This window comes from Loxodonta africana, chromosome 14 (assembly GCF_030014295.1).
Source record: "Loxodonta africana isolate mLoxAfr1 chromosome 14, mLoxAfr1.hap2, whole genome shotgun sequence".
In the NCBI taxonomy this organism is placed as follows: Eukaryota; Metazoa; Chordata; class Mammalia; order Proboscidea; family Elephantidae; genus Loxodonta; species Loxodonta africana.
In genome coordinates, this window is record NC_087355.1 from 81,548,894 (window position 1) to 81,837,251 (window position 288,358).

At 43.1% G+C, this 288,358-nt stretch overlaps 4 protein-coding genes across 16 annotated transcripts; 3 read left to right on the forward strand and 1 right to left on the reverse strand.

Moving 5' to 3' along the window:
- Positions 1-12,972: 12,972 nt before the first annotated feature.
- On the reverse strand, positions 12,973-52,289 carry TMEM71 (transmembrane protein 71). Of its 3 annotated transcripts, XM_010588501.3 has the most exons (11): positions 51,792-52,288; positions 51,270-51,427; positions 50,319-50,394; positions 49,011-49,071; positions 43,286-43,498; positions 37,925-38,088; positions 28,894-29,079; positions 24,300-24,375; positions 18,060-18,121; positions 17,898-17,958; positions 12,973-13,669 (listed from the first exon to the last, which is right to left on the reverse strand). In XM_010588501.3, exons 3-11 carry the CDS (start codon positions 50,356-50,358, stop codon positions 13,654-13,656), a joined length of 879 nt encoding a protein of 292 aa, XP_010586803.1. In that variant the 5' UTR covers positions 50,359-50,394; positions 51,270-51,427; positions 51,792-52,288; the 3' UTR covers positions 12,973-13,653. The 3 variants fall into 3 exon arrangements, with proteins under 3 accessions (XP_010586803.1, XP_064124173.1, XP_010586802.1); XM_064268103.1 differs by lacking the exon at positions 17,898-17,958 and having other exon boundaries at positions 51,792-52,289; XM_010588500.3 differs by lacking the exon at positions 51,270-51,427.
- Positions 52,290-67,400: 15,111 nt separating this feature from the next.
- Positions 67,401-155,572, forward strand: PHF20L1 (PHD finger protein 20 like 1). 11 transcript variants are annotated; one of them, XM_010588503.3, is made up of 21 exons: positions 67,401-67,634; positions 69,961-70,080; positions 89,951-90,122; positions 90,275-90,359; positions 94,480-94,568; positions 94,793-94,882; positions 99,640-99,847; positions 100,423-100,551; positions 106,101-106,183; positions 109,689-109,941; positions 112,150-112,338; positions 112,607-112,813; positions 120,718-120,774; positions 121,966-122,073; positions 137,743-137,907; positions 144,577-144,758; positions 146,388-146,487; positions 147,920-148,115; positions 150,636-151,002; positions 152,241-152,406; positions 153,773-155,572. In XM_010588503.3, the coding sequence occupies exons 2-21, from the start codon at positions 69,998-70,000 to the stop codon at positions 153,913-153,915; spliced, it is 3,072 nt and encodes a 1,023-aa protein (XP_010586805.1). In that variant the 5' UTR covers positions 67,401-67,634; positions 69,961-69,997; the 3' UTR covers positions 153,916-155,572. The 11 variants fall into 11 exon arrangements, with proteins under 11 accessions (XP_010586805.1, XP_010586804.1, XP_023401783.1 ...); XM_010588502.3 differs by having other exon boundaries at positions 69,965-70,080; XM_023546015.2 differs by having other exon boundaries at positions 69,965-70,080; positions 100,426-100,551.
- Positions 155,573-170,526: 14,954 nt separating this feature from the next.
- TG (thyroglobulin) lies at positions 170,527-191,862 on the forward strand. The gene is made up of 11 exons (XM_064267673.1): positions 170,527-170,593; positions 171,812-171,920; positions 173,463-173,560; positions 175,090-175,293; positions 176,558-176,717; positions 181,969-182,075; positions 182,569-182,712; positions 182,890-183,075; positions 186,286-187,380; positions 188,481-189,068; positions 191,531-191,862. Exons 1-11 carry the CDS (start codon positions 170,527-170,529, stop codon positions 191,860-191,862), a joined length of 3,090 nt encoding a protein of 1,029 aa, XP_064123743.1.
- A 1,965-nt stretch (positions 191,863-193,827) lies between these two features.
- LOC135227592 (thyroglobulin-like) lies at positions 193,828-202,926 on the forward strand. Its single transcript, XM_064267674.1, has 8 exons — positions 193,828-193,833; positions 195,125-195,302; positions 195,627-195,704; positions 196,277-196,389; positions 198,876-198,978; positions 200,484-200,684; positions 200,966-201,178; positions 202,697-202,926. Exons 1-8 carry the CDS (start codon positions 193,828-193,830, stop codon positions 202,924-202,926), a joined length of 1,122 nt encoding a protein of 373 aa, XP_064123744.1.
- Positions 202,927-288,358: the final 85,432 nt, after the last annotated feature.

Genomic DNA, 288,358 nt, shown 5'->3' on the forward strand with positions numbered 1-288,358 from the left:
TGCTCCTTAGAAGCGAGGATGGCGAGACTTGTCTCACGCACTTTGGACATGTTATCAGGAGCGATCAGTCCCTAGAGAAGGACATCATGCTTGACAAAATAGAGGGTCAGCAAAAAAGAGGAGGACCTTCAACGAAATGGATTGACACAGTGGCTCCAACATGGGCTCAAACTTAGCAACGATTGTGAGGATGCAGGACTGGGCAGTGTTTCCTTCTGTTGTGTACAGGGTCACTAGGAGTTGAAACTGACTCCACGGCACCTAACAACAACAACAACACTTTATTTAACGTCTTCCAAAGCCAGGAGATCCGAATTTGGCTCTCACTCCATTTACTAGCGGTGTGCAAATATACCTACCCCTGGACTTACGCATTTTCACAGCAAGAGGGACGTCGCAACTAAAAAAGACCTAGCTTGTGGCAGAAAGCTGGTGCTAGATATCATTCCAGTTAAAAGGGTTAGCTTCTAAACTGACAAAGGCAGGGGGTCAGGGCCAGTATAAAGGGTCTAAGCCTCTGGATCAGAAGAAATAGAGGAAGGCAGGCAGCCCAGTGTTCTAGAAAATTCTCAAGATCAATTGCAACCCAGGTGTCTGATGTCTTGGCTCTGAGCGTCGGTCCTTGGCCCCAGACCAACTCACTCTTGAACTCCCAACCTTACTCTTGAACTCTCTAGTTGTCAAAGGCCTTGGACCTTTCCTGTGAAAGTTACTATCTGTGGATCTGGGATATTCTATTTGTTCATTCATTTATAAGTGAACAAACAATGGCGCTATGGCAGAAAAACCTCTAAGATGTTTGTAACCCAACATTGCCCAAGTGCTTTGAAGATGTTAATTAAATCTCACAGCAACCCTTGGAGATGAGTAATTTCTCCCCTACATGTTACGGATAAGGAAACTGAGGTTCAGTGAGATTACTTCACTAGGGAGCGGTGGAGCTAGGGTTCTGTGCATAAATCTGCACTCTATATTACAACCTTTTCTAGACTGAGATCTACTTAGGAAGTTTTTTCATCTTTGAATCCTAGCTGCCAGCATACTTCCTGACACTCATAGGTGCCCAATAAATATTTGTTGAAATAATGAGTATGTCAGCCAACTTCTCCAAGACCTTGGCTGTCCTGGATAAGGACCACATCTTGTGATTTAAGTAGTAGGATCACCACAGAGATGTCCATGTTTTAAGTGGGTAGTGCAAACTGCTTGCGCTCAACTACTAACCTAAAGGTTAGTGGTTTGAACTCACCCAGTGGTACCATGTAGGGAAGATCTGGCAATGTGTTTCCTTTAAAATTCCCAAAACCCTTAGCTGTCAATTTGATCCCGACTCATAGGGACCTTATAGCATAGAGCAGAACTGCCCCCACAGGATTTCCAAGGCTGTAAATCCTTGTGGAAGCAGACTGCCACATCTTTCTCCCATGGAGTAGCTGCTGATGGATTTGAACCTCCAACCTTTCAGTGAACAGCTGAGCAGCAGCCGAGCACTTAACCACTGCATCACCAGGGCTTCCTCCTTGAAGATTACAGCCAAAAGAACCCTATAGAGCAATTCAACTCTGTAACACGTGAGGTCACCATGAGTCGAAATCAATTTGGCAGCAACTGGTTTGGTTTGTTTGGCTTTAACGGGCTGCTCAGCAAGAGTGCCCCATCCTTCTGGCCATTGGACAGTTCCTTGTCTTGTGACCTTATCTACAAAGTCTAGGACAAGAGCTGTTTCCAGGGGTAGGGCCTTGACAGATTGGAACCCCACTGTGGTGAACCAGGGAAGAACCTCAGGTGATAAGGCAAAGAAACCATAATTTGTTCTGGGCCAGTTTGGGCTGGTTATACCGTGTCCTTTCTCAACCCAACACCACAGTCACTGTGTCTCTCAGACACAGAGGACCCGCAGGGCATGAAGGACAAGTGTGCAATGTGCTATGATTATTATGCTCCATTGACAGGAAGGAAAATTGAGAAATAAATCACAACGTGACAACTTCCAGTAGAGCCAAACTCATTTCACTCAAACTGAAAGTGATGAAGAGCCATGGTATATGCCTGTTTATGCAAAGCTTTATTCAAAACAGGCTCAAGACAGGTGGTGCCTCCTGAGCAAACTGCTGCAGCATTTTATCTATGTAAGTAGAACTAAATCTTGAAGAGGGTCTTTTAAAATGCCAGTAAGTGCAAAACAGTCCTCCTACTTTGTTTGTGCTGGATGAATCCCAGGGACATTGACCTAGAAAGCTACTTAATCCTTTTTGTTTATATTATTATATATAATTGACTATTTTTATGATGTGTAACCGATACTGTGGTCACAATCCCTCTGTATTTTGCATTAGTTTCCTTGAGAAGAGTTTCTTCACTGCAACTTCATGACAAGTAAATCAAGCTTCCAGATATGTTGCCAGCACCTTCACAGTTTCAATTTCTTCCCTCCTTCCTTTTCCCTTTCTTCTTTTTTTCCTTCCTTCCCTCCTCCCTTTTTCTCTTCCTCCTTCCCTCCCTCCCTTCTTCCTCCTTTCCTTTTACCGGCAAATATTTGAGTGGCTTCCATATGCCAGGCACTGGGAAGAGCAGAATAATTGGAAACCCTGATGGTGTAGTGGTTAAATGCTATGGCTGCCAACCAAAAGGTCAGCAGTTCAAATCCACCAGGCCCTCCTTGGAAGCTCTGTGGGGCCTTTCTATTCTGTCCTATAGGGTTGCTATGAGTCGGAATTGACTCGACGGCAACGGGCTTGGTTTTTTTTGGTTTATGAAGAGTAACTGAGACTATACTTGTGAAATCCTTGGAGAAATGTTTGGCATGTAAGATGTACTCATTAAGGGTTAACTATTCGTTTCTTGAAAACATAGCAGGTAATCTCCCCCATAGATGGTGACCCTAAAAGATGAGTACTGTTATTATCCCCATTTTACAAATGAGGATACAACTTGGATGGATTATAATGCTACAAGATGCCCTCCCCATCAGGGGAGAGATGAGCAAGAACCAAAGGATGAGGGATATATAGAGTTCAGTCTTGCCCCTGGATCTGCACAAGGCCTTACCTAGCAGCGCACATTTCCACCGAAGGCGGCCACTACTGATCTGGGACAAGTTGTTTCCATATTTTTCCTTGATTCGTTATTTGCTTCAAGCTCAGGGTTTTTTTGTTTTGTTTTGTTTTGTTTCCATTTTCCGGCACTTCCTAGCAGACAAGCAGGTGCTGAAGGCCTAAAAGAACTATGAGAAGACAGACTGAAAATTTGTATCCATTTTAATTTTCTCTGAGAATTGGGTAAACAGCAGCTCTGTTTGGTTTTTGTGTCATAACACCTGGATCCAGCTCCTGGGAAAGCTGGGACCCATGGGTTATCCTTTGAGAACGCCTTAACTCTGTTAGCCATGGACAGAGACACAGTAAATGAAATCCACGAAAGGGAAAACTGTATCTCTGAAAACATTCAGCCTCCCTTAATACAATCTACAAGGATGAAATTGAAACGAGGCCCCTGGGGAAATTGCAAGGAACTGCCAATTTTGCTAATGATAATAAGTTTATTTTAATTGCTAATGTATTCCTAATTACTCTGGTTTTAAAATGTTTACTTCACTGTCAGTCATCTTTGATTTATGTTCTCTGTGAAAAGACTTTGTCATATCAATCAATCCTTTTCAAGTTCAATGGCAGCTGCTGAAAATGATCTCACCTTCTTTGTCACACAGCTTGGCTGGGCACCATTTGTCCAAAGGCAGAGAGCTGCCTAACCCACAAAAATCTACTCAAATTTGTAGTTGCTCCTTCAGTTCAGAGAGAAGTAGTATTTTTAAGGAGTCCTTGAGTGGTGCCAATGGTCAGTGTGTGAGGCTGCTATCCAAAAGGTTGGAGGTTCAAGTCTACCCAGAGATGCCTTGGAGGAAAGGCCTGGCAATCTAATTCTGAAAAATCAGCCACTGAATACCCCATACAGCACAGTTCTACTCTGTTTCACAAAGGGTTGCCTTATGTTGAAGCTGACTTGATGACAACTGGTAGTATCTTCAAGGCTTTGATTACACGTTCAAAGAGGACTAACACTGTCTTTTCCAAATTCTGTGTTTGTTTGTTTTTATTGTGGTAAAATCTATATAACATAAAATTTGAAATTATGACCATTTTAAGTATTCAAATCAATGGTATCAATTACATTCACGATAGTATGCGACATTCACCACCATCTGCTTCCAAAACTTTTCATCACACTAAGGAAAACCCTGGGGCCATTAAGCGATAGCTCCCCACCCACAAGCCCCTGTTAACCTCTAATCTATTTTCTGTCTCTATGAATATACCGTTCTAGATATTTTGTATAAGTGGAATCATACCATATTTGTCCCTTAGTGTTTGCCTTATTTCACTTGGCATGTTTTCAAGGCTCATCCATGTTGCAACACATATCAGAACTTAATTCCTCGTTATGGCTGAATAATATTCCATCATGTGTCTATACTGCATTTTGACCAAACTCTATTTTTAATCTAATCTTCAGCCTGCTCTGTTTTCTCTCCTGTCTTTCACCTACATAAGCAAAAGTCCCAAATGTATATATAAAGGAGATCTGGTAGTGCAGTGCTTAAAGTGCTTGGCTGCTAACCAAAAGGTTGGCAGTTTAAATCCACCAGCCACTCTACGGGAGAAAGACGTGGCAGTCTGCTTCCGTAAAGATTACAGCCTTGGAAACTCTATGGGCCAGTTCTACTCTGTCCTATGGTGTTGCTATGAGTCAGAATCACTTGACAACAATGGGTCTGGTTTGGGTTTTGTGTATATAAATCAAACCAAACTCATCACCGTCAGAATCAATTCTGAGTCATAGCGACCCTATAGGACAGAGTAGAACTGCCTCATAGGGTTTCCAAGGAGCAGCTGATGAATTCGAACTGCTGACATTTTGGTTAGCACCCAAGCTCTTAACCTCGGCACCCCCCTCCCCGGGCTCCCATAAATATATATATATATATATGTATATATATATATACACAAAAACATTGTTTTCAAAAAATATAGCTAATGTAAAAATCTCTGATATGGGTGGGCATTAGAGTGCCCGTTAAGCCTCTGGGGCTGGAGGTAGGGTGGTGACCAAGCCCGAATAGGTTTCAGCCATCACAAAATTATATACTCATAGTAGAGAGACAGACAATAAACCAGCAAAGGAATACAATATAAGATGATTGCGGATTATGATGTGGGCTGTGAAAGAAAAATGGGGTTGCAGAGTAAATGTGGAGGAAGGCCACTTGGGCTGGTCAAGGTAGGTTGTCAGCTTCATGAGGGTAGCAGCTATGTTTTTCCTAGTTTGTTTGCCTAGTACCCAGCACTGTGCCTGGCCCTCTGGGAGCTTGCATTCTAGTGAAGGAAAGTGGACAGAGCACAGGGAGACCAAAAGCAAACGAACACACACACCACAAATAAGAAAGATCATGTCAGATAATGAGGTAGTTGAGTGGCTTGGGTGGTGTGTGTGAACTGGGAGGACATTCCAATGGGGGGCAGGAAGACCTCACTGAGGAGGGGTACTTGCATGAGGAGAGGAAGCTGGCCTTGAGAAACTCAGGAAGAGGAGTGTTTCAGCCAGAGTGCTCACAGGTGCAAAGGCCCTGAGGTTGAGAGGAGCTTGGCGTGTGGCAGGAGCAGAAAGAAGGGCAGTTGTGGCCATGGCATAGTGAGAAAGAGGAAACTCAAGGTGGGATGGAGTGTTTTCACAGGAAAGCGAAGGACTCCAAAGAACATTTTAAAAGATCTCTATAGCTGCTGTGCGGAGTTTAGATTGTACGGCAAAGGAGGAAGTGGGGAGGACAGGTGGGAATATTTCTCTGTCCTGGTACAAGTTGGTCCCTTTTCTTCAAATGTCATTTTCCATTGTCTTCACCTGCAACACTCATATTTCTCCTTCAAGAGTTTATTAGGACTATTCACACTAACCGAAAGGTGGAATCAATAGATGAATGGATTAAAAAATGTGGTCTGTCCATATTGTTGGTGTTGTTAGGTGCCGTCATCTGTCAACGTGGCTAGGTCATGATTCTGTTGTATGATTGTCTACCATTTTATTTTCTGATGGGATTTCCCTATGTGTTGTAAATCTTATCACTATGATGTAATAAGATGGAGTAGTGGTACTTATATTGATGAGGCCTACAAGATTAAAAAGTGTCTTTACCCAACCTCTTTTGAGATATGAAAGACAGAAGTGAGCAGAGAGACCTGGGGACCTCATGCCACCAAGAAAGCAGTGCTGGGAGCAGAGGCATCCTTTGGACCTGAGGTTCCTGCACTGAGATGCTCCCAGGCCAGGGGAAGACTGATGGCAAGAACCTTCCTTCACAGCCGACAGAGAGAGAAAGCCTACCCTGGAACCAGCATCCTGAGTTTGGACTTCTGGCCGGCTGGACTGTGAGAGAATAAACTTTTCTTTGTTAAAGCCATGCACTTGTGGTATTTCTGCTATAGCAGCACTAGATGACCAAGACAGGTATCTTCGAGTCCGTTCCGACTCATAGCGACCCTGTGTAACAGAACAAAACACTGCCCGGTCCTGCGCCATGCTCACAATCTTTATGCTTTGTTGCAGCCAATATAATGGAATATATATCTATGTAATGGAATATTATTCAACCATAAAAAGGAATGAAGTCCTGACACATGCCATAAGATGGACGAACCTTGAAAACGTGCTAATTGAAAGAAGCAAGGCACAAAAGGTGATGTATCATGTGATTTCATTTATATGAAATGTCCAGAATAGGAGGGAGGAGGGAGTGAGGGAGGGGCAGAGGCAGGAAGGAAGCGGGAAGGAGGGAAGGTATGCACTGGGCTCAGTCGTGTTAGTTTATATCTTGCTTTCTTGTATTAGTCAGGGTTCTCTGGAGAAACAGGACCAGTAGGAGATAAAAATATATCTCCTCATACTCTAAAAAAATCAGCCATTGAAAACACTGTGGAACGCAGTTCTGCTCTGATACACACAGGGTTGCCACAGTCAGAATCGACTCCACTACAACTGTTTAGATTATATATACATACATATCGGAGGATAGTAGATACATAAATAATGAATAAATAAGTGTATATAGTTACATATAAATATATATACAAGAAGATATTAGATATAGAAATAATAAATATATACAAATACTCAAGAGAATATTAGATACATAAATATTAATTTTTTTTCTTTTTTGTAGTAAGAAAGATAGATGTATTCTGATTAACTTAAAAGGAGGAATATATTCCCTGGTGGCACAGTGGTTAAAACTTGGCTACTCACAAAAAAAAAAAATTTTTTTTTTATTTTACCCACCAAAAGGTCGGCGGTTTGAACTCACCAGCCGCTCCTCGGGAGAAAGATATGGCAGCCTGCTTCCTTAAAGTTTACAGCCCTGGAAACCCTGTGAGCCAGTTCTACTCTCTCCTGTAGGGTTGCTATGAGTTGGCATCTACTCGAGGGCAATGAGTTTGGTATTGGTACTGGAAAGATACTGAGGTTCTGAGAAAGAAAAAGAGTTTATTTTAAGGAATTGGTTCAGGAGGTTGTAGGGCTGGCAAGTAACAAACTCAGGTAGCAGGCTGGAAGTTCCAACAGTCTTCAGTCCAAAATCTATAATGCCGGTCAGCAAGCTGAAAACTCAGGCAGAAGTTGACACTGCAGCCTTAAGTCAGAAATTCTTCTTGGAAACCTTCATTTTTGCTCTTAAGTCCTTGGGCTTAGTGAGTGAGGCCCACCTGCATTACTAAGGGAAATCACCTGTTCTGAGTGTTAACTGATTGTAAATGTTAACATCTACAAAATATCTTCACCACAAAATCTAGATGAGTCCTCACCAAACAGCTGAGCACTGTAGCCTAGCCAAGTTGACACATAAAATTCACTCTGGCGTTTCCTTTTGACAAAGAGACTTTAAAATGAACTTTTCATTGTGTGGCCATCTTGGCTTCATGTTGGGGATGGGCAGCAGAATGAGTTTTGTGCAGTGTGAGGGCCGATGGAACTGCCTTTACAATAAATTACAGCAGGAGGCTGGGCCTGTCAGCTGGTAGAGCCCTCCACTTCCAACAGGGCAATGGCCACATAGTTGACCACAGATGGTGGTTGCTTTCATGTCCAGAGGTGGCCTCTCTAGGTGGCCTGTTTTCATACCTTAGCAACCTTGTAGCCAGGACAGTTTTCTTGGATAAAAACCAAATAGTTGGCAGTGGTTATCTTTGGGTTGAGAGATTTGGGGTAATTTTTTCTCTTTTGTTTATTTCAGTTTTCTCTTTTTTATTTAAGTACAAGATTGTGAATCACTTTCAAAATAGAGAAAATCAAGTTGAAAAAGTCATTTTTGGGGTCAATCCTTTCTCATGCTGCTCTATAAGCTCATTTTCTCTTATTTGGTCTTCACTATTACAATCTGCAAGGTCGCCATGAGTCGAAATTGACTCGATGGCAATGTGTTTGTGGGCTATTACAATAAGGAACCCTGGTGGTGCACTGGTTAAGTGCTCAGCTGCTAACCAAAAGGTTGGCAGTTGGAAACTCTATGGGACAGTTCTACTCCGTCCTATAGGTTCACTATTAGTTGGAATGGACTCAACAGCAACAGGTTTGGTTTTTTGTTTTTGGTATTACAATAAAGTGGTAATACCCCTCCATACTGTAGCTAACTCTTTAGAGAGGGACACAAGGCAGTAAATCTTTTATAGATGAGAAATGTGAGATTCAAAGAAATTGAGTGATAGGCTATAAATGACGGAAGAGCCAAAAGTCAAACCTACAACTTCAAAACCCATACTTTTGCCCTTATACCACTCAGCCTTGTGCTAAATACTTGAAAAAACATTTGGTTAGCTAGATTTACATAGCATTGGCTAAGTCAGGAGCCCTAATGGCACAATGGCTAAGAACTCAGGCTGCTAACCAAAAAGGTCAGCAGTCTGAATCCACCAGCTGCTCCTTGGAAATCTATGCGGCAGTTCTACTCATCCATAGGGTCACTATATAAGTCCGTCCCATAGGGTCAACTATGAGTAGGAATTGACTCAATGGCAACACGTTTGATTTGGCTAAGTCAAAATTTAGCTTACTGCTTTTCACTCCTTTCTACCATCTCATCTACTGACTGAAAAATTCACATGGTCCCGGAGGCCAGAAAAACTGTTACCACTACTACTGTTACTAACACTACTGGCGGTGGTACAGTAATGGTAGCTCCCACTTTGAAAGAGCTTACTGTGTGTTTTGCACTGTGTTAAGCTCTTTGCCTTTCTCAGAAAAGCACTATGAATTAGGTAGTATTTCTATTCCATTTTGTAGGTGAGGAAATTAAGGCTTCCAAAGGTAAAGCACCTTGCCCAAAGTGGGCAGGTGATACAGCAATTAGGTGGCAGGTCGCAGCCCAGCTCAGGTCTAGCTGGACTCCAGAGCAGAGTACCATGCTGTGCTGTTGTGCTTGCGTTCAACGGACTCGGCAGGGAAGAAACAAGGAAGGTGGGAGCCAGGGAAGAGTGGTCCTTGATTTTGGCTATCAATGAAAGAGAGAGAGAGAGAGAGAGAGAGAGAGAAATGGAGTTGCTGGCACTTAGTTTCAGCTATCTTCCCTACAGCAGGTCCTTTGTGGCCTGAACTTGAGCTTCACCCACACAAAAGTATGCTGCTTCAATTTGGGCGGGGGTGGAGTGCCCCCTCTTCCCACAGTGCAAATGCAGACTGGCATTTGGCATTAAAACTCAAGTCCCGATGCACCAGCCTTGTTTCCCTTGTCTCTCATGGTCTTTGTTTTCTTTTCCTTTAAGGCTATAAAAGGATAAAGAGATTTTTGCAAAGTGGCTGCCAACTTTTAGCATCCACCTGCTGAATTGTCCCCCTACCCCAAGGTGCCCGTCTGGCTCTCTAACAGGTTTAGCTTGCAGCTGTAGCAGATTTCACGCAGTGTGGGACAGATGGCAGTGACGCAGCCCTCACAGTGTGATAGATTTAAAAAAAAAAAAAAAAAATGCTCAGACCTTCCTCAAGGCCTGGTGGGAAAATGTGGCCATGGTGCCAAGGAAGCCAAGCTGGCAGGTGTCTGCGTCTGCTGTGCCGTATGAGCGATGATGGGACTCCTTTTGGGGGTTGTGGTTGGCGTCTCCTGACGCTCAGACAAATCGTTTTGCATCTGAGTTGTTTTGAAGTAACCACAGTGGCTATCTGTCAGAGGAGCACTGTGGGGTAATGGCCGAGGAACCTTAATGGCCTGGGGTGCAAGCCCTGCTCCCCTGTTCGTAAGCTGAATGACTTAGGGCAAGTTACTCATCTTCCGAAGTTTACTTTCCTCATCTTTAAAATGAGGATGTGGCAGAGTGTGTTGTTGTTAGTTGCCACTGAGTCAGTCCCTCACTCATGTAGACCCCACGCACAACAGAATAAAATGTTGCCCAGCCCTGCACCATACCCGTGATGGGTTGGGAATCTGACCATTGTGATCCATATGCTTTTTCTTGGCTGATTTTTGGAAGCAGATCACCAGGCCTTTCTTCCTAGTCCATCTTAGTTCAAAAGCTATGTTTCAGCATCGTAGCAACACACAAGCCTCCGCTGACAGATGAGTGGTGGCTTGTGCGTGAGTTGCTTTGACCAGGAATTGACAAGGCCTTCCCCCATGGAAGGCAAGAATTCTATCATTTAACCCCGACTGCCTCGAAGGTTACAGCCTTGGGAACTGTAACGGGCGGTTCTACTCTGTCCTACAGGGTTGCTATGAGTCAGAATCGACCAGACGGCAACGGGCCATAGGGGCACTGGTGGCTCAGCAGTTGAAGTCTCGCTTTTCATGTGGGAGACCTGGGTTCGATTCCCGGGCATTGCACCTCGTGCACAGCCACCATCCATGTGTCAGTGGAGCTTCCAGGCTGAGACAGATTGGAAGAAAGGTCTGACGATCCACTTCCAAAGATCAGTCAATGAAAACCCCATGAATCACTACAGTTTCATTCACAATTGATCATGGAGATGGTATAGGACTGGGCGGTGTTTTGTTCCATCGTGCATGGGGTCACCGTGAGTCGAGGGCCCACTGGGTGGCAGCTAACAACAACAATAGCTGTGTAAGCAAAGGTCCTGAAGTGGAGCAGACAGCACCGGGTGATTTCTTTCCTAGATCACGTCTCATTCATATAAAATCTCTATGGAATTAGATTTGAGAAACTTAAGTACAAGAAAAACGGTGAAGGTCAGCGTTGTCCCTGAGAGATGGCTCTTTTTATTTAATCTCTTACCTCACTGAAACCATTTGTCCCGGGTTAGCATTTTGGGAGAGAGTGACTCATGCAATGTTGGGTCTCCAGGCACCCCTGCCCTCTCCCTCAACCCTTCTCAGCAGCAATCAATGAATGGGGAGAGCAAGTGTTTTTGGGCCAAACAGTCTTGGGTTTAAAACCTAGATCTCTGAGCTACTTTCTGTGTTCTTGAGAAAGTTATTACACTTTTCTAAGGTTGTCTATAAAATAGCAATTTTAATGCCTGCTATCTTTTTTTTTTATCTTAGTCATCTAGTACTGCTATAACAGAAATATCACAAGTGGATGGCTTTAACAAAGAGAAATTTATTTTCTCACAGTCTAGTAGGTTAGAAGTCCAAATTCAGGGCGATGGCTCCAGGGGAAGCCTTTCTCTCTCTGTCGGCTCTGGAGGAAGGTACTTGTCCTCAGTCTTCCCATGGTTGAGGAGCTTCTCAGGTGCAGGGACCCCGGGTCCAAAGGGCACGCTCTGCTCCTGGTGTGGCTTTCTTGGTGGTATGAGGTTCCCAACTCTCCGCTTGCTTCCCTTTCCTTTTATCTCTTGAGAGATAAAAGGTGGTACAGGCCACACCCCAGGGAAACTCCCTTTACATTGGATCAGGGAGGTGACCCAAGTAAGGGTGGTGTTACAATCCCACCCTAATCCTCTTTAGCATAAAATTACAATCACAAAATGGAGGACTACCAAGCGATACTGGGAATTATGGCCTAACCAAGTCGACACATATTTTGGGGGGACACAATTCAATCCATGACACCTGTCTTGAGGTGTTGTTATGAGGTTTACAAGAGCAGGAATGTGGAACTGCCAGGGGCAATACCGGCTATCCTGGAAGATCACCATGGGTTGTATTTCCTGTTGTTTCAAAACCAAAAAACCAAACCCACTGCCATCAAGTCTATTCTGACTCATAGCGACCCTATAGGACAGAATAGAACTGCCCCATAGGGTTTCCAAGGAGCGCCTAGTGGATTTGAACTGCGGACCTTTTGGTTAGCAGCTGTAGCTCTTAATCATTTCACCAGGTTTAAAATATTGGAGCTGGCTCAATTCTTGCAGATAATATCCCCTCCAGGAAAAAAAAAAAAAAGTTTGTTGAATTTTTAAAGCTGAGTTATCTTCTATGCAGTCTTTTATACCTGAGTTTACTTTCTCAACTCCTTCAGCAGCTTGGTGAGGTACAAAGTTCATAGATGTGGAAACTGGAAGACCTGCTCTTGTGGATTGAATTGTATCCTCCCAAAATATGTGTTGAAATCCTAAGCCCTATACCACTAAAAGGAGCTCTGTTGGTGCAGTGGTTAAAACTTTCGGCTGTTAACCAAAAGGTCGGTGGTTCAAACCCACCAGCCACTCTGTGGGAGAAAGCTGTGGCAGTCTGCTTCTGTAAAGGTTTATAGCCTTGGAAACTCTATGGGGCAGTTCTACTCTGTCCCATAGGATTCCTATGAGTGGGAATTGACTAGAAGGCAGTGGGTTTGGTTTTTAAGTTTGGTACCAGCAAATACAATCCTGTTGGGAAATAGAGGCTTTGTTTTGTTATGTTAAGGAAGTTGTACCAGAGTGGGGTGGATCCTAAGCCTAATCCCTTCTGAGTGGTGTCTTCATCTAGGTTGTCCAACTGTGCCTTTTCCATGTGCTTCAAAGCCTATACTTATCCCCGCAGAAGTTTTTGTGTTTTTTTTAATATATATATATATATATATATATATTTTTTTTTAATAGCAATTTGAGTGAAAGATAATCATGAGCCCTGAGAAGGTTAAAAACTTGGTGAAAAAAAAGGTTCAAAAGCGGAAATCCCCTTCCAAAAAAATGACTCTCTCCTTCCTCTTTCCCCTCAACCATCACTATCGCCACCCACTATCTAGTCACTCTTTTTGAAAGAATGATAAACCTTGTTTACATTATATTTTATGTACAACATGCATTCAATTACTTTCAAGTTGATACTGATTATATAAACTTGTTTTCATTACTCAATTAGAGCCGTTAAGCAAGGGAGAGGTGCATTGTTACCAACTCTTCACGGAATTCTATGAGGAAAATTCATGTTTGAGAACCACTGCCTTAGGGAAATATTTACTCCAGGTGGTTTGCCCTTTATCTCTTACATTTTCTGGTCCTTTCCCTCTCAACTGCTAGTGTTTGCAGAGGGAAGGCAAATTAATATCATTTTCCTCAGCATATTACGCTTAGAAGCGTAAAACTAGGACTTAACAAAAAGTCACATAGCCAAATTAAAATGTTTTTCGCGATGATCCAGTTGTTCACTGCTTCCAATAAATCCATTGATTCCCAATGGACTGTAAACAGGATAATTTCTGGATATTCAGATTGAAGACATTCATCCAGAGCACTCCTAAATGCTTGTCAAATTTTGGCCAACCTACATCAGTGAAAGGAGAAAAGAAATGCATAATTCATTCACATATATAGGAAATGCAGTGCCTGCTCCAGAAACCACACACACACACACACACACACACACACTACTAATTTAAATACTTGTAACTAGGAAGAGTAGAGCCTCAATTTAGGGTAATTTTTTTTTTCCACCATAGCAGTTCTTGGTACCCTCCTTTTCTACTGAAGGCTACAGAGGCTTTGAACCCTAAGCGCAGCTTGGTCTTAGGTAATATTGTTTTATCTCCCTGCCTGCACCACCCCTGCTAAAATGGAATACCTAGAGGGTAGCAAGTGGATTTTCCCCATATGTTTATTCCTTAAAATTTATTCTTGGAGTCCTTGGGTGGCACAAGCTGTTAAGCACTTGGCTTCTACCACCCCAAAATTTGGTGGTTTGAGTCTACCCAGAGGTGTCTCAGAAGATAGGCCTGGCGATCTACTTCAGAAAGATCACGGCCACTGAAAACCCTATGGAGTGCAGTTCTACTCTGAAACACATGGGGTCACCATGAGTTGGAACTGACTTGATGGCAAGTGGTTTATAAGTTCATTCATTCACCATCTATATAAACATGCATTCCCGCATATAGAGAAGACAGATGTTAACCAATACCCATTTTGTTCATAAAGAAGTTGTAAATGTGAAAAATGCCCACCATTGATGCTAATACATTATAGACGACATGTGATACCATGATGACTTCATTTGAAAGAGACACTTGAGCCAATGGTGAACAGGATGGACAGCCCTGTAGCTGAAGACCTTAAATTTATTGGGAAAGGCAATCGAATAAGAATCGCATTATGGTATGAAAAGGGATATGACTTGGGGACGCAGTGCTGAAGGATCGGCACCTAATCTAACTACGCACAGTGCAGTTGGGTATGGGAGGAAATACGTCATTAATGCTTGTTGAAGTGAATTCAGTGCTTGCCCTCCACTTCCTCAGATTCTCATCATTAATTGTCAGAGGAGCCTTGTAAGTCATTCTTGACTCCTGATGCTAATAACTACGTCTACGGCTTCTTAGCTTCCGGGTATATTTATACATATAGGGAGAGGTTTGCAAAACCTTTAATATACAGTCGGTGAGCTCTTGGGTGTAAAGGAAGTACTTTAAGAAATGATGCAACAAATATATTCAATTTAATGAATGCTTATTTTTTTTTATGAAATATGTATTTTCAAAGCATTGAGATGGATATAAAAGTAAAGTCAATAGTGCTTGTTTTCCAGGGTCTTATAAGCAAGAGTGTGTGCATATGAGGCTGGGGAGGAAGGGAACAGGAAAAAAAAAATGGAAAGAGAATGAGAAAAGGATAAGTTAAGAGATGTAGACAAAAAAAAATTAATAAAATAAAAACCTGTTGCTGTCCGGTCAGTTCTGACTCATAGCAACCCTGCAGGACAGAGCAGAACTGCCCCATAGAGTTTCCAAGGAGTGCCTGGTAGATTCAAACTGCTGACCTTTTGGTTAGCAGCCCGGGCTCTTAACCACTATGCCACCAGGGTTTCAAAGAAGGGCCCTTATTTCATAAATGAGTTTGTAGATGACAGTGTTTAGGAACAGAACTACTCGGATTGAATTTCTTTAGGTGAGCGCAAGCAAAGAGCTCAGAACAGAACACCAGGCCCTGGCGGAGATGCTCTGAAAGCTGGAGATGATATAACCCCTGAACATCTGCTACTGGCTCTTCCAGGAAGTCTGCTCTGCTCACACGCCCCATCATCCTCCATGTCTGGGAAAACCTCCCTCTTTCTGCTCCCAGAGTCTCTGCACTTAATCTTTACTTGCACTTACTGTATCAAAAGGCGACTTCACCTTGCCCTTTGCACATCTGTTACTCAAACTGGATGATGAAATCTTGAGGCCAGGCACATGCCTTGAAATTGTGACCTAGAGACAGTGTCTGACTCATGGCATAAAACTAAAATACCAAGCCCACTGCCCCTGAGTGGATTCCTACTCATAGCAACCCTACAGGACAGAGTAGAATTGCCCCAAAAGTTTCCAAGGCTGTAAATCTTTACAGAAGCAGAGTGCCACATCTTTCTCCTGAGGAGCAGCTGGTGGCTTCAAACCACTGATTTTTTGGTTAGCAGCTGAGCACTTTAACCACTGTGCCACCAGGACTCCTTTGATCCATAGCAGAGACCCCATAAATGTCTGTTGAGCTAAACTGGGCACCCAGTGTGCCACAGAATATATTATAAGTTTTCAACAAATGTTTGGTGGCTTAGACGGTACCACTTTAGGAATGAAATTGTATTTCCAAGGGTCCCATAGTTAAATGTGCAAAGAATTACCAGGAGAGCTGGCTAAAGATGTAGACCTCCTCAGAAATTTTGATTCTGTAGATTTAAAGTCTGCTCTTTAAACAAGCTTCCGAGTTGATTCTAGAGCAGATAGTCCCCCAGCCACAGTTTGAGAAGCTCTGCTCTCCTCACAGGGCTTCCTAACAAGACGGTGCTTAAGTCTTTCTGATGGGACTGTACATGCTTATCTTAAAATGCAAAGGGGAGGGGTTTGTACTGTTTGCCCCATCTGACAGCTCTACCCTAATATGTTTTCACTTAACGAAAGTTGGGTTACAAAATGGTTCTTTTCACTCTTTATTTGGACATATCAGTTAGCCCAGTCAGTGTTAACCCTAATTAGTGTGCCACCTCAGCCCATAAAGCCGGGCACACATGCAGACGTAATATAGTCAATATCATGGAAGATGTACCTGTAAGTTCTGCAGGAGCCTAGGGGCTACCTAGAGCTAGAGGGAGGCAATTGGTCATCTTAATAGAGTTTTAAACAAATGTCGTTAATTTACAAGGGTTAAAAGAATCAGGGTTTCTTGACTGTCCTCAGGACCTAATTTTCTATCAGACTAGATAATATTTAGCTGTATCAATGGCCACCCAGAAACCTGGAATGCCAGCAAATTATCAGGGAAACATCATTCAAAGTGTCTGTAAATCAATATTGGTTAGAGTCCTAAGCAAAATAAATCTTCACTAAACTCCACTGAAATTTCAGAATCAGCAAAAGATTTCAAAAACAGAGAAACAGTGTCAAAAGTGAAGGCCAAGAAGCTAATTTGAGTTATAGTCCTCAATCTCCAAGTGTTGGGTGGTGGCCTCTGGCAGCCAAGTGCTTGTAATTAATATAATCCATCTTGCAATGGAATGGGGCTTTGCAGGCTGTTTGAAATTCTGTGAGCATCTCACCCAGATCTCAGGAACCCTTTGAAATATGCTGAACCATGGCAGTCAGCACACGGGGGGACCAATGAGTGAGTCTGAGATGGCAGAGAAATCACAGTATGTGACTGTGATCATTTCATGGGCCATTTGCAACAATTTGGGTAACTATATACGATCAATTTTCTTTAAGATGAGGTATCTATAAAGTACAATGCTACGAATCCAAAAAGCACCTAAAATTATTTTTAAATTTTTTAAGTTCTAGAATGCAGTCAATGTCACTGAACTGTACATGTAGAAATTGTTGAATTGGTATATGTTTTTCTGTATACATTTTTAACAACAGAAATAAAACAAATTATTAAGAAAAAGAACAGATGGATAAATGAAATGTGGTATACACATGCAATGGAATTTATAAAAAAGAAATGAAGTCCTGATACATGCCACAACATGGATGGATCTTGAAAAAAATTATGCTGAGTGAAATAACTAAAGGACAGATAGTGTGTGAACCCACTGATATAAAATATCTAGATTAGGTAATGCAGAGATCAAAGTTCATTAGTGGTTACCTGGGGCAGGTGGGAGGGGAAAGTGGGAGGTATTGCTTAAGAAGTACAGAGTTTTTGTTCAGGATAAAAAAAATTGGAAAATTGATAGTGGTGATTATTGTACAACATGGTGAATGTATTAATGTCACCAAATTGTATTATAAGATTGATGAAATATTTTGTTACATGTATTTCACCACAATAAAAACTTAAAAAAAAAAAAATCACTCTAAGTCCTGCTGCCATAAAAACTAATTCTATCTGTCGTAAGATACATAAGCAGGTAGGATGATAATACTACTGGATTTATCAGTAACGAAAGCAATTCTTCAGGACGAACAATCAGGACCCCTCCTGTGTGGAGTCATTGCCTTCTATGACTCATCATAAACCATCCTCAGATATGAGATCATGGTCACCTTTGCCCAGACAATGACGATATCAGAGACAACACTTACCAAGCACCGGTGGTGGCTTTGAAATAGCTGGCAATGCTGAGAAACAATGACTTGACAAAATCTTGGGGGAGAAAGAGAAAGCATTTAAAAATGATTTCAAAATGAACAAAATTGGAATGAAATATAGGAAGCAGAGCAGCCATTTGGGGAATGATTACTTACAAGCTATAGTTATCACCAACGGGCATGTGAAGACACTGGCTAATATTCCTCCCAGAAACCACCTGAAACAACAGCATTACGCAGGGTTAGCATACCGATTATGCATTTCCAACATATGAGATGCTCTTTTAGGCTTAATATGTTATTAAGTACCATCAAGTACATTCCGACTCATAGAGACCCCGTGGCATAGAACAGCCCCATAGGGTTTCTAAGCTGTAATCCTTGTGGGAGTAGGTCTTTCTTCAGTGGAGACACTGGGAGGGTTTGTGGTGACCACTTAACCGTTGTGTCACCGGGGCTCCTTAGACTTAACACCCAAAAAACCCAGTGCCGTTGAGTTGATTCCGACTTATAGCGACCCTATAGGACCGAGTAGAACTGCTCCATAGAGTTTCCAGGGTTTCCCCCTTAGACTTAATATAAATTTAGAATTTCAAGATTTACTTTAAAACTACATTGAACAAGATGGTGTGGTATTGCTGAAAGGAGGGACACATAGATCAATGGAACAATGTTTAATAGGTATGGGTTGGTGTGAGGGGAAGGGTATTGCACATGGTCTGACATCGCTGGATCTGGCTGGGGAGGGATGGATGGGAGGATGCAGGAGAAGACCAGGGGCAGAACTGAAAGCTCCTTGCTAAGAAGCTGGACTTGATGATGCTGATGAGGTCTCTCATGGATTGAATTGCATCTCCCAAAAATATGTGGATCAATTTGGCTAGTCCATGATTCCCAGTATTATGTGATTGTCCACCATTTTGTCATCTGATGTGATTTTCCTATGTGTTTAAATCCTATTTCTATGATGTTAACAGAAGCCCTGGTGGCATAGTGGTTAAGAGCTACCACTGCTAACTGAAAGGTCGGCAGTTAAAATCCATCAGCTGTTCCTTGGAAACCATATGGGGCAGTTCTAGTCTGTCCTATAGGGTTGCTATGAGTCAGAATCAACTCTGACAGCAATGGGTTTGGTTTGGCAATGGGTTTTATGATGTTAATGAGGTGGAAATAGCGACAGTTATGTTGATGAGGCAGGACTCAATCTACAAGAACAGATTGTGTCTTAGCCAATATCTTTTGAGATACAAAAGAGAAAACCAAGCAGGGAGACAGGGGGACCTCATACAACCAAGGAAATAGTGCCAGGATAGATAACAGTGCATCCTTTGGACTCAATATCCCTGTGCTGAGAAGCTCTTAGTCCAGGGAAAGATTGATGGCAAGCTCCTTCCTCCAGAACCAACATAGACAGAGAGCCTTCCTCTGGAGCTGATGGCCTAAATTTGGACTTCTAGCCTATGAGACTGTGAGAGAATAAATTCCTGTTTCTTGAAGCCATCCACTTGTGGTATTTTTGGCATAGCAGCACTCAATGACCAAGATAAGGTCTTATAAAGACCAACCTGGGCAACATGTGATTGAAGGGGGACAACCCCAGTGGTAAGAAAATTAGTTCAGAGGCTATCCTAATGCTCCAAGATCAAGATATACCTGATCAGAGAATGGGGAGGTGGGCATCTATTTTGACTCCTCTGAAAACCCCACAGCACGTGTTGCCTTTATCAACGCTTCCCAGACCTATCAGACCAACACTCTCTTCCAATAACAAACACATCATAATGCCTCTTCCTGTCTGAAATTAAGCTCATAAATAATGTAACCCACTTACACACAATTAAATAAATGAACTACAATAAATTAAATATAGTTATAGGTGTCAATGAGATAGAAAGCATAGATAGTAAAGTATTCCAGGTTTACATCTACTTGTAATGAATAAAAATTAATACTTTAAGAACTCTCTCTCTCCTTTCTTTCTCTAGCTCTATCTTTCTTGACAACTGTATATCATTCCATTATATGGACACACATAATTTATTTGTCCCATCCTCTATTTATAGACATTTGGGTTGTTTTTGATTTTTCTCTCTTACAAAAAATAATGCAAAGGGGACACAGGATAGCCAAAAGAAATCTTGAAAAAGAAGAACAAAGCTGGAGAATTCACACTTCCTGCGATGGTTACTGTTGTGTGTTAACTTGGCTAGGCCATGATTCTTAGCAGTTTGGCAGTTATAATGTAGTTTGGCAGCTGTGTAATGATGTAATCACTTCCATAATAAGATCTGATGGAATGTAATCACCTCCATGATGAGATCTACTGTGAGCAGCCAATCAGTTGAAAGGGAGTTTCCTTGGGGGTGTGACCTGCATCCAATATGGTGGACTTTCTGGCAAAGCTCGCTGGCTTTTGCTTGCTCTGCATCCTGCACCTGGCTCCTCACCTGACCTCCAATTCTTGGGACTTGAGCTTACCTGCCAATCTTAGGATTCATCGCCCTCTACACTGTGGGCCAGCAGACTGTTGTCTTACCTGCTGATCCTGGGATTCATCAGCCTTCCTAGTTTGTGAGTCTGACCTGCTGATCTTGAGTTCACCAGCCCCTGCAGCTACATGAGCCAGGAGAAGCCTCCAGCCCAACCCACGGACTTAGGACTTTCTAGCCTCTACAAGTGTGTGAGCCTTTTCCTTGATCTAAATTTCTGTCTTTCGCGCTTTCATTTTCTCTCTCTCTATATATACATATGTATTTTTTGTTGTTTTTCGCCAATGCCTTCAGTGCAGCTTGGACTTTTTCCTTCAGTCTCATTGGTTCCTGATCATACGCTACCTCCTGAAATGGTTGAATGTGGACCAATTCTTTTTGGTATAGTGACTGTGTATTCTTTCCATCTTCTTTTGATGCTTCCTGCATCATTAAATATTTTCCCCATAGAATTCTTCAACATTACAACTCGAGGTTTGAATTTTTCCTTCAGTTCTTTCAGCTTGAGAAACGCAGAGCATGCTCTTCTCTTCTGGCTTTCTAACTCCAGGTCTTTGCAAGTGTCATTATAATACTTTGTCTTCTCGAGGCACCCTTTGAAGTCTTCTGTTCAGCTCTTTTACTTCATCATTTCTTCATACATACATATAAATATACTTCACTGATTTTACTTCTCTAGAGAACTCAGTCAAGACACTTCCCAACTTGAAAACTTAGTGCACAGTACCAATAATCAAGGCAGCATGCTACTGGCATAAGGATAGACATATAAAAAAAGATCAATGAAATTGAATTGACAGTCCAGAAAAGTTGTTACATCTATAGTCAGTTGATTTTCAGTAAGGGTTTCAAGTCCATTCAATGGGTATACCCCTTGTCATTTTGGAGTAGTTTTAAAAACAGCTGCAAAGATAGTACCCCTGAGCCAGTTTCCCCCACTGCTAACATCTTACATTACTCTGGTGTATTTGTCATGACTAAGAAGCCAACATTGGTGCATTACTGTTAGCTCAACTCTGCACTTTGTTTAGGTTTTACTAGTTTTTTTTTCCCCCTAATGTCCTTTTTCTGTTCCAGGATCCCATCCAGGATACCATATTACATTCTATTGTCTTGTCTCCACAGGCCCCTTTGAGTTGTGACAGTTTCTCAGTCTTTCCTTGTTTTTGATGGCTTGACAATTTTAGAAGCACTAGTCAGGTATTTGGTAGAATGTCTCTGAATTTGAGTTTGTCTTATGTTTTCCTCATGGTTAGCCTCAGGTTATAGGTTTTAGGGAGGAAAATCACAGAGGTAAAGTGCCCTTTTCATCAAAGCATATCAAGGGCACATGCTGTCAACATGCCTTAAACTTGGTTACCTGGATGAGCTAGTATTTTCCTTGTCCCTCCATATAAAGTTAGGTTCTCGTCCTTCTTATACTCCATCCTTTGGAAGAAAATCACTAAGTGCAGCCCATAGTCATGGGGTACAGAGTTAGGCTCCATCTCTGTGGATTTAGTTGTGTCCCCCCAAAATGTGTATCAACTTGGCTAGGCCATGATACGTGGTTGTCCACCATTTTGTGATCTGATGTAAATCCTAACCTCTATGATGTTAATGGGGCAGGATTAGAGGCAGTTATGTTAATGAGAGAGGACTCAATCTACAGGATTACATTATATATTGAGTCAATCTCTTTTGAGATATAAGAGACAGAATCGAGCAGAGAGGAGGGGGACCTCACATCACCAAGAATGAAGAACCAGGAGAATGCATCCTTTGGACCCAGGGCCCCTGAGCTGAGAAGCTGGACGAGGACTTTCCCCCAGAGCCTATACAGAGGGAAAGCCTTCCCCTGGAGCTGGCACCCTGAATTTGGAGTTCAAACCTCCTAGGCTGTGAGAGAATAAATTTCTGTTTGTTAAAGCCACCCACTTGTAGTATTTCTGTTACAGCAGCACTAGGTAACTAAGACAACCTCCTTGGGAGCAGAGTATCTACATAAATTGACATAAGAACAATATCTCATTAGTAGCCTGTAAAATGATAGAAAAGACTAAATGATCAGCTAAGTTTGGGAACCACTAAGTTAAATAAAGCTAAGCATGTTTCTTCACTACATTATTTCACTGAGCTTTTATGATGCTAATGAACATTATAATCCTCCAGCTTGGGATATATACTGCAGAATTTTGCAAATTTATTTTTAACTGCAGAGCCCCCTCCCCCTTTTGTTCTTTCAGTCCCATTGTAATCTAAAAATGCTTCTCAAACCTCATAATTATCTGGGAAGCTTATTTTAAAGTAGTGATTCTCACTAGATCTAAATTAGAATTTCAAGAGATATTTGTGTTTTAAAAATGACTTTGTGTTTTTAAAACTCTGCATTTAAAAAACAACTCTCTCATGATTCTCAGTTAGTTGACCTGGAAGCGCATGACTTGAAAGCAGGCAGCACTTGGTGACTTAAGTACAAGGACCACAAAGAGCTTGGGACCATATCATTCACCCTTGTGTCATGCATTCAACAAGTATCAGTTGAGCCTCTGGCCCTGAGGACACAGATGTGAAGAAGACAATGTCTCTACTCTCAGGGAAGTCACATTCTCATAGCACAATGCAGGCCATTAATATTTAAACAAGTGAACATATAATATGTCAGGTGGTGATACATGCTCTGAAGTAAAGAGGGGCGTGCAACAGAGAGTGGGTGTGCAATTTATACGAGGTGGTTCAGGAAGGTCTCTCTGCTGCTGTGACATTTGAACAGATTCCAGAAGGAATTAAGAGCACACGTTATAAGACTATCTGTAGAAGACTGTATGAGACAGCATGAACAGCAAGTGCAAAGGCCCTGAGGCAGGAATGGGCTTAGCACAGAAAGCACTTGATCACTGTACTGGAGACTTGGGCAAAGAAAGAACAGGAAGGCAGGGGAAGGACATATCAGATAGAGGGCAGAACACAAAACACCTATAATCAGACTTGGACATTATGTGTTCTGAGATGTTGAGTGAAATTCCTTGGAATAAAGAGTTTATGTTAGGATATGAACATACAACGGAAAAGGTGGAGTCCTGGTCACATTCCCTAATAGAAACCTCAGGTGTCCTTGAACTCCAGGCAAGGGGTGCTTAGATTGTATCTGTAACAGAGAGTCTCTTGAGGCTTTGAACAAAGCAAGCTACATACTTGTCATAGATTGAATTACATCACCCAAAAAATATGTGTATCAATTTGGCCGGGCCATGATTCCTGGTATTGTGAGGCTTTCCTACATGTTGTAAATCCTGCCTCTATGATGTTAATGAGGGAGAGTGGGCCCGCAGTTGTATTGGTGAGGCAAGACTCAATCCACAAGATTGGATTGTGTCTTCAGGCAATCTCTTGAGATTTAAAAGAGAGAAGCAAGCAGAGAGACAGGTGGGCCTCATACCACCAAGAAAGCAGTGCCAGAAGAAGAGTGCGTCCTTTGGACCTGCGGTCCCTGTGCCTGAGAAGCTCCTGGACCAGGGGAGGATTGATGGCAAGGAATCTTCCTCCAGAGCCGACAGAGAAAGACAAAGCTGTCCCCTGGAGCTGACACCCTGAATTTGGACTTGTAGACTACCGGACTGTGAGAGAATAAATTTCTCTTTGTTAAAGCTATCCCCTTGTGGTATTTCTGTTATAGCAGCACTAGATGACTAAGACAATACTAAAATCAAATTTTAAGCAAGATACACTGGCTGTTTCATGCTTTGTGAGATGATGGGAGGAGGAGGTGATATAAATAAAGGGACACTTATCATGGTCAGAAATATGAGCAAATCTTAACCACACAGCTACCGAAAATGTTCCATGGGATGAGGCAAGGGATCCATGAATCAATTACAGCTTCATTAATTATGAAATAACCACTGCATGAAAATAAGATCTGAATTACCTTGCCCACGCAGAAAAGATGAAGCATGCAGCTAGCAGGATGGCTTGAAAAGAGACCTCTTGTAGCAAACTGGTTTCTAATAGGAAAAATAAAATTAAATGAATTAGAAATCATTGCTGATTGAATTAGCTTGAAGCAATAAAATTATACTAGATCTTCCCTTCTGGGAATGTGTGTCATCTCAAACAGCTGGTCATAAGTGATAGGATCAAATTTCTTACTACTGTACAGGGCTATTCATTAGAAAATGTCAGCAAATAACTTTCCTCTATCACTGAAAAATAAATGATCATAATTACGCTACTTAAACAGTTTTGGGTTTGCCTTTTGCTTTAATGTTGGGGAGAAGTTTTGTAGAGTGTATGCTAATGTCAGAATCTAAGTCTAATGATGATGATGGTGGTGGTGGTTGTGATAACAATACCTAAAATTTGCAGAGTGCCTTACAGTTGATGAAGAGCTTTCATACATTAGCTCATTTAATCAGCACCGCAAGCCTGGGACGTAGACACCATTATGTTAGTTTTGCAGATGAGAAGACCAAGACTCAAAGAAATGATGCCATCTGCCCAAGGTCACACAACCAGGAGGTGCCAGAGCCAGTTGTAGCTGGAGTATAACATTTTGTCTGAACTTGGACAGGGAAAACGAATTGCAACTTTGCCTACTGAGAGTCTCTGAAGGCCAAAAAGGAGAACATATAGATGTAGCAAACTATTTATCCTTGAGAAGCTCTTTGCTCTCGGTAAATACTTTCAATGGTATAGAGACACAGTAGAAAGGACTGCAAAGCCTTCATTTTATGAACTCCACTTATTTAACACTTATAAACATGAGTTAAACCAGTCATGAACCTGAGTAGGCATTACTATAATCACCTAAAAGACATCAGAGCTGGCTTAATGATTTCCAGGTAATGATATAAAGCATAAACGGACTCCAACCTAATTTTTGCCAAACGGTTCAAACATTCAATTTTACAATACTTGTTCAAAGCTTGGAATGACTCGATGCTAAGACTGTATTTATTTTTGCTCTTCTTGCTGTGAATGATGATTGGGTCTGCTAACAAAACCTACTTAGCCCATAATGTAGTGGAATACTGAAGACTGGCAATGCAAATTAAAGCAGAAGTGAATGATATCACCACAAATGTATGGTCTTTCATGCATACTCTGAATTAAATAAGTGATTATGGTTTCAATTGAACACTCAACCATCCTTCTAAAATGTGTTTTATTCTTAGCCTCCCCAGATATCACATGGAATTTGGAAAATGTTTCCTTACAGAACAAGTCTGACTTGAAACACTGAAGATCACTAGACGTGGATACTGAAGGGGCACTGGGCTTGAATTCAAGTTTCACAAAGATATACATTGTGTGAGTTTGGACAAGTTGTTCATCAAGGCGTTTCTTCAGCTGCCTTTTACTTAGCGTCATGGATTGAATTGTGTCCCCCCAAAATTTGTGTCAAATTGGCTAGGCCATGAGTCCCAGTATTGTGCGATTGTCCAGGCTTTTGTCATCTGATGTGATTTTCCTATGTGTAATAAATCCTACCTCCATGATGTTAATGAGGCAGGATTAGAGGTAGTTATGTTAATGAGGCAGGACTCAATCCACAAGATTTAATTGTGTTTTAAACCAATCTCTTTTGAGATATACAAGAGAGAATTGAACAGAGACATGGCAACCTCACACCACCAAGAAACAAGAGCCAGGAAAATAGGGAATCCTTTGGACCTACGGTCCCTGTGCAGCGAAGCTCCAAGACTGGAGACTGGGAAAGATTGATGACAAGGACCTTCCCCGAGAGCCAACAGAGAGAGAAAGCCTTGCCCTAGAGCTGACACCCTAAATTTGGACTTCTGGCCTCCTAGACTATGAGACAATAAATTTCTCTTTGTTAAAGTCATCCACTTGTGGTATCTCTCTTACAGCACCACTAGGTAACTAAGATACTTAGTAACTATTATGACTTAGCTCAAATGTCACCTCATTTGGGAAGCCTATCTTGATTCCTTCTACTCTGCCCTGACTCTTAGCTGGCCCCTCTCTGTACTCCTATAATACCTCATTCATGTCTCTTCAGCTTTCTGTTCACACTGCATTAAAGTCGCTGTTGTATTTCTCTGTATCTCCCACTAGACTGCAAACTCATTGAGAATAGTGGACATCTATTTCCTGTTCTTTGTTGATTAAAAAAAAAAAAATCCCATTGCCATCGAGTCAATTCTGACTCATAGTGATATTGTCATTGTTGTCAGGTGCCATGGAGTTGGTTCCAACTTATAGTGACTCTCTGTACAACAGAACGAAATACTGCCTGGTCCTGCGCCATCCTTACAATCGTTGTTATGCTTGAGCCCATTTTTGCAGCCACTGTGTCAATCCACCTCGTTGAAGGTCTTCCTCTTTTTCGCTGACCTTCCCTTTTACCAAGCATGATGTCCTTCTCCACGGACTGATCCCTCCTGATAACATGTCCAATGCGAGACGTAGTCTCACCATCCTTGCTTCTAAGGAGCAATCTGGTTGTACTTCTTCCAAGACAGATGTGCTTGTTCTTTTGGCAGTCCATTCAATATTCTTCACCAACTCACAATTCAGAGATGTCAATTTTTCGTTGGTCTTCCTTACTCATCATCCAGCTTTCGCATGCATATGAGGGGATTGAAAACATCATGGTTTGAGTTAGGCGCACCTTAGTCTTCAAGGTGACATCGTTGCTTTTCAACACTTTAAAGAGGTCTTTTGCAGCAGATTTGCCCAATGCAATGCATCTTTCGATTTATTGACTGCTGCTTCTGTGGGTGTTGATTGTGGAACCAAGTAAAATGAAATCCTTGACAACTTCAATCTTTTCTCCATTTATCATGATGTTGCTTATCGGTCCAGTTGTGAGGATTTTCATTTTCTTTATGTTGAGGTGTAATCCATTTGAAGTTTGTGGTCTTTGATCTTATCAATAAGCACTTAGAGTCCTCTTCACTTTCAACAATCAAGGTCATGTCATGTGCATAATGCAGATTGTTAATGAGCCTTGCTCCAATCATGATGTCTTGTTCTTCTTCATATAGTCCAGCTTCTCAGATTATTTGCTCAGCATACAGATTGACTAGGTATGGTGAAAGGATACAACCCTGACACACACGGTCCCTGACTTTAAACCATGCATTATCCCCTTGCTCTGTCTGAACAAGTGCCTCTTGGTCTATGTACAGGTTCCTTGTGAGCACAATTAAGTGCTCTGGAATTCCCATTCTTCGCAATGTTATCCATAATTTGTTATGATCCACAGAGTCGAATGCCTTAGCATAGTCAATAAACCACAGGTTAACATCCTTCTGGTGTTCTCTGCTTTCAGCCAGGATCCATCTGACATCAGCAATGATACCCCTGGTTCCACGTCCTTTCCTGAATCTGGCTTGAATTTCTGGCAGTTCTCCGTGGATGTACTGCTGCAGCTGCTTTTGAATGATCTTCAGCAGAATTTTGTTTGCGTGTGATATCAATGACATTGTTCGACAATTTCTGCATTTGGTTGGATTACCTTTTTTAGGAATAGGCATACATATGGATCTCTTCCAGTCAGACTCATAGTGATAAAAAATATATATATAACAATAATCTCACATTTACGAGTATTCGGTACATGTGATGCACCATCCTAAGTACTTTACATGAATTATTTTAGTCATTAAAAGGTTGTTGTTGTTAGGTGCCATTGAGTTGATTCTGACTCATACGACCCCATGTGACAGAGCAGAACTGCCTCACAGGGTTTCCTAGGCCATCATCTAGGAGCGGGTCACCAGATCTTTTCTTCTATGGCGCCACCTGTGTGTTCCAACTGCTAACCTTTCAGTTCGCAGCCAAGCGCTCAACTGTTGTGCCACCAGGGCTCCTTCATTAAAAGGTAGGGACTATTATTTTCTTCATTTTGCAGATGAGAATGCTAAGCTTCAGAGTTTGGTAAACCGCTTCAGAGTTACAGCTAAGGAGTGAGGGAGGAGCTGAGCTTTGACACTTGGCAGGTGATGGTAGAGCCCACTGTCTATCCCCTGATGCAAGGCTGTCTCCCTCCTGAGTAATCAGGTGTTAACAAACCGGGAATTCAGGAATGTGCTGGTTGAGCTTGTTTCAGACGTGCTCCAAATAAGAAATGCCTTTTTATCTCGTGACTGTCCAGAGGCAAAGCATTAAGGGTGTTTCTTTTTATTATGAAGTACGCCAAGTACACAAGTAAGTACAAAGAGTAAAATAACAAACCCGTGTGCACCCACTAGCCAGGTTAATTAGAGCCTAACATTTTGCCACCTGTCTTCAGAACTTTACGAGACTACATAAAGCACTGCAGATACAGCCTTTGAGGCCTCTAAGCTCACGCTCCAAAGGCCATCACCACCTCTGTGAATATGGCAGTGGGTTCTAGCCGTGGCCCTGTTCCCCCCGCAGCACAGGTTGGTACCAGTTCCTGAGTGTCCATGAGTCATCTCCAAGTCCTACCTAGGCCCTGAAAGGAAGAATTCCTCAGATGGGGCAAAGAGTTAAAAAAAAAAAAAAAAAAAAAAAAAAACCTACACACTTACTTGGATGATCTGAACTGTTCTCCTGGAAATGTTCGGATGCTGTCAGCTGGGTCTGGAGACATGAGTCACAGGAGATTTCTCTGGGAGACAGTGATGCCTCTCGGCTGGGAGAAGAAGTGTCCATCGACTCTGCACTCGGCTCCTCCAACGCCCAGTCATCAGTCAGAGAACAGTCAAAACCACTTCCTGGAAAAGCAAGGGTTCTGTGTGTGTGTGTGTCTGTGTGTGCATGCATATGAGCATATGTGTACGTGTGTGTATGTATGTGTGTGTGTGCATGAGTGTAAATGTGTGTGTATGTGTGTGTATGAATGTGTGTGTTGTATCCATTCAGTGTTCACCTTCACTGAGATGGCCTCAGGTAAGAATTTGAGTCTATTTAAGGCTCGTTGACTTGAAAGCAAAGCCACTCTGATAGTAGCCAAGAGTCGTGCCATGGTATATAGGTATTCCCTGGGCTGGTGTCTAAAAGGCCGTGGATTTCAGAAAATACACTTTTTAAATATATAGTTGAGCTCAAAAGAAAGGGATATTCTCAGAGGCCAATCCAAGGAAACTCAGAACTCGGAACTTGAGCTGTGGATGGAGCTGGCCTGAGGAGTGGGGAGGGACACTTAAAAGTCATGGTAACAAAAGGGCTGTGGTTGAATGACTCCGTAGGGACAGACAAGGGATTTCATCCCAAGAGAGACAAAGAACTGGAGCTGAGTAGCTGCATATGGCAGGATTTCATGAAGAGATATTCCTTCAAGGAAAGTGTAGCCTAGAAGAGAAATCTGTCCACTAGTCCAACGAGAAGGCAAGAAGCTGTATCCCCATTGGTGCAGGCATTAGGTGGGGGAAAGATGTCTCTCTCCAGGTTTTATAGGTGATTTTGGAGTGCAAATGTATACTGTTTTTATCAGGTACAGTACTTAAGTGCAAGCTTGCACGGTGAGTAGGAATTCTTCCAGAGAGACAAGCAAGAATAGGGCAGTCCAGGCAAAGGCAAGAGAGAAGGAAAGAAAAGGAGAGAGAAGACATCAAGCTGTGAGAGAACATGGGTGGGTTCCTAGGACAGCAAGCTCTCCTGTGTAGCTAGATGGGAATACATGAGTATGTGGGGTCATGGGAGATGATTCTGGCTGCATTGTTACCACTCGTCATCCAGTCGATGGAGACTCACAGCAACCCCATGTGTGTCAGGGTAGAACTGTGTGTTATAACGCAGAGATGAAGGCAGAGAGCGGTGTGTTTTGACAAGGGTACGAGCAATCAGGAGATGCAGACAGATTGTAAGCATTTACCAGGGTTGTTGCAAAAGCTCTAATGATCGAGAAACCTTCAGTGTGTTAGGTCTGCTCTCCCTGTGACGAGGCAATAGTAGTAATATATTGGATAATTATGCTTTGTTCGGGAGAGTCCTGTGCATTGTAGGACGTTTAGAAACATCCCTATGTCTACTCAGTAGGTGCTGGTAGCACCCCTTCCCCTGAGTTTTGAGAACCAAAAATATCTACCAGATTGTCAAATGTCCCCTGGAGGGCAAAATCACCCCCACCTCACCCCCAGTTAAGAACCACTGCTCTTTAAAGACCCCAAGTGTCTCTTGAAGTTCCACAGTCATAATTCCTGAAATGCGGGACAGCGAATCTTTCAAATCTTCCGCTGCTGAAAGAGCATTACAACACACAAATCTTGTCACGTTACACTTCTGCTCAAATTCTTTCATGGCTCCAAACTGCCCACCGAATAAATCTTACCTGCCAAGTGTGACCCGTGGGAACTGTCATAATTTGACCCCTTTTTAACAATCCAGCCTTAACAGGCTCGGCTGCTACACAAAAGGTCGTAGGTTGGCACCCACCCAGAGGACCTCTGAAGAAAGGCCTGGCAATCTACTTGCAAAAAATCAACAACTGAAAACCTTATAAGCATACACTGTGTTGTGTTGTTGTTATGTGCTGTCAAGTCGGTTCCAACTCACAGTGACCCTATGTACAACAAAATGAAACACTGCCCAGTCCTGTGCCACCCTTACAATTGTTGCTATGTTTGGACCCATTATTGCAGCCACTGTATCAATCCACCTTGTCGAGGGTCTTCATCTTTTTTGCTGCCCTCTACCAAGCGTGATGTCCTCCAGGGACTGATCGCTCCTGATAACATGTCCAAATTATGTGAGACGTGGTCTTGCCATTCTTGGTTCTATGGAGCATTTTGGCTGTGCTTCTTCCAAGACAAATTTGTTTGTTCTTCTGGCTCTCCATGGTATATTTAATATTCTTCACCAACACCACAATTCAAAGGTGTCAATTCTTCTTCAGTCTTCCTTGTGCATTGTCCAGCTTTTGCATGCATAGGAGGGGAATGAAAATATCATGGCTTGGGTCAGGCACAACTTAGTCCTCAAAGTGACACCTTTGAAGAGGTCTTTGGTAGAGGTTTGCCTAATGCGATATGTCATTTGATTTCTTGACTGCTGCTTCTATGGGTGTTGATTTGTGGATTCAATTAAAATGAAATCCTTGACGACTTCAGTCTTTTCTCCTTTTATCATGATGTTGCTTATTGGTCCAGTTGTGAGGATTTTTGTTTTCTTCATGTTGAGATGTAATCCCTACTGAAGGTTGTGGTCTTCGATCTTCATCAGTAAGTGCTGCAAGTCCTCTTCACTTTCAGGAAGCAAGGTTGTGTCATCTGCATATCTGCAGGTTTTTAATGGGGTTTCCTCCAATCCTGACACTGTGTACTTCTTCATAGAGTCGAGATTTTCGGATTATTTGCTCAGCATACAGATAGAATATATATGGCAAAAGGATACAACTCTGACACACACCTTTCCTGACTTTAAACCACACAGTATCCCCTTGTTCTATTCAAATGACTGACTCTTGGTCTACGTGCAGGTTCCACATGAGTACAATTAAGTGTTCTGGAATTCCCATTCTTAACGATGTTATCCATAATTTGTTATGATCCACACAGTCGAATGCCTTTGCATAGCCAATAAAACACAGGTGAACATCTTTCTGGTATTCTCAGCTTTCAGCCAAGATCCATCTGACATCAGCAATGATATCCCACACTCCGCGTCCTCTTCTGAATCAGGCTTGAATTTCTGGCAGTTCCCCATTGATACACTGCTCCAACTGTTTTTGAATTATCTTCAGCAAAATTTTGCATGTGTGTGATATTAATGATATTGTTCAATAATCTCAACTCTGTAGCTTCCCTTCCACCATCCCACCCACAGCTTTCAGCCACTCAACACAGCAGTCTATGGAAGCATCTCTGCTGGTTGCCATGGAGAAAGGAAGTAGCAGAGGGTGAAACATGCAGTCTAGGCAGTAAGGACCTCACTGCAAAGGAGGCCTGGAGCCAAAGCAGAGGCTAGATGATCACAGTAATGTGGAAGGAGAAAGGGCTGGGACCTTCATGGCCACTTGTACAGTCATGAATGGCACTTAATTGAGCTCTAGGGAGATGTGGATGAGACTGACAACTATAAAAATATCCAGTGCTGTTTCCCAAGGCCACCTGTTGCACGCGTAGCCTTGCCACTGACAGCTGGATGAAATTAAAGTTTTTATCCTATGTGGAATGCTGGAAACTTTACACAGAACCTTCTAAAAGGAGAGATGGCATCGAACGGAGAACCAGAAAAAAATTAACATTAAAAAAAATCAAGATTTTTTCATGGTCAAGAAGACATTATTTTCCCTCAATTCACACTTTCCCTGACATCTCATTTTTCTCTCCAACCTTAACCATAGAAAATAGGGTCATAATGCACAAACCATTCCAGCAGGTAGCCCTACTAGCGTTATATTTGAAGATACTCATCTTATTCTGTTTCTCGTGATTTCTTTAAATTAAATTTAGTTTAAAACCAGTTGCCATTGATCACCTTCGACTCATGGAGACCCAGAACTGTGCTCTGGAGGGTTTTCAATGGCTGAATTTTCAGAACTCGATCGCTAGGCCTTTATTCCAGGATGCCTCTGGGTGGCCTTGAAACTCCAATCTTTTGGTTATAAGCCAAACGCCTGAAACTTTTGACCCACCCAGGGCCTCCAAATGTAGTTTACTTCTGTTTAAGAGAGATGATCCTTTTTCTCTCGGGCATAACATTTCCATATCCTCACATGTAAACTGGGCTTTGGTGTTTGCTGTAGAGAAAAGCAAGAAGCCACAAGTAGCTGTTGCCACCAATGATACTTATGGGAGCGGAGCCAGCTCTAGACAAAACAGCAGATCTCAAGTGCAGGTGGCTTGCCTGAAGTCAATTTTGCTTTTCGTGGGGTGGCAGAAACAGAGTGGGACCTACTATTCAGTACTCCCTGCACAAAGGGAAGTCAGGTCCTTTTCAATATGACTCGCAGGCTCTGGAAACACATCCTGAATTGCAGTATTGGGGTCTGGGGAGTTGCAGAACGTGACAGCTAAAGAATGAATTGCTACTAATGAGCAAAGGTATCTCAGCACAGCTGCAGAAGGGGTAAGCTGGGGACAAACAAAACAGGCAAGAAAAATATCCTTTTTAGCCTGAAAATGAAGAGAAAATCAGGGAAGGAAGTTTTGATTGCGTCTATCGCACAGAGAGAAAACAGCAAAACGATTTAATTTTGGATTCTTCTTGAGTTTTCTGGCTAGGCGACATTTCCAGGGAAAAATAAATTGCTGATAAAAGTCACGGGACCTTGGGTAAATCCGGAAAACAAGAAGTCTGGGGGAAGATTTGATTACAGTTGGCAGCAGGGTCATGAGATTTCAAAGTGCTGTGTGCACCCGGTTGACTAATTACTGATTTTGCGGGAGGTGGTTTGATTTGTTATATTTAGAAGATATCTGGAAACCATGAGAATTTTAACAAGATACTCCATGCTTCTGCAGCACTGCTGTGGTCCAGTAGCGTTAAAATTGTTTGGACTTTTTTTTTTAATTGTGTTTAAGTGAAAGTTTACAGTGCAGATTAGTTTTTCATTCAAAACTTTATACACAAATTGTTTTGAGACATTGGTTGCAATCCCTGTATTGTGTCAGCACTCTCCCCCTTTCCCTTTCCACCCTGGGTTCTCTGTGTCCATTTCTCCAGTTTTCTTGTCCCTTCCTGCCTTCTGGTCTTTGTTTTTGGGCAGGTTGTAGCCATTTGGTCTCCTATACTTGCCTGAACTAAGAGGCACATTTCTTACGTGTGTAATTGTTTGTTTTATAGGCTTGTCTAACCCTTGGCTGAAAAGTGGGCTTTGGGAGTAGCTTCAGTTCTGACTTAGCTGGGTGTCCTGGGGCCATAGTCTTGGGGGTTCCCCCAGTCTTTGTCAGACCAGGTAAGTATGGTCTTTTTGTGAATTTAAATTTTGTTCTACATTTTCCTCCCGCTCTGTCCAGGGCCCTCTGCTACAATCCCTGTCAGTGCTGTCAGTGATGGTAGCCAGGCACCACCTATTTCTTCCGGGCTCAGGCTGGTGGAGGCTGTGGTTCATGTGGTCCTTTAGTCCTTCGGACTGATATTTTCTTTCTGACTTTGGTTTTCTTTATTCTCCTTTGCTCCAAATGTGATGGGACCAATAGATACATCTTAGATGGCCACTCACAAGCTTTTAAGACCTCGGATGCTACTCAACAGAGCTGGATACAGAACCTTTTCTTTATGAATTATGTTATGCCAACTGACCTAGGTGTCCCCCAAGACCATGGTCCCCAGCTCTCAGCCAAAGTAACTTGGTCCCTCAAGGTGTTTGGACGTGCCTAGGAAGCTTCTATGACTTTGTCTTGGTCAAGTTGTGCTATCTTTCCTTATACTGTGTATTGTTTTACTCTTCACCACAGTTAACACTTATCTACTATTTAGTTAGTGATTTCCCCTCCCCACCCTTCCTTTCCCTCATATCCATCAAAGATTGTTTTTTCTGTGTGTAAGCCTTTTCTTGGGTTTTTATAAAGTGGTAGCATACGAAATTTGTCCTTTTGGGATTGACTCTTTTCACTCAGCATTAACACCCTCCAGATTCATCCGTCTTGTGAAATGTTTCACAGATTCATCATCGTTCTTTATTGTTGTGCAGTGTTCCATTGTGTATATGTACCGTAGTTTGTTAATCCATTCATCTGTTGATGGGTGCTTAGGTTGTTTCCATTTTTTGCTATTGTGAATAATGCTGCAGTGAACATGGGTGTGCATATGAGTATTCATGTGACAACTCTTACTTCTCTAGGACATATTCCTAGGAGTGGAATTGCTGGATCATATGGTATTTTTATTTCTAGCTTTTTAAGGAGGCGCCATATCATTTTCCATAGAGATTGTACCATTTTACATTCCCACCAGCAGTAAGTGTTCCAGTCTCCCTGCAACCTCTCCAGCATGTGTTGTTTTCTGTTTTTATTTATTATTTAATTAGTGCCAGTAATGTGTGGGTTAGATGGTATCTCACTTTAGTTTTGCTTTGCATTTCTCTAATAGTTAATGGTTGCAAGCATTTCCTTATGTCTGTTAGCTGCCTGAATGTCTTCTTTGGTGAAGCATCTGTTCATATTCTTTGCCCATTTTTAAACTGGGTTATTTGTCTTTTTGTTGTTGAGGTATTCTTTAGGTTTTAGAGATTAGACCGTTGTTGGATATGTCATAGCCAAAACTTTTTTCCCAGTCTGTCGGTTCTCTTTACTCTTCTGGTGAAGTCTTTTGATGAGCCTAAGTGTTTAATTTTTAGGAGCTCCAGGTTATCTAGTTTCTCTTCTGGTGTTTGTGCATTGTTTGCTAAAGTTTGTATTCTCTTTATGCCATGTATTAAGGCCCCTACTGTTGTCCATATTTCTTCTTCCACGGTCTTTATCATTTTAGGTTTTATATTTAGGTCTTTGATCCATTTTGAGTTAGTTATTGCGTATGGTGTGAGGTATGGGTCCTGTTTCATTTTTTTTTTTACAGATGGACATATACTTTTTCTAGCACCATTTGTTAAAAAGACTGTATTTTTCACATTTAATGGACTTTGGTCCTTTGTCCAAGGTCAGCTGACCATAGGTGGATGGGTTTACATCTGAGTTCTCGATTCGGTTCCATTGGTTTATGTATCTGTTGTTGTATCAGTACCAGGCTATTTTGACTACCGTGGCTGTATAGTAGGTTCTGAGATCAGTTAGTGTGATATTTCGTACTTTGTTCTTTTTTGTCAATAATTCTTTGCTTATTCCAGGCCTCTTTCCTTTCCATATAAAGTTGGTGATTAGTTTTTCCATTTCGTTAAAGAATGCTGCTGATATTTGGATCAGGATTGCATTATGTCTGTAGATTGCTTTGGGTAGGGTTGATGTTTTCACAACGTTGAGTCTTCCTATCCATAAGCATGGTATGCTTTCCCATTTATGTAGGTCCCTTTCGGTTTCTTGCAATAGTGTTTTGTAGTTTTCTTTGTATAGGTCTTTTAGGTCTGTGGTTAGGTTTATTTTTAAGTATTTCATCTTTTTAGGGGCTATTATAAATGATATTGTTTTCCTTTTCAAAGTTCTCTTTGTTAGTATACAGAAATCCAACTAATTTTTGTATGTTGATCTTGTATCCTATTACTCTGCGAGTCTTTCTATTAGTTCCAGTAGTTTTCTTGTAGAATCTTTGAGTTCTCTGTGTATAGATGTTTGAACATATTGTTAAGGGGAAACTACAGGAAAACTGGGTGTTAATTTCCAAACATGTGAATGAAACATTGTCCTTTAGTCAACCAACCTGATTTTTACCATGCCCAAGAATAACTTGCTCTTAGCCACTTAAAATCTTCTTCAAATTGTCTCAAATTAGACTTTTAGTTTAAAGAAAACTTTCTATCATTAGCTTATATGCCCTAAAAAGAAATTAAATGTAAAAAATAAATATAATGAAAATGAGACTGTATTTAATTTGTGCCAAAGACAGGAGATCCTGGGTGGTACAGACAGTTAATGTGCTTGGCTGTCAACCAAAAGTTTTGAGTCCACCCAGGGGTGTTTTGAAAGAAAGGTCTGGTGACCCACCTCTTAAAAATCAGTTATTGAAAATCCTATGGAGCACAGCTCTGCTCTGACACACATAGGTTTGCCATGAGTCAGAATTGACTTGTTAGCATCTGGTTTTTCACTTTTATAGCAGAAAGCTCTGAATTGTTCTCACTTTGTTAAAATAGGAGGGGGAATAACAAGTGTTATAGATCCTTAACGCTCAGAAGGGCCCCATGCTTGGAACTTGTATTCAAGTTCCAGATTGGGCACATTGAGGAAGTTACTTAACTTCGCTAAACCTCTATTTCCTCATTTTGAAAACAAGATATGCATATCTTCAAGATTAAATAGGATAATGAATGTAAGGCACAGTTCAAGACCTAACACTCAATAAATTGTGCCACACCTGGGTCTTCTAAATCTGACTTTGGTATCCTTTCTCTACCCATATCCCATACAGAAAAGATGCACTGGAGATGTGTACGTATTTCCCAGGTATTATCAGTTTGGAAACCCTGGTGGCTTAGTGGTTAAGTGCCACAGCTGTTAACCAAAAGGTCAGCAGTTTGAATCCACCAGGCACTCCTTGGAAACTCTATGGGGCAGTTCTACTCTGTCCTATAGGGTCGCTACGAGTTGGAATCGACTTGACGGCAGCGGGTTTTATCAGTTTAATCATTTACACACTTAGATGAGGCTATTGTGCGTGACAAAAGCACATATGCACTTGGATTGTGTAAGTAGTGTGTAAGACAGCATTAGGTGAATTTTTAAAATGTAGTCCACCCTCTTTATCAAAATTACTATCTTCTGTGGATTTTACATTGATCTAGGACCATATAGGAAATGATGGCATAGTGATTAAGTGCTACTTCTGCTAACCAAAAGTTTCAGCAGTTGGAATCCACCCACCACGCACTGCTTGAAAACCCGATGGGGCAGTTCTACTTTGTCCTATAGGGTCGCTATGAGTCAGAATCAATTCGATGGCAATGCTTCTTTTTTTTTTAGGATCACATAATTGCCACCAGCCATTTGGAAATGGCGTTTCACCATGGAAAAGGGAGCTTGAACTCACCATTTTCATTGTGATGGTGAGTGTCCAGCCCCTCCAGCCAGATGTCCTCACTTGAGGAAGGGTCAGCATCACCAAAGATACTTCCACGTAGCCAAGATTTAGAGGTACTGAGATTGAAGAGAGAAGAAAGGGAACGGCGGATCCTCTTTTTTTTCCTAAATATTCTGGAGAAAAATGAGGAAAAAAAAATGGTGAAAACGGAATAGCAGTGACTTCAGATCCAAAACAGAGAATTTAGTTAATGTGATTTGATGCACAGAAAACATCTCAACAGCCCAGGTCCGTGGCACTCATTTCATTGGTTCACCCCATTAATCCTACTGATGTTTCGTAAATTTCTACTGCATGCCAGGTGCTGGATTGAGTGTCAAGGACAAGATACTGAGACTAAAGACAAAACTTTCTGTACGAAAAGTTCACAATCTAGGGTGGGCGAAAGGCAGGCGTAATACGGATATAACTAATGCTTAAAACAAACAAACAAAAAAACAAACCAGCTGCCCTTGAGTCAGTTCTGACTCATAGCACCCCATGTGTGTCAGAGTTGAACTGTTCTCCATAGAGTTTTCAACGGCTGATTTTTTGGAAGTAGATTGCCAGGGCTTTCTTCCAAGGGGCTGTTGGGTAGATTTGAATGACCAACTTTTCAGTTAGCATTAACCATTTACACCACCCAGAGACTCAATGCTAACGTTACATGGAGCTTATTCTGGGCCAGGTGACTTTCTTAGCTCTTCCTATATACCAACTCACATCTCTCCCAAACGGCTCCTTGACGTAGGTACTACTATTACTCCATTCTTCAAATAAGGAAACTGAGGCACAGCAAGATCAAGTAACTTGCCTGAAGCCGTATGGCTAGTAAGTGACACAGCTGGGGTGCAACCTCAGGCAGCCTTGCTCCAGAGTCCCTGCTCTTGATCACTGCACTATGAAGGGGATAGGTGCTCTGAAAGGATGAACTAAAGGCTGCTCGGGGAGCACCAAGAGGGGCATCACCAAGTGGGAGCCAAGGGAGGCTTTCTGGAACAGGCGAGCTCTGAACTGCGTAAGACAATCTGATGTGCATTGAAGAACAAGTAGGTCTCATATTGGGTCATGATAGGAAATGAGGGTAAAAAGGTAAAAAGAAGGAACTTGTACTCCTTCTATGAATGTGAAAGAGTTGGGATTTAAAATTATAGAAAAAGAAGAATGCTGAAACATGTCAAGGAGTAAGGAGTAGTGGTAACGTGGTAAACGGGAATCTATGTCATGAGATTTCAGGGCAGGATGGATTAAATGAGAGGAAGAGTATGTACCTAGCATACAGCAAGTGACCAATACCTGGTATCCGTCCATCTGTCCGTCCGTCTACCCACCCGTCCGTCCGTCTACCCACCCGTCCGTCCGTCTACCCACCCGTCCGTCCACCCACCCACCCGTCCACCTGTCCAGCCGTCCAGCCATATCATCATATCATCTATGTATGTATCCATCCATTCACCCGTCCATCCATCCATCTATTCAGTCATATCATCATATTATGTATGTATGTACGTATCTATCTATCTACTGGACAAACATTAGTAACAACAACTAAGGTGCAATGGGACAAAAGGAAATGGAGCACAACTTTCCTCAAGGAAGGTGCCATGGGAATGTAAGAAAACCAACTTTCAGCAGCCTGCAGAATGTACCGGAAGGCAGGTGATCTGGGAAGCATACAGAGTATTCAGGCAGCCATTGTAGAAACCTAAGCAACAGATGATGGTGGGGCAGATGAAGAGAGTAGTCACAGGGATAAAGAGAAGGGGAAAATATGGTAAAAATAAAAATAATTTTAGGAAGTAGGTTCATATGGTGTTAACAATCGTGACAGAAATGGGAAACTTTCCACCAAGTCCATCCTGCCCTGCTTCCTGGGCACACAGCTGAGCTACCTCTCCCAGCACCTCTTGTCATCAAGAGTGGAATGAGTCTAAGGTCTTCCTGGTGAAATGTGAGCAGAAATGATGTGTGCCATCTCTGGGCTGGAGCCTTAAGGAAAGTAGGGTTCCTTTGCCTCATTCTCTTTCTATTTCCAATAGTTGTCTGTGGCAGCCCAGTCTCTACCATATCAGTGTTGACAAGGCCCTAACAGTTTGAAGAATCATAGGATGGAAGGACCCTGGGTCTCTGAGTCAATGCTTCGACACTGGTTAACCTGCAACCTCCACCCTGGATATGAGCAAGAAATAAATTTTGGTTTTTTTGATCCATTACATTTTTAGATATCTATAGGTTACAACTATTTAGCACACTCTGACTAATACACTGACCAAATGGCTAAGAGGGAAGCATGAGTAAAGGTAGATAGAGTCTGGTATGACTTCCAGGAGAGGGTCAATGGTGCTGCCTTTCATTGAGATAAAGAACACATGAGAAGCATGTTTGAAAGAAAGATGACCTATTCCCATTCTTGACACATTGAGTTTAAGATGCTTTTAGGAAATCCACATGATGTCATCTGATAAGTCACTGGGTATAAAGAGTAGCTCAGAAAAGAGAATTAGCTTAGAGATAGAAGCCAAGGAATCGCCAGTGTGGTAAACTGGATTACTGGTCGATGGTCATGCCCTCCCTCCCTCTCCCATCTCCATGGGGAGAATGTGTTTCCCTGCCCCTTGATTCTCCCTGGCCCATATGACCTGAACCAGCCGATGGAATGTCAGCAGGTTGACAATGCAAAGGCTTGAAATGTACTTGTTGTTGGATTGTGTTATTTGCATTTGTGGTCACAACGAGAAGAATACCTTTTATGTCGTCTACTGGTTCCAGAGGAACGAGGTAGATGGAGCACACATAAATCCACCTGGGGCCAAGTTCATTCTACTCCAGACTAGATCAGCTTATCCCAGCTGAATTCCAAACATGTGTGTGCTTGTTATTACACGCTACTGAGATGTTATAGCTGTTTGTTACACAGCGTTATTGTAGCAATAGCTGAGTGACACAATCGTCTTGCAGGTGGTTTTAGAAGCAAAAGAAAATGCATGTGATTGTCCAAATTCACACATCCAAATGTGAACTCATTACCTTCGTTCTTTCAAGTATTCCCTTCCTTTATTTCTGATTTTGATAAATGGCCCTACTATATGTTCCGTTGACAAAGCAAGAACTCTAAATTTCATGCCAGAGCCCTTCCTTTCCTTGAACTCCCACATCCAAACTGTGCCCAAGTCCTACTCTTTACCACATGTATTAGTTTTTTGGGGCCACCGCAACAAAGTACCACAAACAGTTGGCTTAAACTACAGAATTTTATTCTCTCACAGTTCAGGAGGCCAGAGGTCCAAAAGTACATGCCTAATCTCTACCAGAAATGTTTTTCCAGCCACATCCTTGATGCTCTCTCTAGAGCATGCCATCTCATTTTTTTTTTTTGGTAATATGGATAAGCTGAGAATTTTCCAAATCTTCACATTCTGGTTCCTTTTTGCTTAATAGTTCTTGCCTCAATTCATCTCTTTCCTCTCAGATTTTACTATAAGCAGCAAGGAGAGACTAGTCTGCACCCTCCACACTTTGCTTCAAAAATTCCCCAGCTAAATGTCCAAGTTTATGACCTACAAGTTCTACATTCCACCCAACATCAGAGCACAATTCAGCCAAGTTCTCTGCCACTTTGTAACAGGGATCATCTTTCCTCCAGTTTCCAATAGCGTGTTCCTCATTTCCACCTGAGACCTCACCAGAAATCTTTAATATTCGTATTTCTAGCAGCATTCTGTCCATTATATTTATCCTCAAAGATGACAAAAGCACTGCAGCTCTCCTTACTTTTTCTGAGCTTTCACTAGAATTTCCTTTAATATTTTTATATGTTAAAAATATTTTAATATTTTTACCAACAGCCTCTTCGAGGCAACGTAAGTTTTTTCTTTCATGCGCCTCAAAATTCTTCATGCTTCTACCCGTTACCCAATTCCAAAGCTACTTTCACAGTTTTAGGTATTTGTTGTTGGAGAACCCCACTTCCCAGTGCCAAAATCTGGATTAGCTTCCTAGCGCTGCCATAACAAAGTCCCACAAATTGGGAGGCTTAAAACAACAGAAATTTATTCTCTCACAATTCAAAAGGCCAAAAGTCCAAAATCAAGGTGTCAGCAGGGCTATGCTTTCTATGATGGCTCTAGCGGAGAATCTGTTCTATGCTTTTCTCTTAGCTTCTAGTGTTACTGGCAATACTTAATGTTCCTTGGTTTGTAGACGCATGACTCCAATCTCTGCCTTTGTTGTCACATGGTGTCTCTCCTCTGTGTCTGTGTCTGTTCTCTTCCTATTTTAAGAAAACCAGTCATATTGGATTTAGGGCCCATCCTACTCTAGCATGACTTCATGTTAGCTTAAGTAATTACGTATGAAAAGACCCTGTTTCCAAGTAAGATCACATTCTGAGGTTCTGGGAAAGACAGAAAGACTTGGGGTGGGGGCATTATTCAACCCAGTACAAAAAAACAAAAAACCCCATTGCTGTCTAGTCTATTCCAACACAGTGACCCTGTAGGACAGAGTAGAACTGCCCATAGGATTTCCAAGAAGAGGCTGGTAGAGTTGAACCGCTGACTTTTTGGTTAGCAGCCAATCTCTTAACCACTGTGCCACCAGGGCTCCCAACCCTGTGCACTATCCCTTATACCTATTTTTCCCAATCCCACTGTTTTATCTTTGCTGATACTGCTGTCTTTCAGTTCCTGGATACCATGCCTCCAGGTTTTGCCTTCTCTCCCTATTCATGCTCCCAGCAATTCATCCTTTACATTGTAGTCAGTGTTATCTTCCTAAGAACAAGTGTGACCATTTGTCAATGGTTCCTCTCTATCTGCAGAATAAAACCCAAGCTCCTTAGTTAAGAATTCATCTCCCTCCGTCTAGTCCTTCTGTCTGCGCTGAGTTTCTGTATTGCAGAGCACCCCTTCTCACTCTAAGTTGTATCCCTGAAAAACTACTCGCCATTCTCCAAATTGTATGAGGGTCTCTCAGAACTCCAGGCTTGTTCTCTTTCTCTCTGGGAGTCCTCCCTCTTCCTTCTGTTTTAACTAAAGTTCTGCTTCTTCCAAGACTCAAATCAGTCATCATCATCTCTGTTCTCCACCATCAGTTCCCAAGTAAAATCGGCCTCTCTTCCTTTTTCCCTCCACTGTACGCTGCACAGATTTCTGTCTCATTATCTGTATCATTTCATTACTTTTGTTTGTTTACATGGCAGCTATCCTTGCCCTTTATTAGCCTTTGCATTTCCAGAGTCAAGAGCAATAATGGGCTCCTTATACAAGACTGTTGAATGAAAAATGAATGGATATATTGGATGTCATACTTTCAGTAATACCCCCTACTTACGTAACTAAGTTCTCCTTGTACATAACACTGGTCTGGGACGGGCTCAGAGTTATGTTGCCATCTTCGTCACAGAGGAAACTGTCTTCTGTCCAAATGTAGTAGCCATTGGTGAGGAGTCTGGGACTTCGACGACAGGTAAAGTGGGAGCCTGTCAGGGGATCTATGAAGCAGCATTCAAAAGAACTGTCACCGTTCAGGAAATCACTGGCGAAACTAAAAAGGGAACAAGGAGAAGTCTTTAAATCTCTATCTAGTACCGTTAAGGAAAACAACCTCTTGCATTCATGGCTACTTAGGGTTATTTTCACAACCCTAAGAATGTCGCTCTTACCCTTTTGGGCTTCATCTCCTCACTTGGGAGAGAATTGACCCTATGGGATTTTAATGCCTCTGTCTGTTTTAAAATTTGATGGGCACACTATGGATACTCAGTTTCTTCACCATATAATGAGCCCACAGCCATGACGTTCGTTTTCTCAGATGGAAAAATTGCAGAACAGTCTTATGGGGATGTTGGGAGCTGGTAATCCCTCCCATCTCAATTTCTTTGAAGAGCCATATAACGTCAGTCCTTAGTGTTGTCACCATAATAGAGAAATTATAACTACGCATCCACCAGACACGTATGAGTTATATGGTGAGTATACAGCCAAAGTGATCTTATTGGCCTTTGTAATTTTCCCTCTGTGGCAGCCGCACCAACGGTTGCACAATTACCATCCCTGATTCAGTATCCAAAGTCTTCTCGTACTTAGTTGGGTAAATCTGTATGTGTCTTGGGTTTAAAAACCAGTCACATGCCCATATGATTGAAAAGCAACCAAAATTATGAAGATATTCCGAAATTTAAAAATTCTTGGGATGGGGTTTGATGAAAACAAGGTGGCAACAGTTACAGAGCCATACTGCAGATGTATTATTTCCTCAGGCACAATTACTTGTTTTTTTTTTTTTTTCCTTTCTTCTCCCACAAAAATTATTTTTTTTGTCCTAACCTAACTCTAAATTTTAACAGATTTCATTGTGATTTGTGTCTACGTATACCTGCCTTCATAATTACTTTATACATTACCGGAAGCAGGGGTTGTGTGCCTCATACGTGTTTAGTATATAAATAAACTCAATCCTGAAAGAAATCACCTGACAGGCTATGGAAATCCAGTATTTTTTTAATAATATGGTTTCTTAACATATCTGAATTCTTCGGGTGGCTTCGTGTCAATCAATCAATATCAGTAATAATAGCACTCAAATGCTTTTTACCTTGATGTTTTCAAAGATCGTCTATAGACATTTATTCTACTTAATTGCATAAGATTGAGAGCCTACATTTCCAGAGAAGAACAGACTCTAAGAGTTAGAAGGAATTTTAACTGTCATGTCACCAAAACCCACCAAATTCTGCATGTCCCACCTGCTGTATTTCTGCCAAATGTTGTCTGGCCTCTGCTTGCACACCTTCAGTGACAGGGACCTCACCACTTACCAAGCCACTCCCCTCCAGTATGGACTGGAGTGTAGTGGGAGAGACATAGAATTTGGAATCAAAAACTAAACCAAACCCAGAGCCGTTGAGTTGATTCTGACTCATAGTGACCCTATAGGGCAGGGTAGAACTGCCTGCATAGAGCTTCCAAGGACCGCCTGGCAGATTCGAAGCCGACCCTTTGGTTAGCAGCCGTAGCACTTAACCACTACACCACAATCAACCGACCCTAAATCCATAATCCCAACTCTGCCATTGATTAGCTCAGTAACCTTAACACAGGCACTTAGCCTCTCTGAAACTGTCTCCGCTGCAAAATGAGAAAAACAGCACCTCCCTTATGGGGTCATCTTGACGATTAAATGAGAACACAAGCGGAATGTGGTTGATACATAGAGTGTGCTTGAGAAATGCTCATTTCCTCCCTTTCCTTGCCTTCCACTCTGCTGTTTGAGAGATACTTAGCTTTTTCAAAAGTTCCCGTGTACTCCCAGGATCCTCTCTTCTCCATACTAAAAATCTCCCAGGTCATTTAGCTCATCCTTATTATATGACACTATGTGGTTTTTATACCCTCGCTATCATATGTCTTACTGCTTTCGTCTGAGTACTTTTCAATTTTTAAAGAGCCATTAATGTATCATGCCAAGCATAGAACCCAATTCTTTCTAGTACTTTTCAATTTTTAAAGAGCCATTAATGTATCATGCCAAGCATAGAACCCAATTCTTTCTAGTACTTTTCAATTTTTAAAGAGCCATTAATGTATCATGCCAAGCATAGAACCCAATTCTTTCTAGTACTTTTCAATTTTTAAAGAGCCATTAATGTATCATGCCAAGCATAGAACCCAATTCTTTCTAGTACTTTTCAATTTTTAAAGAGCCATTAATGTATCATGCCAAGCATAGAACCCAATTCTTTCTAGTACTTTTCAATTTTTAAAGAGCCATTAATGTATCATGCCAAGCATAGAACCCAATTCTTTCTAGTACTTTTCAATTTTTAAAGAGCCATTAATGTATCATGCCAAGCATAGAACCCAATTCTTTCTGTGTATCTGCCCAGCACAGAGGAGTGAGAGTATCACCTCCTTCATTATAGAATCCATGTCTTTATTGATGAAGCTTAAGATCATGTTAGCTTGGTTTTTTTTTCTCCTCCCCCCACCCAGCCACCAACTTCTTGTCATACTACTTAATTGACCATCAGTTTTGGCCTTCTTTATATATTTAGTCATACCTTCCCAAGGACATTTGGACAAATTTTGTAATAGATATTAAGAATAATGACTTTGCACCTGGATAGAGCTACGTTTATAATCTTGGTTGAATCCACTTGCTAATTATTTATCCTTCCCAAGGCTTAATTTTCTGTAAATGGGAATCTATACAATGGGGGTCATAACCATAATCACAAACTAACTTCGTAGAGTTGGTGTAAAGATTAAATGTCAAATTTCATGGAAGGTGCATAGCTTTATGATGCCATTGACTGAGTCCTATGAGCTGTATCTGCTGGCTATTATTTGAACGAGCTCGTGATTCTCTGCTCTTGGAATTTTGGGAAATTCTGATTATATCCTACAGTACTTTCAGTAGCTTTACAGTTTAATGTCATTAAAAATGTTATCCATGGAGTCTCCATGTCCTCAATTCAAATCACTGATGGAAATATTAGATGGTACGAGTGCAGATCTGAGACTCGGGAAACACCAGGCGACACTACTTTCCAGATATATACTGACCCAATTTATTAGCACATTTTGGTTATTGTTACCCTAATATATAGATAGAACCCTGAGTCTCCAGGATGACAAGTTAATTCTTCAAGATATCAAGGCTTATGAGTACTAGAGCCAAGGTAAAAGTGTAGATCTCTTATCTCCTAGCCTAGTGTTTTTTCTCCTACACCATTTTGCCTCCTCAAGTATTAATGAAGATCCTATATGGGCTGGACTTTTAGGTTTTGAACCTACATCTGGACAGAGATCTGGACCTACATTTCTACCTGGATGCCAATTATTGAAGTCTCAGCATTTAACAACTATCAGCTACAGCATTCTTAACTTCCTGGCCTCTTTCTTTTTTTATGCTTCATGTTTGTCTCTCCTCTCTTGGTGGTAAATGAAATGGAAACTCTCTTTCAACATTTGGATTATAGTAAAAAGAGAAAGCTTCTAATTGGTATATGTTCTGCTGTGTATATTCTCAACAACAACAAAAATAAATAAACACAATACCAAATATTTTAAATAGACAACACAATTATCTCTAGAACTTGACTCCATCTTCAATTATGCTTTATCAACTGTTCCGTTAACCCACTGCTGTTGAGTAAATTCCAACTCATAGCGACCCTATAAAAAAAAACAAACAAACTATAAAACAGAGAAAACTGCCCCATAGAGTTTCCAAGGCTGTAATTTTTATGAGAGCAGGCTGTCACGTTTTTCTTCCACAGAACGGCTGGTGGGTTTGAACTGCTGACCTTTTGGTTAGCAGCTGAACAGTTAACCACTGTGTCACCAGGGCTCCTTTTAACAATCCTCCAAACCAAACCAAACCCACTGCCATCGAATCAATTCCGACTCATAGCAACCCTATAAGACAGAGTAGAGCTGCCCCATAAAGTTTCCAAGGAGCACCTGGTGGATTTGAACTGCTGACCTCTTGGTTAGCAGCCATAGTACCTAACCACTATGCCACCAGGGTTTCCTTAACAACTCTAGTAGTTGATTATTTTTAGCAGGTCCCTTCCAGGTGGTTTACAGAAATCGAGCCCCACACCAAGCCCCAGCAACCTGCTCAGTTGCCCAAAGACAAAATCTATTCTTTCTTGTGAAGCTACTGACCAGACCTTGAAGAACTAATAGAGGTCACACCTCATGGGAAAGCACCAAAACTAGTCTGTGAAGAGACAGATATCATTGGAGCTTTAAAAAAATAGATAATTATTCATGCATTGATAAATAGGTTATAAAATATCTCTCCTCCTTTTATATGCCTCCCTCAAGCTCTGGGGAGAAAGATGTGGCATCTGCTTCCGTAAACATTACAGCCTTGGAAGCCCTATGGGGCAGTTGTACTCTGTCCTATATGGTCACTATGAGTCAGAATCAACTTGAATGCAATGAGTTCATGGATTCTCTAGCCTATTGAATTTCTGATACTTCCTTTTTTATTTAAAAGTGAAAAAGAGGAAGACCCTCAACGAGATGGATTGACACAGTGGCTGCAACAATGGACTTAAGCATAATAACAATGATTGTGAAGATGGTGCAGGACTGGGCAGTGTTTTGTTCTGTTGTACCTAGGATGGCTATGAGTCAGAACCAACTCGACGGCATCTAACAATAACAACATAATTAATACATGTGCTCAAGTTAGCACAATACTATTTTAAGTGGATATTGTTTATTGAGAACTTACTATGGGCCAGGCCCAATACTTTACACTTCACTCTTCCCAGACTTTCCTGAAAGCTGAGTGTTATAGCCCTCACGGTACAGCAGGGGGAAAAAAAAAATGAGAAGGAAAATCACTTGGGTATTTTGCGTAGCTAGCAATTGGCAGAACTGGGCTTTGAATCCTAGTCTATCTGATGCTGAAATATGCAGTTTTCACTTTGCACCTGTTCACTCATGGCTGATTCATCTGGGAGTAAGAGGAGATCTGGAATTTACAATACAGGACAGGTTCTAATCCCAGTGCACAATCCCTTTACCCTATAGGCACATTTTCCAAAATGCCAGAGGGAAAATTAACCGATGCTTCCATGAGAAGTAAAAGGCAAATAGAAAAGAAGGAAGGAAGGAAAGAACAAATCGCTTCATTGCACAAAATGGCAAACTTGAACAAAATGGTAGACTCTATGTTTTAGTGGAACATCCAGTGTGGCAAGCTTGTGCGATAGTATAGAATCCTGTTGCTCTTGCAAAAGCATAGTTACAGGAACATCAGTGTTAGAAAACGTAATCATACTTAAGTTTTCTGGAGTTTCTTCACTCACCAAAGAAGTAACTCATACGTGTACACACACACACGCGCACACACACACACATTCAATATTATATTAGGCAAGTTTTCACTTTGTATGTGCAGGGGAGTAAAAATATATAACCACTCAAAAAACTGGATGATAGCTACAAATATTAGTTTTTATAGCAAGATGATAACAAACAAGACACACAGGAAGAGAATTTGACTGCCTTTTCCAGGGAAAAGCCCCATGGAATACCTTGGAAAAATGCACGTGGGAGTCAGCTCTCCAGTACGTTCTCTCTCCAATCCAGGAGAACCTGCATAAGAAAATGGAAGAGAGGTCGAAATTGATCACACCTTAACAACATGCATGATCATAAATAGTGGAGGCGCTTAAAGGTAGCCCAGGCTGATGTCCCAGGCTCAGCAGAAAGACTGCAATGAAGCAGTACTAACATCACCAGTCACCAGGCCTCTACGGGAGCACGAAATAACCTAGGGGCATGTGTTTTCTGTCTCTCCTCAGATGACACTCCTTTGGAGGTTCCTTAGTACGTGTGTGATAAAACGATAATAAATCATTAGAATCAAACTGAGCTCCTGAAAATGAGGAAGAAAACATGTTTTGTGAAATTCTAAGAAACCCAGATAAATGACACAATGTCTCAGTTATTTGAGCTTAGTCAGTAATTTGAGGAATTTGAGAGTCTACCCATACTCCCCTTCCTTTGTGCATTTTTGGGCATTTCCATCGTAAAATAATGAGCAAGAGACATTGGTGGGAAGATAAATTTTTTTTTTTAGTACATAAACGACTTTTCAGTGTATGAAGCCAGTGAGTATTCTTAATTAAAAAACAAAAAAACAAACGAAAGCATTCATTCATTCCAGTTTAACTAAAGGCATGGCAATAGACTTCACTTGTCGAGGGTTGCAGTTAGTTAATATTCTAAACTCTAAAGTAGAATTTTAAAATGCACAATGACAGTGCATGCTTCTAACAGGCAGGTTCAGTAAAACTTGATTCCATTACTGAAAATTAGTATCTAAGACAAAGAAAGATATTTAGGCTTTCAGATTCGGCTGGTTGGTTTGCCAGGAGAAAACCGAGGGTGTGTGAGGGAGGGTTAGAGGTGGGGTTTTGAGAGAAAACAACAAGAGGAAGGAAGAATTTTGAAAACACTACCGTTTGAACAACACCCTTAGTTTTTGCAAGTAGCTATCAAAATCAATCAGGTTTTTTTTTTTTTTTTTTTTTTTTTTAGAGAGAAATAGTTTTGCATCTTAATAGGAGCTGATAAACAATCTCCTTTCACATTTATGCATAGCATCTAAAAAAAAAGGGCGAATTTTTTTTTTTCCTACTAAAATGAAAAAATACCACATTTCTCTCAAGGAAAGAAATGAAGTCAAAATCATTGCCAAAGTGAACACTGGCATTTAAGAAGCACAAGCTGCTGACAGATGGTTAATGGTATGAGTATCAGCAAAATCAAAGCAAGAAAATTGCTAAAAGGAGCCCAATCATTCAAAAGATAATTGCACATCACAGTTCTACATTTACTTGCAACTGGTGTTGACATCAGTTGAGATACTCGGTACATGTTGGGAAGGCCACTGGTTCAAATTTCACAAATTTTCTGCAAAAAAAAAAAAAAAATTAAAGGTGGATTGTACATTTAAAACAGAAAAATAATGCCAAAACAGATGGCATATATTAGTTGCACTAAAGTCTAATTTGTTTGCTGAGATAATACCGAGAGATTGAATTGAAGGCAAGAGACTAAACTGAAGACGTGGCCACAACTAGGGTTGCGTTTGTCTCTATGGTTTTTATATTGCATTTTCCATATTGTTGTTGTTGTAGGGTGCAGCTGAGTCCATTTCAACTCATAGCAAGTCCATGGCAGAGTAGAACTGCCCCAGAGGATATTCTAGGCTGAAACCTGCACAGGAGCAGATCACCAGGTCTTTTCTCCCGTGAAGCTGCTGGCAGGGTTCAAACCACCAGCCTTTCAGTTAGCAGCCACTCACTTACCTGTTGTGCCACCAGGGCTCCTGCCCTTTTAAATAAGAACATCATTTTATTTGGAAAAGTTAAACCTTACAAAGGTTGATTTTCAAAACAAAACATGAAACTGAGTTATTTGATTAAGAAATATGAAGAATGGCTGGTTCTAGACGCTCCTCAAACAAATGCAGGGGTATTTGTATTGTAATCATCTAACACAAATCAACCATCATTATCCAATTTCAAACAGTTCTGGAGGGTTGGCCTCTGTCTTTTGCCCAAAAACTTCAACCACTGACAGGTGGTCATCAGAGAGGACCAGCGTTCTTTTGTGACTGTTACCACTCCGGGAAGTCTTTAACAGCATAAGCATCAGTACACTAAAAATAGTATCCCACTGGGGAGCTTTCAAAACTCAGTTTCCACGACCTTATAATTTACCTTCTCAATTGCAAATTAAACACATAACAAAATGTGTAAATTAGATCAACTTTGATCACTTACCATTATTCATCACATAGGCCGACTTTCTGTTGACTGTTAAACTTTGTAGTTATCACTGTCCTCAAAGCTCTATAAGGTAGAACTAATTTCCTTTCTGATTCATGACTTCTATCCTCATTTTTTAAAATATGGTATCTACTAACGGATTGTTTTTGTAGCTGTAATACAATAAATCAAATCAAGTAAATGGTGTGGCTCCAAACTGATTCTTTGAAAAATGATAGAAAACCTGCTAGCAAATATAGATCTCAGCTTCTAAAGATCTTTATAGAAGTCAGGAGAACTTTCTAGCATCCCTTCGACAATCTCTAAATCAAAGCACACATTCATAAATTTAATTTCTTTGGAATATCAGATCTGATATTTTATCATTTGTCCTTTTACTTTTTGATCAGTACAATAAGAATATGACCAGTCCAAACTACCCTATGTTCGTTTTTCTCAATCAATAAGTTTAATTTTAAGTTGAAAAATTCCATGGTAGAAAGCAAGTTCTTATTGCTATAGCTTACAAATACTTACGGTAATCTACAGGCAGAATACTGACAGGTAATTGAGAATTAGTAATGCTGAAAAAGACAGAAGCTACAGCTCAAAAACTTTCGAAGAAACAGATATTATCTACCAGTTCCATCAAAGCCACACATCTGTTCTGAAAAATAATTGGCTCATCCGGTTCCTTCCAAAGGGAGTTCCAACTCATCTTCCAATTAATAAATGGCAAGATGATTCCTGAAATACAAAGCTCCCAGTGGGTGACAGTCAGCAGGGAAATCCAGGACTTAGCGGTTCTTCAGCTAAAAATACTGTCAGAACGTCAACAGGTGCAGAAGTCTCTTAATAAAGGGAAATCCCATCTCTCCCTCCTTCAAATAGACGTCGACACATATTGCCAAGCGCAGACATTTGCAGAGAGAAGTTGTTTTGTCTCCAGCAGCCTCTTGTTCTTTGGCTGCTTCCTAGAATAGAAAAAGCGTATCGTTCTTGGAAGAGTCAGCCGTACAACCTCTCTTGTTTCCTTTCAAAAACAGCCTTTGCAACCAGAGGCAGAGAGGCAGAATGAGGTCACACTTCCTGCCTGGCTCACATGAGAGGCATTTGCTCTGAGGAGAGTGGTGAAGATTGAAGATAATCTCCTGGACCAGCAGCAGGGGACACACAGGCCCTGAGCCAGGCCAGCTGGAAATGAACGGCCGGCCGCTCTTGGGATGTCTTTCTGAGCTAACCCATCACTCCTGCCTGCGAGAACACGAGAAAAGCTTTCAGTGGAACAACGGTCTTTGCTTATCACCTTCTGGCCATTTTCAGTTATGAGTAGTCAGTGTACTTTGTCCAAATCACTTAAATTTATTAGGGACACAGCACTGATGCTAGAACTATGCTACCAGCATTTCAAATACCAGCAGGGTGATTTATGGTGGAAAACTTTCACCGAAACTTCCACACTAAGGCAGACTAGGAAGAAAGGCCTGGGAACCTACTCCCGAAAATTAGCCGGTGAAAACCTATGTATCACAACAGAACATTGTCTGATACAGTGCGAGAAGATGAGCCCTCTAGGTTGGAGGATACTCAGAATACACAGTGGCCGTACCAATGGACTTGAGCACCAGTGATCCTGAAGGTGGCACAGGACCAGGCAACATAGCATTCTGTTGTACCTGGGGTCGCTATGAGTCAGAGTTGACTAGATGGCAACTAACAACAATGACTGCCCTGCACGGACGCTATTAAATTCTGGATGCTATTAAATACCAGTTGCTTACGCTTATGAATATTTCTGTAGCGGCAATACGTTGATTCACCGAACAGTGGGCTTTACATAATACTCTATAGATGGCATACTACACTTTATATTTATATTTCAGTAGAGCTCACCAAACTTGATGCTCTTTGAGGTTCCTTACACATCTCTGCTATTGTAAGCAACAAAGACACATGTTTCATTAACACTGAGGCAGGCCTGGGTAGTAGAAAGAGCATGGATTTTGGAAGCAGAGAGTCTGAGATTCAAATTCTGTCGTGTTAGTTGCCTGACTTCAAATTTGTGACTTAACCTCTTTGAGTTGCAATTTGCCCAATCATAAATGTGATGAGATATGCTTCACAGGATGGCTTAGAGAATTAAATGAGATAGAAGAAATAGGAAATAAGGAAATTAAGGAGAAGAGAAAATAAATGAGAAATAATTGCATCCTCAGCTCAAGATTTATTCCTAATGTGCCCAGCTGATAACCAAAAGGTTGGAAGTTTGAGGCTACCCAGAGGCACATTGGAAGAACGTCCTGGTGATGTGCTTCTGAAAAATCAGCCATTGAAAACCCATGCAGCACAGTCCTACTTTGACACACCTGGGGTGACCATGAATCAGAACTGATTCCACAACAACTGGTTTTATAGGACCTTCTAAATGATAAACGGCTTTTCAACTCTTCACCAGGATACTCTTCTTACCATTTCTCGAAATTATTTGCTTTGGGAATCTTTTTGTCATACAACACCTCCCAGGTCCTATGTTCTAGAGTAGTGCTTCATGAACTTGAACGTGCTATCCATCAGCTGGGATCTTGTTACTGTAAGAGGGGCTGAGGTGGCGATAGATTCTACATTTCTAACCAGCTCCCAGGTGGCCCAATGCTACTGGTCCATAGGCTACTCTTTTAGAGTCAGGATGCCAGAGAATACACGTGGTGAAATGCTAGTGTAAATTAATGGATATGGAACATTAATTTTAATAACATCACTGTCCATTCAATTGCTCATGCTGGAAAACTGAGAGTAATCCACACAACCCCCTGTGTGACACTCTCCCCATCTCCACTGCCACCCCTGGGTCTGCAGCTACCAGCTCCTCCTGCCTGAATTTCTGTACCAACATGCTGTCGCTTGGCTTCTTTCCAATACACTCCTGTCAAAATGACCTTTTCAATATGAACATCTAATTAAATTGAGCCCATATATATTAGTTCTTGAAAGAGCAAATGCTCAAGGCAGATATTTTTTTACTAGTAAAGCTAAACTATTATTTGGTTTTAAGAAGACTTCAGGGAACGTTTTTGGTTTAAGGTTGTTCAGGCTACTTTTAATTGAAGATAATAAAATCATATAGTCTGTATGGCAAAGACTGTTCATTAAGTATGTGTGCTAATTGCAGGAAAGAAGTTTTCTCTGTTTAACCCACTAACCCACTGCCGTCGAGTCAATTGGAGTCCCAGAAAGAGGATAGCGCTGGCAGAAGTCTCCAACAGCCCAATCTCTCTCTTTCTCAAAATGCCACTAAGGAGTTATTCTGCCTGTAGGCAGGAGTGGATTATCTCATAAGCAAGGTACACATAGGCTTGTGCTTACTTTGATATGGTGGAAAATGGGTGAAATTGTGCACTACAGATTAGTAAGTAAACTCATGCATACCTTGCTTACTAGTTAATCTGCCCCTGTCTGTAAGTAATGTGTGTGGGGAACAAAAATTATACACAGAAAAGTGTGGAGAACATGAGTAATACTTCAACTGTGAGTGATCTATTAAGAAAGACAAAGAAAACAGAAAAATTATAAACCAGGATAAATTTGGATTTATTTAAACTGGCTCCCTTTAGATCTTGTTACGGAGTGAACTGCGTCTCCCAAAAATACGTGTTGAAGTCCTAACACCAGTACCTGTATACATGACCGTGATTAGAAATAGAGGCTTACTTTTGTTATGCTAATGGATCATATCAGAATAGGGTGGGTCCTAACTCTAACTACTCCTTTTTTATATTTAAATAAAACTTATTTACTGATATTTCTGTTAAGCATAATTCATCTTCATTTGTGAATTTAAAATTAGCAAGCTCTCTTTTTACATATTCATTTTTAACAGATCAGGGCAGCTCATTTGAAAAGCATCTAATTATTAAATGTTTGGTTTGATGAAAATCATGTCAGGATTACCATACTTCTACAAATAAATCTACGATTTAAAAAAAGTAAAACAAAAAATACTCTTTCTCTCACATATACTACCTGGACCACTATAATAATCTATCACTTGGATAAGATTTAGAGAGTATAAATTTTAAGAATTTTTCTATTTTAATTGTGTGTGTGTGTGTGTGTGTTTATGGATTGCTGCTAAACCTAATCACTTCTAAGTGGTTGTCATGGATTGAATTACGTCTCCCCAAAAATGTGTGTATCAATTTGGCTAGGCCATGATTCCCAGTATTGTGTGGTTGTCCTCCATTTCGCGATTGTAATTTTATGTAAAAGAGAAGTAGGGTGGGATTGTAACACCCTTACAAAGGTCACAGCCCTGATCCAATGTAAAGGGAGTTTCCCTGGGATGTGACCTGTACCGCCTTTTATCTTAAAAAAAAAATTTATCTTACGAGAGATAAAAGGAAAGGGAGGCAAGCAGAGAGTGGGGACCTCATACCATCAAGAAAGCAGTGCCAGGAGCAGAGAGCTGAGAAATTCCTAATCGGAGGGAGGATTGCTGAGAAGGCTGACAGAGAGAGAAAGCCTTTACCTGGAGCTGACGCCCCAGATTTGGACTTGTGACCTATTAGACTGCGAGAGAATAAATTTCTCTTTCTTAAAACCATCCACTTGGGGTATTTCTGTTATAGCAGCAGTAGGTGACTAAGACAGAATTTCGTACCAACAGTGGTGTGCTGCTCTAACAGATACCTAAAATGTGGAAGCAGTTTTGCAATTGAATGCACAGAGGAGTGGCAGCTGTAGAGGACCAGCAGCAGCAGAGAAGTGGCAGCAACAGAAAACCAGCAGCAGCAGAACCAGGAGATCAGAGAGAGCAGGCGCTGGAGCCAACCTACAGAGTAAGAGAGCTGAATGCCTGTGTGCAAGAGGCTTCATGGTGGAGTAGGGTGCCTCTGGGCACTTATCAGTCGAGCTACAGAGCTTTGGAACACTTGCCCCCCCTTCCCAGGGCAGATGTGGGCGTGAGGCCTGAGGATCCAAGAGGCCAAGAAACTAGGAAGCAGAAACTGAAGAGACAAGGAACACAAGAAGCTGAGCCGCCTTAGTCTCAAAAGGTTTGGCTATGACCTTAGGGGCTTCAAAGGGTGGAGCCACCCAGATAGACTAGGAGAATGATGTGCCTAAAGCCAAGGAAGCAGAGTTGCTGTCCCAGCAGGCCTGGAAGGTGGAGCTGAAGCCCAGGGCTGAGGGGCCTCCACTCAGAATCTGGAGCCAATACTCGCAGTCTAGAGGGCAGGGCCATTGTACAAATTGTCTCAGAGAACGGAGGATTGTTTTCGGAGCCTTGAAGGCTAATGTAATGTGTTCTGCTGACTTGCTTGGTACCTGTTATGCCTTCTTTTCCTCCCAGTTTTTCCCATTTGTAATGGAAATGTCTAGCTTGTGCCTGTTCTGCCACTGTACCTTCGGAAGCAGATAACTTGCTCACAGAAGAAGAGAAATTTTTGGATTTTGGACTTGGAGTTAAGACTTTTGCTATGATATGATGGGATGAATATGTTTTGCATGTTGCAAGATGTAATTTTTGGGGGACCAAAGGGTAGCATGTAATGGATTGAATTATGTCCCCTCCCAAAATTTGTGTATCAATTTGGCTGGGCCATGATTCCCAGTATTGTGCAGTTGTCCTCCATTTTGTGATTGTAATTTTATGTTAAAGAGAAGTAGGGTGGGATCGTAACACCCTTACTAAGGTCATATCCTGATTCAATGTAAAGGAAGTTTTCCTGGGGTGTGGCCTGCACCACCTTTTTTCTCACTAGACATAAAAGGAAAGGGAAGCAAGCAGAGAGTGGGGGACCTTATACCACCTACAAAGCAGGGCTGGGAGCAGAGCACATCCTTTGGACCCCGGGTGCCTGTGCGGAGAAGCTCCTAGTCTGGGGGAAGATTGATGAGAAGGCCAACAGAAAGAGAAGCCTTCCCCTGGAGCTGACACTCCAGATTTAGACTTATAGCCTACTAGACTGCAAGAGGATAACCATCCACTTGTGGTATGCCTGTTCCAGCCACACTAGATAGCTAAGACAGTGATGCTTGTAAAAAGGACAGGATGGACACAGAGACACGTAGGAAGAGGGAAGACAGTAGCCATGTGAGGACCAGTTACAAGCAGATGAACACCAAGGAAAGCCAAGGACCTGCCGGATCTACACACCAAGAACCCTCTCCTAGAGCCAATGCCCTGGTTTGGACTTCAAGCCTTCAAAACTGTGAGAAAACAAATCCATGTGCTTTAAAGCCACCTATTTATGGAATTTGTGTCACGACAGCACTAGGAAACTAAGACGGATCCCACATAACAGCCCTGGAGTGCCTTATGTCCGGATAGTGACAGAAGAATAAAATCTCTCATGGTTTCTTAGCTTTTGAACCTACAATTTATACACAGTTATATTCATTGTAGTTCTTTCATTGTTTGATTTTAGATTTGATTTTCTTATCACTGATGTTTCCAAACTTTCTTTTGTTGTAAATTTATCTTTTGGGGATTTGTATGATATTTCTACAACTAGAATTCCTGCCTCTCGAAAACACTCTGGAACTATCCCCACTCTTTGCTCAGGGTTTATGTTTGAATCACAATGGGAATAATTTTACTGAGAGAAAAAGGGAAGGAGGGAGAGTGAGAGGGAAAGTGGCTTAGAAATGGGGGAGGGGGGACAGAGGTGAGGTCTGAGAGACATTAATTACCTAGTAAAACCCTATACTAATAAAGTCTTAATAAGAGCTTATAGTCCTGGTGACAAGAACAGCGTCTTCTTCATTTCTATAATCCCCAGCAGAAAACCAGGGCTTGTCTAAAGTAAGTTTTCAGAAAATGTGTATTTTCGTGGAATCAGAGAGAGGAAACTGGGAATATCCTCAGAAATTACTTCAAGGATGAGATATATTGGTCCCCTAAAGGGTAAGAAAAGAACAGTAGGAAACACCTGGCATTTGAATATCAATTTTAATTTGCGAAACACTTAAGCCTTGTCCTATCTAATTTAATCCTTATTACAATTCTGTGAAGTGGGTCTCAAATTCTCATTTACAGATGAGGAAAGCAGACTCAGGGAAGTGTCTAACCCCAAACATACTGATAAGTGTCTGATCTTACATGCAATTCTTGGTCTCACTGCAAATCCTTGGCTCTTATACGCTTTATTATTTTAAGTTGCTGTTAAAAAAAAAAAAAAAGCGACAAGAAAATTAATGAATTGATTTCTTTCCAACTTACAATCCCCTATCAACTTATAGATGCTTACAAGTTCTAAAAGAAAAAGGACAGGGTGTTTACCCTCAACCTAGTGAAACAGGCTCTGTTGGCTGTTTTGCAAAAACTGCAAATGAGGAAGCAATACACTACCTGACCAAAACCATGGCTATGGCGATGCTTGTGTTGACAAGCCCTCTGCCACTGCTCACCCCATCTTTGTCCCTGTTTCCTCTGAATGTCAGACACTTACCTTGGAGATACTTGTATTGTTTTCTAGACTTTGACAAGACTCTTAGGCAAATTGTGAGTGACCAATTGGGGCTCATAATTTGACCATGCAAATTCCTTCATGCTGACACACCGTATCAGAATTCTCTATGTTGGCCACTTGACTACACTGTAATGCCTTAAGGTCAGAAATAAAGCTTACTCACTATACTCCTCGAAGGAGCCCTGGTGGTACAACAGTTAAGTACTTGGCTACTAACTGAAAGGTTGGTAGTTTGAACCCTCTCAGTAGCTCTGTGGGAGAAAGACCTGTGGATTCACTCCTGTAAAGATTACAACCTAGAAAACCTTATGGGACATTTCTACTCTGTCGCATGGGGTCACTGTGAGTCAAAAGTAACTCGATGGCACCTAAGAACAGCAATAACAGGAAGAGTTAAAATCAGGACTTTGAACTGGTTTTTTTCTGGTTGGAACCCTGCTAGGCATTTGCATTTCTAACAAGTTCCTTGCTGAGAATTCGTATTTCTATCCAGTTTCCAGGAAGTTATACATAAGAATCACCTGGAGATCTTGTTAAACTCTAGATCCTGATTCAGTATATCTGGGGCAGAAATTCAAACTCTCAGCAGAGGTTTGAGTCAGAACAAACTGGTTCAAAGCTCTGGTTAAAATAAGTTTGAGGACTTCGCTGTTCTCAAATTTTGATACCACAAACTAAATGCTAAGAATCATTTATGAAGTCTTATTCAAATTTTAGATTTACAGTCTCCAAACATAAAGATCCATGTTTACGTCTATTTCCAAGAAAGGTGATCCAACCGAATGTGGAAATTATAGAACAATATCATTAATATCACACGCAAGCAAAATTCTGCTGAAGATCATTCAAAAGCAGCTGCAGCAGTGTATCGACAGGGAACTGCCAGAAATTCAGGCTGGTTTTAGATGAGGAGGTGGAACCAGGGATATCACTGCTGACGTCAGATGGATCCTGGCTGAAAGCAGAGAATACCAGAAGGATGTTTACCTGTGTTTTATTGACTGCGCGAAGCCATTCAACTGTGTGGATCATAACAAATTATGGATAACATTGGGAAGAATGGGAATTCCAGAACACTTAATTGTGCTCATGAGGAACCTTTGCATAGAACAGACAGAACAAGGGGATACTGATTGGTTTAAAGTCAGGAAAGGTGTGCATCAGGGTTGTATTCTTTCACCATACCTATTCAATCTGTATGCTGAGCGAATAGTCCAAGAAGCTGGACTATATGAAGAACGGGGCATCAGGATTGGAGGAAGACTCATTAACAACTTGCTTTATGCAGATGACACAACCTTGCTTGCTGAAAGTGGAGAGGGCTTGAAGCACTTACTAATGAAGATCAAAGACCACGGCCTTCAATATGGATTGCACCTCAACATAAAGAAAACAAAAATCCTCACGACTGGACCAATGAGCAACATCATGATAAACAGAGAAAAGATTGAAGTTGTCAAGGATTTCCTTTTACTTGGATCCACAATCAACAGCCATGGAAGCAGCAGTCAAGAAATCAAAAGACACATTGCATTGGGTAAATCTGCTGCAAAGGACCTGTTTAAAGTGTTGAAGAGCAAAGATGTCACCCTGAAGACTAATGTGTGCCTGACCCAAGCCATGGTATTTTCAATCGCATCATATGCATGTGAAAGCTGGACAATGAATAAGGAAGACCAAAGAAGAACTGATGTCTTTGAATTGTGGTGTTGGCAAAGAATATTGAATATACCATCACTACCAAAAGAATGAACAAATCTGTCTTAGAAGAAGTACAACCAGAGCGCTCTCTAGAAGCAAGGATGGCGAGACTGCATCTTACATACTTTGGACATGTTGTCAGGAGGGATCAGTCCCCGGAGAAGGACATCATGCTTGGCAGAGTACAGGGTCAGCGGAAAAGAGGAAGACCCTCAACGAGGTAAATTGACACAGTGGCTGCAACACTGAGCTCAAGTATAACAATGATTGTAAGGATGGCGCAGGACCGGGCAGTGTTTCATTCTGTTGTGCATAGGGTCGCTACGAGTCTGAGCCGACTCAATGGCACCTAACAACAACAAACACAAAGACAAAGGTGTGGCCCATAACCTTGCATTTTAACAACTAGACCAGGAGGGCCTAGTACAGATGATTAGTGAAATATACTTTGAGAAGCATTGATGTAGTTAATGGAAGTGGAAACAGTAAACAAAAATGATTAACGACAACAAAATCGGAGGAGATCCAAAGTATGACCATAATAGCTGGAAGCAGACAGCCCATTCTTTGCTCCGGTATCACAAAGGAGAAAATCCACTGAGGAATCAGAGGTTGAAGTCAGAGATTAATGTTTTTCCTTTAGGAAATCTTTACCCTATTTCTCTTTATGGCTTCCATCTGCTTTAGGCAGCACGATCACATGTCTCAGTTTGCCCAGAACTGCCCAGGTATCTACCTCTTGTTCTGCTGTAATTATTAAGAGGACTTCTTTCCACTCTCAAATGTGTCCAGACTTGGATGATGAATTTTACAGTCTCTCTAGTTTCAGGGCAATCTGCACAAGAAGGATTTCTTTGAGCCAGCTTTCTGTATTTCCAAGCTTCCGTTGAGTCAAATACATAATTTTCTCTTTTTATGGCCTTTACTAGCGAAGACTGTAATACCTTAAAATCCACACTCCTAAGCCTAAAATTCTTAAAATGCCAGAAAACCCAGGTGGCTTCTGAGTAGCACATAAATGTAAGATTAAAAAAATTAAATCATCTGGAATGTTCTGTCATCTTTGGGATTGACTTAATCTAAGAAAGTGCCATATAAGCCCATAAATCACAATGGGGAATACCTTAGAAAGGGGAACAGGATGTTGTGTCAAGGTTCAGGGGAGACGATACCTCTCTGTCAGGTCCATATACAGCCTGGGTGTCCAAATGTCAGAGATTAATTCTGCAGCAACTATCCCGTCTAGTCAGTTGACGGAGGATATGGTGACAGAAAAATAAGCCCATGCATGGCATGTAAAGGAAGAGATATTAGTCCCATTTTCAAAGGTTTTTAATCACCTGGAATGGAGAGTAACAGGACATACCGAGGTGTCTATTGTACCAGGTTAGGTTTCTACTAAACTAGGTAATGAAGAAAAAAACAAACTTTGAATTGCTTTGATTTTCTTCACAGATGTTAAATACAAATATTAAACGGACAAACAAAAAATAGCTTCCTTGTGTTTTATATGTAGTCAAGGAGGATCTGGTGTATAAAAAAACAACCAAAACTGTTGCCATTGAGTTGATTCTCACTCGTAGCAACCGTGGAGGACAGAGTAGAACTGCCTCATAGGGTCTCCAAGGAGTGGCTGGTGAATTTGAACTGCTGCTCTTTTTGGTTAGCAGCTGAGCTCTTAATCACCGCGCCACCAGGGCTCTGTCTGGCATATAGTAGTGATTTTTCCCTCTCCTAAAATAGGTATGCAGTTGTTAAATATTCTAGGAGATAGCATGGTTCCACATTCATATTTTTAATGCTGGAGGAATTTGGTTCAGTGATTTCTGCCTAAGGACTGTTGTTTCAAGATAATTTGCCCACTGCTTGTTTGGTTCCGCTCAAACACAGCTGTAAGTTCTTTCTTTCTATATTTGGAGATGGGGTGATTGACGGCTAGCAGTAACCATCTGCATGAGGAGTGTATGGGGTGGGATAGAGGAGAGGTGACAATGCAATCACTGCATAGTTGGGAGTCATCGCTAGACTTACCTTATCCTGCATACTTGCCCTGATCTTGACCTCTGACTCTATGCAGTCAAAAGAGGAAATGACAGCCTACGTGAATTTTTTTTCTCATTCTTGTCAGACTCAATGCCCCCTTTTTAAATATTAACACCCTCTTCAAGGAGCCCCGCTGGTACAGTGGTAGAACGCTCGATTGCTAACTGAAAGGTTGGCAGTTCAAGCCCACCAGCTGCTTGGCAGGAGAAAGATGTGGCAGTCTGCTTCCAGAAACATTACAGCCTTGGAAACCTGATGGGGCAGTTCTACTCTGTCCTATGGGGTCGCTGCCTTAGTTCTATAGTGCTACTGTAACAGAATACCACAAGTGGAGGGCTTTTACAAACAGAAATTTATCCTCTCACAGTTTAGGAGGCTAGAAGTCCAAATTCAGGGTGCCAGCACCACGGGAAGGCTTTTTCTCTCCATTGGCTACAGCGGAAAGTCCTTGTCATCAATCTTTCCCTGGTCTAGAAGTTTCTCAGTGCAGGGGCCCTGGGCCCAAACAAGGCTCACTCTGCTCCTGGCTGTTCTTGCTTGGTGGAAATGAAGTCCCTCTCCTCACTGCTCACTTCTCTCTCTCTCTCTTTTCTTTTTTTGTTGTACTTTAGATGAAAGTTTACTGAGCAAATTAGTTTGCCATTAAACAATTAATACACATACTGTTTTGTGACATTGGTTGCCACCGCATGATATGTCAACACTCTCTCTCGATCTTGGGTTCCCCGTTACCAGCTTTCCTGTTGCCTCCTGCCTACTCGTCCTTGCCCTGGGCTGGTGTGCCCATTTAGTCTTATTTCATTTTATAGGCCTGTCTAATCTTTGGGTGACAGGTGAACCTCAGGAGTGAATTCAGTACTGAGTTAAAAGAGTATCCGGGGCCATACTCTTGGTGTTTCTCTAGTCTTTGTCAGAACAGTAAATCTGATTTTTTTTGTGTGTGTGAGAGTTACAATTTTGTCCTACATTTTTTTCTGGTTCTGATGGGACCCTCTATTGTGATCCCTGTCAGAGCAGCTGGTAGTGGTAGCTGGGCACCATCTGCTTGTGCTGGTCTCAGTCTGGTAGGAGGCTGTGGTAGTTGTAGTTCATTAGTCGTTTGGACTAATCTTTCCCTTGTGTCTTTGTGTTTCTTCATTCTCTCTTACTCCAGACGGGGTAAGACCAGTGGAGTATCTTAGATGGCCATTGACAAGCTTTTAAGACCCCGATGTTACTCACCAAAGTAGGATGTAAAACATTTTCTTTATAAACTGTGCTGTGGCAATTGAGCTGGATGTTACCCAAGACCATGGTCTCCACAGCCCTCAGCCCAGCAATTCAGTCCCTCAGGGATTTTGGATGTATCTGTGGAGCTTCCACGACCTTGCCTTGTACAAGTTGTGCTGGTTTCCCCAGTATTGTGTAGTGTCTTACCCTTCACCAAAGTTACCATTGATCTATTGTCTAGTTATCGTTTTTTCCCTCCCCACCTTTTCCCTCCCTGGTAACCATCAAAGATTGTTATTTTTTGTGTATAAAATTTTTCATTAATTTTTAAAGTAGTGGTCTCGTACAGTATTTGTCATTTTGGATTAATTTACTTCACTCAGAATCTGCCTTTCAGGTTCATCCATGTTGTGAAATGTTTCATGGATTCCTCATAGATCTTTTTCGTTGGTAGTATTCTATTGTGTGTATGTACCATAGTTTGTTTATCCATTCATCTGTTGATGGACACTTAGGTTGTTTCCATCTTTTTGCTATTGTGACTAATACTGCCATGAACATGGGCGAGCATATGTCTATTCGCGTGACAGCTCTATTTCTGTAGGATATATTCCTAGGACTGGGATTGCTGGATCATGTGGTATTTCTATTTCTAGCTTTCTAAGGAATGCTCCTCTCTTTTAAGTCTCAAAAGAGATAGATTCAAGATACAACCTAATCCTATAGATTGTGCCCTGTCTCATTAACATAACTGCCTCTAATCCTGCCTCTTTAACATCATAGAGGTTAGGATTTACAACACATAGGAATTACATAAGATTACAAAATGGAAAACAACCACACAATACTGGGAATCATGGCCTATCCAAGTTGACATACATTTCTGGGGTACGCAATTCAATTCATAACAGTCGTTATGAGTCAGAATCAACTGGACAGCAATGGGTTTGGTTTGCATTGTTTTAACACCCTCTTCACTTTCCTGAAATTAAATTCATAGGTAATATACTCAACTTACACACGTTGTTGTTGTTAGCTGCTATCAAGTTCTCCCCTGACTCATGACGACCCCATGTGTTACAGAGTAGAATTATTCCATAGGGTTTTCTTGGCTGTAATCATTAAGGAAGCAGATTACCAGGCTTTTTCTTCCCTGGAGCTGCTGGGTGGGTTTGAATCACCAGTCTTTTGGTTAACGGCTGATCGCAAACCGCTTGCACCACCCAGGCTCCTTATTTGTTTAAAAAAATATATACATATATATATAATGACAAAATATAATGGCATAACCATAATATAAAGAATAAACATGGAAACAATTCATAATAAAATAAAATATTCATTACATAATTGTTCAGAAATGACTTACAAAAAAAACCATAATGAAGTAGTCAGGTGCTTGCACCTAAACTTTTATTTGCCTTGAACACAAGTGCTACAAGATGCAGACTGACACAGATGTGTTCTATCAGTGGCTCAAATACTGTAAGTAGCTTTGCCATGGGTGACATAATTTTAAAAAACCGCGGTGGTCATCTCTCAGTAATTTTCATAAAAAAAGGGGGAATTACATAGTTGCTCCATTCCTTGAAAGTTGAGTGTATATTAAAATTTTGCAAAAGTACTTTGCAAAATACTGAGTGGCACAAATGGTCAAGTGTTTGACTACTAGCTGAAAGGTTGGCTGGTAGAACCCACCCAGAGGTACCTTGGAAGAAAGGCCCAGCGACCTACTTCTGAAAGATCACAGCCTTGAAAACCCTATGGAATGTAGTTCTACTCTGCAATGTTTGCAGTCACCATGAGTTGGAATCAATTTGACGGCAACTGGCTTGGTTTGGCTTTATGTGTAAAACTTAATTCGATGCTCAGGCAATTATGAACATGTTTTTCACCTACATGAATGTCTGGAGGGACATTCAAAAGTCATGTGTGACCTGGGGCAATTCTACACGGTAGGGGAAGGTCCTGAGCATTTCAGGATGTTTAGTAGATCTGGTTCCTCCCCACTAAACATGGCAGTGCTCTATTCTAGTCATGTGACAACTAAAAATATTCTCAGTACCCCCATATTTCCAAAATATCCTCTAGGAATGGAATTAACTCCACCGAGAACCATTTGCCTGTACAATCCACTCAAGCCAGGAATCATTTACCCAAGATCTCATTTCAATATTTTATTCTGATTTGCATTATTGGAGGGATCCCTTGTTAAGTCTCAATTAAAATGGAAGAATCATCTTTTCACAGTGGATTGGTGATTTCTCAACAAACAGCGAAGAGTGGGTAGGATCTGTGTTATTCTTTATGTGTGTATATACATATTTTTAAATAACAATCTCAAAATTACCAGATACTTATTTTGCACACTTATCAGCCTGTGGGTAAGCAGGGATTTTGCCAGGGTTTGGAAACTTGATCACTGATACTGCCACTGTTGCTGGAGAAAATTTTCCTTATTTTGAGCATCATTAGCTTGTGATACAAAGTGCTCAGTAAGAGAGTATTAGTGTAGCTGAGGCCAGAACTTTACCTGCAAGGGAGACTGGGAAGGTGAGCTTCTGACAATTTCATTTTAGTTAGTAGGAGGTTGATTCTGTCACCAAGAGTCATAAAGTGAGTGTATCAGTCAGTTTGGGCTAGGTTATGCTGTGTAACAAACACTCCCTCAAATCTCAGTAGCTTAAAACAATGAATCTTTATTTCTCCCTTTGCTGTATGAGTTGCACATTAGCAGTCGATTCCAGGCTCATTACAGTCTGTCTAGAACCCATGCTAATGGAGGCACCATCATCTCACACATAGCTTTTCTCTGTGCCAGAGACAGAAAGCTTGATTAATTGGCTTTAAAAGTACCAGCTGGCTGTGGCACAGCTCAAACTCTGTACTAGGCACAGAGGACAGTGTCCCTGCTGTGGGTCTAGTGGAAGGAAATCTACAAATAAACACATTTGAAGCAATGTTGACATAAAGCATCTTTTATTATTTTTTTTTCCTCTGTACTGTACTGCTCTGCCTCTTAAATTTTCTGAAAGCACTGCATACAAATAACACCATATATGGGGTTCGAGACATGGAGGGGGTTCAATAAAGTAGTTTTGCTATCATTACCTGTGTGATCTTGGGCAAGGCATATCAGCTCAGCCATAGGTTCCTCAGTAAGCTAGTGATAACCTGGGACTTCGTAATGCCTGCTTTTTGTATTGTAAGGCTCTCCTAGACCGTGGAGAGCAATACAATTGTGCAGTTGTGGTTGTCATGTGATGCCCTTATATATAGCACAGTGCCTAGCACAAACTATCCTTTCAATAGATGTTTTTATAACAGTAACCATTTGCTCTCCTCTTAATATGGAAATAGCATGGATATTTAAGAAAGCATGTAATGCATCTACAAAAGTTTGCCCAGGGTCCTGGAGTTGAGGAGTTTTGAAAATTTGGCACCTATCAAATCAACAATAATAATCAACAGGTTTCGTCCTCCTCTACTAAGGGTCAAAGATTTCACAACTGCCAATTGGCTCCCTGAGCTCCCGCTCCAGCCTTCGCTAACCAGTGCACCTCCCACTGACCATCAGCCAACTGCCGCAAAGCCCCGCCTCCCGGGGCGACCCTCCAATCGGCTGCCCTGCTTGGGCCCAACCCCCGAGCGTCACGTGACCGGGCCAGGCTCGCTTCCGGCGCGTCGCGAGCGGATGACGTCGCCGGGCCGGCGTCGCGTCAGGGCCGGTGGTGGCGGTGGCGATGGCAGCGGACGCTGAGCGGGCTTAAGGGCTCGGACCCGGCTCCTTCCCCTGCAATCTCGGGGCTGACCTGGCGCTGCGGCCCCAGCTCACTCCACTCCCGCTCCCTCCCCGGCCGCTGTCGGGGCGGAGGCAGAAGACCGGGCTGGGCGCCCTGTTCGTGCCCCGGTTCGGCCCCGGACGGCCCGGCTGCTGTGCGGAGAGGAGGCCGAGTCGGTAAGAGGCGGCGGTGGCGGCGGGGCCTGGAGCCCGCCTGGCCCCCGCCTGGCCACCCGGGGGCCCCCGCACCGGTGTCTCTCCCCGGCCCGCTCCCCTCTCGCGTCCCTCCCCGTAACTTGCCTCCTCTATTGTCTGGACGCAGCCGCTCCCTCTCCCCTCCCTTCCTTCCCCTCTGCCGAGGGCCAGACGACTGTCAAACCTGGAGGCGCCTCTTGCTCCCGGCCAGCTTGGTCCCTGTCTGAACCTTTTCTGTCGGTCCTTTTCCCCACCTCGCGTATCTCCCTATCTCTTTTAGCCTCTGGGTCATTTTCTGTCCTTTGCTTCACGTTCTTCGTGCCTGTGCCTTTTTGGTAGTTTTCTTTTCTCTACCACTTTGTCATCTCCAGCTGCTTTCACAATCTTTATATTTTCTGCTTTTCCTTTTCCCTTTTTTAGTTTTCCTCTTCTCCGTGCTTTCTGCTCCCCTTTCCTTTACTGCTTACTCCCTCCATAGAGTGTCTTACTTTTTAAAAGTTCCTTAATTCAAATCCCTGCCCATCCTTCTCCTCGCCCTGGGAAAAAAAAACGAAAAAACTTGCTTTTCATCCTGAAATTCTTTGCGGGATTGTATTTCCTAACTTCATCATTTTTAACAGGCTTTAAGTTTGGTCCTAGAAAGTGTTAGTGTTACTGGTGAGCTACCCCTTACTAAGTTCTTCCTATGAAAAACTGAAAAGAGTTGGTTGGATTTCTACCCAGCCATTTGAGTAGCGGTCTCATACTTTGCGGACTGACAAGACCTTTTAAAAATGTTGGTCCCTTTGTTCTTTTTACATCAAGTGCACCAGGCCGAGCTTCCTGTTGCATTTGTAATGAGCTAGTCTTTGCCAAGGCTTTAAAAGGAGGATACATCCTTCCCTCCCCCGCCCCACTATGAATATTTAAGTTTGACTTTTACAGTTTCATGGCAAGTAAGTTTTGATGCTATTTTTTTTCCGCTTACCTGTCAGATTCTTTATAAGAGAGAGGAAAGGGCAAGTATGTTTGCCGTTATGTTTTTTGGTCTCTTTTGAATTGAGACCAGAGCATTTTTAAAAATGACATGGTTGCATGTTTGTGCGTGCGTGTGTTTTCTTTTCTCTTTTTATTTCTGAAAAACTGTAAGAGAGCATAGTCATAATAGTAACCCTAAATATTTAAAAAAAAAAAAAAAAAGTGTTTTATGTTTCCTTTCTGCCCCTGAATAGCAGTATGTTTGCATTCCTGATTACCTTCAGTATTATGCTTAGGCTATCTCAAAGTGCATTCATTATTTTTCAAGTAATCATTAGTGAAAAAGAGGCTACCTAAAGTGTACTGGATGGCCAGTGTGGCCACAAGGTCAGTAAATAATCCACCCATGAACGGTCTGTGTTGTTGTTAGGTGCCATCGGATGGGTTCCAACCCTGTGTACAGTGCAATGAAACACTGCTGGTTCCTGTGCCATCTAATGATGTGTAGAGGAATAGATACTCTTTTGTGGTTTTCTGTGTGTTTAATATTACAACCACTTCTATTGTCCATGTAGGCACTGTCTGTGTTGGAATATAGAAGAAATAAGTTCTCAGAGTTAAAAAGAAAACCCATGTGATTGTTGCTTATTAAATGTGAAGTGTAAGGAAATTTCCTTTGCAACTTTACATATTAAAATTATGAAATTATTTGATACCAAGATGGGGAGATCATGGGTAATGAAAACTATTTACAAGAGAGGAATTACTGCAATCTTCGCTGGAGGAGGAATGTGTCAGCTGCCTTGTCCATTGTGTGCTCCTTAGTGTCTTGTCTAGTGTTTTGTATTACTAAGCACTCAAAGTTTGTTAAAATTAAATGAAAAACTGGATTAATTTGTTTGCTTATGTCAATTAGTCATATTCCATAATATACAGTTATCTTAACTTTTTCAAAGATGTGAAAACATTTTCAGTAGTCATTGTGGAAAATTGCCCTGGGTATTTTCAAATTAACCTTAAAAGCATTTTAGTCATTAGTATTTGTAATGACCCATCTATTCATTGCTTTTAAGTAGTTACTTTTATCTTTCCTGTGGAGCCGTCCTTTTTCTTAATTCAACATCAAGATTGCTTCTAAATTATACAATATTTTACCTGGGTATGTTTCTAATTATTATTCAGTTTCTCTAAATTTGGAAATTATTTTGACTTCTTATGTATCATTTTCAAAATTCTGTTTAATTTTGCCTATTCTCTTACACCATGTTACACTGTACTCCCTATACATTTTATGTATCAAAATCTTAACAGTTTTTTTTTTTTTTTTTGGCTTGTTTGTTTTTCCTTCGAGGTAGTGAGAAGAGAATACTGAAGAACAGAATCTCAAGATGAGTAAAAAGCCCCCAAATCGTCCTGGAATCACTTTTGAGATTGGTGCTCGTTTGGAGGCACTGGACTACTTACAAAAATGGTATGGAAAATAAAGACCTTTTGACCGGAAGTGCAATATCTATAGCCTTAAATATGTTGGTAATTTCTTAGTTTTAGGGACAGTGGCAGAAACATCAGTTTCGAATGCACGTATACATTATTCCTTAGCTTTCCTACTCCTCAGCAGGCTTTTCAGGTTTAGCATTTAAACCTGTTGCCATCAAATAACATATTTGAGAACTGAAAGTAAGTATGTAGAGTATGAGATGTATAGAGAGAGTTGGTACCCTTGTATATTTACGTGAACTGTTTTTGGGAGGTACGATTAATCCAAGTTTCCAGCTTCCCAAATTTTAGATAAATTTTGATATACAGTAAAACCTGTGAAAACCGGAACATGTGTAAGGCGGAAACCTGTCAGAGAAGGAAAAGGCAAATATTTTTCACCAACAGAGAGCAACAGAAAAGTGGTAAGACTGCACCCTGTAAAAGGTGGGAAACTTATGAGACCCGAAAAAGCGGGGCAGTCCCGTCAAGTTCCAGCTCTCACAGGTTTCACTATAAATCTGTTTTCTTGGCATATGCCAAAGGCAGTCTTACAAACTACAGAATATATTAATGGCTAGCATAGTATTTTTTTCACGATGTATACTCTCAGAAATATCCTCAGTATTCACTGTCTCACCTAAAACCAAAACCACGCTAACAACCTCCATCCCCAGAGGGCTGTAACCAATAGGCATGTTCAGTTGCTGCCTCCAGTACTAGATCCAGGATCTCTGGGAGATGGGCAGTCCTCTCAGACCTGGATGTGTCTTCCCTTGTGGACATCTCTGGTAAGTGGTAATATAAACACCCTCAGCATACCCCTTATACAATGATGTAGGAAAAATAGGATAACTGGAATAAAACCATAGAAAGTAGGCTAACTGGAAAGGAGAGAAAGGGAAACAACACACAGGACCACAGTGGGAATAATGCCGAGTCCCTCTTTTTCCCGGGGAGTGCTTCCCGCAGTCAGGAGCTGGCTGCGCCTAGTTCTGCTCTCTCTGAGGAGGTCTGCTGTTGCGTTCCCAAGCCCCTGACCTCGGGCACTGCTTCTATAAGAAGCAGTGCTGCCTTGGATCCTCTGAAGCTCCTTTATTTTGATGAGGGACCTAGTGGTTTAGCAACTGCAGGACTTTATTTGCCAGACTTCTTGCTGTTCTCTGTCACTCTAACAGAGCCTTAAGACCATAGTTGTAATTTTGTAGATTTGCTGCTGATGGATTTGCACTAAGCCATCTCCCTGAGTTGTTCCTGGCAGGCAGAGATACCTTGTTTAGTCATCATTCTTGACTTTAGCAACTGGCATCGAAGTCCTGCACACTTCCCTGACCACCAGTGTAATGGCCTCTGTCTTGGGCTCTGCTTTGGGACAGCTTGAAACTACAGTCTGAGGTGAGGTGGGGAGGTACAGTTATTTGACCCCTTGCCCCAAGCTGCCTCAGTACATAGTTCTTTTTAGGGAACTTACAAAAAAAAAAAAATTTTTTTTTAATTTTTTTTACTTGTTACTCTTATCAGGTGGAGACTCTTCGCAGTGTTCTGGGAGGGGGTGTGGGAAGCACCTGGGAATCGGGCTTCTCTCTTGTCTCTCCTGGATTTCCTGGCTCTCCTGCCTTTGTTTGCCCCAACTAACATGGAGCAGAGACGTGGCTTTTCTGTTCTGCAGTGCTCTTGGCTATCCAAGTCTTAGTCATCTTAGACTGATAGTCTCAGACAGAAAGAAGAGCCTTTCTTAGCAAAGCTCTCATCTTTTCTCTCTAATTTAACTAAATCAGATTTGACTACAGTTACTCTCTCTTGTAACGTATTGAAAGCCACAGAGAGCAGTGAGCCCAGTTAAACATGCAGACATTCTTAATGCCGAGTCCCTTGAAGCCCCAGCTTCAGTAGACAGTGACTGGAGTCCTAAGATATAAGCAACTGTTTAACCCGTTACCATTACCTAAAAGGAATTAACTACTTTGTTGGGATCCTCTCTTTCCTGAATCAGCCAGCTCCACTTTTTAATGCCTGTCATTTGAAATACCTCACTTCTGAGGAACAATTTGTTGTTGTTGTTGTTAGGACCCTTTCTGTTGCAAGAGATGGGAATCAATTCATGCTAACTTCCTTCGAAAAGGAATTTTATTGGTTCATGTAACTGAAATGCCAAGAGGAATTTGAAAGGTGATGGTTGCCTCATCTTTTCTTAAGTCTGGGCTTTGTGTTTAAAACTGTTTCTTAAACTGTTCAGATAATGCTGTGGTCAGGTGTAAGTATAGAAACATTACAGGCTGAATATTAAGTTTTACAATATTTGCCATTTTGGTTCCATCTTATGTTAGCACCTGTTTCCTGGATGTAATTGTGGAATAGTGACTTGTATAAAAGCTGCTTGCCTTTATTCTCTGCAGTAAACTTTACACTTAAGTACCATTAGACCAGGATAGTTTTTTTTTTTTAATTGCAGTGGGAGGCTGTCCTCTGCATTGTACGATGTTTAGCAGCGTGCCTGGCCTCCACCTGCCAAATGACAGTAGCATCTCTCCTGGTCATGACAGTAAATGGCTCCAGACTTTGCCAGATGCCTACTGGTGGGCAAAACCGCTCCCAGTTGAGAACTACTGCATGAGACCAGCAACACAAGATGCCATATTAGTCAGTAATTAGCTCTTTGGTTCTGATTTGACCGAGAGAAGCTTTGTACATTGAAGGCACACTGTTTGATCTCTGTAAGATAACCAGAGTATGAGAAATGATATTTTCTGTAATGTTACTCTTAAGTTCTTTTTTCTTTTTTTTCAAAGTTATAGTCTTCGTGAATAACTAGCTAATTCTTATTAACATATTCTCTTACGCCTCTAAACTGACAAAATTGTGATTGAACTAATTTCCACTTTTGAGAAAGGGCATAGTTTAAATGTTTGTGGTGGCTTTTCAGGGATACCAATACAGTTAGCTTTTGTATTGGTAAGACATTTATTTTGGGGGATGAAATATTTGCTAATCTGAAAGCCTTTCAATTTATGGCCCTAATTTTTTTTTAAAGATTATAAAAAAGAACTACTTTTAAAATCAAGCCTGAATGAATAGCTAGTCTGTGCTTTTAAGAGTATTTGGAATTTCAAAGAACAAATTTGTAGCTTATTTTTCATTGTCTTAGGTAGGATAGTATCCTGCAGATATACTCAGTGATAAAGTTTTGATTTAATTATCATGACCCTGGCAGTAAGAGTCTCTTTAATGTAAGTAAACATTAGTAGAGTAATTGCATGTGACAATCCCTGAAACTTGTCATCTGTTTGATTTTTATGAGCTCATTTATATGAGGATTTAGCATTCTGCTGCTAGTGGCTTATTAATTTAACAATAAGAATGTTGTATATACTTATTATAGGTAATTCAAAGGAATAATATTTTCATTGTGACTTTGTTTCTTAATGTCAGTCGTCTCGAGAGCTGATTAGGCTTGGGCGACCCTTCACTTGGGCGTTGTGTGCTTTTACCATTGGAAAAGCGGTTAATCGCTAGGATGGGATGAATTTTATATGGGGCACAAAAGAAGGTCTGTGAGACATGGTGTCATGAACAGATTTTATTTATAGATGAGATAGTAAACTTTAGTCTTTGTATCTGGGCAGGTTTACATTTCATGTAAATTCAAAAATGTTTGCCTAAATATCAGGTAGAAGTGTAAAAGATTTATTTGAATGCTTAGAAACTTTGATATTCTTGTGAGGAGCAAAAAAGTTATTTACTGAAAATATGCTGAAATAATTCCCTTTCCACTTCCCTTCTGTATCTTTTCTTTCACATTCTGTTCTGTTGCATCCCTATTCTTCTAGGTTATTCAGTTCGGTTGGAAAAGTTTGAATCCCTATTTGACGTAAAAGTAGCGTGAACTGTTACAGGCATTGGATGAGGAGGGAGGAGCTGTAATGCAAATATGGCTTGCTTTCTCCAAATTCAAGACACCTACAAAAGCAGTCTATCTTTCATTGAGGAAACAACTATCACAAGTCGATACGTTACCTTTTCTAATCAATATAAGTAGAATCCCTCCTAGGCTTTACAGAGAAGTGATCATAAAGGGAAAGTGATGATAGTGGGAGCACCCAAAAAGCCAATTTATTTGTCCTCCATGTTAAAGATTTTTTCCTATAGAAGGAAAGTAGCTTTTAGCATGTGCCCTTTCGGAAATAAAGGTATAAACTCCAAATTTAGTAGACAGAAATAAAATGAAGTTAAGCTCCCACTTTTAGGTTGGAGGTAGATTTAATGGGAGGACAATCCACTTTTCTTAGGAAAAGTACGGTCTTAACTGCTTGATCCAATCACGTCACATATTTTTTAAAGTTCAGAGAGAGAGTTCATCCTTTAAAATATCCTCTGTATTTTTTAATGTAGTGATTTATTTTTTGTTCCAAAGTAACTTTGCTGCGGTATCAGTAAACTCACTGACGATTTGATTATCTACGAGAGTTACTGAGAAGCTGTTGGGAGGCAGTCATCTTCAATTCAAGTATTTGGGTTTTGATACTTGGGTGTTCTCTCCAGTGACTGCGCCTAGCTCCTACTGAGTAGGGTGGGTTGTTTTAAGTTTTAAAAAATTTGTAGTGTTTTACTTAAAACATTTTTTTTAAACTTCTTCCTTAGCAGTCTACATGAAGACATTATTACCATGCTCATGTTTACAGTTAATACAATCAAGTATTTTCTGTCTTCATTGTATCCCCCCTTGCCCCCATAACCTCTGTACATCAAAATGTTGACAGATAATTACAAAGCATTGAGGTAAATACAGGGCAAGAGGAAGAGTTGAAAAATCTGTGGGGGTCTGAAGACCTAAGTGTCTGTGTTTTTAAAGGTAGCTTTAGTTGTTGACATGAGTGATGTGGCATGGTAGAAGGAAAAATGTCATTGCAGCAAGCTGGAAATGCTCTTTTTATGATCGTAATAAAATCCTTGTATTTTTTTTTTTTTTTTATGCAGAGATTTACAGTTTACAGAGAGCCCTTGCTAATACTGACATATCTAATAGGGTCACTATGAGTCGGAATCAACTCCACGGCACTGGGTTGGGTTAATCCTTCTGAATATTGTTCAATAAGAAAAGTGATAAAATCAAACTGGTTTTGATCGCTGATATAATTTCTGCCTTTTGATTGGAATTAAAATAGTCACCTTATAGTGATTTAATTATGAAAATAAAACCCATGGAATAGTATGCTCTGGTGTTAGTCTTAAAAAGAAATTTGAGATGTAGAGTCAACGTGAACACTCAGATGAGTTATGCTTGTCCAGCTTCTGTTGGGATCTTTCTATTTTCTAGATCAAAAGGAAAGTGAAAGATAAAAAAATGTGGAAATGACTCCAAGTATCAGTGTTTGATAGGACAGTCTGAATTTTGAATTGTCAAACGCTGTTTTTTGAGCTGTGTGGAACATTTACAAATGTGAGTTTTTAAGATGTTTATAAACAAAATTAACATAGGATATGACAATTGAGAAAATTCAGTTCGTACTGAGTAGAAATACCTTCTGGTTTAAATCAAAGTACATAGTTTTTAAATAAAAAGGGTTGTTCTTTTCTAATTTGATTGAGCTGTTCCGAGGGAACATTAGTAGAGGTAAATTGTGTGTTTTATATTCAGGGCAGGAGCGAGCTCCTGACAAGTAGTATATAGATCACAGTTTTAAAATGAAACCCTATTTAAATTGTATTCGATCAGTTTGGAATTTGTAGGAACCTTAGGTGAATATTTCTAAAGTAGAGATCGCGTTGCTAATGTGAGTACAATTTTACCTTTTTGTACGTTGGGTTTCTCTAAGCCTGTATATGCCTGAAGGTTAACGGGCCTTTGTTTGAGTCACTAACCTACTTCTGAAAACCTGATTTCAGCCATAATATCAGAAAAATGCACCATCACGTCTGTACACCAAAATCATTGAATTGTTTTCATGGGTGTCCGTAGAAAACTTATCTGTGGACTCCAGATTAAAGACCATTTTGCAGAGAATTCAAGCTGAAATCTATGAGTTTTTTTTTTGCCTGTGTTTTAAACTTCGAACATTCTTCACATACCGGCAGTCACAAATTTGGAACCTTCAGTCAGGTCTCCATCAGTGCATAAACATTTTAGTACTTTAATTTTTTAAATATTCACAGAAGAAAGTCTCATAAATTCATTTTTAACGATGCTAAAAATTAGAAAGCTCTCCTGCTCCCACCCTCCTACCCCCCCCCAAAAAAAAAGGTTATAAAAGCAAGATTAGAGATAAAGGCAGAGTAGACATTTATTTTAAAACACACCTGGTCTCACCAGAATATGCGCTGTCATTCAGGCTGTAACGTTCTTCCTTTCATTATGTTGATTCAGCTTTTTATAAAGCTTTTTCTGATCCTCAACATCTTTTTATCCTAGTTACTCTTGAAAGGCGAGAAGAAAGAAATTATTCAAAAAATATAAACTTTCCTGGAAGTTAGAAAACGTGGGTGCTAAGTGCTATTTCACCATGAACTGTGTGACTTTGAGGAGTTACTTTTCTGCTTTAATGTCCTTAAAGTTGGAAACCCTGGTGGTGTAGTGGTTAAGTGTTTTTGTTAATCCTTAAGCGAGGGTGTTAGGTTAGATGATCCTTGAGGTCCCTCTGAATTCCAAACTCAAATTCTTTTATCTACTTCTCACTTCTCTGGGATGGCAGCTTCTTTAGTCTCACTTTTAGAAGGATAAATAAGGCAGACCTAAGCAGTCAAGGAGCAGGGGTGATGTGTGGTTTATGCAGAATTACTACCCTGAGGGTTAACAGTGTTTTCGAGTTGGATAGCAATAGAAATAGCCAAGATTACTTTTTGAATTTGCATTAGTGTTTATGTTAGTTGCAAGAAATAAAGTGTAAGTATATTACAAAGTAGCATATGATCCAGAAATCTTTTTTTTTTTTTTTGTTATTGGACAGTTGCGAACTAACAATGGAATATACTGACCTCCATGTACCCTGACATGCTGCAGTCTTCTTGCTCCTCTTCATTCTGTCATCTCCAGCCCTGCCTGGCTAGAGGGTGTTGGAATTTAGACCCCCAGTTGCTAAAATAACCAAGAATAAGTTACCCATTGTTAATCATGGATTGGTTATTATGATTTATGATTTCTGTAATGATTTGAGGCTTTATAGAAAATGTTCTGTATCTCTTTTGAACTTTAAAAAGAGCCTATCAGGTCAGGTATAATCTTTATAATTTTTAGAAATGACAGACCTGAGGTTTAGGGATGTTTACTGTTTTATTCCAGCTCACGGAGCTAGAAGAGTTCTTTGGGCTCTGAGTCTAGTGCTGTCTCCTGTACATCCCACTGCCTCACATCCTGATTGCCTGGAGCTTTGAGCCTCAGCTAACTCAATGGGCTGGGTGTTCACAGGCCATCTCAACTCCTGCCTTGCTCTGGTAGTATGCATGTGTGTGCAGTCAGCACTCCTGGGTTGCTTGTTGCTGGGAATTAGAGAGCTTCTGCAAACAGGTTAATTTCAGGACCGTGTACCCCAGAGAACTTGCCTCCTGAGCTTACCTAAGAATTGAACTTTCAAGCTGACAATTTCCTAGCTTCCTTTAACGTTCATAATTTTGTCATATTGTAAATCCAGGAACCTCAGGCTTATTGTGCTGTGTGTGTTCACGTAATGGTATGGGTTCGATCAAGAGAAAAGACAGCTTTATTAACTTATCTGACATTTGGTTGAAGTCAAGCCATCACATATCATACATAACTCACTATTTGTTACATTCTTGCTGAATATTACTAGATATTTATGTATCGTGAGATTTCACACTTGTCGTATTCTACTAAAGCCACTAGTTGGGAAGTGATTTCTCTGTTGTGGTAGTCAACTCTACCAAAAAGAATGTTTTACAATTCTAGTTTTGCTGAGCAGATAGAACTGGCATCTGTAGTTGCTTAAATATCTTTAATTTTGTTTTGAAATGAGTTTGAATAGAGGGAGAAAATAATTGTTTTAATTTCAAGTTTTAAATATTAGTACTTTTTAAGAAATTAATCTGTGATTCAAAAGGTGGTTTAGTTTTGCTGGTCTTCATAAGAGTTTTGTTGGTCTTCATTAGGGTTCTAGTTACATATTTAGAGTATTAAAGAACTGTTGACTCCCCCACCTCCTACAGATTATTAATCAGTCAGCACACAAAAGTTTTCTTCTTACTAACTAAGCTAGAAATTGATATGCAAGCATTATGTTATTTTGGTAATTATAATTAACAACTTTGGGAGGCCGTTTGTTGCGGTAAAATTGAAGAAGTAATGTGGATATGTATTTAATATTGTGAGTATCTTGGAAGTCTGTTTTCTTACTATTGCTTTGACTGCATTATGTTAGTTAGGCAGAGTGCTGAAGTGTAAGCTACTTCAGTGAAATGATGTATATGCAAAACAAAAAACCAAACCTGTTACCCTTGAGCACTGTATGTTCATACCACCCAGGGACTCCTGATGCACAGACGAGGCCTAGCATAGTAACTTACTCATGAAAGGTACTCAGCAGTTCATTGAATTTTGTTGATTTTTTAAAGAATACATAGAAAGGCTTTAGGGAGATCATGAAATCTGGTTATCATTAAAAATTAATGGCAAATGAATTGTGGTTTAGGATTAAAAACTAAGTCACGCTACTTTATTTTCTAAGACTCTTTCATTTTAACAATGTGCTGTTTCCACAGTTTGGTATAGTTGAGATGCAGTGTACTTTTTGTTTTGAGAAATTTTAATAATAAAACAAAAGAGACATTTTGCTTTGTTTAGTCTTTTTATGAATTTATGGGGATATTTATTTTGTACAATATAATTAAAGCTGTTTTCCATAATCTTTAGGCAAATGCAAACCAAGCTTAGGCATTTTGTTTGTATAAAAGCAGACTAAAATTAAATGTGCAAGAAAAAACACAGATAAGACCATTTGACTTCCATGTTGTTTTTAGTACCCCGTGGTAAGAGTCCCCTGTATGTGAAGCACGCAGTAAGTGTGCAAGAGCTGAAGGTCAGATAGAGTTGGAAGATGCAGAAGGCATAATCGGAAGCACAGTCTTTAAGGACAAAAAACCTGAGTTCAAGGGTCTAACACTTACTGCCTGTTTTAACTTGAACAAGTTACTTAACCTTTCAGAGCCTCTGTGTTCTCCCATTAAAAACTGGGAACTGTAATAATACCTAACTGAAAGAGTTCTTTGAGGACTAAGCAAGGCGGTGCATATGAAGAGGTTAGCATCATTTCTGGTGCATGTCGTTAGCTGCCGTGTAATTGGCCCCAGCTCTCAGGGTGGCCCCCTGCACATTGAAACAGACCGTTGTGATCCATATGGTTTTCATTGACTGATTTTTGAAAGTAGCTTGCCAGGCCTTTCTTCCTAGTCCATCTTAGTCTGGAAACTGCTGAAACCTCTTCAGCGTCGTAGCAGCATGACAGATGAGTGGTGGCTATGCGTGAGGTGCATTGTCTGGACATTGAACCCGGTCTTCCTCATGGAAGGCTAGAATTCTACTCCTTAACCACCAAGCTCTTCATAAATGTTACCAATAATAATAATATGAACATGAATTGTTCTAAGGAATCAGAGTCTAGTGGGAGAGGAGTCAGTGCACATCCTTTAATCAATAGGCATATATACACATAAGACTACCTGGTGGCTCAGTGACCAAGCACTCGGCTGCTAACCAAAAGGTTGGTGATTCGAAGCCACCAACCGCTCTGTGGGAGAAAGATGGGGCAATCTGCTTCCATAAAGGTTATAGCCTTGGAAATCCTGCGGAGCAGTTCTACTCTGCCCTAAAGGATCGCTATGAGTCAGAATTGACTCAATGCTAATGGGTTTGGCTTTTTTAGTTTGTAGTAGTAAAGTAATTTTTAAGTACTAAATATTAAGAAATGGGAACTGGGTAGAGTGCAACCTACTGGAGTTTGGAATTTAGCTGGCATAATGAAGTAACAAAGAGTTTGGTCATGGTAGCATGAAAAAAGTATATGGAGATACTAAACTTTGAGTAAAATACCGGTGGTAGAAAGAACATTATTTGGTAGAATAGGGAAGGAATTCTTCATGGTCTAGTTGATTTGTGTACTGGGAGAAGGTAACAGGTATAAAGGCTATGTTGTTGTTTTTAGGTGCTGTCGAGTTGCTTCCGACTCATGGCGACCCTATGCACAACAGAATGAAACACTGCCCGGTCCTGCGCTATCCTTACAATCATTGTTACGCTTGAGCTCATTGTTGTAGCCACTGTGTCAATCCACCTTGTTGAGGGTCGTCCTCTTTTCTGCTGACCCTGTACTCTGCCAAGCATGATGTCCTTCTCCAGGGACTGATCCCTCTTGACAACATGTCCAAAGTATGTAAGATGCAGTTTCGCCATCCTTGCCTCTAAGGAGCATTCTGGCCACACTTCTTCCAAGACAGATTTGTTCGTTCTTTTGGCAGTCCATGGTATATTCGATATTCTTTCCCGACACGACAATTTAAAGGCGTCAACTCTTCTTCGTTCATCCTTATTCATTGTCCAGCTTTCACATGCATATGAGGCGATTGAAAATACCATGGCTTGGGGCAGGCACACCTTAGTCTTCAGGGTGACATCTTTGCTCTTCAACACTTTGAAGAGGTTCTTTGCAGCAGATTTGCCCAATGCAATGTGTCTTTTGATTTCTTGACTGCTGCTTCCATGGCTGTTGATTGTGGTTCCAAGTAAAAGGAAATCCTTGACAACTTCAATCTTTTCTCCGTTTATCATGACGTTGCTCATTGGTCCAGTTGTGAGGATTTTTGTTTTCTTTATGTTGAGTTGCAATCCATACTGAAGGCTGTGGTCTTTGATCTTCATTAGTAAGTGCTTCAAGGCCTCTTCACTTTTAGCAAGCAAGGTTGTGTCATCTGCATAACGCAGATTGTTTATGAGTCTTCCTCCAGTCCTGATGCCCCATTCTTCTTCATGTAGTCCAGCTTCTGGGATTATTTGTTCAGCATACAGATTGAATAGGTATGGTGAAAGAATACAACCCTGACACACACCTTTCCTGACTTTAAACCAATCAGTATCCCCTTGTTCTGTCTGAACGACTGCCTCTTGATCTATGTAAAGGTTTGTCATGAGCACAATTAAGTGTTCTGGAATTTCCATTCTTTGCAGTGTTATCCATAGTTTGTTATGATCCACACAGTCGAATGCCTTTGCGTAGTCAATTAAACACAGGTAAACATCCTTCAAATTTTTTTTTTTTAAACCTCCTTCTGGTATTCTCTGCTTTCAGCCAGGATCCATCTAACGTCAGCAATGATATCCCTGGTTCCACGTCCTCTTCTGAAACTGCCCTGAATTTCTGGCAGTTCCCTGTCGATACACGGCTGCAGCCGTTTTTGAATGACCTTCAGCAAAATTTTGCTTGCATGTGATAGTAATGATATTGTTCTATAATTTCCACATTCGGTTGGATCACCTTTCTTGGGAATAGGCATAAATATGATCTCTTCCAGTCAGTTGGCCAGGAAGCTGTCTTCCATATTTCTTGGCATAGACGAATGAGCACCTCCAGCACTGCATCTGTTTGTTGAAACATAAAGGCTATAGCTTGGGTATTTTAATTTGGTTAGAACTGATAGCTTGAATGAATGCAGGCGTGGCAGAAGATTCCAGGTGCTAAGGAGGTAGAGAGGAACAGGGATTTAAATCCAGTGGTCTTAAATGAAAAATTAATTTGAAAGGTGGCTACCATAAGGTTCTAAAGGAAAATATATAGCTCAGTGTTCTTCATGTACTTTGCTGAAAAGGTTCTGAACAAGTAGGAAGTAGGCTGAACGGGCAGCTTGGACTGGACATATGGGGATGATGGGTCTGAAAAGAGGACCTGAGACATAATGTGAAGAAACATGCAGAACTCAGTGTTGAAGAAGATGTGGTGTAGATATATAAACTTATCATCTGAATGATGAAATTCTATTATTTTGGAATATCAAGTTCTAATTAATCAAACAGGTTTGGTTTTTAGTGTGCTTTTTAAAAGTAGGAACTAAATTAACGTGGTATCTGAAAGCACTTGATTTTAAAATACTGTCATATTAGGTGACTTGCTCTTACGGTCTTAACCAGAGTGAGGGGGAAAGAAAATGCTTTTGAAAATTGTAAAGCCTAACTTAAAGTGCTTCCAGCAAGTTACAAATTTTAAGGTGTTACTAGATTACAGAAAAACTGTGTTTGCTTTGGGTTACATTCTGCATTAATTTTTATTATTTGGCAAATAACTTCTGACAGTAGCATGTAGGGTAATTCTTACCCCTCTATTTCTAGCTCTTCTAATACTTTTTAGCCATTTTTATGAGTATCATGTTACAGTTTTTTAGAAAGTTCTTATGCACAAAACTGTGTTGAATTGTTAAGTGCTGCTCTGCTAACCAAAAAGTCTGTGGTTCGAACCCACCAGGTGCTCTGCAGGAGAAAGATATGGCAGTCTGCTTCTGTAAAGTTTACAGCCTTGGAAACCCTATGGGGCAGTTCTACTCTGTCTTATAGAGTGCCTGTGAGTCAGAATTAACTTGATGGCAACAGATTAAGATTGATTATATGGGTTAATGTTTAGATTATATGGATTTAAATCATATTTCAGATGTGTTTTGTCCATTACTATCCTTTAAAACTTGAAGAACTACCTTGTCCAAAACTAAAAACTAAACCCGTTGCCATTGAATTTGAGTCCATCCAAGGGAACTTCTTATTTAGATGCTCTGTGTTGTTGTGTGCCGTCGAGTTGATTCTGACTCAGTGACACCATAGGACAGAGTAGAACTGCCCCATAGGGTTCTCTAGGCTATAATCTTTATTGGAGCAGATCGCCAGGTGTTTTCTCCTGCAGAGCCGCTGATGGGTTCCAACTACCGACCTCTCAGTTAGCAGCCAAGTGCTTAGACCATTGCACCAGCAGGGCTCCTTTCTGTGTACTCTTGTCTATTATGCTTTTACTATACTATTGATTGCTGCTGCGCTAGCTTTCAGCCACTACATACGCCTGTGAAAGCTGGGCAACGAATAAGGAAGACTGAAGAATTAACGCCATTGAATTAAATGATGCTGGCAAAGAATATTGAATATACCATGGACTGCCAAAAGAACGAACGAAACCTGTCTTGGAAGAAGTTTAGCCAGAGTGCTCCTTAAAAGCAAGGATAGCGAGACTTCGTCTCACATACTTTGGACATTTTATCAGAAGGGGTCAGTCCCTAGAGAAGGACATCATGCTTGGTAAAATACAGGGTCAGCAAAAAGAGGAAGACCTTTATGAGATGGATTGACACAGTGGCTGTAACAGTGGGCTCACATAAAACGATTGTGAGGATGATGCAGGATCAGGCAGTGTTTCTTTTTGTTGTATATTGGATCATGATGAGTTGGAACTGACTTGGTGGCACCTAACGGCAACATCCTGGCTATTACATTAGACTGAATTGTGTTACCTTGCTTGATTCTCTGTTTCTCCCCCTACCCACAGCTAGAACACGAGTTTATTGGTTGGAATAATGTCTTACTTGTATTTGTGGCCTTATTCTTAGTGCAGTGTCTGGCATACAGTGGATTAGTGACTCAATATTTGTTGAATTAAGTGAAATGAATGAAGAACTATTAATTTTTAAATTGACGTAAATTAGAAATTTTATTGTCTTCTCAATATAAACATGGAATGACTATTTAAAACATACAATTTAACATTGGGGCAATTTAAAAAAATGATGTTGCCTTTTTAATTGATATAGTACTTACGTACTCAAATGAGCAGTTAAATCTCAACTCAGGCCTCTTAATGGATTCCTGATGGTCTTCAGGACGCTTGGTCAGGTCTGGCCTCACTGAGTGGGTTGTAACGTCGCTGGTGAGTAGTTAGCTGCTGTCCCTCCATTGGTTTAAGTGCAGGACAGAGTGTGTCGAGGCATTTGCCTCATCATTTCCTCTGGCTGACCTTATCTGTTCAGTAAAAATCTGAATTTGTCAAACTAGATGATAAATCAGAACAAGTTCCCTAAGTTCAAGATCTCTTTAATTCCTTTACTGTTACTACAATGAATACAAAGGGAATTTTTTTTTTAACCCATTATATTATAGTTCTGGCATAGCTGCATATCTAAACTCTCTTCCTTCTTCCTTCAAAGGATAGTGGAGCACTTACAGTTTGAGTGTTAATAGATGATCTTTGCCTTCCGGGAAACCCTCAGTATACCACAGTGGCTCTTAACACCCTCCCATCTCTCTTTTTTCTTTTTTGAATCAGGGACCCATTCGAAAATCTGGTTAAAGTTGTAACTCCCACCCCACTTCAAAAGAATACTCGTATACAGCTACACCAAATGCATAGCACTTTGCATGCAAAACCAAAACCCACTGCCATTGAGCCGATTCAGACTCATAGCGACCCTATAGGACAGAGTAGAACTGCCCCATAGAGTTTCCAAGGAGCGCCTGGTGGGTTCGAACTGCCAGCCTCTTGGTGAGCAGCTGTACTTAACTACTGTGCCGCCAGGGTTCCCATTTTGTATGCAGCCTCAGTGAATTCATGGACTCCTGATATAGCGGGTGAGTGAAGATTTGTCCAGAACAGTTAACAGTGCAGGCCAGTACAGGAATTCATTGGTAATGGTAATTCCCATTGTAGGTTTCTTGTATTGTCTGTACTTTGACAACACTCACAGTTGATACTATAGGGAACTGATCTAGTATTTTCAGCTATGGTATAAATAGCTAATCTCTTTACTCAGTGCCTTCTTCCTATGGGGTTACAGGTTTAGTCCAGAATTCATAGATACTGCTCTTCTATGAACAAATTTTGTACAAGTGGGAGACACCAGTGATACTGTTAAAATGCCAGTATATCAGATAAGGCAATAAAATGCTGTTAAAGTTTAGAGAAGGTAAAAATAATCTTTATTTACCAAGAAGTAATGGTCTTACTGTGCTCTGTAGTTATAGCTATAGTTTACCTTGACCTTTCAAAGGGTCCTAAGAAGTCCACTGAGAGATTACACTATTAGAATTGTATGTATAAAAATTCTGTTAAAATTCACCAGCATAATTTTAAAGTCTTAACAGTATTTCTGAATGTTGTTCATTTCTACCAAGCCTAATTAGTAAGCTAGAAAGAACCACTTTTAGGGTGGATTGTTTTTCTCATAATTTTCCTGAGGGTAAATTATATGTATGGCTCTGTTCTCCAGGATTCAAGGACAGAAGACAAATGAGAGGAAGGTAGACCCAGAGCACTGGAGTCAGCCTTTTCTACATAAGTAAATTTCATTTGAAGAATACATATGTATCTATATGGGATTGTTGTCATTAGGCGACGTCGAGTCGGTTCCCACTCATAGCCACCCAATAGAACGAAACACTGCCTGGTCTTGCGCCATCCTCACATTCGTCGTTATGCTTGAGCACGTTGTTGTAGCCACTGTGTCAGTCCATCTTGTTGAGGGTCTTCCTCTGTTTCACGGACCATCTGTGGGATTACAGTAGGGAAAATGGGGGATGTCGTGGTGGTTTGCTGTAACAGGTGATAAGGGATAAGAGAGCTCCATGTGGAATTTTGGCACTGAGGAATGGCAGAGTATGCCGGTGGTGAGGTTGTCTTCTCCGTCTCTTTGTTGAATCCTTGAGAGTTGTTTTCCTCTTGACCCCTAGCCGTTTTTATTGGTGTCTTATCTCTGACACTTCACAGCCTGCAACCCAAGCCTCATGTCTCGCAGACCCTTTCCTAATCATCAGTGTCAAGATCTAGCCTGATCCCTGTTCCTTACTCTAGCGGTTTTCCATGATTCGGCCTTGAAAAAAAATGACGAAACAAAAACATTAACGTTACCCCTTCCATGTTTAATATGAAAACTTTCCTTTCCCTCATATCCAAATAATAAAACATAAATAGTGCCTCAAAATAATGTTGCAGTTCAAGGTAGAACGGCACTGGGAAATACACTTACTCAATGGTATTTTTCATTCCCTGCATGTATCAAAGCGTTATCACCGTGGGCCATCTACTACCACAGGGAAGTCATTTCACAATATAGACTATATATTAAATGGCAATTTTGTGAATTGTACATGTTTAGCAAAGATTTTGATGTTACAATATTTTTTTCCCTATGTAACTCATAGACAAACAAAGTACAAACTTTAAGTGACTCCACAATGTCTGTAGAATAAAAACGCTCATTTCACTAGTTTCTATTTCAAGGCCCTTCAGGTTCGGATTCAGCTAACCAGTGCAATCCAGTTTCCCACTGTTCTTTACTCACCTTAGTACTTACCCTGCCGAAGGAAATGTTACTCTCTTCCCTTTCAGTGCCCTCCAGTGTCTTATCTCCAGGTCCTTGAGGACAAAAACCATATCCTTAATAGTCTCTGGGTCCTCACTGTGTAGCTGAGTCACATAGTGACTTAAGAGTCACATAGTGGACTGAATGAACACTGACTGAATATATAATTGATGCCGTCTGTGTACGCTTTTCCTGTTTCGGCACCACGTTCATTGAGTCTAAATTCTCAAGTCCCTCACCAAGTTCAGCATAGATCATGGCCACTGTGAGCCTTCAATGAACTCCCCAGTTTTTTCTCTGAATTACGAAAGCATCTTGGGTAAAATTTCTGTATGTACTTACCAGTTTTACCTTGTATGATATAATCACTTAGGTGTCTCCTAGTGGAACTCTGGCTGAGCTGTGTGTATTCTAGAGCAGGTCTTCATCTGTTAAATGGGGACTGTGTTAGCTATACCTTGTATGGTTGCCAAGATCAAATGAGACAGTGCATATAAGAGCAGTTGACACTCAATAAATAAAGAATATAGACTCGACACACAGTTGACATTCAGCAACTGTTCCAACTCTTCTCTCTCCCCCCACCTCCTGGCTTCTTGATGGTAGGAGTTAATGTTTCTTCTTTATCTACCAACAGTGCCTAGCAAGTACTGTTCATAGGTGTTTAAATATGTATTGAATGACTGAACAGAAATTTTAACTTTCTTGATAATGGTAATATTTCTGACACCTTTATTTGAAATTTAGTAATTGATTAGTAAACATTGTAAAAATTAAAATGGCAATAAACTTGTGTATTTGCGTTACTTATTTAATTCTTGGCCTTCTTCCCAAGTTTCCATGTCAGTCTCTAAATATTTACGTAGCAAGTATAACACACTGTAGCTTATCCTGAAGAGGGTCCCCAAAATACAGTTTTTAGTCTGGTGGTTTCATCAGGCGCCTACTTAGCCAACAGAACTTGAAACATCTTAGGAAAACCATAAATTACTTAAAAATGCAGTCCAGATTTAAACAATTTGCACTGAATCGTGAAAGTAAAGATGTGTTTGACTGTTACTGTCGGGACTCGCCTTACTTTGAGAAATGTTTGAAATACATGGCATTATATACGTTTAAAATTTGAAGGAACCTACGGAATAAACTTACGTTTTAGTCAGAAATGAAAAGATGTGATGATAAAAGTAAACCTGTGAAACCAGAGGCTCTGTATTTTGAGAGAAATTTACCAGTCTTTTCAGTGGAGAGACAAGTTCTCTAGCACTTCAGTGACTAATGCGGGCTGAAAGGTAAACTAAAAAAAAAGGGCACCCTTATCCTAGGCTTAGTGCCATTGACAGTTTTTATGTTTTAAAAACCAGAACTGCAAAACCCAACAAAGCCAAACAACACTGCAAAAGGCAAGTTTTATAGTATTGGCTCTGAGTGGGTGAGGTAGGCATGTCCCCCTCAGGAGGTATATTAATCTGCTAAGTTTTCTCGTTTTTTATTCATTTTTTTAAACAAATGTTCCCTCTGTCCACGCCCACCTGCCAAAAAGCGTCAGCGCTAACTGAAGGTTAGAAATGGGCTGGCAGCCTTCTCAGTTCTGAAGGAACGTGCAGACGATCTTTCTGAAACATCAGTTCTAGTTCATGCTGAGCATTCTCCAGGTGCCTGGTGTGGCAGACACTGCGCTAGGTGTTGGGGAGCAAAGATGAGCATGGCTTGAGGGTCCCCAGAAACTCGCACCGAAGTAGCATTTCTAACTTCCTGTGCCTTAGAACTCTGTTCTCTAGAAAAGTGTTAGTAAATATTCCATACTGAAAAGAGTTCCGTAGTTTCTTAAGTTCAGTAGTACTGTATGCTTTCTTTCGCCCTTGCCGAAGGTGCTGAGAGGTCCTACAATGGAAGAAAGCAGTTTAACTCTTTTTTTAATCCACTATTTGACCACAGACAGGATCCTTTTTTGGGCCACTCGTATTAATATCTCGGAATATAAATGTCCGACCGCACACGGTTCAGGAACTTGTACAGAAAGGTTTGTCACGTGTTAAGTGTTGTGAGAGCAGCAGGGAAGGGGAGTCAGGGAAGTCTTCGCACAGAAGAGTACATGGTAAACCTAGTCTGCGATGGTGAGTATACAAAGCAAGGGCAGTTTAGGGCCAGGCAGAGTGAATAAAATGTGCAAAAGCACAAATGTTTGCCAGAGCATGGTGTGTGTGATGAAATTACAAGTACTTCAGTATCATTGGCGCAGTGTGGGGTTGACTGTCAGATGTTAAAGGAGCTATATCAGAAAACGATTCAGGGCCTGGAGATGTATAAAAAAGACTTGCATGGCATGATTAATCTATAAAGCAGGTAGCAACAATTCTTAAATTTCAAAGTTAGTAGTTTTTAAAAGCTACTTTTCCACAGGGGAAAGAAAGTGTCCAGATTTACCAAAAAGTAGCAAAAATATGAGATTAACTATTGTGGCTGACTCATCTACTGTATGCTGGTATTGAATTCTTAATGTGGTTTAACCCTGCTTTTGTTTTTTAAATTTGAGTCATCCTTAAACATTTTAATACCAAAAAACCCACTGCCCTTGAGTCGATTCCAATTCATAGTGACCCTGTAGGACAGAGTACAACTGCCATATAGGGTTTCCAAAGAGTGGCTGGTAGATTCCAACTGCTAAACTTTTGGTGAGCAGCCAACTGCTTAACCACTGTGCTGTCAGGGCTCCCATTTTAACATAGTACACTAGAAATGAATAGGCAGTGTTCCGTGTTAGAAGTTTTCAGTTAACCTATTTCTATTTTGGAATTAATCTCAGGAGAACCATCACACTTGAAGACTGAACAATGTAATATTATTTTTATCATTTTAAATTTAAAGTTTAACTGAGCCTTCCCTGTCATCATTGGTGTTCGTTATGAAAAGTATTGGAAGATATTTCTTAAAAAGTGCATTAATGCCATATAGAGGCGAATGTGCATGTTGACATATTTTCCCTAGACATAATCTATTTCGTGTAGTTATACTGCCAGTGACCATAGGGCTGCTATTTTACGTTTTCTTGCATTATAAATTCTTTGTAAAGCCCACATTTTAAAGCTATAGAATATTCCATTCAGTGGATGCACCATTATTTTATAGCTGTATGGGTAGGGCGTCTTCAGTTTTTCCAACCATATTTTTAGATGGTTCTTAAACAACGCTTTGTGACCATCTTTGTGTATATAGTTCCAGAACTGGAATTATCAAGTACAAAGGAGCAGCATGTTTAAGGCCCTTGACACAGGGTTGCCAAACTACTTCCCAAAACAGTGTAGCAATTTACATTTCCACTGGGAGTATATCAAAGTGTTTATTTCATCAGACCTTGAGAACAATCATTAAAAAAAAAAAAAAAAACAAGCAAATGTTATTGGTTTGATATTTTAAAAATGTGGACCCATTTTATTTTGTTCACAGTTTTAATGGTAAGTGATATTTTAGTTATGTTCTCCTATTTAATACTGATTAAACAAATACAAGATTTCTCTCTTGATGTGAATCTCCTTTTTGTTTTTGAGGTATCCATCACGAATTGAGAAAATAGACTATGAGGAGGGAAAGATGTTGGTGCATTTTGAGCGCTGGAGTCATCGTTACGATGAGTGGATTTACTGGGACAGCAATAGATTGCGACCCCTTGAGAGACCAGCACTGAGAAAAGAAGGGCTAAAAGATGAGGAAGATTTCTTTGTAAGTAGCAATCTTCTTCCATTTGTTATTTTTGCTAGAAATGTAATGACATTTTAAAAGGAATTCTTTTAAATTTAGAAAAGCCAGTTTTTGTTAAGGAAATGCTTATTTGTTTTATATATGGTATTGATCTTAAAAGTTGTTTAAAATAGGATTTTAAAGCCGGAGAGGAAGTTCTGGCTCGTTGGACAGACTGTCGCTATTACCCTGCCAAGATTGAAGCAATTAACAAAGAAGGTATGTATTTGAAATGATCTGAGACTTAAAATGGGAATTCATTGTAAAATTTAACCATATTTTAAGTTTTAATTGATAAATGTAACTGTTCTGTGTAGCTTTTTACTTTGTTTTAAATTTCACTTAATATGTTTTCCGCTAGCATCCTTCTTTGGGAGGATTTAATTTGTTAATATGTTGTGTAGAATAAGATGGCCCATGATTTACTGCCTAAATAAACGGCTTAAATTAATAGTGGTAAATAGTTGGTTATAGTTTTTCAGCTTTCAGTTGACAGGCTTTTATTTCTACTTCTGTGTTTTCAGTTTGTTCGCTAACTTATTTTTATTAGCCTCTCATTCAGAGTGGGGAAAAAGGGTTAACGATACAGGGAAATTCAAATCAGTTCAACTGATGAGTGAAATACAGTACAGTATTCCTCAGTTTGAGGATTTCCTCAAAAGGGTTAACGATACAGGGAAATTCAAATCAGTTCAACTGACGAGTGAAATACAGTACAGTATTCCTCAGTTTGAGGATTTCCTTTATTACTTCTCTCCTCTCTCTCCTTCTTTCTTAAAGTCTATAGATAATTAGGAGTTCATTTTCCTAATACCATTTTGTGGACAGTTGTTAGGATATTATGTACTGAGCAAAAGTTGCTGAAATGATGAGAAATGTCAAAAATGAAGCAGAACTCAGGTGTGACATAAAACTGATAAATCTGTTGGGCAGAGAATGAATTTAAAACACACAACTTGTAGACTAATTTGAGAGTTAATATGTATATTACTGTTAATGGGGATATGTTTAAATATTTTCTTTTTAAATTTTTCCTTTAAAATCTCATCCAAAACAATTATGAAATACTTGGAAATATATTTTTCAAGTAGGTAATACGTTAGATTTCTATTATAGTTATTTCTGAAACTTAACCACACATTTATTCTCTTTACTAAACATACACTGAGTGAAGTTTCTTGGCAAGAACAGCGTTTAATCTAAGTAAGGGGACACTTCCCTGAAGCTGAGTCTTGACATACGAATGAGTTAACTGGAGAAAGAAGGATCTGAAAGCTTTTCTGCAAAAGTGATGTGTGAAAAAGAATGGAAGTGAGAGGCATGCCGTTTTTAAAGAACTGCAAGTCCTTTGGTGTGATTCTGCTGACGGACTCCTCAGAAGGGTTAAAACAGAGGGAAAAGAGTAGGACTGATGTATGCAGTGTCTTATCCTCTTGCCAAAGAATTTGAATTTTACCCGGAAGTGATGGGAACTGTGGGAGGGATTTAAATGAAAACCAAACTTGAGAGAAAATAGGTAAGAAAAGCTAGAAGAGGAAAACATTTAAAATGGGATGTAGTCGGGAGTGTAAGGTGTGAACAAGTAAATGATCATAGTCCACCTAGAAATCATGATATAACTTGACAGAGGACTTAATCCAGTTTATTGTCTTAATGAATTAAAATAACGAATACGACCATGATTTTATTGCTGCTGCTAGTCACCCTACTACGGGAAGGGTTGAGGGCCAGCTCAGGCGTTAGATGTGCAGGTTACTCTACTTTGGTGGTGCAGCCTGTGTCTTTCCCTTCTGGTGAGGTGGGCACAGAGCTTACATTCTTACTCGCATAGGCTCCCCAGTGTGGAGCCCAGAGCCTAGCACAGGGTGGGCCCTCAGTAACCATTTGTGGAAGGAAGAGAAGACAAAGGAAAGAAGGACTGAGTCAGTTCTGCTGGGTAAGCCACCAAAAACAGATTAAGAAAACGAAGCATACGTCAGCAGAGGAGTGGTGACACTGATTGTGACAGCTGCCATTTCAGGAGTATTTTGAGGGAGCCCTTTCAATTGAAAAGAAAAAAAAAAAAATTTTTTTTTTCTTTTTCATTAGGGAAATATTGACAGATATTCATATATATGTATATATTTTTAATCTCCAATAGAAGGAACATTCATTATATGATTTTTATACACCCCACTTGGTGGATGAGCATGACTCCCCTACCCCCAGAAAGGCAAAGGGAGTCCTCAGGGAGCCTGTTCAGTGCAAAAGCAAAACACAACAAAATACATGTAAACATTTAAGTATCTGCAAGAGAGTGTATGGTGCTCCGGTGGTGCAGTGGTTAAGAGCTCAGCTGCTAACCAAAAGGTTGGCAGTTCAAATCCACCAGGCACTCCTTGGAAACCCTGTGGGGCAGTTCTACTCTGTCCTATAGGGTCGCTAGGAGTCGGAATTGACTCAGCAGCGACGGGGTTTTTTTTTTTTTTTTTCTTCTTCTTTTTGGAATAGAATGTACAGAAATGAAGAGAAATGTGAACTGGAGTGACATTTTCATGTTGGGGGTGGGATTTGAAGAGCTGGCCTGTGACGTGTGAGTTAGAGTTTGGTGGATGTAAGGAAAGGAGAAATGCATCAGGGCAAAGGAAGTAGGGGAGCAGAGGTGGGGAGGAAGGGGTGAACGTGGTTGCCCAGGTGGCCAGTGAGGAGCCTGTCCTGAAGTGCTGTATTGAAGAAGTAGGAGGACAGAAGCAGCAGTGAAGGTGGTAAAAGGTGTACGTGTGGTTTGACGTTCTCAAAATTTTTATATGATGTTTTTACATCCATGCTATTCAGCTGATAAGTTCATGTTTCATAACTTGAGTTTAGATTTTTATATCTGCGATATTGTGTATTACAGTAATTATGGGAAGATAGGAAATCAATTGCCGTTTTTCAGATTACAAAAAAAAGAGAAATACTTGCACATCTATGTCGTTGGCTTTGGCACCACCTTCACAGCCATTAGCAACAGTGATCACATATAGTGTTTATACGTCTTTTGTAAAGGCCAAGTCTTTGGTTACTTAAAATGACACGCTGCCCTCATTTGTACAGGAAATGATAGAAAAATGTTTGCATTTCAGTAAGTATAAAATCTACATGATGGATATATTTTCTAGTAGTACTGGCTTATATTGACTTCAGAGCCTGCAGTCCGCAACAGAAAGTGACTGCTTCATTAGATGCTGGCAGACAGAATCTTAAGCCATGGAAGGCAAACTGGCCTAGTAAGAAAGACATGAATAGCCGAAGGGGGACCCGCTGTTAGCTATGGGTATGTTCCTGCTAGCTGAATGTCACTGGAGGCAGCATTCCACCTTACTGGAGTTCCGTGTTCTTATCTGCAAATGCAAACTTTTTTTTTGTTTGTTTTTATTATGCTTTAAGTGAAAAGTTTACAAATCAAGTCAGTCTCTCATACAAAAATTTATATATACCTTGCTGTATACTCCTAGTTGCTCGCCCCCTAATGAGACAGCACACTCCTCCTCTCTAGCCTATATTCCTCAGTCCATTCAGCCAGTTTTTGTCCACCTCTGCCTTCTTAGCTCCCTTCGAGACAGGAGCTGCTCACATAGTCTCTTGTGTCTACTTGAGCCGACACACTCAGTCCTCACCAGTATCATTTTCTGTCTTATAATCCGGTCCAATCCCTGTCTGAAGAGTTGGCTTTGGAAATGGTTCCTGTTTGGGCCAACAGAAGGTCTGGGAACCATGACCTCCGGGGTCCTTCCGGTCTCAGTCAGGCCATTAAGTCTGGTCTTTTTATGAGAGCTAATGCAGACTTTTATCTAGGTGGTTTGGAGAGTATTTTCTAACTTAAAAGTCTATGAATCTACAATTTTTATTTGCCAGTTCATTATTATTGGCAAAGCAATAATTTCTGGGGAAAATGATCCTTTCATACATTAGGTATTCCTCTCTATAAACTATTTTCAGAGAGAGCAAATGATAATTCCTCTGAAAATAAACATTTTTGAAAGTAATGATTTTTTGGAGGGGACATATGTATTCTCAGTCTATACGTATTTTTAAATTATTACAAAGTAAATTTTAAATTCTCTCAATAATAATTAGAATTTCATGTAACTATTAAGGCTTATTTTGTGAACATTTTAAAGGAAATAAGAGTTTAGAATTGGTTTTAGGGGAAAAGAGAAAGCGTAATAAACTTGATGGTGGCCTTGAAATAGATACATGTTTGTAATTACAGCAATCACAGAGCGCTTATTTCTGTCAGGGCACACCTGTCAGATTTCAAGTCTTGCTGTAAGGTTGAATTCTATTTTCTAATGGTTCTGACCTGCTCCTATTTCAGGAACATTCACAGTTCAGTTTTATGATGGAGTAATTCGTTGTTTAAAAAGAATGCACATTAAAGCCATGCCCGAGGATGCTAAGGGGCAGGTAAGAGTGTTCAGCATTCCTAGCTACCCAGAGGGGTGTCTTCTTGAATGATGACTGATCAAAATCTTTTTTTTTTTTTTATTAATAAAAAGTAAACTAATTGTAGGGTTATGTGCTGATAGCCCCAAATAGCAGCAAGAAAAAGAAGCTTAGAATGTAAAGTAAATTATACACATGATTTTTGCCTCTTCGGTTTTAGACCTGCTAAAGTTATAGGTCGCTAGTTTCTGTTCCAGGTGAAATCCCAGCATCCACTAAGCTGGTGTTGTCCTATCGACCCAGCTGGATCGTGTAACCAGTCTATGGGAAGTGAGGTAAGTGCCTTTTTTTTAACTTCGTTTTGTTTTTCCTGGTATGTAGCATCATATAGAAAGTTAATTTTTAATATCAAATTTTATATTTTCTTATCTTCTTCTTTCCTTCTACAAATCAGTCGTTAATCTTCTTGTAAAAGGCGCTTACCTGACACTCTGTAGGCTGTTCAGGTAGGGCTCTCCAAGTCACATGACGTAAGCAGTGTATTACATGCCTTGTCACTGCTCAGAGCAAGAATGAACGGTAAGCATTTGCAGGAGAATCTGGGATGGAGCTAGAACCACGATTCCATTTGTTGAATATGTTTCCTGAAATAACCTGGCAAGAAAAGGTGCCATTAGAAGTTGAAAATGTTTTCTTTCATATTCTGCTGTTATTTGGGATTTTCAGCACCTGGACCTACAATTAATTTTAAGAATTCGAAAGTAATCTATACAAATGTCTAATACAGAAATATGCTACATATTTGTTTCATACAGTGTGGTGGGAAATAATTGTCATCCTGAAATGTACTGAAATCGCCTGTCAACTTCAGTGAAGTGCAGACATTTAACAGCCCAAAGATGTACACCACCACAGCTATTACTGAGAAGTTATTACTGTAAATAATCTGGTTTTCAAAAATTTAATTAATTATGGAATAATCGGATAGCAAGGTTTTCTCTCCTAATATGGAAATGGATTTTAAGATGAAAATGCTCTTGATTAGGAAATCACTTTGTGTCTTCATACTTGCATGTATAAATAAAATGTTATTTTAAGCATTCAATGGTGTGATTTCTTGGTTACTGCATTGAGAGAGAGGTAAAAGCATTGGGAACGTAATATTTACCTGTTCACAGAATTCTCTATTGTTTTTTGTTTTGAAACTATTGTTTTGTTACTCTGAATATTCAGATATCCTTGCGATGGCACTAATATTTGCCTTAAAGCTTTCCTTTTCTAAAGCAGGACATTGAACCAGTTTGATTTGTGGTAAAATTAAAGGTTGTAAAAATTAATTTGGGGGTTTATTTTTATTGGATGTATTGCATGTTCATGTTTAGTATTTTATTCCATCATGATGTATGTTAACATTAAAATCGATGCCAAAATACAAAACTACTGAAAAAACTTGGAGTACTAGTATATTTCCAATAATTTTTTATTTTTTCTTCAAAAATATTTTTAATTGTAGGCACATTAGAATATTTATAGTTTTTTGTAAATAAAATAGTCTCATTTGGTAAATATATATATATTTTTTTCTTCCTAACAAGTCTTTAACTTGTTTTCATCTAGAAAATACACTAAAATCAGGTAGTTTGGACACTGCTAACAGAATTCCAATTTTGTAGATTACCTTCTAGACTCTGAGCTCTGATAAGAATTCCTTTATAAGGATAAAAGTGAAATTTCTTTTATTAACTAGCAAAAAATAACGCATCAAACAAATGCACTGCGGAAATGCTCGTCCCTAAACTTTTACAGCACCTGCAAGGAATATGACAGGAGTAACAATTTTATATATGTGAACTTCCAAAGTAGTTAATGTACTTGAACCTCAATAAAAGCCTGTCTCTGACTTGGCACCCGTTGGTTCATTCCGGTGGCCCTCACCTGGCGTTCATACGTCGCCCTGAGCGCCTTACCGAGCTCTTCACACCGCAGTGGATGAAGTGTCACCTGTGGCCCCTCTACAGTCTATCCATAGATTTTTCTCACTAGGAAAAAAGGTGTGGTAGACGTGTCGGCTGCCCAAAATAGGATCTCCTCTCTCCCTCCCTTCTTTCCCTTCTTTCGTCCTTTAAATCATTTTGAGTGGAGTGGTAGCAGTGGATACATAAATAGCTGTGAAACTGATATCAAAGGATGAGGGTGGATTCCTCCCTGTAATGAGATATTCCACCTAATAAAAGCATAGCAGCAGTAATTACAGGGTGAGTGGTCGAGCCATTATATTTTTAAGTTGAGGGTATATAGCAGAGGAAGTACTTGTTTTTTCTCTTACGCTTTTTTTTTTCCACCTGAGGGTGTGCTGATGATACACCCTCTTCTCACTTAATTGACTGTCTTGTTATCCGACATTTCACATTTACGACAATAGTAAGTAACCTGGTGACTATTGTGCGCGTTAAAAGTGTATGTCTGGCAGTAATGAACACTGAGGTGTGAGGGGAAAGTAATGCTGGCTGTGATGGTTAATGTTATGTGTCAGCTTGCCTGGGCCATGATTCTCAGTGGTTTGTAATGATATAATTTGGCAGTTATGTATTGATGCAGTCATCCTCTATTTTGTGATCTGATGTGGTCATCCTCCATTTTTGCATAATGCTGATTTTCATATATTGACCTGGTCTTTGGAACCTAACCACGTCTATAAGTGAGGAGCAGGTGTATATAGTTTATGTTCTAACTCACTAGTGTTAAAGATTAGCTTATAAGGTTCTTTACATTTACAAGACATTTTTTGTGTACATTGTTGCATGGGATTCTCTTCTCATAGCAAATCATTTGACATTGGTATGGCTGATATTTCTGTTGCACAGTGGAAGAATTCATAATTGAGAGAATTGAGTGACTGACTTAGAAGTTTTCAGCCATTGTGTGCAGATTGATTCCTTGAGCCCAGATCTTCTGATTTCAAATGCAGGGCTCTTTTTAGTGCACTACTTTGTTATCTACAAGGAAGTTTGAAATATGTCATTACTAGCTGTCATTCATGGAAGGGTCACAGTTCGGTTAGATTTGGTGATGAACCTTTTCTAGTTAAAAATACAGCGGCAGAATAATGGGAGAATTCTTGAATCACATCGTTGCAGTGATTCCCATGATTAATAAGTGATTTGATCAAAAAGCATTTTTTAATATCTAATTTACATTCTAAAAGATACAGTATAACTCTCTTCCAGTTTTCTCTTAATTGAGGCAGAAAACAACTGGGAATGGAAATTATCCCCAATACTTTTTCAGCATTTCTCTTAAAAATTTTTTTCCCACAATACAGGGCCAGAATTAAATGCTCTGCTGTTTAATAAGACTCCAGACATGTGATCTCTGCTGTATTAACACTTTAGTTTGCTCCTCTGCTTGTATTTACTCTTTTTTCTCTTTCTAGCTGTTGATTGCTCTCAGTGTTTTTCATTGTTGTGCTTTCTTTCCTTAACAAATGTTCATCTTAAGTCTCAATTTAGCTATAATGCTTTTAACTACCTCCATTGTTTCCTGAGCCTTAGACCAAGCAGTCTTTCCATTTCTTGTAAACACTGACATCAGTGCCTTTGTTTAACTTTTCCCTTTTGCTTGGAGTGCCCATTTTCTCCTTTTCTTCTGTCCTTTCCTCTAGCAAGTTTCTCTTTATCCTTCAGGGTTCTACTCACCTGTCACCATTTCTCTAAAGCCTTTCACTGGTCCTTCTCCTCAGAAATTTTAATTCTAATTCTCAGTCAGAATTAGTTGTTTGTTTTCTGCTCCCTGGTAATATTTTGCTCCTTCCTCTAGTACATTTTCTGTTACATTGTCTTAGAGTTGATTTACTTGCCTGTGAATTCCTTAGTAGTAGAACCAGTTTTTTATCAGCTGTTACCTGATGAATGCTTAACATGGTTCCTGGCGTATGTAGCAGGGTATTTAGTAGGAAATTGATGAATGAATGTGTCAAGTACAATCACATCATGTTTTCAGTTCCTTTCAGTCATGGGGGAGAGACACATTGATTTTGTTTGTTTTAGTGGCTTATTGTTTTTACCATGTATTTTCAAGACCGAATAGCCATCAACGTCTATTGCTTAATGGCCTGTGTTTGTTAATGTGACCCATGAATTAAATGGATTTGATGTGAAATTATTTTTAGTTGCTTGGACTAGGCGTTACACATTTTGGCTGAATCGGAATTGGTGCTCTGATGTACAGAGTTTAATGGCCTCAGTGGAAAATTAACTCTATAGAGATAGTATAGATATTTGTTTTAAAAAATTAAAAATGCTATTACTTCTTCTTTATACCTTTCCATAATACTTACAGTCAGCATTTTTAGTTAAAAATAAAGCTGTGAAAATTATTTACCAACAAACAAAAAAATTAACGCAGGAGAAATAGGTATTAGCATGTTAGAAGAATGGTAACTAGCATAGACCCAGAAACTAATCTGGCAACTGACAGTGTATACTTGACCTTGTCCAAGTCGGGTAGCTTTTTTTTCATCAGTAATATTAGACTGTTGTGATAAATTGGCATCTAAACTTTAAAAGCTTCAGAAAATAATAAAATCATACCATGTCTGCCTAAAATTGACTCTGTATTAAGTGGTACATTCTTCCTAATAAGGAACAACCATTCACTCGTTGGATATATATTCTTTTTAGTCTTTGTAGAATTACAGTATAATTATTTTTCTCTTATTCTACTGTTGGTTGTATTATGGAAAAGAAACACAATTCATTTAAACCCTAAAGATCTCTGGCAGAATGTCGTGTAGTGTTCCATATTTGTGATAGGTTTCCTCTCTGTTATATTTTATTGGTATGAAAATACATCAAAGGCCTACTAGTTATTGATTATTTTCTTATTTTGTGAAAGGTTATTCAACCCATTAACCCATTAGGTTATTAAATTTGATAATCTACCACGTCGATGATCCATCTTGTAAATAAGTTTAATTTTATGTTTGTGTGCGTGTGTGAAAATAGATTTGAAAACGTCATGTTTTTATTCATTAGTGTAATTACATCCTGATTAATTTTTAATACTTCACATGTTTTGTGTTTTTCCTTTGGAGGATTGGATAGCTTTAGTCAAAGCAGCTGCTGCAGCTGCAGCCAAGAATAAAACAGGGAGTAAACCTCGAACCAGCGCTAACAGCAATAAAGATAAAGATGAGAGAAAATGGTTTAAAGTACCTTCGAAGAAGGAAGATACTTCGACTTCTTCAGCCACACCAGAGATTGAGAAGAAGGAAGATCTGCCCACATCGAGTGAAACATTTGGTATAAAATACTCACTTATGTTCCTTCCCTACGACAGTGGTAAACTCGAGTAGTGAATGAATCGATCCCCTTGGTTACTTGTAATTTTGTACACATAATTAAATTATTAGGATTTCACCTTCAGCGCACTGTGATGGTTAATTTTTTTAGCATCTTACAGGTAGATCTGACGATTGATGGTCTAACCTGGGCACTTAAATTGAACGCCCTCAATATTCTTGAATAGAAACAAATTGAGATTTTGGTTGGTAACTTCTCAGAAATAGGTTTTTGTTTATTGTTTTGTGTTTTTTTTTTGATTTTTTAAACGCCTCTGTGTGTATTTCAGTGCATAATATGGAAAAAGCAGTAATTCGTTATCTTCCTGCATTTCTTTCCTGAAGAATATCTTTTTAAGTAACCTTTTGTTTCTCATTTATCAACCTGGATAGTAGATTTGTCTTTTTCACACTTTAGTGTCAAGCACTAGATTAAAAAATAATATTCAAAGCATTTGTGCTATTTTTCTACTTTAAAAATGTTTATGTGTCTTAATTTTGGATTCTGGATAAACTCATATATTATTCTGTTAAAAGTAGGACTTCATGTAGAGCACGTTCCAAAGCTGGGCTTTCCACAGCCAGAGAACACGTTATCAAACAAGAGGAAAAACAATCAAGGCAACTCATTTCAGGCCAAGAGAGCTCGACTTAACAAGATCACTGGTAAACTACAATGATTCCTTTTTTGGGGGAATGGAGGGTTTAATTTTAGAGTAGCTTACTTTTAATAAAGTAAAATGCATTTTTTGGTTTGGGGTAATGAGCTGGTTATCCAGAAAGGCATTTAGTTTATGGTTCTTTCAGGTCACCTCCTTTCAGCTCTGTCAGTTTTCTTGTGTTGTAAAAAGTGGAAAATACCACATACCTCCTACCTACCTCAGGGATGTTGTGGGGATTGATGAGAGATCAAGTGTTAGAAAACCCCATAGTGTTTTAATCACATTGATGGTAGGAGTAGTTTCTATTAAGAGTGGAATTAATCTACTTTTGTCAAGCTAAGGTGACATAATTCCTGAGGTTTTATATATTTTTACGCAAACATTCTTACTCTCGACCACTCTCAAAGATGGTACCATGCATGGTTAGAGAGATGGATATCTGAATTAAATTCAGTTCCCGAATCTGCTGATTCCTGATGAAAGAAGAACCCTTCTGAGTTTTTCATTTCTGCCCGTACCTTCAGTTAGTCTCTAATATTGGGGCTTATTTCTCTATGTTTTCATGTAATTTAGGAAGTAGCAGTGTTAGGATGATGGAAAACAACGAAAAGCCTAGTCTGGTGAATGTTCAGAGAAGATGGAATTTAAGTGTTAGAATGGGGCTGGTCACATTAGGCCCAGTGACTTACAAGGCCTATTCAGTTGAGTGATTCTAGTCTTTAAAAGAAACTGTGAACATATTTTATTTTTCTGAGTATATGTTAGTAGGGTAGTTATAATACTTGTGCAGTCATATGTTCTTATACTAGGGGCAAGTGGTTTGTAGCGTTTTTGGCCTAATAATGCTCTACAAACCTTTGTTGACGTTTATTTCCATAGTTCGGTTTCATTGTCAGACCCAGGAATAAATGTAAACCTTTTGGCAATTTTCTTACAATTGGAAGCCCACTGCCAGATGACTCCGAAGCTGAGGGTTTACTAGAGCCACTGTGTTACTCTAGAGTTGTTCCAAGTGGTTATAGTTGGCTTCAACAGCTAAGAATATGTATTCACTTTCCATTAGTTTATATTCTTCTCATACCTTTCCCTGGTAAAGGACATACTTGGCCGCAGGACAGGAAATATTTCAGACTGACTTACTCTTTTCACCCTGTTCTTAGAAGCTATTTGCTTTAAAGAAATCAAAATGTTATCGAAGTAATTGTTACAACAGCAATTTGAGGCTTTGGCTTTGCCTTAGAATGTGGGACCCAGTGCTCCACGCTGCCAGCTGTGGCAGAAGTGGAGCACAGCGCCTCTGACTCCTGTGTTCCAAAGACTGGAGCGGCACAGGGGACGAGCAGCCGTCAGAGAAGAGAGCGGTGACACTGGTGCAGCACAGCTGCCGGCTTGCCAGCATCCTGCTGTTCCCTTCACTCCCGATAACCTCATTTCGCCTGCAGTCAGTACACTCCTACGCATGCCTGACCGGGAAGCTCAAGTTTACCGTTTAAAGAAGGAAACAACTGAGTCCAAAATGATGTATTATTTCTGTGTGGCCTTGAAAAGAAGTAGTGGGATAAAAAACCATTTTACCATGTGCCTCAGAAAAGTTATAATACTAGGTGCCTAGTAATACTGTCGACTTCTGTGGAGGGACTCACTCTTCATTTTCTCTTGGGAATCTGAGACGAACAAGTGATCGTTGGACAATGGCAGAGAAGCCTAGGATTTTACAAATGTCAAACCAGTACCATCTTTTTTCCTTTATTTACTCAGAAGTTTTAAGTGTATGGTAATCTTTTAAAATAGTTCATATTTCTGCTTCTGTTTCTGACTTCATGTTACACCCGTATGATGTAAAGGACAATAGATACTGCAAGATTGTTTTCAGTGGTTGAAACTCAGACTTGCCTCTGTACATTTCATTTGTGATCCATAAAAAAAATGGTAGCTAATATAAAATAATGATTTTATTATGAACTTATGGTGTTTTTTAAATTTCTCAGACTCAGCTACACCTGTCTTTTTCTCCCTTTACAACTGAGAGGACTAGGGCTGGGGTCTTGGTGGCTTCCCAGCCGGCTCTGATGTGTCTCCTCCTACTGCATTTTCTATTTCTTTTAAATTTTAAATTCCTAGTTGGCAGTAAGTGAACCATCCACTTGATAAGTCTAATTCATGTATTTATTCACTCTCTTTCTGTCCCTGTCCCCACATACACACCCCCAGAGAGACTCTGAAACTGATTTTTTTAATAGAGTGTAGTGTCAGGATGGCTCTTTTCAAATTTTCCTAATAGGTAGACATGGAAAATGTATTTGCAGTATATATATATAGGTTTTTTTCAGGGTCTTATTTTTTATTACATAATGTACCTCATTGATAGTTATATGCTTTTGTGCATACTGATTTATAATAATCACTTTACACAGAACATCAGGAGGCCATACTTTGGGGAAAAGTTGTGAGCAAACTGAATTTAAGTAGATTTTAGAACACAGGTTGTGAAGGGAGTAAAAGAAGAAACATTAGCAGTCGCACCTGCCTGGGAGTTCCTGGAAGGTCGGCTGGCTTAGATATGTTTGTGCCGCGTAACGAATTATAAAATCATTAAAAAAACAACAACAACAAAAAAAAAACCCTGAGGTTTAAATTGACCTGTAGCATGTTATTGTTGATATCAGGAATATTATTATTTTTTAGAGACAGTATTGTGTTTTGAAATCCCTCGGTGAAAAGTGTACCAGGAATATAACTACTTTGCTCTTTCTTTGCTCACCTTTGCCATTCCAGGAAGCACTGGCGTCTCTTCTATTTACTCCTATTGGCAGAGAGAGACCACTGTATATTTCATAGCTAAGTGAAGTATTGCAAATTTGTGAATTTGTTGGCAGGTGGGATTCATGAATATTTCATACTCTGTTTCTACCTATCGTTTAAATAGTTTCTTGAAAATACATTATGCATTTTGTTAAGATAATCGCCTAGTGTGTAGATCCCCTGTCCTGGAGGAGGGCCTGTTAGTAATATATTGATAATAAGCATTTGCTAATAATGAAAATTAATTTCATTTGTATCTCTTTCCCTCCAAATAATTCTTCTCATTTTTTGGGAATAGTGTACGCCTCCCCAGGATGTTAGCAGGTCAAGATCAATAGATTTGGGCTGCCTCTTAAAACAGAAGTAACCAGAATCTTGTATTCATGTACCTCCTTTATTATTGTCCCTTTTGTTCTTTTCTTTAATAGCTCTTGTATGTTGGTGTACATATAAAATAGAAAACCTTTTTATTGATCATGATGGGGACTTTTGAGTTCTCTAGGTGCCGAGGATTGTGTTTCCTAATCAGAGTTTTAAGTAGTTTTTATTAAATGCCCCATTACATTCTATGAGCACATAACAAAAGGCTTTATTTTTTTTCTTCATAAGCTATTAAATGGGAACTGCTTTTAATTAATTAGGCCTATAATACCCTATTTTTTTTTTTTTTTATAATACCCTAACGTCGTGAATTTGGAAACCCTGCTGGCATAGTGGGTAAGAGCTATGGGTGCTAACCAAAAGGTCGGCAGTTCAAATCCACCAGGCACTCCTTGGAAGCCGGATGGGGCAGTTCTACTCTGTCCTATGGGGTTGCTGTGAGTCAGAATCGACTTGATGGCAATGGGTTTGCTTTGGTTTTTGGTTGTAAATTTACAGAGTGTTGCTCATGATTATGTTGTTTCTGTTAATTCTCTTAGTACCTTATTTTTAATTTCATAGTTTGTGAATTCTTCCATCTATTGATGAGTATTGGAAAGTATTCTACCACCTATAGATATGTAAGGAAACAATATAAAAAAGTGAAGAAATAATTATTTAACAGGTCGAATAGCAGATTTTTGTCCTATTTGAATAGCTCTTAGAACCTCTAATAGTTCCCAGTGAAAGAAGAACTTGATTCCCTAATTATTTTTCTTTTTATTTCAGTAGTTTATCGATTCTCAACAATATTCACAGGAGAAGAAAAAGCTAATGAATATGGTTTTAAATGTTATATGCTGCAACTTTTTGAGTCATGTAAAAATATGTTCAGAATTTATGTTAATAAGGACTGAATTGATGGTTTGAAAATTTTGTAAAATTGTTTATATATACCCAAAACCCAGTGCCGTTTATATATATTAGGCTTTTTTTCCCATTCAGATCTACACTTGGTATTGTACGAGACTGGAACAAACTATGTAGATAGTTATCTCAAAATGGGCCAAATACTGGTTTTAATCCTAATCATTAGTGTACCTCAGCCATTGTTTTACACTCACCTTTTTCTGTTTTATAATTTTTGAGTGCTAGGTATTTTACTTTCCAGTAAAGGAAGGATGCCTTTTGCCTAATTTATCATTTGGGTCTGGTACTACTTTAAGAATATAATTTTAATACTTGAGTCACTTCCTAGACCTGTTAACATCTTTGGGGTAGTTATCTGAAAAAGTCAAGAGATGTTGCCCTGTGGATTGTTCTAAGTTATATGACCGTTCTTGGATACCTCTTATTCCTATTAACGATCCTGTAGACAGCTTTAGTAATATGGGTGGAATAATTGCTATGGTCAGTTTACTGTTGGTTGTTAAACATGCTTCTGTGAGTCAAGGGTTTTGTTTGGCTGACTTTAAAATGACACACAGAAAAGGATTACTGTTGGTAGTCTTTTATGTGCAGGATGGGCAAAAACGGAAATATTTGCATTGAAGATACCTGACAGTCTTAGCAAAGAATCTTAACTAAGTAAATGCCTTTCCTTTTTTAATTAAAACAGAGTTTTAACATCTTGTGAAATTAATTATATGTACTTCAGATAAAATACTTGTGTTCTGAAATTGAGAATTAGTGATACACATTGGAGAAAACTGGAACTCCCAAATTATTTCATTTGTAGAATGAAGATACAATATTCAGTTGAAGCTCGAGTGCTCTAGGAAGGACCCACCGTTGTCCCCCTAGCATAAAATGGATCCATCATTGTTTTTGGAACGCATGTAATAAGATAGGATACAACTGGGCACTTGAAAAAACTTTCAGAAGAGAAAAGCACATAAAAAAATATGTTAAAGGATACCAGTGAAATAGAAAATTGGGAGCGCTTTCTTAACCAAGAATACGACAACAACAAAATAAATGCTAATTTATATTGTAAATGTTTGGCTTTCTTCTATCTTAATATTAATTCTACATTTTATTTTAGTTCAGAGACAAATCCTGTATTATTGGTATTAACAGTCTAAGCAGTCTTAGATTTCTGGACTTAAGCTACAGAATTTTTATTTTTAGTAGAATAATTTTTTAAAGCATATCTTTAAGAGCAATATTTAAAAAAATATAAAATTATCCAAGGAATCCTCAAGTTCTGAGTCAGTCCCTTGACTCATTATTAGAGGTGTTTGTATTTTTGTCAGGTAAACATTTTGGTATATTTATTTGCTATATATTAAGGAGTATGGGAGATGTCAGCTGCTAAAATTTTTGGGAACTTAATTAGGGTGAAAGTCAATATTTTTTCTAATAAGCAATTTTTGTACAATTTTTCTCAAGGTTTGTTGGCATCCAAAGCTGTTGGGGCGGATGGTGCTGAAAAAAAGGAAGACTGCAGTGAAACGGCTCCAGAGCTGGAGCAGGTATGACGTGGTGGCGTTTGATCCTTTTCAGGGTTCCCGCTGGAGCGATCACGGAGCTCTAGCATCCACTTAATTGAAATTACCCTTTGGATCAGATTTCGGAATAGGAAGCTAATTAAGTGATGATATATTTTTAATTCTACCTTCTCCAAGGTATACAGATAAACTATAGACTTCATTAGCTTTTGTTTTCAATAGACTGGCATTAAAGCCTTAGTCTCCAAAATTTGAAGGCCTGGAGACAAATATCCCAGGGTATACGCTACCAGCTGGATCACCTTTAACTCGCTTGCAAAAAGACCCTTACACAAATACTTTTGTGAGTTAAAACAGGGTTTTTGACACCTAATAAAGCTTCTTTTGAAGAAGTTTCTTTTATATTGTAACAATTAGTGTTATTAGACTGACTGTGTGTTTTATGAATTGATTGATGAGCCATACATTTTTGCTAGGATGTATATTTTAATAACTACACAAAAAAGAGAGTTTAAAAACAAGGGTCTGTCTTTAAACCACCTAACAGAGGACTTTAAAAGTGAAGGTTACAGTTGCTAGATTTTGCCTTGGCTACCTTCAGGTTCCCACAGTACCTGTACATAGTGAACTGTGCATGCTTTTACATTCTCTAAGGGCTTAACTTCTTAGGCACGTAAGACTGTAAGAACACAGTGATAGCCATAACTGGATTTCCTTGGGTCTCCTGTTTTAAAATCTGAGCCTTAATGTAGTTTTAATATATCCTTTTTGTATTGTTTTCATTTTCTTTATTAGTAGCCTAAAAAAGAAGACTTTAGGATGAGTATCTTTTGCTCTTCTCTATATATGTTTTTTTTTTAAAAAAAGTCCAAATTTAATTGATATTGTATTGAGTTTTTCAGGGTTATTTTAGGCCTCATTTGATAACAGTGCATTGTTTGGTGCCTCCATTACTGTTGTATTAAATCAGTGGTCTTTTAAATTGATTAATATGTCAGCAAATCATACTTTCCGATTTTCTGTGATCATCAAACGGTTAAGTCTTTGCCGTTATTGTCAATATCGCTACCAAATTTTGAATGACTTTTTTACTGTGTATTACTACATTTAACGTCCCAGATACAACAATATTTTGTATTTTCGCCATGGTATTCTCAGAGTGCAATAAATCAGGGACTTGGGTAATAAAATGTTTCTGGAAAATTCATTACAATGTCAATCTTTGATTATGCACAATCCTGCTGAGGTGAATGTGATTGTAAAATTACTTACTACATATGGAAGTTAGCGTAGAGGGCAGTGCCCGTTTCAGAGAGACAGAAAAAGCAGTGTTTCGAAATTGGGTTTAAAAAGAAAGAAAAATTGAGTGACTTGGCTGTTCCATTTTGCATATTTTAAAAATTTTCTGAGTGTCCTTGCCAGTTTTGTAACAAAGAGACTTTGAGACTTTGAACGAAACTTTGTAAATGAGGTTAGTTTTTTAAGGAACATGGTGCTCCTCCCACCTGTTTATTTGTCATTCAGGTCGATTTCAGTGTGAAAATGTTTTGTTAACTATTCATTTTTGTACCTAAACAGTAGTCCTGATTCAGATTTAAAAAGCTGAGCTATAAAACCCTTAACGACATCTCTGTTGGAATCAGCCATAGACCTAAAGGAGAGGTATTGATCGTCACTTACCTCTGTTGTCCCTGCGAGTAAAGTAATGCCACTCAGGACAGACTGATAACAGGCCGACAGCCAACCTACTGTGCTGATGGAGTCATTTTACTGATACTTTCAGAATATTCAAACTCTGTGGTCTTGAACCCCAATTCCCAGATTATTAATTATAGATTATTTAATTGTATTAGGGATATGTCATGTTATGTTTACTTTGGGGTAAAACCTGCATTAGTTGCATAATAACTCAGTAAGGCTTTCAGAATGTTAATTTGTCCTTGTTTAGAAGTTAAGCACCTTATCAAAATATTAATTTAAGTTTTAAAATCTTGTTTTATAACTTTGTAACTCGAGAGTAATGGATGCTGTAGTGATGTCTTTCACATATGTGAAGATGAACAATAAAATTGTTTCTTTACAAGTAATGGCTCTAATTACTTTTCTGGCAACACCTTTTATGATGAGCTTAGGAATAATTTCCATTTATGGAGTACTTTCTCAGATTATTAAACTGCACTGGCACACATGTGTAACAGTAAATTCAACAATAGGATGATGACAACTGAACGAATGGGACACTTGACATGAGACCTTTATGTGGTATGTCCAACATGCCATCTGTAGAGCAAAGTTGCCCTACTTAATTCCAAATATATACTTTTTTCCACCAAAATTTGAGCCCTTTCATGTTTTAGCAGTAACAGAACGTTGTTAGGTCCCCAGACAGTGATCTCTCATACTCCAGAGAGCTGCAGACCGCAGACTTGGTGGTCATCCCTCACAAAAGACAAGGGAGTAAAGAGGTTTCTTGAGGACAAGCATGTTATTCGTAGTGCTAACAGTTTGACTCTTACAGAGGCCTATCTTAGCATAAATTTAAAAGAAAATTGTGCATCTCACATACTTTACGCTCAGATACATACATCAGAAAGAGAACACAGTATAGACCTTCTAACACCATAGATTCCAAATTCATCCAATGTGGTGATTCTCCGTTATCTTTTGAACAGTGGACACATTCACACGTATTTTGATAGGTAGGACATTTTACTGCCAAATGAATTAAAATATTCTTTATGAAAGAACTGACAAAGTTCTAATTTTTTTTTTTTTAAAAGTATCAGTTGGCAGGAAGAAGGTAAAAACTCTCATCTAAGAATGCGACGTATTTTGTTTTTAAATCCGATGTTTTTAACTTACACTTTATCTCCTTGGTTTTTTTTTTGTTGTTGTTGTTTGTTTTTTGTATTGTTTTTTAGTCTTTTAACTCTAATTGCTGGTGGCTCTGATTTCATGATGCATTATGATTATGAAACTCTGGCTTTCAGCACTAAAATGAGTTAAAGATGATGTTTCGTTAATTTGGTCATTGTTTTTCTGTTGCCGTCTTTCTTTAAAGGGAAACTGTTACTTAGCCTTTCACATTCAGTTTGATAAAGGAAATGATAAAATAGCTGAAAATCAAAAGCTTCAATGTATTCCTCTGTCACTGTAACCCATGAAACACTGTTATTTACCTTATTGTTACTAATGTCATTGGTAATTATGGTACCAGAAGGGGTATATTTAAATTTAATACCGAAAAGATTTTTCCAGCAAGGTAGCATTTTATATCCTGAGAATATTATAAGTAACAGGTTAAGAAGTTTTTAGACTACAAGTTGACAGCATCCCTTTAAAGACAGCCTGTTCAACTTTTAGTTAATAATCTGTGGGGTTCTTTTTGGTTTTTCATTTGTAATAGAAATGTTATATGTTGCTTAACAATGTTTTTGGATACTAAAGTTGCTTAACAATCAAAGTAGAATACAAGAACAAAAAATGAAGAAACCAAAATAAAAATATCAATTTTTTATTATTTATTCAGGCGATTTCACCTAAACCTCAAAGTCAGAAAAAAAATGAAGCTGACATTAGCAGTTCTGCCAACACTCAGAAACCTGCACTGTTATCCTCAACTTTGTCTTCAGGGAAGGCTCGCAGCAAGAAATGCAAACATGAATCTGGAGATTCTTCTGGGTGTATAAAACCCCCTAAATCACCACTTTCCCCAGAGTTAATACAAGTCGAGGATTTGACGCTTGTATCTCAGCTTTCTTCTTCAGTGATAAATAAAACTAGTGAGCACAGATTTTTAAAAAATAGTTGCTTATCCTATAAGATACATTGAAAACAGTTTGATTATAGTTATATTGTATTTTTATAAGGTTGCTTTTTAAAAACTCAAACTTTAAGTGCATATGGTAGGGAAGGCTTGAAACTTTCATGGGCAAAAACCATATACCTTTCTTACTGGTTTATAGTACAGAGACTGTACGGCTGGCGGGGAAACCTTACCATGTGGTAACACGAGGGCCACTGTAGTTGGACTCTCCTCAGCTAATAAGCCAAGCATGACGGGAGGCCTGATTCATTATAAAAAAAAAAAAAAAAGCAACAACAGAAAGATAAAGAGATCCATGGTGGATATTTTTCTCAACTTCCGGGACTATCCAGTGGGTAGATCAGCGCTCCCACCTGCCCGTAATCCCTTTCTGCAGTTCATTTGGTTCATTTTTATTCTAGGATTTAGAGTCTAAGGTTTAGTTTCATCTTATTAATGGAAAAAGGAGACTCTTCCTCGATCCTGTTTTAAGAGATTTCACTATTTCAGTACCACCAACCTTCCTAGAGTTAACTTCGTCTTTTTTTTTTTTTTTCTTCGTCTTTTTTAAAAATGGTCTTTCAACATGGGTTGGGATGTGTAGGACGCTACATTTCTCCTACTAGCTCAGTGTTCTGAGTTAGAGACCTGCGGAAATCCGTTAACGTGGGAGTCACTCGGTAAAAGATACTTTCCTTTTGCTCTTTACGCAACAAATGAACCAGTAACATGATTAGTAGGTGAATATAACACATTCCCCTCTGAACTATCCTGTATCTTATATTTTCCAGAACAATTGCAGATATTGGTGTTGGGAAGACTTTTATTAAACACATTAACCTCCTCTTCCGTGTAGCTGCCATGTTTTTTACCAAACCATATTTTTCCCTTTTTGATCAGGAGTCTTTTTTGTTGTTTTTTTTTAGCTTTTTCAATTGTTGGTTGTTTTTTTAATGAATGGGTAGAAAGGATGGGAAGAGAAATATTTCATTGTTTCCTCATAACCTTCATTTCATTTTGTCATCTATCATGAAATAGTATCATGACTGGTCACTACAATGTCACATGACATTGATAAGTATTTTATTTTGAAATACTTAGAGCAATTGATTTTTCTTTCCTTTTTTCCAGTTATAGCAATTGATTTTCATTTCCTTTTTCCCAGTTATTACCATTTTAATTTTGATAAAGTTGAACTTTTAAATACTGAAAACATCAACTTCTTCAGAGCCCTCTCATTTTCTCCTAAATTAGCGTGAATATGTTGGCCTATGTCATATTCCCTTCTCCTGAATTAGCATGAATATGTTGGCCTATGTAATCCTGCCTCTACCGAATAGTCAAATGTGTTTACGTGCCATGTAGAGGTTAAAAAAAATTAAAAACTGACAGGTTTCCAAATTTGTGTGTTACATAGTTAGAATCGACTCGGCGGCACTGGGTTTTTTGTTGTATAGTTAGAATAGGTTTAAATGACTCGCTAAGTTAGTTGGAAAAAGGGCAAGAAAAGTGTCATAGTCTTCTGAAATTCTCATTGTTTGCCCATGATCAGTACGTCAAGTTGTTTTTGTTCAGTTTTCTTTTTTTTTTTTTTTTTTTAATGAATCAGGCCTAGAAATACGTTTATAGCCATCCATTTGGGGGGAATGAGGGTGGGATAAAATTACATTAGTTTTACTTTGGCAACTAAAGCAAAGCACTATCTTTACAATGTCTGTCACATTTTTGTCACCTATGCCCCCTGCCTTTTTTTTTTCCTTAGAATTTCTAGATTTGTAATGTAGCAAAAGGGATATATATATATATATATACATATTTTTATCTTTGCCTTTTGGTACAAAGAGACTGTTTTCCCTAAAGGAAAAATTGAAATTTACGCAATGGTCTGTGATGAGAGAATTTACTGTAGCCTGTCACTTGCGAAACAACCTGAAATTAATGTTCCATCTGTTTTCTTTTGGTTATAGTAGGTTTTAGATTTTGGACTGTATTGATGACCATTTTTTGTTAACGAGGGCACAGTTTTTGTCTCTGATTACCTTTGGAACATTCCGTTCCTTCTGGATACCTTAAAGCAACATCAGAGGGCAGAATTTGAATCCTTTTTTCCCCATTTATCTCCTTAAATATTATAAGATGACCCTGGTGTGTATATGCTCCGTGAACATTGAAGATCTTTTTCTAGGTCCTCCACAGCCCGCGAACCCCCCTAAACCTTTCAAGCATAGTGAGCGGAGAAGAAGATCTCAGCGCTTAGCCACCTTGCCTGTGCCTGACGATTCTGTAGAAAAGGTCTCTTCTCCCTCTGCAGCCACTGATGGGAAAGCATTCTCCATCAGTTCTCAAAACCTGCAAGAGCCTTCAGTACCAGAGGGTAATGTATATGTTGATTTAATACAGAACCAAACGTAAAAGAAGATAAAGAAAAAAACTAAGTGATAAAGATTATTAGAATATTAAGAAATCTGTACTTCCTTCATCTTTTTGGACTTTGAAGCACTTCATTTATACTGTAAATGCTTATCGAGTACTGCCTTTGTGCCAGGCGCTGTTTAACTGAATGTAACACTTGAATCCGCACTAATATTAACTGAGTCAGTTTATCTGTGTTAATATCATATTGCATTCTTTATTTTGTGTAGTGCCTGATGTTGCACATTTGTCACTTGAGAAGCTGGGACCTTGTCTCCCTCTTGATTTAAGTCGTGGTTTGGAAGTTGCAGCGCCAGTAGTCCCAGATCCCTCTTACCATAATGAGTTCCCCAGGGTGGAAAAGGAAGATACACAGATGCCTACTACATATCCTTCCAAAGCTGCAGCTGATGGAAGAGGAGCTCCCACAGCGACAGGTAAAAAATGTTCCTGTTGTAAGTATCTAGGTTTGCAGTGATGGGGGTACACGTTTTGATGTACAATTACATTATTTTAATTCCTGTATAAGGAGCCCCAGTGACACAGTGGTTAAGTGCTCGGCTGCCAACCGCAAGGTCAGCGGTTCGAACCCACCAGCCACTCCTCGGTAGAAAGATGTTGCAGTCTGCTTCCGTAAAGATTTTGGCCTTGGAAACCCAATGGGACAGTTTCGTCCTGTTGCTATGAGTTGGAATCGACTGGATGGCAATGGGTTAATTCCTTTTCCTAAATACTTTTGTATGACACTTACGGGAGAGAGGGTTTCTCTGTCTGTATAAAGTTCTTTTGTGTGACCAATTTATTGTCATATTTCCTGAACATGCTTCTACTTTGTCCCTTTAATCTACTTCCACCTCCCTGCTTCTCTCTTACTGGCAAATGTGAAGTTACCTTGCACATATCTTATTTTAAGAAATTAATGCCCAGAGCTGAAGATTTGAAGGTTTTGAACTATTTCTTGTAGCTTCCCAAATCTGAACCATTGTCTTTGGGCTGTCTTTTTCTAAGCCCCTTCTTTCTTTGGAGCCCTGGTGGTGCAGTGGTTAAGCATTTGGCTGCTAACCAAAAGGTCAGCAGTTCGAATCCATCAACCGCTCCTTGGAAACCCGATGGGGCAGTTTTTCCACTCTGCCCTGTACGGTTGCTAGGAGTCAGAATTGACTGAACGGCAAAGGGTTTCGTTTTGGTTTTTGGTTTCTTTCTTTACGGTGATTAATTTTTCTTTCTCACCAGGTTGTTGAATTACCCTTGAGCCTTTGAGATATTTTTCCTGTTGAAGGTTTTATGCAGTTCTTTAACAATCTAGAATTTGCTGCTGCACCGAATATGTGAAAAATACGTTAAAATTATAATGGTGTCTGTCCATTGGGAAAATTATTTTTTGATGTACATGTGCAAATGTATTTCCCTTAAAAGTACATGTAGTCTAATAATAGTAGCAAGACTGAAATATAAACCAATACAAATAGGCAAGTAGTAAAGTGTTACATTGTCCAGCTTGTATATCCTTAAATGTCAGAGTAATGATTGTGCATGGAAATCTTCGTTCAGATTATTTTCCTTCTGATCAGGGTATTAGCCTAGACTTTTTTTCGGAATTAGCATATTCTTGGCGGTATGGCTGACTGCCATGGGGGCATGGTTCTTGTTATTTCTCATAGTGCTCAAATGACTAGGGTAGAGAGAAGACACACCAATATTCTTTTCCTCTTTAAATATTAGAAATAATAGTAGGACAGCTTTGTGGAAAGTGAAATGTGGAGAGGAGTTTAGCTTTACAATTTGATGAATTTGTGGATTGGTTTGTTGAAGGGTGCGGATCATCCTTTGGGTACGGTGAGCTTGGTAGCACAGTGGCTGGCCTCTTCAGTTCCTTAAATAAGCAAATGCATAGTTTGAAATGTCCATTACTAAAAGTCAGTTTATTAGATGATTGAACATAGTGTTTGAATTTGGGAGGTGGGAGTCTTATTTGTTTCTGAGGGAGGTTGGAGGGAAATAATGGAATTTAGGTCATATTCTAATTGGAGACCTTTTGATTAAAACCTTGTGAGCCTGACTCACTTGTGTTGCAATTTTAAATGGCCAGCTTGCTTTTTCCTCTTAACAGATTTGTCACCCACCCTCTCTCAACTGTTCTGGAGTATTTGCTGGACTTCTCTCTGCCTCCTAAATTGTCTTCCGTCTAGATTCAGTGTCAGTTTTTTTGGCTTTTTGTTTCATTTTGTTGTAATGCATTTGGCTAGTTGGTTGGTTTACATCTCAGTTATGAAAGACATCTTTGTTGCTGGTACATGTTAAAACTTCCATAGAAAGCATTATTTACCAGAGCTTAAAGATGTTTTCTGGGCTGTTTTTGTCAGAAAAAACTGTTGGGGTATTTAGCATGATGACATAGTAGTTGTTAACTGTGAAATAGTTTAACAGACTTAAGTTACTACTTTTTTCAGTACGAGATATGTGCATATTGCTGAGCTTAGGAGTCACGCTGAAGGGTTGAGGAGATTATGAACATGATCAAATAACTGTATACACCTGCTCTTAACAGATTAAAACCTCTTTTAATTGTTTTTCCAGTAGAGATAATGAGCTTGCACTAATCCGTCTACACTTCTCCCCTAGGAGGGATGGCAACGTGACTAAACAGGGTTAGACTATGTCGATGCCCACGCTACCAAAAGAAGCTGTTGGTAGCATTGTAGAAACCAAAGGCTTTATTTTATTATCAGAATACTTAATCTAACAGAGCCACCCTGTTTGAGGTAGTGACAGAGCTTCAGAAAGACTCTTAGTTCTGTCACTATCTGGGAACCTGGGCTAGCTTTCTTATCTACACACCGAATATATGTATTGCAGATACTGAACTGCCTCTAACTTCTTTAAGGAGATAAAGGATATATATAATGGATATGAAATTTTTTAGCTGTTAAATCCTTTATAAATTCTAAATAATGTTAGACGCTGGACCTGTGGATCAAGATTGAAAATACTTCGCCTTGAAAAAGAAGCTTTTCCTGTAATACTAGGCACCACAGGCAGTAGCTGTTTATTGCTCCCTTGTGAGAATCGTCTCTTAGGAGCCCTGGAAGGTGCAAATGGTTAAGCATTCAACTGCAAGTCAGAAGGTTGGCTGAACCCACCCAGAGGGGCCTGGGAAGACAGGCCTGGGGATCTGCATCTGAAAAGTCACAGCCTCGAAAATTCTGTGGGGTTACCATGAGTTGGAATTGAATCAAAAAAACTAACAGCAACAGGATAGAGAACAGAATAAAAGCACAAGACAGAGAATTTAGAGAATTCGCCTTCAAGAAACTTATAATCTAGAAAGAACACACAAATCAAAACTGAGATGTGAATAACTTTACTTTAATGCAGGATGTAAGTGCCTTAAGAGGTCCATAGTGCTGTTGGGTCAGCAGAGGAAGATTGTCCTCATCCGGGGCCCTTACGCAGGGTTGAAGATGGATCTTTGGGTGATCTTAGCTGAGTTGGTGGCTAGCCTCTTTATAGCACTGGAGGGACAGCCCACCTGCCCACTCTTCTTTCTCCCTTTCAGCAATAATTACATAAATCAACCTCTCTGAAGTGCAGTTTTTTATCTGTATGATGAAGTTGTAATAGATAATGTCTATTACAACTTCACTTTTGGCTCGGAAATTTTGATTTTTTAAATAGGTTATTATTTCATTGAGTGTACATCTTGATGGAATCTAAGTTTCTTCTGAAGGAAAGAGCTTGATATGGTAGGATTATTAATTTTCAGCTTCTAATATTTAAATCATCATCCTTGTCGAACTCAACGGCAACGGGTCGGCTACGGGTAATATTTAAATATTTTTAGTTTTCAGATGTTCTTAGACATCTCACGTATTCTTAACTTCTGTTAATAATCAGTGTGAAAACAAATTTGGGATTAATAGATGATTTGGAAATAATTTTAAGTGTTTTTACTTAGCTTTGCGGTAAAATAAATACCTTCAGCAACATCTTCATTCTCTCTTTTGGAAGAATCACTACATAAATATCAAATATTTGCCTCTGCCTTATTGCAGATTATTACAGTTAATATGGATATGAGTATTGGAATATATAGCTACAAAGATCATAATAATATCAGGATGTTCATTAGCAGACCACTAAGTTCTAGGATGAGTCGGAATCGAATCGAGGGCAGTGGGTTTTTTTTTGGTAAGTTCTAGGGTACCACTGATTGAAATTATTAGACTTTTCTTTAGTGCCTTTGAAAATTCAGATCTCAGATTAATGAAATGTAGATGTAAGTAAATGAATACCGTGTTAATTATCATATAGTTAAATTAATTGGACTCTTCTTAGTGAATCCCCTGTAGAGAGTCCGTGAATTATATTATTGATAGCCTAATATATTTTTATTAGCAAAGAAAAACAGAGGGAAACTATGGGGTTGGTATGAGTTGGTGTGACAAAAGCATGTCATAAGCTATGCAATCTGCCTGTGCAGCCCGTTTTAAGATGGCCTTCATTATACAGGCAGTCCCTGGGCCACGAATGAGACTTGCTTCTAAGTACGTCTTTGAGAGTTTGTAGGTGAGTTGGAACAGATGCGTGTGCTCCTGATGTGGCCTTACCGTAGGGTCACTGTGAGTTGGAATCGACTCAACAGCAACAGGTTTGGTTTGGTTTTAGTGCAGGAACAGCCTCGAGGCCGTTTTAATGATTTAAAAGCTGCACCTGTAGCAAGTGAAGGTGGTCGTGTGAGGAATTTGCTGTGAGTAGACGTTGGTTCAGTCCTTTCAAAGTGAAGGCAAATTTACGTCACACTGAAGGGCAAGTACAAGTTGTCCCTAAGTCAGATGACCATAACCAGAGGTCTTACTGTAGTCTAACACCTTACATCAGCTTTACATTTTCTTTTTAAAGTGTTTTTCCAGAATTGTTCAAAACAAAACAAAACTACAACCAGGGACTCCCTGATCTACCCCCACCCTACCCCAAATGTCCATGATTTCCACAGAGCTTGAATTTTCTATGGAGTTTTTCAAGGATTGCCTCTTTTTTCACCAGAAGAACCTGAGATGCTTCGCGTACTAGAAGGGACTTGAGAAACCATTCTGCGTTACTGGTTTTTTCATTGTGTACAAGCAGGCTTGGTTTTGGGATCGACCCCTCCTTTAATCCAAGTAGATCCTTTTTTTCTTGTTTGTTTGTTTTGTGTATTAGGCTATCATATAACATTTTATTTGAAGAAAATATTCAATCGATAAAGTTTAGTTTAAAAAAAAAAAAATCACTGTTCTATAACCTAATGGAGCCTTGGCAGCAAAGTAGTGAAGAGCTTGGCTGCTAACCAAAAAGGTCAGCAGTTTGAATCCACCAGCTGCTCCTTGGAAACCCTATGGGGCAGTTCTATTCTGTCCTCTGAGGCCTTTATGAGTTGAAATCGACTTGACCGCAACGTGTTTGGCTAAGCTAATATCGTACTATTTGGTTCCCAGATGCTAACCCATGGTGAAATAAAGGCAATGTAGTGAACTTCTATAAAATTAAATTTATTCTTTGGTTGACTTCTAGAATAGGTCTGTTCTCTTTTTTTTAAATGTGTGCATGTGTGTTTTACAAGACCTACCACTATTATTATATATGTGAATGTTCATTTTAATACCCTTACTCATGTAAAATGAAATGCTGACAACCCTTGTCAGTCTTCCAATTTTACTTTTGAAATTTTACCACATATGAAATCTGAAGATTTGGGAACCACTAGGACTTGTGAGGAGCCCTGGTAGTGCTGTGATTAAGAGCTCAGCTGCTAACCAAAAGGTTGGCAGTTCGAATCCACCAGCAGCTCCTTGGAAACCCTATGGGGCAGCTCTTCTCTGTCTTATAGGGCTAAAATGAGTTGGCAACAGGTATATACAGGTAGGACATGGGAAAACTGACTCTAGAACTGGTTGTCCTGAAAGCACCCTGGGAAAAGTATCTCTTCTGCTGTGCTGACCCCTGTGTTCTGGAACGGTAGTCCATGACCATTTTATGGACCCTCCACAAATGCTCCAGTTACCTGAGGGATCATAGTCGGGAAAGGTAGCACAATAAGGTAATTCCTAGAATTTACCCCCGCCTCCTGCCATCAGGAGATGTGGAGCATTTCTCTACCTTTCACCCTTGAGATTTGGTGCTCCCTAGAGTATTAGAAATTTAAGAGGCCATAATCATCAGGGGCTGCTTCTGAGTATATCTTTACTGTCACTGAGGATTTATAAAGCAAAGTTCTCAGCATTTACATTTTAAATGCTATAGCATTTTTCAAGAAAATTGGTAATCTATGTAGACTTCATGGTATAATAATTAGTAAACAGAAGGAGGTGATGGATTTGTTAGTGTTGATAAAAAGGAAATTTAATCATATTTTTCTTTGCTCTGATTTCACTTTCATTCTTTTTGCCATAGAAGTAGATATTATCAGTGTTCTTACTTCGATTTGAAACTTATTAAGGCATTATTGGGACTGGATTTAAACTGAGTGGTATTTTTGTATTTTTGTTACATTTAATTTGAATTATGAAATATTTGAAGTAATATGAATGAAGTGGTGGCTTCTTTGATACTTGTCTTAGTTATCTAGTGCCCCTGCAACAGAAATAGCACAAGTGGGTCACTTTACCCAAGTAAATTTGTGTTTGTTAAAGGGTCGCTTTAACAAACACAAATTTACTTTATCACATTTTAGGGTAGAAGTTCAAATCAGGATGCCAGCTCTAGAGGAAGGGTTTCTTTCCCTGTCAGCAGTGGGGAAAGGTCCTTGTCTTTTTTTTGATCTCCTGTTCCTGGGAGGTCTTCTTTTGGCTTGGGATCTCTCTTCCCACCATCTCTGTTTCCTTAGTCTCCTCCTCTTATATTTTGTAAGAGATTGCTGTGAGTCAGAATCCAGTTGATGGCAACAGGTTTGGTTTTTTGTATTTTATAAGAGATTGACTTAGCTAGGAGCCCTGGTGGCACAGAGGTTAAGGGCTTGGCTGCGAAACAAAAGGCCGGTAGTTCAAATCCACCAGCTGCTCCTTGGAAACCCAGTGGGGCAGTTCTACTCTGTCCTGTAGGGTCCCTGTGAGTCCTAATGGACTCCATGGCAACGGGTTTGGTTTGTTCATTTGTTTTTGACTCAAAGATAAACCCTGCACTAATCCTGTCTCATTAACGTAACTAAGACAACCCATTCCCAAATGGGATTGTAATCATAGGCGTAGAGGTTAGGATTTACAACACATATTTTGGAGAGGGACCCTGGTGGCGCCATGGTTAAGCATTTGGCTGCTAACCAAAAGGCCACCAGCAGTTTGAATCCACCACGCACTCTCTGGAAACCCTATGGGGCAGTTCTCCTCTGTCCTGTAGGATCGCTTATGAGTGCAAATCAACTCGATGGCAACAGGGTTTGTTTGTTTGTTTTGAGGGACACAATTCAATCTATAACAATACTGGAGTCATATGAAAAATCAAAGAATTAGTAAATTAACGTACAGTTTAATAAACTGAAATTGTATTTTAAGTGCACTTTAATTTTTTTTAGATTAAACCTACACATAAGATATTAGCATTGGGAATGGTTGGATATGAACTGAGAAGCTTCATTAAATGTGCCTTTCAGTAGCTATATAGTTTTAGATAGGTGATGTTGGTTTAAAAATGTATTTCGAACTATTACGTAATAATACCTAAGTGCCATTAAGATTGAATATTTCTCTTTGTAGATATGTCTTTGAATTTTACATTTTTAGATAAAGACAAAAATGATTTATACAATAGTTTCATTTTGGCTGTTAGCTATCAACACATGCATGACGGAGTTCAAAGGTACAAGAGATGGTACCTTTTCTTTAGACAACGAGAGATGATATATTTATATAAGATGTTTATGCAGGTTGTTGAAAACCAGCGTGCTTAAATATGACATTGAACGTTTCATTTGGGTGACCTGACTAACATTGCTGCCAGAATGCTCACAGGAGCTGGAATGTGGCCTGGGCCTACCACTCAGGTGGTCTTCTGGATTGCCCAGGCCGGGAGGCCAGAGTAGATCTCTACTTGTCGTCTAGTAAATTCAGCTTAACGTTTTTTATATTTAGTCCCATATTAATGCTAATTTCTAGAAATGGTTTCATCTGAAATTATGCACCCTGCCACAAAGGAGAAATTGAGAAAATGTATTTATTATTTTCCAGACCTGGTTGTAACAACATGAAATAGATACCCTTATTCCTGTTTTGCAGATAAGGACACTGAAGCAGCAATTGTAATTCAAAGCATCGTCCTTAACTTTTAGCCCTTTCTGACTAAACTTACGTATTTTTCCCTAAACCCACAGGAATATCGAAAACAGAAAAAAAAGTGAAATTGGAAGAAAAAAGCTCAACAACATTTGGTATGAACAGAAAGTAATCTTTAAGCAAAAGACTGTAAAGCTTGGCAGACAGGCAGGACGTAGTCTGTCCCTTACTTTTTACCTGTTAATGCTCATTTAGGTGAAAGTGGTCATCTCTTTTAGTATTTATTAGTGTTATTCAGCTCCAGATGTATGATTTCTTAAATATCTGTTTTGTAGCTTTTAGTATATTTTTTGCCAAGGAAGTCTAAGGCTTTCCCTGAGAATGTTTGTGTTTTTGAACATCTCTAATTAAAATTATGGCTATATAAAAAATACGGCTCCATTTAATACTTTTAAGACTTGGAGGATGGATAATAAATTAAAATAGTTTTTTTTTTTTTTTGGAAGATTCTTTTCTCAGCATACCTGACAAAACAATCCCTGAGTTTTCTGCTGTCGTTTCTGCCTTCTGTGCTAAGTCAGGGAATGATGGGTGATGGTCTTGAGTATTCTACAGATAAGCTGAGTGGAGCCTGGATAATTGAGAGTTGTGAATTTCATGGGTAAATTGTAGGCTGAACCATTCTGAGTTGGAACAATAGCAACTTGAATATATGTAATGAAGCAATTTTTGATAAAATGTTCTAAGATATTACTCTTAATATCCCGTTCCTTTTCTTTAGAGTATGTGTGATTGGGGGAAAAAACTAAAATTTTGGGAAAAGATCATTAAAAATTTTTTCTAATGTTCTCAGCCTTTGTTCTTGTATACATTGGGAAAGTATTGAAAGGCTATTTTATGGATTGACTTGATTTTTTTTTTTTTAATTTCTTCGAAGAAAAAAGTTCAAGTTTTTTAAAACCTTCTAATACAGTTTCTCATTAAATTATATATGGTAATGCTGAGTCTTCTCAATTGGGTCTTTTTAAAATTCTGGGGCTTTATTTCTTGCCACATCAGGAAATTGAGTATATTACTCATTTAAAGATTTTAACTACTGTCTGTGTTAACTTTAAGGTGTCAGGAGTTGGGATTTCTCAACACTGCTAATGAAGATCCCCTCTTATAGTCCAATAAGCTAATCAAGAGTTCAAGACTCATGACATGAACAGTTTAATTGAATCCATCCACTCTGGGCAGGTGACTGGAATAGCTGATTAAAACATAAATGCTGCTTTTAGGTTAACCACCAAAGGAACAGCTCCAGGCTAGTCATGATTATTAAAGTACTTGCTTTTATCGTTTAGGTAAGAGAAAAGAAAAGGATAAGGAAAGAAAAGAGAAGAGAGACAAGGATCACTACAAACCGAAACAGAAGAAGAAGAAAAAAAAGAAAAAGAAATCTAAGCAACATGGTATGTGTGCTAAAGTAGCCATTCCCATTTTTTAAAAATGTTCACATTCTTTCAGCTTTTCTCTTTTCTTTTACCAAAATGGAGGTATGACAAAATCCTCATTGTTGTTGGGAACTGAGAAGTTCCTGTAGCTTTCCTTTGTCTTACTAATTTCAGAAATATACAGCTCTGCTTTATTATGGTCTATCATTTAATTCTTGCAGTGGCTTAGAGGCTTTCACGTCCAGCAGTGTGATGGACTGGCTGGCTACCCAGACCAAGCACCCTTCAAAATTCTGGAGGAGTTGTTCTCAATCTAGAGTAGTATATTCCCTGAAATTAGAGTTCAGTAACGAAGGTGAAATAAAGATATATATATTTTTTTTATTAACTTTTATTGAGCTTCAAGTGAACGTTTACAAATCAAGTCAGACTGTCACATATAAGTTTATATGCATCTTACTCCGTACACCCACTTGCTCTCCCCCTAATGAGTCAGCCCTTCCAGTCTCTCCTTTCGTGACATTTTTACCAGCTTCCAACTCTCTCTATCCTCCCATCCCCCCTCCAGACAGGAGATGCCAACACAGTCTCAAGTGTCCGCCTGATATAATTAGCTCACTCTTCATCAGCATCTCTCTCCTACCCACTGTCCAGTCCCTTTCATGTCTGATGAGTTGTCTTCGGGAATGGTTCCTGTCCTGTGCCAACAGAAGGTTTGGGGACCATGACCGCTGGGATTCCTCTAGTCTCAGTCAGACCATTAAGTATGGTCTTTTTATGAGAATTTGGGGTCTGTATCCCACTGATCTCCTGCTCCCTCAGGGGTTCTCTATTGTGCTCCCTGTCAGGGCACTCATCGATTGTGGCCAGGCACCAACTAGTTCTTCTGGTCTCAGGATGATGTAGGTCTCTGGTTCATGTGGCCCTTTCTGTCTCTTGGGCTCTTAGTTGTCGTGTGACCTTGGCATTCTTCATTCTCCTTTGCTTCAGGTGGGTTGAGACCAATTGATGCATCTTAGATGGCCGCTTGTTAGCATTTAAGACCCCAGACGCCACATTTCAAAGTGGGCTGCAGAATGTTTTCATAATAGAATTATTTTGCCAATTGACTTAGAAGTCCCCGCAAACCATGGTCCCCAAACCCTCGTCCTTGCTCCGCTGACCTTTGAAGCATTCATTTTATCCCGGAAACTTCTTTGCTTTTGGTCCAGTCCAATTGAGCTGACCTTCCATGTATTGAGTGTTGTCCTTCCCTTCACCTAAAGCAGTTCTTATCTACTAATTCATCAGTAAAAAACCCTCTCCCTCCCTCCCTCCCTCCCCAGCTCGTAACCACAAAAGTATGTGTTCTTCTCAGTTTATACTATTTCTCAAGATCTAATAATAGTAGTCTTATACAATATTTGTCCTTTTGCCTCTGACTAATTTCACTCAGCATGCCTTCCAAGTTCCTCCGTGTTATGAAATGTTTCACAGATTCCTCACTGTTCTTTATCGATGCGTAGTATTCCATTGTGTGAATATACCACAATTTATTTACCCATTCATCCGTTGATGGACACCTTGGTTGCTTCCAGCTTTTTGCTGTTGTAAACAGAGCTGCGATAAACACGGGTGTGCATATATCTGTTTGTGTGAAGGCTCTTGTTTCTCTAGGGTATATTCCGAGGAGTGGGATTTCTGGGTTGTATGGTAGTTCTATTTCTGTTTAAGATAACACCAGATAGATTTCCAAAGTGGTTGTACCATTTTACATTCCCACCAGCAGTGTATAAGAGTTCCAGTCTCTCCGCAGCCTCTCCAACATTTATTATTTTGTGTTTTTTGGATTAATGCCAGCCTTGTTGGAGTGAGATGGAATTTCATCGTGGTTTTAATTTGTATTTCTCTAATGGCTAATGATCGAGAGCACTTTCTCATGTATCTGTTAGCTGCCTGAATATCTTCTTTAGTGAAGTGTGTGTTCATATCCTTTGCCCACTTCTTGATTGGGTTGTTTGTCTTTTTGTGGTTGAGTTTTGACAGAATCATATAGATTTTAGAGATCAGGCACTGGTCGGAGATGTCATAGCTGAAAATTCTTTCCCAGTCTTTAGGTGGTCTTTTTACTCTTTTGGTGAAGTCTTTAGATGAGCATAGGTGTTTGATTTTTAGGAGCTCCCAGTTATCTGGTTTCTTTTCGTCATTTTTGGTAATGTTTTGTATTCTGTTTATGCCTTGTATTAGGGCTCCTAAGGTTGTCCCTATTTTTTTTCCATGATCTTTATCGTTTTAGTCTTTATGTTTAGGTCTTTGATCCACTTGGAGTTAGTTTTTGTGCTTGGTGTGAGGTATGCGTCCTGTTTCATTTTTTTGCAAATGGATATCCAATTATGCCAGCACCATTTGTTAAAAAGACTATCTTTTCCCCAATGAACTGACACTGGTCCTTTGTCAAATATCAGCTGCTCATATGTGGATGGATTTATATCTGGGTTCTCAATTCTGTTCCACTGGTCTATGTGCCTGTTGTTGTACCAATACCAGGCTGTTTTGACTACTGTGGCTCTATAATAGGTTCTGAAATCAGGTAGAGTGAGGCCTCCCACTTACTTCTTCTTTTTCAGTAATGCTTTGCTTATCCGAGGGTTCTTTCCCTTCCATATGAAGTTGGTGATTTGTTTCTCCATCACCTAAAAAAATGTCATTGGAATTTGGATCGGAAGTGCATTGTATATATAGATTGCTTTTGGTAGAATAGACATTTTTACTATGTTAAGTCTTCCTATCCATGAGCAAGGTATGTTTTTCCACTTAAGTATGTCCTTTTTAATTTCTCGTAGTAGAGCTTTGTAGTTTTCTTTGTATAGGTCTTTTACATCCTTGGTAAGATTTATTCCTAAGTATTTTATCTTCTTGGGGGCTACTGTGAATGGTATTGATTTGGTTATTTCCTTTTCGATGTTCTTTTTGTCGAGGTAGAGGAATCCAAGTGATTTTTGTATGTTTATCTTATAACCTGAGACTCTGCCACACTCTTCTATTAGTTTCAGTAGTTTTCTGGAGGATTCCTTAGGGTTTTTTGTGTATAAGATCATGTCATCTGCAAATAGAGATAATTTTACTTCCTCCTTGCCAATCCGGATGCCCTTTATTTCTTTGTCTAGCCTAATTGCTTTGGCTAGGACTTCTAGCACAATGTTGAATAAGAGCAGTGATAAAGGGCATCCTTGTCTGGTTCCCGTTCTCAAGGAAAATGCTTTCAGGTTCTCTCCATTCAGAGTGATGTTGGCTGTTGGCTTTGCACAGATGCCCTTTATTATGTTGAGGAATTTTCCTTCAATCCCTATTTTGGTACGAGTTTTTATCATGAATGGGTGTTGGACTTTATCACATGCCTTTTCTGCATCAATTGATAAGATCATGTGGTTTTTGTCTTTTGTTTTATTTATGTGGTGGATTACATTAATGGTTTTTCTAATATTAAACCAGCCTTGCATACCTGGTATAAATCCCACTTGATCGTGCTGAATTGTTTTTTAGATATGTTGTTGAATTCTATTGGCTAGAATTTTGTTGAGGATTTTTGCATCTATGTTCATGAGGGATATAGGTCTGTAATTTTCTTTTTTTGTAATGTCTTTACCTGGTTTTGGTATCAGGGAGATGGTGGCTTCATAGAATGAGTTGGATAGTATTCCGTCATTTTCTATGCTTTGAAATACCTTCAATAGTAGTGGTGTTAACTCTTCTCTGATAGTTTGGTAGAACTCTGCTGTGAAGCCGTCCGGGCCAGGGCTTTTTTTTGTTGGGAGTTTTTTGATTACCGTTTCAATCTCTTTTTTTGTTATGGGTCTATTTAGTTGTTCTACTTCTGAATGTGTTAGTTTAGGTAGGTAGTGTTTTTCCAGGAATTCATCCATTTCTTCTAGGTTTGCAAATTTGTTAGAGTACAATTTTTTATAATAATCTGATATGATTCTTTTAATTTCAGTTGGGTCTGTTGTGATGTGGCCCTTCTCGTTTCTTATTCAGGTTATTTGTTTCCTTTCCTGTATTTCTTTAGTCAGTCTAGCTAATGGTTTATCAATTTTGTTAATTTTTTCAAAGAATCAGCTTTTGGCTTTGTTAATTCTTTCAATTGTTTTTCTGTTCTCTAATTCATTTAGTTCAGCTCTAATTTTTATTATTTGTTTTCTTCTGGTGCCTAATGATCCTTTTGTTGCTCACTTTCTATTTGTTCAAGTTGTCGGGACAGTTCTCTGCTTTGGGCTCTTTCTTCTTTTTGTATGTGTGCATTTATTGATATAAATTGGCCTCTGAGCACGGCTTTTGCTGTGTCCCAGAGGTTTTGATAAGAAGTATTTTCATTCTCGTTGCATTCTATGAATTTCCTTATTCCCTCCTTGATGTCTTCTATAACCCAGTCTTTTTTCAGGAGGGTATTGTTCAGTTTCCAAGTATTCGATTTCTTTTCCCTAGTTTTTCTGTTATTGATTTCTAGTTTTATTGCCTTGTGGTCTGAGAAGATGCTTTGTAATATTTTGATGTTTTGGATTCTGCAAAGGTTTGTTTTATGACCTAATATGTGGTCTATTCTAGAGAATGTTCCATGTGCACTAGAAAATAAAGTATACTTCGCAGCAGTTGGGTGGAGAGTTCTGTAGAAGTCAATGAGGTCAAGTTGGTTGATTGTTGTAATTAGGTCTTCCGTGTCTCTATTGAGCTTCTTACTGGATGTCCTGTCCTTCTCCGAAAGTGGTGTGTTGAAGTCTCCTACTATAATTGTGGAGGTGTCTATCTCACTTTTCAGTTCTGTTAAAATTTGATTTGTGTATCTTGCAGCCCTGTCATTGGGTGCATAAATATTTAATATGGTTATGTCTTCCTGATCAATTGTCCCTTTTATCATTATGTAGTGTCCTTCTTTATCCTTTGTGGTGGATTTAAGTCTGAAGTCTATTTTGTCAGAAATTAATATTGCTACTCCTTTTCTTTTTTGCTTATTGTTTGCTTGATATATTTTTTTCCATCCTTTGGGTTTTAGTTTGTTTGTGTCTCTAAGTCTAAGGTGTGTCTCTTGTAGGCAGCACATAGACGGATCGTGTTTATCCCGTCCGAGACTCTCTGTCTCTTTATTGGTGCATTTAGTCCATTTACATTCAGCGTAATTATTGATAAGTAAGTGTTTAGTGTTGTCATTTTGATGCGTTTTTATGTGTGTTGTTGACCATTTCATTTTTCTGCTTACTTTTTTGTGCTGAGACTTTTTTCTTAGTAAATTGTCAGATCCTCATTTTCCTAGTGTTTGACTTTGTTTGTTGAGTCGTTACGTTTTTCTTGGCTTTTATCTTGAGTTATGGAGTTGTTATCCTTCTTTGTGGTTACCTTAATATTTACCCCTATTTTTCTAAGTAAAAACCTGACTTGTATTGTTCTATATCGCCTTGTATCACTCTCCATATGGCAGTTCTATGCCACCTGTATTTAGTCCCTCTTTTTGATTATTGTGATCTTTTACATATTGACTTCAATGATTCCCTGTTATGAGCATTTTTTTTTTTTTTTAATTAATCTTAATTTGTTTTTGTGATTTCCCTATTTGAGTTGATATCAGGATGTTCTGTTTTGTGACCTTGTGTTGTGCTGGTATCTGATATTATTGGTTTTCTGACCAAACAATATCCTTTAGTATTTCTTGTAGCTTTGGTTTGGTTTTTGCAAATTCTCTAAGCTTGTGTTTATCTGTAAATATCTTAATTTCACCTTCATATTTCCCAGAGGGTTTTGCTGGATATATGATCCTTGGCTGGCAGTTTTTCTCCTTCAGTGCTCTGTATATGTCATCCCATTGCCTTCTTGCCTGCATGGTTTCTGCTGAGTAGTCTGAACTTGTTCTTATTGATTCTCCCTTGAAGGAGACCTTTCTTTTCTCCGTGACTGCTTTTAAAATTTTCTGTTTATCTTTGGTTTTGGCAAGTTTGTTGATAATATGTCTTGGTGTTTTTCTTTTTGGATCAATCTTAAATGGGGTTCGATGAGCATCTTGGATAGATATCCTTTCGTCTTTCATGATGTCAGGGAAGTTTTCTGTCAGCAGGTCTTCAACTATTTTCTCTGTGTTTTCTGTCCTCCCTCCCTGTTCTGGGACTCCAATCACACGCAGGTTATCGTTCTTGATAGAGTCCCACATGATTCTTAGGGTTTCTTCATTTTTTTTAATTCTTTTATCTGATTTTTTTTCAGCTATGTTGGTGTTAATTCCCTGGTCCTCCAGATTTCCCGTTCTGCATTCTAATTGCTCGAGTCTGCTCCTCTGACTTCCTATTGCGTTGTCTAATTCTGTAATTTTATTGTTAATGTTTTGGATTTCTGCATACTGTTTCTCTATGGATTCTTGCAACTTATTTTTCCACTGTGTTCTTGAATAATCTTTTTGAGTTCTTGAACTGTTTTATCAGTGTGTTCCTTGGCTTTTTCTGCAGTTTGCCTTATTTCGTTTCTGATGTCTTGAAGCATTCTGTAAATTAGTTTTTTATATTCTGTATCTGATAATTCCAGGATTGTATCTTCATTTGGGAAAGATTTTGATTCTTTTGTATGGGGGGTTGTAGAAGGTGTCATGGTCTGCTTCTTTATGTGGTTTGATATCGACTGCTGTCTCTGAGCCATCGCAAAAAAAAAAAAAAAAAGATATAGTAGTGGTTTATTCTGTAATTGCTCTCTGAGTCTTATCTTGTTTTGTTTTCTTTCAGTATACGTGGATGGGCTACTAGATTGTGCTGTCTTGTTTGTTGTAGCCCTTTACTTACTTATGACCTATTACCAGCTGGTTTAGGCTGTTGCAAGATATATATGCCTGAGTCTATGCACTGTTGTTGAGTAGAATCTGATTTTGGGTCATCAAGTGTGTGCTGCACCCTAACACCTATCCACCTCGAGAAGTAGTGGTGTTAGTTATGTGCACCAGATTCTAGTAGCAGCTGGGGTTCACCCTCCAGGTGGGGCAGGATGCTGACAGACTTCCCCCAAGTGTCAGTGAGGTAGGTGTGTCTCTATTCCTATAGCACCTTGGTGGGAGGGCACTGCAGCTGTACCTTAGGCCCCCAGTGCAAGTACCTCTACCGATTGGTAGATGTCACTCTCCTTAGACCCCTAAGGCAAGAGGCTAGGTGGTCTGGGGGGAGCTTCAGCCCTCGGTTCCCTGTTGTGGGTCAGTTAGGGCTCTGTTGAATAAGCAGAAATATCAGACCTGGGAAACTTGTTTTTCCGGAAAATCTGCCAAAAAAAAAAACGCAGTGAGATCCCTATCAGAACTGCCTTTGGATTATAACCGCCACCTTTTTCCCTGTAAGGATGAAAGTCCAAGATTTGGATCATATATGCTTGGCTGTAGCTGGTTCTGTGTTTTAAGTCCAATTAGGGATGGATTTTTGGTCCCTGGGTTTTTTGTGGTTCCTTCTCTCAGGCCGGAAGAATGGGTTAGGAAAAGACCAAAACAAAAAAAAAAGGAGGGGGGGAAGCAAAGCGGCCTCGGAGCCGGAGCCGTTCTCCCTCTGGCTCAGGAAATTCCAATGTTAATGAAGCCGCCTGGGAAGGGAGGGGGAGGGTTCAGAGAAATAGGAGAGTAGCACCACAGAATATAGCCAAAGTTGCTTTTCTTTCTTGGAATGACTCTTTTATCTGAGATTCCCGAGGGGCGTGTCGCCTATGTGTGCTGGCTGTGTGGAGATTGCCCCCGAGGGTCTGGCCCGCTGAAGCCGCAGTCAGATCCTCCGCTGCCAGTCCAACGCCCAGCGTCAAGATTCCCCTGCTGGGATGCTGCACTCCCGGCTCCAAAATCAGTCGCTGCCTCCCGGGGACTTCTCATTCCGCCAGCCACGTCGCTGCGCGGCCACCGCGGACCGGCTAGGCCCCTTCCCGGGGTTAGTTCAGGGGAGTAGGGCTGCTCCCCGTGCTTGCGCTGTGACAACGCCCAGTCAAATGCCCGGCGCCAAGGTTCCCCAGCTGGGACGCTGCACTCCCGGCTCCAAAATCAGTCACTGCCTCCCGGGGACTTCTCACACCGGCTGCGTCGCCATGCCGCCTGCGTGGACCGGCTTGGCCCCCTCCCGGGGTGAGTTCAGGGGGGTAGGGTTGCGCCCCTTGTTTGCGCCGTCTGCTCCCCTGGGCCCAGACCTAAGCCAGGCGCCAAGGTTACCTGACTGGGACGCTGGCTCCAGGCTCCGAAAACAGTCGCTGCCTCCCCGTATTTGTTCGTTCTCCTCTCTAAATCTGTGTTTGTTGTTCAGGGTTCGTAGATTGTTATGTATGTGATCGATTCACTTGTTTTTCCGAGTCTTTGTTGCAAGAGGGATCCTAGGTAGCATCTACCTAGTCTGCCATCTTGGCCCCGCCCTCTGAAATAAAGATATTTTTTGAAAAATTTTAAAATACAGAAAGAGTTTGCTGCCAGCAGTCCACCTCTAAAAGAAATTCGAAAAGATATACTTTCAGGCAGAAGGAAATGATGACAAAAGGAAGGCTTGAGATGCCAGAAGTGATGAACAAAGAAAGTATAGATACGTGGGTAAATCTAAACAGACATTGGTAGTATAAAATAATTTGGTCTGTGGAGTACGAAAACCCTGGTGGTGTAGTGGTTAAGTGCTACGGCTACTAACCAGGAGGTCGGCAGTTTGAATCTGCGAGGCACTCCTTGGAAAGTCTATCAGGCAGTTCAACTCTGTCCCATAGGGCCGCTATGAGTTGGAGTTGACTCAAGGGCAGTGGGTTTGGTTTTTTTTGGTTTTGGAGTAAAAATGATATAGAATAAAAATATGTGATCATGATAATTGCTTATAAATCTGGAGTGACATACTTAGATAAAAGTGTTTCTAAGCTTCTTGTTTTGGAGGAGTGGAAGAAATCCCTTGATTTTAGACTTTGATAAGTTAAATCTATGCGTTAAACTTTCTAACTTGAAGACTAAAAGAGTCAGAGCATAGGGTATAATTTCCAAAGTAGAGGGGCAAAACATAATGGAAATCTATCCAAAAGAAGACAAAGGAAAAGAAAAAAATATATATATATATATATATATATTCTCTAAAACGTAAGGATAGAGAAGACAGAGAAATGTTGAAAATGAAAGAATAGAAAAAATATGATAAAAGATCCCATTCAGTTTATATCATCTTAGATATAAAAATTCTAAATTTTATCATTGTATGACATTGTCAAATCTTTCTTAGTAATTAATAGATATTAACAAAACTAAAAATTATTCTGTGTGGATAAGGAAGGTGTCAACAAGCCAAATGATCTAGTAGATGTATACAGAACACTGAACTCAGCCACTATAGAGTACATTGTTTTCTCAGACAGACACAACAAGTTACTGAAATTAACTAGGTGGTGCAGATTAAGCAAATCTTAACAAGTATTAAAAATTGGTATAATATAGACCATGGTTTCTAACCACAATATAGTCAATTAGAAATGTGTATCAAAAAAAAAAAATTTTTTTTAATCAAGAAGATAAATAGGAAGGCCCCATACATTTAGAAATTAAGCAACTCACTTGTAAATAACTCAGGGGTCAAAGAACAAGCCCAAGAGGAAAGTTTAATAAATAAATAAATAAATAAAATTTTAAGAACCTGAGGGATGATGCAAGTGTTATGTGTCAAACCTTAGAGCAGGTCGTTAACGCAGTACTTAGAAGGAAAGGTGCTGTCACGCATGCTTATCAGAGAAGAGTGAAAGTCGGCTACGCTTCCAGCTTAAGAAGTGAGAAAACGAACAAGAATAGATCCAAAGAAAGCAAATATTAAAGACATGAGCAGAAACGAATTTGGAAAAATGTTAGGAAGGATTAAAAAATTGCCAAAATCAGTTCTTTGAAAACACTAGTAAAATCAGCATACCTCTGGGAAGACTGATTGATTAAAAAAGACAGAGTGCACAAAGAGAAGAAGCCGTCATCAGTTCAGGTTGGAAAGTAGCACGAAGGGGCCTTCAGAAATGGTGTTAATACTCTCTGCAGCTGGGCAGTCAGCACCTCGGTGGCCTTAATATCCTTTACGCCATAGCTATACTTTTTGCACTTGTTAAAGATTTAATAAAATAGTTAAAAAAAATAAAAAGTCCACTGGGACAGTTAGCCTTGGTAAATTCTTCAGATTTTAATTCTCCCTGTAGGTCAAAAAATAGCATCTAACTTTTCCACAGAATGTAAAGTTTCTACATTCTCTAAAACTGCAGAGCCATTTTGAAGATACAGGATCAAAATGACATTGAAAAGCTTGAATCCACTTTCCAGAGAGTGTCTTGAGCATTTCCAGGTGCTCCTGTGTCTGTGGTCTCCCAGTCTCTTCCCATCCTCCACCCGCACCCGTTCACACGCAGCTTTGTAGAATCCAAACAGAGATAGCCAGCTAGGGGACTCTGGAGCCGTGCAAACAACAGCCATTCACCAGAAATTCACGTGACTCCTGAACGCCCTCCTGTGAGTGACGCGTCGTAGTACAGAAACGAGAAGCTTCAGACTGCTGATAAGAACTGCCAGCTCACCTGACACCTGGCCGGAGCCTGTTGCGGTAGAGCCGTGAGTTGTCAGTGCAGGAACGGCCAGCCATTTAGGTCCTTTGCTGCTGCATCAGCCAACTGCACTCTGTTCTGGTACTTCCTGGAGACACAGACTCTTACGTGCTAAAATGCCTGTGATAATGGGGGATAGAGAACAGTGAGAGACTGATCAAGAACAGAATCAGAAGGAGACGACACTTGGGAGCACAGTGAGGGACAGGAGAACTTCCGAGATGGGATAGGTGGTAACTCGGGAGAAAGAAGGGTGATTAGGGTTAATAGGGTTTAGAGAAGACTTTGCAAAGAGAACTTGCACCTTAGAATTGTGTGTGACCAGCCCTTGATTACGGTAATCTTTAAAAAGAGCTGTTTAAAAGAATTAGCACTTTAAATGTTTTATATATATATATATATATATATATGTATATATATATGTACTTTTTTTTTTTTTTTTTAATTAACAAGTAAAGAGTCTTGTCTTTGCATCTTAAAATCTTAACTTTGTAAGTAGAGCCCCGGTAGTACTGAAGGTGCCCAGAATCATTGCTATATTTAAACAGCAGGTGTTGATTCTGGTAATCACCAGCATCTTGGTAATTAATTATTACATTTGAGGAGAATTTATTCACCTTGAAAGTGACACTGTTTACATTCATCCTGGAGTGACACATTCCCCCAGATGATTAAATTATAACAGTGTTCTTTATACTGAAATATGGGATTTAAAATAACTTTAAACATTTGAAAGGCATTGTAATTTTAAAGAACTCCCATTCTTACTACATGTGGTTTCTAGTATAATGTTTTTTAATCTGAATTACCACTGTGAGGGAGTTTTAGAAATTACTTCCTTTTTTTCACTATTCAATGTGATTTTGCGTACCCTGCTGGTTGTGGTTTTATCCCAAACACTATATAAGCATTATGTGTACATTGACTCCTTTAATCCTCAAGTTAACTCTTTGCAGTAGGGCCTCTTGTCCCTATTTTGCAAGCCATTAACTAAAGCAGAGAGAGGCTAAGAGGCCCAATGTCACATAGCTAGGAAGTGGTGAAGGGGGGATTCAAACCCGGGCAGTCTGGCTCCAGAGTCTGAATTCTTAACCGTCATGGTCCGTGTTAATCTTATTTCTCATACCTTAAAGGTTGATTATCCAGTGTGTTCTTCCCTTTACCAAGTTTTTACTTGTCTTTATTAGCTTACTAATTTCTTATGGTTATTATTTTAAATGAAGTTATGAAAATAGTAATTTGGGTGCATAGTTTTTATAGTTTTTCCATACAGTGGTAGATATCTTAGTTATCTAGTGCTGTTACAACAGAAATACCACAAGTGAATGGCTTTAACAAAGAGAAATTTCTTCTTTTACAGTCTATGAGGCTAGAAGTCTGGATTCCGGGTGCCAGCTCCAGGGGAAGGCTTTCTCTCTGTTGGCTCTGGAGGAAGGTCCTTGTCATCAATCTTCCCCTGGTCTAGGAGCTTCTCATTGTAGGGACCCAGGGTCCAAAGAACATAGTCCCCTCTAGGCTCTTCATTCTTGATTGCCTGAGGTCCCCATGTCTCTCTGCTTGCTTCTCTCTTTTATATCTCGGAAGAGATTGACTCAAAATACAACCTAATGTTATAAGTTCATTAACAATCCTGCCTCATGAACATCACAGAGATAGGATTTATAACACATAGGAAGATCACATCATATGACAGAATGATGGACAGTCACAATACTGGGAATCATGGCCTGACCAATGTGACACACATTTGGGGGTGGGGGGGACACATTTCAGTCCATAACAGTAAGTTAACATATATTTTGGTTACCAGAATTAATTTACAAGATGTAATACTGTCTGACATTGTGTTCACTTCATGAGTATTAGAAATCATATTAGGATTTAGAGTGACATTTGGGATACTTTTTGTGTAAGTCACTTCATCTCTTTGAATTTCATGTATTTGTAAAGATGGGGAAACTGAGGCATACAGAGTTGAAAAAGGACTAGAACTAGTAATACAAAGAGAATCCAAAGCATTCTATAGTAAAAATCAAAATTCCCCTTTAAGGAGTTTGTGAGTAAGAGTATAAATATGTAGTAAGAATGGTAAGAACCATAGATAAGTATCTTCAGGAAGGTAAGATATATTAAGTGTGGTAAGACTGGTACAAAATAGTTTCTATTTAAAGTTTTGAGGAGCCGGAATGATGAAGGAAGGAGCTTTATGTAGGGGATTACATTTGATGTAAGTATTGAAACATGGCAGTAGACTTTACTCTTAATACCCTAAGGGGATTGGAGTGAAGAGTGTAGATAGGGTGTAGAATGCAAAGAAAAATTGTTCATTTGCTAACATAATATGGTGAGATTAAATGTCAGCCGTGTTTTTTATTTAGCACCAAATTGAGATTTCTATCATTATTTTTACCATCAGACTCTACTACTTCTAGTTTTGCTGGGGAGACAATATAACATAGTAGATAAGCGAACAGCTTCCAAGCCTGAGTATTTGGGTCAAATCCTGCTCACGACACTTACAGCTGGATGGTCTTTGACAAGTTACATAAATTCTGTAAACCTCAATTCCCTCACTTCTTAAATGGGAATGATAGTTTCTACTTTGTAGATTTTATTGTGAGGATTAAACACGGTAATCATTGTGAAGTACTAACCCATCACCTCGCGTTTAAAAACAGTCTCCATCCCTGTGCCCGGATAGCATGGTGTCGGCAGAATCTGCGGTTTCATGTTACCGTGAAGCCGTGAGAGGCAGTGTTACTCAAAGTTTGTTCTGTATACTGGTAACCTCCCCACTCCTGGCTTACTCCGGTAAGGCCCAGGAATCCTGTTTTAACAAGCTTTCCAGGTTGTTTGTGTGGACTTCAGATTTTGAAATCCACTAATAACACGTGTTGGTTAAGAGGGAGCTTCTATAAGTCAGGCTTTCTGCGTTTGAATGTTGACTTTGCCACCAGTAGCTGTGTGCCTTTGAACAGCTTACCTAACCTTTTCTTCCTCAGTTCTTTGATTGTAAAAGAGCAGTAACAATTGTACCTTCCTTATTGGGTGGTTGTGAGGAGTACAGAAGTTTTTTAATAAATGTTGGCGATGCCCTAGTATTTAGGACGACCACTGTATTTGTTTCCCATTGATGCTGTTACTACAAATCAGTGGCTTTAAACAACACGTATTTATTATCTTGAAGTTTTAGAGGTCAGAAGTCCGAATGGGTCTCACTGGGCCAAAACCCAGGTGTCAGCAGGGCTGCGTTCCTTTCTGGAGGCTCTAGGGAAGAATTCATTTTTTTGCCTTTTCCTGCTGGTAGAGGCTGCTCATATTCCTTTGGTATGGCCCCCATTTTCAAAGCCAGCAATGGCTGCTTGAGTCTTTCTTACATCTTATGGATACCACTTCTGCCTCCTCCTTTCACTTTTAAGGACTCTTATTGATTACATTAGGCCCACCCAGGCCAGCTGATGAGCAAGCTTAATTCCACTTTGCCATGCTATCTAGCATACTCGCAAGTTCCGGGGATTAGGATGTAGACATCTTTGGGAGACCATTATTCTGCCCACCACAGTCATCAATTTGAAGTGGACACCCAGTACAGATGAATGTTGTTACTACTCTTCTCTTGTAAGCTTGCTTTCCCACTCTACCTTTTCTCGGCCTTTCCACTCTTTCCCACCTCTTATTTATCCCTTTCCCTACCTCAGTTGATGTCCTTTGCCTCATACTCAGTTGAGGAAATAGAAGCCATCCGATGGGACCTTGCTTATCTTCCATTCACCACATATACTTACTTACTGGACAATATCCATCTTTTCCTCCTCTGCCTCTAGAAAAATGGAGGGAATGTCCTGGCATTTCTTATATTTTTTCTGTCGTGCTTCTTTAGATTAGGTAGATAGTGTGTAAGACCTCCTGTCTTCAAAAAGCCTTCCTCTGAACCCACATTCTTTCTTTGTTTCTCCGCATCCCATTTATTCTTTAGCCCCATCTCAAGAAGCTCACTTTCATCAGTCCATTGTTTAAGCCAGAAACCTGGATACAGCCTTGGTATACCATCTCAGCTGTCCACATCCAGACGGTAACATCACGGCATCAACCTCTAAGTCTTTATCGCAGCTGCCACCACCTCTTGCTGGGATGACTGCTGTAGCCTCGGAACTGGCTCCCGCACTTCTGCTTGTGCCTCCTTGCATTCCATTGTCTAGCCCATACCTGGAGTGATCTTCTCAAGCGGTGATTGCAGCTATGTCACATCCTGCCTTGCCTTAGAACCTTTGAGTGCCTTTTATTGGATTTACCGTAAAACTTAAACACAAAAAAATCTTTACCCTGATCTGTGTCCTGCTACTCCAGCCTCGTTCCTTATCTCCCTCTCTCCCTGTCTCCGGCCACACTCCCTTAGTGTATAAGATATGCTGTGTACTCTTCTGCTTCAGAGCTTCCCCATGTGCCTGGAATCCCCCCACCGCTGCCTTTCCTTCCCTCTTACGCACCTGTATGCATCATCCCAAGCTGAGAACAGAACGTTGACTCGTTTCTTCCAGGACCAGTTAATTTCATTCAGAAGTTTTATTGCTGAAAGGATTTATTGATCAAATTATCCCTGTAGTACTAGGCGTGCAAGACATCATGAGAACCTCTTTATGAATTGCAGACGAAGGTTCCTTTTTATCTTGCATGTCTTACTTCAGATATAGTTGTGGTTAAAATGGGGAGAAAATTTTCAAATAATGCTTTTTTTCTCTTTGTGTAACCAAACAGTTTACTGGTACTGGTTAGAAAATGGAAACCAAAAGGTCAGCAGTTTGAGTCCACCAGGTGCTCTTTGGAAACTGTTGGGCAGTTCTACCTATATGGTCACTATGAGTTGAAATCGACTCGATGGCAATGGGTTTGTTTTTTGCTTTGGTTAGAAAATGTTGGTCCCTACTATAACGTCTGGGGTGTATTTCCCAGGTGTTCTTGCCAAACTCAGCTTTAGCTGCATAGTGATCTGGCTCTTCATGGGTGAGAAGGGAAGTGGGGCATGTTACTGAATGTTTCTGAAAACATGACCTTCTCAGTATCTTTGTAGTGACTCTTCTTGATCACCTGAGACTTTATTAATATTTCTTTTTGTATTTTCTGTTGCAGACTATTCAGACTATGAAGACAGTTCCTTAGAATTTCTGGAAAGGTGCTCTTCTCCACTAACTCGATCTTCTGGGAGTTCTCTGGCTCTGCGAAGCATGTTTACGGAGAAAAATACAACCTATCAGTACCCGAGGGCAATTTTGTCAGTTGATCTTAGTGGTGAAAGTATGTGTAAGCATGTAATGCTTTAAAAAAAAAAAAAAAAACTTAAGATTTTTAGATGTGGAACTGAAAATAAAACACACTTTATTGAGTGCCTATGTGATTTGGGCACACAATTTAAAAAGTTGTTACAGAAGCTAACATGAACATTTCTACATTAGAAATATGAGCTGCTTTTAAAGTAAAATTGACTTTGATACGTCACATTGGGAGAGAGAGTAAAGAAGCTAATATTAGTGTCTAATGTATAATGGGGCCTCTAGTAGGTGTTTTTATGTACATTTTCACATTTGTTCCTCACCGCCAACTTACAGAGTGGGTCTTTTTATCCACGTTTTATAGATGAGGCGGCAGAGGTTTGTAGGTTAAGTAATTTTGGGGGCTAGTGTTAAGCTAAAACCAAGGTTTATCTCAGCTCCGAATGTGATGCGTTTTCTACCAAATCATTTATCACGGTCTTAGAAGTGGACTTGAATTCCTGCTGACTGATGAGCCTGTAAGCAAAGCTCTGGAAATGTGAGCAGGCCAGTGATGAGCACAGTCAGGGGCTGGGCACGCTCCATCAGGCAGAAGGCCATGTCAGAGAGCTTGGCATCGGTCAGATGGGCACGCTCCATCAGGCAGAAGGCCATGTTGGAGAGCTTGGCATTGGTCAGATCTTCCTTCAAGTCCCTGGATTCTGCGTTGTCTTTGCCTTGCCTTTGGTATGATCGAGCCCTGAGCTAGAAGAAAGGGTCAGAGGCTTTAGGCCAGAGGGTCCCACGTGTTAGTGTGCGTGAAAACCCCCTGGAGGGCTAGTTAAAACACAGGTTTATGGGATTCACACTCAATTTCTGATGTAACAGGTTTCCCGGTGATGGTCTGGGAACCATGCTTTTGAGAGTACTGTCTTAGGAAATAGCAATGATAGTTCAAGAGTTAGTTGTTGGAAGGAAACAGGTATTTCTGCGGCCGCTTAATTGGAGCCATTGTTGTATTTAAGTATAAGAGGTAGCTGTTATTGCTTTTCTTAAATGACTTTTAACCCAGTGATCCATTTATTAAATACCTGAATCCCCTAATCTATGTTTAATGCTTGGGAGTTAGTTATTCAAACTGGATTTTCTGGCAATATGTTAAATATGTATGCTAATAACATAATTATTGGTTATTTTGGCCTTGCAAGAATATTTGATATATATACTAATTCCTTTCAAGGACATAGTTTTAAGTTAAATTCATTATTCTCTTGTCATTGCCATCCACTTAATACTGTCTGTATGCTGCAGCAGGACTTGAACCTTGTCCATGATATAGCCTGCCATTTTGAAACATGAGCCTTTCATCCAGGAAATCCCAGAAGAAAATGTTAATTTTAGGTTTAAGCAAGATGATGGGTGAATGAAATTTCCTCTTCAGGTTCTCACAACAAGTCATATGGTTAATATTAGAAATGCTCCCCCCCCAAAAAAAGTTTTCTTATCTAATTAATATACTTGCACCATGTATGTTTTCATGTGTTTCTCTAACATTATCTCACTTCTGCTGACCTTACTTTCTCTAAAAGCCGTAAGATCCCCAAAGAGAAGAGAACATTAATTTTTTTTGTAAAATATTAATTTTTAACAAATAAGAAATAAACTATTGAAAATCCTCGAGTCAGGGAAAAGGAAGCAAGATTAGAAGGTGATAGAGAAAATGCTAAGTCATATGCAACACTTAAAATACGTGAGCTTTTTAGTTTTAATTCAGCCAATTTCCATCTGGTTTAATTAAGTCTGAAATGAACATTTTCTCTCTATATATGACCCCCTGCCTACCTCTTCCATGAACATTCTGGAGTGGCTCTTGTATCAGGCCTCATTCTAAGTACTACACTTGTATCAAACTAGGAAAATTGGAAATCATCAGAAATGAAATGGGACACATAAACATCAATATCCTAGGGATTAGTGAGCTGAAACGGACTGGTATTGGCCATTTTGAAATGGACAGTCATATAGTCTACTCTGCCGGGAATGACAGCTTGAAGAGGATTGGTGTTCCATTCATTGTCAAAAAGAACATTTCAAGATCTATCCTGAAATGCAGCGGTATCAGTGATAGGATACTATCCATATGTCTACAAGGAAGAGCAGTTAATACAACTGTTATTCAAATTTATCTACCAACCACTAAGGCTAGAGATGAAGAAATTTAAGATTTTTATCAGATTCTGCAGTCTGAAATGGATTGAACATGCAATCAGGATGCATTGATAATTACTGGTGATTGGAATGCAAAACGAGAAGGATTAGTAGTTGGAAAATATGGCCTTGGTGATAGAATCAGTGCCAGAGATCGAATGATAGAATTTTCTAGACCAAAGACTTATTCATTGCAAATACCTTTTTTCACCAATGTAAACGATGACTATACACATGGACCTTGCCAGATGGAATACACAGGAATCAAATCGACTGCATTTGTGGAAAGATGATGAAAAAGGTCAATATTATCAGTCAGGACAAGGCCAGGGGGCTGACTGTGGAACAGACCATCAATTGCTCATATACAAGTTCAAGTTGAGGAAAATTAGAACAAGTCCATGAGAGCCAATATATGACCTTGAGTATATCCCACCTGAATTTAGAGACCATTTCAAGAACAGATTTGACGCATTAAACACTAATGACTGAAAAGACCAGACAAATTGTGGAATTACATCAAGGACATCATACATAAAGAAAACAAGAGGTCGTTGAATAGACAAGAAAGAAAAGACCAAGATGGATGTTGAGCAGCTAAAGCAAAAGGAAACAATGGTGAAGTAAAAGAACTGAAGATTTTAATGGGTGCCTCAAGAAAACAAAGCATTATAATGACTTGTGCAAAGAGCTGGAGATAGAAAACCAAAAGGGAAGAACACGCTTGGCATTTCTCAAGCTGAAAGAACTGAAGAAAAAATTCAAGCCTCGAGTTGCAATAGTGAAAGATTCTATGGGGAAAATATTAAATGACTTAGGAAGCATCAAAAGAAGATGGAAGGCATGCACAGAATCATTATACCAAAAAGAATCAACATTCAACCATTTCAAGACGCAGCATATGATCAGGAACCGATGGTACTGAAGGAAGAAGTCCAAGCTGCTCTGAAGGCATTGGCGAAAAACAAGGCTCCAGGAATTGATGGAATATCAATTGAGATGTTTCAACAAACAGATGCAACGCTGGAGGTGCTCGCTCGTCTATGCCAAGAAATATGGAAGACGGCTTCCTGGCCAACTAACTGGAAAAGATGCATATTTATGCCTATTCCCAAGAAAGCTGACCCAACTGAATGTGGAAATTATAGAACAATATCATTAATACCACATGCAAGCAAAATTCTGCTGAAGATCATTCAAAAACGGCTGCAGCAGTATATTGACAGGGAACTGCCAGAAATTCAGGCTGGTTTCAGGAGAGGACACGGAACCAGGGATATCATTGCTGATGTCAGATGGATCCTGGCTGAAAGCAGAGAATACCAGAACGATGTTTACCCATGTAAAGGCGTTCAACTGTGTGGGTCATAACAAATTATGGATAACATTGTGAAGAATGGCAATTCCCCAACACTTAATTGTGCTCATGAGGAATCTCTGCATAGATCAAGAGGCACTTGTTCGGACAGAACAAGGGGTTACTGATTGATTTAAAGTCAGGAAAGGTGTGCATCAGGGTTTTATCCTTTTACCATACGTATTCAATCTGTATGCTGAGCAAATAATCCAAGAAGCTGGACTGTATGAAGAATGGGGGACCAGGACTGGAGAAAAACTCATTAACAACCTGTGTTATGCAGATGACACAACCTTGCTTGCTGAAAGTGAAGAGGACTTGAAGCACTTACTAATGAAGATCAAAGACCACAGCCTTCAGTATGGATTATACCCCAACATAAAACAGAAATCCTCACAACTGGACCAATAAGCTATATCATGATAAACGGAGAAAAGATTGAAGTTGTCAAGGATTTCATTTTACTTGGATCCACAATCAACAGCCATGGAAACAGCAGCCAGGAAATCAGAAGACACATTGTGTTGGGTAAATCTGCTGCAAAGGACCTCTTTAAAGCATTGAAAAGCAAAGATGTCACCTTGAAGACTAAGATGTGCCTGACCCAAGCCATGGTTTTCTCAATTGCATCATATGCATGTGAAAGCTGGACGGTGAACAAGGAAGACCAAAGAATTGATGCCTTTGAATTGTGGTGTTGGCGAAGAATATTGAATATACCATGGACTGCCAAAAGAACGAACAAATCTGTCTTGGAAGAAGTACAGCCAGAATGCTTCTTAGAAGCAAGGATGGCGAGACTGCATCTTACATACTTTGGACATGTTGTCAGGAGGGATCAGTCCCTGGAGAAGGACATCATGCTTAGTAAAGTATAGGGTCAGCAGAAAAGAGGAAGACACTCAGTGGCTGAAGCAGTGGGCTCAAGCTTAACAACGATTTTAAGGATGGCCCAGGACCAGGCAGGGTTTTTTTCTGTGGTACATGGGGTTGCTAAGAGTCAGAACTGACTCGACGGCACCTAACAACAACAGCATTCTGCGTAAGGCAGGTAGCATCGAACAGTGTAAAGGCCTTGCTCCTGTGGATCCTGACACCCTAGAAAGGAGAGACAGAGAGTAAGTTAGAGAGAAATTCTGAATGTGACTAGAGGACAGATTGGCGAGATAGAATTACCACGTCTTTCTCCCAGGGAACATCTGATGGGTTTGAACTGCTTACCTTTCATTTAGCAGCTGAGCGCTTAACATTGTGCCACTAGGGTTCTTTGATGAGCCTCATCCCGTTGCCATCAAGTCGATTCAGCAACTTTTAATTAAGCTTTCTACCATGTATCTTGTGAGGACTCAGTTTTCCCAGCATTTCCATCTAAGCTGTGGTGAGACCTCCGGTAGTAACTTGTGCCCTGTCATTTTTTTACCTTTATCATAAATAAATTTTTCCTTAGGTTAGCCTTGATTTTTTTCTCAATAGCCTGAGACACATGCTTCGAGCATCAGCATATTCAGCATCGTTGACACTATGGCATCAATGCTTCCATAACACAAACCGAAAACCTGGCATTTCAATAGAATCACAGTGTTCATATAATTTGGTTTCTGAAATACGCTCATTAATTTAAAATATTTATCAAAGTAAAATTAAGACAGGAGATGCCAACACAGTCTCAAGTGTCCGCCTGATATAATTAGCTCACTTTTCATCAGCATCTCTCTCCTACCCACTGTCCAGTCCCTTTCATGTCTGATGAGTTGTCTTCGGGAATGGTTCCTGTCCTGTGCCAACAGAAGGTTTGGGGACCATGACCGCCGGGATTCCTCTAGTCTCAGTCAGACCATTAAGTGTGGTCTTTTTATGAGAATTTGGGGTCTGCATCCCACTGATCTCCTGCTCCCTCAGGGGTTCTCTATTGTGCTCCCTGTCAGGGCAGTCATCCATTGTGGCCGGGTACCAACTAGTTCTTCTGGTCTCAGGATGATGTAGGTCTCTGGTTCATGTGGCCCTTTCTGTCTCTTGGGCTCTTAGTTGTCACGTGACCTTGGCGTTCTTCATTCTCCTTTGCTTCAGGTGGGTTGAGACCAATTGATGCATCTTAGATGGCCGCTTGTTAGCATTTAAGACCCCAGATGCCACATTTCAAAGTGGGCTGCAGAATGTTTTCATAATAGAATTATTTTGCCGATTGACTTAGAAGTCCCCTTAAACCATGGTCCCCAAACCCCCGCCCTTGCTCCGCTGACCTTTGAAGCATTCATTTTATCCCAGAAATTTCTTTGCTTTTGGTCCAGTCCAATTGAGCTGACCTTCCATGTATTGAGAGAGGGGATGGGAGGATAGAGAGAGTTGGAAGCTGGCAAAATTGTCACAAAAGGAGAGACTGGAAGGGCTGACTCATTAGGGGGAGAGCAAGTGGGAGTACGGAGTAAGATGTATATAAACTTATATGTGACAGTCTGACTTGATTTGTAAACGTTCACTTGAAGCTCAATAAAAGTTAATAAAAAAAATAAAATTAAATTAAGAAAAATTCCTTAGGAAATTTGTGGTTCAAGGTTGATAAATGACTGGTGAACTCATTAAGAATACAGGCTTTGGAATCAGGCGGTGCTCGCATTCATCCCGGTGTTGGCACTACCTGGCTGTGTTACCTTTAACAAGTTCTGTATGTTGTATTTCAAGTGTATAGTGTAGTGCAAATAAGCGGTATATTAAGTACAGTGGTAGTTGACGCACCCGATGGTAGTGATAGTAGTAGAGTCGGTATTAGCCCAGCTCCTTCACCTCGCCAAAGTTCTGTTTCTCTCCATAGTACGATCCAGAATTCTTATCAGAAGGGATACTGTTTGTGAAAGCATTTGAAAACTATGCACATTTAAATTAATAATATAAAATAGCTATGACCTCTGTAAGAACCAAGACTAAAGAGCACTTTCTAGTTGTAATATTATCTACGTTAAGATATGAAGCAGTTATAGTCACCCTAGCTTCAAAAATCATTAGTTTCTTTGTGGAGAGGCAGCTACTCTCTTGTCATTTGTTTGCCCTCCGTTTTGAACATTTAAGAGCTTATACTCACTGGTGCATAGCTCCTTTCTGGAAAATGATATAAAAGTGAAAACAGTGCTTAATATACTTTTATGTATATTGTAGACTTATCAGATGTGGAGTTCCTAGATGATTCGTCCACAGAGAGTTTGCTTCTAAGTGGGGATGAGTATACTCAGGACTTTGATTCAACCAATTTTGAGGAATCTCAGGATGAAGATGATGCTATTAATGAAATTGTGCGATGTGTTTGTGAAATGGATGAGGAGAACGGCTTCATGATTCAGGTAATGGGGTAACCTTTCTTCCCCGCAGTACAGAATGATGGGGTCAGGGGTTCTGCAGCACGTTCTGGCTTTTGTTTTTTCATTTTACTAGCCATGCTATTGGAGATACAGGCTTATAGGTTATTATCATGTTTAAAATGTCAATAGTAATGATCAGAAAATTTCTTCATCAAATAAAATAGACAGTTTTCTTACTTTAGGGTCAATACTCCTGGGTGGTATAAATGGTTAAGTGCTAGACTGCTAACTGGAAAGCTGGAAGTTCAGACCCACCAGAGGCACCTTGGAAGCAAGGCCTGGCGATCAGCTTTTGAAAGGCTGCAACCTTAATAACCCTGTGGAGTGCAGTTCTACCCTGCGTACCTGGGGTTGCTCTGAGAAGGAGTCGACTTGATGTCAGCTAGCAACAGCATCCCTTGCCTGGAGTCCCTGATCGGCAGAGTTAAGGAGCTCAGCTTCTAACGGGAAGTTTGGAGGGTAGAGTGTATCCAGAGGCTCCTTGGAGGGAGGGCTTGGTGATCTACTCCCTAGAAATCAGCCAGTGCAAACCCTATGGGGAGCAGTTCTGCGCAGATGCACACAGGGTTGCCGGGAGTTGGAATCAGCTCAGCAGCATCTTGTTTGATTTTTCCCTTCACTGGGATATTTAGTTTGAGCCTTTCAAAGCTGAAATTATTTTCAAGAGCTACTAAGGTGACTAAGCCTTCACATTGAAGTGTAGGCCATAACAACCTTTCTCATAATTACTGGTCTTGAGCCATGTTATTTAATAATTTGGATTATATAAACCAAAATCCATTGCCAGTGAGTTGATTTCAACTCAGAGCTACCCTGTAGGACAGAGCAGAACTGCCCCGCAGTGTTTCTGAGGCTGTAACCTTCCTGGAAGCAGACTGCCACGTCTTCCTCCTGAGGAGTGGCCGGTGGGCTAGAACCGCCGATCTTTCAGTTAGCTGCCTAGCGCTTTAACTACTGCACCACCAAGTCTCCTTTTACGTTGTATAGTCACCTTTTAATAGGCAGAAATGGAGAGTTTCTAGTATTCTCCTAGAGTAAAGGAAAACTTTGTTATAAGAGGTTAACCATCACGAACAACTTCTCACTGTAGGAAGGATATCTTCGAGAAAAGAGGGACCCATAACCCATATTTTGTGATGACATGTGGAAACTTTGGAGAAGTCAGCAACAGCAGTGAAGAAAGGAGTAAACTCCTTTTTTTCCCCTTCCTCTTTTCAGTGGTTTCTCACATAAGGTTCCCCACACAGATAGCACAGCTCTAGGTGCTATGACAAACTTTTTTTTTTTTTTTAAACTTCTGCACTTTAATAAGCTATTTTTTAAAGTTTCAAGGATGTGATTACCTAAACATCAATGGGAAGTAGATAGGGGGAATTATGACTTCTTAATGATTGAAGCCATTTATTCAAGCACATTTTAATAGATGCAACACAAGGAAGTTCTTGAAATGGTGGACTCTCCAAAGATAAATCTCATCTTAAATCGTGGCTCGCTTTTGTAAAAAAATGTAACTGGTGGCCGCGACAAGAGATCACAGCAGCTCACGCAGAGGGAGAGACTGGCTGTGTGTAGTGAGTCAGCCGGTGACCCTGAGCGCTCCTGTCTCCACAGTGTGAAGAGTGTCTGTGCTGGCAGCACAGTGTGTGCATGGGCCTGCTGGAGGACAGCATTCCGGAGCAGTACCTCTGCTACGTCTGCAGAGACCCCCCCGGTGAGGCTCTTCCCCTCTGCTGCTGCGGGGCCTGCTGCCACTCCATACTGGATCTGCCGGGGAAAACAGCGTTACTTCTCTGTCAAGTAGACTCTGCTGCCATATTTTTTTTTTGTATTTTTTCACGGTCGTAGTTTTATTTTCCGTATTAATTACACAAGAACATTGGAAGCATTGTGTCAACAAAATGACTACTTTCCTGGAAGGGCCGAATTGTGGCTTTATCCTGGAGAAGAACTAGCCCGTTTATGTACCTCTGGGGCAGTTCTACTCTGTCACGTGGGGTCGCCATGAATCAGAATCAGTTCGATGGCACCTGACAACAATAACGTACCTCTATGCATTGATTTCTAGGCAGGCTCCTGTATGGCTGTTGGAATGGACGGGTGTCCTGAACTTGCACGCCTCCTGTTACAGTTCTGAGAAGTTGTTGGAAGTTCGCACATACAGCTAACTGTAGAGCAGGATTAGCATTCAGAAGCCATCACTTTCAATCCTTTTGTTTTACTGAGGAGGCAACTGGGGCACAGAAAACTGTATGCCTTGTGCAAAATCGTAGCACTAGGCATGGCGGAGCTGAGTTGGAAACATGTCCTGTGTCTTTTCTCCCAATCCAATATGTTGTCCGCCTAGTGCCTTTCTCTATGATAGCAGTGCTTCGAGTGGCAAGTTCTGCACGTTGTGTGCTGTCAGCTGCCGAGGCAGGAAATAGTCGGCTCGGCAAACAGACAGGCTAGCGAATTGTTTCCATACCTATCAAAAAAAAAAAAAAAAAAAGAGTAAAAAGCAGGAGAATTATTTAGAATTATCTGAATGTAGACATTTGTTTATTCGTTCATTTACCAGCATTTATTGGGTGCCTGCTGTTTGCAAACAACTGATAAGATGACTGATGGAGATCATGCCTACAGCGCTCTTGCAGTGTAGAAGAGGCCACAGACACAGAAGCAGCTACCCGTAGCAGGGTGCAGTTAGTATCAGCGTGGACTTAGATATAAGATTCTGAGATCAGACACAGGGGCGGGCTCCCTATTCACTCAACTAGAACTTTGTTTCGTTCAGTCTGAAACAAACGTTAGTAACAGAGACAGGAGTCGCAGTCTAGTTTCTGCCTAATCCTTTTAGCCTCTTTAGAGGACAGGTGACTGATACAGAATTATTGAAAGCAGTACACTCTGGTCCCTTTTGCAGGTGCCGTCTGCCACCGACCACATCTTTCATGGTGTTTGTTCATATCGGTGGGCAGAACTCTGAAGGTGCGGGCATGCTCACACAGCGCTGGCCCCTCTGTACACCGTCTGAGTCCTCTTTCAGATCTGCTCTCAGTGCTAGACCTGGCCTTGCTTACTGAGTCACGTTAGTAGGGTAGAAGTTGGAGGGAAATCTAAATAAGTGGAATCCTTTGTAACTTTAACATCAAATTCATCTACAGGTCAGAGGTGGAGTGCAAAATATCGTTGTGACAAAGATTGGCTGAATAATGGGAGAATGTGTGGGTTATCATTTTTAAAAGAAAACTATTCTCATCTCAATGCCAAAAAGATAGTTTCCACCCATCACCTGCTCGCTGATGTCTATGGTGTTACGGAAGTTCTGCACGGCTTACAGCTGAAGATCGGAATACTGAAGTAAGTGAAGGCCGATGGGAGGAGTCACACTTATATAAGTTCTAAAGAAAACTACCGAGTTTGCCTTTTGAAGGTTCAGATTAGCGGTTTGGATGACAGAGCAGGTTGTTGAATAAAGTTTAATTTTTTTAAAAAAGGAAAGATGAAATACTTTTTAGATGAATAGACATCCCTGTGTCCCCCCCGCCCCACGTGCTCCCTGTGTCCCCACCCCATCCCCCATCCCCGTGTCCCCACCACTGTCCCCCATGTCCCTACACCTGTGTCCTCCCCATCCCCATGTCCCTACCACTGTCCCAGCACACCCCTGTCCCCCCCATGTCTCCATCCTTGTGTCCCCACCCATTCCCTCTTCCCCATGTCACCACCACTGTCCCCCCACTCCTGTAGCCCCACTCCCGCATCCACCTACCCCCATAGCCCCACTCCCACATCCATCCACCCCCGTGTCCCCATCCCTGTCCCCCTTCTCCATCCCCCCCATCCCAGTGTGCCCCCATCCTTGTGTCTCCCCGACTGAGTTGGTAACCAAATATTCTTGTCCATCATAATTATTTAGCATGTTCAGTCCATTCTCGTCTCTTTCGTCTCACTGGCACTCTCTCAGTCCAGGCTGTTGGTTTTCACATGAAAAGTTGCAATTCCTTCTGAATTCTCTTGTTTCTTCAGCCTTGTACTCTTTCAGTTGATTCTTGTTTCCAGCATGAACTTAATGAAAGATAAATACGAGCTTATCTTCTTTCAGCTTAATATATCACAAAGGAACGAAACCAGACCCACTGCAGTTGAGTCTATTCCGACTCCTGCTGTCCCTGTAGGACAGAGTTGAGCTACTCCATAGGGTTTCCAAGGCTGTAATCTGTATGGAAGCAGACTGTCAAACCATTCTCCCATGGAGCCACTGGTGGGTTTGAACCACTGACCTTTTGGTTAGCAGCCAAGCGCTTTAACCACTGCATCACCAGGGGATGTCTGATATATCACAGTGCCTTCCCTTGGCCCAGTGAATGAAGTCTGAGCTCTTGAGCGCACACTCTGAGGTCTCCCGTGTCTACCATTTTGTTGCCATGACTCCCTGTTCCCTCTTCGAATTTTTATCTTCCAGTATTCCAGCTAGGCCAAGCCACTTAGCATCCCTGAATGCTGCGTGCTTTTTCATAGCTTCAGGCCTTCGCTTTCAACTACTAGAAATAACCTTCTGCCATTAGCCCCTCTAGCAGGTGCCTTTTCAGGACTTCCTGCCCAACTGGAGTTGATGACGCCCTTCTTGGTGAACTCTGTGCACACTAGTTTCCTGTACTTTGGTGCACTTGATGTTTTATATGTCTCCCCGTACTAAGCAAGGGGTTCCTATAAGGTAGGGCTTGTGTCTTAGCCGTCATTTTATCCCTAGTGCTAGTATAGGCAGCACACATCCTGAGTACTCACTAACTGTTTGTTGCAGGAAGTTCACTTCTGCTCTGTGTCCTAAGCCTATGTTGAAACTAAAAAAACCCAAACCCATTGCCATCCAGTCGATTCTGACTCATAGCAACCCTATAGGACAAAGTAGAACTGCCCCATAGGGTTTCCAAGGAGCGGTTGGTGGATTCGAACTGCTAACCACTTAACACTGCGCCACCAGGGCCCCAAACCTATATATAGATTTCTTCATAAAAAAAAGGTTATACAAATGCTAAGATTTAAGGGAAGGATTAACGTATTAGGCTTTTTCATTTACACCTGGTATCTGTATGAGTTTCTCTGCATTCATAATTTTGCTAAGAGTTTTAACTGGACCATTATTGCCTCCTATGTTGTGATTTTTTATGTTAATACTTCTAGTAGTAATAGTAATTAACCTTATCTACTGTTACTGAAAGCCTACTACATGCCAGAAGGTGTTTGAAACGTTCATATGTGTAAAAAGAAAAAAAAAAAAATGTGTGCTTACCTATTTTAAAAATAATTTTATGTGCATAGAAAAAGTCTGGAAGATTATACATCAGTTTTTCACGATTACCCTTGAGTGAGCTTTTGGTTTGTACACGTTTATAGTCTGAATTTTTGTCATGAATAAGTATCACTTTGTGGTTGAATAAAGGTTTTAAAATATGCTCATAGCAGTCCTTCACATCTTGAAATTTTAAAAACTACAATGAAGCAAAAAAAAAAAAGTACAGATATCAAATGATGATATGAACTATCAAGCAAATTAATTTCATTGTTGCTTTTCTATCTTTCAAATGGTGAGAATTCTCATTTCAGATGAAATACTGGGGTGAGTTAAGCTATAGAATATCTTTGCTTTTATGTTGAGTCCCTGACTTCTTCCTAACCTGGCTGCCTTGTGGGCAGTCCAGGTCCTCAGTAGAGAGTCAGTGGGAAGCCAGTCAGAATCAGGTACCGTCAGCATAGGTGTAAAGTCAGGAATAATCAAGAGCCAGCTGTGTATAAAGTTACGTTCTAGATTGTATTATGGTATTGAACTTGCTACTGGATTTTTATTCTGAGCTGCTGTTTCACTAACATTGTTTTCAGGAATAAACAACATCCTGACCTTCATCTCTGGGCTTGTTCTGGGAAGCGAAAAGACCCGGATCAAGTAATTGCTGGGGTAGAGAAAAAAGTGACAGTGCAAGGCATGGTTAATCTAGAAGAAAAGGCGCAGCATGTTCAGAACCATAAAGAACCACCTCGTCTGCCCCCGAAAATGGAAGGAACTTACATAACGAGTGAGCACAGCTACCAGAAGCCCCAGAGTTTTGGCCCTGACTGCAAGCCTGTCGCAGATCCCAGGAGCTCAGATGATGATGATGTCAGTAGTTTTGAAGAAGAACAGGAATTTCACATGGGAGATAAAAACCGTGTACGATTCTCAGTAAAGGAAGATGGAATGCCAGAAAAGGTAAAACTGGTTCATTTATCTTTGCTTGGAAAAATAGAATAGAATAACAAAAGAAAGTTTTATACAGTAAAACATACTAAATTCCCAGGTTTTTCGTGTTCCCATGTTCTCAGGTACCCGTGGAGGAAAGCCTTTTTGTTTTTTTTTTTTTGGGTATACAAGAATACACTAACCATTTAAACATTTAATTATCTATCTCAGAGCTGTAGTAATTTAATAAACTTTTGTCCTAATAAAAATTCCAATTTTATAAGCATTCTTAGATGCCTCAAAAAAAAAAGTGAGTCACATTTTATTCCAAGCAAAAGTTTCTATGTGTAAGGAAATGAGAGCACATTTTTCATTTTGACATAATTTGTTTATGTGTTTTAGATAAAAGATGGCACTCTATTTATATTTTTATTTTATCAATATTTATAAATGCGTATCAATCCCATTAATGCAGTAAGTGGAATTCTCACAGCTCAATGTACATTGAATATTTAGAAGCTTATTTTCTATTCACTTGGATTGTCTCACAGATGCTGAGCCTTCGTTTTTTATTGATTCTCGATTAGCAGTGCCACTTGAAAATTAGTACTTTATTTTTCTGGCCTCTTTATCAAGTAATCACTATAAATAAATATACTTCACTGAATTTGGGGAGTTTATATTTCATGAAATTTGCAACAAATTACTTTGTCAAATTAATATCCCTCTTAGGAAATTAATTCTCTGACAAATGCAAGTTCAGATTTTGTGTTTGTGCTAAGCAGTTTGCACTTTTGAAGATTTTAAAAGATTTTTAGTTTTTCTTCTTCACCTCGTTGATTTACCTATAGCATACTCAACCGTTCCATCCTACAGGTAGACTTTACACTGGTCATCGCCAGTTGTCTTGATTTTTCTATCATCGCTTTGCCCCGACTCCATCTATGTTGAGACTCAGTCAGAACTAGCTGAGCGATCTGATTACAGAGCACCCTTAGTGACTTCATTTATTTAGCACTTTGTGTTGAATTCCTCCTACTCAGTCTAGGCATGGTGGGGAGACACAGTAGACATGTGGCTCTTTAGGGCCATCAGATATAATTTGATGAGGCACCAATAGGAACCAGCAGTACTTCCTTTAAAATTACTCTAGGCATCAGAGTGGCTTTCCCCGATCATTGTGGGTGGAGAGGTTTCTAATGTAGCTTTCCCTTTATGACATTGCATTTCATCGAACTCTTTATGTTTTTTCCAATGGTCCTTTGGAGAAGAATCCAGCTGAAGGGAACACGGTATTTGTTTATAATGATAAAAAGGGCACTGAAGACCCAGGAGACTCCCATCTTCAGTGGCAGCTCAATCTCCTCACACACATAGAAAATGTGCAGAATGAAGTTACCAGCAGGATGGACCTAATAGAAAAAGAAGTTGATGGTAATTTAAGAAAGAACTAAAAATACAATGATTGTAGCGTGTTTAGTGTTGGCATGGAGAAGTTATTTTAAATTACGGGATGAGAAGTACAGATGCAGTCCGTACTGATGGACCCTCATTGCCCCTTTACATTGCCTTTAACACAGTTGGCTCCTGGGGTCTGCAGTGTCATGGTCTCACGACAGCATGACTGGGTATTAGCTCAGGTCTTTTTTGTTAGGTGTTTTATTTGTTGAACACTTTGTTAGTTTTATTGAACTGTTCTTTCTTTGGAAATCAGCAGAAGGACTTTAAGCCCATTCAAAATATGGGGGAAAAAGTATTTTGAATATGTGTTTGCACTTTGGTCAGTTACTTAAGTGAAATTAATGGAAAAACTCCTACAAGTTTAAGCAGATAGACCTTATGTTTGCATCAATTTTTTCAAATGGTTTTCTTTTATATTTTTTAATTTTTTCATCACACAGAAGCCCTGAAAAGAAGACATGAAAAGATATCCCCATTCTGCAGTTGAGAAAATTGAGTAACTTAGATTACCTGTTTCCTAATGAAGTCTTCTTCCTGTGCTTTCTGACTCCTTTTTTCCTCCTAGTCTCAGACTGTATTCTCTTTCTCTCTGTTTTTTTAATTCTTTGCGGAAGCAGGTGGTGCCTCTCTGCTTCACTAAGTTAAAGCTCCAGCTGCATTTTGCCCCTGATAGATAGAGACAAGAGAAGAGAGGAAATGGAAACCCATGTCAGAAGCGTCACCCGTTTGAGTATAAGCCAACCATAGAGCTAGTTTAAGTTTTGAGTAGATTTTTGAAGAAGAGAAATGCAGCCTGACTGTCTGCTATTATTAGGGTGGATATTAGGGTGGATTTCGGAAGGAAGCATTAATAAACCTGTAGCACGTGATTAATTGCATTCTTCATGAATTTTAATATGCTTGCATGTTTTTCATGAGTAATGATAAAATAGTGGAACTGAAAGTGACAGAAATTGCTGCTTCCTTTCCTTTGTTAAAAAGATCTGGATTAAAAAATAAAGTTGCTAAGTATCATTTGGCAAAGTAGAGATGATTTAAGTCTAAATTAATAGAAAGCTTGAGCAGGCACAGAGAACTGTATTTTCCATTCCAGAGTAGAGAGACCGTCAAAATAAAGTTAGCTTATCTATATAAAGAGAAAGACTGTCTAACAGAGCGGGGTTCCCACAACAGGGTGTAAAGGGTGCTCACTCTCTCGAAAATGGCTGGAGCCTGCTGGCCTCTAAAGACAGGGAGGTGAAGTCTTACGTCCACCACCTTCCCAGCCTTCTGAGTCTGTCATTTTGTGACTGTTCTTCTGGTTCTCGTTTAAGTGTGTTTGTTCTCTTCTCTCCTTTAGTTCTGGAGAGCTGGCTTGACTTCACAGGGGAGTTGGAGCCACCAGACCCTCTTGCAAGACTGCCGCAACTTAAACGCCACATAAAACAGCTTCTAATCGACATGGGCAAAGTACAACAAATAGCGACTCTGTGCTCGGTATGACGACAGTGAAAACTTAATGAAAAGAACGTGGCTCTCCTGTCCAATCATTTTGATTATCCACATGACTGCTGGGTGGATCATTCAAAAGCTTAGTAATGTCTGGTCATTTACTGATTTTGTGACATCAATAGGATGACACCTTGGAAAGGAAAATGAAGAACAACTTTATCAAGACAGTGAATATAAAACAAAAATTCCATGAGCAAAGCTGCAAATGGTGCTGTGCTAGATGCCAAGGATCAATGAGCTAGAATATGATCTGGACTGAGAGAACTGAATTGGCACGGTTTTTGAATAGTCGCTTATATGAAGCCTGAGATATCTGTAGAAAGAAATACTGGTGTATTTATATAGTTCCTAGTAGAAAGATTTCTCATTTATAAATCAGCATTTGGCCAAAAACAAAATCGTAGAGGAAATTTAAAATCTGGAGAGTTCTGCAAGGTTGCTATAAGAAGTCTTCTCTGCAACTGATCCCACTGCACAGGAGGTTAGGGTATTTAAACTTTTATAGGATCATGTGCTGTGTCTTAGGTGATGAATGTCCTTAATCAGAAAACTGACAGCAGAAGCCTCACTCCTGGGGCAGGCACTTGTGGAAGTCTTACTTCATTATGAATACATTTAAACAACAATCACCCGATGATTGGAACTTACTGCAGGCATTAAGCTCATTAAAAACAAAATGGCTTCTAGAAGGCTCAGATGTGCCAAAGGATGATGATACTGCTGGGAAGAGAATTTTAAATCTTGTGGGAGCTCTCTCGCCCCAGTCTTACATGATACCACCAGTTCATCAAAAGCGGATGTGTCACATATATACTATTATGTATACATATAGTTGAATTGCGGTATTCAGGCTTCAGCGTACAGCTTAATCCTGAGTATGCTTGGTGTTTGCCTTCAGAAAAATATAAACAGCCTCAGCTGGGCTGAGGAGGGACATGAATATCAAAATAATTGGTGGCTGTGGAGTTTTAACTGCTAGTAGTGGAATACTGGAAAAGCTTCTTTTGTGAAGATGAATTTTATTTTTAAAAGATACACACACACTCAAAACCTTTAGCTTTGGTCACAAATGGAGAAATTTCTGAAACCAAAGGCAACTAAGTTGCTGTGTTAGCTCTTGCTGGATTTTGAACCTAGGTCCGAACGTCTGCCAGTGTTCACGTGGGTCGTGTGCCCCCAGTGCTCCGTACGCAGGTCTGCGTAAGTGTGTATGCTTGTTCTAAACACTCAACGTACGTATGTACATAACCCGCACATATTTATATCTACACATATCTAGTTTTATTACTATAGACTATGAGAATTGGTGGTTAACATGAAATGTCACCTTTTAACAGACCGTTTTTAAAAAATTAAAAAATGTATGTACAGGTTTTGAAATTTTTTTAAATGGGGGAAAAAGACTGTTCAGAGGAGGCTATTTGATGACATATAACACTTGAATATTTTATGCCTCGTTCTGTTTCTCAGTTCTTGCAATCTGTATAAATGCATTTTAGAACTGATAGACAGTAAACTTGAATTTATCTTTGGTAAGAATACATGCCACTGTACATTCAGATATTATTTAAATTTGCAAACACACTGTTCTATATGTAACGTACTGTATGTAAAACTCTTTATTAAAACTATTCCACACATCCCAAAATTTCATCTTGCCTTTTTGCAGCCTTATATTTTGATGTGAAGATGATTCAGAGAATGTATGAGACAGCTGTTACAAACTTTCATTGCCTTTCGAGCTTCTCCACCTTGACAAACGTGCCAAAGATAAACAGACGTGAAATCCAGTCGTGTGTATTTGCTTGTGATGCGTTAACTTTGTGGTAACATCCTAAGGATAAATGAAAAGCTTTGAAAGGAGTGATACTGTGGGGGTAGTTGCTTAAATTTGCGTATTAAAGGAAAAAGAAATAGTGCCTTTATTCCGTGTGTGAAGTAAATTTGCTAATGTCTGCATTTCAAACTTAATATCTTTCTTTTGTGTTTAAAAATAATGGTTCTGATGTTTTCCCTACTGTGGCTAAATTGTAAACATTGAATTTATATCTCCTTTTCTCAGAAATGAAGCAAATAGCATCCTTAACTTACCAGTAGTGCTGCTGACTAAGACTTCTGTCACAGACACAGAGGACCCTTTGTACCCAGTAATGCTCATCTCCTCAGTCCCGACGACCACGTGTGTAATTGTTCTTGCAGTCTGAAAATTATATCACTTTGTGTTAGCAAACAGCAAACTGCCAGTTCTATTAATCACTAAGAGTTTTTCTCTGCTTATATATGTATGAATTGGAAGTGTGAATTTTTAATGTAGTTTTTAAAGTAAATCCATACCAAGTTAGTTGTACGCACATACCCACTTAATATAGTGTATTGACAATTGATGGAAGCCTTCCAGCAGCTAGTAAGTTGAGCTTTTCCCTCTTTAAGAGAGTGGTTTGGTTTCTGATAAGTAAGCCCAGTCCATAGTGAGACATTTCAAAAGAGCTGACTTTTTTTTTTAGTTAGTCTTACTTAGAAAATTCAAGTATATGTGTATTTAAATATGAGCAATAAACTAGATAGGGTGGTTCTTGAAAAATCAGTGTTTTTGTTTCATTTGCCACAAGACAGAATAGACTGAGCATTGGTGTGAAGGGAGCCCTCTTACTTGTACTTCCTCACACTTGTTTGTGGGTTTACTGACTTATTTTCAAACTTAAGAGTAACGCACTTTTTCTTTAAAGTAACTCGCTCATTCTCAATTTTAGATGAAACCCCTTGCCATAACACTGATCATATTTCCGTTGACTTACTTCCTCTCATATGTTCATATTTCACAAGTTCGAACTGAAGCACACCATTTTCCCTCCAAAACACTGCACCTCCTGCCTGCTTCACTGCTCTTACAGTAACATCACCTTGAGAACCCAGCCTCGAAACACTTGAGTCATATCCATTTCATCACTGGATGAGATAACTCCTCAAAGTGGTTGATGTCTTCTTCCGTTTTCTCAATCCCATTGGGTAGTCCATCACTTTTCATGAAATAAGGCCATGAGACTCTAATTCTACCTTGTCCTCCTCCTAAAAAAAAAACTCCCTCCTAGTCCATCAAAATCGTCACTGCCAGACTAGGACATTAGCATTTAACGAGTGCTTGCAGTGTGCCAGGTTCTGTACGATGTTGAGACATTTAGAAACTTGACCTTCGTAAGACACCTAGTAAGTGGCAGGTTCAGGATGCAAACTCTATGCCTGTTGGATCTCATATTCTTTATAGCATGTTTCCTTCAACTATTGTTACGCCTGTATTTTGCTCTGAAACCTCCAGTGACGCCTACTTGAAAGCGAGTCTGTGATCTGAATCTTTGTAAATTTACCTAATCCAGTCTTCAGTTCATTCACATGCAGTCTCACCGTTGCGGAGACTGTGCTGGTTTCCGTCTCTTGCCTTCATATTGTGTCCTTCTTCTGGAAAAGCCTCTGTTGTTTGTTGTGTCTCTATAAAAGCAATCAGTCCTTCAAGCTTCAATTTCTCTTCCTAACAGAAGCAGTCCTTTAAGAAGGCCTCTTGTGGGAACTGATCAGTGAATAATAATTAGGTATGGTGGAACAGGCATGAACTTCCCAACTGCCTAACTTAGAACCTTGTTTTGAGAATTAAATGAAGCAAAGTACCTAGAAGCTCTTATTAATAATTTATTAAATTGAAAGTTGAATTTAGTAGACATATTGAGGGCTGTCTGTGTGCCAGCCATTAAGTTCTGTGACGGGCTGGATATGGAATTCATCGTGTTAAGATCACTTTCTATAAAAAGTTAACCAAAAAAAAAAAAAGATCACTTTCTGCAGGCTGATGGAAACACGTGGTTTTCAATGAAATTTTTTTTTTTTTTTAGATGCTATCAAAGAGTAGAAGGAATTAAGGGGACGAAGGAAGGGAAAGATCATAAGACTTTTGGATGGAGGGACTTTGGGGAAAGGTGTATGTTAACTAAAACAGTGGTCTTCAGATTTTTACTGTGGTCTGTCTAAAGAAATGTTTAAAAACTAATCCATGGCTACCTGTTATCTTTGGGTACCCCTGAAAGTAGAGCCTGAGACAAAGACGTTGATATACTTAGTTTATTGGGTAGGTCAAAGAATTTCGATGGAGGAAAATTGAGGGAAGGGAGGAGGAAATGTCATTATAAGTATGCGTAAAAGTATGCAGTAGACACTAAATACAGTTTTGCTACTTATCAACATCTACTTTAAAAATATATGGACAAACTTCCTTGGCATTTGTAAACTACATATTATTATATTCCCTTTTTTGCCCTTTCATTTTATTTCCCAAAAGACTCTTATCTTCTTTTATACTTAACAAGTAGTTATCTATCACCCTCTCATACTTTTGCTTACAAAATGTTAAATTGTTGTTAAGTGCTCTTGAGTCAGTTCTGACTCATAGCGACCCAGTGTACAACAGAATGAAACACTGCCTGGTCCTGCACCGCCCTCACAGTTGTTGTTAATGCTTGAAACGGTTATTGCAGCCACTGTGTCAATCCATCTCATTGGAAGTCTTCCTCTTTTCCCCTGACCCTCTACCAAGTGTGATTCCTTTTCCAGGGACTGCTCCCTCCTGATAACACGTCCAAAGTATGTGAGATGAAGTCTCACCATCCTTGCTTCTAAGGACCATTCTGGCTACACTTCCAAGACAGATTTGTTCATTTTTCTGTCAGTCTATGGTATATTCGATATTCTTCGCTAACACCATAATTCGAAACGATCAGTTCTTCAGTCTTCCTTATTGTCCAGGGTTTACATGCATATGAGGCAATTCAAAACATCATGGCTTAAAGTGGCATATTTGCTTCTTAACACTTTAGAGAGGTCTTTTTTTAGCAGACTTACCCAATGCAATATGCCGTTTGATTTCTTGACTGCTGCTTCCGTGGGCATTGATTGTGGATCCAAGTTAAATGAAATCCTTGACAACTTCAGTCTTCTGTTAATCATGATGTTGTTTATTGGTCCAGTTGTGAAGATTTTTGTTTTCTTAATGTTGAGGTGCAATCCTGTGGTCTTTGATCTTCATCAGTAATTGTTTCAAGTCCTTTTTTAGCAAGCAAGTTTGTGTCATCTGCATAACACAGGTTGTTAATGCATCTTCCTCAAATCTCAATGCCCTGCCCTTCTTCATGTAGTTCAGCTTCTTGGATTATTTGCTCAGCATACAAATTGAATAAATATAGTGAAAGGATACAACCCTGACGCACACCTTTCCTGACTTTAAACCACACAGTGTCCCCTTCAGTTCAAATGACTGCCTCTTGGTCTATGTACAGGTTCGTCATGAGCACAGGACAGTTAAATGTTCTAGAATTCCCATTCTTTGCAATGTTATTCGTAATTTGTTATGATCCCCACAGTTGAATGCCCTTGCATAGTCGATAAAACACAGGTAGACATCTTTCTGGTATTCTCTGCTTTCAGCCAGGACCCTTCTGACATCAGCAATGACATCCCTCGTCCCATGTCCTCTCGTGAATCGGGCTTGAACTTCTGGCAGCCCCCTGTCGGTGCACTGTGCAGCTGCTTTGGAATGATCTTCAGCAAAATTTTACTTGTGTGTGATATTAATGATATTGCTCGATAATTTTCGCATCCTCTCGGATCACCTTTCTTTGAAATGGGCACAAATATGGATCTCTTCCGGTCGGTTGGCCAGGTAGCTGTCTTCCAAGTTTCTTGCCATCCATTTGCGGAAACCTCTCAACTGGTATTCTGCCAATTCCTGAAGCCTTGTTTCTTGACAGTGACTGCAGTACAGCTTGTTCTTCCTTTGACAGCATCAGCTCCTGATGATACGCTACATCCTGAAGTGGGTGAACTTTGACCAATTCTTCTTGGTATAGTGACTCTGTATTCCTTTTATTTTCTTTTGATGCTTCCTGTATCATTCGATATTTTCCCCATAGAATCCTTCAGTATTGCAACTCGAGGCTTGAATTTTTCTTCAGTTCTTTGAGCTTGAGAAATGCCGAGCATGTTCTTCCGTTTTGGTTTTCCGACTTTAGGTCTGCACATTTCATTATAATACTTTGTCTTCTCGACCTGCCCTTTGAAATCTTCTATTCATCTCTCTTCACTATTTCTTCCTTTTGCTTTAGCTATTCTATGTTCATCAGGAAGCTTCAGAGTGTCTTCTGACATCCATTTAGGTCTTTTATTTCTCTCCTGTCTTTTTAATGACCTCTTGCTTTATGTATGATGTCCTTGATGTAATTCCACAGCTTGCCTGGTCTTCGGTCATTAGTGTTCAGTGCATCAAATCTGTTCCTGAGATGGTCTCTAAATTCAGGTGGGATACACTCAGGGTCATACATTGGCTCTCTGAACTTGTTCTAATTTTCTTCAACTTGAACTTGCACATGAGCATTTGATCATCTGTTCCACAGTTGGCTCCTGGCCTTATTCTGACTGATGATGTTGAACTTTTCCATCGTCTCTTTCCATAGATGTAGTTGATTTGATGCCTGTGTATTCCATCCAGTGACATCCATGTGTATAGTCACCGTTTGTGTTGGTGAAAAAAGGTATTCGCAATGAAGAAGTTGTTAGTCTTGCAAAATTCTATCACTTGTTCCCTGGCATTGTTTCTATCACCAAGGCCATGTTTTCTAACCACTGTTCCCTCTTCTTTGTTTCCGACATTCCCATTCCAATCACCAGTAATTATCAGTGCATTGTGACTGCATGTTTGATCAGTTTCAGACTGCAGAAATTGGTAAAAATATTCAATTTCTTCATCTTTGGCCCTAGTGGTTGGTGCATAAATTTCAATAATAGTCATATTAACTGGTCTTCCTTGTAGGTGTATGGGTATTATCACTGACAACGTTGTACTTCAGGATAGATCTTGAAATGTTCTTTTTGATGACGGATGTGACGCCACTCTTCTTCAGCTTGTCAGTCCCAGCGCAGTAGACCGTATGATTGTCTGATTCAGAATGGCCAATACCAGTTCATTTCAGCTCACTAATGCCTAGGATATCGATGTTTCTGGGTTCCATTTCATTTTTGACAGTTTCCATTTTTCCCGGATTCATACTTTGTATATTCCACAGTCCTATTATTAATGGATGTTTGCAGCTGTTTTCTCCTCATTTTGAGTTGTGCCACATCAGCAAATGAAGGTCCCGAAAGCTCGACTCTATCCATATCATCAAGATTGACTCAACTTTGAGGGGCAGCTCTTCCCCAGTCATATTTTGAGTGCCTTCCAGCCTGGGGGGCTCATCTTCCAGCACTATATCAGACTATGTTCCACTGCTATTCATAAGGTTTTCGCTGGCTAGTTTTTTCAGAAGTAGACTGCTGGGTCCTTCTTAGTCTGCAAGCTCATCTGAAACCTGTCCACTATGGTGACCCTGCTGATGTTTGAATACTGGTGGCATATCTTTGAGCATCACGGCAACGCGCGAGCCCCCACAGTACAACAAACAGACAGATACACGGGGAAATGTTAAATTGCAATTTTGACAGTTACTTACAGGCTTCTTATTAGAGTATTAAAATACATAAAACGAACACTAGCATTGCTGAATAAAGAAATAAAATCCACAATTATAGTTGAGAATTTCAATCTTTCTTCAGCACTAATAGAATAAGCAGACAAAAAATTAGTAAGGATATAGAAAACTTCAACAAAAACGATGGCCTGGTTTGGCTTAGTTGACATTTATAGAACACTGCATCCAACAACAAAAGAATACATATTTGTGTCAATTGCTTTTGGAACACTCAAAAAGGTAAATTATTTAAAATAATTGTTTTCTGGCCACGGTGGAATTTATCTGGAATGCAATACCAGAAAGATTTGGGGGCGGGGCGGGGAGGTAAACCTCAAATGTTCGGAAATTGAATAACATATTTCTAAATAACCCATGGGCCAAAGGAAAAAATTACAACTAAAGTTAGAAAATATTTTAAATTAACTGAGAATGTAAACACATGTTAAAATTTGTGGACTACAGCTTAATTTAAGGAAATTTATAGCTTTAAATGCTTATATTAAAAAAGAAGGAAGGTGTAAATCAATGATCTAAGATTCTACCCTAACCTGGAGGAAAAAAAAAAAAGTGGAAGGAAAAGATGCATGCTGAACCAATGAAATATTAAATATATAATAGAGAAACATCAATTTTAAAAAGTCAAGTCTTTAAACAGAATAAGACAATTGATAAACCCGTAGGTAGACTGGTCACAAATTACCAACATCAGGAACGGAAAAGGGAACATTTTAAAATTGAGACAACTTTTACAAGGAGTAGGGTAGATCTTAGTGACTTTGGGTTTGGCAATGAATTTTCAGATAGAACACCGAAAGCATGCTCCATGAAAGAAAAAAGTCGACTTCATTAAATTTAGTAACTTCTGTGCTGTGAAAGGCTCTATCGCAGTATCTTTCTGTGGGAGACAGGCATGGACCGGGGAAAAAATAATTGCAAAACCCTATTTGATAAAAGACTTGTGTCCAAGATACACAAATCTTAAAACTCAATAAGAAAGCAAAGAAGATACACAGGTGGCAAATAAGCATATGAAAAGATACTCAACGTCTCATTACCCCCCCCAAAAAAAAAAACCCAAACCTGTAGCTGTCCAGTCGATTCCGACTCATATTGACCCTATAGGACAGAGTTGAACTGCCCCGTAGGGTTTCCAAGGAGCAGCTGGTGGATTCGAACCACTGTACCACCAGGGCTCCAACATACCACTAAAATTAAAACCAAACCTTTTGCCATCAAGTCAATTCCGACTCATAGTGGCCCAATTAAAATGTGATAGCGCTACACACCTTCTAGAATGACTAAAATCCAAATCACTGATGTCAAATGCTGGTGAGGACTTGGAGCAATAGGAACTTTTATTCATTGCTGGTGGGAACACAAAATGGTACAACGACAAAGGAAGACAGTCTGGCAGTTTCTTAAGAAGTTAAACATAGGTTTACCATATGATCCAGTAATTGTGCTTCTAGATACTCATCCAAAAGAGTCGAAGACTTATCTCTACCTAAAACCTGCACATGAATGTTGATATCAGCTTTATTCAAAATTGCCTAAAACTGGAAACAACCAAGATGCCTCTCGGTAGGTGAATGTATAAACAAACTTTGGTACATCCACACAGTGGAGTAATGTTCAACAATAAAAAGAAATGACTATTAAACTATAAAAAGACATGGAGGAAAGTTAAACGCATATTTCTAAGTGAAAGATGTCAGCCAATGCTCTGAATTCAGACTTCTAGTCCAAAACAGTGAGACAATAAACGCCTGCTCTTTGAAGCCACCTATTGTGAGATTCTTGTTCAGGCAGCACTAGGAAACCAAGCCTAGGGTGTATCTGGGGACTGTCTATAATTTTTGCACAGTTTTACTGTAAACCACGACTGCTCTAAAAAATAATATCTATTAAGAAAAAAAAAAAACGTTAAAGAGGGGGAAGTCTTACCTGCCAATACTTTTGACAGCTTAGATGAAATGGAAGAAGCCCTTGAAACACACAAAGTACCAAAACTGATTCAAAAAGAATGAAAGAAAATAAATTTGTAATTAAAAATCTTCCCACAAAGAAAACTCCAGGGCTAAATGTGAATTCTATTAAATATTTAAGGAAGAAATGATCTCAGTTTTACAAAAACACTAGCAGAAAAATAGAGGTTTTTTTTTTTTTTTTTTTTTGAGACCATCTTTGGCCTCATATGAAAACTAGGAAAAGGTACCACAAGGAAAGAGACCACAGACCAGTAAATATCTCTCCTGAGCATAGACACAAAAATCCTGAACAAAATATTAGCAAACCAAATCCAGCAATATATAATAAGGATAATGTGTCATGATCAAGTTGGATATTTCCTGGGAATAAAAAAGTTGGTTTAATGTTTAAAAATTAATGTAATACACCATATCAATAGAATAAAGAATAAAAATTGTATGAAAATGTCAATAAATGCAGAAAAAGCTTTTCACAAATTTCAACATTCATTCATGATTAAAAACTCAGAAAACGAGGAAAAGAAATTAATTTACTAGCTTTATAAAGGGCGTCTATCAAAACCTTACACCTAACATCATACTTAATGATAAAAATATGCTTTCCTTCCTAAGATTAAGAACAAGGTAAAAATATCTATGACCACTACTTCCATTCACCGTTGTAAGATCCCTACGTGGCACAAACAGCATTCAACTGATAACCTAAAGGTTGGCAATTGGAACCCACCCGGTGGTACAGCAGAAGAAGAGGCCTGGCAGTTTCGTTCCTATGAGATTAATGCCAAGAAAATCCTATAAAGCAGTTCTAACTCTGTAACATGGAGTCACCATGAGTCGAAATCAACTTGACGGCAACTAACAACAGCAACATCCAGCATTGTACCGGAGGTCCTGCCAGGGCAATATGGTAGTGTGCAATAAGGGGGGAAAAAGAGATAAAAGGCATACAAATTGAAAAAGAAGAAGAAACGTTTGCAGATAGCATGTTATATACTCGGAAAATTCAAAGATATCTACCAAAATGCTACTAGAACCAATATTTCTATATATTAGCAATGAAGAATAGGAAATGGGAATTAAAAAAAAATACTATTTTCAATGGCGTTAAAAAATGTGAACTATCTAGACATAAATTTGAAAAAGATGTATAGAACCTGTACACAGAAAACAATGCTGAGAAAAGTTAAAGAGACACATGAATGAAGAGATTTACCAGGATCATGGAGTGGACAACTTAATATTTTTAAAATGTCAATTCTCCCCAAATTGACCTATCAATATAATGCAATCCCAATTAAAATCCTAGCAGAATTTTTTTTTAATTGTACTTCAGATGAAAGTTTACAGAACAAACTAGTTTTGCATCAAACAGTTGGTACACACATTGTTGTATGACATTGGTCAACAACCCCATGACATGTCAACACTCTCCCTTCTCAACCTTGGATTCCCTATTACCAGCTTTCCTGTTTCCTCCTGCCTTCCAGTCCCTGCCCCAGGGCTGATGTGTCTCTTTAGTCTTGTTTTGTTCCATGGGCCTGTTCAATTTTTAGCTGAAGGGTAAAATAAACCTCAGGAGTGGCCTCATCACTGAGCTGAAAGTGTGTCTGGGGGCCGTGTTCTTCAGGGTTTCTCCAGTGTCTGTCAGGCCAGCAAGTCTGGTCTTGCTTTTTGAGTTAGAATTTTGTTACCTAGCAGAATTTTTTAAATAAAATCAAGCCGGTTATAAAATTTATGTAGAAAGGTAAAGGACCTAGAGCATCCGACATAACTTAAAGAAGAACAAAGTTGGAGGACAGATTATTCCTGATTTTGAGGCCTATGGTACATAATGAAGACGGTATAGAAGTGCTATAAAATGAGATGTAGATCAATGGTACAAATAGGGAATTCATAAATAGACCCAAAAACTTATGGTCAACTGATTTTTTTAATATCTTTTTTTTTTAATTGTGGTAAAGATATATATAACAAAACATTTGCCAGTTCAACAATTTTTACATGTACAGTTCAGTGACATTGATTACATTCAGCATATTGTGCAACTGATCAATTGATTTTTAACTAAAATGCCAAGACAATGCAGTGGAGAAAGGATAATATTTTAAACAAATGGTGCTGGAACAATTGGATATTCATATGCAAAGGTAAACAAACTTCAATCTATACCTCACACCTTATAAAAAATTAACACCAAATGTAGACCTAAATGTCAAACCTAAAATCATGAAACTTCTAGAAGAAAGGAGAAAATCTTTGTGACTACAAGTTAGGCAAAAATTTCTCAGAAATGACATCAAAAGTGTGATCTGTAAAAGAAAAGTAAGATACATTGGACTTTAACAAAATTAAAACATCTGCTATTCAAAAGACACCATTATAAGAATGTAAAGACAGGCCAGAGATTGGGAGGCAATATTGGCAAATCACATATCGGGTATAGGACTTGTATCCAGAATATATAAAGAACTCTCAAAATTCAATAATAAGAAGACAACCCAATTTTTAAAGAATGAGGAAAAGATTTGAAGATACCCTGTACCAAAGAAGATGTATGGGTAGCGAAAACGCAACAAGCACACTCGACATCGTTAGAGATGAGGGAAATGCACATTAACATCCCAATGTGACTTAAAAAACAAAAAAAACATACCAAATATTGGTACGGATGAGGAGGAACTGGAACTCTTACATACTACAAGTGGAAATGTAAATAGCACAATTTTGGTATTTTCTTAAAAAGTAAAAAAAACACACCACCATAAGATCTGTCTATCACAGTCCTGGATAAAGAATGAAAGCGTGTGTCCATACAAAGACTTGTAAACAAATATTCACAGGAGGATAATTTGGAGTTAATTTTTTTGTATGGCATGAGTCAATTACTTTTTTTTTCTTTTGGCATATGGATATTCAACTACTCCAGCACCATTTGTTGAAAAGACTCTGTTTTTTTTTTTTTTTTTTAATTAAATTACCTAGATGCCTTTGTTGAAAATCAAGTGACCATAATTACATGAGTTTATGTTATGCATTCTTTTCCCATTGATCTATATATCTATTATTTTGCCAAGCTGTCTTGCTTAGTTTCTAAGGGTTTGGAGATTTTCCAGTTGTCTTTCTGTTACTGATTTTCTAGTTTATTCCATTGTGGTCAGAGACCATACTCTATTGAATTTCAGTCCTTTTTAATTTATGGAGGTTTGCTTTATGGCCCAGGATGTGACCTTAGTAGATTTTCCCTGGACTCTTGAAAATAATGTCTACTCTACTCTTGTTGCATGGAGTGTTCGATAAATGTTGATTAGATCAGTTGGTTGATGGTGTTGGGTTCTTCTGTATCCTTGCTGATTGTCTATCTAGTGGTTTTGTCAATTGTTGAGAGAGAGGTGTTGACGTTTCCATATGAATTTGTGGATTTGTCTATTTCTCCTTTTAGTCCGACCCATTTTTGTCTGATCAGGGGTTCTGAGGTGGGTGATAGCTGGTGAGTATAAGAAACAGTGTCGCCTCATGTTCATTTTGAAGCAGTTTCCTCCTCTGTATTTGAACTGTCCTTCATGGTATCTAGACCTTTAGTGCCTGTAATACAGAGGCTAGTTTTAAGAACTGAAGGAGATGAATGAGAAGGTTTTGCGACTGCATTTGGGTCCAAGGAAAGTAGGAAAGGTGGAGGGCTCATGGTGAAGGCCCTGCTGGAAATGGTGGAGGCTCGAGATAGGAGAAGCTTGAATGAAGATGGGCCAGGGTACTGCCTTCTAGAGTTGATGTGGACCCTGCATGCTCACGGAGTTCAGTGGAGCTGAGGCAAGAGCAGCAGCAAATGTCTGAGTCACTCTGACAAGGAGGTTTTCAGGGTGAGGAGGCAGTGCCTTGGTTTAGTTCTCGGTGGGCTCACTGCTCTGTTGCTTGGGTGAAGAGAAGCACCTCTCCTTTTGGGGCACGTGGGCGAGCTCAGCCCAGACCAGCTCCATGTGTTGATTCTGAAGGAAGTTCTGGCCCACTGAGCGCTCTCACTAACCACTGACGCACTCCAGGGGTGGTCTGAAGAGGAGTGAGCTCATGGCTGCCCTTCACTCCCCCAGAGAACCCTTCATTCAGGGAGTCTTGGCCTGGTTGTGGCTAAGTCCACAGTCCCTAAAGCACCAAACCCAGTGGAGCAGAGAGCCCTGGCGTGGGCCTACGTGTGTCGATTCCCCACTGCACTTCCCAGGGCCCAGGCCAGCGAGCATGAATCAGCACAGGGCCAGCCATGCAAGCATTGTGCAAGCGTTTCAGGGTGAGGAAAAGCATGGTATGGGGGTCCTGTTCCAACTCTGTTCTAACTTTTTGTAAGACTCATCTGTTTTAGAATACATGGAAATAGAGAAACAGCACGGGGCTGCTTGACCCTGTGCTTACTACATAACAACAAAACCAAACCCATTGCCGTCAAGTTGGTTCAGGCTCACAGCAACCTTATAAGACAGAGTAGAACTGCTTCATAGTGTTTCCAAGGAGCAGCTGGTGGATTCGAACTGCTGACCTTTTGGTTAGCAGCCGAGCTTTTAACCACTGTGGCACGAGAGCCCCATGCTTATTATATAGTTGTAGTGAAAGGATGCTACTGGCCCTCCACAGCATGGATGTAGCTTGGCCTGGGCAGCTGGAGTGAAAGGGGGCGGGGGGCGGGGAAGCTCTTCCTCTTGTGTTTCCTTTTCCAGTAGATGCCGACACCATCTCCCCAAATCACCTTTGCCTGACATGTAGCTCTCGTTTGTAGTTTCCCCTTTCCATTCCATCACCCCCCCAAGACTCCCCAAGATCCCTCCTCCTGACGGCCTGTGGAGTGCATGTCCATCCTTACTGCATGATGGATTTTACAGGGCTGTGCTCCTCACTTGGAGAGGAAGCATCAGTAAGGATTAGGGATGGGGTGGAGAGGCCAGTTAGGAGGTGGTTTTCAGATGCTAACCAAAAGGTCAGTGGTTTGAACCCACCAGCTGCTCTGCAGGAGAAAGATGGGGCAGTCTACTTCAGTAAAGATTGCACCTTGGAAGCCTATGGGACAGTTTTACTCTGTCCTATAGGGTTGCCATGAGTCGGAACCTACTAGATGGCAACGGATTCTGGCCAGCTAGCCAAGAAGCAGGAAGGGCCTGAAGGAAGGAGGGGGTGGGGGAGAGGTAAGGATGGAGAGGAGGGGCGAAATGTGGACGAGGGGCAACCTAGTAGGATTTGGAGCTGATTAGATGTGAGGGGAAGATGTTAGGATGTCACTTGGGTTTGGGAGCACAGAGATAGCAAAGGCATCGGGAGTACACTGTTGGAAGAAGTGTTGAGAGTTCAGTGTGGGACATGCTGAGTTTGAAATATCCCTGGAGCAGACAAAGATTGAGAAAGAGACAAAGGGAGAGAGAGAGATGAAGATAGAGATAAAGAGAGAGAAGAGACAGAGAGACAGAGGCGTGGTACCTGGGCTTAAGAGGTACCCCAGGAGATGCTCAGGGCAGAGTCTCTGGCCCCGCACTGTCTGGTAAAATGTCTGTTGAGCTTCACATTCCACAGTTTGTATCATGAACGTAGTAATAATGATAGTAGCCAACAATGGATCCCTCCTGTGCTGCAAACACTGTTTTAAGCAATTTACATGTTTTAACTCTTCTAATATTCACAGCACTCCTATGATATAGGGTCTGTAATGGCCCCCTTTTAACAAGTGAGGTGACAGGAACAAGAGGTTAAATGTCTTGTCAAGTTCACATGGCTAGCTGATGTTTATTGAGGGCCAGGATTTGATGGAGGCAATCTGCATCCAGAGTCTATGCTCTTAACTACTATACCATTCATTCATTCACTCAGCGATGTTTATTCCAGGCTGTTCATGTTCCAGGCGCTGTTCTAGGACCCAGGGGCACAGAGGGGACTCGGACAAAAGTTTCTGTGCTGCTCTTGGAGCCCATATTCTAATGCGGTAGAGACAGTGAAGTCAGTGATTAAGCGAGATAATGGTAGGTTGTGATAAGAAGTGTAAGGAACATAAAGCTCAGTGAGCTGACAGCCAGGAGTACCGTGGGGGCATGGGGAGTCTAACTTAGAATGAGTGGTAGCAGCTCTGGAAACCCTGGTAGCATAGTGGTTAAGTGCTACCGCTGCTAACCAAAAGGTTGGCAGTTCAAATCCACCAGGCACTCTTTGGAAACTCTCTGGGGCAGTTCTACTCTGTCCTGCAGAGTTGCTATGAGTCGGAATCGGCTGGACAGCAATGGGTTGAGTGGCTCTGGAGGCTGGGGGCATGGGCTCAGGGGTTTCCTAGACATCCTGAACATCTTCCCTATTCTACAGAGCCCTTGTGCTGGCTGCCAGGAGCACCCTGAAAGAGGGGAGCAAGGGAAAGAGAAAGGAGGGAGGCAAGGAAGGAGGGAAGGGGGAAATCAAAGAAGGAAGGAAGGAAAGGAGTCAGGGAGGGGAGAGGAAAGGAAAAGAGGGAGGGAAGGATGAAAGAAGGGAAGAAGAAGGGGAGGGAGGGAGAAAAGGAGGAAAACAAACAAATCCATTGCTATGGAGTGGATTCTGACTCATAGCAATCCTATAGGACAGAGTTGTACTGTCCCATAGATTCGAACTGCCAACCTTTAAGTTAGGAGCCGAGCTCTTAACCGCTGCGCGACCAGGGAAAAAGAAAAGAAAGAAGAAAGGGAGGGAGGAGGGAGGAAGGAACAAATGAAGGAATGGATTGCTCCTCCCCCGCCGCCCCCCTGTAGTGAATCTGAGCCCATTGCCCACAAGGCCACAGAGCTTTTACTTTCACCCATGAAGATGATTTTCCAAGCGACCCTGCCCGGGCCTGCTGCCCATAGCCTGGACAAGGTTCTTTTGCCCCACTGGTTGCATGAGTGTCCTCAGAGGGGGTGGACTCAGGTGGAGAGTGCTTCTCATGACCAACAAAGAAAACAGAGGGGCCCCCGCATTCCTGAGAGCCCTGGAGGGAGAGTCCTTGCCAGCAGCAGACTTATAAAGGCTCCCTGACCAGAGGACTCCCCGTGGGCAGTGGCTTCTACCCCTTCATTCCAGAGGGGGCCAGAAAAATGGCCCTGGTCCTGTGGATCTTCGGTCTGCTGGGCTCTGCCAGCTCAGTGTGGGCCAACATCTTTGGTGAGTTCTGAGCCCCAGGCCATGCGAAGGGATGCTGGGGAGGGAGGGCTCAGGCATGGGTCTCCTATATCCTGCTGGGCTCTGTCCCAGGCCCTTTGAACATTTGTGACCTCATTTTATCCCCACAATGCTTGGAGGTCAGTGATTTGCTTTTTTCCTTTTCAGAAGAAGAGACAGAAGTTCAGAGAGGTGAATTGAATTGCCTAGGTCATAGGACTAGTGGTTGATGGAACTGAGATGGGAAACTAGATCTTCCTAATTCTATTCTATTCTATTCACCCTATCCTCCTCCCCCAACAACTGCCCTTTTAGCAAAGCTTGTTTTTTTTCTCTCCTTACCTACCCCAAGGCTGGGCTCAGCCATGTGAGGTATTTGAGAGGTAGCCAGCCGTGGCAGAAAAATAAAAGTACTTGTGGAGTAAATAAGGATCTAAGTTCTAGCCCTGGCTCAGCCCCTTAGAAGCCCTGTGACTTTGGGCAAAGTTCCAAACCTTGGTTTCCTCATTGGAAAAAAAAGCAAGTGATTGCGATTTCTGAGTAAGATTGTGCAAGTTATGCACGTTCTCAATGGGAAATAAGAGCCACCTGAGTTACTAATGAATTATATCCGTGTTCTGTGAAACCCTGGTGGCTCAGTGGTTAAGTACTACGGCTGCTAACCAAGAGGTCAGCAGTTCCAATCCACCAGGCGTTCCTTGGAAACTCTATGGGGCAGTTCTGCTCTGTCCTATAGCGTCGCTATGAGTCAGAATTGACTCGATGGCAGTGGGTTTTGGTTTGGTTTCCATGCCAGATGGAGGCTTTGTCTATGGGGAGAGCCTTGAGAAATGCAAAACTACTTCCCCAACCTGGGGAAACTAACCCAACAGCAGCCTGGGAGAACATGGAGTCTTGGAGTCAGAGGGCTTGCTTTGAATCCTTCACTTCCCATCTGTGTGTCCCTGGGTGGGTGACTTCCACTGACTGGGTCTTAGTGCCTCAGGGCTAAAATGGAGATATCACCTCTCAGTAGTTTTGAAGACGAAATACGCTAATGTACACACTTGGAAAAATAGAATAGGTGCAAAACTGTAAGTTGAAATGAAATAGTTAATGATGAATGACAACGCTAGCAAGAAAAAACAAATAACAGAATAGCATCTGAGCTTAAGGAGCAACTAACCCTGTGATGGCAAAAACCCAGCCTAGCTTCTTCTCTGACCAACTGCCTCCTTGCAGAATACCAGGTGGACATGCAGCCCCTCCGTCCATGCGAGCTGCAGAGGGAACGGGCTTTCCTGAAGCGAGAGGATTATGTCCCCCAGTGCTCTGAAGATGGCAGCTTCCGGTAAGGCTCCCTCCAGAGCTGTGGGGGCTCAGGGTCCGCAGGCCCTTAAAGAGCATCTCATTCCTGCCACCACTCCCTCACTGGTTACACGATGTGGGGGGTCGCTATTGTTTGGAAGGAAGGTACCGCTGTCATTTGAAGGGTGATTGCCTCTTAATCTCCAAGGCTGACCAGCACTGGAATGGAGCAACTGGTACATCTGGGAGCGAGCCCCCCAACCCCAGGTTCTTACTAGCCTGGACAGATGACAGCCCTTCTTTCCCTGCCAAAGCTTTTACCGTAATTCCTTTAAAAAAGGGAGTGGGGCAAGAAAATGAGTTATACTTCAGGCCTTGTCCTCCTGGTGTCCTGTTAAAAAGACACAGGTGGACGGAAGTGGAGGTCACTGATTTTAGGTTGGTGGTGGCCTCTGCCCAGCCCAGTTCCCCACTCTGGGCCACTCTATTGCCTCCTCCTGGATGGACGAGCCCCCTTTAAAAGGGGTTTTCCTGCTGCCCTAAAGCAAACTTGGGTCCTGGAGCACCATCTTTGTAGAGTGGGGTGACAACCTAAGCCATGCCCCCGTGGGATAGCCAAGAATTCTTGTGATGTCCTTGCAATTTACATGTCCCACGTGGCACCAGGGGACTCCATGTATTAACAAGGGATTCATTGACTGGTGACTGAACTCTGGGAAACGGTGCTTTCCGAACTCCTACACCATCTTATCGGCACTCGTCCTGTGCCTCACAAAAGCCTTACATACTCCCAAGTGCAAAGCAATACTTCCAGCCCAGGCCTTGTGTGGGTTTCGGGGAATTATGGAGTGGCAAGGAAGGAGTTAAGGTGATCTTGCGCCTTTGCCAGCCTTATTTATATACCTCTCTGCACCTTTCTTGGAAACCCTGGTGGCTTAGTGGTTGAGTTCAAAAGGTCAGCAGTTCAAATCCACCAGGTGCTCCTTGGAAACTCTACGGGGCAGTTCGGCAATGATCTCTAAATGGGCTGCACCTCTGGGGTTCCAGCCACTTTCAGTTTCAAACTTGCCCCACGATTCCTCAGGGGGCTTTTGCTCTCTTTACCTGGAACATCTTTTTCCTGCTTATTCCTCCCCCTTTCCTTCCCCCCCAGTATAACTCCTGACCATTCTCAGGGTCCCATTTAACCCCCAGCCTCCATGCTGACCTCACCCTACCCACATGCTCCCTGAGTAACCAAGGCCCAGTTCTCCCCTGGGCCCTGACCTCTGGAAGCCTTCTACCACCCACCACCCCTAGTGCATGGATGAGGGCACCGCCTTTCCCTCCACAGCCCCCCAAACACAAGGGCTCTTGCACATCCATCGGCCCCGGAGCCAACGTCCGCCTGGTGCGCCAAGACAGGGGAAGTGGTGTTTTCCTCTCACAGATCACCATCCCTCCCTGTGTGGATCTCTCTCTCCTCCCTAAGTGAAATGAATTACAGCTTGAAAGAGTGGAACAGAAGACGATGACACAGGTCGGACCCAGCTTGTGGCTGGGGAGCAGGTAACGGTGTCTCACCTAGTGTGTCTTCCGCCCTCAGGACTGTTCAGTGCAGGAAGGACGGCCGGGCCTGTTGGTGTGTGGGTGCTGACGGCAGGGAGGTGCCAGGCAGCAGGCAGCCTGGGCGGCCAGCGTCTTGTAAGTGTGGACAGGGGTGATGGGGGTGGGGGAGGCGTAGGGGCATAAGATGGGACAGGAGGGACCTTGCAAGGGAAGGCCATTTCCAGGGAGGAGTGCTGGGCTGGGGGCTTATAACCAAGCAATGCTCCCTCTGGCTGGCTCCTCCTCTTTGAAGGAGACTCTTCCCTGCCCACAGGGCCCTGATTCCCACAGGACCGCTCTGAAAATCAAACAGGACAAACAATTCGTTTGTTCAGCAAATAGCTATTGAGTCCTTCCATGGGCCAAGCACTGTGCCTGGTAGTGAGAAAGCCTCACTGTCCCAGAAACTAGCAAGCAGTCCTGCAAACACAACATTTTCTCACCTGTGGCCAGAGGTGGTTTGGTTGAAAACTGTCCAGTTAAAATATTATTCCCTCAAGTAGTCAAAAAAACACAGCCCCCCCTTAAAGCATGTCACAGTTAGTCCTGAAACACAGGTCAATTTAAGCCGATCACCTGACAATGGCAAGACTGGATCTAAAAACAAAACTATCGTTTAATGGCTAAAAGCTGTGGCCTGGACACAAAGCCAGATCTATGTGACCAGCATGGCTGGCCTGGGATCGGGCTGGCTCCACACACCCTCCAGATGAATGAACTTGGCACATCACACACCCTCCAGATGAATGAACTTGGCACATCACACACGCTCTCTCAAGTACAGTTCCTCATCTGTATCATGAGGATGAGATCTGGCATCTGGGGGTGTTATGAGGGTTTAAGCACGTGTGGGAGACCACCCATATAGGATCGCTGTGAGTAGGAATTGACTCGACAGCAGTGGGTAGAAGACCAGGGTCCCTGGGTGGCACAAACGGTTTGTGATCAGTTGCCAATCAAACCTACCCAGCAGTGCCACGGAAGAAAGGCCTGGTGATCTGCTCCCATAAAGATTACAGCCAAGAAAACCCTGTGGGTCTCAGCTCTGCTCTAACACGTCGGCTCTCCATGAGTCAGAACTGACTTAATGGCAATGGATTTGGTGTTTTTTTACTTTTTTTTTTTTGGAAGGGAAGGTTCGACAATACTCGGCAAACAGGGATTCAATAAGCAGCCATGATTGTTAATATCACGAATCTTCATACACCTGGCAGAAGACAATTTTATTTCAACTTCACAGATAAGGAAAGTGAGGCCCAGAGCAGTACAGGGTTATACCCACCCCGTACAAACATGCGGAGTAACTCCAGTTCAGAAAAGCCCAGTGCACCCGCACACATGGGCTCCATTCTTGTCCCCCTGTGCACGGCTGTGGCTCAGGGTGCCGAGGGTGCCGGGTCGACGAGTCGACGAAGCAGCACTTCTGAGACGTGCCTGCTCTGACTGCGTCCACACGGGAGCTGGAAGTAAGGCTGGCTTAGAAGCTGGACAGTCTGCACTGGTCCCCTGCCGGCCCCAGCTCTCTCTGGGACCTCGGGCAGGTTATTTCTCTCAGCTGTGATCGTGAATTCTCGGGGCACTGAGATCCCTTGAAGTTTCCCTCCAACGCTTCTCTTTGCACCTAGGTCTGTCCTTCTGTCAGCTGCAGAGACAGCAACTCTTGGTGAGCGGCTACATTAACAGCACGGCCACCTCCTACCTGCCCCAGTGTCAAGACTCGGGGGGCTACACGCCTGTCCAGTGTGACGTGTGGCGGCTGCAGTGCTGGTGTGTGGACGTGGAAGGCACGGAGGTGTACGGGACCCGGCAGCGGGGCAGGCCAGCACGCTGTGAGTGTCGCAGGGCTCCACGCCCCGAGGGGAGGGCAGCTGCGCAAAAGCTGGAGCTTCCAGGACCCCCTGACAAAAGGCAGAGCATCTGGCCCTCAACAGAGAAACCAAAAGCTCTTAAAAAATAATTTTATTGTGGTAAAATATATATAACAACAATTTTTCCATTTTAACCTTTCTTCAATGTACAATTCAGTGGCATTGATTATATTCACCATGTTGTAAAACCATCACCTCTATTTCCAAAAGTTTTTCATCACCCCGAACAGAAACTCAGAACCCCTTCAGCAATGACTCTCCATCCCCCCTCCCCCAGCCCTGGTAACCACTAATAAATGGTTTCTCTATGTATTTGCGTATCCCAGAGGTTTCACGTAAGTGGCAACATACAATATTTGTCTCTTTGTGTCTGACTGACCTCCCTCAGTATAAAGTGTTCAAGGTTCATGTATTGAATGGATATACCACAATTTGTTTATCCATTTGTCTGTTGATGGACACTTGGATTGTTTCACCATTGACTGTTGTGAATAATGTTGTTACAATGAACAATGTTCAAATGTATCTGTTTGAGTCCCTGCTTTCAAGTCTCTCAGGTATATAGCTAGGGATGGAATTGCTGGGTCATATGTTACTGCTGTATCTTGGAGGAAGTACGACCAGCATAGCCAGAATTCTCCTGAGAAGCAAAGATGGCGAGACCTCGTCTCACATACTTTGGACATGTTGTCAGGGAGGATCAGTCCCTGGAGAAGGACATCATGCTCAGTAAAGCAGAGGGTCCAGGAAAAAGAGGAAGACCCTCAATGAGATGGGTTGACACAGTGGCTGCAACAATGGGCTCAAGCATGGCAACGATTGTGAGGATGGTGCAGGACCGGGCCGTGCTTTGTTTTGTTGTGCATAGAGTTGCTATGAGTCTGAACTGACTCGATGGCACCTAATGACATAACAACATGGTACTTCTATATTTAACTTTTTAAGGAACTGCCAAATTGTTTGAAAATGAGAATGTTTTGAATGGTGTTATTACTTCTTATATTTCCATATGGTAGATAGCCAATATTCATTAGCTGATCGTCAGAAGTGTAAGTAGGATTTCAATGGGCATTTGCAAGTCTCCCACTGCAGACTCAGCGATCGTCTGGGTCTTCACCTGTCACAGGTGTGTGTGCGTGTACACATCTTGGCTACACATCTTGACTGCAGAACATGTACTCACTCCTACATAAGAATTTAAGACTTCTTCCTTGAAAACGTTTAGGTCCAAGGAGCTGTGAGATAAGAAACCGTCGCATCCTCCATGGGGTGGGGGACAAGTCGCCCCCCCAGTGCACCCCAGAAGGAGAGTTCATGCCTGTCCAGTGCAAGTTTGTCAACACCACAGACATGATGATTTTTGATCTGGTCCAGAGCTACAACAGGTAAGGGGACCCGGTCAGCCTCTGGGGTTTGCCCATCGCTGGGCCCTCCTCCTTCATGTCTCCTGCCAAAGCCCCTGCTCACTTGGGCGCTGGGGGCTTCAACGTGTGAGACACGTGGCCTCTGAAGAAGGAAGAGACCCCTACTCACCTAGGCTGCTGGTGGCCGTCAGAAGTGCCACAGCACCTTTAACAGAGCAGCCTGGCAACTGCTATCAAAATTAAACACCTGTGTACACCTGACCCAGCGATCCCGTGGAAATAAGAGCGGCAGACAGAGGAGACGTATGTACCAGCATGTCTGCTCTATTAGTGTTCACTGTGGCAAAAAACTGGGAACGAATGACCGATTTTCAAAAGGTGGATGGCTGAATACGTAAGTATCCACCATAAATGTTTATACGGCTGTTTAAAGAACACGTTAGAGGTAGAGCAGTTGACTTGAGGGAATTCCACAATATATTATGGTGATATGGTACAAAGTGCAAGACACAGATAATATGATAGGATTCTATTTGTTTATAAAAGAACAAGCAAGCAAAACCCTTTATGTATGTTTGTGTAGCTCATTTGTCGCAGTCACAGCACTCAGTTATTCCAGTATGGACACAAATGTAATCAGATCATCACATACTTGTATATAAAGGAGGCACAGCTACCTTGGATCGCAGGGCCTATGGAGAAGCAGGAGTGGGGGCAGGGAGATAAGCAGAAAAGTAGTCCCTGGGGGGTGCGAATGGTTAATGTGCTCAGCTGCTAACCAGGGGTTGGAGGTTTGAGTCCACTCAGAGGTGCCTTGGAAGAAAGGCCTGCCATCCTACTTCTGAAAAATCAAGCATTGAAAACCTTACAGAGGACAGGTCTACTCTGACACACATGGGGGTTGCCGTGAGTTCGAGCTGACTCGACGGCAACGGTTGCTTCTACAAAGTGTAGGTAGGATCTTATATACATATATATTTTCGAATGACAGAGATTTATTCATTGAATCAAAAAGAGCCCAAGCAGTATTTGACTCTAAGACACATGTATGGCAGACTTTTGTTTGGGGAAATATGGTAGACTAGATGTATTAAATAATACATCTGGTGCAGACAACCACAGAAGTTGGGTAAAATAGAAAAGCATATTATTAGATATGTTGCCCAGCTGTCAACAACGCAAGGAATTTGCAGAAAAGTGGAAATTCTGCAAGGAAAATCATATTTATCTATTTTGTAAGTTATGTACACTTTTAAATAATTTAAAAGTTTGAAATAATAAATATAAAGAGAGAGATGAGTGATAGCACTCAACCAAATAACCAGGTAGCTTCTAGTTATTTAAATGGCTAACTTGACTATTTTAAAGGACACACCCAGACCTGAGGTATAACTGAAAGGCTCGGAGTAAGAATAAATAATGAAGACTGATGTGAGTTCTCTGGGATGACCTGAGTTTTTGTGTGGCTGGCTTCCAAAACAACCATAGTCTTTTCCTATGTGAGAGAGGAAATTCTCCTGGCTGATGTCGGGAGGGGTCCCAGACTAGCAGCCTGTGAGCAGGACCTATCCCATGGACCTGGTCGGTTTAAGCTGCATCATATTTTAAAAACTGGGATTATTGATTAAGTTGAACACTGTGGAATTTCCATGTTCGTAGGTCAAAAATAGTTGAATATCAGCAATTTCATATGTTCAACCTAATATACAAAAATTCTGAGATCCTTAGAGCAAGGGCGGGAGCTATATACCTTCTCCACAGCATCGGGAAGCTGGGCTTCAGCCTCTGCCGTTTTTGGATGGAGCACACCCCCTACATCTGTGTCCGGTTCCCAGTGTGTCCTTCATCCTCCTGCCTGTTCCTCCCGTTTGTCTGACCTGCTTGGCCCTACAGCATTCGCCTCTGTCATCCTCATTCTGTTGCTGCCATGCTTGGCACAGTGACCTGGGTGACTTACCCACCGTCTTTGAGCCTCAGTTTCCCCATCCGTAAAATGGAGGACAACGCCCTGCTCATCAGATCATAGTGAAGATCTGATGAGACCTCATCTCCCCAAACATTGTGAAAATTGCAAATTATGGTACAATGAACTTTCATGTCTCCCAGTTTCAGAGAACTGAGGTTAGATTTTTTTCTCCCTAAGTCTAGAGAATGGCCTGGCTATGCACCCAAGTGAATTTCCAAATGGCCTGGTACTTGTGGATGTAAACGAATGTCTCAGTTCAAGTTTAACAGAGTACTTCCTATCTACAGGGAATTTTACATCCTTTTACCTACTTTAGAAGCCTGGGGGTGCAGTGGTTAAGGCACTTGACTGCTAACCGAAAGGCCAGCGGTTTGAACTCACCAGCAGCTCCGCGGGAGAAAGATGTGGCAGTCTGCTTCTGTAGAGATTTACAGCCTTGGAAACTATGGGGTTGCTATGACTCTGAATCGATCCAATGGCAATGGGTTTATTTGGGTTTTTGGCTTTACCTCTTTAATATTTACAAAAGTGACTTGATAATTATGGTTTCCAGTATACAAATGAGGAATCTGAAATACAGACAGCCTAAGGAACTCACCCTAGGCAGCATAATTAGGGTGGTTTGGTAAAGTAGAGGGTCAGAAAAAATGAGGGAAACATTCAGTGAGATGGACTGTGCTGGTGGGTGCTAGAGCTCTCTGGCTTCCTTAGTATCCCACACTGCCTCAAATCTCAGGTCCCCTACAGCTCACAGCACAGAGCTTGCACACAGTAGGCCTACAAGCAGTGCTTGCTGAGAAGGTGAATGCATGCTGGAACTTCTTGGTGATTGGCTTGTCGAGGAACAATTACAGCTACTTCCACAAGGGGGCAGTCAAGTTAAATGCAAAGGTTCTGGACTATGCATTCATTGTTTAAAATGAGCAAAAACAATTCGTCCTGAAATGGGATCCTTTCTTTCTTTGCAAGTAAGAATGTCTCAGAGAAAATTCTGGTTTAGGAAGGTCATGGGAAGGGTCAGGTGGCTGGTTACTGGAAGCCGAGATACAGTTAGGCATTTTCTGATACACAGACCTGGCAGCCCCAAACCAGGGACTCCAGTGGGAGCCGTGGAGGCTGAGGAGCCCACGTGCAGAGTCTGCGCTTGGTCTCTTGCCAGCAGCACACAGGGCCGCCAGATAAAACACGGGACACCGGTGACATTTGAATGTAATAAACACTGAATACTTTTTAGTAGGACTTAAAAAAAAAAAAAAATTTTTTTTTTTTTTTTTTTTTTTATGTCACCAGTGGAGCCCTGGTGGCACAGTGGTTAAGAGCTACGGCTGCCAAATGCATCAATAATTCGTAAACCTGAGGTGGGTGTAGGGCGTATCTTAACAACCTTCAGAACTGGACTTTGCGAAGAGTGAATTGGTGGCTGCTCGCTGCCGTCGAGTTGCCTCCAACTCATGGCGACCTGGAGAGTAATAGAAGGAAATATTGCCTGGTCCGGTGCCATCTTCCTGGTCCTGGGTATGTCTGAGCCCGTTGTGGTAGCTGTTGTGTCAACCCGTCTCACTGAGGGTTTCCTGCATCTTAGCTGACCTTCTACGAACCATGCATGTCCTTTTCTAGTGACTGGTCTTTCCTATGATGTGTCCAAGGTAAGCGAGCTAAAGTCTTACCGTCCTCACTTCTAAGGAGCATCCTGGCTGCCTTTCATCCAAGACTGCTTTGTTTGTTCTTCTGGTAGTCCACGATATGTTCAGCGTTCTTTGCCAACACCTGGTGCTGACGGGAGAGGAGGTAGGAGTGGAGAAGAGCAGAGTGGTGCTGGGAAGCGACTCTGTCAGTTAGGAGGCCACTGCACTGGTCCTGCTGAGAGATGATGTTGGCTTGGATTAGGCTAGGTGATGGAGAGGACAGTGCAGGGATGGGGCAGACTTGGAGACATGTTTAGGAGGTAGAATCCACAGAACCTGGTGAAGGGTTAGGTATGGAGCGTGAGGGAGAGGAAGGGTCAAGGATGGCTCCTGCGTGTGGTTTCTAGATGGATGGTAGAGGATGAGTTTGGAAAGGAAGGAGCATGAATTTGGTTTTGGAATATTGAGTCTGAGGGAATTGTTCTTGGAAATCCAAGGAGGGAAGTAGAGTAGGCAGTTGACTTCCTTCCATGGGGCCACAGGAAGGCCGGAAGCCTGTAGGCAGCCCATTTGCCAACCTGCTGTGGGTTCTAACGTGCTGAGTGATGCTTTACACTTGAACATTGCTATAGTGTTTGCCCCTTTGAGATAGGTTCTTTTGTCTCTTAAAGAAGGTCACTGCTAACTACACCTATTTTGCTGGTGGCTTTAAAAAGCCATGTCTACAATTTACTTTTTAATATTCCTATCATTGGACATCAAGGCTGTTTTCGATATTTTGGTAGAAGAGACTACACAATGACAGGCCTATCTGTGCAGATAGCTGCTGCTTCTGCTAACTTACTGTTTTGGGATGTATTTCCAGACACAGCTAGAAACACATTCTGCTTGGAAATGATGTAGTAGATACATAGAGCTTGAAAACATATTTTTCAATGGTGTATACCGCTGAAAAATTTCTCTCTGATTCTTACGTCATTGCATGTGGGAAGAACTCAATATGGCTTTACGTCGCCTTAGCTTCCTAGTACTTCCAACATGGGGAGCCCGGACAATTAGCTGCTATAGTAATTGCCATGTCAGCCAGGACTTAAACGTGCTTTCCTTCAGTACGTGGAAAGGCAGGAGGTCGTATAGAATTTGTTCTTTTTCAACCATGGAACTGTGAAATGTCCTTCTTTCTTAAGGATTTCCTAGGGTAGAATCTGGCTTCCTTTCAAGCTCTTGAAAAGTTTTACAGGACCCTGAAGTCATTTGATCTCCCCAAATGAGATCATATGAGATGTACCATATGTTTATGAAGCAAACTTGGCCTTCAGTCTCTAGAGTTATATTCTGTTAAAGGAACCAGTTAGCACGAAGTTTATTATCTATTTCAGCCTGATCCCAAGACATACGCATGGGCATAAATTGTTCACATACCATGAGTGAAGAAAACAGCTAATTAGTCGGTGACAGCTAAACCAAGCCTTGTTTTTACAAGGACCAGCATAGCTCCTGTCAGGTAAAACCAATTTAGAAATTTGTTTCCTGCAGGAAGCATGGAGCAAATGGAATGAGACACAAAAGCAGACATTCCTTGCCCCAGATGGGGACGTGGCTGTGTGTTTTATTTCCACAGGAAGAGCTGTGGTGACTTGCCTATGGTGAAGCGGTGACCATAAATTGAATTCTCTCTTAGGTTTCCAGATGCATTCGTGACCTTTAGGACCTTCCAGAGCAGGTTCCCCGAGGTGTCCGGGTATTGTCACTGTGCTGACAGTCAAGGGCGGGAACTGGCTGAGACAGGTAAGCATATCTGAGGTCATCTGGGTGGAAGTGGGGTTCACCAGGAGTGACAGCCCCAGTCTCACTACCCCTAAAGCAGAATTAGCAATGTTGGCCTGCTCCCCGTCAGGCTGCTGCGATTGTTGACGAGGACATGGCCTTAGCAAGCTTTCAGCTGTGGCACTTTGAAGGCAACTGCTGCCAGCCCACATGGTGCCTCTGTGCACAGGAGAAAATGGTGCCTCCTGGGCTGCAGAGCTTGGTGAGTGGAGCACAGGGTGGATTTCAGTCTCCTCTCACTCTCTCAGCAGTGCTCTTTTGAGCTGTGAACAACCTGCACAGTCATACCAAGCAGCCCTGACTTTGGAAACAAAGTATTACGCAGACAGGATGCACAATGACGCCGGCGAGGGCTCTGTCCCTTGTAGTAACTGTTTGCCTAGAGAAGTCAGGACTTCCTTTTTGGAATGAACCACCCCCTCCCCGCCCCGAAACACCTGCTGTCTCTGCTCAGGTTTGGAGCTGTTACTGGATGAGATTTACGACACCATTTTTGCCGGCCTGGACCTGGCTTCCACCTTTGCTGAAACCACCCTGTACCGGATATTGCAGAGACGGTTCCTAGCCGTCCAATTAGTCATCTCCGGCAGATTCCGATGTAAGTAGTAAGCGTGTTTCTGCTAGAAGGAAACCACTTGGGTCTTAAAGTCACTGCAGGCTCTGTGGCTGTTCCAACGAGAGTGAAGGGATTTTAAAGAATGTTAATAGCACGCAGCTGTAAACTCATCAAGCGTTGTTTACTCACTGTCTTCTTTACTGCGCGGATTTATCATAGGCCCCACAAAATGTGAAGTGGAGCAGTTTACAGCAACCAGCTTTGGCCACCCCTACATTCCAACCTGCAGCCGAAATGGGGACTACCAGCCAGTGCAGTGCCAAAGGGAAGGGCCATGCTGGTGTGTGGACGCCCAAGGAAAGGCGATCCAGGGGACTCAGCGGCAAGTGGGGCTGCCATCTTGTGGTGGGTTCCTCTCAAGCACTTCCTCTTGGGTCTTGTCAGGTCATATTGCCTTAACTATTTCTCCAGACCAGCCTCTCCAGAACTCCCAACCCATTAACTCAACTGCCTCCTGAGCGTGCCCCATAGACAGACCTTCGACCTCAACATGATTAAACCCCAGTTTGTCATCATTCACTCCCAACATGCTTCTCATCCTGTGTCAGACATAGTTGCTTCCTCAGGGAGCTCAAGGGATACTACGAGGAGGTGAAACAAAAGAGAACGAGAGTTTGCAGGTGCTATGAGAAAAGTGAGTACAGGCAACTAAAGCCAGGAGGGTTTAATTCTGTCTTAGAGCCTGTGTGAGGAAGAGACATTTAGGAAGGCTTCATGGAAGAGGTGACGCTAGACCAGAGTCATCTAAAATAAAGATATTTCCTGCAGGAGGAAAGTAAGAGAAGGTGTTCCCTGTAGAGCAGAATGAGCAAAATGGTAAAGACACAAACTATATGCACTGGTATGCTAATGGTCACTCTGAATCTGCAAGAAGAATAGAGAAAAAAAAGAAGTTGTTGGAGTATGGTGGGTGGTGCTCTGAAAATTATGACTGGGGAGAGACAGGAGTGAGACATGGAGATCTTGCACATCAAAACAAAGGCTTGGGGGCTTCATCCTGGAGAGCAGGTGTGGATGTGGAGAGATTATGCTAGAGAGTGCCATGATGGGTTTTGTGTGTAAGAAAGATCCTCTTGGAATGTTGGAGGAGAGATTGAAAAGAGCTTGTTGTTGTTAGGTGCTGTCGAGTCAGTTCCAACTCATAGTGACCCCATGTACTACAGAACGAAACATTGCCCAGTCTGGTCCTGTGCCATCCTCACAATCATTGCTACGTTTGAGCTCACTGTTGCAGCTACTGTGTCAATTCAGGGTCTTTCTCTTTTTGTTGACCCTCTACTTTACCAGGTATGATGTCCTTCTCCAGGAATAGTTCCCTCCTGATAACATGTCTAAAGTAAGCAAAACAAAGTCTCTCCATCCTCGGTTCTAAGGAGCATTCTGGCTGTACTTCTTCCAAGATAGATTTGTTTGTTCTTCAGGCAGTCTGTGGTGTATTCAATATTCTTTGCCAGCACCATAATTCAAAGAAGCATTAGTCTGGGGGAAATGGGACCCATTAGAATGTCACTGCATTGTCCAGAAGAGAGACGATGGGAACCACACTAAAGTAGACAGTGGGTTGGGGAGAAGGGCGTGGACAGGGGAATGTCACCAGGTATTCCAATAAGACTCTGTTCCATCCTGCCAGTAAGATTCTGGAGGATGTTAGCGATGAAGGAGGAATCTCAGAGCGCTCACACGCTGCTAACTTAGTTGACCTGGGTGGAGTCAGCAAGATTTGAAACAGTGAAGGTGAACTGCACACCTTTTTATAGTGCCAAAATAGACATGTATGAATGTTCACTCGATAATTCTTGTTAAATCATTCGATTTCTCCAACTTGATCTTTTGAATACTCTGCATGGTGTTTGGAATATTCAGTCTGCTAAATGTTAAGATGTAGACAAAGAAAATGCTGAGGTCCCACCTGTTTATAATCATCTCGCAGATTTAATAGGATAATATCAATTCTATTAAAACCTAGAGAATGTGTCTTCCAGTTTCTAGGTGGAAATGAAGAACTTTGCTTTTGCAAATTAAAAACAATAGTTCTTCCAAATGAGAGGTCGTATATTCTTTTTCTGGTAGTATCGGTCCTACTTCAGTGAATACACATGTCACATGGAAGCAATGCCTGAATTCCTTTGACTTGGTAACACCACATAAGAAATGGATGGAAGAAATATGCTCTTAATTTGGAAAGGGAATGAGCAAAGCAGTGAACTTTATTTCTTCCATACCTTCCTATCACACCCATTAAAGGAAGCCATGGCCTTGCTGAGGGATGTGTTATGTGTTATGTATTCTTATGTTGCCAGTCTTCTCCCCTCCACCCAGACCACATGTTCCAGTTTTTCTGTTGCCTGGTTACAAAGGGAAATTGGCTGTCTCCCTTTTTGGCATCCATGTGAACACAAAGGAAAGAATTACTTAAAAAGTGTAGAGGGAGGCTGGTTGAAAAGGTTCCTTAAGATTTGCAATTTAATGGAGAAAAAATGGAGCTACCTTACTTCCACCTAAGAGACTGAGACAGCTACTTAGCGTTTGGATTTTATTGTTATTATTTTCATGGTGATTATCTAGAATTTTCAGTTAGCGAGGCGTGTCTGCCTGGACTTGCTCAGTTGATCACTGTTTAACTAGCAATTTCAAGGAAAGGTCAAGAAGCCTAGAAGAATGATGTTTGCTGGGTGGACATTATTGATTTTTATGAGAAATACTAATAGTATTTAAAGTATGGTTCTGGTCCTCTAAAACCTCTAGACTAACTATAAACTAGTTAATCTACAAAGAGCCGTGGTGGTGCAATGGTTAAGAGCTTGGCTGCTAACTCATAGTTCAGCAATTTGAACCCACTAGCTGCACTGTGGGAGAAAAGACCTAGTGATCTGCTCCTGTAAAGGTTACAGCCTAGGAAACCCTACCAGGCAGTTCTACTCCATCCTTTAGGGTCATTATAAGTCAGGATTGACTCAACAGCACAAAACAACAACAGAGCTTTAAAATCCATTAAGATTTCCAAGAAGAGAATGCTAGAAAACAGTGTTTCACTAATTACATCTAGGAACCTATTAGTGAATGTGGTCCCTGGGTGCTACAAGCGGTTAAGTGCTCCACTGCTAGATGAAAGTTTGGTGGTTTGAGTCCACCGAGAGGTCCCTTGGAAGAAAGTCCTGGCAATCTCCTTTTAAAAGATCATAGCCATTGAAAACCCAGTGGAGCACATGGGGTTTCCATGAGTTGGCAGCTGTTTGTTTGTTTTTTTTTTTAATGGTCAGATTTTCAGAAAGTGGGGAAGCTTTCAGTGTCTATGACCCTTGATTTAGAAGGGGGCCACCTCTAGTGGAAGTGAAAGAAAGGTAGCCATGCCAGCTGGAAGATTTACTCCCCAAAATGGCTGTCACAGATATGGCTCAGAGGGACAGGAAAAAGGAAAAGGAAAGAACAGAGGCACAAAATGTAGGTGTTCTTGATAGACTCTTGGCATCTTTCTACAAGAAAGATCAGAGGGGTAGTCTCATGTTCACTTGTGACATTAACACCATTTCTCCCGTTTGCTTTGTCTCCACACAGCTGAGGACAAATCCTGCACCTCAGAAAGACGGCAGGCCTTGTCCAGACTCTACTTTGGGCCCTCTGGCCACTTCAGCCAGCACAATTTGTTCTTTTCTCCTGAGGAAAGGCAGGCCTCTCAGAGAGTGGCCAGATTCTCCTCATCCTGCCCACCTCTGTTCAGGGAGCTGTTTGTTGACTCTGGCCTTCTCCGCCCCATGGTAGAGGGGCAGGATAAACAGTTTCCCGCCTCACAAAGTCTTCTCAAAGAAGCCATCAGAGCAATTTTCCCCACCAGAGAGCTGGCTCGTCTTGCCCTTCGGTTTACCATGGACCCCAAGCGACTCCAGCAAAACCTATTTGGAGGGAAATTTTTGGTGAATGTTGGCCGGTTTAATGTGTCTGGAGCCCTTGGAACAAGAGGCACGTTTAACTTCGGTCAGTTTTTCCAGCAACTTGGCCTCCCAGCCTTCAAGAAGGGAGAGGAATTCATGGATGTAGCCAAGCAGTTCTCTGTGGGACCTGATGCAAACCTTGCCACGAAAACCCCTAATGCCTCTGAGGAGGCTATGAATCTGCCACTCGTGGGCAGCTTTGGCTTCAAAATTAACTTACAGGAGAACCAAAATGCTCTGAATTTCCTTGCTTCTTTCCTGGAACTTCCAGAATTCCTTCTCTTCTTGCAGCATGCTATTTCCGTGCCAGAGGATGTAGCCCAGGATTTAGGGGACGTGGTGGAAATGGTGCTCAATTCCCAGGACTGTGAGCAGCCATCCACAAAGCTTTTTGTCCCATCATGCACAGCAGAAGGGAGCTACGAGAATGTCCAGTGCTCTGCCGGGGAGTGCTGGTGTGTGGATTCCCAGGGCAAAGAACTTTTTGGCTCGAGAGTTAGAGGTGGACAACCCAGGTGCCCCACGGAGTGTGAAAAGCAAAGGGCACAAATGCAAAGCCTCATGGGTAGCCAGCCCGCTGGGTCCAGCTTATTTGTCCCTTCTTGTACCAGCGAGGGGCATTTCCTACCTGTCCAATGCTCCAACTCAGAGTGCTACTGTGTGGACGCTGAGGGTCAGGCTATCCCTGGAACTCGAAGTATAACAGGAGAACTCAAACAGTGTAAGTCCAGTGGATATTCAACCTATGCTATTGTTGTTTGTTGCTGTCAAGTTGATTCCAACTCATGGTGACCCCATGTGTGCAGAGTAGAATTACTCCATAGAGTTTCCAAGGTTGGAAACAGATCGACAGACCTGTCTTCCAAGTTGCCTCTAGGTGGGTTTGAACCACCAACCTTTTGGCTAGTAGTTGAGTCCTTAACCATTTATGCCAACCAGGTACTCCATTCAATCTATAGGCTCTCCATTCCCTCTTCAGTTCCTGACACAAAGCAGTATAGAAGGAAGAATCCACTCACGGCTAAAGCCCAAACTTCAGCTAATGGCAAATCGGATGATTAATTTAAAAAATATCCAAAAAAATTCTGGCTGATGTTGACCATTCCAATGAGTGACAGAGAGATTTGTCTGGCCTTCAGGACTTGCCACCTCCACTTCTGCGGTGCTGACACCAGCTACTTTCAGTGGTGCCGAGTTAGTGGCGGGTGCTGTCTGTCTAGACACGATTTACAAATTTAAATTTCATGGCACCTCTATGCCTGAGTGACGTTTCAGAGGGAGTTTGGACAGTTATGTTGCTCCATCACGGTCTTTTGGGGTTACTAAACTGCTTAGCCTTGGTGGTGCAGTGGTTAAGAGCTACAGCTGCTAACCAAAATGTTGGCAGTTCAAATCTACCAGCCACTCCTTTGAGAACCTACCAGGCAGTTCTACTCTGTTCTATAGCGTCACTATGAGTCAGAATCAAATTGACGGCAATGAGTTTGGATTTTTTTGGTAAACTGCTTAAAGAGGAGCCCCAGTGGCACAGTGGTTAAAGCTCTCAGCTGCTAACCAAAAGGCCAATGGTTCGAATCCACCAGCAGCTCCATAGGAGAAAGATGTGGCAGTCTGCTTCCGTAAAGATTACAGCCTTAGAAATCCTATGGGGAAGTTCTACTCTGGCCTATAGGGTCATATGAATTTGTAAAGATTACGGCCTTGGAAACCCTACAGGGCAGTTCTACTCTGTTCTAGAGGGCCACTGTGAGTTGGAATTGGTTTGATGGCAATGGTTTTTAAACGGCTTAAACTGACACACCTGCTCATCATTTCTCCCAGGCCCCACGCGCTGTCAGTTACAGGCAGAGCAAGCTTTCCTGGGGACAGTGCAGGCCCTGCTCTCCAATTCCAGCCTACCACCTGCTCTCTCCAGCATCTACATCCCACAGTGCAGTGCTGATGGGCAATGGAGACACGTACAATGCGATGGGCCTCCCGAGCAGGCCTTTGAGTGGTACCAACGGTGGGCAGCTCAGAACAACAGTGGCCAGGAGCTGACCCCTGCTGAGTTGCTAAAGAGGATCATGAGCTATAGAGAAGTGGCTTCCAAAAGCTTCCGCCTCTTTATCCAAAGTCTGTATGAGGCTGGCCAACAAGATGTCTTCCCAGGGCTGGCAAGATACTCTGCTTTCCAAGACGTCCCACAGGCAGTCCTGGAAGGCAACCTGACCCAGCCTGGAGAGAACATCCTCCTGGAGCCCTACCTCTTTTGGCAGATCCTAAATGGCCAGCTCAGCCGGTACCCAGGGCCCTACTCAGATTTCAGCGCTCCTTTGGCACACTTTGACCTTCGAAGCTGCTGGTGTGTGGATGGGGCCGGTCATGAACTGGAAGGCACTCAGGCTGAGCCAAGCAAGGTTCCAGCATGTGAGTAAACTTATGTGCAGAACGGAATTTTTTCTTGAGGATGTCTGGCTGGATGGTATGGAGTGTCAAAGCTGGAATTGAGTTTAGGGTTGGCCAGGTGCATGCCTTCATTATCTGGATGAGTAAATTGAGGTTCTTAGAGGGGAAGTGACTTCCCCAGGTCTACAAAGCGTTGGCAAAGTTAACGTGGTTCACTCTAGAAATTTTCATGTAATTATTTAAATTAACACTTCGAATTTGTATTAGCTATCCTGTGTGTGCAAGGCATTATCTTAGCCCCATGAAGGCTACAGAGGTGACGATGATCTGACCCTTGCCCTCTTACGGCTAATACTTTAGAAATCTCTCATGGGTTAGGTGGAGCCCTTGCTGCAAAGTGGTTAAGAGCTTGGCTGCTAACCAAGAGGTCAGCAGTTCAAATCCACCAGATTTCTTTGGAAACCCTATGGGGCAGTTCTACTCTGTCAGAATCAACTCGATGGCAGTGGGTTGGGGTTTGGGTTTTCACAAGTTAGGTACACCATTTCATTAACCAGCGAGTATCATGGGGGCTCTTCTGCTTGCACAGGGCACTGCTTTGTGTGTGGGGCATCAGGAAGTGCTCCTGCCTTCAAAGTGCCTTTAATTGACTTGAGGGGTTGAATTAAGGGACTCATTGGAGGGCCACTCAAGGAGGTCTGTAAGTTCAGCTTTGGGGCACATAGACACAGATGTGTGGCTACATGGAAGGACACTGACTCTATGTGTCTTAGATGAAAACACCTGATTACCAAGTTGTCATGGCAGCAGCTTGGCAGCACAGCCAGACGGATCACACACTGTTACCCCTCTGAGTAGCAGTACATTATAGCACAGCTACACAGTGGGCACCGAAACCCCTTGGCCCATTCTTAGCAGTGTTTAACGTTGTCTGAATGTCTCTGGATAATGTTTAATTAATCATATTATTGTGACATTAGCCAAAGTTTTGGCAGCAACTGGATCTCTAGAATGTTGAGCGACATGTGATAAGAACAGAAGTACCCAGGGCGTTTGAATGCTGGGAGATTTAACACTGGTAGGATTCTCCGTTAACACGTCCGGTTCTAGCAGTGGACTGACCCTCAAAGTCCCCAGCTCGATGCCCACGTGGCCATTACATAATAAGCCTTTTTTTGTGTGAGACCTGTGGAATCACAGCCATACCTTAGGGTCATGTCTCGTACCCTGGGGCACTCCCATAAATTTCGATGCTCTATGACTGAATTTGGTCCTTCTGTACACAATTCAAGAAGCCTGGCTGGTAATACCAAAAGGCCTTAGTCACTTTAGTGACTAGTCTCAGTGACCTTGGCCTGAATGCTGGGCAGAGCATTAGAAGTAGGCTTCAGATAGTATTGGCTGTCCCACTGAATGATGACAGGCTGTGCAGAGTAGGTGACCAGGGTGTACAAAACCATTCATTGGAGGGCAAACATTAGAACTTCTATCTGTATCTAGTATTCTGTCTCTTCCTTTTAAATTCCTATTTCTGTTGTTGGTGCTCGAACAGCTGAAAAAAATGAACCTAGTGTATTTCCATGGTAGGACATGTACAAACAAAGAAATACGCGTACTTTGGGGCTGCATACTCAAAGCCTTTTGTTGACAGGGGTGTACAATCAGGAGGGTTTGGTGACCATTGGGTCAGAGCCTCGACACTCGAAGCATGGCCTAGCTGCACCAGCATCGCCTGGGAGCTTGTCAGAAATTTAGACTCTTGGGCCCAAAGTGCTGAATCAAAATCTGTAGTTCCACAGGATCCCCTTGTTATCCTTACACACCCTACAGTTTCTGAAGCAGTGGCTTAGAGGACCGAGCTTAGCTGGCTTGAATCCTGGTTCTGTCCCTACTACTGTGTGAGATAGCTGAGGGAAATCTCTGCATCTTAGTTTCACCTATGAAACCTGAGTTATAATAACTACCTCAAAGGATTGTTGTGAGAATTATGTAAAGTGATAAATACAAGGTGTCAGCCTTGGTATGTAGAAAATACTTAATAAATGATAGCAGGATTAATATGGCCACTGGTGGCACAGTGGTTAAAGTGCTTGGCTGCTAACTGAAAGGTCAGCACTTTGAACCCACCATTTCCATAGGAGTAAGATGTGGCAGCCTGCTCCCATAAAGACTATAGCCTTGGAAACCCTGTGGAGCAGCTCTACTCTGTCCTATAGGGTTGCTATGAGTCAGAATAGACTCAATGGCAATAGAGATTAATGCAACAGAGTAAGTGATGGAAGTGACCAGTGGCTGCCTCCATGTATACAGGTGTTCAGGGATGACGGATGTCTTGGTTACCTAGTGCCATAACGAAAAATCCCACAAGCGGGTTTACTTTAAAGAGCAGAATCTATTGTCTCACAGTTGTGGGGACGCATGCACTCGGGCCCAGGGACTATCCCCGGTGAGCGAATCCACCTGTAATATTGTTCTTCCCTTAGGCCCTGGCCCCTGTGAGGAAGTGAAGCTTCGTGTCCTGCAGTTCATTAAGGAAGCAGAGGAAATCGTCTTGGCTTCCAACAGTTCTCAGTTCCCTCTGGCAGACAGCTTTCTAGCCGCCAAGGGAATCCGGCTGACCAATGAGGAGCTCTCCCTTCCTGGGCCCTTCTCATCCCGGGAGACAATCGCTGAGAAGTTTCTGAGGGGAAGTGACTATGCCCTTCGCTTGGCGGCCCAGTCCAGTGAGTACTGTACTTCAGCGCCTTGTTCCGTGTCTTTGGGGAAGCGAAAAGTTGGATTAGTCTCCTTGGTTTCTCCAGGCGATGAGTCTTGAGATGCCAGTCAAAGCTGGAGTGGCGTCCAGGATTGCCTCCTGTGCAGGGAGCACACCTCCCCACCTGAACAACCAAAACCAAACCTATCACCATCTAGTGGATTCCGACTCATAGAGACCCTAAAGGACAGAGTAGAACTGCCCCATAGGGTTTCCAAGGAGCACCTGGTGGATTTGAACTACTGACCTTTTGCTTAGCAGCCATAGCACTTACCCACTATGCCATCAGGGTTTCCCACCTCCCTACAAGTCTCCCAAATCTCCCAGCAAAGCTGCACGGAGGCAGCGCTTGGCCTTTGTATCACAGGTAGACGATGCCCACAGCCCACCGTGAAGCCAAACTTTCTTGTTAAGATCTGAGGGACCCCGGCCCCAAATGCTCATCTACCCTCATGGCCTGGCTCAAAGCCTCCCTCCGCTTCCAAGGATTCAGGGACATCCATGACGGGGGATGAAGAAAAACCCTCAGTGATTCAGGAGCTCTTGGAGCCCCTGGGTAGCACACACTTGGGTGCTCACTGAAAAGTTGGAGGTTCAAGTTCACTCTGACATGCCTCAGAAGAAAGGCCTGGTGATCTACTTCCAAAAAACCAGCCATTGAACACCCTATGGAGCACAGTTCTACTCTGATACATATGGAGTCACTATGAGTTGGAATTAACTGGGCAGGAACTGGTGTTTATTGGGTTTTGGTAACCTTATACACTCGTCTCTTTGAATCTGGAGAGTAACTGTAAATGGCAGAGATTATCTCCTTCATATGACAGAGGAACAACCTCAGAGAGCCCACAGTTCTTGAGCCCATAGAAGTAGCTCAGCAGTACCTGGAAATTACCCTCGGCCGGGCCCTCGCTGAGCTAAGTGGTTTACCAGGTCCTGGCGTTCGATCTTGCGACAATTCCATGAGAACTGTGCTTCAGTCACCATCTGGGATTACTCACACATGGGGAAACTGAGCCTAGGGTATGTCACTTGCCCAAGTTCACCCAGTTAGTAACTAGTGGAGGCTGGATGTGAACCTCCCCCCACCCCGGGTTTTCAGGCCCCCACCCTCCAGCCCATGCTCTCAGACGCTCTATTTCTCTACCGGGCTGGTCCTGTGTGCCTGGGGCCATACCACTCAGAGCCTCTGTCTGTCTCAGTTTACAGACCCTGCTCTTTCTCCTCTGCCCACACCTGCTCTGGTGGGAGTGTCCAGGACCCACTCACTGACCTTATACCTACTTGTCAGGGACAAATGATTCCCCTGTCTCTGAGCCATACCCAAGCTTCCATTCACTGCTGAACTGCCCTTCAGATGCCCTGCCTGGAGTTCTCTGGCTTTGGTCTAAAACAACTCCTCCCGAAAACTTCTGTACCACATCAAATAGGATCCACTCCAAGCTCCCGCCTCTCCCATTCCTGGGGTGTCTGCACTGGCTTGGGTGGAGTCTCCATTCTCTTTGTTCTCCTGTCCCCATGAGAGAAACTCCCAAGGGCCATATTTGTTTTCTGCTTCTCTCCCTCACTGAATGTCTCTTTTGGAGGACGAAGAACCATGTCTTATTCATCTTTATGTCCTCACTGTCTGGTACAGTGCCTGACAGAATAGATAAAGGACAGATGGCTGCCGTAGAGTCGATGCTGACTCATGGCAACCTTATGTACATCAAAATGAAATGCTGCCCGGTCCTGCGTCATCCTCACGATTGTCAGTGTATTCGAGTCCATCATTGTGGCTATTGTGCCAATCCACCTCACCGAGAATCTCCCGGGCCCTTGCTGGCCCTCTCCTTCACCAAACATGATGTCTTCCTCTGGTGACTGATCCTTCCTGATGACGTGTCTATAGCAATCAAATCAGATAGTGTTCTGTTGTGATCCATAAGGTTTCCATTGGCTGTTTGAGAAGTAGAGCTCCAGGCCTTTCTTCCCAGTCTGTGTTAGTCTGGAGGCTCTGCTGAAACCTCTCTACCGTGGGTAACCATGCTGGTATTTGAAATACCATGGGCATAGATTCTAGTGTCACAGCAGCATGCAAGCCACCACAAGCTGAGAGAGTGGTGGGACACAGTAGAGCCCAGGAAGTGTGGGTTAGACTATCCTTGTTGCTTCCTTCCTCCCCTCTTTCTTTCTCTCTGGCCCTGCTCTCACCCCATGTGCAGGAACCTCCTTCCCCTGTTCTTCAGTGACCTGGGGACTTCTGCTTTTGGCAAGAAACCATCTGTTCTAAATTTTGTTCATGGGCAGGGTTTGGTATCATGAAAGAGAGAAGTGGGATTGATGGCCCTTCAGTTGTGACCACTTTGGTGATGGAGGGACATCTGAGAGGAAGGAAGAGGAAGTTGTCACTGCCGTAGAGGTGTATCATTGAGTGGCATGATGGCATTTTCTTCAGAAGTCGAGCTAAGGAAATGTTCCCCAACTAGCCACAAGCTCTCATTTTGCATGTCTGAGGCTGTAGAGGAAAGAGGAAGAGTCAGGAGAGCAGGGCCTGGGTTCTTCCTTTCTCCAAAATCCCTCATCTCTGCTGATTCAGAGGAGAGGAAGCTCAGCATTGTGGACCTCTGGGTCCCAGGGGCTCTAGGGACTGAGGGTGCAGGACAAGGAGAGACTGAGGGCCACCAGGCGCCTTCAGCCAACAGAGCATCGGGGCAATGTCTGGGAGCCTCATGCAAACGGGGCAGGGGCATGGAAGTAAATGGACATCTCTGCTAGGCATGAGTGTGGCGAAATGTGGTGAAAACCAGGCGAAATTGTGCACTACAGATGAGTAAGCAAGCACAATTAAGCTTGTGCATACCTTGCTTACTGGGTAATCTGTCCCTGAGTCTATAAGGAGCCCCAGTAGTGTAAATGGTTATGAGTTCAGTGGCTAACTGAAAGGTTGGAGATTTGAACCCACACAGTGGCTCCATGGGAAAAAGACCTGGCGATCTGCTCCAGTAATGGTTACAGAGAATAAAACCCTATGGGGCAGTTCTACTCTGACACATTGGTTGCTATGCGTCAGAGTCGACTCGACTGTACGTAGCAATTATACTATTCCTGCAAGTACCTGAAGCCACTTTGTTGGATATGGAAGAAGCCTATAGAGATTCCTTCAATCTTCAGCCTAAATGTTTGTTTTAAAGGGAAAATCTGTTAAGCACCCGCCCTGGGATGGCCCACTCTTAAGGAGCCTCTAACATTTTGGGTGGACGTGTTTGTCTAAGAACTCAGAAGCCCTCCTGTGTTGTACCTGGGGCATTCTCGACTGTCCCTGGAGCTCAGATGAGTCCAGGCTGGTGCTCACATCTCTGCTCTCCTCTCCCCTGCTCCAGCGTTTACCTTCTATCAGAAACGAGGCTCTCCCCTGGGTGACTCGGTAGGAGCGGCTGCCCTCCTGAGCAATGGCCCCTACGTGCCACAGTGTGATGCATTCGGGAGCTGGGCGCCCATGCAGTGCTACGCCAGGACCGGTAAGGGTGGGCTGGGTGCCCCAGGGAGGCTGTGTCATTCTCCCTCCTTTTTATTCAGAGCCAAGATCTCCCATGGGGAGGCAAGAGAGCATGACTCTGGTGCCTGGTGGCAAAGGCCAAGGCCATCACTTGCTTCATCTGAACAGTGTCCTTCTACCAGCCAGAAGTGGGGCATCCGAGCACTTTTACCTGCGACTGTGGACAGTGTCTGGCAGGGGGTGGGGGTGCCCCTGCTGGCCCTGCTCTGAGGGGAGGAAGGAAAGTCATTTGTGACACCCCAGGAGTGAGTCACCAACGTGCTTCCTGAAGTTGTGTCTCCTCTAGGACACTGCTGGTGTGTGGACGGAAAGGGAATGTACATCCCTGCCTCGCTGGCCGCCCGCTCCCCACAGACCCCCCAATGTAAGTGGACCCCCCAGAACCCTCCTGCCTGCTCTAGGCTGGTTGAGCTGCTGTTGCCACCTAACTACCTAACCACCTAACGTGAGCTGCCCTGTGGCCCAGCCCTTCAGACCAGCCCCGGCTGCAGCCAGACCACGTTGTCCCAAGTCCCCAGGCCTGGAAGACTCCCACTGATTGTGGCGCTTCCTAATTGTGCTCCCAGTTTCATAGGTGGGGAAAAGCAGCTGGGGGTGGGGGGCGAACCCAGACACCTCCCTGTCTCCTGCTCCATGGGAGATTTTGTCCACTCCCGCTGCTGCAGCTTCAATAACCTTCTCACAGCTGTGTGCCCAGCTCTGGCCTGTCTCCTGAGGCTGGGCCCTGTGTCATCAACCGCCCAGTTGATACCTCAACGCTGGCGCGTCCCACCTATGTCTTTGTCCTTAAGCCTCAGCCTCTTCTCCTTAAGCCTCGGCTCTCTGTGAAAGGCACTGTCCTCACCCAGACACACTGAGCCTCGGGCTCAGCCTGGGTGCTGGCATTCCCTCTGCGCCCTCGCCTGTCAGGTAAGGGTGCCTCCCTTTCTTCCATAGGCCCCACGACCTGTGAGCAATCTCGAGCCAGTGGGCTAATTTCTAGTTGGAAACAGGCTGCATCTCAAGGAAACCCATCTCCAAAAGACCTCTTCATCCCAACCTGCCTGCAGGTAAGTCTCTGAAGGCCCAGAAAGGACAAGAAGAGAGAAGTCAGAACTTTCCCCCACTGGTTGGAGATGGTTTGTCTAGTTTTCAATAAAACTGGCTTAGTTTAAAAACTCACACAGAATTCTAGGCCTGGATTTTGTCCTGGCTGTGGTAGACACTGGCTGTGTGACCACGGGCAACTAACTTGCCTTCTCTGTGCTCCAATTTTTTTAATCATAAGATCAGGGCCACTTTTTTTTCCAATCTAGTGATGGGATTGTTTTGAGACTCCAAAGAGGAATCTTTCCTAAAATCTCTGTGGGAAAAATAATCTGCACATACACAGTTGATACCATGTTTTTCCTTGTGCCAACTTGGTCAAATCTCTCAGTTTATTGTGTCTCAGTTTCTCAGTGTAAATGGAAGACATCATAATACCCGCCTCCCCAGCTCCCTGAATGATTGTAATAATTAAGGGGAGTCACTGATATAAAAGCTCTCAAAGAGGGTTTGTGCCCAGAATCTTAACCACTTACTTGTCAAGTAATAGGAGTGTGTGTGCAGCAGTTTCTTCTCCCTAAAATAGAGAGATAGGAACGCCACTACCTGCTCTGCTCAGTGCCCGGGGCTTTGTGAAAATCAGATGGAATCTATTATTCAGCCATAAAAAGAAATGAAGTTCTGTTGTGTGCTATGATTTGGGTGAACCTTGAAAACATCATGTTCAGTGGAAGAAGTCAGACCCAAAAGGACATTGTTGTGTGATCCTACTTGTGTGAAATATCTAGAACAGTCAAACATATACAAAGTTGATTAGCGGTTGCCATGGGCTGGTGTGAGGGGAGTTAGTTATTCCTTAATGGGTGCCAGGGAACAACACCCAAGACTTCCACTGCCCTAACTGCTATGTCTTGGGCCCAAGACTCCAAGAAAAGTTGATAGCTTCAGTTTTCTCGGTTTTAAGATTTTGTCCCATAAAACGTCCTCAGATCTCTCCCTGGGTTTGAATCTTGCCCCTGTAGCTTTCCAGCTGTATAGCCAGAGGTACATCACTGCTCTCTGGGGACCTCTCTGTGGGAAATGGGGACAGTAGGGTCCCTACTCCCAGGGGTGCTGTGTGGGTTGAATGATGCAATGAGGGGACATGCTTGCATGGCGGGAGAGCCTTATGGTTGTGTTGTCTGTAAATGTGGATGCTATCCTTATTGCCATTGTTTGTTACCAAATGAACAAGCGGCAAACACTTCTTAAAGGAAACACTCAGCAGTAACCAATCAGTTGGGCGGACGGCTGCATGCCTGCAGGGGAGATGGTTTTCTGTTGCAGGCTTAGGAGGAAGGACCTTTCCTACCCCAAAGGCGCTGCTAGGAGGAGCACGCACAAGGATTGAGCTAGTCCTGGCAGTGACTTGGGCAGCATTCCTAGCTGGTCCAGCCCGGGCCAGGAGAGGGGCTGACACTGATGGGGTCCTGCTCTGTGGGGCCCTGGACAGGACTGGGTTTGGCAGGTGCCTTTTCTTAAAATTGTTTTATTGTGGTAAAAATATATATAACAAAATGTTTGCCAGTTCAGCATTTTTCCATAAACAATTCGGGGGCATTGGTTATGTCCATCGTGTTGTACAACCCTTGCCACTTCCCATTTTCAAGTCATCCCACCGCCCTTAGCAAAAACTCAGGGCCCCCTGAACGGAGACTCCCATTTCCCCTCCCTCCCACCTCTGCGGAAACCCTGGTGACCTGGAGGTTAAGAGTTGTGGCTGCTGACCAAAATCTACCAGGTGCTCCTTGGGAACTCTATGGGGCAGTTCTACTCTGTCCTATCGGGTCGCTATGAGTCGGAATCAACTTGATGACAATGGGCCCCACCTTTGGTAACCACCAATGAACGTTGGTCTCTACACATTGCCTGTTTCATAAAGGTGGAATCATACAATATTTGTCCTTTTGTGACTTCCTTATTTCACTCAGCTTCATGTTTTCAAGGTTCATCCAGGAAGCAGGTACCAGGTCTTGGTTTCCCCTCATGGCAGGGTTGGGGCAGGTGTCTTTTGGGCGGTTGTCTGTATCCCCTGTGACAGATGCTTGGTCTCCTAGGGCTGCTTGTGGAAAAGTCTTTGGGGAATTGGTGGGGCCAGTTTAGAGAGAGCGGTGGCTTGGGTGCAGACAGGTTTGGGCCTGGCCTGGCCGCTCATCCAGCTGTAGGATATGGCTCCGTCACTTTCCCTCTCCGGGCGGGCTTCGGCTTCCTCCATCCCAAAGTGGGGCAACTGTAGCCCTGCTTACTGTTGTAACCATCAATTCAAACAACGTAGGTAAAGGGGCCCGAACAGAACAACCCACCCTGACCCCCCCCCAACGTATCAGTCATTCCATGGCCCTTTTCACTCCCCATTTGGAGAAGCCACCACTAGTTTTTTTGAAGGGGACATTCTTGACACCTGTCCAACCCTGCCTTCCAGCCTCATGAGAATCTGGCCTGTGGTGACTTGACCTTGGTTTTGCCTCAGACAGGAGAGTATGCCCGGCTGCAGGTGTCAGAGGCCAGCACCTGGTGTGTGGACCCAGCATCAGGAGACAGGAAGCTACAGGGCACAGACAGCAGTGCCCAATGTGAGTCACCAAGCTCCCCTCCACCCCCCGCCCCTCTCCAGTGAGCACTGGGCATGGAGTCCTCGAGCAGGCTGCATGTCCCAGCTCTGCTCAGAACCTGGCCTGCAACTTGGCCAGCCCCTGTTTTCTCACCTATAAAATATGGGTGATATCCACCCCTCCCCCGCCTCCATAGGCTCTCAGGAGAAGCCAGTGAGGCAGAGGGTGGGGCTGAGCTCTGTCACCATAAAGTGCAGCCCAGCAGTGGTCCCCATTGAAGTGGGCAGTGGTGCTTTCCAGGGCTACACAGCACCCAAGGCACAGCAGGCTCCCACCTAGCCCCTCTGCTTCCAGCCTGGTCCCTGCAGTTTCTTTTCCATGAGCAGCCAAGGAGGTGCAGAAAATGCAAATGTGCTGAGGTCCCTTTTCTGCAAAAAAAACATTGCTGCTCACTTCTCATTAGGGTCAAGTTCAAGCCCTTGGCATGGCTCTGGGCACTGCACACCTGACGCCTGGGTATCTCTAGGTCTTTTCATCTCTGTCCCTCACATTCAGAGTCCTCCTGTCATAACTCTGTACCTGTTGCCATCGAGTCGATTCCAACTCATAGTGACCCTAGAGGACAGAGTAGAACTGTCCCATAGGGTTTCCAAGGCCGTCATCTTTAAGGAAGCAGACTGCCACATCTTTCTTCCATGGAGCAGCTGGTGGGCTCAAACTGCTGACCTTTTGGTTAGCAGCTGAGTGCTTAACCACTGTGCCACCAGGGCTCCTGTCATAAACTAGCCAGGATATTTTGCATGCGGACCGTCTTCCCCCTGAGCCTTTGCGGTCCTGGTCTGCTGTCTGTAATGCCCCCTTTCCCTTCCCTCACCAGGCTGACCCTTACTCAGACCAAACTTGGTCCCCCAGAAACCCTCTGCTGGCCTCTCTCCCTGTAGCTGCAGTCAGCACTTTCCATGGCTCCTAAAGCACCCTGAGCATCTTCTCCAGTTGCCCTCATCACCAAAACTCAACAAAAGCCAAGCCCAGTCAATTCCGATTCATAGTGACCCTAGAAGACAGAGTAGAGATCCCTGGTAGGGTTTCCAAAGCTGTAATCTTTATAGAAGCAGACTGCCACATCTTTCTCCCTCAGAGCAGCTGGTGGGTTTGAACTGCCAACCTCTCACCTTTCAGTTAGCAACCAAGTACTATAATCACTGCACCACCAGGGCTCCTTGTCATCCTGAGCTCTAATTGCCCACTTTCTTGTTAACGTTGCCTTTAGGACTCTAAGCTCCGTGAGGATGGGTAAGGGGGAGGGTACGGAGACTAGCAATCCAACATCTAGGTGCGGGGGGCAGCCCCAGACCCCTGGAGGGCCCTGCAGGCCGGTGGTCGTGGATGGAGGTGGATGGAGGCTATGGAGGTGGGTGGCATTGTGGCAGTGCGTGGCGGCAGGGGCTGGGACAACTGTGTGGGCGAAGGAAGCCTACACAGAGGTGGGTGCCCTTAGCTACCCGTCTGGCCTGTCCTGTGCTCAGGCCCAAGCCTCTGCGAGGCGCTCAGGAGCAGAGTCCTCTCGAGGAGAGCTGGCACAGGCTACATCCCGGCCTGTGGGACAGGAGATGGGCACTTCTCCCCAGTGCAGTGTGACCCAGCCAGGGACAGCTGCTGGTGTGTCCTGGGCAGTGGAGAGGAGGTGCCTGGGACACGTGTGGCCGGGAACCAGCCCGCCTGTGAAAGTAAGTCGGGGACCCGCCTCCCTGAGGGGCTCGCTGGGCTGTAGGGCCTGCATATCTGGGCCTCTACCCAAGCTGCCATCTGTTGAAAGTGAGAGGACGGGCTGTGTCAGGGGAGGCCAGAGGGTGCACAGGAGGCCAGGCCAGAGCCTGAAGAGCAAACAGGAGCAGGGGTGCAGGGAGCTGAGAGGTGGGCCTCAGAGAGGGGAAGCGGCAGGGAGGGAGCCCTCAGCCCTCTCAAGTGCCAGGCAGACGCCACAGCTGCCCCTCTTTCCTTCTCCCAGGCCCACAGTGCCCACTCCCGTTCAGCATGGAGAGTGTTGTTGGTGGAGCTGTCCTGTGTGAAGAGGTCTCGGGCCAGGGAGCCGCCACTGTCCAGCTGTGCCTGCTGAGGTGCCGCCAGGGCTACTGGAGTGCCTTCCCACAGAGGCCCCTGGTGTGCCGTGTGGAGAACCGAAGCTGGGAGGCAGAGCCACCCCAGCCCCGAGCCTGCCAGAGTAAGCGGCCTTGGAGCTGGCTTCCCCGCCTCCAGCTCTCTCAGGCCAGAGGGCCGGGGACCGTTTATCCGAGCCAAACGTAGCATTTGCACAGTAAGCCATGTGCACGAAGAGCAGAGAGAGAGCCTGGTGGCACATCTTCTAGAAGGAGCAGATGTGTTCCACAGGCCCCTGGGGTGAGGCTTCCCTTGTGGCTTCTCTGGAGCCACCTGCTCCTTGGGAGAATTCTGAGCTGTCCTGGGGTGCCTTAGACTCAGGATGACCATTCAGCAGGTAGTAGCTCCGAGAGTCATACTGGCTACTGCAGTGTTGACCTGCTCAGAGCTGTTTGTCTGGCCTCTGAGGGTGGCCCTGTGACACACAGCAGTTTCTCTCCCGTGTCCATCTGGACCTCCGTGGTCAGTGTCTAGTAGAGCAGGGGCCCCAGGCTCCATTCCAGGCACAGGCTTGGTTCTGGCCGCTGTCGCCTGTTCCCTGTTTCAGTATCACCCTGCTTAAAGTGCTTGCTGCAGAGTTGCTTTCTCCTGTGCTCACAGCGACCCTGCCCCGGCCGTGTCTGCCCCAGCCATGTCTGCCCAGGCCCTGTCTGCCCTGGCTCTGTCTGCTCCGGCCGTATCTGCCCTGGCACTATCTTCCCCAGTCGTGTCTGCCCCGGCCCTGTCTGCCCCGGCCCTGTCTTCCCTGGCCGTGTCTGCCCCAGCCGCATCTGCCCTGGCAAAGCATGGCTGTGGGCACTCAACCAAACAGGGCAGGCTGGACAGCTGGGGCCTAGCACTGGGCTCACCACTGCAGTGGGAAGGGCAACTGGGAAAGAGACCTAGATTTTGGGGCTGTCACAGGGCTCTGGCTGGCTGGCAGAGTGTCAAAGGACAGGATTTGTTGCAAAGCTTTCTTGGATAAGAGGACCCCAACCTAGAAAAAAGTTCAAATATGATTTGGACATACAGATGGCCTGTACACTTAGCTATGCCCGGGCGGCCTAAGTTGCAATCAAGACCAGAAGGGCCACAACTGGATCTGCAGCAAGGGAATTTGGGGAAAGGAGGCGTGGCTGTTGAGCTCCCATAATTGAATACAGGGCTACTGTGTGTGGTTGTGCAGGTTGTGCACTGGACAACCGCAGGGGATGCCATTCACATAGACTATGGTGTCTACTCCTAACCTGCAAAACCGTGTGTAGTGGTCCTGTTTGTGTGCAACCTTTTGTGTGTATGTTTTCTCTGAGGAGAAATGCTTTTGGAAGATTTTCCAAGCAAGGTGTTGCTCGGGTCCCCCCAAAATGCAAGGCACCCCCGGTTTAGAGGCCGAGGCAGGGCTGAGTTTGGTGTGAGCACACTAATTTCAGAGGCCAGCTGTCATGCTAGGAAGTATTCAGACTCTGAGGGAGACAGCGCACAACGGTAGCGATACAGAGAAATGAGGACGGGATATATGTGCAGCAGAAAAATCAAACAAAGAAAAGAAAAGATCCCCACTGGCCTCAGCCTCTGCCTGCTGACCTCTGGTACTTGCCTGCAGGGCTCCAGCCGTGGCAGACTGTCCAGATCGGAGCACATTTCCAGCTCCTGCTCCCGCCGGGCAAGATGTGCAGTGCTGACTACGCCGGCCTGCTGCAGGCCTTTCAGGTCTTTGTGTTGGACGAGCTGATGGCCCGAGGCTTCTGTCAGATCCAGGTGTGCCCCTGCCTTCCCCGCATGAGGGTGTGGGTGGAGGTCAGCACCACAGTGCCAGAGAACCTCATGGCTTAAATGGATCTATGGTCCGAACCCTTTTTTTTTTTTTTTTACCAACAGGGAAACTGAGGCCCCAAGTGGGAAAGCCATTTGGCCAAGGCTCAATACTTAGTAACGGAGGTGAAATTCTCGCCCACCCCATCCTCCGCCTTTCCTTCTCTATAACGATGCCAGCTGTGGCCTGAGCAAATGTTACATGCCAGGCACTGAGTCTCCCCTTGCAGAGATTAGCTGATACAGTCCTCATAGGAACCCAATTATTACTGCCATTTTGTAAATGAGGAGGATGAAGAGTTGAGAATTGAAGTAACTGGCCCAGAGTCCCCAACTAGGAAATGGTAGAGACAGGGACTGGCCTGAGAACAGGTTGTGATCACTGCGCAGCACTGCCCTCCCTCCGTCAGTAAAGGCCTGGCTGAGGGGGTGGCATTTGAGGGGCCTGTGTGAGGTGAGGTGAGGACGTCATGGATATCTGGGGAAAAGAGATCCCTGCAGAAGAAATAAGAAGGTCAGGGCTCCTTCAATGGGAACATGCTAGGTGGATCCATAAAATCTAGGACGCTGTGGGGGTGGGGTGCAGTGAAGAGGGACAGTGGGGGAAGGGCACGCCTGTTGCCTTGTTGGAGAGAGTGGCATGATGTGATGGAGATTTTAAAGTTCATTCTGGCTTCTGTGTGGAAAATGGACTTTTAGGGGACCAAGGATGAAAGCCTGGATCCTTGAAGTGGTCTCGGCTGAAGTGAGAGTGGCTTGGGTTCAGTGGCGGTAGTGCAGAATGTGAGAAGCTGAAGGATTCAGGACAATGGGAAGTCAGAGCCCACAAGATTGGGCAGTCATTAATGTGTCCCGAGGGAAAGGGAGGGCTCAAGGTAACTAACGTTTTTGACCTGGGGTGAATGCCTGGGGCTGCCACTCACTGTGATAGAGGAATTAAACCCTACACAGTGAGGAGGGGAATGTTCCAGAATACTGGGGATCTTAAAGCTAAGGACCACGCTGAAGATTGAGATGAGGTCAAGGGGAAGCCTGGACAGGACCCTAACGTGGGGAGCTTCCAGGTGTCAGGGTGTGACTGTGCGACAGAGAGCTTTTAAGACCAGGGGCAGGTCTTGTTCTTTGGAAGTAGGAGACACACAGACTTTCGAGTCAGATGGACCTGGGTTCAAACCCTGGCTCCACCACTTCCTACCAGTGTGACCAGGGCCTTTACCAATCTCACCGAGCCTCGCATTAATCATCTCTGAAATGGGGATAGCAACACCAACGTTGAGGACTTGGGTTAAATGAGAGGCTGTGTAGGTCCAAAGCCTTTGCCCTTCATATTCTGCTGAGTGGGTAAATCATAGGCTCTGGAGTCAGTGGCTCCACCTTTATTGGCTGTGTGATCTTGGGCAAAGCTCCTCAGCCTCTCTGAGGTAATCCCCCATCTGTAATACAGGATATTGGTAGTACTGACTCCATAGCTTTGTTTTGGAGATTAAATTAGCTAATATATTTAAAGCACTTCACACAGGACCTGACTAGTGGAAAATATTAAAAAATTATGCCATATTGCCATCTAATAATACAAAGTGCCTGACACATACCAGGTTCTCACTAACAACTATATAAATACCACCTCCGACGACTGACCTTTTCCTGGGGCTGAGAGCCAAGTGTGGCAAGTCGAGTGTGGGCTTGGTGAGCGTCTGTAGTGTGTTGAATGACATCCTGACCCCAGGATCTGTTTTCTGAGGTGGATGACTTCAGAGGCCCCTGTCCTGACCTCCAAGAAGTTGGCTGAAGTCTCTTGTGCCAAATCGACCCTTGCTTGTGGCTTGGTCCCTTCCCCTCACAGAATCTTCCCCTCAACAGTCCAGAGCTTTCACTCTTCCTCTAGACATCCAGGCTTATATAAACAAACTTCTCCTCAGAGGTCTGTGGCTTAGTATATGGGATGGTGATCTTTGAAAGAGAATGGTGTGAAGAGAACAATGTGAAGTGCTCTTGAAGCCTGGGCCTGTACCAGGCACTGCTTTGGGCTCACTGGGCTTCACAAATGTCCGACACCCACTGTGCCCTTCAGGAGCTTGCAGTCCATCCATTCACAGACATTCAGTGCAGATGACAGCAGCTATGCTCAGGCTGGGAGGAAAGAGCAGGATGTGTAGCCAAAATGGAAGAGCTGGTGGAGGCCACAGGAGTTTTGGGACAGGAGGGTTTGTGTCCCACTGGAAATGTGTATTGTGAGCACGTTAGCAGAGTCACCTGCAGCTGTCTCACCAATGACATATGGTGACGTTAATTAGGGATGTTTGAGCTTTCAATTCATGGAGCTAGGCCCTTACTCCACTTGTACCTTTATAAGCTGTGTGACTAGGGCAAGTTGTTTGACTTCCCTGAGCCTTGTTTTTTACAGATGGGGAAAAAAGCATTAAAAATGCCTCATCTCCTGATGTAGGGTTGACAAGAAAATTAGACAAAGTAACACAAGTCAAGTTCTAACACCTGGTGTGGGCTCTACCAAAGCTGGCTTCCTACTCTGTGCTCTTGAACTGAAAACCTTTGTCTTGCTGTAGGTGAAGACTTTTGGGATCCCAGTTTCCATTCCTGTCTGCGATGACTCCACGGTGCAGATTGAGTGTCTGACCACAGAGCGTTTAGGAGTGAATGTGACGTGGACATCTCGGCTTGAGGACATCCCAGCGGCCTCCCTTCCTGACTTGCGTGACATTGGTATGTTTTCCTGCTCTGCTGCCTTGAAGAAGTTATACAACCCCTCTGAGCCCCACTTTCCTCATCTCCTCAAATGGAGGTAATGAAGCCCCTTGAGCCTTCCTATGGGGATCCAGTGAGAGAGTTATTGTCGCAGCACATGAAAGGAGCAAAGTCCTAAAACTTATATAAAGGTTAATAGGCTCTTGTCAATAGCTTAATAGAGAGAAATCATGTTATCTGCAACAAAGAGCCTGATGATGCTTTTGCTGACACTTTTTAGTTCTTCTCTTGATTTTCTGGGCACACAGAGTGTCACGTAGGAGAGAATAGTGTGAGGTGGGTGAGGCCACACTGGTTTATAATTTATGTCCCACCAACTTCTAACCGTAAACATCTCAGAACATTTACGCTATTTAAAACAGGGAAATTATGGTACAGATGGGTCAAGGGTAGGAAGAGCTACGAAGAAGGGGCAGAGTGGATTTGGGGATAAATAACATGAGCTTGCACTGTATTTAGCTCTGAGCTTTCTGGCAGGGGTGGGGGTCAACTCTACTTTCTATCATCTGATGACCAACTTCCCCATGGCCAAGACTGGTTGAAGCCTTCCCTCTTTCTCTGAGGGGGAATTTTTGAGAAATGTTGCCAGAGTATAACCCAGGAGACTGACTACCTCTCTGTCATTGCCCAGCTCTAGTCTGTGAAGAGTTACCCCCTTCCCAGCGTTAAGAATTAGGGATCCCCTTCCATCTTCCTCCACAGAGAACCTGGATGACTGGGGTATGTTGGAAACTTCAGTAGTAGAAGTTTCTTCCTGGCTTCAATTGTGCAGTGATGACTGTGGTTTGAGGCCACAGGCTGGCTCTTGGCAGTCTGTGGTAGCATGGATGTTTGCTGTGTGTGGGGATCGTCCCCAGTTTCTGATGCGGTGCTCATGTACTTCCTTCCTAGGAAAGGTGTGTAGCTCGACAGCTGGAGGTGTTCTCATTGCTGAGTTAAACACTGAGGTGGAACGCCACATTGCCTCCTGGAGCCCCTGACCTCCCTTTGAGTAGCACCTTCACCTACTCTATCTCTTATGATGCTCAATGTCTGCAAGAGAGGCATCCCCAGGCCCGTGTTGCAGATGGGGAACTTAGGACTTAGAGACATGGCTCACCAAAGGTTGGGACACATGTGCACCTGGATACCAAAACCAAACCCATTGCCGTGGAGTTGGTTTTGACTCATAGCAAGGACAGAGTAGAACTGCTAAATAGGGTTTCCAAGGAGTGGCTGGTGGATTCAAACTGTTGTCCTCTTGGGTAGCAGATGAGCTCTTAACCACTGTGCCACCAAGGCTTCTGTATCTAAATAATGCACCTTTATTCAATAGTGACTGAAGGCATGGTATCCTATACCAATGTGGGTCATGTGAGGCCACAAGAAATGACTTGAGCGGGGGGACCTAGGTTTGCATCTTAGTTGTGCTTCTCTCTCCTGTGTGACCTTGAGCCAGCCAATCCTCTTCTCTGGGCCTCAGTTTCTCCCTTTGTAGAATGGGACACCAGATGCTTGTCCCAGATGTTGCCTAAGTCTGCCTTCAGCATGGATTCTGGGTGGCTCTGCCCCTTTGATCCTCTCTGGGTCTCACAGAGAACAACGAGGTGACCCTCCTGCCTCATCCTGTGTCTTACAGAGGTGGCCTTAGTGGGCAAGGATCTCGTTGGGCGCTTTGCAGATCTGATCCGAAGTGGCGAGTTCCAGCTTCATCTGGATTCTAAGACATTCCCAGCAGACACCTCCATTCGTTTCCTCCAAGGGGACCGCTTTGGCACCTCTCCCAGGGCACGGTTTGGGTGCTTGGAAGGATTCTCCAGAGCCTCAGCCACCAGCAAAACCAGTCAGGATTCACTGGGATGCGGTAGGTCCACTTTCACTTCCTGTTGTTGTTATTGTTGTTTGTTGCCATCAAGCTGGCTCTGCCTTCTGACTCATGGCGACCTTATATGTAACAGAACAAAACATTGCCTGGTCCTATGCCATCTTCATGATCATTGGCATGTTTAAGTGCATTGTTGTGGCCACTGTGTATTTCAGTGCCTCGAAACCTAGGGGGCTCATCTTCTAGCACTGTATTGGACAATATTCTGTTGTCATCTACAGGGTTTTCAATGGCTAATTTTTGGAAGTAGATCTCCAGGCCTCTTGTCTTCATCTATCTTAGTCTGGAAGCTCTACTGAAACCATCATCCACCTATTAGTTTGTGGCGCTGTGGTGGTTTGCATGTTGCTGCGATGCTGGAAGCTATGCCACTGGCATTTCAAATACCAGCAGGGTCACCCATGGTGGAGAGGTTGCAGCAGAGCTTCCAGACTAACACCTACTTCCTGGACTACAGTTATTGAGCCACTTGGACTCAACAGAATCATTCATTTATTTGAGAATCATCCATTTATTTATTCAATGAAAGCTTTTCAATGATCCAGTCTGTGTGAACGTAGTCGTCACTCATCAGGTAGAAGGTGAAAGTATGGGACAGATGGCAGGACAGAAGAAGAGCCCCGATGTTGGAAGCCATCCTTTCTGTTAGCTCTTGACAAGCTTGGACCCTGTGGCCTGTGATGCATTGTCCTTGTGCCAAAGTCTGAGGTCCACCCTGTGTTCTCATGGGCATTTCTCATCTGTTTACAGCAATATGTTACTCACCGTAACCCCTTAATGGCTGCTTTTCAGCCGTGGATTTATGACTCTGGAGAAGTGATTCCTAGTGGAGGTTCCCTATGGTTGTTTTTGACCTTACACATGAGTAGCTTCAGAGTTCATTTTCACTGGGATGAAACGATAAATCTCTTGAATGGAAGCTGTATTATTTCCCTACCGATGCTGTAATAAATTACCACCAATTTAGTGGCTTAAAACAATGCAAACATATTCTCTTACAGTTCTGTAGGTCAGACGTCTGACTCATGTCTCATTGGGGTCAAATCAAGGTGTTGGTAGGGCTGCGTTCCCTTCTGGAAGATTTAGGGAGAATTTATTTCCTTGCCATTTTCAGTTTTTAGAGGCTGCCCACATTCCTTGGCTTGTGGCCCCTTTTCCATCTTGAATGCCAGCAAGAATTCTTCTCTTTGACTGTTCTTCTGTAGTCATACCTCCCTCTGCCTCTCTTTTCTGCCTCATTTTTCCACTTTTGAGGACCTTTGTGATTACAATGGATACACTGGATAATCCAGGCTAATCTCTCTATTTAAAATCAGCTGATTAGCAGCCTTATTTCCATCTGCAACCTTAATTCTTTTTTGTCATGTAACCTAACATAGTCACAGGTTCCAGGGATTAGAATGCGAACATCTTTAGGGAGTCACTATTCTGTCTATCCATGCCCCTGGTAGTGTAGTGGTTAAGCACTCGGCTGCTAACTGAAAGGTCAGTACCTTGAACCCACCAGCTGCTCTGCGGGAGAAGATGTGGCAGTCAGCTTTCATAAAGATTACAGCCTTGGTAAGCTTCTGGGGCAGCTCTACCCTGTCCTACAGGATCACTGTGAGTCAGAATCGACTCAACGGCAATGGATTAGTCTATCTGTCACAGAAGCTTAGAGGATCTCTTATTGAGGAGCCTTCCTCCCATGTGGAGTGAGATGGAGAGGCATTTTCTTGAGCTGAAGAAAGAGAAGATGCATCTCGGTCATTTGCTTCTCCTTGTTTACAATTGGTCACAACACAAAAGCTGGATGGGCTTTCCTTTCTGAAATCCATGTCCAGCTCTGAACTTCAGTTGGACCTAAGATGCGGCTAAATGTCAACACAGACAACAGAGACAAAACTGCTTCCCCGTAATGTTTAGAGAGGACTTTGCAGTCTATGATGCATCTTCACAAATACTTGATTTAACTCTCAGAACAGCTCTTGGCAGCTGGAAGTTTTACTCAATTTACATATAGAGCTTAAGGCTCAGATTAAATGATAAGACACATCTCTAGTGCCCACAGCAGGGCTGACTCGTAACAGGGACTCAAGTTCACCTAACCAATTTTCAGCGGGCCAGTAACCCCAGGCTCTGTGGGACCAGAAGACAGGATCTTTCAACCTCACCAGAGCTGTCCGAACAAAGAGGACAAGTGTCAGGGACAGGAGTGGACGGGTGAAATAGGATCAAGAGATGGAGGTGTTCAGAGCACCTACAGCAGTCTTCTCAGCCCTTAGTGCAAAAAGTCCTTACTTCACTGCCAAAGACTGCATCAGTAGGTGTGTGTGCGGGGGAGCGGGTGGGCAGTGGGAGTCAGGGACCTGCTTTCATCGCCACCTCAGGTAGGGCTGATGTAGGCAGTCTGACACTTTTTCTGTAAAAGACCACATGACAAATGTTTTAGGCTTTATGATTCTCTGTCTGAGTGACTGAACTCAGCCATTCTAGGGAGAAACCCATGACTGTGTTCCAATAAAATTGTATTCACCAAAACAGAAGATAGGCTGAATTTGGCCCACAGGCTGTAGTTCACCAGCCCCTGCTCTAGATAAATCTACTTTCTGTTTTTCAATTCCTACAGTTCCTTATTGACTCACAGAGAATGCAAATCACACCATTCAATACTACTCACTTACTCCAAATGTTTAGAAAGGTCCAGAATGGAATTCCCAAAAGTCATCACTGAAGACTTGGATTTCCCCTAGTATCAATGATAATATCTGGTATACCCAACCAAAAAAAATATCTGGTATGTTCAGGTATTAATCATGTATTATGCAAGAAGAAACTAAGGTTGCAGTTAATAGTGTTAGGAACTACTCTTTGAAGCCAGGAGGACCTGGGTTTGAATTCTGGCTCCAACACTTTCTAGTTGTGGGATCTTGGGAAAGTTACTTATCCTCATTAGGCATGATCAAAAAAAAGAAAAGAAAAAAAAAACCAGGAATAATACTACCTATTTCATGGGGTGGTTGTGAGGAAAACATGAGATAATCAGTGTCCAGCACACCAGGCACCTAACAGACACTGGCTGGAAGGCTTTGTTGTTGATGGAGTGCTGAGATATAAACTCAGGTCTGTCCAATTCCAAATTCTTTGTTCTGCTCTCTACATCAAGCATCTCCCTTTTCAATAAAGGGATCCTCGGTGAAGCCATGCCCTTGGGTTTTTGAATCTGTGCTTCTTGGCTCTTTTTCCTTCTAAAATGTAGTCACATCGGAAACACAGCTGTGAGATGAAAAGCAGAGCATTGTCCTGTGGAGATGTAGCTGAGTCTCTCAGGGGGGCTCATCTGGATGGCCACTGTGGAGGGCTGACCCAGGGGGACAGTGGGAATGTCCGTCCCACTTGACTCCTGATGGTAAAGGAGCTGAACACTGCAGGGCAATGGGGGCTTTGTTTGTGGCTCGGGTGGCATCAGTTACATTCACTCTCCGGTCTCTAGGCCACCCATATGGCTTTCTCTTGAAGCTATCTTCTGGCAGCCTTCCTAGTAGATTAGCCCATTTGGTAGAATCCCATAGAAATTGTCTGAATTTTCCATTTTCCCTTCTGGACTATGTTACCATTCACTTATTCACTATAATTTCTTATAACAGAGCTGGTTCCCTGTGGATTTTTTTTCCCCAAGGTAATATATTATATCTTGTTTCCTTCCTTCCTTCCTCCCTCCCTTCCCCCCTTCCTTTTATCATCCATCCATCCATCCATCCATCCATCCATCCATCCATCCATCCATCCATCCATCCATCCATCCATCCATCCATTTATTCATTTACCCAACCACCCCATCTGTCTTTCTATCTATCCATCCAAGGTTTCAAAAGATGTGCCAAACACCATGTTACATGCTCAAGAAAGAAAAATACATAATCCCTACTTTCAAGGAGCTCACAGTCTAATTGGGGGAAGATAAGTTAATAGAGGCCTGGGGCAAGGAACTTGGACTGGTGAGGGGGACCATGAAAGAATTTTAAGTTGGCAAGTGACAGGGCCAGGTGTGGGGTGGAGTGCAGCTAAAGGAGAAAGAACATGTTTACTCACTGATATTTTTCTTCAGAAGAAACCTACCTGTCCCTGTTTGGGGGGAATGTGGGGGAGGGTTGGCAGGAGGGTAGCATAACCTAAAGCTTTGTGAAATGCTCCAACTCATCTAGACCAAATTGTTCCATTTTACAAAGGAGGAAAGTGAGGCCAAAGGGTTTTCCGATGATTTTGATGGAGTGATTTTATTGAAGGGTGAACGCGTGGCTACTGCAGTGGCCTCAGCTGTCTTTGGGAGGATCCACTAGCTGAGGGAAGGATGATGATAACTGAGCCATGGTCTCGTTCTGAGTTATGAAAGTGTTTTTTTGAGGGGAAAGACTCTTGACGTCAGAGACGAGGAGAAGTGGTGGGTGGAAAGAGAATGCACGTTCCTTGAGCACAAGGAAGGGGCCTGACATTGATGGGGTTTGCACAAAAGCTGGCTCCCTGCTCTCTTATTTCTGCTTTTTCATGGGCAGCCTGGGTTTTGGAGGCAGGGCAGCTCAGGTCAGCTGAAAAGTTTTGGTTGTCCTTTAGCAGTGACTTTCAAGACCACTTACTTTAATATGTGATCATAGTTTTGGGGTTGAAATGCTGGAGACGACTGTCAACAGGCTGACTCATAGAAGTAACGAAACCTCACTCTCTGAGGGAGGATATTAATTGCTTGGGGTAGACCGGAAAACACACTGTTCAGTTTCCAAGATGTGGCTTGAGTTTCTGATTTACTCAGAAATGCCAAGTACAATAGTTGCTACACCAAATTTGGCTCCATCCCCAGACGCTCCACACACTGGTGCTTCCTTCTTTGCTAAGGGAAGGTGGCTTGGAATGGTGGGTTGGGCAAGGATTTTGGTTCGGAGGGAATGGGCTTCAAATCCCACTTCTATCACCTCACAGCCTGTGTTACCTTGACCTTGAACCTGTGTTTCCTTCAAGTTAAAACGGGGAGAAGGGGGATGATACCTTTCTCATTGGATTGAGATAACACATTAAGACTCCCAGCACTGTGCTTGGCCTATTCTATAATTTTACTTCCCCACTGCCCTTTGCAGAAAAGCATGCCAGGAAGTCATGCATGAATGTCCTGATGCTCAGCTTTCCCTTCTGTGAAATGGGGATAAAATATTAACTCATAGAAGTGTTGTGTTCATGTACAGTGGGTACATAGCAGAGTGCCAGGCACACAGTAGGCACTCCCAAGAGCAGGCAAGATTTTAGCTCCCACCTTCACTGGGTAACGACTGACTTCTTCTGGAAGTTATTTGGCAAGTTCTTGGGAACACAACACTGAACCAGGAAAGAAAGAGAAATAGCCTCCTTCCCTTAACCCTTTTCTGAGCCATCAGAATCAGTGTGGCCAGCTTCACCCACTTTCCTCAAACAGAGCCCCTTAGACACCCAAATTAGAAGCTTTATGAGCTGTACATCCCTTAAGGTTGGTTTCTGGTTTCCCAGGCCGCTTGACACCGAGCCGGCTCTGACCCACGACCGTCCCGTGTGCTCCAGAGCAGAGCCGAGCCCCCCAGGGCTTTCAGTAGCTGATGGTTCGGAAGCAGATCGCCAGGGCTTTCTTGTGAGGCATTTGTGGGTAACCCGGAACCTCCAACCTTTCAATTAGCAGCTGAATGTGTTAAGCATTTGCGCCACCCAGGGCCTCCCTGTATCATATCAGAGAAGGCGAATTAGGAGGGGTTGGGAGTGTTAGAGGAAACCCTGGTGGAGTAGTGGTTAGGTGCTACGGCTGCTAAGCAAGAGGCCAGCAGTTCAAATCCGCCAGGCGCTCCTTGGAAACTCTATGGGGCAGTTCTAGTCTGTCCTATGGGGTCACTATGAGTCAGAGTGTTAGAATCAGAAGGTCAGGAAGCACTGAGAATTGGCAGACTAATGGGGGAGAAGTAATGAATACCGTGGAGACGAGCTAGGAGGAGGCAAGTGAGGCCCCCAGAGCACAAAATATGAGGAGGCTCCCAGTCTCCAGGTCATCACTCGCCCACCCTGGTCCCTGGCCTGAGCAGTGTTATTAATGACTGATAGGGAGAGAGGTTATGGGAGTCAAATGAGATGTTGCTGAATTATTGAAATTCCCTACATAGGAAGGTGCCATGTTTGAACAGAGTGAGCCATTTAGGTTCGCGACAAGGAAGGCCTTCCTCAGCTTCCTCAATAACATTTGTTGAGCACGTACAGGAAATTGGCATCAAGATATGCCCTTTATGTACATTATTGCTACACTCTAATGAGGTTGTAGTATTACCCCCATTTTACAGAGGAGAAAATGGAGCCTCAGAAAAGTCCAGTCGCACAGGTAGAGTGGGGAGTGGGACTTTACCAAATCTGCCCAATCCCAGAGCTCAAATCCTCCACTGCATTATACCATGCCCTTCACTTTGGGAAGAGTTCCCGTGGAGACCTACGGATGGACTCTTATCTTTCAGGTTGTTCTCCAGCTTCATCTCATGCCAGGCTTCCCCTGGGCTACCAAGCTCTAGCTACCCTGGCTTTTCTCTTTCCAGTCCTTGAATAATCCAAGCTCATTCCTACTTCAGGGATTTTGCATTTGCTGTTCCCTCTGCCTGGAATTCTCTTTTCCTAGATCTTTCCCAAGAGCCCTGGTGGCGCAGTGGTTAAGAGCTTGGCTGTTACCAAAAGGTCGGCAGTTTGAATCTACCAGCTGGTCCTTGGAAACTCTATGGGGTAGCTCTACTCTGTCCTATAAACCAAAACCTATAGTGTCACTCTAAATAGATCTTTGCCTGGCTTACTCCTTATCACGCAAGTCTCAAGGGTCACCTCCTCAGAGGGCCTTCCCTCCCTGACACGCCCTCCTCTCCCCTCACTCTCCATCACACCTGTTACATTTCCCCCATTTCTGAAATTCTTGCCTGATGCCCTCTCCGTACTAGTATGTCAGCTCCTGGAGAGCAGGCACCTTGTTGGCCTTCTTCCCAGCTGTATCCCCAGCTCTTAGAGCCTGACACACAGTAGTTTCTCAACAGACTTTTGTTGAATGAATGCACTCTCGAACTGATTTTAGAATTTCACGTACCCTGTGTCTTCTGACGTTGTAACTGTAAAGCAACTGACTTGTTTTTTAACGTCATTTCTTTGTGTATTTTTTCTAGTTAAATGTCCAGAAGGAAGCTATTTTCAGGAAGAACAATGTGTTCCCTGCTCCATTGGATTCTATCAAGAACAAGCAGGTAGCTCTGCCTGTTTCCCATGTCCTGTGGGCAGAACGACCATGTCTGCTGGAGCTTTCAGCCAGACCCACTGTAAGTTCTTCAGCATCCTGTTGAGAAAGAGGAATACTGCAATGTAAGGGGACACCGAAGGGTTTCCTGAAGTCAGCACTGTTGACATTTTGGGTCAGATAGTTCCTCGTTGGGGGTAGAGGGCTGTCTGGTACATTGTAGGAGTTTAGCAGCACCTCTGGCCTCTACCTTCTAGATACCAATAGCACCCCCCACAGTTGTGACGACCAGAAATGTCTACCTGTACAAAACCTGTGCCTTCAAGTTGATTCCAACACATAGCTAGAGATGGCCAAATGTCCCCTGAGGGCAAAGATTCACCATGAATTGGAATTGACTCGTTGGCAACAGGTTTGGTTTTGGTTTCGGTTGAGAACCACTGGATACACAGCATCATAAACAAAGGGGCCACGGTATTTGAATGCCTATCTGCTGCTAGGCTCTTGGAAGGCATTATACCTGTGTTGTCCCATTCAGTCATCCCAATACTCCTTCCCTGAAAACCCCCAGTGCCATCGAGTCGTAAGTGTTATTATCCCTACGTTTACAGAGAAGCAATGTAATTTAGGAAACCCTGGTGGTGTAGTGGTTAATTAAGAGCTATAGCTGCTAACCGAAAGGTCAGCAGTTTGAATCCTCAAAGCGCTCCTTGGAAACCCAGTGGGGCAGTTCTACTCTGCCCTGTAGGGTCACTATGAGTCAGAATCCACTCGATGGCAAAGGGTTTTTTTTTTTTTTTTTTTTGGTTTAATGTAATTTAGACAAAGCCACTCAGAAGAGTTGGCCTTTGAACTTGGTTTTGTCTGATTCTGAAACTTCTGATTATTTGTAAGCTGCCCTTATCAGATGGAGAAGTGCAAGATACTTTCCATCTGCAGTCGGTGCTCTGTGCCACACAGAGTCCTCTTCGGGGCTGACGCCTTTGTCAGGACTGTATGTATGTTCCTGCGGCCTTCCTGGATATCACGTGACTTCACTTGGCCTGATTTAATAATCAGCTGGGTATTGTTGGGTTTTTCCTAGCAAGCTCCCATAGCATGCTTTGTTTCACATCTTTTCATGTCAGCCTGAAATTGTGTCAACATGAGGCAAACCGTCATTGGTTAAGATCTGAATAATTTCTCGAATTTAAAAACCAATTAACCAAAGGATACTAAGTTTCCTTAGTCAGGAGCACTCAAACCCATTGCCATCCAGTCCATTCCGACTCATAGCAACCCCATGTGACAGAGTAGGACTACCCCATAGGGTTTTCTAGCCTGTAATCTTTAAGGGAGCAGATCACCAGGTCTTTTCTCCCGTGCGGCAGTTTGTGGGTTCGAACGGCTGACCCTTTGGTTAACAGCTGAGCACTTAACCACTGCACCACCAGGGCTCCTGGTCAGGAGAACAGTGGGCTGTGATTCCAAGCAAGTAAATGTAAGAGGACTTTGTAAAGGCCAGGAGTAGGCCTTCCCTCCTGGAGAAGAAATTCTGCTCAGGAGCATAGTGTCCTTGACAGCTGGACAGCTTATGGTTTGAAACGGCTCCAAGTGCCATCAGGTGCGAGAGACAGTCTTTCTTAGGAGAGAGCAATGTGCTGGTTCTTGTTTTTGGAGGAGTCACAGAAAGCAAAGCGAGAGGCTGAGACTGAGCCCCAGCCAGGCCCGGCTCCATCCTTGTTCTCTCCTCTTACCAGGCCAACCACTTTCCTCCTTTGTCTGCTTCTTTGTCTGTTACACGGGGCGAATATACCCGTCTCATGTTGTTGATGCTGTTAGGTATCGTTGAGTTGATTCTGACTCATAGCAACCCCATGCGACAGAATAGAGCTGCCCCATAGGGTTTTCTTGGCTGTTGTCTTTACAGGAGCCAATTGCCAGGTCTTTCTCCTGAGGAACTGCTGGATGGATTTGAACCGTTGACCTTAACAGCTGAGTGCTTAACCATTGTGCCACCAGGGCTCCTACCTTACTCATAGAATAGTTATACAGCTTGTATCCATGTTTAAAGTGCCTGCGAAGTGTACAATAAATATCTGTCCCCACCCCACTTTTGAGTCACGCTTTGTTGCGTTTCCATGCGTTGGCGGAGACTGTGTTCCTCCTTGCCACTCTCCCCAGCCCCTTCCTTGGGCAATAGCGTAGGTTTCAGTGAATGGTTTTCCAGGGTCAGAATTGGAGTCTGTTAAAGGGCCTATTTGTATCCAAGAACTCCATGACTCATTAACCCCACAGTTCTGCCCTTTGAGTTATCTGGTCTGTGTCCTCAGATGGAATTATAGCGAAGAGAAGCACAGAGCTGGAAAGCCTGCCGAGTTTTAAATGATGCCAAACAATGATGGTATTTCCTTGGTTACCGTTCAGTGTTAGAATATTCTTCAGAATCCCAATTCCTCTATGTAGTTGAGGTCTCTGTGATAGTTCTCGCTTACAAATACCTTGTACTGACGTTTGATGGTGTGAACACCTGCCTTACTTTTCTCCTATATTTACTAACCTAGCAGGTCCAATTTGGAATCATTTTTGAGGTTCTATTTTTAACGAGGGCCTTGGTGGTGCGGTGCTTAAGAGCTACCACTGCTAACCAAATGTTTGAAAGTTCAAATGCACCAACCTCTCCTTAGAAACCCTATGGGGCAGTTCTACTCTGTCCTATAGGGTCTCTACGAGTTGGAATCGACTTGATGGCAATGAGTTTTTGTTGTTAATCAAGAAACCCTGGTGACACAGTGGTAAAGGTGCTCGGCTACTAACTGAAAGATCAGGGGTTCGATGCCACCAGCAGAAAGATGTGGCAATCTTCTTTCATAAAGATTACAGCCTCAGAAACCCTATGGGGCAGTTCTACTCTGTCCTTTAGTGTCGCTGGGAGTCAGAATTGACTTGACAGGCAGTGGGTTTGGTTAACTGAATAGCTCTTTTTTTGTCTGTTTATTGATTTATTCATTCATATATATCATATGTGACATGGAAAGCATTCTATTCAAAAATTAGCTTTTTGTTAACCCCCCATCCCACACAAAAAGCTGTCAATATTGATCACATAACTAATAGTCTTAAAATATAGAAAATGAGATGTCCTCAAGTCCCTGGTCTGCCATGAAATGTTACCTTTTCCCTAGTCCCCAGCCCTGGAGGACCAAGTCAGGGTACTCCCTTTTGATAGCATTCATCAAAAATGTAGCAAGCACCCACTTTGTGCCAAGTCCTGGGTATACAAAGCACGGAGAGAGAAATTCCTTGTCTTCACATTGCTTAGGGTCTGATAAGAAAGTAAGCATGTGAATGTGGAAATGAACTTTGATGTGGTTCGCAATCTTGTAACTTGTTAACTGCTGTGAGAGCTTGTCTCAGTGGGGACTTGCCAGGGGCAGGTGGAGAAGGGGCTTCCAGGCAGAGGAGATAGCTAAGCACAGGAATAGAGATATCAGTTCATGTATTCAGCTAATATTCATTGATGTTTTGGAGATCCTGCTGTGTGTCAGACACTGACGCAATGGTGGGCAGAGCCAGGCCTGGTCCCTGCCCACCCTCAGGGGGCTTCCCCTCCCTTTGGGCAGGCATTCATCCACCAATCACACACATCATTGTAAATGACGACCACACTCCCTGCTATGATGGAGAGGTGCAGCTGCTGGGAGAGGGTGGAGCAGGTGGACTGGACTTGGCCTCCCAGGGGAAATGAGGATTGAGCTGAGAGCTGAAGAGCAGTGGAGAGTTAAGGCAGAGAGGGCAGGGGAGGACCAGGTACCAGGCCAGGAGGAGTGGAGCCTGCGCTGGAGTAATGACATCAGAGTAATACATCAGATGGTGTATCTGGGTGCTGGAAGTGGCCGACTGTGTTTGGCGCACAGGGCGGATGGACGGGGTTAGGATGGGTGGGAGCCAGGTCACAGGGCCTTCTTGGCCAGAATAGGGAGCCTGGACACTGTCCTTTGGCCACTGTGGGGACACTGAAGAGCTTTAAGCTAGAGTGTCTGGGTCACACGTGTGGCTTCGATGTCTGATAAACAGGCAAGGGGCCAGGAGTCCGGAGGGGAGGGAATCCCAAGGGCACACTGCTGATTTATGTCAATGTCTCGGTTCCAGGTGTCACCGACTGTCAGAGGAACAAGGCGGGCCTGCAGTGTGACCAGGACGGACAGTACCGGGCAAACCAGACAGACAAGGGCAGTGGGAAGGCCTTCTGTGTGGACCCCGCGGGGCGGAGGCTGCCAGGGTCGGAAACAGAGGCCCCACTCACAGAGTCTCAGTGTCTGAGTATGTACTGGCAGTCCAGCCGGCCACAGGCACCTGGGAGCCGGCACGGGTTGAAGGGCTTTAGAGAGAGAGAGAGATGGGCGAGATATATTTGTCCCCAATGCTTTATTTTGGAAAAAAAAAAATTAATGTAGATAAAAATTGAAGGCATAGTATAATGAACAGTCAAATACCCATCACCTAGGCCCACAGAGTGTTAATATTTCACTCTTTCTTCTCTTCTTTTTTAACCAGTGGAAAGTAAGGTTCCTTGAAACCTCACCCCTGAATACTTCAGCATGCACTAGAGATAATTAAAAAAAATAATAATCTGCTCAGGATTCCTTTCTGCTGGCTGCTTGCCTCCATGGAGCTGGCCAACCTTTCTGCCTCCACAGGCTGTTGTGGAAAGACTTGAGTGCCAGTCCTTGTTCCACAACTGACTTGCTGGGTGACCCAGGGCACTGTGCTTATCCTCTCTGAATCTTAGCCCCTGCCCCCAAGTGGCCTCCTAACTGTCTCCTGAGATGTCCCGAGCACCAGCAGCCTTCTATGCAGTCAACAACTATTCGTGGGGGACCGCCTTGTGCCAAATACGGTTCTTCAATGGGTTACTGGTGGGAAAGTCCTGGGTGAACCCTCCAGTGTCCTACAGCACGTGGTGTGATAGGAAGTCCACGGAGCGGAAGGAAAAGAGCATGGTGCTGTGTGGTCTTGGGCACATCACGTACCCTCGATGTTCTCTCATCTGTAAAATGGGGATGTTAATGCCTACCTTGTACGGTATTGAGTGCATTGGCAATGACATGCCTGTGAGGGGTAATCAGTATTTCCTAAGAATGATTAGAAGACCAGTAGCAGCAGTTACTGTTAACCAGACCTTGTTCCCTTATCTGGTAAAGGAGGAGGTGGCTGAGACAATCACCAAGGTCCTTTTCTCCTGACCTAAGTACTCAAGACTTCATACACCTTCCCATAGTCACCATCATCTGTGTGAGGCTGGTGGCTGACCGGACAAGCCAGAGCAAGCTTGCCTGTGCTGACTTCTTCAGCACTTCCACAGAAGGAGAGGGGCAAGCACACCGAGGGCTGACTATGTGCTAGCACCGAGCCAGGCGTTTTCTGTGTTACCACACCCAAACCTTGCAGGAGTTCTTAGGGGTAGATGTTAATATCCCTAGCATTTTAGCTAATGAAACTGAGACAAAGGACATTTCAGTGACTTGTCACATAGTTGCTGTTGTTGGGTGCCTTCAAGTCGATTCCCACTTGTTGCAACCCCATGCGACAGAGTAGAAGTGTTCTATAGGGTTTTCTAGGGCACTGGGTTTTTGGTTTTGGGTAATCTTTATGGGAACAGATCACCAGGCCTTTCTCCTGCACAGCTGCTGGGTGGGTTGGAATTGCCAACCTTTCGGTTAGCAGCTGAGCACTTAACCGTTGCTTCACCAGGACCCCTTATCACTTAGGAAATAGCATAACTGGAATTTGAGCAGCTAGAGGTGGCCATGATTTGGAAGTGACTCAGTGGCAACTGGTTACTGGTATCAGTGTTGTCTCTATGGTTGGTGTCACTCAGTGCAATAATTCATAATACCCCCTCTGTGATTGGGGCCAGCCAGTGAACTCCCCTAACTCCCCCTCCCCCCACAACGGAGTGGCCCAGTCCCTCCTGCCCCTGCCCTCTGTGGCTCCCTTCAGCTCCTCCCCTCTCCCATTGGCCAAGGTGGAAACCCTCTCTCCAGCCAATGGTGGGTGCCATGGCCTGCCCACCAGTACCCTGGCTGGCAGGTGATGCGGGAAGACAAGTGATGAGCGACAGGTGACACCAACCCTGGTGATGGCCCTGATATGTGTCTGATTCCCAAACCCTTGTTCTTTCCACTATATCAGACTGTGCTTCTATCTAGATTCGTCCATCCCTTTCGTTATTATGGAAACCCTGGTGGTGTAGTGGTTAAGTTCTATAGCTGCTAACCAAAAGGTCGGTGGTTCGCATCTACCAGGTGCTCCCTGGAAACTCTGTGGGGCAGTTCTACTCTGTGCTACAGGGTTGCTATTAGTCAGAATCGACTTGACGGCAATGGTTTTTTTTTTTTTTTTCCTTATTACACACACATACACACACACTCCCATGTGCAGCCTGTCTGTCCCCTGGGGAAGTTGGCACCCCTAATGACATAAAACCCCAGAGAAAATCCACGTGAGAAATATTCATCTTCCATTGGCCAGAACAATCATTTCCATCTCCAGCAAAGAGCTAACACATTCCAAGGATTCTTTTTTGTGTCCCATGGATAAATTGCAAATCTGATGAAAGTCTTAATATTATTTCCAATATCCCTCCTCTCCGGCAGAAATAACAGAGGACCTACAGCCAAGGGCACCTTAAGAGATTAACACGCAGCTCCTTGTCATCCTTCATAATGAAGGAGGGGGGTCCACCCGGGAGAAGCTATTTGCCTGAGGCCCCAGTGATAATCCCTATTTTGGGATTATTACCTAAGTGCTTGTCAATGGCCCGGCAGTGAGGATTACAATATGCGCTTTGTAAAGCAGTTCGTAGCTTCTTCTGCCCCGTGTTCATCTGGAGCAGAAAGGCAGTTTTATCAGCAGCACCAGCAGCATCTCTGAGTAACAGCCCCGCTCTGCAACCTTGATGGTGCTTCCCGGAGGGGCAGGCTGATGAGTACCCTCCACGCTGGTCCTCGGCGTCTCCCTTTGGCTTCTCATGCAAAGCTCCAAGCTGCAGTTTACCTTTCTGAGTATGCAGGGGATTCGTGTTAAGAATCTGGGTCCTAATAGGAGCTCAACATGCTCTTGTTTCTCAGAATTCTCAGCTGCCTTTAAGAGGACTTTACTTTGTAGGAATGCAATTATAGTCTCATTTTTGAGGCTACTGTCCTCTGAAACAAGCAAAGCGCTTTGAGGTCAGTTATATAACTGTCCAAGGAGGTATCTATCTACCTGAAGAGAGTTCCCTGCCTTGCCCACCCGCACCACTATCCTTGCCCGGGCCTCTGTGGTCACCTACCTGGATTGCTGCCAGAGCCCCCTAACTCATCTTCCCGCTCCGTCCTGCCCCTCCCACCGCTCCTCTACACTGCCACCAGTGACTTATTCTAAAAGGCAATTCTGTCTCTGCAATGCCCCTTAAAATTCCTCAGTTGTTCTGCATTGCTCTTTGGATAAAGTAAAATCACAGTACCCAGCCTCATCTCTAGCCCCTACCCCATTAGACCATGTGCCCTCATCTCTAGCCCCTACCCCATTAGACCATGTGCCCTCATCTCTAGCCCCTACCCCATTAGACCATGTGCCCTCATCTCTAGCCCCTACCCCATTAGACCATGTGCCCTCATCTCTAGCCCCTACCCCATTAGACCATGTGCCCTCATCTCTAGCCCCTACCCCATTAGACCATGTGCCCTCATCTCTAGCCCCTACCCCATTAGACCATGTGCCCTCATCTCTAGCCCCTACCCCATTAGACCATGTGCTCTCATCTCTAGCCCCTACCCCATTAGACCATGTGCCCTCATCTCTAGCCCCTACCCCATTAGACCATGTGCCCTCATCTCTAGCCCCTACCCCATTGGACCATGTGCCCTCATCTCTAGCCCCTACCCCATTAGACCATGTGCCCTCATCTCCAGCCCCTACCCCATTAGACCATGTGCCCTCATCTCTAGCTCCTACCCCATTAGACCATGTGCCCTCATCTCTAGCCCCTACCCCATTAGACCATGTGCCCTCATCTCTAGCCCCTACCCCATTAGACCATGTGCCCTCATCTCTAGCCCCTACCCCATTAGACCATGTGCTCTCATCTCTAGCCCCTACCCCATTAGACCATGTGCCCTCATCTCTAGCCCCTACCCCATTAGACCATGTGCTCTCATCTCTAGCCCCTACCCCATTAGACCATGTGCTCTCATCTCTAGCTCCTACCCCATTAGACCATGTGCCCTTGTCTCTAGCTCCTACCCCATTAGACCATGTGCTCTTTTAGGGGTAGGACTATATGTGTGTCTGTATGAGCCGCTGCTTTCAGTTCTTTGGGGGTGTGCCTAGGAGTGAACTGGCTGGGTCATGCGGTAATTCTATGTTTAAATTTTTAAGGAACCACCAAACTGTTGCCCACAGCAGAGATACTCTTTTACAGTCCCACCAGCAATGTACAAATGTTCTAATTTCTCTACGTCCTCCCTAATACTTGTTATTTTCTGGTTTCTTATATATATATGTGTATATGTATATGCATGTATATTTATTTTCTGTCTTTATATATACATATAAAACATAAAAATATATTTTTAATATGTATATGTATGTGTATATATGGAGCCCTGCTGGCACAGTGGTTAAGAGCTTGGCTACTAACCAAAAGATCGGCAGTTCAAATCTACCAGCCACTCCTTGGAAACCCTGTGAAACAGTTCTATTCTGTCCTGTAGAGTCACTGTGAGTCAGAGTTGGGTTTTTTTTAATGCATATATATATATATATATATAATATAATATATGTATATGTATGTATGTGTATGTGTGTGTGTGCATATACACATATGTATATAAAATAGCCATCCTAGCGAGGGTGAAGTGGCATATCACTGAGAAGTGACTTCTTGACCTAACACTCTTCCGGCATCTCTGCAATGCCCTCTCCTCTTCAGAATGGGGTTTCATAGATTTGCTTTCTTTTCAGTGATGCGGAAATTTGAGAAGGCTCCAGAATCTAAGGTGATCTTCAGCGCCGACGTTCCTTTCGTGATCAGTTCCAAAGTCCTTGGTTCTGAAGAGTCCCCACTGATGCAGTGCTTGGCAGGTAAAGGGAAGCCTCTCCTCCGCAGGGGAAGGGGTGGTGGGGGTAGGGCTTAGGGAGAGGGTGTAGAAATATGCTTTGCTGATCTTGGCAAAATAGAAACAAACAAAAACCTATTAAAACTATAATGACATACTTTATCAAAAAAGCTTTGTAAATCAATTGATTTCCATAATGTACATTCAATTCATAATTTCATTTCAGTTTTTAGTGCATCTACTGTAGGGTTGCTATGAGTTGGAATTGACTTGATGGCACACAACAATAACCATATCCCAAGAACGATGCTACACGTTAGTAAGCAGGAATGAAGGAAGTATATAGTTCCTTGTAGAGCTGATTGTCCAGGGTGGGAGACATATATGTTTATTTCAACAGTGAGGCCAGAGGGGGGATAGTGACAGCTATCATTAATTGAGCATGTATCTTTACAAGGATTATCTCATAATCCTACAAGCAAGAAGTCCTTGTTATCCCAAGTTACCAATGAGGAGAATATGGCTTTGAGAGTTTAAGTGGCTTGCTTAATGACACAGATCAAGCAAGTGACCCAACTTCATTCCGACCCAGGCCAAAGGATGCCAAAGTCCATAATCTTAACCATTGCATCATGCCTCCCTCAATAATCACATATGGTTTGCTTGTTAAGTAGTTGACACTCTGAGTTTGCATCTGTTTTGGATGTCTCCTCGGCTATGATGAGCATATGCTATTGTTTTTATCACACAGTGCAAGGCGTGAAGTAGGCGGTAAAAAAAGTTTGTGGGATGCATGCTATTCACAGGAACTGGAAGGACAGGACCAAAGGTCCCCAGAATGTACACGAGGAACCAGCACCAAGAAAGCAATCTTGATTAAGAGCTATCTATGGCAGTTATTTGTCTTGGCAGGGAATATCACACACATACCCACATAAACACACACACGTTGTATGCTGTGACGCAGCTTGAGTTAGATGAGAAACCAGTGGGAAAAGGCAGAAAAGAGGACACAGAATCATAGGGAATGAGGAGAGCAAGGAGGACAGGTCCATCTGTTAGTGTTGAGAGATGGTTCAACCACTCAGGTTGAACTCAAGGTCCAAATGATGGTGAGAGGAAACAGTTTGAGCAAGACGGTCATGTCAGGAAGGTCTGGACAGATGGTGACATATCAGATGAGAGACCAGGGCAATCAGGGACAAGGAGTATTTGTAGGTCCAGCAGGGATACAAGTATTCAGCATCACAACAATTCTATTGTTGGTAGAAGGTAAGAATATAGAGCCACTGTGGCTGTGGGAGGGAGCCCTTGTGGCTCAGTGGTTAAGTGCTTGGCTGTTAACCAAAAGGTTGGTGGTTTGAACCCACCAGCTGCTCCGCAGTCTAAGTTCATAAAGATTACAGCCTTGGAAGCCCTATGGGCAGTTTTATTCTGTCCTATAGGGTCATTATGAATCAGAATCAACTTGTTGGTTGGGGGTTTGGTTTTTATTGGTTTATGGCCATGGGAAGGGTGGGTATTATTGGTGGTGAAGGAAAGGGGAGACTGGGTTTAGTGGAAACATGAGGTGAAGTTTTGGTTACAACTGTGCAAGAGCCCTGGTTCTACATCGTTACTTGACTAACCAGAGTAGAGGGTGCTCACTGTTCTAATACTGACCTAGGACATGTATGTGTTTTCTTGACTGGATTTGTCCCAGAGCCAGAAGCAGGGATTTGCTGGCAGTGAGGATTGAGGTAGTTCAAACGAGAGGAGAGGAGGGATTAAGGACCAGGAGCTAGGTGGGTCAATAAAAATGATTTTTCTTGGGTTCTGAATGAGCCAGGCAATTCGTGAATAAAAGGACACCATTTATCTCCTAGAGCCTAGTCCTTGAGGACATTGCAGCTATTCAGTGCTGAAGGAAAGATCTGGAGTTGGTGGGAACCCCTCAGACCAACTTCATACCCAAGGCCTGATTCTGGGAGAACCACAGCTTGAGATGTCCTGTTAGAGAAAATGCAGATATCCCAGTCACCAGATATGAGTGGCTTTTCCTTGCCCTCAGCTAACAAAATACAGTGGGAAGAGTCCAGGAATTGGAGTTCAAAGGCATTTGAATAGCAGCTCTGCAACCATGCAGCCATGTGGCCTTGCCAAGGCTTAGTCTTGGTTTCCTCATCTCCGAATGTACCTCTCAGGGTAGTGCAAGAATCAATATGAGTAATACAGTGAAAGTGTCTTGTAATTCTAAAAATACTAGTGGAAGTTACGTTTTCTACCAGAACTTCCTATTCTTGCTAAATCATTGATTATCTGTTACCATTAGTCATGAATATAACACAGTTAAGTATGGTCCTTTTTTAAATATTTGACTTTATTCATTTACTTATCACATTTTTTAGAGCCTTCTAAGTGCTGGGCAGTATTCTTCATGTTTGTCATATAGTGTTCACAAAGGAACAGCAATGATCCCAGCCCGTATTAAGCTTATGGTCTACTGTCATCATAAGGGGCACTCATTGTTTGTAGTTGGGAATTATGATTTAATTTGTCATTAGAGTTCCTAATAGGGTAGCCAGAGCCCTAGTGACAGAGTGGTAAGAGCTTGGCTGCTAACCAAAAGGTCAACAGTTCAAATCTACCACCTGTTCCTTAGAAACCCTGTGGAGCAGTTCTACTCTGTCCTTTAGGGTCACCATGACTCATAGGGTTGCTATGAGTCAGAACTGACTTGATGGCACCTAACAACAACAACAATAGGGCAGCCATCAGTGTCCTGATAAATGGAACATATCCTTGAACAAAGTCGTCATCTCAATGAATACCTGGACTCCTCACAGAACAGAGGCGATTACATGTAAAAAAGATTTTAATTTAGGAAGATATAACTTAGTAACTACAGATTCTGAAGTCTAACTCCAAAAAACCAAACAAAACCCGTTGCCATCGAGTCTGTTCCAGCTCGAAGTGACCCTAAAGGACAGAGTAGAACTGCCCCATAGGGTTTCCAAGGAAAAGCTAGTGGATTTGAACTGCTGACCTCTTGGTTAGCAGCCAAGCTCTTAACCACTGCGCCACCAGGGCTCCAAAGCCTAACTGCTTAGATTTAAATCCTGGCTCTACCACTTACCAACTTGGTGGCCTTAGGGAGTGGCTAATGTTCTCGGTGTTCAGTGTCCTTATCTATAAAGTGAGGATTCAATGAATTCATAAGGACATAAAGTGCTTGACGCAGCATGGGGACATGGTACATGCTCAGTCAGTATCTCCTGTGTGTGTGCGTGTGCGCATGTGTGCGTGTGCGCATGTGCATGTGTGCATGTGTGCGTTGTGCGTGTGTGTGTGCATGTGTGCAGGCGTGTGCATGTGCGTGCATGTGTCCGTGTGTGCATGTGTGTGTGTGCGTGTGCGTGTTTGCGCGTGCGCATGTGCGTGCTTGGTGGGGAGGAGGGCTCTGTGTCTGCATTGTCCTCAGCACCAACTGAGGGAGACAGGTAAGTGACGGTCTCCGTGGTCCTTGCAGACTGTGCGGATGACAAGGCCTGCAGCTTCCTCACGGTGTCGATGAGGGGACCAGAAGCCTCGTGTGAATTCTATGCTGGGACAAATGACAGCGTCACCTGCATGGCTTTTGATCAGGTCAGCCATGGCAGTCCCGGGGCTGTTCTGCCTCTTGCCCACTCTCTGCCAGACGTGGTCGAAGTAGTTCAACCTCAAGCAGATCAGGTGGAGAAACAATCACGGAGCCACAGGTGGTCCCATGTAATCTCTCGTTTCTGCAGGACACCATGGAGCTCCACGTCTCTGCGCCTGCTGTTTTCTCTGCCTGAACCCCCCCTCTTATTTCCACCTGGTGAACTCTTACCCATGTGTCAGAACCTCATCCAGGTTCACTTTTTATAGCTTTTATAGCTCCCTCCTCTCAACAGACTTAATCACCCTCTCCTCTGTACTTACCTGGGCCTCATGGCTAATACCCTGGGCTGTAATTACTGCTTACACATCTGTCTGCCCCAATAGACAGGGAGGAGCTAACAGGCAGGGACCTTCTCTGTCTTTGCAGGTGGCCCAGTGCCTAGCTAGGTGCCCGGAGCACAGGTTGGAGTTTGAGAAATGTTTGTTGCATGGAATTTTTAAACATCACAGGATGCAAATTCAACCTCTTTCCATCTCCAGGAAGAAAACGCGTTGGGGAACCCAATGGCCACCAGCTTTGGAAGTCTTAGGTGTCAGGTGAAAGTGAGGCGCCAGGACCAAGACTCCCTGGCTGTGTATTTGAAACAGGGTAGGTGGGTGAAGCTGGATGGCTCAGAGCCTCAGTGGTTTAACTGGGTCTATGTCTCGGGCTGGGTTCCAATGGGGGGCACTTAGGGACCCACTCCTTGCCCTGAGCCCCAGCTTCCCTGCTGTCCACTGCCTGATTTTCGGAAGTGGATTATCAGGCCTTACTTCCTAGTTCGTCTTAGTCAGGAAGCTCTGCTGAAACCTGTTCAGCATTGGAGCAACACGCACGCTTCCACTGACAGATGGGTGGTGGTTGTGCGTGAGGCAGGTTTGCTGGGAATCGAACCTGGGTGTTTTGCATGGAAGGTGAGAATTCTACTACTGAACCAGCAATGCCTTCCATGTGTATATAGTTACACTCAATAAATACTGAGCTCAATAATTATTTGCTGGTAACAATAAAAAGAGTAACAATGCCAGTTCTCCACATTCACCTTTGGCCGCTCAAAGGTGTGAGAGGAGTCTCCCCAGGTCTACTGTGGTCTAGGCGGAGGCCATGGCTGGCTTCTCCCCCTTCATGCCCATGCAGGTCTGAAGTTTCATGGCTCAGGCCATGTCTCATCTGGGGCCACTCACTGCCTTAACACAGAAGGAGGGCTCCCGTCACATGGATTGTAAGCTCTGGTCACTGTTTTAAAATCTTTTTACCAATGTTTCTCCTTTATCTACAGGCCAACAATTCACCACCACAAGTCAGAAAAACTTTGAACAAACTTATTTCCAAAACACACTCTCCGGAATGTACAGCCCCTTCGTGTTCTCAGCCTCAGGAGCCAATGTGACCGACGTGCGTCTCTTCTGTCTTCTTACGTGTGACCAGGATCCGTGCTGCGATGGGTTCATCCTCACGCAGGTCCAAGGAGGTAAGGCTGGCAGCGAGCGCCCTCCCATACCACAGCCTTTGGTCTGACAGGGGACAGGGACGTGCAGGGATGCAGAAGCTGGATATACAACATGGAGACTGCTTTGGGAAATCACAGGCCTGAGGTGACCACACACAAAGAAGAAGGTGATATTCACATACACAAAGTCAGAGGGGAAAAACCCCTCCCCTGCCTACCTGTGACATATCGCAATTTGTAACTAGATGAAGAGGATAGGGGAGATCATTCTAGGAAGAGGGAACAGCATATGCAAAGGCCCTGTGGCAAAAGGTGCATGACAAAGAGGAATAGTAGTGAGAAAGTTAGGGTCAGTGGAGTAGGGAGAGCCAGATGGAGCCTTGGTTTGAGAAAGGCCTGGAGGGAGGCAGGGCTTACGAGGCACAGCCCTGTAGTTTGCACTGAATAGTTTTGTGTTTAACAGCAGCTGGAAGATGTTTTAAACAAAGGGATGCCATGATCAGATTTGAATTTTGAAATAAGCACTTTGGCTTGAGTGTGGAGAAGGTATTGGGTAGGGGTTAGAATATATGCAGAGTTACCAGTTACCAATTACTACCATAATCCAGGTAAGAGAGGGTGGTAACATGGGCTAGGGTGATAGCAGTGGAGGTGGATAGAAAGGAAAATATTCAAGGTATTTTTCAGAGGCAGAATCAATAGGACTTTGGATATGGGGGTTGGAGAAGAGGGAGGTGTCAAAAATCATTCCTGAGAATCTAGCTGGTACACCTGGTTGGATAGTTTACTGGTTTGGAGAATAACGGAATATATCAGCTACAAGATTTGGTGACGGGAGAGGGGGATATGGGAAGTTCATGAGTCAGTTTGGGGTCTGCTAAGACTGAAGTGCCTTTGAGACATCCACAGATGAGGACTAAGCTTTGGAGACAATTCAGAGCCCAAAGGGGACGAGGCTGAGGTGTAAATGTGTGAACTATCAATACCAAGGTGGTATCAGAAGGCATGGTTACAGATGGGACTTCCTAGGAAGAGGGTACAGAGTGAGAAAAGAAAAGGGGACAGGCTGATACCTGAGGGAGACCTGTATGACATGTAGAGAATCTGCAAAAAAGAGACAGAATGAGCAGCTGGAGAGGGAGGAGGAGACCCAGGAGAACATTGTTCTATGAACCAGGGAGGAGAAAGCAGAAAGAAGAAGGAAGTTGTCAACAGTGAAAGCTGCTGAGAGTTCAAACTGGGTGATACTGAAAAATGCTGAGTTTCGCTCACAGTGGTTAGTGGTGGCCCAAAGGAGGATGTTTGGTTGGTGTGGTGGGGCAGGAACCCAGATTGGAGTAGGCTGATTCCTGAAATTCCCTGTTGGTTTAGTTCTTTACGATCCTGTGATATAGATTCATGTGAGTGTTTAGATAAGTGTGTGTGTGTGTGCATGTGTGTGTACGCATACACACACATGCACATACATACACACGTATATTTCTGTGTCTTTGTGTATACCGATATTTAGAAACGCTGTAATTCAAACCCAGGACATCCTCTTTGAACTGAATGCCTTTCCCCTGCTGTGAACACCACCGTTTCCCAGATGTCTGATTACTCACCACACCATATGGCTTTTCAAGTTGGAAAGGCTGATTTCATTTTCCTTAGGATTATATATGGAAGAATTGCTTTATTCCATGGAGAAGTAAAACTGCACCATCCCTCTTTGTATGACTTCTGGCTAGCAGCTAGCTGCCTTTCCCTTTCAAGCAGAGCCTGTGATCTGTGAATATAGATAGACTAAGCTTTGGAGACAACAATTCAGAGCCCAGAGGGGACGAGGCCGAGAATTACCAATACCGAGGTGGTATCAGAAGGCGTCGTTACAGAAGGGATTTCCTAGGAAGAGGGTACAGAGTGAAAGTGTTTAATTCCATTATTCCGGGTGTTGTTTTGGCTCTCACTGTGACCTGTGTTGTTCTTGTGCTCCATGGCTCAGTCTGGGAATTGCCAAGACATTTGTTGCCTGCTGACCATTCCGCTCTTTATTAGCAACTAGAAAAACTGTTCTCCCAAATCTGCTAATTTCCTTGGAGCCTCAAAAAGATCACTTTATTGGTTGGGGCTAGAAAATGGGGTCAGACGATTCTGGCAGTAACATCCCCAGTGGGATTGTGGTGGTGGTAGTGGGGCGGGGGGTGGGGGTGGGCGGTTCTTGCTATTGCTGCTGACCCTGTGGAGAGGAAGCTTTAATAGAGGAGGGAGGGTTAATGGACATGGTGGTAGCTCTCCTCTGGGGGATTTTCCAGCAAAACAACTGTAGGGCAGTCAAGTAAGGGGAACCTTATTGACTATGAATTCTGTTCTACGTTTAGGAACCCCTGAGACTATGGCCTCCGGACACTCTGCTAACCCAGAACTGGAACCATTCCCAAAGCCCACTTTTCAGACAAAGATTAGACGGAACTATAAAACAAAAAATAACACACGTGAGGAATGTGCATCTTAGTTCAATCATGTATCCAAGAACAAATGGGCAGCTCCTGTCCAAAAGCAGGATGAGAAGGCAGGAAGGGGCAGAAACTAGATGAATGGACACAGGGAACCCAGGGCAGAAAGGGGGAGCATGTGTCATGTTATGGGGATTGTAACCAATGTCACAAAAAAAGTGTGTGTAAATTCTTGAATGAGAAATTACTTAAGCTGCAAACTTTAACCTGAGCACAATTAAAACAAAAAAGAACAGAATAACCCAATTGAAACCAAGCTCCTGAGTTCCAGTGTCCCTGCCCACCTCCAGAGGTATTGTTGCCTGTCCCCATCCAGCAGGGCCTTCTGGGCACAGAGGGGAGTCTCTAAGAAAAAAAAAAAGTCCCTGCTAATTCCCGTCACGTAGACCTCTCCTTCTTCTCATCACTCCACAGGTCCCATCATCTGTGGCTTGCTGAGCAACCCCGGCATCCTGCTTTGCAATGTCAAAGACTGGAGAGATGCCCCTGAAGCCCAGGCTAACGCTACATGCCCTGGTGTGACCTATGACAAGCGGAACCGCCAAGTGACATTGCGCCTGGGAGGCCAGGAGTTCCTCCAACAGAGTAAGTGTCTGTCCTCTGCACATATTCCTTCATGGACAAGATCTTCTGCTCTCTTACGAGCCCTCTCCATACACTGAGGGATTTTTACTTCTGAAAAGAACACTGTACCAATAATGTTGCATAAGGAAACAACCACAGCATTCAACAAGAGCGTTGATTTAGCTCACAGGCTGCAGGTTGGCTGGAGGTAGTCTGGCTCATCTGGGCAGCTCTGCCAACCTCAGCTGGGATTATTCTCACATCTGGGGGTTGGTTGGCAGCTGGCTGACCTAGTCTGGACTTGGCTGGGACTGCCTGGCTCTGCTCCATGTGTTTCTCATTCTCCTTCTGGATGAGTGTGGAGTCTTGTTTCTTGCTATGATGCAGAACAGCTTTCAGCAGAGCTTCCAGACCAAGGCAGACAAGGAAGAAAGGCCTGGTGATCTGCTTCCAAAAGTCAACCTGTGAAAGCCCATGGATCACAGTGGTCTGAGCTACAGCTGATCATGGGGATGGCGTAGGACTGTGTTTCATTTTGTTCTGTTGTGCATGGGGTCACCATGAGTCAGGTCATAGATGGTAGATGTCAGAATCTACATTTTAACGAGATCGCCAAGTGATTCTTTCATATAAATTCTTATGTGTAAATTCTCAGCAGGGATAGAACAGGAACAAACCAGTTCAAAGCCCTGGGCTGAACATCTGTGAGGAGTGGGTGAACGGAGCCCTTCTTGGTGCGAACTCTTAGAGCTTCCTGTCTCTAGGGAATGTGGCTCCCCAAGGGCTAAAAGAGACTCCTTCTTCCCCCCACCCCCCAGACGCTTCTGAGACGCACATCTCAAAGCACTGCAGCCCTCAGGGTTCCAAGATTCCTCCCCGACTAAGTCTGTGGAGCCTACTGCTCCCTCCCCTGTGGGGTTTCCCTCAGGCTCTGAGCATTCTCCCTGAAACTGCCCTGTTGAGAGTTCGCCTGCGGTTTCATATCTCAGCTTTGGACACCAATTGTGTGATCTTGAGTAAGTCGATGAATCGCTGCGAGCCTAGTTGTTTAACTATAACCAAAACAAAAAACCCATTGCCGTTGAGTGGATTTCGACTCATAGTGACCCTACAGGACAGAGTAGAACTGCTCCATAGGGTTTCCAAGGAGTGCCTGGTGGATTTGAACCACTGACCTTTTGGTTAGCAGCCATAGCACTTAACCACTATGCAACCAGGGTTTCCTATTTAACTATAAATGAGGGTAATGACAGTAGCCACCTGACAGAGTTGTTGTGAAGAGCAGTGAAGACAGTAACAACAAGGACAGTAATATAAGTGTCTCCCACGGTGTTTACTGAGCCAGGCGTCGCTCTAAGGCTTGACTTAGATTAACTCATTAATTCTCAGTACAATGCTTTCAGGGAGGTGCTATTATTATCATTATCCCCATTTTACAGCTGAGGGAGAGAGAAGTTACATAACTTCCCAAGGTCTCAGACCTCATGCCTAGAAGGGCTAGGATCTGAAACCAGCTATTGTGCTCCAGAGCTGATGCTGTTAACGCCCCCTCTGTGTGGACACTCACAGATAATGCATGCAAAGGACTTAGTCAAGTGTCTCACACATATACAGAGTATTAATACTAGGCAATACTGTTATCATTTTTTTAAATTTTATTCTTAATATCTTCAGGACTGGACTGTGTCTTAGTAATTTCTAGATTCACAATATTAAGAATCAAGCCTGAAATAGAGAATATAAATAATATCAGCTGAGGGCATATTTATCAAAGCATGGAAAAAGTATCTCAGAATTTGGTGGAATTCCATGGAGCTTAAGGGAAAATCGTTTGGGTAAATAAAGTCAAATGGCTTATTTATATCATGGGTAGTAAACATATGGTATTCATTACTCCAAGAAGTAGTCCAGAGTGAAAGCAGACACTTCAAGAAGGACGTAAGATATATTCCTGGGCAAAAAACCCAGACTGAGTTGCTTAACACAGAGCAGGTACTTGATCTGTGCCCAAGAAATAAGAATGTGCCCCTGTCTGCCTCCCTGAGAAGGACTGACTACCAGAAGATTTTTGAAGTGTATTTGTTTTTCAGTATTGTGTGAGTGTGTGTTTTGGGATAAGGGCAAGGCTTTAAGAAAGGTGCCCCATGATGGAGATTTCAGTAGACTGAGGTCCACTCATGATGTTCTCAATTAGAGGTTGCCTTATACACAAAGTGATCAAGGGGTCACCTCCCACTGGGAACAATAGGACACATGACCTTCCTTTCCACAATAAGAAACCAGGCTTTAAGTACAATTAACCCCTGGAAAAAAAAAGATAGTGCTTTAAATTCACACTAAAGTGTGAATAGCTATTAGATACCCTTTCCCAAGAGCAGGTATTTATGGAAACTGTGAAGATTCCAGCGCTCTGAAAAACAGAAGAGGTGCCCATAGAATGGACTGAAAAAAAGAAAAATGTGGAAGGGGGCTAGAAACAAAGACAAACTCTATCCCTTCTAAAGTTGGTTAAGGATCATTCTCTACCTTCCCACTGAAAACTGGCTAGATGGTCTTTATTACGGCGTAGACTCTGGAATCAGACCACAGAATTCAAATCCCAGTGTGAATGTTTACTCATCGTGTGGCCTTTCTGGGCCTTAGTCTTCTGAATTATAAAATGAGAATAATGCTGACATCTGCCTCCTGGAGGGGATTGGGGGGTATTAAAGGAGAAATGCATGTGAAGAACTAGGAACGCTGCCTGGAGTAAACAGGCACTCAGTAGATACTAGACGTAATGGAATAATGGTTTGGGTTTCAGATACCTAGAATTGAGTCCTGCTTCTATCTCTAGCTTTGTGATCTTGTTCAAGGCACTAAACTGGAAGGCTCAGCGTTTCCATCTGTAAAATGGGGCACATTTCTATATGTTACAGAATGAAGTGCTAACATGCTCTGCAGACTGTAATATAATAAGGCATCGCTTCCCTAGTCCCTGGCCCCCAACTCTGCATCCAATAGAGAGACTCGGTAGCTGTGCTGGGCCTGGACATCTGCCCTCACTGATCAGATCTGCCAGTACTGTGAGGGTACAAAGCTCCCAAAGTACCTGGAGGCCATTTTATCCAATTTGAAGGAGCAATGCTTTCCGTGACGTTTCACTTTCCTGTCATCATGTGTGATGGCTGAGAATATCAGATTTTTGTTTGTCCTTTGTGTCTGGGCTGATGAATGTTCTCAAGAGAAATCCACTTCTGCGTCTCCTGAATTTCCAATGGGCATCTGGAGGTTTTCCATGATTTGGTGTTGGCTAGGTCAACCCTCCTATTTCTAAGAAAAAAGGGCTTAGGAAACTCTGGGATCGCACAGGGCTCTGACAATGTCTTGAAGTGCAAATGAATAAAAGCAGGTAAATTAAATATCCCCTAATGTCCATAGGGACTTACAAGTTGATGGGGGGAAGAAAAGGCCTTCGCAGAAATACTCCAGGGTTTGTTCCGAATCCAAACAGTTTAAAATTGTTGATCAACTGTGAGGCTCGACCTGATGGCTGGCATTCCCCGTACAGGGGACTGTTTTGTGTCAGTGATTGTTATTATCTTGGAATGCCGGGAGCTAGGTGGAGAAGGTTCCAGTGCATCTATGAACTCACTGTAACCAGATGAGTGTCTGGAGTCAGATGCCTGATGGTCCATCTTAAAATGATCCTCTGAGTTATTTTTAATAGCTGTCATTGATTATCTACTAGCTGTGGCATATGCTTCGTGTCTTAGTTTGGTATCTCCCAGAAGCAGACCTTGAGACAAGGATTGGGCCATGTAGTTTATTTAGGAAGGCCAAGGAATGTAACTAGAGACATGGGGGAAGTGACATAGAAGAGAAAAAGCAGCCAGTAAAAGGTGGGCTATTAAACCAGCTACATCAGACGATGACTAGAGCTTAGTCCTGTGAGGAATCTCTGGGAATCCCTGTAAAACACATACATCATAATTATCCCATCAGAGGGGTGACGGAACTGGGGTATTGATACACCAGTTCTCAAGAGTGCTTGGTTGAGGATTGTTGGAAGAGTGGCTAACTCCTCAGCACCCAGCCCTCCACCGTGGCTCAGGCAGTGTCAGACGTTCTGCAGTCCTAGAAAAAAATATCAGGTACAGGTGCGGTTCCCGACAGTTGGAGGCCTGAGCGGGAAACAGGCGGCATCTTCTTCGTTTTGCACGTTTTATCTCAATGACTCCTCTAAGTCCTGAAGACAAATGGTATTTTCTTCATTTACTGAGGAAGAGACTGAGGTTCAGAGAGGTTAAGTAATTTGCCCCAGGTCACCAGCTCATAAAGCACAGCTCAGATTCCATTTCCTCCATGATCTTTTATTCAGCTCCAGCTTTGTGCTAGGCAGTGAGCTGGGTGTGGAAAGGAGGACACCCTAATGTCTGGCCCCTGTAAAGGAAGCTCACTGTCCAGGGCAGGAGAGAAGGTAACCGATGGCCCCCTGGGGAGAACACCATTGCACAAGCACAGCTGGCCAGGACACCCCAGGACACCATTTGCTGGGCAGAACATCAGGACACTGTCTCGTCCTCGTCTCATGCCTCCAAGCCATGGGAGTCAGGTCCAGCCTGACCAGAAAGAGGGGGTTCTCTGAGATTTTAATGACAATTACCTCTCACAGCTGGAATTGCTGTGTTGAACCAATTGGCTGTTCTAGATTGCCTGGTTCTTGTCAGTAATGGCCATCTCTGATGACTGGGGACCTCTTCCCCACTGCTCCCTGCCCGATTCTAACAAAAGCAAGCCTGAGGCTGCATTCTGCCACAGGCACAGGCAGTGATTAGCAAACAGGCTCAGAAGCCACTCGGCAGCCTGCTCTGTGAACTCAGGGAAGGCCCGGCCTTCTGCCCTTTAGTGGTTTCTGTCGTGCCTTATTTGAAGGGGTCATTTGAGACACACACAACAGTACTCTCAAAGTGGAACTCAACTCACCTTCTGGTCGAAATCCAATGACCAAGGACCCTCTGCCTTAGTGACTGGTCACAGGCTTACTCTGGAACCTGGCTCAGGGCACACAGAGCTGGTGGGCGACGGATTTCTCCCCTCTCTCCCTATAGGGATTTCTAGCCAATCCACGTCCTGAGCACTACTGATTTCACCACTAATTGTGCATTTCGAGCATTCACTATGCTAATTAGCAAAGCCCATGGTGTTACTTAGGGACAGAGCGGGACCCTTTCTGAGGGCAGGCTACTCTACCATCCCAGGGTGTATTTTCACATTTGAGGTCCTGACCACTCTGAGGGTGTAGATGAAACCTAGCCTGTCGCCACCCCAGGGGTGTGCTTTCACATTTGAGGTCCTGACCACTCTGAGAGTGTAGATGAAACCTAGCCTGTCGCCACCCTAGGGGTGTGCTTTCACATTTGAGGTCCTGACCACTCTGAGAGTGTAGATGAAACCTAGCCGGCACGCACAGGCACTGCCCATAACCTCTGCAGAAGTGTTATGAAGTACACGAAGGCCACTTGACCCCTGTTAACACTGAAGACTCAGCTTCACACCACACCTCCAATGTGCTAAGTTTGTGTTCCCATGGCCTTAATTACCAGGTGTCGGAGTCTAGAACACAGTTTGTGTAGCAGGGAGAGTCTCACTCAGCTGTTGTGGAAGGGATGGAACAGATGTCCGGGCAGTCAAAACAGTTCTGCCTTGAAAGATCTTTTAGCAAGGAAGAGGAGGAATACCTTTGCTTTAACTCTATAGACCCTCTCATAACCAACAATATGGTGCTAGGGAAGTGTTGGGCAAAGGAGCACAGGGGCAGAATTGTGCTTTAGGAAGCCTAATTAGGTGGTCAGCCTTCTTTTGCTTGGGAGGATAAGACTCTCTGTTTATTTGGCTTGCTCTGAGTAGCATTATTTTTCTCTCACTCATTCACTCTTGCATTCACTCATGTACTGACCACCCATGCCCTGCTAGGGATTGTGCTAGGCAAGGATGACATAAAGAGGAATAAGGCTAGTCCTGACTCCTTTGAAGGACTTGAACAATCACAATCAGCTGTGAGATCAAAGACAGGTGTTTGCAGGGTGCTGGGTGAACACAGAGGTTGGGCGCCAGATCCAACAGAGGGGTCGAGGAGGCCTTCCAGAAGGAGATAGTGCAGAGCCTGAATCTTAAGGAATGAGTAGGTGTTGGCCAAGTGAGAGGGGGAAGGATTCTAGGCAGAGGGAATGAAACGTGTGTGGTGATGCAGAGGTCTGAAAGCAAGCATTTTGAGATGTCTGGGAGGACAGCACCTCGAGGGCAGAGCTGGGGTGAAGCTGCATGGACTGGCAAGAACCAGATGGCAAGGCAACAGCTCTGAGATCATGGTAGCTATTGCAGGACTGGAGGGAGGTTTACATTTAGGAAGAACATCTTCAGGCTGTGTGGCTGAGGGCTGAGAGGGAGCCAGGACCGCAGGTAGGGGAGCAGGTAGGTGGCTAATGATGTTAGAAGAAGTGGGAGGGGCTGAGCTAAAAGCATGGGTGGAGAGTAAGGGTGGGTTTAAGAACCATGTAGGAAATAGCCCGATTGGATGTGGAGACTGATGGAGGCGGAGGAGCCCAGGATGACTCTGAGAGAGGAACCTGGGAGGAAGGTGGTACCGTTATCCAACTTAGAACACATAGGAGGAGGTGAGTTTGGATGAGGCGATAGGGATGGGAGACAATGAAGATAAGAGAAGGTCAACATCATTACTTTTACTCAAAGCAACTTCTATGCATTCCATTGAAAAGGTGGTAATCGTTTTGAAAACAAGAACTATTGGTGGGATTATTTACAAAGATGCTTCCCAGGAGACAACAGTCTCTATAGATACTGATCAGGTGAGCTTCTAGACCTACGAAAGGTCCTCAACATACATTTGCTGAATTTAACTGAATTCCATTGGATTGAATTGTACTGAAATGGATGAAAACCCAGGATGAAGTTAAGACACCATGATTCTCAGTCTGGGGACACAGGACTCCATTGCCTTGAGCCTGGCCACAAGTGCATAAGAGGACCCTGTCCTATCACAGTCCAGTGGTTTCTGGGCTTGATGTTGCCTCTGGGGTCTGGCACCTGTGCAGAGCACAACTGTCTTTGGGTGCTGGGAGGAAGGTAGGACTTCCCACTCTATGTAAAGCAGGACACTTGTACCAGGAAAGAACAAGGTGACTGGGGCAACATGAAAGCTACACCCCATCAAAAAATGGGAGCTGCTGAAGGCCCTCTTCTTGGAATTCTGCCAAGGATTATTGCTGTTAGGAAGGAGCCAGTAAGGAAAGGTGAACTAGTATTTGCTGAAGGCCCCGATGTAATCGTTTAACACCGTTCCAGGGTAAACTGTTTCTCACTGTAACTGCTTTTAGTCTTAAATTTCAAGGCAAAAAAACCCCCTAGAGACAAGATACCATTTTACAAACTTCTTACAGGCTAAATAAGACTCGGACTGCAGAATGCATGACCTGAAGTATCTGTTGTTGTTGTTGTTGTTAGGGTCCATCAAGTTGATTTTTGACTTATAGTGACCCCATGGGACAGAGTAGAACCACCCCATAGAGTTTCCTAGACTGCAATCTTTACTGGAGCAAATTGCCAGGTCTTTTCTCCCACAGAGCTGCTGGGTGGGTTCAAACTGCCAACCTTCTGGTATTACCAAAAAATGTATCTACATATGTTTTACACACACACACGCACACACACACACACACAGTTTCAAAGTGTCAGTATACCAAATAGGTTTGAGTATAAAAATATTTAAATAAATTCACTGATTTCCCTCATAAAAATGTCCAGAGCCCCTTAGCCTGATCTTCATAATAAGCAAACATTGGCATCACGAAGAGATAGTGGAAAAGGAACACAGACTGAGCAGGTGCCCCCCACCCCCGCTTTGGTGCGGGAGGATACGGTATGTCTCCTCCATAGTGTGTAGAACGAGTCCCAAACTTTCAGAGATCCAAGTCCTAGGCCCCCCACAGAGCTTAGATTTTCACTTCCTTAACTTATTTTTTTTTATAAATGCCTTCTATCCCCTGAAGAAAGCTATTGGAAAATTACAAGTGGATCCTTTAAGCAAATGTATGACCCAATCCTGAGAAGTCTGAGAAGCTCTGGAATCCTTGTTTATTCTCATCTCAGAAGCAAAACCAAATGGAAGTGCAGCCCAGTGTCTTTGGATCACCCCATGGCATAGAGCACGGTCAATCTTCGGGAGAGGGGGTCCCTTCACTTTGATACCTGAGTTTTCCAGATAGTTGAGAGCATGCCTCTTTAAACACAAGAACATTTGATGTTCTGACCATTTTGGATGGACATAATTTTAAAATATATTATCCTGCCTTTAGTGGGGTGGTTAAAAGCATGAGATATGGAGCCACACGGCTGGGCTTTGAACTCTGGCATTAACGTCTTTGGACTTTGGTGTCTTCATGTGGAAACTGGGGACAAAAATTCCTACCTTACCTCATAGCGCGACTGTGAGGTTGAAGTTAATGTATGGAAGGTATTCCTTATAGTGCTGGATAAAGGATAATGACTTAATAAATGATTAAATAAAAATTAAAAGGAAAAGTTGACCATTTCTTGATGCCTTAGTTGTCAGGCAGCACTTCCTGCAGTGTGTTCCCCTCCGGACTCTTCCCCTCCAGACTATGTGCTTTCTGAGCCCTTTACTTAGCTTTTTGTATTGCAAGGGGGACTCGTAGGTACTTAGGGCTGATCGGGGGCAAAAGAGGCAGACCTGACCATCGAAAAATGATGTGGCAGATCCAGCCTCGTCCAGGGTGATGTCCAGGAGAGTACAGTTTGGCAGAATAGGAAATTTAATAATACTGGTAATTAAATAATGGGTGCTATCAATAATTGCATGCATACCAAATATTGAGGATTACACTAGACTGGTGATACGCATCATTGCCATCCTCACAATTCCCATCCCCATTTGCCAATGAGGCAAGAGTCTCAGAGGAGTTAAGCGACATGGAAAACTAACACAGCTCTCAAGTCTCTTATGAGCTTTATTTTGTTTAAGCTCCTTACGTGACCCTCCTGGGTCACAGGTTCACGGCTCTCAGGGTCCCTTTGGTGCCCTGATCAAGACACCAGGGGTCTGAACAGCTATGGTTTTGTACCTGAGAGCTGAGAGAAAGCCTCTAGGGGCTCTCAGAGGTGTACCTTGTTCATCAAACAGAGGTCTCAGGCCCAGAAGGACCCTCGTGACAGGGAAGGAGGCAGTTGGTGGTATTGTAGGTGCCCAGTGAGAGAAGCATACTAGAGCTCGTAAAAATAGCTGTCTTCCACTGTTGCAGGTCTGACACCCCTGGAGGGAACTCAAGACACCTTTTCCAGCTTCCAGCAGCTTTATCTCTGGAAAGGTAAGCTCCGGGGTGGAGGTGGGGGCGGGGCAGGACACGAAATTCCTGAGGTTGTCTGCCCACTTCTCACAGGGCACTCTGCTGCCTACAGAGGAAAGTGGAGAGGTTTACTTCCCAAATGAGTGCTCTGTGTGACAGAGAAGGGCCTCAACTCCTCATCAGATAAAATAGCGAAATCTAAAGGAAAAATGAAAAGCCTGGAAACCCAGGACTGAGGACAGAAGCACTAGGTCCCTTGAGATAAAGTTCCCTGAGTACAAGCTGCCCTTGTTTTTGAGATAGGAGCTCTGAGGCCTTTGCAAATGAGCAGGAGGCATTTCTCCAAGTGGCTCGGCTCATCTGCTTCTCTCCCAAGCCCAGGGTTGAGGGGACAGGATCCCAGGAGGGTGGTGTCAAGGGCTCCTGCTTGGGTATATGGAACAGGTTGGGGCAAAGTGGGGGCTCACGTAAAATTTGGCACCTCCTTTCTGCTTTCCCGTGTGGCACAGTGAGCCCTGGTGATGCAGTGGTTAAGAGCTTGGCTACTAACCAAAAGATTGGTAGTTCGAATCTACCAGCCTCTACTTGGAAACTCTATGGGGCAGTTCTACTCTGTCCTATAGGGTCACTATGAGTTGGAATAGGCTCAATGGCAACAGGTTTGTTTTTTTTTCCCCCCTCTGCTTTCCTGTCCTCTTTGGAGTTTACTGAACACTGGCTGAGTGCCACCCAGAGCCAGGGACTGTGGGAGGCATTTGGGAAAGAGAGACGCATAAGGCATAACCCTAACCTTTCAGGGACCCCAGTGTCCTGAGGGAGGCTATGCAGGAGTGGGCAGGTGCATTTCAGTGATAAGAGCTGGGTTAGAAGCACATGGAAAGTTCCTCGATTCCCCCAGCACTTCCCTCCTCTTCCCACAATCCCTCCTCATTGACCTCGGTGACCTGTTTCAACACCTGTAAAGTGAAATAGTGGAAAAGAGCAAAGAGTATGACGTGAGTGACTGCATATGAATTATGGTTCCATCGCTTAACACCTGTGTGATCTTGAACCCATCACTTAGTCCTTCTGAGCCTTTGAGTTCCCATGGGTAAAATAGGAACAAAAAATAGCACTTACTCATAGTTGTGTGAGAGTCGGTAAGGCAATGCATGTAGGGTGCTCAGAACAGTGCCTGGTGCATAATAAGTGCTAATTAATATGGTGGTGGTGAGGATGAGGGAGTTTTTCAAGTTATATAATGAGATTATACTCTTCTTTTCTCATTTCTCCATACCGATAAATTAGGTAGGAGCCCTGGTGGCACAGTGGTTAAGAGCTCGGCTACCAACCAAAAGGTTGGCAGTTCGAATCCACCAGCCACTCCTTGGAAACCCTATGGAAGAGTTCTACTCTAGCCCATAGGATCACCGTGAGTCAGAATTGACTCAACAGCAATAGGTTTTTTTTTGGTTTATAAAGCAGGTAAACAGATGGGGTGACATTTGTTCATTTTGCAGACAAGGAAAATGAGACTTGGAGAGGTTGAGTGCAGTGCCCAGAGGACATTCAGCCAGGAAGTGCTGGGGGTGGGGCTCGGACACTGTCCCCTTAGCCTCCTCCCCATAGGCTCCCTCTGCTTTCATGAAAGGACTGTTCCCGACCTGGAGTTTCATTGTATTTTCTCCAAATTCCGATTCATCTCTACATGGGATTGCTATGAGTTTGAATAGACACAATGGCAAGTGGTTTGGTGTTGGTAACTTACCTTCCGAGGGTGTGGGGTAAATGATTTCACCTCTGAGTCTCCGTCTTCTCAAGAGTGACATGGAAACCTTCACAGAGTGTTTTGAGGGCCAATGAGTATGAACATATTTTGTTAGTTCTAAACTGCTTTGTATTATGAATAACTTCAATATCAGGGACGATAATAGTTCAGTTAGCAAGAGGTTGATGTACCACAAAAGGCCAAGAGGTACAGACTTATACCACTGGATTTGCTCCAGATCTTGTCTTGGGGACCCGGCTATGGACCATGAGAACATTCCACATTGCCATTACTATTTTATTGCCCAGAGTAATGCCTCTCCTAAACGTTAGAATGACTCTCCTCCTTTCTCTTCTAGATTCTGACATGGGGTCTCGATCTGAGTCTGTGGGATGTAGAAGAGACCTGGCACCAAGGCCAGCATCTCCAGTAGAAACAGGTACCGACTTGAAAAGCTGTCCACACACCTGGGCGCCTGGCTGTGGAGACAAGATGGTGGTGCCGGGGGTTTAATCAATTAATTGACCCATTAACACCCTTCCATTCTGTAGTATGGATTCACCTCTCAGCTTCTCACTTCAATTATCCATCTCATAAATATGGCAGCTCCTCAACTGGACAGTTGGTACAGAAAGTGAGGCAAAATCATTGCAAAGTCACCACTGCAGCTGGAAAGCGAAACCACAGCTATAATAATGAAAACAACAACAAAACCCATAAAACCAACTCTTAAAGAGCGAGGTTCCATTGATTGTAATCAGTGGCTCCACTTATGTAAACCTTAAAGAGTGTGAGATCAATTGAAATATTCTGGAATTGTTTAAAGAATGAGACATCTATGAGAGTCTTTTGAAAGAGAGTCACTGCACTCTCTGGAAAACGTGAGTCCACCCATTAACAGGACAGAAGGTGGTGCCAGAACCCTATCTACCTCCAGAGCCTACAGCATCCTGACTGGGTGGGAGGCACAATGAGACAACCACCACACTGCAGAGCAGCTAGACTAGGGCTGGAAACACTTTTCTGCCCTTATGCTCTACTAACCGCATGGCTCTGAGTAATTTGTTTACCTGCTTAGAGCCTCAAATTCCTCTAGTTTAGAGTGAAGTTGATCTTGCCTTCCTCTTATTCTGTTGGTTGACACACCAGGTAAAACACCTGGAACTTAGCAGATGCCCCCAAATATGGTGGTTTCCTTCCCCGCCCCAGAGTTTTTGTGATGATCAAATGAAGTAATGTGGGACTCAACCCAGCATAGCTGTTTGGCAGTTAGGAGTCCACTCTGCATGTACCAAGTTGTTATGGGGATTTGAGGACTGTGTCCTGGCTTAGAGTGTGGCCTCTCATGTCAGGGGAGAGGGATTCCAATCCCAGTTCTGACTCTATCAGCCTGTGGACCTCTAAGTGAGTCACCTTCTCTGAGCCTCAGCTGCTTCTTCTGTAAACGAGAGGGCTAGCGGTATCCATGTGCTAGGCAATTGTGGGAAATTGAGGAGGTAACTATGTAAATGCAGTGGCACAGAGTAAGGGCTTAAAACTTAGTAGCTGTTATTATAGGGACGGTGGTGACTAGGATGCTAGCACAGAGCCTGGCTCACAGCAAACATTCAATAAAATTCATCCCATTCCTTCTCTCTTCCTGAGTTGCCTGTCACATTGCAAATCCCAGTCAGGGATCTGAAACTAGGCGGACAGTACTCAGGATTGTCCAGACTCCCCCGGGCAGTGGGTGTCCCTCTGCACCTTCAGAAATTCTCTAGGAGAGGCTTCACGTGCTACAGGAGAAGGCACTTTGGACTGCAGCTCCAAGTCAGCCCCCGTGGCTTCTCCATGTGCCTGTGTACTCAGCTGTGCTCCTCAATGCCCCCAAGAATGGCCTCTCTGATTCCAAGCACAGCAAGGAATTTCCTGTCTCCTTCAGGTTCCTGCAATTATTCTGAGAGTTTGAGACAAACTCAGGGAAGACAATAGGAGCAGCCATCTCTTCTGTTCACTGTTCAGGTAAAGGTGCAGGAAGTGGACTTTTTCTTTCTTTTTCAGATTTGACAGCAGAACTTTTTTCTCCTGTTGACCTTAACCAGATCACTGTCAATGGAAACCAAAGCCTGCCCAGCCAGCAGCACTGGATTTTTAAACAGCTCTTTTCAACCCAGCAAGCATACCTGTGGTGCCTCTCTCGTAAGTACCCATATACCATATCATTCTTCTTCCGGGGCCTGTGGTCAGGCATCACAGGCCTAGCTTCACAACTGTTGAGAAACAGATAAGATTGAACTCAGCTCCCTCCCTCCCTCCGTCCCTCCGTCCATCCATTCATCTATCCTTTACTCAACAGGCAGTTATTGAGCATGTGCTATGTTCTAGACCTTGTGTTTGATCTTGGATATGAAAAAAACAAAAGCAAAAATGAATCAAATATGATCCCTGCCCTCAGGGATTTTTCACACACCAGTGGCAAAGACTGACATGGGAGTGGGGGCGGGGAAGATCATTCACAAAGTTCACAATCCTGTGGCACCTGATCTGTAGATCTTGAAGGCCTCTGAGGTGGTCATGGGCAGATCCAATGGAATTCTACCCTCCCTTCTCCTATAGTGTTGAGTTTGAGGTTCACTTCTCAAACACCTTAGGCTCTGCCTTTAGTCAGGGCCATGTGGATTCTCTGTTATATATATGCCCCTCTCCCCAACTAGCAGAGCCCCAGTTTTCTTGAGCCTTCCAGACTGGACAGATTCAACTGTCCTGAAAGAATCTTGACTGGACATTTCTTCCAAAAGGATCCTGTAGAGGTAACTATCTTCTATAAGTCTCCTAAAGATTGAAATCCAAATGCTGTCTTGCCTGTAGGCTGTGTCCAGGAGCCCTCTTTCTGTCAGCTGGCAGAGATAACAGACAGTGCACCCTTGTACTTCACCTGCACCCTCTACCCAGAGGCCCAGGTGTGTGATGATGTCATGGAGACCAGTCCCAAGGGCTGCAGAGTGATCCTGCCTCACAGGCCAGAGATGCTGTTCCGGAAGAAAGGTGAGCACTTGGTTGGAATTGCTCAAGCTGTATTTCCAGTGGACTGTTGGCTCTGTTGCTTCAGAAATACACAGATTAATTTCTCCTTCTTTTTTAAAAAATAACTTATGCATGCTCCTTGTAAAAGATGTGAAGCCACTCAGAAATGCATCGAGTTGATGACAGAGAATAATTCTGCTCAGACCGAGCCAGTTTAATCAGTTAGAATTGCATTTGGCAAGGTATATTATTGAAAATCCAAACAACGGTAGCTTTAACAAGATAGCAATTTGGTTGATTTTCCTCTCCAAGGACAATGATGATACTATTTTTGACTTTTTTTTTTTTTTTTTTTACCTTGCACTGTGGTCTCCATTTCCTCCCAGGTGCTGTCCCCTCATTTACTGCTCTCTCTCCCTGTTTGTTGGAGGCCTTTCTCAGATGTCTGGTGACCTTTGGTTTTCCACTCAAATATAAAAGAGAGGCCAAAAAGGTGATTGGGAAGCTCAGAGTATGTGTTAATGGACTTGTTGACTTTGGATTTTCCTGTAGGATAGCCTACTTGGGCCAATGCCTCATGTCAGTGTTTTTAGGTCCTTCCCCCAGAGAAATCTCTTGCTGTATCTGGCCTAGGGGCTATAAGCCTGGTTGCTAGTGGTTAGGGCACCAAATAAGGTTGGAAACTGGGGAAGTCTTAATATTCACTATGCAGACCAACTTGAAACAATCTCCTAGTTTCAACATGTTACCTGCATCATTAACTCTACATGGTACACCCCAGTGCAGAGACCTTCCCTCTTGTTCTCTCCAGAGAAAAAATCTTGCATGCTCTTCTGTTATGGGAAGGGGGCAGTTGTCACCTGTGGAAAGCAAAGGCGAGCATCTTAAAGAGATTTTCAGCTCACCAGGAGCCCTGGTGGTGTGGTGGTTAAGTGTTTGGCTGCTAACCAAAATGTCAGCAGTTGAAATCCCCCGGCCTCTTTGGAAACCCTATGGGGCAGTTCTCTGTCCTATAGGGTTGCTATGAGTTGGAATGAATCAACTCAACGGCAATGGGTTTGGTTTTTGGTTTTTTCCTCCATTCCTAGTCCATCTGCACTTCCAGTGCTGCGGATACTTAAACCTTTTGGGAAGTTATATTGGGCTCCTTCTTGGTTCTTTGTACACAAAGTTGGAAGACTCAACTTTCTTGGGTCTTTTAAGACATTTTAACTCAAACGCATGCTTTCAAAATTTTGTTTTTATATTTCTTCTCCTATTCCCTTTATTCTTGTGGGTTTATGGTTTTAAAATCATCCCTTTACTATTATTTATTGAAATTGGGTAGGGAGCAGAAGATGATGCATAATCGTAGTCTGCCATTCTTACCTGGAAGCTTTCAATCTGGTTATTACTCCTTTGTCCTCATATTTTCATGGATACAACAAATCTATCTCTAAATAACTTTTTTTCCCTCTGTGTAGTTGTACTGAAAGATAAAGTGAAGAACTTTTACACTCGTCTGCCGTTCCAAAAACTGACAGGGATTTCCATCAGAAGCAAAGTGCCCATGTCTGAAAAATCAATTTCTAATGGGTAAGCTGCTCTGCAGATGGGATGTGGTTTGGGTTTGGGGGTTCCTAAGATAGGGAAGGAGAACGTCAAGAACGAGGCTCGTACCCCACACCAAAAAGGGCCTAAGAGGTTGAGCAAGCTTTCAGGAGCTAGGAATGAATGGTCAGAATGGGACACAGCGTCAGGGGAGGTAGAGTTTAGAACTGAGCCCAGGAACATTCGTTTGGAGCCACACAAGACCCCCCTGCCAGGATCGGTCCTAGAAGCTGCAAGTGAGTTCAGCAGCCACACTGAGTTGATAAGCAAGGCAGGTCCTGAGAACCTGGCTCTGCTGACCAGAAAACAGAATGTATTTCTGGGATGTGATTAGCTTGTGTCCCAGAGTGAGTGAGGGAGGAAGCAAAGGGGAAACAAACCTCAGCTCTGCTGCCTCAACAGACATCTGCTGGGTCGTGCTGTGTGCAAGCCATGGGCTCGCCTTTCCTGGAGGCACTTTTTCTACTGTTTCCTCCTTTTCCCAGAGTCCACAGCTGAGACCTCCTCCTGATCTGAAAAGATCGTAGGAGCATGTTCAGGATCCCAGGTGGCCTTGGCTTGGAGCCTGGCGCACAACAGGCACAGACTGTGTACTTGATGAATAAGCGAGTGAGGGAAGGAAGGCAAACATGGTTTCCGAGAGAAGAGTAGGATATCTTTTTCAAGAAAGAGCCTCAAAGTGATGAAATTCACCAGAGCACCCCCAAATTAGGTAGTCATAAAGAAAGTAGACCCTGAAAGTATGAATGTCACCAATTCAGCAGACCCAGTAGGGTCCTGGACCAGCATCCAGAACCATCAGGCCTCTGCCTTCTCTTGCACTAGGTTCTTTGAGTGCGAGCGGCGGTGTGACGCGGACCCGTGCTGCAATGGTTTTGGATTTCTCAATGTGTCTCAGTTAAAAGGTAACAATGATACCAACATCCCCCTCCTTGTGTGCAGCACTTTACTGTCTAGAAGACACATACACTTTGGTGATGTTCCATAACCCTTTCACAGATGGGAAGGTGGGGGCGTGGGGAGGGTAGATGCCTAATAAATGTGATCGCTGGAACATGGCTCCCGGTCCACTGCTCTGTCAACTTTACGGTTCTACTTGGTCAAACAGCCTTCCTTCCATGCCTCACTTAGCTGTTTTCTGTTCATCTTGTAAGACTCAAGTCAGGCAGCTTGGTGTTGGATCCATACATATGATCTGTATTTAACATTTGGTTCAGTCCTGTTTAAGGAGCCATGGTGATGCAGTAGTTAAGCACTTGGCTACCAACTGAAAGATCAGTGGTTCAAACCCACAAGCCAGGCCGTGGGAGGAAGATGTGGCAGTCTTCTTCTGTAAAGATCACAGCCTTGGAGACCCTATGGAGCATCTGCCTACTCTGTCCTCTGGGGTTGCTATGAGTCAGAATCAACTCAGTGGCAATGGGGGACTCAGTCGTGTACTAGTGGGGCGGTCCTGAGGAAGTCACTTCATCTCTCAGAGCCTCAGTTTCCTCATCTGTAAATAGGGATACTAATGTTACCTTCCCCACAGGGTTGTGTGAGGGCCAGGTGGTGTGATGCGAGCAAAGCCCTAGCACAGCCCGGCCTCCATCCCTGGAGCATCCGTCACTGCCCCCATCTCTGTGTGCTTAGACCAGAAGCTCCCTAGGTCCAAGTGCCAGGCTCTTCATCTGTATATTTCCAGTGACAAAAATCACACCTGAAACATAGTGGGTGCACCCCAAGTGTCCGCTGAAGAATGCCTTTGCAGAGTTTCCTTATTCAACTAGAAGCTCTGGTCACGACCACTTACCTGGTCCTGTTACTTTTTACTCCAGGAGGAGAGGTGACGTGCCTAACCCTAAGCAGCTTGGGACTTCAGACATGCAGTGAGGAGAACGGAGGAGCCTGGCGCATTTTGGACTGCAATTCCCCTGACACTGAAGTCCGCACCTATCCCTTTGGATGGTACCAGAAACCTGGTAAGTAACCTGCCCCTAACAGCGATGTAGGCACCTTTAGTTGGCTCTTTCCCAACTGTGCAGTAGGATGATGTCCTTGGGCTGGGAAGTAGGTTAGTCAGGACTCATTGGGTGCAAGCAACAAAAACAGATTCTATTTAACTTAATTAGGAAAGAGATTTATTGGAAGTCTGCTTATAGACTCAAAAGAAAGCTGACCAACTAGGTCTCAGAAAAGATGGAATTGGGCCAGCGCTGTGAGTGTATTTAGCAAGAACAAAAGGACAGCATCTTCAGGGGGCCACTGTTGTCATCTATCTGATCCAAAAAGTTTTGTCATTGTATTCAAGCTTCAAATTCAAGGAAGAGAATTTAGCCCAGCTTGGGCCATGAACTCAACCACTACCAGAGTGAGGATGGGGCAACATAATGGACTGTCCCAACAAGACTGTTCACTGGGAAGAGGAGGTTCCTCAACGATGATTAAGGTGCTGTTGCTAGACAGATGAAACATGCATTCTGCCAGGTTCCCTTGGTTTTCTTGCCTTGTCAATCAATCAGGACAAGGTAGCACATGGAAGTGTCAGGGGAGGAAATGGGGACAGCCAGTGTGATTTGACAGTGTTCATGGAGTTGGAGTTTCAGGACCAAGGTAGTGTTGGCCGAATGTGGTCCCTTAGCAGGTGTAACACGCTCCTGGAGCTCTATTTGAAACGGATGAGTTAATGAATGTATTGCGTGGTGGAGAAGCTACGAGACTCAAGTGAGGAGGCATTAGTGTCTTCTCAACTCTGCCATCTACTATATGTTTGTCTTTGGGAGAGCCATCCCACTGCCTTGGGCCTCAGTTTCTCCACTGGTAAAATAAGTGAATGAATTCACTCGGGTCCTATCTCCTCTTAGATTCTGGGTGTGTGTGGACATGAGTTGACTCGGGGAGTTATGGATGACTGCCTGGAGACTAGACACCTTGCTCTCTGTCCCAGAAGCAAATTCACAAAGATGTCCCAGACACAAAATGACTGAAAGCCCTGTCTTAGTGGATATAAAATGGGGACAATGGGCTGAGGTTTAGTATCTCCCAACTTCTCTTACTTATGACTTCCCCTCGACCTTCACCTAAGTGTCATGGAACGCCTGATTCCGACAGACTCTTAGAGATCTGTGATTTTGATCTTTACATTCTTTACATCACCCAACCCAACAGGCTGCCCAAAGTGGGCAAGGCAAGGAGAACTAACATTTGTCTTGTGCCTACATGTGTCAGACTCATGCTAGGGCTTCTATGTAGGCTACATCGTTTAATACTCATACCACTCATACCACCCCTGTGGAGCAGGCTTAATTACTCCCACTTTAAGATGAGCAGAGTGAGGCACAGAAAGTTGGAGTTGCTTGAACAAAACCAAACAGCTCATAAGAAGCAGAGTCAGAATGCAACCCCCAATCTGGTAACCCCGAAACTGGCCTTCTTTCCCTCTTATGTTGCCTCTTGATCGTCGGTATCCTGTAAGTGACTGATACTGAAATGTTCAGACACCTTGTCTGACTGGTTGCCCACACCCCCGGACTCAATTGATTAGCAAACAATACATTGTTAATAGGTTAATTAATAAACTACCAAACCAGACCAGTTGGTGGCTGAGCCTCTTGTTCCAAAGTCATATCCAACAGCCCGAGAGGCCCAGGGCTCCTGGGTGGAATGTGGTCCTCGACCCTTGTTCATGGTCCCAAGAGTCCCCCATGCATTCCTTGGCTTTCTGGCAGATTTCTTCTGGAGTCGGTTATTATCAGGCTGAATGGAATTTTCTCTGCTGACACTCACCTTGAGCATCCTGTGACTTAATCTGATCTGAATTCATTCTACTGTCTTTTTATTTTATTTCAACATCTTGAATTATTTTAAGAAAAGAATCCAAAAGAAAAACCCAAACCCGTTGCCATCGAGTCAGTTCCGACTTGCAGCAACCCTATAGTACAGAGTAGAACGGCCCCTGAGGATTTCAAAGGCTGTAATCTTTATGGAATCGGGCAATCTTTATGGAAGCAGACTACCATATCTTTCTCCATGGAGTGGCTGGAAGGTTCAAACTGCTGACCATTCATTTAACAGCCGAGCACGTAAGCGCTGTGCCACTAGGGCTCCTCAAGAAAAGAATCAGGGTTGTAAAATTAAATAGCCTCAGTGGGTTTCTATTTAGGGAAGAGAATTCTATCCATAGCCGTCTCCCTCCTTTAACTCACAGTACGGGGGAGACCTGATGTCAGCTACAGGCGTGTAGGGGGCTCTCAGCTGAACTCTCACCCTCAGTGCCTCCTTCCCCATCTTTCCTCCCCCACCTCCTCCTACCTCCTCACCCCACCAAAGGCTGAAAAATGCCATTTTCCATTTTCTTATTGCTCAGGGAAGAGTTGGGTAAAAGGAAACTTAAGAAATAAGTCATTTGTTCAGAAATGTAATGGGAATCAGACCAGAGTATTTACAGCCTCTTGGCAGGATTTGGTAAGGAAAGGAAACCAAGGTGCTCATCCTCCCAGCTTATTTCATCTGTTCTGTTTCTTTTCATCTGACAGCACCGAGCGCTAACTTTTTCCAACATTTTGTCCTGTGGGGTCAGATTGAGAACTCAGGATTTTGACCAACAACTATCAATACATACTGCCTGAGCATCAACTGAGCCTGGGCCTCTGGTGCTACAGACCTAGCCTCTATTCATTGGGCTCCTACTGTGTGTCTGACCTGATACTAGGCATTTTACAAACGTGATGTCATTTAATTGTCACAATTATCATCAGATGAGAGAAGAGAGGCTCAGAGAGGTTAAGTAACTTGATCTAAGTAAGGAATTTTACTTACGGACTGGTTTAACAAGTTAGACTCTTTTCTCGGTTGGGTCAGCTTGAGCAGGACGGAATCATCTTTTGCTTCATGATATGCTGTGAGCCCGAACATACTTGGGAGCCAGATTCTGAACATTCATATGGTCTTGGATTCTATTTTCTCTAGCAGACAATCCCTATAGGAAAATTGTAACACATAAGACAACACCGTCATTACTTTTTCCATCCTTATTTTTATGTTAGACAATCATATACATAACACTAAGGTGTAGCCTCAATAGGGCTAGGAAAAGCTGCATGAAACAGAAGCCACTAGCTCTGAGCTTCCAAGGATGGGTAGGATTCTAATCTTCGCCTCTTAGCAAGCACGGGCACACGTGATTTAATGTTTTTTAATTGTTCTTTAAGCAAAAGTTTACAAATCAAGTCAACCTCTCATACAAAAATTTATGCGTACCTTGCTATGTACTCATAGTTGCTCTCCCCGTAGTGAGACAGCACACTCCTCTCCACACTGTATTCCTGTGTCTATTCAGCCAGCTCCTGTTCCCCTCTGCCCTCTCATCTCCCCTCCAGACAGGAGCTGCCCACATAATCTCATGTGTCTACTTAAGGCAAGAAGCTCACTCCTCACCAGTATCATTTTCTGTCTTAAAGTCTAGCACAATCCCTGTCTAGAAAGTTGGCTTTGGGAATGGTTCCAGTCTTGGGCTAACAGAAGGCCTGGGGACCAGGACCTCTGGGGTCTGTCTAGTCTTAGTCAGACCATTAAGTCTGGTCATTTTACAAGAATTTGAGGTCTGCATCCCACTGCTCTCCTGCTCCATCAGGGATTCTCTGTTGTGTTCCCTGTCAAGGTAGAGACTTAACTTTTTACAGAGGGATTTTTACCAAAAATTTCTATAGTAGATTTTGCCCTTGATCGCTTGGTGTGTTGACACCTGTACCGAGTGGTTACCATGGACCCACCATTAAACTCCAGGCTGAGAATCCTATACAAGAAGTGGAAAATTTATCCCCTGTTTCTGAGCAGCTATAGCTGAAGAAGGGGGAAGAAACTGCTATGTACTGAGCGCCTGCTCTCGGCCAAGCACTGTGGAAGCTCAAGGGGGTAGAAGTCCCTGCCCACAGCCTGTGTAGGAAGGCAGACAGGGGAAAAAATGAACATTTCTTTTTTTTAAATGATTTATTTTATTTTTGTTGTTGTTGAAGATATACGTAGCAGAACATTCAACAATTTAACACTTTCTAGATTTTTTTTTAGATGGACAGTTCAGTGACATTGATTACATTCTTCAGGTTGTACAACCATTCTCACCCTCCTTTTCCGAATTGTTCCTTCCCTATTAACGTGAACTCGCCACCCCCTAAACTTCCCATTGAACCTTTCGAGTTGCTGTTGTCGGTTTGATCCCACATAAATAGTTCTTTAAAAGAGCACAGCATGCTCAAGGTAGACAGTCAGTACTAATTAGGTTAAACCATTGTTTGATTTAAAGAAGACTTCAGGGAATTATTTTTGGTTTAAGGTTTGAAGATTATCTCAGGCAGTAGTTTCAGCAGTTCATCTGACCTCGACGGCTATGGAAAGCCTGGATTCCATGAGAATTTGGAATTCTGGAAAGCGAACAGTTCTTAAGCACTTACTCTGTGTCAGAAGCAGCTCTGGAGTGCTTCCTCTGGATTAACCACTCACGACTCCCGTGAGTGTTGGTGCTATTCCTATTCCCATCTCACGGAGTTCGTTTTTCTCTCTGCAGACAGAGTTACATTGTGATGAGCTGGTGTTACTCCGATGGGATCTGTGGTGTGCTTTGAGAGTCTCAAAAGGAAATAATTACAGTAGTTTTCTTCCACAAAAGATTATTCAAAAGCGAGTCTGAGGACAAGATGGTTGTAGATTAAGGGGCATGGGGGAAGGAGCAGCAGCTATGCCCAGCGATCAGCAGTGGGTTCTAGAGATGAAGTAGACCAAGTTCCTGCCCTGCCAACCTCGTGGCTCTGAAGGGGGGGAGAGACCTGCATGAGGCAAATGCAGCATACACTTGGTACCTGCACTAAGCTCAAAGAACAAAAGATGAGGAGAAGGGCACACCTAGAGTGAGGCAGGTCCAGGAGGGAACTTCAAAGAGCCTGTAGCAATGGGCCTGTGACTCAGCCGACCAGAAGTGAAGAGAAACTCCACATTTCTAACCACAGAGCTGTCTCAGAGGCTGAAGCTAAGCAATTGTGAATGCAAATGAGGCTGTATGTAGCACTCTCCCACCAGTAGGACCCAGAGAAGAAATGTTCTTAGAGCCCAGAGGGCCAGGATGGCAGTGCCGTGTGTGTGTGTGTGTGTGTGTGTGTGTGTGTGTGTGTGTGAGGGGCTGCTCTGTGGTCAAACAGGGCCCCAGAGTCCAGGCTCCTGGAAGCAGCTGGCCACTGGTGCATTGAGCCCTCTGCTCTTTGAAGGGGACCACTGATGCCCATTCTGGCCACAGCTGTCAGCTGCCTGCAAGGGGGTAGGTCTTTGGTTTGTAAACCAAATCAAATGTGACTTCTAGAAGAAACTAATAGGTGCCTCACAGTTCCTCTTTTCTCTGCAAATGTGCTAGGGCCCTGTAGCAGTACTAGATACAGAATTAACCTGGAAAGAAAATGACACGCTTGTCTAGTTATGAGCTTCCCTCTCCCAACCCACATAGAAGCTACCACACATAGGTAGCAGCTTACTCTACAGCCCACTCTTAGTCATCAGTCGACAACTTCTACCTTTTACTTAGTGTGGAGTTTGCTCCAGGCACTGGGCTGTATTCTGCACACAAAATCTCGTTTAATCCTAACCACTCTATGAGATAGGGCCTATTGTTAGCGACCTTACGTGAGTGCTGGTAAATACTCAACAACTGGTGGGGTGGGGGGAATGACTGATTTGTACTGTTTGCCGTTTCCATGGTATACATTCTTCCACTGTGACCCATTTCAAACGACCAACTTGATCTTACTGAAAGCAGAGGTAGGAAGAAATTGGCACCATTGATTGGCTCTTGGGAGCCATGCAAGCTGGCCCGCACATACCGCTGCGTAGATCTCAGAAGGGTTAGCGTTCAATTGCTTAACAAGCCTACCCTAGCTGAGCAACTTGCCCAAGATTACACAGGGGGTGAGTGATAGAGCTGGGAGTCAATCTGACATCTGTCTGATTGCAGACTCCATGTTCTTAACCATTTTTGTTGTCGCTGTTCTTGCAGAAGGGGGTAATTAAAGGCAAAAGCACTGGGAGCCAAGGACCCCCGTTCATACCTGGCTCTACCACCTACTGGCTGCGTGACTTTAGGCAAGGCTCTCAAGCTCCCTGTGCCTCAATGTCCTCCTCTCCTAGACTGGAATGATCATGTCTCTCTAATAATGGTCTGCTGTAGGAATTCAATAACCTCCAGCGAGAGAATCCCTGGGACAGCCCGCTGGGCATTCACAAGGCATATGCCTCATCTAAATGTCCGTCGTCCCTCATGGGTCTCTGCAGAACAGCCCTCCAGTCTCCCTATCGCCATGTTGTACCTTGGTTAATGCCTTCACAACTCAATGATATCAAGGCGGAAAAGGAGCTGAAAGGTTGCCTTTTCTTCTTTTCAGTGGCCCAGAATGATGCGCCTAGTTTTTGCCCTTCAGTTGTCCTGCCGCCTCTCACAGAGAAAGGTAAGTTCATTAGCTTCTCAGCCTCTCTTGTGACAGCACCACCTCATTTTCTTTCTCCTTAAGTTTGTCCAGTATTTTACTGCTTGCACCTCCCTCTCACTTCCGTTAACGCAAGCTCCTGTAGCCCCATCAGCCATTATACTGATGCGTAGGTGTGAACATATATTATTTTACTCGTATAAATACCAGCACTATCCCCATTGGACAGACGTAGAAATGAACAACTCACAGAAATTAAATGACTTGGTCAGATAATGGAGTAATTAGAAGCAGAGTGGGAGAAACTCAGCTCTCCCAATTGTTATCCTAAGGCTTGTTTTCCCATAGCAAGAAATGCCTACTATTTTTGTTGTTGTGTGCAGTTGAGTTGATTTTGACTCATAGTGACTCCATATAACAGAATAGAACTTCCCCATAGGGTTTCTTAGGCTGTAATCTTTACAGAGCAGGTTACCAAGTCTTTTCTCAGATGGAGCTGCCGGTGGGTTTGAACTGCTAACCTCTTGGTTCTCAGTCAAGTGCTTAATTAACCATTGTGCCACCAGGACTCCTTCCAAGTACTGTCTACACTTGCACAATGCCGAGGCAATTCTAGGACTAGTTTGTGGCAAAAAGTGAAGGAAGTCAACCCTTCATTTGCAAGAGATTTGTGGCTTGCTGTCACCCAGGCACACCAGGTGATGTGGTGGCACCTGGGGTGACGTGCTAGCCCCGCACCCAGAAGTAGGGGCATGGACTGCACATAGCACTGGCCCTCACTGTGACATGCTCTGTCTGGCTGCAGGAAGGGTGGGGAAGGTGGGTGCAGTGGGGACTGGGTGCTCTGGATGGATGATGTGGAAATGGTGATGACATGTGGCCCCACTCTGGTGCCCCCGCTTCTGCCTTCTGTTTGTCAGGAAATGAGAGGCTCTGCCTGGGCTCCAAACACCACTCAGCCAAGAGCAAAGCCACACTAATTCCTGTCCTGTGACATGATGTCTGAGTGGCTCTAGACATCTGTCATTATGACCGTGGCTGAAGACACATATATATCTCTAACCCAATCTAGTGGGGGGAAATTATCTACAGTCAAGGCTGAGCTGAAAGTGTAAACGCCCTCAAGCCATGCTATCCATCCTCATCACTTGGTAAAAATATCTGGTTTTGAAGTCTATGTATGAATATATATATTTTCTAAGCATTCTACACAGAATGTCTGTGCTAAGCACTTCATATGTACATGGGGTCTGGTTTTAGCTTCCTGAACTGATGATGTGAGATTGTTAGGTGTTCTTGAGTTGAGGGTCTTCCTCTTTTTCGCTGACCCTCTACCAAGTATAATGTCCTTCAGGGACTGGTTCCTCCTGATAATATGTCCAAAATACTTGAAATGAAGCCATCCTTGCTTCTAAGGAGAATTCTGGCTGTATTGCTTCCAAGACAGATTTGTTCATTCTTCTGGCAGTCCATGGTATATTCAACATTCTTTGCCAGCACCACAATTTAAAGGCATCAATCCTTCTTTGATCTTCTTTATTCATTGTCCAGCTTTCCCATGCATATAAGGCGATTGAAAACACCATGGGTTGGGTCAGGCACACCCTAGTCCTCAAAGTGACATCTTTGCTTTTCAACACTTTAAAGAAGTCTGTTGCAGCAGATTTGCCCAGTGCAATGCATCTTTTGATTTCTTCACTGCTGCTTCTGTGGATGTTGATTGTGGATCCAAGTAAAATGAAATTCTTGACAACTCCAATCTTTTCTCATCTATCATGATGTTGCTTATTGGACCAGCTGTGAGGATTTTTGTTTTATATTGAGGTATAATTCATACTGAAAGCTGTGGTCTTTGATCTTCATCAGTAAATGCTTCAAGTTCTCTTCCCTCTCAGCAAGCAAGGCTGTGTCATCTGCATATCACATGTTGTTAACGAATCTTCCTCCAATCCTGGTGCCGAGTTCTCAGCATCTTGGATGTCAGACAGGTATTGTTATCACCACATCACAGATGATCCAAGTGGGGCTTAAAGAGAGTTAGTCTTAGTCATCTAGTGCTGTTATAACAGAAATACCACAAGTGGATGACTTTATCAAAGAGAAGTTTATCCTCTCAGAGTCTAGGAGGCTAGAAGTCCGAATTCAGGGCATCGGGTCCAGGGGAAGATTTTCTCTCTCTGTCAGCTTTGGGGAAAAGTCCTTGTCATCAATCTTTCCGTGGACTAGGAGCTTCTAACCCAAGCCATGGTGTTTTCAATCGCCTCACATGCATACAAAAGCTGGACAATGAATAAGGAAGATGGAAGAAGAATTGACGCCTTTGAATTGTGGTGTTGGCGAAGAATATTGAATATACTATGATCTGCCAAAAGAACGAACAGATCTGTCTTAGAAGAAGTACAACTAGAATGCTCCTTGGAAGCAAGGATGGTGAGACTACGTCTCACATACTTTGAACATGTTGTAAGGAGGGATCAGTCCCTAGAGAAGGACATCATGCTTGGTAAAATAGAGGGTCAGCGAGAAAGAGGAAGACCTTCAATGACTTTTGAGCCCTAGACTTGCCTGTTTCTTGTATGAGTATGTGAATAAGCTGCCCTCTAAAAGGAGACTGGCTGATGGGGATGGAGTGAAAATGAATGAGACTGCTGAAAATGCACGGGACTGTCTTGAGCCCAGGCTAAGAGCCAGGGACAACTCTAAGCATTCGTTTATTTTGTTCCAGAGACAGCTTCTAGCACAGAAGCTGGGTTGAAAGGAGCAGGAATTTGCCAGACAGGCAGGTTTCAGAAAGTCTTTCATATAGAGGAATTTTTCGCATTCGAAGTCCCAGAGCCACAGAACAGCTCCGTGTGGCCGGCGTAGGATGGTAGTGAGACAGGTGGAGGTGTGGCAGCCGAGAAGGCTTTAGCCAGAGTGTGGGGCCGGCGAAACATGCGCTATGAAGCCACAGCCCAAACCTTTCCTGTTGGGTTCGGAGCTAGACTTAGTAAGCTTTCTCAGGTGGGTTGTGAGCAGGAAGGTGACGGGGCGCTAGCAGGGACAAGTGTAGGGCAGCGTGCGAAGGAAAAACAGATGGTTTCTCACTGCAATTACTTCAAGTCCGTGAACTTTCATAGGCAGCCACTTTGACGATAATGGACTCTGAGTTTCACTGACATTCCAGAAAAGGCACTGTGCTGGGATTGGAGGTCCTGGTTGCACAGACAGGAGCTCACGCTGGGGTCTGGAGAAAAACAAGGAAAGTGGGGAGCAACATGCCTCAAGGAGCTGTCTCCAGGCTGCAGTGGAGGCCTGGGGAAGGCTCCCCAAAGTCACTGCAGACAGGCAGGGAAGGCACCATGGGGGCTTCATGGCCCAGTGTGGCAGAAAGGACTGGCACGCTTTGTCAGAGTGTCAAGGAGTGTTGAGGGTGCTGTGGGCAGAGGGCCTGCATGGGCAGAATGCAGTGGCCTGGGTGGGGGCAGCCTCCTGGGGACATGAGGAGGTCAGGGTTGCAGGGCCCTGGGTGGGGGCAGCCTCCTGGGGAACATAAGGAGGTCAGGGTTGCAGGGCCCTGGGTGGGGGCAGCCTCCTGGGGAACATAAGGAGGTCAGGGTTGCAGGGCCCTGGGTGGGGGCAGCCTCCTGGGGAACATAAGGAGGTCAGGGTTGCAGGGCCCTGGGTGGGGGCAGCCTCCTGGGGAACATAAGGAGGTCAGGGTTGCAGGGCCCTGGGTGGGGGCAGCCTCCTGGGGAACATAAGGAGGTCAGGGTTGCAGGGCCCTGGGTGGGAGCAGCCTCCTGGGGAACATAAGGAGGTCAGGGTTGCAGGGCCCTGGGTGGGAGCAGCCTCCTGGGGAACATAAGGAGGTCAGGGTTGCAGGGGCCTGAGTGGGGTCAGCCTCCTGGAGAATATAAGGAGATCAGGGTTGTAGGGGCAGCCATGGCAGGAGAGAGGCTGGGTGGGGAGGGGAGCAGAGGCCCAAACAGAAAGCACCTTGGGTACTCTATACCCTTGAAGGGTTTTAAGCAGTTGAGCCATGAGGTTTAAAACTAGGCTACTTGAAAGCTTTCTCTTTGGCTGTGAGGAGGACACATTGGTGGGTGGATGGGCGGATTTTGAGGGAACGAGGAGAACTGTGTCATCTGTGTATAGGGCACCATTTTCTTCTCTTTGGGGAAAAATGTTATATTTTTTAAACAAGCAGAACAGTAGACATGTTATTTCTGCATGAGAGAAAGTGTCACTGCATGTTAAAAGGCCCACGGTCACCAGTTCAGAGAGGATGTCCAGGGCAGATGGCGTCCCAGGTGGGGGAACCTGCGTGAAATAATGACACCTCACCATTCCTGCATGCCCAAGTGGTGGGTCTTCCAATGGCTTATTCCCAAGACAATTGACGTTTTGGTTTCCATCCACTACTTCAGGGACAGTTCTGTTTATAGGTGCCCATAAAACTCATTGCCTTTGAGTCAATTCTGACTCATAGCGACCCTATAGGACAGAGTAGAACTGCCCCATACCACTGAAGTAAATTTAGTATTTGAACTGGAAGCCATAGGGAAACACGGAAGATGAGTCCTTGGGAATTTGCACTCTGCTTTCTATGTTCGTTTTCCCCAGGAACGTCAAAATACCCTTTAGCCATCTTTGAGCAGTGGGTGCAGCGCAGGCGGCTGCCAGTAGAGGGAGCTGCTAGTGAGACTGAAGCTGAGCAGACAGGAGGAGGTGCTAGGAGAGAAGCCGCATTAAAGTTTGCCCTGCTCAGCTTTCCACACCTTTTCCCTAGCCTCATCCTGGAGCTCAATGACAGGGGCCAAGCCAGGATCTGGGAGGGATGGAAATAGAAGTGGCTAAGGAACAGGAACAGTATTTTGGGCCATGCAGTTGAAGGGAATCATCTTTGTCTGCTTTGCCTCTGTCCTGTGCTCTCAGATGTGACAATGGGTTTATGGAATTTAGCAGATCTTTTCCGTAAATATCTCTTATTAATCTGAACACTGAGTCATATGATCCTAAAAATGTCAGCACTGGAGGGGTACATGCACACCACCTAACTGAAGGAAGCAGCACAGCCATCCATGTGGAGCACGAGGCCTTGAAGTCCATCAGCCCAGCTTCAAATCCTATTCCATCACTGACCCACTGATTACTCTGGGGCCGGATGTCTTAGCTTCCTGAGGCCTCAATTTGCCTCTGTAAGATGAGGATGATGGTTAAGAATAAAAAATATCAATCTAGTGGGGTTTCGTTGAAGAAGAAATAAGTAAAATGCACAGCACAGAACTTGAAGAGTGAGTATTCAAGAAATCCCAGCCATAGCTCCCATATCCAAACCCATCTTTGTACAGAGAAGGAAACTGAAGCAGAGAGAGAGAAAGTTGGTCTCCCAAGTCACAGCCAGTTAATGGCAGAGCGATAAAATTGTACGTTTTTAAATCCCTACTTATTGACTGAAACTCCCTCGTGGTGCAGTTAAGGTCTAGACTACTTGCTAACTGAAAGGTTGATGGTTCACCCTCCCCCAGAGATGCCTTGGGTGTAAGACCTGGTGATTTGCTTCTGAAAGGTCACAGCCTTGAAAACTCTATGGAGTACAGTTCTACTCTGTACCTTTGGAGTCTCCATCAGTTAGAATCGACTCAACAGCAGCTAAAGACAATTTATGAAACGATTAAATATGCCAATTATGTGCTAAGTGCTTTGCATATTCTAATCCTCACAATTGCCCCATGAGGTATGTCTATTTTACAGATTTGGAAGCTGAAGCTTAGAGAGGCTCACAGTCACATAACTAGTAAATGGTAGAGCTTTGGTTGAAATCCAGAATCTGAACCCAGAGTAGCCCCAGTGAATATGGTGGCTGTTGCAGGCTGGGTTCCCCAGGAACCAGACTCTGAGATGGAGTTTAGCTTGCAGGTTACTTTTTAGGGAATGCCTTTGGGAAGGGGAAAGGGTAGAGGGCAGGACTGGGCCTAGGGAGAAGTCAAGCTTCCACCCAGTCTCAGTGAAGGCCTCAGAGCCCCTCTGGGGAACGCTAAACCTTGGATGGCCTTAATGAATGTTCTGCCCCTCAGTGGTCAGTCACTGATATGGGCTGCCTCAGGAGAGGCATGACTTCTTGGAGAGCGGCTCTTTTGAGCCTGGGCAGGACCTGAAGGGGGCTGATGGTGAGGTTTGCTTGCCAGCAATACTCCTAGCAGTTGAAGAAGAGACCTTTGCTCCTGGGATCCAGATGGCACATCACAGCATCTGCCATGGTGCTTTGATAATTTAATAGTCCAATCTGAGTACATTTGAGGGTGGAATAGTTTGTTATTAAAATTTACACCAGGGTAATCGGCATAAGGAGTCCCTGGGTGGTGTGAATGGTTAATGTGCTTGGCTATTAACCAAAAGGTTGAAGGTTTGTGTCCACCCAAAGTGCACAACCTGTGCAACTGTACACAGTGAACCTGGGAGGCTCTTGAGAAATGTTTGCTCAATGACTGTGTCTTAAACCCTTGTTAGATTTTGGAGTTTTAGGGGATGGAGACAACACAGACTTACCTTGGTATTTACCTCCCTGGCCAGCACCAGTTTTTGTGCTTGTACCTGATCCATCAAGATTTGCTGAATTGAATTAAGGGAGATCGAGCCAAGAATAAAATGTGCTGACTCAGGACCTACCTTTTGGGTTTGGTTGTTTTAGCTTTAGCTTTAAAGATTGTTTTTAATCTTCTGCTTAGCTATAGAAGATATTTTTCAGCCTAGAATTAACCAGATACCAACATAATCAAAAATGCCCTCAATCAAAATTGGGAAATAGAGATATCTTTGGTGTTGTCCTATCTGTTCTGGGAAGGTTCCTACCTTCCTTTCCTAGCTCCAGCCTTCTGCCCACTTTGGTCAACTCATATGTCTTCATGCTGCTCAGTGCCATGCCTTCCATCTAGAAATGCCTCCCTCAACAGTGCTCCATGATGGAAAAATGGTCTTTCCCCCACCCACAAATCAGCCATATATGTACTAACTCATGGAGTAGAAGGACCTTGGTTATTTATTATTTGATTTCTTAGTGCCATGCTGGAGATTTTTGCCTAATAAAATGGAATTAACAATGTAATTCACACTAAAGTGAAAAGGATTGATGCTATTTTAGTAACTTTCCCAAAGTGTGTTTACATTTTAACAAGTGGGCAAACCAGAAACCTTTCATTTCTAAGAGTGGAATTGTAGTCCCTGTGACAAGCATTTGGGGGAAATATTTTAGACATATGGTCCTTCCTGGGGCCCCTGAAATCATTCTACGTAACTATGAACTAGACCATCCCTGAATGCGACCCATCAACAGTAGTAGAGTTCCTTTAGTTGTATGGATTATGATGATTTTAACTATTGATTAAAAATGGTAATAATGTATTACATGTGGCTAGACCTACAGAGAAATTGGAACAAACAAAATATTTCTTTGGTCCTTCATCCATTGATTCTCCCCCACGGTGGAGTCTGCTCAATTCCCTGACCTCCTTGGAGGAGCTGAGTTTGATTTACCAAGGGAGCAGCCAGGCCCACCCCCATCCCCATTGGCCAAGTCCAGTAGGGAGGGCTCCAATGTGGATGGGGTGTCTGGCATCATGAGAGGAGGCTGGGAGATGAGGTGAGAGGGGGTGGGGTCAGACGATGGACAGCACCCATGGTTCTGCTTGTGGAGTGAGACTGAGACTCTGAGCTCCCTGCCATTGGAGTGAGTACTCAGGCAACTTCAGAGATTCCTTCATTCTGTGTCGGGGTAGCTTAAAGCTTCCTTTTATGTTTGCTATTTTCGCAATGCTAATGATCGGTTCAGTTAGGCTTTATTTTGAGGAATTCCAACTCATGGTGACCTGGTGGCCCCACCTGTGCAGTGTAGAACAGCTCCTTTGTGGAGTTATGCTCTAGGGTGTGGGTTTTTTTGTTTTGTTTTGTTTTCTTTTGTTTCTGTTTTTGTAAAAACTTGCCCACAGGTAAGCAGGAGAGGCTTGACGGATGTTTGCAGAAGTGGAAGCAGTAAAGCATAGAGGCTTGGACACTGGGCAAATCTGAGTTTCAATTCCGGTTCTATTTCTACTCCGTGTGTGACCTAGGGCAAGTCACTTCAGTGCTCTGAGCCTCAGTGTCCTTCAGGGTAAAATGGAATTCATAATATTCCCTCCATGCTGGTGGTTGTGAGAGTTGGATGAGGTCACGTGTGCAAAATGCCTAGCACAGTACTTCGCACGTATCCGTAGTAGTTGGTCAATGGCAACAGCAGCAGCGGCTCCTCCTGCTACGGAGACTGGAGAGCATACAGCAGAGTCGACCTGCTGGGTTCACACCAGTGGCGTGGCCTTGGGCCAGCTACCTACAGTCCACTGAGAACTCGGGATCTGCCCTTTGCTCTCATTCAACATCCCAGGAGAGGCCTCTGCGCTACTGGAATGACTGTTCAGCTCACATTGGCTCTTCACACACATTCTCACCTCTGGATTTCTGCAGTTTTACCCAGCAGCCCAGGATCATGCACGCCGAACCAAAAGAGGACTGCAGATGCTCTCAGGAAGCCCAGTTCTCATGCCATCTCCCAGATAGCCTGTTAGCCTGTGTATGTGTAGGGGGAGGCGGGGAGGGACCACTTGACATGAGTCAGACTTCTTAGAGAGAAATCACATTATTCAATTCAAGCCTTTGAATTTCCACTGGGAATTTTGGCATGACTCAATTTAGTAACATGCCATGCAGACGTGGAGAGAATGTAGATCCAAGTCTGGTTTCCATGTGTATGGTTTTTCTTTGTTAGAAATTTCCCCCAGAAGTGTCTTTGAAGTTAACGACATGAAAGATGATTGCTCACCATCCCCCAAAGCTCATAGCAGGAACAGATGCTGGACCACCACAGATGTCTGTGGAAACTTCTGTCTATGGTGTGCATACCGCTGAAGAGAAGCCCTGAAATTTGTCACAAGGAGAGGGAGGAGCTATGGTGTGTGTGTGGCGGCAGGGGCGTGGGCGGATGGTGAGCATCAGACGTCAGGGAACAATCTGGAGGAGTCCTGGTTTACCAGTCATGAGCTGTGAGCCTTGACTGCGTGATTTACCACCTCCGAGCCATGGTTTAGTCCTTAGCAATATAGTAACGGCAGTACTATTAGTCTGAAGGTTGATGAACTACTAAACCTCGCAGTGTAAATGAAAGTGTTTTACAAAGTGAAATCCACCCCACAAAAGTGAGATGTTATGCAAGTTAGCTGCCCGCTATTGCTTTCCTATGTGACTAATTAATCAACTGGCTTATTCGATGATTATTTGTTGAGGTTTTATGGTATGTAAATCGTTATAGAGATTATCATAACCCGTTGCTCTTAAAGGGATTTAATTATTTAATTCATTCAATATACACTTATTGATTGAGATAATAAATGCAAAATACTTAGCCCAGTATTTACTAGATAAATCAAAACCCAAACCCACTGCCATCCAGTCAATTCTGGCTCATAGTGACCCTATAGGACAGGGTAGAGCTGCCCCACAGGGTTTCCAAAGAATGGCTGGTGGATTCAAACTGCAGACCTTTTTGGTTAGCAGCTGTATCTCTTAACCACTGCACCACCAGAGCGCCGTATTGAATACTTGGTAAGTGTTGTTATTATTTCTGTTATTCTTTGCATGCTGTTGTGGAGGATCCTGGAGGGCCAATGAAAACCAAGGCAGCCTTTGATCTCAAGGAGCTGACAGTTTGACAGAGGGATAAGAAGATAGGTAAATTGTAATAGGATGCATTACTGGATCAGTAGATATTTTGATAAGGTGCTTAGAGCCAAAGATGAACTCTTTGGGGCAGGTGGTGGAGGAGGTCTTGGGAGTCTTTCCAGAGGAGGTGATATCTGAGTTGAGTTTTGAAGGATGATATAGTCATCATATGAATGAACTGACTTCACTTTGTAAATGTATGCCGAACAAAGGGAAGAGTGAACAGTCATACACATAGGGTATTTGGCTAGACCACCAGATATGAGTTTGGAGTATCAGGAAATAGACTGATGAGAGATGAGGCTGATGGGTTGGCCAGGTAAGCAGCAGAGAGACCACAAAAGACCTTATGCACCATGCTTTTAGCTATGAACCCAGATAGGCTGTGTTCACCCCACCAGGCACCGTATCTACTTACAATGGTAGAATCTGAAATTTAGACTTGAAGGGATATTTACTCCGACTGTCCTTCTATTGAGTCCTTTCCAGATGGAAATTCAGTTTATTTGCACAGCAGCCAAGGATGATGGTTAGGGTTTCCGGTTGGGATCCCCATAAATGATGACGCCAATTCCCAAAAAGAATATGGGTGAGGTGGGGCAGGGGTTGGGTTCGGGATGCCTGGGAGGCATCTGCTTGGAGGTGTTTAGGAAGAAGTGAATGTGTAAACATAGAGCAGATTTTAAGAGAAAGATCTGGACTGGAGATTTCGCTTATTGCCTCTAGCATGTCAGTAGAATATTTTAAGAAGCAGGAAAACTAAAATCTATCTACCTCATCATTTTATAAAAGGACTTTATATCCCAAGTTAGGAAGGATGGTTACCAATATGGCAAACAATTACTATATTTTGGCTGCCGGTGGCATCACCCAATCACTCCTCGTTGCTGGAAAATCACAAAAAAATCCCTGCCAAGTACATTTTGGATTTTTTGGTTCCCAGAATGCAGAGTCAGGTCCCCATGCATCATGATGCACAATGACATAACTCATGACCCTTCTCAGTCTCCATCCTTCTAGACTTCTTGTTGTCATTCGTTAGCTGCTGCCACGTTTGCCCCCACCTCATGGTAACCCTGTGCACAACAGAACCATTTGCTGCCGGGTCCCATGCCGTAGTTACCGTTGGCTGTGAATGCGACCATTGTGACCCACAGGGTCTTCACTGGTTGATTTTTGAAAGTAGATCACCAGGCCTTTCTTTCTAACCTGTCTTAGTGTGGAAGCTCTGCAACTTGCAAGTCTCCAGTGACGGGTGGTGGCTGCACATGAGCTGCCTTGGCTGAAAACTGAACCTGAGTCTCCAGCACGGGAGGCCAGAATTCTACCTGTCCCTTCCTTCTAGACTAGGGATTGGCCAACGATAGCCTGCAGCCTGTTTTACTGCCCATGAGCTAAGAATGGCTTTTATGTTTTTAAAAGGTTGTAAACAAACAAACAAAAAGGAGGCAAAGAATATGCAACAGAGATCAAATATGGCTGGCAAAGCCTAAAATATTGACTGTGTGGCTCTTTATAGAAAAATCCTGCTGACTCCTGTTCTAGGCCTTTCTTGTCTTTCCTCCCAAGACCCTGAATCATTTTAGTGGGTCTTTGCTGGCCCTCCTGGGCCACAGGACGAAGCTGCGCCCCTTGTGTGACAATCTTGATGTCAAGGCATTGCTTTCCAGGAGGGTGAAGTCAATATCATGGATATTCCCATTTGGGTTGAAAATGCCCTGTTCTGTAAGTGACAACATCTGCACTCACATGCATCCAACAACACAGCACTGTGCTAGGATCTCAGGCTTGGAGAAGACACAGAGATAGCCCAGTCCTCAGCAAATGTTACTGAGCATTACTTATGCACCAAGCAGTTTGCAGGCTTTGCTCCTTCCAGTTCTCACCCTGTGTCCAGAGCTTGACATTGGCATGGCCCATTGGGGTATGGAGGGGAGGGGACCAGTCCTAGCTCCCCCTCGTGCAGGCTGAAAGAACCAGGCACGAACTGTGACCCTTTCCACATGGGGAGGTGATATGACTCTTCCTGCTTACAGATTAAAAACAACAACAACAATTGAGGTCCTAGAGAGTCATTTACCCCAAGTCTCAGAGCTGGAACTAGTCAGAGTTTGGCAGGCAGTTGTCCTTGGAGTGCTCCCTCTTTCCAGTGTGCAAGGCTGCCTCTCGGGGTGGGGGTGATCAGAACCCCCGTATCGGATGGTTGTGTGTGCAGTCCAACGGAACGCGTCACTGTATCTGGCAGCGTGGTTGTCCGTTGCCGTGGAGTGAGCCCCGACTTACGGCGGCCTTACGCATGCCGTCTTAATGATCTTTGATGCTGAGTCCATAGTTGGAGCATGGCGTCAATCCGTCTCATCGAGTGTTTCCCTTCTTTTCACTGACCATCCACTTTACCAAACCCCATGCCTTTTTCTAGTGACTAGTCTTTCCTGATGACATGTCCAAAGTAAGTAAGCAAAAGACTCATCATCCTTACTTCTAAGGTTATATTTCTTCTAAGGCTGATTTGTTCATTCTTCTGGCAGTCCACAGCATATTCATTATTTTTTGACAGAAGAATTGGTGCATTCAAACTGTGGTGTTGATGAAGAATACTGTCTGGACAATGTTGTTATTGTAAAGTGCCATTGAGCTGGTTCCAACTCGTAACGACCCTATGTGCAACAGAACAAAACACTGCCCAGTCCTATACCATCCTCACAATCGTTGCTATGTTTGAGCCCATTGTTGCAACCACTGTGTCAATCCATCTCATTAAGGGTCTTCCTCTTTTTCTCTGACCCTCTATTCCACCAAGAATGATGTCCTTCTCCAGGGACTAGTCCCTTCTGATAACATGTTCAAAGTATGTGAGACAAAGCTTCACCATCCTCACTTCTAAGGAGCATTCTGGCTATATTTCTTCCAAGACAGATTTGTTCATTCTTCTGGCAGTCCACAGCCTGGCCAATAAGGACATGCTTAATAAATATTATCCATTTCAATATGTATTATTTCACATGATAAGAATTGTCATTTTGATTAGCATTTTTTATGCCAGAGTGTCACACTGGGGCAGAGCAGGCTCTCCCGGAATTAAAGGATGGGTGTTTTCACTGAGGACTCTCAAGCTTTTTGCTAAGCACCGGCGATGCATAATTAAAGATGAAACCAGGCTCACCAGAGAGCTCAAAAATAAATATTTGGCCACTCAACCAACCTGTTGCCGTCAAGTTGATTCCGACTTTACATAGGACAGAGTATAACTGTCCCACAGGGTATCCGAGGAGTGGCTGGTGGATTCAAACTGCCGGCCTTTTGATTAGCAGGTGAGCTCTTAACAACTATGCCACGGGTATTCCTCATTACATGTATATGTTCTTCTTTTTGGCCTTCAGAGACTCTTAATAGGCAAAGCTTATCTCTGGGTATTATTGTTATTATTATTATTATCTTATAAATGTTAAAAAAGACTCAGCCAGGTGTGCTGCAAGTTTGGTGAATTTCCCTCTGGAGAAATGCAAAATCAGCAGACAACTCTGATCCTATTTTCATCTGTTGAATGATCACAAAATCACAAGGGCATCTTTTTTTCTTCTGCTATCAAGGGAGTGTGGTTTTCCAGAGTGCTAACAAGGGCAAAAATAGCCTAGCATGACGTGGTTCGCACTCGAGAGATGTACTATGTCGAGAAATGAGGACGTCTGTGAGCGTCAGTCCTGCCTAATGACCTTTGTGCTGGACACTTCCCACCAGGCCGGTTGGTGGTGGCCGGGAAGGCATCCGGAGAAACACTGGTCTGTTCCTGTTCGGCTGATTCCCAGGTTGGGTTCGCAGAGTATGCCGGTTCCAGAAATGCTTTTCCTGCCTGCAAGGCTGCAGGTGGCGGAAGTTTTACCCCTGCTGCCCTGGCAGACGTGAAATGCACCTCCAGTATCTCATCTCCTCCAGCTTTTCCATGTCCGAGGCCAATCCCTTTGTTAAGCGCTGAGTCACTGAGGGGCATTCTTTTTGGTTCTGATTGCAAGAGGAATAGCAAGACTCCTATATGCCTCTGGGGACACTTCCACTTAACACTTTCTATCATTACTTGTATTCTTGTGACTGTTAAGAAAACCATATGATCTTTTCACTGAAAAAAAAAATGGGACCATGATTGTTTGAACATCAGAGGGAGGGTGGGGCATTTGGTGCTGGTCTGGTGTTTCTCCACTTCTGTCTCTTCAAAACGCTGTAAGATGCCCCCATCCCATCTCCCTTTTTCAAACAAGAAAGCTAAGAGCTGGGGCAGGACCTTGACCTTTGGTTACACGGTCAGCGAGGGACAGACTTTCCCCACCGTATCAGCATATGTCTGCAGTTATGTGTATTATTATTGTTACTTGGCAATTTTTAATGTTTGAAAATACATTTCCGCCTTTAACTGATGTCTGGAAATGGTAGAAGGAAAGAAGGAAGGAAGGAGGGAGGGAGGGCAGGGGGATTAAAAATAGCTTTCTACATATTGATGGAAAATTTCAAAATATATTCTAGTCTAGTGATTTTCTTGTTACCAGTCTACATTAAAAGAAAGGACTACAGTGCTTACCAGAAGGAAATGTCACCCAGGAGGCCAGCCTGTGAGAGGGTGCAGGTCTGCCTGTGCGAGGTTGCAGGCGTGCTGCCCCAGAGCTGTGGCCGGGCCCAAGATGCCCCCACCTTGTCACCTGTTCTTTGCTGCCCTCCCCCTAGCCTCCCCCTCAGAACCCTTCCCTCCCCTCTGCCCCTAAAACCCCTCAGCAATTCTGTGCTTTGCAGTGGAAGTGGGCTCTAATACCATAGGGCTATTCTGGGTTCGAATACTGTCTTCACTGCTCTTTAGCTGTGTGGCCTTGGGCAAGTCATGGACCCTCTCTGAGCCTCTCTTTTCTGTAAAATAGGGAGAATATTGTTCATCTCAGTAGACTATTGTGAAGACTGAATTGGATGTTCTTTACATGAATTTTCAGGCACTTAGTGACTGCCCAGTAGATGGTAGCACCTGTCGCTGGCATCAGCTGGTTACAGAGGGAAGGTGCTGCATGACACTGATGGGCCTCTCTCCCCTTCACCATTTCCCCTCTGTTAATGAATGTGGCAGAGCCACTTACCTCCAAGGATGTATTCTCCATGATCTTAGAACTTGCTAGTAGACTGTTTCATTCTTAGACCGTCTTTACAGCATGGAAGAGTCACCGAGAGCAAGCAGTGCCCATCCATCGATCCCCCAGGGTCTAGGTCGAGGAGGAAGGGGCATAGCTGTGTCAGATGGAAGGCTGACCGTCAGCCTGTCCACCTCGTTGGGGTCATCCCAGGCTGCTGCACAGCAGAGTGGGCAGTAGCTGCCATCGCCGTCATTCACACGGAGGAGGTCCAGAACTGCAGTAAACTGTGGGTTCTGTACCTGAAGGAGCTGGCTCAAGCCCCAGTGCCGTCTACTTATCAGCTAAGCCCTTTGAGCACATAACTCCATCTCCTCAGTTTGCTTCTCTGTAAAATGAGGGCAACCATGGTGCCCGCCTCATGGGTTATCGTATTAAACGCACACTGTTGCAGGTGTCCTGGAAACAGTAAAGTCTTACAGGATGCTGGCAAGAACCTCCAGCCTTCATGCCTAATCACGCTTTTGCATCCACAAGGAGCTTGTGTTCAGAGTCGTTATGAGATGCCTGTGGGACCCTGGGTGTTGGGTTCTGTACAACAGCAACGTCCCATCCTTGCAGAGTGGGGAGAGGGACAGGGACAGGGACAGGGACAGGTGAAGGGCTCCTCAGGGACTTGGCTCCAGGCCCTGGGATGTGGCAGTGGATCTGGCTCTCACTGTGGGGATGAAATTCACCCTTCAGTTATAGCGCTTTCCCCTAGACATCAACCTAAACACAGTGGATGGCCAAGGTTTCCATTTTAAGCCCGTAATTGGCAAGTTCGGTCCTGAAGCCCCGTCATAATCCTCTACAATTGCAGAGTGCTCGCCAGCTAAAAATGTGCAGCTCAGTTTGGTTGTGTTACAAAAATGCCACTTGTATTGACCATAAAAATAGCAACCTGTGGAGAGTGCTTAAAAAAAAAACAAAACCCAGAGTCTCTTGCAGTGAAAATAGGTCCCGAGTTCAGAAGGAGAGCACTCCTGCTTCTGAGCTTGGCCCTCAGCTCCCCAGAACAGGGTATAACGCAGTTGCATTATAATTATTGCATCTAATAATTATTGCGTTATAATAATGCAATAATTAGAATTGGTAGCTCGCCCTTCTTTTGCTGAGCTGATGGGAAACCTGGTTACATTTATCAGGTGACTTCTCTGGATGAAAGTTTTCTCTCTTTCTTCTTTTAATTAAAGAAAAGGTAGTGGTGCTGTGTTGTTTCGCTACTTTCTTTACCGTTCTAATTTTAGTGACCCCCAGTGCTCTGGGGGTCAAGATAGGCTTGAGGTAAAAATTGCAGGCTTCCCTATATAGCTAAGAGCGTGGTGATTAAACGACAAAGACCTCTCCCTACCAGGGGATAATTCCCTGGAGTGTGCTCAGCTGGGGAGGAAGCTCAGAGGTGAGGGAGAGAGGGTCGACTGAGAATCAGGAGGCCAATTCTGTTCCTGGTTTGGTCACCATCCAGCTGGGTATTCGCAGTGAAGTCACGTGTCCTCTCTAAGCTTCCAATTGGAGCCCCGACCCTAGCTCTGGTACGGGGTGCTGCGGGGATCCAATATGACCATGACGTAGACATGCTTTGTAAACTGTAAACGCCACACCTAAGATTGCCGTAGCGCTTTTCAAGCACAAGGTAAGTGCTTACAATGTTTATTAAAAGAGTAAACGACTGTGGTCTGAAAAAACATCAAAGACAAAGGCAAAAAAAATCAATCAATTTTCTCCATGATACACCCACCAAACATCTCTCTGGAATGATCTAGAATCAGCACCACTGAGTGAGCATGGAGGCCTGTGTTGAGAGGCAGCATTTTGCCCTCGTTAGTATTATTTCTAGGAGTCCTGGTGTCGCAGTGGTTAAAGCGCTCAACTGCTAACCAAGAGGTCACTGATTCAAACCCACCAGCTGCTCCACAGGAGAAAGGTGTGGCATTCTGCTTCCTTAAAGATTACAGCCTTGGGGACCCTATGGGGCAGTTCTCCTCTGTCTTATAGGGTCGCCATGTGTCAGAAGATCACTGTGTGCTGAAGGTCATTCAAAAACGGCTGCAGCAGTATATCAACAGGGAACTGCCAGAAGTTCAGGCCGGTTTCAGAAGAGGACGTGGAACCAGGGATATCATTGCTGATGTCAGACGGATCCTGGCTGAAAACAGAGAATACCAGAAGGATGCTTACCTGTGTTTTATTGACTATGCAAAGGCATTCAACTGTGTGGATCATAACAAATTATGGATAACATTGCGAAGTATGGGAATTCCAGAACACTTAATTGTGTTCATGAGGAACCTTTACATAGATCGAGAGGCAGTTGTTCAGACAGAACAAGGGGATACTGATTGGTTTAAAGTCAGGAGAGGTGTGCTTCAGGGTTGTATTCTTTCACCATACCTGTTTAACCTGTATGCTGAGCAAATAATACAAGAAGCTGGACTATATGAAGAAGGACGGGGCATCAGGATTGGAGGAAGACTCATTAACAACCTGCATTATGCAGATGACACAACCTTGCTTGCTGAAAGTGAAGAGGACTTGAAGCACTTACTCATGAAGATCAAAGACCACAACCTTCAGTATGGATTACACCTCAACATAAAGAAAACAAAAATCCTCACAACTGGACCAATGAGCAACATCATGATAAATGGAGAAAAGATTGAAGTTGTCAAGGATTTCATTTTACTTGGATCCACAATCAACAGCCATGGAAGCAGCAGTCAAGAAATCAAAAGACGCATTGCATTGGGCAAATCTGCTGCAAAGAACCTCTTCAAAGTGTTGAAGAGCAAAGATGTCACCCTGAAGACTAAGGTGCACCTGACCCAAGCCATGGTATTTCCAATCACATGATGTGCATGTGAAAGCTGGACAATGAATAAGGAAGACCAAAGAAGAGTTGATGCCTTTGAATTGTGGTGTTGGCGAAGAATATTGAATATACCACGGACTGCCAAAAGAACGAACAAATCTGTCTTGGAAGAAGTGCAGCCAGAATGCTCCTTAGAGGCAAGGATGGTGAGACTGCATCTTACATACTTTGGACATGTTGTTAGGAGGGGTCAGTCCCTGGAGAAGGACATCATGCTTGGCAGAGTACAGGGTCAGTGGAAAAGAGGAAGACCCTCAACGAGGTGGTTTGACACAGTGGCTGCAACAATGAGCTCAAAGGTAGCAACGATTGTAAGGATGGCGCAGGACCGGGCAGTGTTTCGTTTTGTTGTGTGTAGGGTCGCTATGAGTCGGAACCGACTTGACGGCACCTAACAACAACAACATGTATCAGAAGGAAACCCTAGTAGTGTAGTGGTTAAGAGCTACAGCTGCTAACCAAAAGGTCGGCAGTTCGAATCCACCAGATGCTCCTTGGAAACCCTATGGGGCAGTTCTACTCCATCCTTTAGGGTCACTATGAGTCAGCATCGTCTTGGCGGCAACAGGTTTTTATGAGTTTATGTGTTGGAATAGACTTGACAGTAACGGGTTTGGGTTTTTTTAGTGTTATTTTTAGGAGCCCTGGTGGTGCAAAGGTTAAGTGCTTGGCTGCTATCTGAAAGATCAGTGGTCTAAACCCACCAGTGGCTCAGCGGGAGAAAAGACCTGGTGACCTCCTCACTTAAAGATTACAGCATAGGAAACTCTCTGGGGCCGTTCTACTCTGTCCTGTAGGGTTGCTATGGGTCAGAATCGACTCAATGACACGCAGCAACAGCAGTGTTGTTTCTGGACGATATGATACACCATGACCTAGACCCACAATCCTTCTGCGTCGTGGAACCTGAAGGCTTTTTCAGCTCCTCCTCCATCCTCGCGGGTACCCACAGCCTATCTCTACCAGGGCATGTGGTGGCCCAGATGTGCAGACTCTCGTCCCCCTTGCCCAAGCCACCTCCTCTGCCTGCTACACCTTGTCTCCCTCTTGCTGGACAGCCAAGTCCTGTGTTACAGGCCTTGGGAGACAGCATGGTGGAGCCACTGAAGGCACAGTCTGGACACATAGAAAGACCTAGTTTCAATCTAATTCCACCACTTACCTTCGACACTCTTGGGCAAGTCATTTTAACCTCTCTACGCCTCATTTACTTCATCTTTAAAAGAGGATGTTTTAGGTGGGGTTTCCCAGGAAACAGACTCAGAGATGGAGATTTGCATGCAGGAAGTTTAGTGTGACTCGGTAACACTACCTGTAAGCAAGAGGGAGGGGTGGGCAGGACTAGGCAGGGGGAGAAGTTGAACTTCGATGAAATTGCAGCATCGGCCCCAGCCCATCCCTCAGTGAGCTCTGAAACTGGGATGGCCTTTCAGAGTTGACCCATCTTGAGGCAAAGGGGCCAAGCCTTCATATGCTGTTGTTAGGTGTTGTCAAGTTGATTTTTGACCCATGGGGACCCCATGTGACCTAGTAAAACTGTCCCCTAGGGTTGTCAAGGCTGTAATCTTTACAGGAGCAGATCGCCAGGTCTTTCTCCAGCAGAATCACTAGGTGGGTTTAAGCTGCCAAACTTGGTTAGCAGTCAAATGCTTAAACGTTACACCACCTCTTACTCACAGTTTTTGGGTGCAGGCTGTTTCTGGGGAGGGAAGGCAGGTCTCCGAGACCGAAAGCAAATCCTGGAGAGGGAGTCAACTGTGACCCAATAGCTGCCAACTTCCCAACAGTTGGGGAAATGAGCATCTCAGTCCAGAATGGAGACCTGGGCAGCACACCACAGTGTTCACTACAGAGGGCACTGGGTCTTTCTCCCTCAATGAGCTTATATTAAGTAATATGGTGTCTGTGAAGACCCGAGAACAATACTATATAGTTAACATGGATAAGTCTGTTATTATCATTATTAGTAGTAAAATTCTAATGATTGCATTATAACAACTATTATAATGATTTCTTCTCAACTTCTCTCCCATTTTACTATGAACTGCTTAAGGGAAACAGTCTTGCATTTATTTATTATTATTATTTTCTACCTTTGTATCCCTAGGCCTGGGCACAGGGCTTGGCTCATAAGCAGCTTGTTATACATAACTGTAGACGGGAGAGATGGAGAAAGGCTTAATGGCAGGGTTACACGAGAACGGAGTCCAGGAGGAGGATGTCCCTGAGGTGCCTCTGGTGACGTTTGCTAGGGTGCAGCCTTCTTCGTTATGCACAAGTGGAACCTGTGTGTGACTGTCCCCTGCTTTTTCTCCCAGTCTCTCTGGATGTATGGCAGCCCCTCACCCTCTCTTCAGTCATTATCGATCCAACTATCCGGTACTTCGATGTAGCCCACATCAGCACTGCTGCTGCCAGTGACTTCTCTGCTGCCCGAGACCTCTGTTTGTTGGGTAAGGGGAGTTTCCACCTCTTGGAAGGGCGACTGACCCCGGGGCCTCACACAGTGCCACTCAAGGTTCTGACACTAGAAACACACGTGAGAGCCCAAGATAACTAGGGTGCCTGGCAGGAAGGGATTAACCCGGGGAGTAGAGCCTGGGTAGGAGTCTCCTCTGTAGTGCTCCAGGGTCAGCCTGTAGACAAGGTCTCCAGGGAGATAAGGCAGCCAGCAAAGGAGAGGACATCAAACCAGGCCAGAAGAAGACCATAGGAGGGATCTAGGGGTTTGGTCTGTGGCAGAGGAGCTGTGTGGAAGCCCTGACCGCTGTCCTTAGATAATTGGTGGGCTATCGTTGTGAGGAGGAACTACACTTGTGTAGCCAGGCTAACGGGACAAAGCTGGAACCTGAAGCTAAAACCAGGTTTCAGAAGACATTTCTCAGTTGAACATGAAGAACTTTCTAACAGGCAAATCTGTTTACAGATGCGTACAACTTTTAGAGGGCTTCCAGACTGGACGTATCTGAACACAGGCTAGGTGATCACTTGATAAAATGAAATTCTACAGACTTCTAGATTCTGAAGAAGGCTGAGCTTAGATAACAATTACACTCCTCCAATTCTAAGATTCCATGAGTCTATTCTTTTACAAAGTTGGATAACAATATGCAGAAAGCATGCCTATAGTGTAGACAGGGCCACCATGTAGAGGTACACAGGTCGTGCACTACACAGCTCTGAGTGGCACCATTCACAGACTGGGCAGTGAATAGGGCCTTTAGGGAGTGCATAACTTGCCCAATCAAATGCAGCATCACTACTTTCAGGGCTGCTCTCCAGACTGAATACTTTGAATTGTTTAAATTGTCTAGCACAGTATCTGGCACACATGATAAAAGGCACGACCCCGGGTGAAACATGATGGGTATTATGCAGAGGGCAGAGGAAGCAGAGGAGTGACAGAGGGAGATGAGGCTGAAGAGGAAGGCAAGGGTTGAAACATGGAAGACCTTGTCTGATATGACTTAATTTTGAGTGCATTTGGGGATCCATGGAGGTGTTTTAAGCAGGGAAATGACAAGGGCACATTTATCAATTAAATTAAATTAAAAAAAAAAAAAAACCTAAATGTTGTGTGGAAAATAGAGATTGAGGGGAATATTAGGTTCCTTTTATCACCACTATTTTATTCCCAGCCCCTGGCACAATGCCTGGGATGTGTAATAGGTACTCAAATGAATAAGTGATTGGATGGGTAGACAGGTGGATGATGGATGTGTGGGTGGATGGATGGATTCATGGATTCATGGATGGATGGATGGATTCATGGATGGATGGGTGGGCAGATGGATGGGTGGGTAGATGGATGAATGGATGGGTGGGTGGGTGGTCGGATGGATGGACGGATGGACGGATGGACGGGTGGACGGGTGGACGGGTGGATGGGTGGATGGGTGGATGGGGGTGGGGTGGTGGGGGGTGGATGGATGGGTAGATGGGTGGATGGATGGGTAGATGGGTGGATGGATGGATGGATGGATGGATGGATGGATGGATGGATGGATGGATGGATGGATGGATGGATGGATGGGTGGATGGATGGATGTATTCATGGATGGGTCAGTGGCAGTGGATAAGTAGATACATGGATGCATGGATAACTAAGGTGATATCTCTGAGGTCCTGACCTCACTCTTCTCTCTCTTCTCCCCAGAGTGTTCCCGTCACCAAGCCTGCATCGTCACCACTCTGCAGACTCAACCTGAGGCTGTGAGATGCATGTTCTATGCTGACACCCAGAGCTGTACACACAGTCTGCAGGGCCAGAGGTGCCGACTTTTACTTCGTGAGGAGGCCACCCACATCTACCGGAAGCTGGGTAGGCCTTGACCCTTTGTGGCCGTTCCTGTGAGCCTGAATGTGTCTGGAAGGGACTGTTCAAGCATGTGGTGACTTGGCAGGCGGTGGTTTTTGGGATACTGAAGGGCCAGTTGGCCAAAGGTACCCTGGGCTAGGTGCCAGTTGTAGACTCAGGAAGGTAAGAAAACTACTTCTAACATACAGCTTCCCTGCATCACTTTTATTCATTTATTCCTATGAATTACAAAAGCCATTTTGTTCTTTGAGTTTTTTAGTAAAATAATTAAATAGGCCAACCTTTTATTATTCTTTTGTAGTTTACAAAGTTCTTTCTCATTCTTTATTTCATTTGGTCCTCACACTAATCCTGTGAGGTGGCAGGATAGGGGTTTTATCCCCATCTTATCCATCAGGAGACTGGGGCCCAGAGAAATTAAGCTACTTCTCTGAGCTGACACAGCCAGTGATGACAGAACGGGGACTTGAAGGCAGGTGTCCTATTTCTAATGTAGTCCTCACCCAGGAAGAAACTATGTTGCCTGGATACTGTATCATAAACACTTTGAAGAGGGAAGTTGTTCCTGGCTCAGTTTAGTTTGAAAGCATTCAGTGAGTTGCTGTTGTGTGTCAGACATCGTGTTAGGTGCTGGGGACACCGAGAAGAAAAAGGCAAAGAGAGAGAGAGCAATGTATAAATTTATCACTAAGTAAAATTGGTAGGAGCTGTGGGCCAGGAAACATGGGAGCTCAGGGTCTGTGGGAAGCACCTCCCTATTAGACATATTTATTGGGTAAAATTAATGACGTTAAGGTGTTGGCTCCATCTGCCATTTTGTACCCTAGAGCAGGGATTGGCCAACTATCTCTGTGAAGGACCAGATAACAAATACTTTAGGCTTTACAGCCTAACAGGCGAATATCTATTATAACTACACCACTCTGCCATTGCAGCAGGAAAGCAGCCACAGACAATATGTGAACCATAGTCATGCCTATGTTCTAATAAAGCTTTATTTACAAAACCAGGTGGTGGGCTGGATTTGGCCTAGAGCACTAACAGTCCTTCAGCCCTGTCTTAACACCAGTGAAAGCCTTTTCTTCTGCCCCCTCCTCCACCTCAGCCTTCAGACCCCACGAATATCTCCCAGGCCTGAGAAGGCTAAGATCTTGGACTTCAGTCTCAAGTCGTATTCTATGCTGGACATTTACATTATTTAGTCCAGCTAAATTCCCATAGTACATTATGTAGCTAGTGTTTGGGGCAGTCCTGTTAGGAATGCTGTAAATTTGAGGTTTGTGTCCTGTAAAACAAATAGGACCACTTCTCTAGTAATTCTATGTGACTAGAACTCCACGGGAAATACTCACTTTGAACAGAAAATGCATGTCCGTAAGCCTCTGCGCCAGTTTGTTTGCAGCTAGCACACACGTATAGCTACTGATAATTGTCTTAATCCAGGTCATCACATGGCCTAGATATGTGTGTATCCTGGACAAAATCCACCATTGCTGCCACAGCATTCAAAAGGGAGGACTGCATGCCGAACGCTTTCCCCATATTTGATCTCATTCAGTTGGGGATTCGCTGGGAGCCCTCTGAAGGGCAGAGCAGGCGTGCATTCCCTTGATATTATTTAACTCTTATAATTGTCTGCCTTTGCTCCCCCCTTTAGAGGAGCCATGCCCATGAATTGTGGCTGTTTCCTGCCAGCAAAAGGACCAGCCTTGATAGATTCTGCCATGTTAGCACCCACAGTCCTGAATGCTGCCTGAGCCCCTTTGATTTGAGATGGAAACAGGAAATCTCGTGAGAATGAACTGTGGGGTGAGATCAGTCACGATTTGTGATTGCGGCAAGGTTAAGAAGCAACAACTGTTTCTTTCCAGTCTGAGTTTCCACTTTCAGTTCTAACTTATGATCAGTGTTTTTTGCAACAAGAGAGGTTTTTATTCTTTCTTCTCTTTTTCCTTTCCTCCTTCTCTCCCTCCCTCCCTCCCTCCTTCCCCCCTCCTTCCTCTCCCTCCCTCCCTCCTTCCCCTCCCTCCCTCCTTCCCCTTCCCCTCCCTCCCTCCTTCCCTCCCTCCCTCCTTCCCCTCCCTCCCTCCTTCCCCTTCCCCTCCCTCCCTCCTTCCCCTCCCTCCCTCCTTACCCCTTCCCCTCCCTCCCTCCTTCCCCTCCCTCCCTCCTTCCCCTCCCTCCCTCCCTCCTTCCCCTCCCTCCCTCCTTCTCCCTCCCTCCCTGCTTCCCCTCCCTCCTTCCCCCCTCCCTCCCTCCCTCCCTCCCTCCTTCCCCCCTCCCTCCCTGCTTCCCCTCCCTCCTTCCCCTCCCTCCCTCCCTCCCTCCCTCCTTCCTTCTGATCCATTCTTTCACTAATGAGCCTGTGCCCCTTATGCTTTTGCACTGGGCTTGCCGCAGTGAGTGAGCTCCTGTGATCCCTGCCCTCCTGGACCTTACAGTACTGGGGAGACAGATAATAAATCCAATTTATAACAAAGTTGTGTTCTCTGAATAATCAGGGCTCAACACAATGCTTGTCTCCTTGACAACCAGGCCGAGTTCACTAAGACTTCAGTCTGGAAAGGGAGGGAAGGCCACGCATACTTGTGGCCACTTACTATGTGCAAGGCGCTGTGCTTGGAACTTTACAGTATCATGTCATTTATTCCTGACATGCTTGTGTTGTAGGGATGGCTGTTATTCCCATTTCACGGATGGGAAAGTTGAGGAACAGAAATATTACCAAGTTTTCTGAACAAGTAGCTGGTCCAAAACGCAAAATGGACTATCTGCAGGCTCTTAGTGGGCCTGGAAGTCATGAAAAGACATTACACAAGAGTTTCTCAACCACAACACTACTGACATCTTAGGCCAGACAAATGTTTGTCGCGGGTGGTTGTCCTGTGCCTTATAGGATATTTAGCAGCTTCCCTGGCCTCTCGTCACCCGATGCCAGGAGCACCCACCACCATCCCCCTGGCCCCTGTTAAGACACCAAAAATGTGTGCAGACATTGCCAAATGTCCCCTGGGGACAAAATCACCTCCAGTTGAGAACCATCAAATTACACTAAATCCCTGGAGAATGAGCAGACTTCTGGCTGTCTGTCTGTCTCCCTTCTCCATCCTCTGTTCATAATATGTATATATGATATAGAAGCAGAGAAAGCAGCTAGGTTTGTCTCTCAATTAGCCTACAATGGAGCTGGGCAGACCCACATACCTGTTAGAAACAAAGGCACACACACACACACACAACATCTCTCCATGGGAGTTCATTTATTTATTTATTTTCCTTTGTAGGAGACCCTCAGCCCTATGGGGAAGCAGACATAGGCCCCAAAAACAGTACCTGGCACAGAGCTAGGACCCAAAAACGTTTATTGACTAAATGAATGAATGAAAGAAACTGTAGCAGAGGAGATAAGACAGGGCTGCAGAGAAGCTAATAAACACAGCTGCGATTAGCATTACAAGGGAGGAGGGCAGGAGGGGTTTGGGAGCACAGAGCAGAGGTGGCAGGCAGCATTCTGACTTAGAGGTCAGGTGGGAGTCAGACAGGAGCCAGGAGCAGAGAAGATGTCGCCGCAGGCACTCGCAGGCTCCAGGGCAGCAGAGACCCTGTGTAAACGAGGGCGTGCGCGTGGTTAGAGGGCAGCCAGCAGGCCGTCCAGAGAGAAAAGTGCAGATCTGAGTGCTATGTTGCTTGTGGTCTTGGCCAGCTACCCACCCATGGCCCCCAAACTTCATCTGTGAAATGCGAATAGAGCCCCACCAACCTTCAGCTGTCATTCCGAAATCCAAAACCAAATGTTTTTTGCGGATTTGCCACCAACCCATTTGGTGTCAAAGTCTGACGTGAAGTGACTCAAGAGATTGTGGTCTTTATTTATCCTTCCGAGTCTGAATCATCCACGCATTTCACCCCAGAAATAATGAAGTGTTTGATGATGGGCACTTGCTCCATCTGCCCTGGAAGGATTGAATGTCATATGCTGTGTGCCCGCTGTGTTCTTTTTAAAACCCACGCGATTCTGATTGTGAAACACGTCTGGTCCCAGGTGCTGGATAAGGGATTGTGGGCCTGGCTTAGTGTTTGCCTCATAGGCTGCTTGGGAAGATTATTGAGACAATGCCAGGTGAAGGGAGTAGCACAGTGCTTTGCATGTCTTTAGAAGCCCTGGTGGCTTAGTGGTTAAGAGCTACAGCTGCTAACCAAAAAGTCAGTCGTTCGAATCCACCAGCCGCTCCTTGGAAACCCTGTGGGGTAGTTCTACTCTGTCCTATACGGTCTCCATCAGTTGGAATCGACTTCATAGCAATGGGTTTGGTTTCTTTTTTGAAAAGGCAGCTGTCTTCACTGTTATCTTTTTTTTTTTTTTATATATTGAAAACTAGCTTGACTAGACTTAAGCTATGGGGGCCTGGATGAATTACTAACATTTTTAAGGTGCGGAAAGTAGCCGTGTGTGTGTGTGTGTGTGTGTGTGTGTTTTAAGCATATTCAGAATACCTGTGAATAGAACACCCATTTCTCACTCCCATGCCCCACCGACTGCCCCTCCCATAGGCATCTCTCCGCTCAGCTTCGATGCGTCTGCACCTTCTGTGCCCATTGCCACCCACGGCCGGCTGCTGGGCAGGTCACAGGCCATCCAGGTGGGCACTGCGTGGAAGCAGGTTGACCAGTTCCTTGGAGTGCCATATGCTGCCCCGCCCTTGGCAGAGAGCCGCTTCCGGGCCCCAGAGCCCTTGAACTGGACCGGCTCCTGGGATGCCACCAAGCCACGGTAAGCGTTCAGTGGGGCACATTTTGCTGAGTGCCCAGAGAAGCCCTCTCCCATGCTAATCCATCAAAGTGAGACTCAGGAGCAGAGCAATGCATTCTGGGTTGAGTGTTGTATGGGGACAGAAGGGGAAAAGGCAGAAGAAGGGGTGTATTAGGTAAGACAGCGCGAAGGGCCCTGACAGATAAACCCCCAAGCAACAGTGTCTTGCTCAAGTAAACCCACGTCGTGTTAGAGGGGCCTGAGTGCTTCTTCCGTTCAGTGACTCAGGGACCCAGGCTGAGGCTAATGGCGTCTTTCCTTTCTCCAGCGCAAACTTCCAGGGTCCCCCTGGATATTGCTTCCAGTAAAGACTATGGATGAGTCTACATGGAGGTTTCTGTGGGCTGAGCCTGGAGGTGGGGAACATACACCAAGTACATTGGTTGCATCCATATTACAATGGTCGGGGCCCGATCTCTTGGCCATGTCTGACATCAATAAAAGACATCAATAGGACCGGGAAATACAGCAGAGAAGGAAGAGTAGATAAGCTCATAAAATAACATTTTAAAAAGTACTTTTATTTTATTTTTCAATAAACCCATTGCAGTTGGATCAATTCCAATGACCCTATAGGACAGAGTAGCGACCCTATAGGACAGAGTAGAACTGCCCCATAGGATTTCCAAGGCTGAAATCTTCATGGAAGCAGATTGCCACATCTTTCTCCCGCAAAGTGTCTGGTGGGGTTGGAACCACAGACCTTTTGGCTAGCAGGCACGCACTTAACCACTGAGCTACCAGGGTTCCTTTTCTTCAATAAAGACGATATCAAAAGGAGTTTTTGTAAAAGAAAATAAAAAAAGCTTTCTGATCCCATCTCCCTCCCTCATCAACTATTTTCATTTTGCCCATTTCATCCCATGTGCATGCCACTGTAAATGGCTAATTGATGTATCGGGGAACAATTTTATGATTTTTCTAATCAAATCATATTCAGAATGCTCATGAAAAGAGAACCATTTCTCCCCCCCACCCCCCCCACCCCCCACCTTCATTGCTGCTCTCCACAAGCATCCTTCTAATCTGTCCTGAGGCAGCTGCAGCCTCCGTGTCACTGCCACCCAGAGCCAGATGCTGGGCAGATCGCAGGCCCCTGGCCAGGGAGTGAAGAGCTAGGAGGACCTCAAGTCCCCAGGCAAGGGGTGATGAAGGCTCCACCTAGAGCAGTGGCAGTAGGAACGTAGAAAGTCCTGAACTTAAAACTGCTCCATCACTGGTCAACAAAGGGAGCAAATATTCACTAGAGAGCATTACCATGTTGGGATATACCCATTTGACAGAGGAAGAGATCGAGCCACATTGATCTTCAGTGGTGAGTAATTGGAGACTTTGGGTCACTGGATTTCGGTGCTAATGAGGCTTGGGTGATAAGTCAGTTAGACGTGGTCCCAGGCATGGTCTCAGCCCTTCTACCAGAGCTGGCACACCGCGACTCTACTGGTGTCCAAAGCAGGTCAGAAGCTCGTCCAGTGAAAGGTGTGCACACTCAGAACAAGGAAAGAAGTCCCTCAAGGGCCAAGGTCCTGAGTGGCATTGTTGTCAGCACCCTTTTCCTGGGTTGACCTGCTGCTCATGGCCCGAGAGTGACAGGCACCCTGTCCCTGCATTCACTTACCTCTCCCATCTCCCCCTCCTGGAGCTGATTTGTTGCCAAAGAGAGTGTTGCTGTCTCAACCTTGGTGGGACGCCAGGCTGTGGATGGGGTGGTAGACTTTGGCCTTGGCAGTGGGTGAGGAGTGGAGATGAGGAGTGTTCCTTCTGGCTGTTTTTTCTGGAAGTCATAAGGTCTGTACCTGCAGGGCCAGCTGCTGGCAGCCGGGTGCCAGAACACCCACACCTCCGGGAGTCAGTGAAGACTGCTTGTATCTCAACGTGTTTGTCCCCGAGAGTGTGGTGAGTACTGAGGCCCAGGTTCTGCTGCTCTGAAAACTTCCCCATTGGAAATCTGCTCTCCCATGTCTGCCACCATCCATTCACTCATCAACTCAGGGAGGACTTAGGCCATGCTGCCCCCCAGCACTCTTCCTGCTGGCTCTTAGCTTCCTAAAGGCCTGAATGGTGGAGCACAGAGGGTGCTTCTGGTACCTACGTGGCCTCATCCCATCCTCACCCACCTCACACAAGGCGTGGATGGTGTCAGCCTGCTAACACATATTTACAAAGGTTCTACTATGTGCCAGGCACTGTGCTAGGTGCTGGGACACAGCTAGGAACAGAACAAAGTCGCTATCCTTGTGGGCTTACATACATACCCATCTAGTAATCCTATCTAAGTACTGATAGGTACTATCAAGAAAAATAAAGCAGGATGAGGAGCATAAAGCGCCAGGAGGGGTTCTATCGGTGGGTGGCCAGGAGGTGACATCTGAGCAGTGGTGTGAAGCCTGGGAGAGGGGCCTGCCTGATGCAGGCTCTCGAAGCTGGGGGATGGTAGACCTGGGATTCAAACTTAGTCCATGTGCCAAGAAAACCCACTGACATCGGAAAGCCCCCCTCGAGAACATGCCTGTCGGGAGTTCCGTGTGAACTCTTGTTTGAGGTATTTCTGTAGGGTGAGGTTTTGGGCTTTGACATTGAATCGGGCCATGCCAACTCAACTGTCCAAGGGGTCGCTACGCTTCTGGTGTCATGTGTTTGAGTTTCCTGTTGTTGGAGAAGGGACAGAGGGCATGAGAGAAAAAGGAAGTGATGGGCTTTAGGAAACATTAATTTCTGATGCCAGCCCAGAAAGTGTTGATGGATCCAATGGTGCGTGTGACCACGCCACCGCTTCCTGGTCCCCTGGCCTCTTCTAGCACCAAGAATAACACACACTTTGGAAGTCTGGTCTTGGGAAGCTGATCTGAGTGAGCCTTGTAGTGAGGCTACCAAAAATATAAAAGGTCTCACTGGCCACATTAATAGAAGTATGGCGTCTAGAGTGAAGGAGATGATAAGAGTCCCATTCTGCCCTATACTGGTCACACCATACCTGGAATATTGAATTAAGTCCTGGCTCCAAACCAGCTCTGCCACTACCTTGTTGGCCTCGAGAAGGTTACTCAAGCTCTATGTGCCTCAGTTACCTCATCTGTAAAGTGGGGAGAGAAAGAGCACCCACCTCACAGTTCTTGTGAGAGTTACATAAAGCAGTGCATATATAACGTGTTTTTCCCTGAGAGTGTGGCGGGTGCTATGCTGTGTATGAGTGCTCAGTACTGGGCCTGCCCCATTCTAATTCATCAATAAATGGCTAATAGGAGAGACATTGGGATGGGAGCAGAGTCGGAGGGGAGTGAGTGGGATAGATTACACCTAAAGGTATGAGAGGTGCTTAGTCTGGAAGAGCTACCAGACCATACTGGAAGGATTGGAAGGGGGAAGGGGTTGGGGCAGGAGGTGACCATCTCTGGTGGCCTGTGCCACACATTCAGCTGGATGCTTATACTTCCTTTTCATCCTCAGAGCACCTCCAAGAGATGTTATTGTTATTCACAGATGAAAAGCCTGAGGCTCAGAGAGGTTAGGTGACTTGCCTAAAGTCACACAGCTAGTGAGTAATTACTGTGGTCGGTCAGTCATGCTAAAGAGGACACGGCTAGGACAGGTGAGGGGTGTCCAGTGAAGGTCTGCTTTTGCTATAGTGTAAGCCAGGACTCTGTGACAGTCCTTTGCAATTTATAGAATACCTTTATGTCTGTGATTTCATTGGACTTCACGTCAACCCTAGGAGGAAGCTATATATATATATATATTTCTTCCCCACTATTTTGAAGGTGTGGAAACTGAGGTTAAGAGACACTAACTGACTTTTCCAAGGACACACAGCTGGGCAGAGTGGAGGCTTGAACCCTGTCTCCTGACTCCGAATCCATTAGAACGGCACCCTCGCAGTCCGAGAGAGCTTGGCGGTTCAGCCTTGGTGTTCCGTGGCCCCATCCTCGCCTTGGGGGAGGGCCATTGACACCACACCCTGGGGGGCAGTGCTGGGCCCCCACAATGGGGACCCTTAGAGGAGGGGCCAGGGCTTTAGTATTTCCCTCTCTGACGTGGTCCCAGCAGGCTAGAGCTGACCCTCACCTTCACGCTCTGCCTCCACTTTACCCACACAAACAGCCTGCTCTCCTGTTGGCATGTTATCCAATAAAAATAACTGGGTGCTTTTGGGAGTGGGGCATAGGGTCACTTCCCTGACCCCTCTGATGGCTCACAAGCAAATAGAACCAGGACACTGGAGATGACCTTTCCTATGGTGTTTAAAGAGGCCTCCTATTGTAAGAATCAGCTCCACCAAATAGTGGCACATAGAGAGGGAAGGTCACAGAGGGAAGGGCCCGGGGACTGTGCTGGGAGGCAAGGTTGGTGGGAGCTCTGGGCCAGCCCCTTGGTCTCTGTAGGAGTTTTAACAAGCCGCTACCCCCCTCAGCCTCTGTCCTCACACTTGTAGAATGGAGGCGCTTATCATCACTGTAGCATCTACCGCGTGGGGCAGAAGAGATAAAGCAGACGTTTTGGGTGAGGGCACTTAGCACAGCGCCCATGAAGTAGGCCCTCAGTCAGGGTTGCTGTGCACGAGGGGAGTCCCGTGCAGAAGCGTTTCTGTGTTGGAAGCTGATTGTGCTTGAAGTGGAGAATCAGGACCGTGGGTGGGGCACGGCCCACAGGGAGCCTTGCATACACCACAGCCCGGAGTGGGTCTCAGATGCCTCATAGGAGGCATAATATTCTAATATAAAAGGGTCAGCTGACATAGCAGGTCAGAGCATGGCCTCTGGACTCAGACTGTTTGAGTTCAAATCTCAGCCCTTATACCTCCAAGCTGTGTGACCACCACCAAGTTATTCAACGTCTCTAAGCCTCTGCTTCCTCATCTGTAAAATGGGTATAGTACTAATAGGCCTACTTCACAGTGCTGTTTGAAGACTGAGTGAATAACACACCTGCGTACTTAGTACGGTGCCTGGTCCTTACTGAGTGCCTAATAAATTGTAGCTATCCATTACCAGGAGTCATGGTGGTGTGCACAGTTAAACACTCGGATGCTAACCAAAAGGGAGAAAGTCCTGGCAATCTGCTTCTGAAAAGATTACAGCCTAGAAAACCCTATGCGGCAGTTCTACTCTGTCAACTGGGGTTGCTATGAGTCAAGATCAACTCAATGGCACCCAACAACAACATGCATTACCAAGATAGGTTTCAATCATAGAGGGGCCAGCTGGAAGGAATCACTGAGACTCCAGAATGCTCCTCAGAAGTGGACGAAGGGCTAGAACTGGGATGTTGGAAGACTGCATGGTGTCCTGAGATGGGCTCAGGGTCTGCTTTCACCACT

Bases quoted from the DNA above. Each gene is read 5' to 3' on its own strand.
- TMEM71 (XM_064268103.1), bottom strand. From the start codon at position 50,358: ATGTACCGAGTATCTCAACTGATGTCAACACCAGTTGCAA. The intron at 38,089-43,285 runs GTAAGTAGGGGG...ATTTTTCTCCAG, and splicing joins TACAAGGAGAACTTAGTTAC to AATATTTAGGAAAAAAAAGA. The intron at 24,376-28,893 runs GTAAGTGTGTAG...TTTTCCTATTAG, and splicing joins GAACAGTTCAGATCATCCAA to AAACCAGTTTGCTACAAGAG.
- PHF20L1 (XM_010588503.3), top strand. From the start codon at position 69,998: ATGAGTAAAAAGCCCCCAAATCGTCCTGGAATCACTTTTGAGATTGGT. The intron at 94,569-94,792 runs GTAAGAGTGTTC...ATAGGTCGCTAG, and splicing joins CCGAGGATGCTAAGGGGCAG to TTTCTGTTCCAGGTGAAATC. The intron at 94,883-99,639 runs GTAAGTGCCTTT...TTTCCTTTGGAG, and splicing joins ACCAGTCTATGGGAAGTGAG to GATTGGATAGCTTTAGTCAA.
- TG (XM_064267673.1), top strand. From the start codon at position 170,527: ATGGCCCTGGTCCTGTGGATCTTCGGTCTGCTGGGCTCTGCCAGCTCA. The intron at 170,594-171,811 runs GTGAGTTCTGAG...GCCTCCTTGCAG, and splicing joins AGTGTGGGCCAACATCTTTG to AATACCAGGTGGACATGCAG. The intron at 173,561-175,089 runs GTAAGTGTGGAC...CTTTGCACCTAG, and splicing joins GCCTGGGCGGCCAGCGTCTT to GTCTGTCCTTCTGTCAGCTG.
- LOC135227592 (XM_064267674.1), top strand. The intron at 195,705-196,276 runs GTAAGTGGACCC...TTTCTTCCATAG, and splicing joins CTCCCCACAGACCCCCCAAT to GCCCCACGACCTGTGAGCAA. The intron at 198,979-200,483 runs GTGAGTCACCAA...TCCTGTGCTCAG, and splicing joins CACAGACAGCAGTGCCCAAT to GCCCAAGCCTCTGCGAGGCG.